Source organism: Lineus longissimus, chromosome 13 (assembly GCF_910592395.1).
Source record: "Lineus longissimus chromosome 13, tnLinLong1.2, whole genome shotgun sequence".
Taxonomy (NCBI): Eukaryota; Metazoa; Nemertea; class Pilidiophora; order Heteronemertea; family Lineidae; genus Lineus; species Lineus longissimus.
The window spans coordinates 3,976,974-4,219,521 of record NC_088320.1 but is presented as its reverse complement, the minus strand read 5'-3'; the positions used below and the strand labels follow the sequence as shown (position 1 = coordinate 4,219,521).

Sequence of the window (242,548 nt, the reverse complement as noted above, 5' to 3'; positions counted from 1 at the left end):
GCCTGCGTCCTGAGCTTATGAAATGTTCGCTCGAGCTTCAAGCACCTTTACTTGGGCATCATAATGATGCTTAGTTGATAGTCACATGGACAGCCTGATCTGCAATGATGGTGGGGCGATGTAATTGCCAGAGAAGATGCTTCTCTCGGAGGGGACACTTCGTCCGGCTTATGGCAATATCCGACAATCGAAGCGTAAGCAATTAGCAAACTCATGGACCGATACCAACCATTTTTTTATCATAAACCCGGCGGCGATTTCCGAGTCCGTAGACGTCATCACCAATATCCGTCAATCGGAAGGATCGTGTCACAGTGCTGCATTTGTTTCCCCGTCAAATGGATTGACAATTTGCATTACGCTAACTGTCCACCTGCATATCAGCTATCCTTAGTTTGAATAGCTTCAGGCAACGGAAGGATAAGCCAATATGGTGCATGGGTCTTTGTTGTACGAAGCCATTAAGCCTGCTTCAATTATTTCTATCATCTTATTGCACGGTGGTGGTTCTCACTGGCAAAGTCCAAGGCCAGTATTAGCAGAGGAACATACTACCACGCCCATGACAGCTACGCCCAGTACATCTGCTCCATTACCTTGCCCAGCTTTCGGCAACGGAGGACCAAGTAAACGCCTCGATATGGTAACGACCTGGTCATCCTTAGATATATCTTCATCTGGGACTACTTTTCAATGTACAAGTCCATTCCGTAAACATGACTTGACGACGCACTTTTGAAGTTTTACTGCAACGTCATAATGATCGAGTTCGCTGCCATCTTGGAAAATTAAGGCAATCGAGGGTCTCGCGATCATAACATTGCCACAGAGCACTACAAGCTATTGATAATTCCTTAATTAGCGCAGACAATCTAATTAAACATGCGATAAAAAAGTTATCTATTGCCACTACTGCCCAGATCATGACGGGAATTATTCTGCCTCGGACAATAGGTTCATTTTTTTGCTCAGCCAAAACCTCTCATGACGCCATGCGATTAGTGGACCTGTCTGATTAAACCTCTAGGATATTTGAATATGAAACAAGGGAAATTGCCTTGAAAGTAACCTCGGCAGGTGCATAATCCAGATTGGCATTGATCTCAGTGCCGTGATGAGAGACATCAAACTCTGACTGGCACTTTTTTATCGCTACGGCTAAAACAAAGGGTCCTTCGTGGAACTGACAAGTGATAATCGCGGTTACTTAAGGCATCATGATATCGCAAATTTGAGCAGAAAATGTCATCATTGTCGAGGGATGTTTTCGAATCTACCGGTCTCGCCATCCAGTTTTTTTACCGGGGTTTGGGGCGGAGGTGGTTTGGGGGCTTGGCGTTGGGCAAAGCCATACGATACTTCAACAACATAATTGTAAAACAACACACGTAAACGACCAAAACCGATAATTAACAGAATCTTTATAAAACATAAGATCGGAGAGGAAATACACAATGGTTAACTCGCAGTGAATGCACAAGCACTGCTGCATTAACGAAGCAAAGTTTGTTTTTTTAGGTCCGGGGATATCGTGTAAAACCTCAAAAAGCGTTTTTATTTCCGGTCGATCCGGTCTAAAACACGCCCGCAGCCCCGATCGAATTTGATTTGGGACCCTTTCCTCTCGAGATGATCCAAACTATCGACCGCTAATCACCACAACCCAACAATTGGCGAATGTGTTACATTGATCACCTTTCGCTTGTATGCAATCAGGGCCGAATAAACCAATTAGATGGCTCGTCTCAGCAACAATGAAAGTTATTTATCCCTATTAGCAGTATTCATGCTCGTGGACCCGCAAATCTAGCTAGGTGTACATTTCAGGAGTGTACCCTTAAGCAATCCGAGGAAACTCTCTCAATATACTGGCTCATGACCAATCCCAAGATTGTGTCATATAATTGAGTTCCGAAAAAAAACGATCTTGCCTGAGCCCGAATACCGATCTGGCCTTAGCCGGGATTGTATCTCGTACTATATTGTGTGAGCAAGATGATGATTGGTCATAATCATAATATCAATCGCGCGCAGTTAGACCGAAAAGTGCCTTGGGCAGACATCTGTTCTTTGGCCACGTCATGACACCTCTCAAGGTTCAGAATTTGGAGTCCAGTTCATCATGAGTTGTTAGAATTTTAGTGTGTGTCATTTGGGGTGAATGTGCATCAATGCACTGGTGATTATGATATCGTCACACTGAAATGCACCGCGAGTCGTAGCACCTCTCAAAGTTGTGGAGTGTTCGGACATAACCGACATGGAAAAGCCATCACCTTGCTGATAGAAGTACTCCAGTATTATGTTCATTAGTCACCAGGATGTGGGAAACTAAGGCAGCTCGAACAAAATGTTCAGCCTGATAGGGTCTCATAGCCGCATCGTTAGCAATAGGAAAGTGTCAAGTATGAGAATTCAAGCATTTGAACATGAAATGAAAGTGTCATGCATTAACTTAAACATCCTTACTTGACAATAATATACATCATTTTACAGTGCTTGAAGTCCACAATTAAGTACAAACAATAATGTATACATTATAACATGTTAGCATTTAATTATTCAGTTCAATTATTTTATTAATTTAATTATTCATGTCACAGACAACCCAAGGGTATTGTTTTTGTCAGTTATAAAAGGATAAGCTAACTTCTACATGTAGTAACAAGTGAAATATACATACATGAGATATCCCTGTTCATTGCAGATGGTCCTGAAAAAGAGAAGGAAAATGAGTTATAGAACAATATATAAAGAAGTGTAAAGTGTGATGTAACATGTTAAATTCCCATGTTATGCTTGTATTTTGGCGACGAGCAGATCAACCAATATGGAAATTAACACATTCTGACTAACATGAAATTGATAAGAAATTAGAATGATATCATAGGAATCTAAAGGTTCAATAATTTGGATAACAAGAATAGATACATATACTTCGTATTTACCATGCTCTAACAAATGCATGTGTACAACTAAACCTGCATCTCGATAAACCATACACATTCATCCAAGATCTTGCATTGCAACTTCAGCTTATTCAATTATCATTGGCACTCATTGTCCGTCAACAAAATCAAAACACGATCTCAGCACAAGTTTTGCGTGACTTTCTTTTATTCTATTCAACAACGGAACTCTGGTTAATAGAAAAGTGAGTCAGAACACAATTATTCTTTGCTGGTATTTTCAATCATGTTTTCTTGTTAGGCCAAGCGGATAACCTTTTTGTTTATGTCATTTGCAATAGCAATGTGATAACAACCCTGAACGTCCAGTCACACACAGTACGAGAGTCGGTTCTATAGTAAGTCAGTGAGAGGTATTGCCATGAAATGTCCATTCAGTGAACATTTCAGAAAACCTTCCGAGGCCTGTCACGCCAAATTGACTGATATCATTTATTCATCATTTTCTTTGGAGCCAATGAAACAGGGCTCTGAGAACCTATTAGAGATTGTCGAGGGAATATACAGGTACTTATATTGTAAAGTAAGCTAAGGCATCGTTCTCACAAACGTTTCATCACTGGACAATCATTGAACAATTTAGTTGGTACCCAGGTCGAAAATCCTGGTAGGATTCCTATAAAATTCTTCGTTAAGATCTACATTCGTTCACTCAAGATTCTTGTAAGATTCTTGTAAGATTCTTAAGATCTTGACTAAGAATGTTACAAGCATCCCGGTACGAATGTACATCCACATGTGTACAAACTGTATAAGATTATCCTCTTAGAGTGTTATAGAGATTTTCGACCAGGGACGAGTTCTCATGGAAGCAAAAAGTGATTTTACACTGTAAACAATATTTGACGCTTTGCTGAAGGGTTTCACTGAAGTAATGATGCTCATGGAATATTTTTTTCCCGGGCGAGGACAATAACGTAAACTTGATCTTCTTGCCTAATATGCTGATGACACAAATTGAATTACCCTTGCTTAGCACATGCTTCTCCGAGGAAACATCGAGCATAGCGGATATAGAGTCATGCTGAATTGAATTACCGGTGACAATGATTCTTCTCGTAACAATGGGCAGCTGAATGCGTTGATAAGTGCATTAATGCTGCAAATTACAAGTGTGTCGTGAGTTTTTAGAAACCAAAAATTTCATTTCATGTAATGTGTCGACTAGTGATTTCACTTTGTATGAAAGATAAATATTAAATGCCGGAATTGGGTCATGGTGTCATTTTCATCGTTAATCCGAAAAGATAAAAAAACCTAATTCGATCAATTCCGATTATTAGAAATACTCTTTACGCGTTGGCTTCAGCACCAGACGATTTTAACTGCCAAAATGGAGCTTAATTAATAAAGACAGCTTCTTGACAGACGGCTTTCACATAATCAAGCTTGACGCGTTTACAATACTGACGGACAATGCTAGCATCTTTCTTTCGATTTTCTGTCAAATTCATGAAGGAATATTTCAAAAAATAACCTTGGGGCACCCATTTTAAGTCTGCATGGTAAGTCTAGTAGGTAGGCTAAAGATAATGATATCTAAAAAAATGTCTTCAAGAAGTGCATGGTTGGCAATACCTGGTTGTCCATGTATCTACAGATTTCCCCCATTTTATTGTTATATGATAGTTTCATTTTCAATCCTTCATGCTGACTTCCCATGATACAAACACAGTGATTATCCAATGATTATTCATATCCACCAAAGCCAAATCGTCGCAGCTATCGAGGTCAGAAATAATTTCAGAATTGAATTAGTGTAGAGTCATCTTCATGTCACAGAGGTATAACAGCTGCAAATTTAATTACATTACTTTAAATGAAATCGACATTAGCCACAACCAAATTGATGCTTTGTGCAAAGAGAGGCAGAGATTAGCACCTGCACCCGAGGAACTGACGATGCAGTCATTGGCACAATGAGCTATGTTTCATGTTGAGGGAATTAGACGAACTTGAAGTTACCATGCATTTGTACATTTGAATTAAGTTTAAATTGCATAACTTTTTCCGATATCTTTAAGGTCGACCTTCTATTCTGATTTTGAAATATTCATCATTTGCTACTGATGATTAAAAACAAGTTTTATACATCTCTGATTTTTTGTGCGATATAGCCGACTGGATGGATATACCTAAATATCATATTTCATGTAAGTTTATATTTTGAAAATTAAACAGAATGTGGTCTGCAGTATGAAAGACTGATATGCCTTTCACTCTGCTCTGCCATATTCAGCCTGTCTCATAAACTCTATCTGACATTATCAATACATGCCATACAATCAACTTCTGCCTATGATCCCTATTGTATATGATTCCAGATTGTTTAACCTCACAATAAAACCAATGGAATCCTTAGTTAATTAATTTCAAAGTCAGTATTGCGCTGCAGTCGCTTCATTGTTGTGCTGAATTGAATGGAGTGATATTTAGAATTAAAGTGGCTTGGTATGGCAAAGGTAAGTGACTAGAACGTGCCTCATGCCTGGTAAGGAAGGGGGACATATTCATTCGATTATTGCTTATACGTTTGATTTGATAACAAATATATCTATCAACATCATTTTGAAATAAAAAATACAGCTCAACCGAAATCTCTGATAGTCAGAATGTTCATAATTTTTTGATATTTTACAAGATGGAGGTACTTATGGTGTCGAAAAGTAATGTGCAGGTTTGATGTCCTATTGGAAACAAAAAAATATTCAAAAAGGATATCTTGACCCTGGGTGTCACCCCCCCCCCCCCCCCCCCCCCACCCCACCCCCCAAACAAAAACAAACAAACTATACTGACCAGAAGAAACCCAATGGATCAATCATGCAGAGGATGTTTAATCTGCGTATAAAGTCCCATCTGAGATTGAGCCTAAATCCACATCGCCTCACCGAGGCTAATGAGATTGTCCTTGTAAATCCCAATCACCTTCAAAGCGTCCAAAGCAATATGCACTGGCACCCAATGAGAAAATACTGATGGTCACTGAATGAACCCTCAGCACTCATTACGATTTAAACTCGATTAGTATTCCTTCCATCAGAATGGAGGGGTGGGTATCCTTGACCCTACAATCTAATTCCCATCAATCGAAGATCGATACTGCACATATGATGGACTAGGGGTGAACTCTGATGCGATGGTGTCGAGAAGAAGTAAATAGCACATCATGACTTTTAATAATAATTTGGTCGAAAATAATTTTGAGATCATATTAGTTCGAATGATTATATTGCATTGTATTAATGAATAATGATCAGCAGGAGTAAGGAGTCTGAATATTAAAACTTGTAACTTAAAGTAGTTCAGCTGATTGAAATTTAAAGTTGTTTAGCTAGCCGATTCGATTAAAATCAAAGTCTTCTCTGGCCACCCATATTTCGTAACCGTGATCATATGCACCAATTGTCTACCACCCCTCCCCAACGCGCCTCGAACGCTTCGTGATTGATATAATATATCAATATGTTCATATCCGACAGGAACAATCCAAATCTGTTCTAAAATAAAGACAATCAACCCCAACCTTCAGGTATCTTCTCATGTTTCAGAACCAATAAGACCACATCAATAATATCATGAAACGCCAATACAATTTAATTAAAGAAAACAAATGTGTTTTTAGTTCAAGGCTATGGCAACACTGTCATTCCGTATTTACCCTTCCGTCACCTTGAAGGAACTCGAGCAAAAAGATAGCCATGTTTGTGATTGGCTGTGCTGTTAGAGATGACGTGAGGTGGTTAGTCTTATTAGATGATGGTAAAGTAAGGTGGGCTGCATTCGCAAATGGGTGGGGTCGACAGTTTTTTAACACTACTGGACAAAGATCCTCTACGACACGTTTGCGACTTTAGTTGCCCTGGTGGGGTCAGAATGATGATTGGTTTGGAGATATTGGCAAATTTATCTTGCTTTCTTAAGTAACTTTCGAGTTAATAGTGGTAGAGATTGTCATGGACGGGATTGAACCAAAAAGGTAGAACCGAGCCAGCATTGCCAAAAAGGCTATACACATGTGCAGTGTTTCCAGCAAATGGGAAATACTTTCAACATCTTGATCAAAGTAGGTCGAATGGCTTCGAAAAACATCCAGTCATTATACATATACATGTGCATTCGAATTGCAAGTATCATTCATGTACGACTTGATTACCTGACTAGCCTGCCAATGCGGAGACCAGGTATCAATCTACTGAGACCGAGTACCAATCCCTTTAGACCAGTTTCAAGGCTAAATCCAATAGTGGACCTGCCAATGACTAATTACTTTTATTGGTAATGATCAGGGAAGTACACTCACTGCAACCGTGGCCAAATTACTATTTAATGGAAGTTGAGTTCAGCTATTCACGTTTGAAGTTTGCCAGACTCAGTTTCAAAGGATAAGAATGAAAAGAATATCAACATCAAAGACTCGGCAACTTTTGTTTGCAAATGAAAAATCGCAGGATAGGGACAATAGGTTGCTTTTTTAGCTCGGATCTTTTATTTTAAGTATGAATGAAGGTGAATGTGTCTTGCAAGAAGATTTTTTAAATTCGCTTGGAGGATCTGACTGGAGTTGAATTAGGGTTCTTTCAGATATGATAAAGATACGGAAGACATGGGTAGTCTTGGAGGAGAGACTTTCACTGACATTTCATGCTACTGCGTGGTGCATTTAAAACTGCTATATCATAGTCAATGGGTGGGAATGGAATAAGGTCATCTCGAGCTTCATGCTTTGCTTTGCATTTTCAGCAGGGAAGCAGTGGATCCGGGCAGTACCTTGACCCTCTCCCCTCCAGATCTCGAGCAATTCCCTCTAGCTTTATGACAAGAAAGGTTGGTACAAATACGGATGCTTGTGGATTGGTTCCCTTTATGTCTAGCAGGTCAAGAGAAATTATTTTGACATTGCTATCAATCATATTAATAGTGTGGACAGTAATTCTTTCTACCCATTGCTTGTCTGGCTTGTTTTCACTTCTAAGGTGTCGTTTGTGCAGACGCTCACCAACTGAACAAGAGCTGGTCACGGGACGACACCCACACCCCAATCATAACTGTTGATATTAGGGGCACAAACTAATCAGACGATCGTAATCAGATACCTGGTTGCCTTTTCATGCTATTTTCTGCTCTTCTTTCGAAACAATGTGGTATGGTCTTTTAATTACGCTTCTGAACATTCAGCAGATGAGCTCGCCTCCAGTCGAAGGTTAAGATAAAGTCTTAGTGTTAAGGCTTATCGCCATGCTTTGTTACAGTTCGTACATTTGTTGGCCCATGGTCTATGGCCAGTAGATAAGGCATGCACACAGATTTGATCATATGGCCACCAAAAAAGCACAATGCTCCAATCAGAATCAGATAAAAGTGTTGCGTGTTCATTTGCAACTTGAGAAGAATCACAACTTGGCCAATGAAGCAACCGTTGCGAGCATCATATAATGCTGGGCAGAACATTGATAGCGAAACGCGACCAATCTTGAAAACGTCCTGCCTTTTCAAAACACACTGCTGAATGGAGGAGACCCCAATCTTATCTGAGAGGCTGGACAATAACAACACTGGACCATTGCACGGTGTCCATAATCCGGCGAAGCTAAAAATAATTCCATTCAACCACGAATGGGGACACCGATAGTTAAAGCACTTTCGCAGCGATGTTTGCAAAAATGGTGGGCTTTTCGGATCTTAGCATAACTTTAATGACTTTGTCGTTTGGAGCATAAATATTGAATGTGGAGGTTTGAGAATTCTTTCCACACGTTTGAGCGCGGCGTCTGGGCAGAAAAGCCTTTTGTGTGGCATTTTACATCAAAGGGTGTAGATTTCTATCGCCTCCGTGGTTTAGTTTGGATAACTTTAGAGATGTTTAGAGGACAGCGACGATTTTGTAGACGAGTGCATCCGAATGGGTCCGAGTCAACTTGTCCCTTCGGCCCCAATGCGTCGTCTTTGTTAGTCGTTGGAAAAGGCGACATGGCTCCGAGCGATCGGGGCCCTTATCTCTCTAAGGTTAATATCTTGTCGAAACATTTTAATAGATTTCGGTCGGTGATCTCCACCAGGTTTATTCGTAGTGTCAGCAGTGTGTGACCGGTCATACACTGCTGGTAGTGTGAGAGGACCCGAAAACCCGAATGTGATAAGTTCTCTGGATTCATTTCCTGATACCTAATAATGAGATGATAATTTTGGATCTGGCCTATCGTTTCTAACCAGAGAGCGGTCAAGCACCGTCTTCAAAACAAAATCTCAACGGTCTTGTAGCACTATACTGTTGTGTATGGCATGTCGGGACGCCCAGATAACAGATATAACAGAGAGCACTGCGAGTAGCTTATGTCTTGCCATGACTGACCTCGTGACAGAAATTGTTGTCAGAGGTTTATCAGTTATGCTACTTCAGATGTTATCTGGATTCGTGTAAATTCTAAGCAAATATTTGAAACTTGTCCATAACCGTCTGCTCAATGATACCGAATGTTATTCTTGCGAACTGTATAATATCAGGTAAATATTTCGAGATTGTTCGGAGATGTAACCGTTCTTTTGATGTATGGAACGCAAAAAGGAACACAGACTAGTTACTGTAGTAGCACTACACTTTCAGCTAAGTGAGAACGCAAAATAATGAATTGAACATAAACAAAACAACTTAATTTAAACATGCACAGGATGGATACCAGTGCACACATGTTTTGGTATGGTAAGAGTAGAGAGATCACTCTGTCTCTGTCTGCGTCTCATGTGGTTTGATAATTAATGATAAAAGCTATGTTTGTATCAAGTTTGAATCGAAATGATATACAGTACGTTCATCAGACAAAAAAATTAAAAACTGCAAAATATATGTCTCAGCAGATATAGGACATAAAACTATTCTAAATTTCTAATTAAGATTTTAATCAACAACGACAAGGTTCATTAACGCCACCAAACAAAAACACCCATCGTTTCTCACCCGCGCATTATGCGAACTTCAAAATTAAAATTAATTGGTGAATAATTTAAATAAACTGCATACACCAGGGGAATTACGTCTCAAAGACCAAAGGTGGATTCAACTTGGATTGAAACTCTGAAACGACCTCAAAGCGTACACAGTAATTTCCAATATCACTCCTCCATCTGTCAAAGGAGTGAAAGATTCCTTCGAAACTCGCACGGTGGCGATAGCAGTGTTCTCGCAAATGAATCAGAAGAAAAGAAGAACATCGGTTTTGTTTTATTTTGGAGAAAAAACATATCCATGAGATATGAATGCATACGTTTCAAAACGCGTATACCACTTCTTTTTCAGGGTTCAATCATGTTGCCAAAAATACTTTGAATATCAATGTAGCCGACTTCAAAGATAATTTTCTTGACTGATCCTGCTTCTTTCTCGTGGCATAAAGAATTATAAACACCCTGCTCGACCAGTGTATGGTAAAGGGCCGGGTAAATTGGGCTGCATCGCCTGGAGAAATAGGGTCACCTTTGGTTCACCCATCACACATGAACTTCTAGTTTGAAAAGAAAAGTAGGACTGTGTTTCACAGGCACAGAGTTCAATGGGACTGACATATAGTGCAATGATGCTGCAGTTTGAAAGTGCCGGACTTAATCTTTTAAAATATCATGACATTCAGGCCTAACGTGATAGACTGTTAGTTACTTTCAAACGTTCAAATTATCTGAGTTAGAAACTAGAACATTCATCTCTAAAGGGGGCTGCATCAAGTTTTTAAAAGTTTATCAAGTTTGCCACATCAAGTAGGGTAATGCACTGTTAGTTCTAAGACACCCCATTTGTTTCCCGTTTTGAAATTAAGAAAAATCTTTTTGAAAAACTTTCAGAAATTGGAAGTGTTAAAAAGGTTAGGATATCCAAGGAGGTGCTCTTCAACGGTATAGTCTACCAGTTTAATAGATGTGTGTCAAAGGTAATTTCCCTCGATGCAACAAAATTACCTAAACGTCACCTTTTCGAACACGGATTGACGCGGACAGGTGAAGGTGTGTATAATATCTTATAACAGTAAATAAAGTATGGAGTTGCGCATATCTTTGTAAAGTACAAAAAAGTTGTTCTGCCGAATCTTTGACAATAGGTTACCCTCCTTACAAACTTCTGTAAAACTTCTGTAATGTTATTCTCGAACATAGAATCAAGAATTTTTTTTCATAATGTTGTTATTTATTAGTTGGTCAATAGTATTAAGCAGTAGGTTATGTATTCTCTGACTCGCAACTTGTCGACCCTAGGACGTAAATTATATCATTGGTCAAATTTGGCTGATTCGACCCAACTTCGTGGATGACAGTGACAAACTGTTTTTTTCTGAAGAGTTTACGGCCATTAAACAAGAATATCGAATTCAATTACAATAAAAAATATTTACACCTGTCAGGCAATATTCATGTCAATCCATACACCATCGCGTGGCTACCTAAGAAAGAAATAATTTATTGCTGCACTTGAAGATAGATGTTCCGAAATAAATCAAAGTAAAGACCAAAACACGTGCTTTTTCTGACGACTCGTGCAAGGCAAAAACTGTAATGTAGCTGGGTGTTGTGTACCGGACATAGATGGGTTTTTTTCTCTCTCAGAATCTGCTTCTGAAAAAGAACCCCATCAAATTAGGTCCAACATGTTTATCAGTAAACGAATGTTGTGAAACGATGTTTGGTTGCAAAGCCTCGCCACCTCCAAAACATTTTTGTAGCTTTAGGGCCTGAGCAATCTAATGCAGTTTATCTTCAAGTTGTTGTTGTTGTTGTCATTGTTTTTTTACAGATAAATTTTTTTCCAGTGACATCAAAAAATAAGTTTCTGGATTGGTATGCACATGTCGTTGATGCACACTGGAGCACCGGTACCACGAATTCCGCTTGGCAAAACACAGCACAGAGATTTACCCACACCACTCAAATATTCCAAGGGATTTCGAAGCATAATGAAACTTGACAATTTCGTAAATATTTTATTCTTAGTTTCGCTGCGGATACGCTATGCTGCTTGTAGTAATCTTTTCCTTCGAGGCACAAATGTTCAGGATGATTTGATGTGTGTAAGGAGCTCTACTGCTATTGTAGGTGGCTGAGGAAAGCCATGAAAAATGAAATAATTTTTGAGGGGCTTGTACTGGGCTGGCAAGAATGCATAATATCCGAAAACTTTTAAAAAGGTTGGGAGAACTATTCTAAATTGGGAATTTGATGAGAATCATAAAAGGCAAAGTTATGATTCGATGAAAAAACTCAGATTTGTTCATGGAAGGGCTACGTTACGATGTGATATGAAGCTTGTGTGAAATAAAAATGTCACTCTATTTCACACAAAGTTCATTACAAAGATTTACCAAGAAAGTCAGTGGTTTCTGTAATAGAATCCACGCACGCCTCAACAGAAATGGCGGCCGAAAACACACAGCTCGCGCGACCGGGCTTTCGCACAAGACCAATTTAAAGTTTCAAATACCGGACGTGCCGAATTGAAAATTAGTTTGAAAGTTATCTGAAGGGCTTGCATGAAGTTTGATTTAATATTCTCAACATCTGTGGGGTTTTCATTAACTCCATAGCATCAGTTTTTGATCGGTCGTGCCATGAACATGATGAATGAAAGACGAAAAATGAAAAGCGAACACGTTTGAAAAGATAACGCCGTGAACAAAGTGAGCCGAAACAACGAAAAACATGGCATCAACTGTGTAGGATGGCAAAAAACCAAACAGGTCACGGAGAATGAAATGAAATTTAGATGAAAAGTAAATGCGATTATATTTACCTATTTTTGTTTGATTTCCTCGCTTTACTTGCATCCATTTATACGTGGCTATAGGCGGACTTGGCGTTTGTTGCGGAGGCTGCCGTTGTGATATGTGACTTTCCAGTTCTTGCGGCGGACCCGTTTGAGAAATATTTTGGCTAGTTCTGGGAATGTAATTGGTGATATCACTAGTTGGGGAGCCGTTGTCCAAGTTATTATAGCCGTAACCACCACACTGGCTGTGACTTGAAACTTCCCCATTTTGTAAATTTCCCTGTCCGTTAAAATATGACATAGAATAATTTTGTGAGTCCGCATGGCTCGGTTGTACTTGCTGTAAACTGACATAATCGTCGTGTAAGTCTGGTATCATGGTTTGACTATATGAAGAAATGTGATGATTTTGACTTGGGTCAACTGGCGAAAGTCTATGTAAAGTCTGTCCCGGGACATCGTGTATTGTAGGTCCATTTTGCGTATTATGTACATGGTTTCCTGTGTATCCGATCTGTCCTGTGTCCATCAAACCATTGTTTACGTTTTGATACCCGTATCCGTTCCCGCAGACAACCTGATCGTGTTGGTAATTTGTGGAATAGGTCCGAGTGTCCAGATTACACAAGGTGTAGTCGCCTGTAGAATTCATAATGTACCTAGTTTTACAGCCTCTATCTGTCAAAGCTGAACCACAAATTAGCTGTCGATAGCAGAGATAAATCTGAAATAAATGAACCTAAATTACACGTCGCAGTTGACAGGATTATGAGCCTTAAATTGATCACGTGGTTACAACAGCCAATGAGGGCGCCGGAATATTTCTTCTAAATGTTCATTGTGTTTTGATCGATGGGCCGTCTGATTCCCGTGAAACTTATTTTTCGGCACCAGGGCTCACTTTTCACCCATAATTCGGCTAAGACCAGTCTGGTTTCAAATTTTTCGCCAAACTCTGCGAAATCTGCGAAATTCTCGGTCAAATAGTTTTCGAAATTGAAACCGAGGATATATAATGTTGCCATGGCAACCGTTTGACGTTCATTATTGGACAAAATGGAGGGACCAGGCGACGGATTCGGTGAGTCTCAACTTTCATTTATCCGCTTTCATCCACCCGCAGAAAAGCCGTTTTGGGTTGCGCCCAGGTCCGGCAAGATTCAAAGCTTTCAAAGAAAATGCAAAATGCCTTTCCTACCTTTATTTTCACCAGCAATAGTTGGTCTGATATTCACCTGTTACGTCAGTAATGTCTGCATTATATCATCCATACTTTTCAACCAACACTTCCAGTCCCTTTTTGAACAATCGAACCCAAAACACCCGTCAGGGATGTCCTCCTAGTGATAGAAAAAATGGTGCCTCTTCTTGCTTCAAACTCCCACCCTTTGTAAACAGGAAACCGAAGTTACGATCTCAAAGATCTAGACGAACTTACGTCACACCGGCTAGACGATCGGTTCCCAAGGAAAGATAAGCTGATATGCTGAATTGCCCTTACATAATGCAATTTAGACTACCTGGCTCGGTCCTTCGTCTGGCGACAACAGCTTTCCGATGAAAGATATTTCCTGGAGATTGCGATAAAATCGACCGTGCACAAACCGCTTTCAGTACAAGTGAATGAAAGTATGCGAACACAGACGAGTTGCAGTCCTGTTGCGCGTACAATTCCAGCAATGAAATAGTCAAGCATTTGGTATTCTTGGACAATACTGTCGCCAGTTGTTCTAGCTCATTTGTTTTTCATTACTCTGGCATCAGGTAACTGCGTCCTGTTGTGAACGCCTGTTCTCGCACAGCCTCTGTTTACAGATCCGTGTCAGGACAAAATAGAAAACATGCGTTGTGTGCGCTGATACCGTTGAGGTTGGGCCGCGGCGTCCGACAGGCGTGAGATTCAAATGGCGTAGAATCCCGGCGGCCTTTTGCTTCGAAATGATATAATATCAAAATCACGCTATCATAATCGTGTTAAGGCATCCAAAAGGCAAGCCTAAAGTGATGCAGGGACTAGGAATGTCGCTTTACCCGACTCGCCCCGGCCCAAGCCGATGGCGTTGAGAAATTCAAAATGGCGGCGATGTAACCAATTGTTATCGAAAATTGAATTAAACAGTATTGAGTGTTGTGTTTGTGATCGCCGCATGTAGGGACGACCTACACAGTGTCAGCAAAAATAACTATTTTCTATCCTGGGGCAGAATGTGCCTATCCACCTATTCTAACGAAATTTTGTTTGTCTGGCAAAATACGGGCATGTCACTATGAATTAGCGCGATGGTTCAGTGGGCATAATTGTTGCCGCCGCTTCGTTGCTCATCTTTTTGTCGCATCTTTTTTGTTGCTTTTTTATATCTTTGTGGTTCTGTATTTCTTGCCATTTGTTGGTATGGTCTTCTTTTTGAAAATACTGACAGGTTAATTCATTCAGGCACAGCTACTGACAGCATAAGCTTGCAAGACTTTTGTCAGAACTGGGAGTTTTGTTCATAGTGAACATGTACGGTATCTGGTAAACACGATTGGGCCTGACCGAACGGAGCAATTCATAGGCAAAATGTCCACTAAGCAATCAGAGGTCGTCATTCGAATGATATTGTATTGGCCCATAATAGTGACACTCTTCATCTCTCCCATTTTTTCAAATCAGAAATTTGTAGGTAAGAACTGTATGAATTTCATGCGAAATTATTTTACATAAAGGCCATTGGCTCTGTCTACGTTACACATGGCACAGCAAGTTAATCCAAAAGGTTCGTATTTTCATCTTACTCGCTGCCCTTCGTTTGAAATTGGGCAATGTATACCCAGGATCAGAAGATTTAGGAGGCCCTACTAGTATACATCGCGAACTTAAAGATACAAGCATTCGGGATTTTATCAAAGGGAAACGTAATGTCTCATTATGAGTTTCACATCAAAAGATGGTACAATAACTTAGCATACAAAAACGGTGCGAATCGCGTTCCAGACATGAACAAAAGTTTTCCGAAGAACAAAAGCTAATCACAAAGAATCATCACCTGATAAAAAAGCCCATCCCATTGGGAGATGCGTGCTAGATTGCCCCCGGTTCGCTGCTTATTATTAGCACTGCAATGCAGATGCCGGAGGAAAGGTTCATTGGCCTTCTCATAAAATTGACAAATATATATGTTTTATGAAGTAAAGAAAAAAGTAAGACATCTCTCCATCTGAACGAAAACATCATTGTCTGGTGATTAGTTAAGTCTATTGTAGCCTATATCTTATCGCCGAGACGAACTGGTAATCAATAATAATCACACTTTCTTTCAGAGGGATCCATGTCAAACTGAAAACACTGTGGATCTTGTACATGTAAATACAAGTTGGATACATTATCATTGATAGAAGATTTTTCCTTCGCAAATCCATGATGCATAGATGTAGGCCTAGCGTGCCTGAAATGTTCTAAAAGTTAAGCAAATGCCCTAATAATGCGATCTCCAAATATCGAGTTGGCATGCACCGGGAGTGAGTTGGCAAGATTGACGAATATGGGAACAGAATGGGTCTCAAGAATAGGCTTTCGTCCTGAAATAATCAATGCTTGCGACGGGTAAAGTCTCTTCCCTCGCCAATCTGACAGGTTGGACTGGCGCGGAACTTTGATCACCTGCAAGAACCAGGTACGTGCAAACAGACAACATGAAGCTCTTCAGAAGCCGACTTTGATGTACGTTGCATAGTTCACATACCTGTCTGCAATATTATAATTTTGAAATGCAGCACAAGGTAAATATTTAGTTTTCCCTTTGAGCAAACTTGAAAGGAATTATGATAATGCAAATCTAATAATAATTTTGGCAGATGAACTGTCTGCTGTGGAAAAATATCGGAAAAATATCTGTCGGATATGAAGCAAGCTAAGAACATGATTTCGCGGCCATCTTGGATTTTTCAGTCCAATGGAAGATACAGATTTCCTTCGGCGTATTCCGAGAAAAAACACACTTAGTGGCCGTCTTGAAAAAATGTTTTGATTGTCGAAGTTGACAACAAACCCGCCTTTGAAACCTCGACCGGATTCTAAACTAAACCCACCAGAAGACCATTACGCGCCCATGAACAACAACAACCACCTGTAACGGGAATGGGAATTCCCAGAGAACTTTGATTTATAGGCACCTATAAAATAAACAATTAGCAAAGTGTCGACCTCCTAACCTAAAGACACCTTTACACGCTTACACGACCCATATCAGTCATCTTAGTTATTTATGTCTTTTCGGGAGTAGCAATACATAACGGTGCATTATGTGGTCATTTAGAGACAGCAATAACTGTTACACGGTTATTACCACAAAGTGGTCTGCCTACAATGCTTTATAGGCTCGTAATGCGCCAATGTTGGCAACAGCCCTCGTAATCGCTGCCTGAATGTTCATGAATTACTGTGTCTACTTTATCGACAAATTGATTTCGTCGCTTTATTGGCATCATGTGGATCCCACTTACATTATCTAACAAGTGTTTTAAGCTGTAAGTATGCAAGTTGCAACCAGTCTCGCGAACTCTCGCAAAATTTAATTTCTGGTGTTTTGTTCGCCCTCACCCGGGCCTCTTCGACTCTGCATGTTATTTTGAATAATGATATTCTTTTAACCAGGAATTCCAACTGATTTGGGACTGTTAATTTGCATTTTCGTCTGACCAGTCACAATATTTCGTTGACGATTTCTTTCAACCATCCGACATCACCGGATCGGGGTCCACTAAGCTGATAAATTCAGGACAGGGTCCGCAGTTCCGTTGAAACTTTGACATCAAAAGAAACCTCAACCACTTTCTCATCAAAATTTCAAAACATCCCATCATATCAACTCTTGATTTCGCCGCCATTCGTTGACGCATCCCATTCATAAAGTAAAAAAACTAGGCCACGCCGCGGCTTACATAAAGCTGGCTTTAGCCGCCTGTCAAAAGGAGGAGAATGCAGCCGCCGCCTTAAAGACATGGATCGGTCACTGGTGACATCTTAACACTTTAAATACATTAAATCGACCCAGGTTCTCAACAGATTTTCTAAACGTCTCAAAGTGGCGCGAAGGTTGTAATTATCCTAACGCACAAAGGTATTCGAAACGTTTATTCACAGTAGGGCAAACCTTGGTATTGTTAAACTAAAACGGGACGTTTCGAACTAACAATCTCTCAAAGCTGCTTGATTTGACAACCTGAATGATATTTGAATGGTATTTGAATGATATTCAGCCGTGGTCAGCTTGCAAGGGCGGTGTGACTCTATCAGAGATGGATGGGGGTCCTAAACTGTGCTCAGTTTGCCTTTTGGATTAGACTACGAAGGACCAAAGTTGGCTGGTAGGTGTAATATCAAGGTAATATTATCAATTGATATTTCTTTGCTTTCGGCTCGTTTTCGAAGCCCTCTGTTCGTTTTCGCTTTAAAAAAATCTACTTTGCCGACGGAGGCAATTACAACAATCTGAAATATACACTGTATGTAAGTCATAATACTTGGGCCAACATTGGCAAATCAGCAAGGGTGACTTAAACTTTACTCCTGTTTAGCTGTTATAAAGGTGTTAAGATGTTTTCATTGACAACTTGCGAAGTGATCATTGAATCTAGATGGAGAACATTGCTGCTACATTAAACTAATTAACTATATTAAACACAATTAACTATGATTCAGGGTTAAACAAGAATCATACCAAACGATTATTTCTCAAGATGGCCTTTCTTCTACAACAGTTTCCTAACTAACTAACTAACTAACTAACTAACTAACTAACTAACTGACATAATCATAATCTTTCCAACATGAAAATGCTTGACTGACATCACTTATTTCAAAACAGTCTATATCAAGTCAATAAATCGATAAACAATATCCGAAGCTGTTTTATATCATGATACCGACCATTCTTTTTTTTACACAACCACATTAGTGCGGCGCTGTTGAAGAATTCGTTAATTTTGCCCGGGACTGGGGTAATATGGCGGCCATCTTGGAATCTTCCCCCACTAATGCCCCTTGTCACGTTCAGTTTGATTGGAGTTACTCCGAGGCGACGGGACAATTCCCCAATCTAGATCTACATAAGCAAACCATGGATACTATCAATGATTGCGATTGATAGGAAGAAGCCCCTTTGTGTCTGGTCAAAGTACAGGCCAGATGGGGTCTTTTTCTTGCTTCTCATTTGTGATCGCACCATACCCAGCAAAGCCTGTAACCTTACAAATAAATTCAACGAGTCATTCTTAAACTATTTCAATATCGGTCAGGCATGGCTGTACTGAAGCAGAATTTAGACCGGACGAGGTTGGCCTAATTAAAAACAAAAAGAAGCGGCAGGCCTACTAGCTTCTATACTTAATCGTGGATATTGCCTTTCCATACATAATAATTATAGCATTGCTAAATAGACTGATAGCCTTCGAATATTCTTGAGTCTGACCAGCATCTAGCGTGGAGTGTTTCTTCTCCAGACATGGCCAAAGTCGATGAATTGATTTTCGTCTTAATGTAAGTCAATGAGATACCTCTCTGTCGGTCTGGCGATATCATCGCAGAAGATGGAGATAGGACCCGAGATAGGAATGGACAGGCCTTGTTGAAACGAATGGGGACTACATAGAAAGAAAACAGCAAGAAATTGTATATGCCTTTTGAAACTCAAATAGGAATGTGAAGAGCGTCGGTCAAGAAGAAAAAGAGAATGTGTCCAGCGAAACCAAATATTTTAGGCAAATTCCCTTCTTTCACATCTTTAAAAAACGTGTTGAAAAGAGTAATGATTAACCTTCGTAAAAATCAAAGGAGAATATTATGCAATGTAAAACTAAGAATTTCCCATCCCTGCCTAGGACTGATTCTATTGGTTAATTGATGCCATGATAGCCGGCCAGATCCTTGCGCCGTGACGGAATGGTGTCCACAATTAATTGGACCAATCACACGCATTTTGCAGATGGCTAGGGGAGTTATTCATCAATGTCTCTCAAAATAATTACATAATCAGCCGAACAACCTGTCCGTCTCAGAGGTCAAGTGAATTCTGATGATTGTCTTGGGCTGAGTGGTCAGTACGTATTTCACTTTCGTTAAGGAGTCTCAGTCATTCGGTCATAGTATTTTATAACTTGAATTGGTTTTATCTCGATCGCATCGTTGACCTCAAAGAAACTTTCCAAAATCCGTCATGTGCATTGCGCCATGGGTCGGGATTGCTGCACCATCAAATCAAAGTTACGAGTAGTTTTGAGATGACATTTTGTGCTGAAGAACTGGTCCATATCATAGGTTCAGGTTGTTCGAAGGCAGTTGAACTGTTCTGATGAGAAAAAATCGTATTGGTCACTTGCACCAATTTGCTTGATGATGCCCAGGGGAAAAGGCCGAGCTAACATTCGAAGGTACTCGATCTAACAAAAATTCGCCCACCGCCTTTGTTTTTGTCTGCGAATGAAATGGATGACAAATGAAACTTAGTTCATTAGTTGCGATTTCATGTGCAAGTGTAATTTACCACGATGTTGACCCACAAGGGAAATTACATCCTTTTCGTCTGATTAGCATAAGGTTGAAAGCAATCGTATTTGCTGATAAATTTCCTATTCTTTCTGCCACCAGAGCTGTAATGAGGGAAACCCTATTTTCCTACCTCTAACAGGCAACTAGAGTTGACATAGAAGCCTACTACGTCACCCTCAACATTATATATTTAACAGTTCCAGTTCGCTTTATAATCGAATATCGTAAAGTTTGTGATTAAGGGCCCGGAACTTGATATTTACTTCAGTGTACATCATATACTCCATCAACTCCATCGACAGCCTCAAGAGCGGACTGATGTGGTGCATATCCATGTATAAGTACACATTCAGTCCAACTGCATAACACAATACAAGAACTAAAACATCCATGGTGTAAATATCAAATCTGTTGAATGAGTTAAAGTATCACTTCTTTGATGAATGCTTTCAAGTTCCGACACAGTCATTTTTTGTTGTTGTAGCGGTAGCGATTGTTATACATGCCATACACTGACCTACTTTCCGTGTAACTGAAACGCACAAAGATGTTTTCAATTTTGGCCGGAATGTTTTTTGGCGAATCATTGGAAAACCTCAGGACAAAAAAGTATATTATGTATTGATCAAACGCAGGGTGGGGAAGGGGGGGGGGGTTGGGCCTATCAACTCCTTGCTGAGAACAAGCCAAGCTGCTGATACGCAGACGTACATTACATGTAGTTGAATCGTTGCATGTTGTAGATTGCAATCCCATGTCGAAGAAGATTGTTTTGAATCATCGATTTTTGGTTTACAACCACGCTTGATATTCCGGATGCAATTTTGCATAATTGCAGTGAAACCCCGGGAATACCACAGAACCGCTAGATTTTAGTTTTAAAAATGTCATTCTTTGCGCAACGTGATGTAAATTCAAATGAAACTGTAATTAATGTCACCAGCTATAAATTGTGCAGGGGCTGACATGTTTCAAGAGTCGTGAAAATAGCTTGGATCCTAATTTGGGTAAAAGGTCCAAGCTTCACCTCTATACTCTAAAAGTGCAACTATGTGCGGATGTCCGGCGTGGATCCACGAATCTTACATTTACCCTGTTCGACCGATAGATATCAGGATGACATGCTCTTTTTATCACTCTGTCGTGTGAGGCAACAGAGGGTGGCCATGAGGTTGTAAGGGTTATGAAGGCAGACTGAGATGGCCGTCCATCAGCCAGCCTAAACATCAAGCTTGCCTGAAAAAACCTCTGCAACCAACACAATTGAACGAATTCAGTCCGCGGCTCGACCATAGAGCCTTAGAGATAACATTTAACATCAGTCCGAGATCAGATAAGGCGGAATTCACGTCATGCTCGCCCTTCATCTGAGGATCTACAAAACACCATCCTTGAAAGAAACAGGCGAGTTCATTCAGCGCAAGTTGCGTCACTTCTAGGGAACCTGGCGACGCATCGTGCATTTTAATGGCAATGCTTTTGTGCCAGTGCTTTAGAGTTTTCTGAAGAGTCGTAAATCTGACACTGCACGAGAAAAACTACCTCCCATGTGGGGAGGTCTTCTTCTCCAGACACCGCCGTAAGAAAATTGAATTTCTTCGTATCATTGCCGATAACTACTAGCTCAGTGCCTGGTTTAATGGAGTTTTTTTTCTCGGTCACACGGTTTCTTAACAGTTCTGAGACTGAAAGAGGATGACACCTTGTGTCGAACACATAATGACGATTTAACCCTTTGTGACATCGAACTATCACTTCAGCATCATATTTTAACTAGAAAAGGGGTTACTTGCAGCGGTTCTAATTGCAAACAGCACAGACTGAAGCAGTGACTTGTGTATTTTGGTTCAATTACGAAAATAATGCCAATGCATCTCGTCGCCGATAGGCTCATTTTGCGGGGTAAGATTAGATTACTTATAATTACTAACAGGGTGGATAATCCTGACACTGATTAGTTATATTTGTAATTCAGTCTTATTCCATCCAAGATTAAGAGGTGCATCCACCCCCTCTGAGGACCCTATGATGGCTTCCTTAGGCCGTGCAATCCCTTCTTATTTGGTCAAGGACCAAGGGACTCATGAAGTAATGAAGGGCAGACTACGGTCAAAGTAGCCCGTAATTTCGCAAGGGAATTGCCGAGATGGCTTAAGTGACGCCGTGTCCAGTCACGAATGCTGGACAGTCATCTTTCATAAGATTGGAGACTCCGCCTGGGAGTATATTCTTTCGTCAAGGGCCAAAGAAGATTGGGCAAAGATTCATATGGACGTTTGCGGAATTTAAATGGCGTATGGGTTCTTGTGAATTCGAACAGTTCGCCGTGAGATATGGCTACAGAGCCAGGGATCGTCCAGCTATGTGGGTTATGTTATCAGAACTAGGAAGGAGAGAACCTAGACCCGAAAAGGGGAAATGACCATCAACCTGCTCGAGCTCTTGGTTGGTTTTTTCTTCCAAGTCTGGATGGTTCTCCCACTAAGTTTGCTTTAAGTTTTCGGTGACCTGATGTTTTACTCTCTTCGGCTTAGATTCACGAAAGAATTAGGCTCGAGACTATCTTCGCATCGGGTTAAAAGCTTTTGGCAACCAAAATGTTCTTCTCATCGTTTTCGTTCATTTCGGGCTTAGAGACTGGTTGTGATTTTGGGCAACACAACATCAATTTAGTACACGTTACCACTCGACTTGGAATCTTCTCTATGGTAAAAATCTTGCCAGCTCCCCTTCTATGCGTGTCCCTTTGTTCTTTGCTTCTCTTCCGCATTAGTTATCCTGATGATTTACGACTTGCAGTAATATTGTATAAAGGGAAATCTATATATGGTGGGCACATTTGTCATCGGTGACATTTCGCCGGGGATGCATGCTAGCTGAATACACTGTGCGCTGTTTCAAATTATTGGATGTGGGGCAGGATGGAAATCCGCCATGGGTTGTTACGATTTCTTGGGATACGAGAGGAACTGTCGAAATCTTCCAGTAAACCGGCGGTGATGGATGTATTGAAAGCGAAGAAGGCGCCTTTTTTATAATTTAAGACCTAAATGGCATTGAGGTCGTCGTGAATTACATATTGGGGTACTTGTAGTCGAGAGAACGTTGCTCTTGATGGTACCTGTCATTAGGCCTTACTTGCCGTGACAAACATGAGAAGTTTCTTGTGATCGAATGATGCTGTAAACATAATTAGTTGTGACCTACATAACGCAGTACCTGTCAACGTAATAGATAGCATCATGACGTGATGGCGAGGAGAGTCTCAACCGGTAGCCTATGAATTTTTTTCTGGCCGTCATCTTCCGAAATTGCTGGTCATGTTGAGAGGCCTCTATCCCAAATATGTGGAATCCCTCTTCGTATTGTCAGAGTCCCAATGTAATACTGAAGAAACTACACATCGAAATATGAACTTTACACAAATATTCTACACTAACCGCACAGCTTTTTCGTTTCTTTTCCCTTTTTACAACAAGTCCAGATGATTCTATGTTAGCCACTCTATATGCTAGCCCGAGGCCACAAAATTAATTAGAACCCTCGGACACTAAATTAATGTGCAGAAGTTAAACTAATTTGCATACAATGTATTGGTTTCCATCCTTTCATTATTGGTCAAGTGTTGGCGGTTAATGGCTCATTTGCATAAGTAATTTGATTGGTTAGTTATGCTGTTGCTGACCTCGGCAGAGGGATGTCGACAGCACCCTGGAGGATGTCGGATTATAGAAAATAATGCCATTCTTTTTTTGTTAATATCTTTCTTTCACCATTTTGGTTATTTTCTAAGCCATTTTAGGGTGGGGGTACTCCGGTACTTGGGGTGTATACATGTATGTCATGTAAGCATGCGCATCGAATGCACTGTAATACACTACAAAATGAAAATGCGTAATGCTTCAGCCCCGAGTCGATGTGATATTTCGTTGACAGCACAACTGAGTCTATTGACCCAATCGCATGCACAATGCATGCGGAATGTCACAAACTCTTTGATGTGTTTTTTAACCAATCCAATACAATCAGGCGGCCACAATTAAACCCGATCAGAGATGAATCATCGTCACTCATCGGATCTGTGCATGCAATCGGCCCGAGTGGGCCCGAACGTGGATTATCCAGTCATGACGTCACGGTGGTCGGGAATGATCGGAAACCTGCAAAAGCCTCGCCGATGCAAACGGATCTAATCAAATTACCTTCTTGTTGTCGTCAGTTGCATCAACCTTTATGTAGGTATTGAAATCCGTTACTAAAGCCAAACCATCAAACACAGGCCTACCGATGACGTCATTGGCTTTCATTGCAATTGTCGGCTAACTTCGGGACATCGGAATAATCAGGCTCGTCATAATATTGTTAGCATTAGGATATTTACGTTGATTCCTTGACGACGCGTCGCATTTCTTCACATGAAGACGTGATACACAAACACAGGACTACGCAGTATTGCTGCTCGTACTACAAACACGACCTCGTCTTCAACAACAAGCGAGCAATATGGTTTAATTGAACACAGCATCGGACACAATCCCAGGAGAAATCACCAATAAGATCATATGCATCACCAATACCAACTAGGATAAAGTATTCGCTTAAGGCTCTTTTTGGCAGCATCTGGCAAAGTAACTAATTTTAGATATACTTCGGATTTTAAGTTTCTGATTAAGATATAATATTTCATTCAACCACTAAAATTTCTGTGTACTAGAATTATCGAAAATATGAGCGCCATTTCCTCGTAAAATAGACTAAGGAGAAAATGATATGAGAAAGCAAAACACAAAACGAATGCGCAGCAGGTGACTGACATAAAGCTATTGATACCTCCTCTAAACATCCGAAAAGCACCAGGTATCACACCTCACAATGACTCTGTCACCTTTCTCAGTATCTGAGCTGCCTGGGGCCTTATTCTTCGCAAGACTTCCAGGTAAATTAACGGAGTAATATTCGCACATCTGCGCATGCGCGTTAGCACTGCAGTAAGACAAAAGATCCGGTCGATATTCTGAGCGTCGTTATCCTGATTTGTGCATTTTAATTTCAATGCATTTTGATGCAGTGTGTATTGTTTGTTCTTAATCTTAGTTGCTATATTCAGGGAATTCAGGCGCCAGTAAAATCCAAGGGGATGCGACACGTTTAGAGTCGGGTATTTTATTAACGAAATCTATCAACTTACAAAACGACAGCTGCTTGGTTCGCAAATATTTGATTCATAAAATCTGTCCATTAAATTGTTTTTCTTTGTTTTGTACTTTCAGTGGCCTTGGTAGATGTTACCAGATGCAGGCGCAGACTTTCCGGAACCAGCGCGGAAGGATGGAGCTTGAGGAAAACAAGGTTATATTCAAACGAAGTTTCGATTTTTATGTAACCGATTGTGTTATTTAAAAAAAATAAATTAACGCTATGATAGATCGTGGTCAATCAGAGCTTATTTGGATCAGAACGCTTGTCAGATTGTGGTTCACTACAACAACACAAATTCTGTGTCGACTCAACAACTATCTAGCCTCTACCATTCTTGAACCATATTTTGTATTTCTTGCCACTTGCCAATTTTGCGATCAAAAGCAGGCGACAAACTGACATGACAGAGACTAAAACACCGAATCGGCGTCCTAGAACTTAACACTTAATTCAGATACAATTTCTCATACTCAGACAACAAATAGTTTATAAAAGACAAGTAACATAATGGGCCTATGTACGAAATTCGCCATTTAGGCTGTTTTACCAATGCCATACCTTGGAAGCACTGAATACTGAAGAGGAGATGTATTGCAACGCAACTACAAAGTACACCGCTGTCAATACAAGTTTGGTTAAAGTTAGCGTAGAGATACCAGAGCAAGTGTTGCATATTTGAAACATTACGAGGTAAAAGGTTCCGAGCTGAGAAGCAGATGTTGTGAGCGAAACAGCCGAGACGGCAACGGCTTCTCGTTTCAGAACTTGCAACTGTATCTTTCTGAAGGTATGTTCATTTCAGCATAAGCATACCTCGTCAGTTGTATATTTTTCGGGTAAGGTGTACAACATACAGGAGTTACTTTGAGATGAAATCGTGTCTAATTGAAAGCAAGGTTGTGTTTGTGCAATTTCTAACTTCTGAGCAACCGCTACTACAAGAAAGAGAACGAAAAATATGGAATAGAAATCAAATCTTCTTGCTTTGCTTTGCTTGGATTCCGAACAAGCATTAAGTTACAAGCTGTTTCGAAAGGAAGTGACACTCCCATGTATCGGCACCCCTAAAACACACTAGACCCACATAACACGGATAATATTCTGTTAATTATTTGTAAAGTTATCGATACAAACTAATACACAAGTCATATATGGTCAAGTACATGACTGTGCGACAACTTTGATAGTAGGGAAAGGGGAATAGGCGGGCATGTGCACTTGTTGCTTCGTTGCTTCTAAGTCAGATTATTTTTCTCACGAAACTCAGCGAAACCCATCACAGCTTCCAGAATATTGGTGTAGGAAAATTGCACCGAGACAGTCTGAGAAATAACGCAACTAGAGTCCGTACACCGCAGTCGAGACGAAAACAGAGCGGCTCACCAAAGACATGCATCAAAGGACGCCTAGAAACGGACCGATGCTCCAAAACCGCCCCAGTGTCACGTACCCCATCGCTTATGCAAATTTATTTCAACTTTCTGAAACGCCCATTTGTTTCCCCATTTATCATGGAGGACAACTCGCTGACTTCTCGGCTCCTTTGAAAGAATGTTTCCAATAGAGCAACAAGGAGAACGATGAGAGCCAAGGCACGACCAAGCCGGCCATTGTGTTCACGTCAAAGCAGAATCTCTTCTGATGTGCCTTTTCTTTGCCGAGAAAAGTACGACTCAGATGAAGTTGAGCAGTTGCAAACTTTCTTTTATAAACGTCATCTTTTCTTTTTTCCCAGTCTGGCAATCGACGGACACGATCTTACCTTCGTCAATGTATCTCTTGCTGATATAGTTCGTGGTGTTGTCGTAGCATTAATTGTACACTAAAACATCATTTCAGGTTTGAATGGTGTTTAATTTTCATGGATTGTGTGGCTTTATCATTTTCCCAGCAGAGTACAAAACTGTGAAACGAAATACTGCGCCCCTAAGATATTTGGCGGAACCTTGTGTATCAGAGCAGCCTCATCCGCCTGCTACAACTTCTTTCATGAAAGATCCGTTTCGTTATGTTTCGTTTCTCGTTTTACAAACGCCCAGTAGAGATCCTTTTTCAGTTGGACCATGCTCTCCAAGTCTATCCTTGTATTTATCTAAAGGGGATAGATGACACTGGATAACGTCAGCGAAAGCATCCCTAATACAATCATAATTTGAAGATCTTGATCCGTAGCCAGGAAGGTAATCTTACGGACACCACATTTGCATGGCCGAGATGCTAAGGAGGTTGCCCCGACGATGTAGCATGGATACGACGGTCAAAATCGTTCACGTTTGGACAAATTCGACTTAATTTGTTTTTACTCAAACCTGAAAAGATGTTATTAGTTCTGCAGATATCTTCATCACCACTGGTCATTTCTTCTGCTTCGCTCCTCAAATCATTTTTCTCTAATACTGTCTGAGATAACGACCTTTCTTAAGATCGGTCACTAGCTCAGCGGCCTTGACAAAACGCAAGGACGGGTCAGTATGCTTCATATACATGTCATAAAAACGGTAAAATCAAACTGAAAGGTTCCTTCATTCATCAAGTACATGGCACACACTGATGTAGCAGCCCTGTCACTCAACCCTTCGCCAATTCCCTTCACTCGTTCCGGGCATTCGTTCAGCTCCGTCAAACCCTGCACATTGCCCAAACCACCAGGGACCCACGCCTTTGTGAATATAGGGAACTCATTATGTACAGAATCTACGCCATATCTTGAAAAGGGTCTCACTCATTGGCACTATCTCGCTTTCGAATCTGAATGGTGACGCATGCATAATGATATGGCCGTGGGGTCACGAAGTCAGTTGAAATCCATTTCATGCATGTACAGTCAAGACATTTCGCTCTTATGTAGCGGCACCCTTTGTTTCTACGTCTCAGCCTTGAGTGTAAATTGCAGTGGATGAATAGAGTTGTAAGAATTTAATGAATTCGTTAATTAAACTATTGGTGTTAACGTATTGATATTCACGTTTTCTGTGTAGTTAAATCGGCCAAATATTCATTCCTTGTTTGCAGTTGACACTTAAACTGAAATGGTATCTTACAATAAATATGATGTTGAAAATTTGATTAAAAAGTTGTAATAGAAACATTTGATGTACATGATATTGCATTGGAAGTCTACTTATTCCGAATGGAAGATGGAAGATATATATCTTCGAGCTTTCGTTGCACAGACGAGAGTTGGTAGACCTACTGAGTGTATATGGTTTGATGCTTTTCAAATGAGTAAGCTGGCATTTGGGTTAGAACTACCTGCATATCAATGTTGTTCTGTGTTTGCGACTTTGACGTTAATACCTGCCCTTTTTGCCCTCCTCCAACTACTTTCCTGACGAAGATTCAGAATTATAAAACCCGTTTGGGTCCGCGATTGACACGGATTCGAATTCAATTCGATACATGACCGAACCAAAATCGAAAAGATTAAAACATACTTATACATCTTTAAACGTGATGGGTTTCATTTCCAAAGATTCAAAGGAAATATGTATATTGATGAGTGACCTTGGTCATGACATTGAGGAATCTAAGTGGTTTGAGATCAGACAGTTAATCGCCCAGAGCAAGACTATTATTCAAAAAGGTTATTCGGGGTTGAAAAGCATTTTTCAGACCAAGGACGTTTAAAATCAATAGATGCTTTTGGCTACAATGACTTATGTTCGAACTTTCGTTCAAAACACACAATTTACACATGTGTTTTCGAATCTGTCGAGACCCTTCGTCAGTTGGGCACATTTTCAACTCAAAAAATATTGTAAAGGAAAGTTAGCCCTGTTCATCGCAATACCAAACACAGATGAACGTTGATGAACGAAAAGTGTGTGAGACGAAATACCAGAACTTATCACACATTGTGCCCTGCCATGCATGTGTGATAGGTTACATGGAAGTCCGGGATAACGAAATCTACAACAAAATCGAAATGTTGCCGGTGATTACACGAGACACGAAACAGCAGAGCTCGCGCCAAGAGAAGTGACATTTTCTGCTTTCGTCAATGTCATGTCTTCTCTAACCAAGACTTCAATCACTGCAAATTACTTCAGGTTTAGGAGCCAGGAGCATTAGGACATTTTTCGCGCGGAATCACACCGTCATTCAGCTGTCGTCGGCGGAGCTTCTAGCGCATCGGTTCAAATTAAGTATCATGCCCACAGTTCAGGTCTAAGATCAGAACTCATCCTCTCATTGCCTGATCCATTAAAATTTGAAATCCCAGTAGAACCGCCATGTCTTGCTTATTGATGCTTCAAATCAAATGTTAATGTGGTATAATACGAGGTGCTCTGGTCGCGTCTTGAGGTGACAGAGACGATTTAAGTAAGATGTGAATTTTAATGGCCAGATTCTTACGGTTACCCGCCCCAGCTTACAGTATTCGTCGACAAGAAATTGGAATGTGACATTGGAACTAGGCAAAATAATTATCCCACCTGGAGACTTTTGAATAAGCATCTCGTAGCTCTGTTTTTAACAAGAGGCTAGAGATATTCACATTGTGGCCAGAATGTCAAAATGCAGTTAAGATGCCAGCAGACACCAGAGACACTCAACATACAGGAGAGCCTTTTTATTGAAGACATTCGATTGACTGATACCTGTTCTTGGTTGGTGTCCTGATTTCAGAGCTCAAATTGATGGAATTTCCCAAATCGGACTGTCGTTTGGTCTCCTTAGTGTAGAGTTGTCCCCCTAGTAGAGAAGTCCGCAAGAGGAAGCTCCCTTCGATGCTCCAATAGGAAGGACAAAGTCACAACCAGGAGGCCGGGATAGAATTCTTTTCAGGATTTGGAGACAGTAACTTGGAGACAACACTGATCATGAGCGACATAAGAAGAACACGTTGAAGAACATATAAGTTGACATGAGTATTTATTTTACATCTTCTGTATCGTTATTTGCAAGGAATGCTGCTAGAGATCAGTCACGTAGAACCACGATTGAACTACACTTTTGTGAATCATCTGATGTTTTTGGTGCACTTGCTTCTGTCGTACTCTAGTTTAACAGTAAGACTGTCCATTACATGAAATGGAGTATACGTTGTACATGCCCAGGGGAGAATGTAGCCTAAGCCAAGTACATGGCCCCAGCGGATATTTGGTACTTCAAATTACCCCACAGTGGAGTTGTGAAAACATTAATTACCATATAACCGCTGGAGCAAAGTGCATGTATGCAGCCTGCCATTGCGGTGACCAAAGCAGGTGGTATATGATACGTCATGTAAAGCTCTAAATTCTCTAGAACAAATGTGTACACGAAATTGTGATCATTCATACAGTTTCTCCATTGTACATTGTACGTATGCACAGTGACGTCGCTAACTATCAACAATGGTAGTATGTACAATCAACATGCTTACAAGAAAGTGTGTACAAATTGACTGTTACTGGATCCGCTCACGAAATACATAAAATCATCCTGCCCTGATGTCTTTCTAAACTTGGACATGTGTACATGATGCCATTTTAGCGTCTTTCGCAAACGGATTAAGTAAGTGATCTTCACGTACAAAATTAGACATGTATATTATTGCACCTATTATGCATTGTATAAAATCACTCGTTCTTTATGAAAAAACAAACGATTACCGGTATTCTAAATGAAGCAATCTATATCTCCGACACTCCAGATATGTTACGAAACGACGAACGTTAAATAATCGCGTCGTAATTTGTTTGCACCAAGTCGCTATTCAGTTTGAATCGTAACCATCACGTAACTTTGGACTTGGAACTAAACCTATGTATCATTGTGCCACCATTTGAACTACCGCTATAAAACATCGCCAAGTGTAATATGGTAATATTTTAGCAGAGAGCTCTAGATTTCGTTTCATAACAGTAGCGCAAGTTAGCTGAAATCAATATGCTACTAGGCAGCGAACGCTCCTAAACCAGATCTAGACCTCCCTGTTGTTTATTTTGTCAACTCCCTACCCCGATATCGATTATTGCCTTGATTAAAAGATATTTCTTCTGATCTGGGATTAACGTGCTTTACAATGTTGCCTCCTTAAAGGACATCTCACTCAGTTATATACTGTGAACAGATCTATATTATATTATTATGACATGCATATATGCCATATATCTCTCATTTTACCCTGCGAACCAGTTATCACTTATAATGTTAAATATAATGTATTGCAAGACCAAAAGCAGCACACTTGTGAACAGACCAACCCCACGATCATGTCAAATAATATCAAGAAGAAAAAAACAATTCAGGCTTGAAAAGGTTTTTGAAATAGTTTTAAAACTGTGAATCCGTCGATCACTCTGTTTAGTAATTTCGTTTGCACACTCGTACAGTTTTACATGTCAGTGCTTCATCTGTCGCATTCAACCATTTCAGCCCCCCATTAGTTCTAAGTAACGTGAGTCTGTCACATTATAACAGTCAAGACCTGCTTTTGGTATCATCACGTTTGAGCATAAAAACTCTGCTGATTGTACCCGTTATAACTATTGAACTGATTGGAGAACTCTTGATTCATTTCATAATTGAAATTATAATAACCGTCCTGATTGGTTGGTTGATTATTTACATCTGCCCCCTGGTGGCAAAGTTGATCGTAATGACCTTGACCCTGACGATTGCTGTTAGCAGCCGGCATGCGCGTGAGTTCAATGAAATCATTTCTGGAAGTTGAGAAACTGTCAAATTGGTTATTGAAGGGTCGACTGTCATCGCAACATTCTTGTTGTTTTTGTGGAAAGTTTGCTGTGTAACCAGTTATACTATGACCCTGCTGTGACTGCCTCACATACTCGTTGTGTGTCAAATTCTCTGCCGGCTGCATGGCATTCGGTTGACCTGACTGTGGTTCCATTGCCTGGTAGTTTTGTCTGTAATATTGAGAGTTATGGTAGTTCCTGTATAAAGCAGTGGTCCCAGCAAACCCGTTGTACTCTGACGGGGACCCGTTTTGCCGTTGGAAACTTTGATTCTGATGGTTGAACGTATTCGGTGAGGTCTGACATGGGCTACCTCCTTGAAAGTTAGTGCTTTGATGTGGATAGTACTGATCATAGGAGAAACTTGTCTGAGTAGAGATTCCATTTTGCCGCGGAATGTTCGAAAAACTTGATGAGACCTTTTCATTTGTGAGATTCTGATTGTTCATACCCTGTGTTTGCATTGTGGCGTGATTCAGGACCTCTTCGGGATTCCGGGGATAAGAGCCAACAGAGTTAGGACTACAGTCTTGGCCGGGGGTGAACGCCGCCAACGGACTTGCCATAACGGCATTCCCGCCGTACGTATGTGGACTAGAAGCTTGATGTGTGGAACTTTGAGTCTGATTTACAGTATCTGGGGTGAATCGCGAAACTAGTGGATTCAGCTCAAGACAAACATCTGTTTTCGCATCTGGATTTGGAGATAACGCTGATTTGACATCCATTGATAACGCCATTTTAAGTTTAACTTTACCGTTGGAATGATCTGATTCGCCAATACAGGGTTGAGCATACCCCGATCGCTCCTCGTTATCGCTTGAGTATTTGCCATACATGTTTTGAGTATCGTGCTCTTTATTTAGTTTAGTGTAACCTGTCTGAGATGTTTCTGCTTCGAGATCTTTGCCTACTCCGGGTAGTGCTTCCTGTGGCGTGTTTGCCCTGTCGCCCGGATCCGCTGTGCTGTCGATTCGTGACTCGGGCCCAGTCACGTCCCTGACGTCTGTCTCCGGGCCGCAGAGGCTGCCATCACTGGGTGACATTGACTTAATACTGCTGGGGTTCGAGGAGCTGTCCAAAGTACTATCAACAGGATTACTCGTGGAGGAGACAGAATTTTCATTCATGCCATCACCCTTTCCCGTCTGGCGTTTGAACTTCATCCGTCGATTCTGGAACCAAACTTTCACCTGCCTTTCCGTGAGGTCTAGCGAAGCTGCGATCTCGATCCGCCTGGGTCGACAGAGGTATTTGTTGAAATGGAACTCTTTCTCGAGTTCCAGGAGTTGTGAGTTCGTGTACGCTGTGCGCAGGCGGCGTGGGTTGTTTCCGACAGAAGTTGGCGTCGTCGGCGTCGACGTCCCCTCTGAAAAGAGAAGAAAGTTGAAGCCTGTCAATTTTTAGTTAACTAATTAATAGTTGGGGAAATCTCTAGAAAGACTGAAGATAAATTACTGAAATCAATAAGATATATGCATGTACATTTATTAAGTTTATTGTCAAACCGCTGTGGACTTGTCCGTGGAAATGTATGGTAGAGATTGAAAATCCTAGAACGTTAAAGTTCAGTGTCGCATTCATAAGTCAGTGCATGATCATTGTGTTTGTAGCCTTTATTTATACCGTTATGCAACCGAATGAACCACTTATCAGGCTCGCATACCCAAAAAACACGAAATGTACTGCTAACCAATGACTATTTTCCTTTAAAAAAACACAACACATTTGACAGCGACTACAACTCAAATTTAAATTGACGCACGCGTGACTTGGCGTGAGCGAAATGAGTTTTAAATTTCAAACACGGAGATTTCCAATTTCGAAATAGTTACTAATACGATTTGATTGTCAGATATTGCAATATCTGTGGATAGGCGGTAATGAAAGGATGTGGTGAGGTCATAGTGACATCTACCAATAATAACGATGATTGACACTAGCATGTTCAAGGATGGTGGTCTGACTGAGAGAAAGATGATGAGAAGAACATGAAACAGATTTACAAGGGAATCGTATATAAATTACAGAAGGAGAAGGAAGTTGAGATGCATGGCCTATTCAAATCGGGCGCCATCTTGGACTTGGATTTCAACAGAGTGTTGCAGGGCCTTCAAAAGGCATATTGCATTCGGGCACCCATTGTGATGAAGGCTAGAAATTGCTGAAAATAATGTCAGACATCGAAGCCGTAAACTAGCAAAAGTGAAAGAACAAAATACAACAATACCATGCGATTGAACAATCTGCGTGTGTCGATGCATTCGTAATTTCCCCACGGAATGTCAAAGGCATCATGAAAAGGATCTTAATCAGGGTATCTGCCCAATGAAGAAAAAAATGATAAAAGTGTCACTGACTAAAACATTAGTGGAACATGTCCATTTTCTCCCAGGACCTGTTCGGGCAGATGACCTCACGATAATCTAATTAGTAGTCATTGGGAGGGTTTAGTGGACTCTCAATCTCTATTCTGATAGTGTAAAGCAGAGTTGCATAATTCATTACGTGAAGAGGAGGTTTGTTAAAAAGTGCACGGCGGTAATCAGATGTTGATGATTCGCCTCTGATCCTTGAGTTCTATATCATATGGTAAATATATTTAGGCTTAGCCAGTACCCCAAAAAGGAGTTGTTGTAGGGTGCGCTAAACAATCCTATATTTATTTCAAACTGGTCAGAATTCCTAATGGTTCATGAGATTCTCATAAGATTTAGTCAATATCTCATTTTTCTGTTTCGTTCACATACGATACCTTGAATCAAATAACTGAAGAATCAAAGAAGAAAAAATCAAAACCGGAATCATAATGGATATAACACGGCCTTTTTTGCGAGAGCACACGCCACTGGTGCCTTGGAACTCTCAGTTGCATGATTGGCAGACTCGAACAGGAGAAGGCCTCGGTAGGCAAACAGCTCTCCTCAACGGACCTCTCGCGTGTGACGGCAATATAGCCGCACGTCACCAGAAGCCAAGACATCAAAAAGAACCGAAAAAAATATCATCAACGTGCCACATTTGGAAATATGGGTTGAGAGAGTTGCTATCTGATAAAATAACACTGATTTCCCTGAAGGCAAATGGTGCTGATGATCATATAGCCCAGTGAAGCCCCACTGGACGGGGTATTTTTCTATCCCACACTGCCTTTTTCTCCTTTGTAGACCGTGGTGGTCGCCGATAGGGCTTTTCGTGATTAAAATTATGTATTAGCCAAACCCTGGGGAAATATTGGTACATGTGGTTAAGCCGAAACACCAAATTTCTTCCGAGAGTAAGCCAACGCGTTGATTAGAGGCAGAAATTTATCAAAGTTAAAGCTGATTTGTTTGACAGTGACAATACCAATTTTCTTTTTTGTATAAATGGAGGTTGTCTTGTGGTATGTTGATGTGCTTCTTAAATTCTCTCGATCAGAATCCTTCAAATGATAAGATGTAAGCCCAGGAAAGGCATCGAAGCAATAACGGCCATTGTGGCTGAGGAAAGCAATGTTTCGTACAGCGCGCGATTTGTTAAATTGGCATCACGTGACAGCCTGGTCTTAGTAAATTGATAGGTTGATCATACAATTATTGATCTCCCGCAAATATCCAATTGATTTCCACCAGACATGATATTCTAATTCACCATTATTTTGCCATTGCTCAGGACAGCGTTTATTGCCCGAGATTCAAATCTAAATACATAAGATTTGGTTACACCGAAACCGTTTCAGGCAGGACACCGAGGATGGATGTTTGCCTCTAAGCCGGCCAAATCCATAACATTTGAATTCAATTTCAATCCAATTTTGGTAATCTGGATTCTGGTATCTGGTAAGTAGCAAGCTATCTTTCGGCTATAATGGCGAATTCGAGCACTGTCTTGACAGTGATTCATACATTTAAGGTGACCAAGAGCAGGACGGGTATAGTCAGGCAAACCCAAGATATTGAGGCTCTCTATTCGGAACAGAATTTGACGTCCACATTGGTTTGGCCAACAAAGCAAACGAGATAATTCCTACCGATTTTAAGATAAACGAAGATATCCAAGCAAAGAGCAGCCACGCCCAAATTACCTACAAACAACCTCACATATGGCCTGGTTGTACAAATCAAGTCCATCAGTCACTAACAATGGCGTTAACATCAACTTGGCGTTAAGTCTAATGGGATTTAGTTAAGGTTAACTTACTTTGACTTACCGTGCTTTTGACTGGTTATTGTCGGTTCTTTAGACAATGGGTGATATGAATAAAGAGTAGTAAATGCTTTTATCTAAAACTCCATGTACATTTACACTTGGCCTTTCTGTACAAAATTGAAGTAAAAGCATTTACTAGCCTTTATTCATATCACCCAACTAGATCATCATTGTAAAAACTTGACAGTATTGCTTTTGATCTCGAATGTCAAGCCAAAGGTTAAAGCCAATAAAAAGTCAAAGCACGTCATCCAATAATTCTTCAAAATCATCCATATTTTGGAATTTTCTTTCAAAGTTACACTGTAAATCTTAACTCGTAAATCTTAACTACCATTCTGTCATATCCATTCTATGATTTACATCTCTCTCAAAGAAACATTAAAACGTGTATTTCACCTCATTATGACACGTTAATTATCCGTTACCATAGAAACGAAATCAAAATAGTCATACCTTCTGTTATGAGCGGAACAGAAGGCGGAATACCTGACGATATTGAGAGAAAATTACATGTGGTTACTTCTAGCTGCGGATAACAACCTCCGACCCAAGAAAACTGGGCCTCAGGAAGCCATCAGATTGAACCTCCAAGGGACCAATCCATAATTCTTGAATCAGTAGTCATTATTTGAGTTCAGAGGCGTAGAACGCTAAGCTACATATTAGAGAACGCTCGCTGTCAATCAGAGGACAATGGTTCTGACGTAAACTGCCCTTAATTGCCGCAAATAAATACAGATCAGAATTTCATATGCATTATTGAATATCATTGGTGGAGAATCGGTCCTTGGACGATAGGGATTAGACAACTCTATCAAAAGGATCAACAGAACTGCATGGAAGCTACGTTGGGTACCAGTACCTCCTTCCATTGAGCGATCGGTTGGTAGATGGTCAAGATTGGAGGGTGCGGCAAAGATATAAAATTTCGTTATAGGGACACGTGAAGTGTCTAACTCGATTTTAACATACACGTCACGCTCGTGCGAGACTCGTTCCACCTCGTTGCCAATGGTGCGTGATTGCCTCTAGGGAAGTAAACCCATGATACGTACGCAGATATACGTTATCTTCCAGACTGAACACGCAAACTAAGCTACTAAACCGGTAACAGTAACCCATTTTGCACTACAAAATGCAACTGGTTCAGATCAACTCAATTTAACTCAAATTAGTTGACATATATCAGTGATCATTTGAAAATCATTAAGGATGTAAGGCAATGGAAGAGGAAATCGACTCCACGTTCTTCTATTGCCCCTACTTTCGGCGCAGCAAAGTATCAGCTACTTATGGCTTGATGTCTGACAAAAAATTATTCTTAGACAGTCTTTGTCAATTTCTTTCCGAATTGCGGCGTCAGTCGTATCAGCACTGTGTTTTTCCCAACAAAGAATGCGGTAATCCACATGTAAATTAATCCCTTAAATTGGCATCTCAGTCCTCGTTATCTACCCGTCAACTCAAAAATCAAAGGAATAAAAAACTGACTTTGACACGAAATCGAATTTAACAAAGGTCCGTTGCAAAATGGTTTCTGTTTTAAAGATTACATCTGTTTTAGGAAGCGCTGGTCGGCATGTGACGGAAACTTGTGACAGGGTAGGTCTACAGTGCCGGATCATATCACGAGTATTTTGTGGTTGTCCGCTCAACCACCGAATGCTCCTTTGAAGTGAACCGCAGTGAGATCGAAGTTGACAACATTTCGAAGTCTTTATCAGAGTAGGTCAATCTTCTTTTAAGTGCTGGCGGTATTTCACTATCGAATATTCTTTCTTAAGCGGATTAGAAGATTTTATCGCTGTCGTGATTGTAAAAAAGGGCATGCTTTCTGTGCCAAGAAGGCGGATATCAAGGATATCTTTCGGGAGCCAATTCAAGCATCGGGCCATAGTTTGTTGCATACCAGTCAAATGCCAATCATGTCTTTTATAATGAGGTGTATTATTGCCTATCTTCAAGTTCAATCACCGTTTTCGATGAGCTGGTAAAACAATTCAAACGACTTTAAAGTTCTGATGGTTTTTTGCGGAAGAAACATCACACATTTCATGAGCCAATGATTAGATGCTCTGGTATCGGGTTGATGCCACTTCACATGACCGTATACAGCATTTTATGAAGAAAACAAGATTTCTCAAAAAGCCCATTAAAGATTTCTCAAGAGAATCAATCCGCTTCGTTCAATGACGACGAACTTTGAGACTGTGGGGTCACTGATACTTTTACACCGTATTCCATTGGAGTTCGTAGTACAACGAGTGAAAGGTGTGTATACTGCACCGTTCTTGAGAAAAGCTGCAGCATAATGTTTTGCTTTGCTTCAAACTTGTCATCTCCATCTCCTCATCAAAGCTACCGATTATGAACAGTTTCCAGCTAGCACTCCTGTACCTGTGTTTGCCTGTATTTGTGTATGTTTCTCTCTTGCATTGTGCAGTCAAACGCCTAAGACCGACAGGGAAAGTCAAATCACGGGCCCAGACCAAAAGCCTTCTGGCCCGGTCCACGCGGCGCCAGCGGTATCAATGACTCCAAATGAATTATACATTTATGAATAACATTTGATGCCATTCACAACGTGCGACGTTAGCAAGTTTTCAATAGAAGTTGTCTGGTGTTTGATATGGTACGCTTTATACACATGTGAATGGGCGGCTACGAATAATGAATGTTGTGACAGGTATGGAGAACACAAAGAGCTAGCCGCCGATACCCGGAGGTAGTTTCTGATGTTAGAGCACGACTATTTACACCGATTTTAGCCTCGTGTTTTTTACGAATCTCATTATTTCTGTTTCTTGGTGATATGCCCGAAGGACAGAAAAAGGTGCTAGAATGCGAGGGCGGAATTGAAATGGGTTTGACACATTTTTTAATAACATGATTTCACCCGTTGTTACATTTCTCTGTAACGTATCATCGTCATTTCAGTGTTTTCAACGAAATAAAAGGCCAAGTTAGCTGCAGTGACATTATAAGTACAAGTTATTACCAATCATACGTGTGACAACTAACAGGATGTTGGTGTATACATCGACAGAGACAATCAGCTTCAAAACGACGCCATTTTATTTTCAGTAAAGGTGTTTATTGTCGCTTGTAGCAAGTTTCAAATGGTGACACCAGACGTAAAGTAAGAGCTCAGTAATCGGCAAGCCTTGGGCTGTCTTCGCAGGGAGGGATTTCGTTACCAGATGTCACGGAGAAACCTACTTTTTCTAAGGTTTTTTTTCTCAACACTTCTTATTTTTGAAGTATTGAAAATAAAGCTAAGGAGTGGCTACATGTTTTACCACTGGCGCTATTCATACTTGTACTAGTATATGTTCGAAACGGGTATTCATACTCCTGTGTCACTTTAAAACGAGGAACAAAAAAAACCAGAAAGAAACAGAAACAGGGTACGGATGACGTTGATATATTTGCAACCCACCATGGTTGATGAACCGACGGAATATGGCAAACACATGGAGTGTACATTATGTACATCAATATATGGTAGAAAACGAAAACGTTATGTTATTTCTCTTTCTACCAACCGTAAGAGATAATGATCAAAAGGTATGCCACCATACTTAATGGTCATGTTACTTACACATATAGGGATGCTACTGAAGCCGGTCGACTTGACGCACAAGTGGCCAAATCATGTCATTCACCGGGGCGGAAACAAGATGACCGCTCTCTTCGTGATTATCGGTGAAATCTAATGAAGTGTTTGTCCAGTGGATCTGATCTGATGCCGGGACAAGTATGTGATGGGGTCCGACCTAGGAGGTCATTCAGATGGGTATATCATACTCTGTTCACGAAACATCGATTTGGCTAGTAATTGATTCGATGTTCTCCCAATTTGTCGAACCAAAAACCATGTTAAAAAAGGGTATTCGATTGCTAGTAATCAAAATATTGACTTGGCAACACGACAATATAAGCAAATGCCACAGTACAAATGGGTTAAGGCTGGGGCAAAAATATTATTTCGAAACGTAAACATTATGGTACCGTTATGGCGAGCAATATGTCACAGGACACTTCGATTTCGTCAACTTGGCATCCCGAATGGCATAACCTTTAGCAAATTTAGTGTTTCGTTAGAGAAGATATTTCGCAGTACACACTATAATGAATTCGTAGATCACTCATCGGAAAATAGAAAGGCAGTAGATAGGCTGATGATGAAGGCGGATAAAGTCATGCCTGCCAGCACCAGGGGGATAAGATAACATAAACAGTTTCAAACGTCACCTTACCAGGCATTTTCCTACTCTGTTGTCCCATGATCACTCAACCGAGTACGGCTTTATCGTGGCGCGTGATTCACTCAAGGACGACAGCGGCTTAAGGATTAGAGTGCATGTCAACCTAAGTATATAATGTATTTCAGAACCCTCAATGCACTGTTGCCAAGTGGGATTTGACCAATTTGAGTTGAGAGACCAGCGATTTGATTTCACTCTGTCTTACCGGGAATTCCTGTGCATCTATGCGTACGTATCGCCCATATAATACACAAGGTTCTGGATGTTGTTTACTGGAATCCACTTGGTCTTAAAACACGCGAGTCAGCATAATCAGCAATGATGATATCGCCACTTCTTTGAATAATTTGCATATGCAAATTCAAGTTATCTTCTGAGTAATTTTGTAATGGAAGAACCCTCGCGAGATTAAGGGTTTGAGGTTTTAAATCACTTTGTCAGGGTGGGAATGCACAATACATGTAAGTATTTGAAGCTAATCCGAGATAATTTGAGTGCTTCATGTGAAAAGCTAGTCTTTGTCGAGAAAAAATACCAAGAGTACTTTGTAACCCAAGGACTGACGAAAGATTGCTACCAACGAAAGGAATTCAAGAACTCAAAATTTATGTTGGAACGACACGTATGTATAGCACTACATCCGTGATAGAGTTTCAGTAGGAAACATAGTTGATGTAAACATTAACGAATGAGATTCCTCAAAACCAGCAATAACACCTTGACGACAACAAAATGATTGACAGCTTATTAATATAACCAATGGTCGCAATGTGCTGGAAAAGACGTTATATCCCATGGTACATCTGCAATCTACAGTCGATCACGTGACACGTTACGTCAGACTTACGGCATGCCTTTGATATTGCCGCAGTCACGTCCAAAGGAATCTTTCACGCTTTGCTCATGCTGGGAAGAGTGCTGGTGTGTATGATCGATTCCTGGGGAGAGGTTCGAGGTGCAATGACATTTACACTTCCTTCGCCATGACAACTTTGAGAAAAAAAACACGATTCAATTTATTTTGGTCGATTTTGTATTGACGTTTCCGTGATTAAACTGTGTCGTGCAGTGAAACAGATTCATGTCGCGCATTTTATTAAATGAAAATATTAACCGTTTTCCCAGACTTTTTGTTTCTGGCAATGTTGCCTTTACTTTAGCCGCAGGAACGTCAATCATCGAAATGTCAATCATTCCAACTCATTTCACGTGACCATCAATTAGATCATCTGAGGTTATAATTAGCTTACGTCATGATTAAAACCGAGAGGGAGGAGACGCAAGGAACTGAACCATGACCGCTGAAGACTGGCTAAGGATTCTAATCAAATTTGCAAGGGATAATTATTTCTTAGATTCATTTCTTTGGGTCTAATCAGATTAAGAAAGAGGCATTATTCTGAAAGATGAACATGATCAATCTCGATTTGCATAATTTTAATTTTCATCTATTCAGTGCCATATGGGTACCTTTCTAAAACTCAAAACCACGCTGCTGCCTAAGTTTGACGTAGTGGTTCAAATTCTGAGAGAGAAACCTGATGCTCACCATCTCTTCAGTACTTAGATATAACTTGTATCTTCTTAGTTCTTGGTAACATTCTTTATTCTAAAAACTCAACTATGAATCTAGTAATGAATGCATATGTAGTCAAGTCCAGTACATATGAAAATCGAGCATTGATTGCGAATCACGGGATTAAACGAAAATACGGAGATATAATAGGCCATACGGGCTAAATGTTATGCTCATACGGACGTTTCACTCGCAAGTCAGCTGCAGGCGCATGCCACTTACGCGTGCATGCAACTTTATTTCCTCACTTATCACTCTGATGACACAGCTGCATATTAATATGATTAATTGCCAGGTAAGTGGACAATGTCACAACATTAAACCTCTTAGTGAGTGCATATAGACACGGTGTAACAAAACGAGAAAAAAAGGCAGACGCTGATAGAACTGAGCACAGAAATGATGCACTGGATTCTTCTTCTGACGGTAACTCCACGTAAACAAGCGAGCGTACAAGCGAGTTCATCACAATTGTTGTGATTATTTCCGAGTAATAATCCCGGCCTCGTCTATGATGGTAAACAAAGAAATATCACAAACTTGCGACACGAAAAGCCACCGAAGAACAGGCAATGGCCTTGTCAAGATGGTCATCACGGAATTCCATTGATTCGACAATATATACCATAAGACCAGTCATTCATTGTAAACCATCAGACGGAGTCTGGAAAAGCTAGCTTTTTATCGCATCCTTCCCTGGCGGTACACGGCGAACATGATAACCCGTTTTTTCTTTCATTTTTTAATGAAATGCGCCCCTGTAATATTGTAATCTGGCGCAAATCGTATTGGTTCTTCTGATCAAACGCACTGTATCCTATCTGGTCGCGTCAGCTATGCTCAGCACTAATATCAACGACGTAACATGACAGTGAGACGTACGTCAAACGTATGAGAAAAGTTATATGAAAACATCAAAGGATGATGACAGGGAGGCAGTCACTTGGGTGCCGGGGGAGATGAAGTCAATGGAAGGGTGATGGGTGATCCAATATGTTGCTCTTAGCTGTAAGCATCGAAAATACCCAAAACCCAGGTCAGAAATCCCGGTAGGATTGTTGAAAGATTTCTTAGTATCTTATTCAGTTATGATGTACATATACAATCTTCACATGATTCTTTTAAGATTCTTAAACTAAGGATTTTACAAGATGCATTGTATATACATAATGCAGCACATCTATAGGAAACTAAGAACACGATTTAATGATCTTATCGGGAAATTCGACCTGGGATGGACATTTACTTCTGATAGCGACTGTAGCTGTTTTTCTTGAAACTCGGCAAGATCTAAAGAAACTGAATTGACTGGATGGTTTCTCTCGCAGGTAAATATTTAACACGTGGTGACCTCTGTCAGCGATTAGAAGAACCAGTCATTTGAAGGAGGTCCCTCTACTGCACCAAAGGAATTTCTCAGTCATGTGTTGAGCAAGAAGCTAACTACCACAGGCTCTTGTGATGTCTTCTCGTGCAATTAATTCCTGTTTCTTAGACAGGTGATTTTCACTTCATATCTCAATAACGCAGAAGTCACGTTATCAAGCTGTCTTTACCAATTGCTGGAGAATCGTGCTGACCCTCAAACGGAGGTCACATAATGCAGTGGGTCTCTTCGGCACTGCTGGCTCCGCCTGGTGGTTTTCTTGTTAAACACCCATTAGCCCCCAAGGGAGCAATCTAATGTCACATAAACATGTCAAAGGGCAGGGGCGTGGCAGTGCTGGAATAACACCGCGTGTCCCAGAAAAAATGTCTCGGCGGGGACGTATATGATTGCGCTTTTTGTGTTGTTTGCTTATTTCAAAACAACATGTGAGTCTGTGACTTCATTACAGATGTAACGCTTTTGCTCGGTCCCTATTCAGCGTTTCCGTTGAGAGACCAAGCCTTTCCAATACGGGGAACAAAGAAAAACGCAGCCGATGCCGTTTCACTTCCCGAACCATGAGAAAATCAACCAGAAACGGCCTGAAACACTCGAAAAAGTTACACCGACACCCAACACAGACCAGCGACTGTTGCATCTCGTTTCCGCACTACATGTATATGCTGTATATAACACGATAGAAAATAACATGATAAATATGTCAGATCAGATCAGTTTTTTCCTCATCTCCTCTTTCTCGGCTGTCAGATTGGAAGGTCAGACAATATCATGAGCAGCACGCCAGGATTGACGAATCTGACAGAGGATCAATGACCATCACATCGCTATAGATAAAGATTTATATTTTAGAGACATACATGCGTTTCAGGAATCGGAGTGATGATTTATATACTTGTGATATGTTAAATGATTTAAGCATATTATGGTATTCACTCACAGGATTGAAATATATTCAAATGGGGTTGGGTGGGTGGTGTGATGTAGTATTCAGAGAAAGATCTTCACGTCATCACTTGATATAATGTAACCAAACACCACCTGCATAGCTAACGGTTTTTCAGCATAATCAAAGGGTGCCGCAGCATTCTATTTTTTAACTGTCAGCTTGCCCATGTATTATTAACGGCTAGACGGTGAGATTGATATGCAGCGTGGTTCACAGTTACGTTTCGGGCTGTCTGGAGAGTTTAATGACTCCACTACCTCAAATTATACACAGACAATCGATTAATCACACTAGAGGCAACAGAGGATTAATTTTTCGTTTCTCAGCACCCGGAAGGATTGTTCAGGTAAAACATGGTATCTTACAATGAAGCAAGCAAGTCAATACATGTACAAAGCCATAGAGTTATATCATGATAGCGGAGGTAAGATGATTCGTGGTGGTACTATATTACAGATACATATATTTTGGAAACTAACGGATAATCCTCCTCCCCCGCAGCACCCCTTCCTTACACCCTTATTATTCAAGGAGGCTGCTTCCAACAATCAAACAAATTGTTTGTGTACCGGTAGAAAATATCAGCACCTAAGACAATACTTGCGTAAGTTTTTCGCAACAGGCCTGGGCGATCAAGAAGCAAAACTGAACGTGTGTCTATGACACAGTCGGCTCCTTTGAAGTCGATAATTGTAACCAGGTAATGCTGTTTACACTTAATAGATAGGTCATTGTGTGAGCACATGAAAAGATTGATGTCCTTAGCTATCTTAATGATCATTAGTGTCGAGGAGATAATTTGTTTCAAAAACCTGAGCAAACTGTGTAGGCCTTTAGTACAGTTTTGATAACCATTCGAGAAGGAGGTACAATAAAAATATTTCTCACTTTTGGATTACTTACAATATATTGCTTTTTGTTTGTTTTTTCGATTTTGGATATTGCTTCTTACACTGATTGATGAGGGAGTAAGAAGTGTCATCTCGTGACTCTGCCAGCTCTTGGAAACCCGATGAATCCAACGACGAAGGTAGGCAGTGCCCCAATCATCTGTCGTTATTGCTTCCATGAACAGATCTATAATCTATGCCCGAAATATTGTTGCATTGGTGGTTTTAATGTACAGAGGATTTGAAGTTATCCAAGGTTCGAAAAAGTCTAATTGTAGTTGCCATCGTTACACCTTTAATGCTCCATAGGAGCTCACTCTTTTAAGATGGCGTTAGTCACTAGCAGTTAGAAGGTACAACTCTGGTCAACAGTACTTCGACAGATAATTTGTATGAAGTAGAAAAGTGTCGACGAAGATAATTGGAAAACGGGATTAGTTCGAATGAAATTAGCAGTTAATTTCCTCGACGAGGTGTTGATGCAATTATATGAGAGAAAAGAGATGTCGTAATTTTTTCGACTTTTTCGCAGAAGCTGAAAAGTCATTCGCGATATCGAAGAGGCTTGCAAGTATCTTATGGTAAGTTACAGATTGGTCCGGCTTTTTAGCTGTCAAGTAGGCCTACCCACAATACTACAACTCTGGTCAAGATACATCAGTGTCCATGTAAATGGAATGTGACAAGAATTTAAGCTCAGGTGTGTAGGTCTGCCCTTTGATGCTGTTATCTGAGCAAAATAGTTTGTGAATAAAATACGTGTGTACATACATGTATCGCCAAATGAACATCTTTCGGTAGGCCTAGCTTACTTTAATTCCTGATTCAACCCTAAAAGGGTTAGTGTCTTACAAATGCAAAAATGCGTCAGAAATCACTTGTAGAACGAGGACCGACCTGAAGAAATTGCCGCCGCCAATGTTGTGATTCAGCAGAGTGGACAAGATTAAAGCGATACATCCCTTCAATGGTTGAGTCACTGAGGCTGTCTGAAGTCGTGTCGATGCCACGTAATAGGAGTTTAAAGCAGTCTTGGCAGGTTGTGACGGACAGACAATGGTACTGCACCCCTGGGGATATGAGTTGTAGTGACCGTCATGATAAAGACAAGATAATGCCGTATTTTTTGCATTAATGCAATTATTGTTGTTCCTGGCTGTCGTTGGCCGGTTTATTCTCTGACCCATGAGGGACATACCATGTATTTCGTTCTTTCCTTCAATTCGATGAGGTCAGTTCACCGTAGGCATCGTGTAGACCGAGAACGTTCTGTAATCTGACTTGACCTAAATCTAAATCATCTTTTTTGATCTTTTCCCTTTGCAGTCCAAAGAAGGGATGCGAATTGTGGCGACATCTCTCATCTGTATCTCTCATCTGTAGGCGCCATCACGGAAGGTGCGGAAAGCCTGTGGCCAATTGGGCTGCTGTTACCGCTACAGTCAACAGAAACCAAGGTATGGCAGCCACATTTAGTTCAGACCCTAACGAAGAATCTTACAAGAATGTTGCAGAGATACATGCTCATGTTTACGAGGGATCATGAACTTCCTCCCATAGAGTGTTGAAGGAACCATGTAAACCGAGGGCACATGATTCAGTTCCATTTCTTACCTAAAGGTTTGACCCTTACGAAGACAAAGTAAGAGAACCGGGGTGTCATAAGTCCAGCGCCTATTTCATTACTGAGACACTCAGGAATCGGCTTTCTTTAGTAGCACGAGAAACGCTCGTTCAAAATCCGTCCACGATAGAATACATTTGCATACTTCGTTCTTCGTCGTTCGTATGGCTCTTCGAGAGCAGACGTGCGCTACAGGGGCAGACTGACATTCCTTTCTTTACCGAGATACTGTCCCCTCCGTCACCCTTCATCCTGCTATCAGTCTCATCAGCAGCCATCACCCCGTCATCAGCCATCGTCAAAGTCCCGTTGGGCTTAACTGCTATTACGAGTCCAATCATCACTGAGGGCTACCAAATTTAGCCACATTAAACTCTAAAACCCTTAATTTCATGTAAATTAGACCTATCGCTTTCAGGGCAGGGGTTTACCATTGTCAGGACTGTCTTTGTCATAATAGGCTGAACGAAGCAAAGGGGCTGGCGCTCTTAAGTGCATCTGAGTTCGGGATTATAGGGTAAGGGTACTGTTACCATAATCATGGTCCTCTTGGTGTCAGCTTGTTTCTGAAAAGAAACACCCTACTTCCTGGCTGAGTTGGCAGCCACAGTGGTTTCTGTATTCGTTATATGATGAAGTGAACTTTAGTTGACGATTTAGAACGTTTCTTAGTTTTCCTTCATAATGAATCAAGCCTACGAATCAGGTATTTTGTTTCTTGTTGCTAGTTAACATTGTACATTTTATAAATGGACCAAGAGCCTCAGTATAGGAGGCCAGTGACATGAAGCTATTGAAATGATCAGAAAATAAGCCTGCAATATCCAGAATGTCAGGTAGCCTGTCGCCCAAAATAAGTTGCTGCAAGCATAAGTCATATCTTTGACATCATATAACATTCTGAATACTTATAAACTTCAAAGGGATTGCCGCCGTCCACATCTTGATATCTTCAAAGACATCACGCTCCAGTGTATGATTATCATATGATTATATGCATGAACCTTCACCACCTTCAGGTCAAATGCTTTGTATAACAGGATCAATGCCAGACAATAATGTTCTATCATATTTTTGTCAATGAAATGAAGCCGTCATACATACACACCACATGGAGCGTCAACAGTGTTGACACCGCTGTTGTAGTGGTTTAAATCGTATGCATGAGTAGGGTATGCATTCTGCGTACATGTACGTCTTTCTGCTGTCACGTCAAAGAAACCGGGCTGCAACAAGCGCTGTGTGATTGGAACGTTCTCCTGACGTTCTCAATTCCAAAAGAATCAATTAAACCATAAATCAACAGCTTTTTTATACCCTTTTCCCGCATCTTATCTAGAAAAACGAGCTGAAATCCTCCATGGAAAAAAACCTCTTGATAAATTCGAAATTTTCAGGTCTTTTTGATGAATGAAGCCAGTCGGAGCTTCTAAGGACGACATTGAGTTTAACAGATTTATGATTGCACTCGTGCACCAGTTTATGGCCTTCACGTGAGAAGATTGGACTTGCCTGAACACCTTGATGTCATTTGCATAGACTACTTTAATATTGTCATTTCATGCTTCAGCTGTTGGTACATGCGACGATATTGTGATATATCACCATGTTCATAACAAGTATGTACGAATGTATTACATTGCAGCTCTGCACACATTGGTTGATTGCCCACGCAGCTATTTATGTTACATATACATCGTCTAGTGGGTTGATATTCCATCAGTTTGTTGTCTAAGCCAGAAGAATCATTTTCAATGCAAGCTAGGCAGAATAGAACTAAATACACATCCATCAGAGTCTTGGTTTTTCGATCAAAAACATAAAACATAGTGAATCATCGTCGTGGTAACCACGATCCATTATCGGACTGCTCAGTGCTTGTTTTTTAGGTACATAGCTCGTGACCATATCCTGGTTGCATCTTCAGAAATTAATGGCAACGTTTCTTTGAGCAACAGCGTGTAACCCACAGTCATTGACAAGTCATTTTGCAATCTTGACCGTCTCTTGATACATATCAATATCAGCAAGAAAGATTATTCTTTATGTATTCTTGATATCAGGAAATTCAATCATGCACATGTTGGTGGCTTGCGTGTACTGGACATAAGAAAACTCATAATGTCACTAAGTAGATCTGCCTTCGTTGACGACCAGTTGTGACATTGATTTCTTTTTATTGATTAATGTCCGAGGTCATATGGAGTGATTAGACTCAGAATGATATTATGGACTGGTCGCCGTGACGAGTTGATGGACAGGGGATGTAGGTTTTGTATGATTTTACATGCATAATGTACAGTAACGTATTGCATCGAAGGTTGAATGTTGTCTTTTGCCGATGCCAGTACTGTGCACATACTTAAACTGAAAGAAACAGGCTAGTCCGACTTGCAGGAACGTTGGAACTGAGAAGAAAGTATTGCTCATTTAATATGCTGCTGAAAATGGAACAAGCCAGGAAAAAGGACGAGAAAGGGATGTTTACAAGATGTTCACAGGGTAAGCCGGAATGATGAGATATGATGATGGACATAGATTCCAAAAACACGACAATAATTGTACCGCGTACCCAAGATATGTATACCTCAAGTAGATATGCCACATTGTCATACTTTCAGCAATACATCGATGTGAAAATATGACCTGTAATATAATATTTCCCACAACAATTTCAGATGTTACTTTTCTAGAAAATGCTGCAATAATTTACTAGACAGTAGCCAATGTCCTGATTTCTGAGATTTGATAGTTCATCACGTTAATATTTGCGACGCCTGTCCAGACGCATGTTGAAATATGATGAGACTGTGTCTGTTGTTTCGTCTTATTCTTAAAAAGCTTCATATTTCGGTTACAGTCACGTGCTTCAATATTCATCAACTCACACTGGAGACGAGCAACAATGTGCTCAATATTTTCGGTGACACCTTGTTTGAAATTCCTCATCAGACCCAACAATGTAAAAACAGTGATGCTGAAAATGCATTCAACTTGAACAGTGGCTGGTGTTTCCGGGAGAGGCAGCGGTGAGGACCCAGCTGGTAACTCTGACCAATACAGGACTGCAACTCCAGACTTAACCGTAGTCATAGAATTACCTTTATACCTGAATCAATGTCTGCCCTTGTTTGATACCATATATATTGCAACCTTGCCAAAAAGTAAATACGCCCTCGCCGGGGAAACGACAGGACTGTAGACGAAATATATAGGCTAATGCCCCGCCAATCTCCCTCCAAGCAATTCGAAAAATGGCTCCTCTTGATCTTTGACAGTTTTCCTTCAAGATTAAGTAGATAGGTGAAAAATGTGTTTCCTCAGATAAACTTTCTATCTTTGATACACGTCTTCGGGAAGCGTGCCACTTCAGAGATACGCCAACTAAGATATGTTACGGCGAGATTTCAGCGTAATTTATAGCCCATTCTGATTGAATAATTTACTCTTGATACTCAAGGTGAATGGAATTCTTAATTGAAGTCCAGAATCTCAATGGCTGGCGTCTTTAGCTGTGTGGGCATGAAAAATATATACTTTTTATAGAAATGTAATAAGTTATAAGAACCTCCATACTCTCACAAAAGAAGGTATGATAAGGTTAAGGAAAAAAAAAACATGTACTAGTACCTCCAGGTCTGACGTAACAGAAATGTCAAACAAAAATAGAAGAAAATAGGTCAGTTACATAATGGGAATAGCCAAATACCTTCATGAGTGTTGCAGGCCTTTCTCAAATCATAGGAGAAGTATACATCAAAGAAGGGGGAGTAATTCCAGATTGTTGGAAACACATGTCCTGCATTAAGATTATTTGACGAGTGGCAATAATCATCAGTTACTATGGTAACAAAATACGTGATAAGTTGGCCTGCAGCGCAACTGGACGTACAACTCTTCGTCAAAAAAAGAACCCAAAATAAAGGGAGCATTCGCAGAAAATGACGAGGTCATGGTGAGATGGTGCAGAGCACTGACCTAATTAAGATGTGACACGAAAATATGGCTCGCAGAAAAAACGTGGAACGGTTGTCATGACATATGTATGTATTAATAATCCAAAATAGATAAAGGGGTCGGGTATATGAACTAAGTCAAGCGGTGTGAGATTTGCAACAATGACATGACCCATTTAAGACGACCAGATTACACTATAATTAATCTTAGACGTCGAGAAGATTGAAATATAGAGCCAGCCGCAGAGAGAAGCTGACAAATATGGAAACTGAGGTACTTTGTCATCTGCCGGCTCCCTTAGATCTAGGTGACCCTCGGTTACATCAAAGAGGCAATCATTCATTGTCAAATGGAATAAAACAAACACTTAAACCCGGGCACTTGGAGGGTAACCCAGTCCAGATGAGCATCGCGCATACATTTTGAATTGACCAGCGTGCGAATGTGAACATTCGAACTGATGATAAATAGCCCAAGATGAGATAAGTTTTATAATTAATGACTTACGTTCGTATGCGCCATTTGTTATGCTCCCAGGTTTTCGTGCTTGCTTCTTTTCCCGCATCCAAGGGTACTCCGGTATTCGGGTCGACTCCTGTGGCAGCTGCTCGGGACAGTACGGGGCTACCCCAGTCTCTGTGATTGATTGCCCCGGCAGAAACTCCGCCATACTCGGCCTAGAGTTGATGAAACCGCTCTCCCGACTCCCGTCCATAATTCCCCGTAAAACAACACGAATTGTGGAATCTCTGAAAAGGTTTGGCGTTTTTACTACATTTTCTGCACACTACGCTAGCACACTCATTTCCATTATAACCCGGCTCGGTTAAGAAATTGATAAACCAAATTCAACCATTGCAACTGGTCACATGACGCGGCGGCGACCAATCACGGTGAGTGATATTTGTTGTTTGACAGCTCGTGTCAGCCGTGCCATTCAAGTAACGTCTGTTTAGCATAGCTGCCCCAAGTTGTGAAATAAAAGTTATAAGATCAGAAAAAGTATAAAGTTTAATAAAATTCTCCAAGTTCTCTGCTGTATCTATTGTTGTGATGAGAGTTCTACCTTAATAACCCAACCTGTCAAGTTTGACCCCATTAGTACCGCGGTAAGCAATTAGGGCGCCATAATTTCGTTATTTTTCATTCCTTGTCAACTTGAGCCTAATGACAACTCGCAAATCATACTCCTTCAAAACCTTGACTGCAACAATAAAAAATAGTCATTAGTATTAAGCTGTTGTATCTCACCGGCCGGTTGTTGAATTTATAACCAGTCCGAGTCAGGTATTGCCAAAGGAAAGAGGTATCAACTTGTGCTCTCAAAAGTTGAAATGTTGATATCTATGGATTACATTAATTAGGCATGCAGTCGCGTGCGTATACACAGCACAACGTAACGGACACTTCGACGTAACATTCAAATTCTGGCAAAGATTTGGCAAAATTTCTCAGGTATGTTGTCACCAATTTTTAACTTATTTAGACGAATTTCATTCACGCGGCACATGAAAGCGTAATTGTCTCCAATTTCCTTTTTACGATAGCAAACCAACGAAAATAACTCAATTGTCCATTGCGAAAATTTTCCGTCTTTTGGAGACGCGATTCAACACAGACAATGCGTCTCGATGTACGCCGCAAAGTTGATTTTGTTTTCACAATCATGGAATTAAATCGTGTATAACGGGTTGGATCCTTACAAAACGGTTTCATTTAATTAAATTAAAGAGCGCATTCTACTGGGGCTCTCGATTGACAGTATTACGCATTATGAAATATGTTAATTTTCTGTCGGGTGAATCATCCCGTCGGGGTTCACTTTGATGACATTGATAGACTCTGTCTGAAGATTTCTCTGTTTTTTCTGGTAATTTTCAAGCCGCGATTATCAAAGAGCCAGGTTTTAAAATGAACAGTGCATGTGAAAGAAATCCGAATTTGATCGCAATTCTGCATAAATATTTTCAACATTATGACTGGGAAGTCTTGAATATTATAAGAGCCATCAAAAGTGTCAAACGCAGCTCCCAGGGGAGATTCGCAGCAAAACTAAAATCGAATTTACGGGGTATTAGAATTGAGCGTCCGACTGCGACGTTGGGGGAAAGTAAACCTCCGCGCCTGTAATTTATTTGCCATTGAGAAACGAAATAAAAGCCGTTTGCATTTTAGCCTTTACCATTGGGAATTACCGTCTTACTCATTGTCATGACATCCGATTGATATTATGCTGAATTGAAATTTCGCCATCGGACACCTGGTGCCCATATCAGTGGCGATTTTATAACATAAAGAAATGAAATCATTTTCAGGAAAATTGCAATTATTTCGTTTCTGGCTTCCGTTTGTCTGTTGATTTTAGACTTAGAACTTTCCAGTTAATTGGACGCACGAACAGATTGGAAAGTGGACATTTGCACCTCGATCGAAACAACAATTAATTTTGTCTGGACTATTTGTTACAAACGTGATTTTTAAAAATGTTTATCTGGAAATTGTCAATTTTCTTCAATTTATCTAGAATATTGTATGGATTTAGATAATCCTTACATTGTAGATCGATTCATAAAACATGAAACCAAATTGGGTGTTTTGCAGAGTGTCTACTTTCATTAAGGTAATTGCATTTGCTACAAATGTCACTGTAATATCATCAGTATGAGAAGCTTATCATTTTACTATTACCAGCCAGATTGCGATAATGCTACACATAGCAGTCTCCTCTGTCCCTATCTGTTGTACATTTCTTATTTTTTGTACGGATTTCTGTCTATGATAATCTCTTTGCAAATTGTAAATAAATATCTGTATTAGCAGGGACCGAATTATCAAATACTCCTAATGAGTACTGTTGATCTGTGTGACGCAACCGTTAGTATCTTCAATCCACATCCAGTCCTTTTTGCTGTATTTTCACAATTACGAGCATCATCAACGATACATTAAAGATTCGAATACATCCCTGCGTACATGTATATGTATGCAACATCCAGTCTCCGCCTGACCTTTTAATCACCATTGCCTAGCAATTCCATTTAAAGGCAGACAGTCGGACTAGACAGGGTCATAAATTACTGGATAAAAAGGATCCAAAGGATATTTGTCCCATTTATCGCTGGTATCGCAGTACGGAGATTATTCTCCCTACAGAAACAAGATGGCTAAAAGAGTCTGGGACCTATTGCCGAGGCATTGATCGTATCAACTGAGAAACCGATCTGACTCAATTACAATTCCTCATGACAAATGAGGGCCATGGTCTGATGTAACTTGCGTGAGACGTTATATGTACGTATGTCACATAATATAAACTAAAAGCTTGATGAGGCGTTTGATTGTAAAGAAAATGTCAACCTGATTTTTCGCCATTTCGTCAAGTTTGAATTTCTGTTTGTTATAATGATGTTTTTGATCCATGGGCAAAACGTTCGAAAATGCATGTCTTTTCTTCCATCAGTCATCTATTATACTTCACGTACATGTACGATATTGCTTCATAAACCACTTCGTGATAGAACATATATTGTCTACTGACACTGAGGTCCTCTTTTAATCCCAGCTTAATATTCTAAAAGATCCATATACGTTCCCCAATGACTCAGAGGTGCATCAGTGGGAAAAGACCTATTGACATCTCTTGACTGAATATTGATGTTTATGCTCCATGGAGCTCGGGGGAGAGGGTATAAATCGTGGCTTCATGGTGCATGTATGACCTATGTCTTTCCAATTTGAAACGATTTATATGGAAGGATCCATTTTGGGTTAAAGAGTAACAATTTCGAGTTATGTGTGCTGAAAAATGAGCGAGCGAGTACCAACAGATAATCCTGCAAACATGGCTCTAAGATTTTGGTTTACTCTCAGTTTTCTGCAGAGGTTTAATACGATTTTTGTGAGCTTGAATACGATTTTAAACTAAAATCTTAAAATCATCTCATCAGAAAGTCAATAAGATCATGTACAAGGATCTTGTACACCGGCATTTTTAGTAACAACGCTTGAATGGGTGATTGGTTAGATATCTGTTAAATAATTGTTGCCAATGTGAGTTCAAATATAATATAGAAAAAAACTTACAGAAGAATGAAAACTCCTTGTGAATATGACAACCAGAAACAGTTTGTATCTGGCAGAGTAGTTGGCTATTCATGACTGTAATAGTCACGAACGGTCATGATAATGATGTTAAATATATTTCACACAGGCAGTTGGGACTCACATATGTCGTACTGTCAGGAAAAGTCAATAACTCAATGACTGCACATATGTGGATGTACGATCAGACAGTTGTTTGAATATGATCTGAATATCATTGAATACTATGTAAATGCATTTGTTATTGCAATGGAATCACCTTACATTTTGTATACCAAACCTTACATACCAAAGTGCATCTCTGTTCTCATGATGCATTGGCATAGCCACTTTATTCTAGCCTATCATGTGATGCATCCGATCACCAGGGACTTTCCGATCTGCCGGCACTCAAACAAAACGAAAAATCCATTCTGGGAATTCTCTGATGAATATGGCAATACCTATGCCAAAACCACTATACTCTCAGTGTAAAATACACACTTCTGTGTAAAGGGAGGTATTAAACGGCGTAGGAAAAACAAAATCCGTTTCGAAAGCCAATTCGCCTTATCCCTGCATCTATCGTTGATTTAGCATCCGCTGTCGCGTGTCCTATGTTGCCGCCAATAAACCTCAGCATGTTCCTTGGCCAGTTTAGATCAACGTTACGTAACCAGACCGTCCATGTTGGCATTGTTCAGGGGCAGGTGGCCCGTCGCGTCCGTTTTGGGGAGAAGTCAAGTGGTTTTTTGATGTCTCTTCCGTCGCCGCCATTTTGATCTGGCCGCGATTTAGTCCGTGTCTGCGTCCTCTCCAAATGCTACTATCTGTGATTTTGAGTTTCTAAAGGTAACGAAATATTAAAACCTCATAAATTCTTCGTACGATTTCCATGACAAAAGTCTACAGTATTTGGGTTAGTTTACCCTGTGAAGGACACACATTCAAAACCTGGAAAATTCGAGCCATAGGAGGCATGATATCAGAATTAGGCTGAGTATAAGAGCGAGGGAGATTTATCACATTTTAATTGTTAGACAATCGAGCTTGGGTCATATATCATCAGAGTCTCAGTCGGGCCCGTTCGGCCCCTTGCTATTAGCGACTATCTATTCATTCGACAAAAAGGGAGACCTCAGCGGGCCTTCTTTGATGTGTGAAGGGAGGTTTCGGGCAGTGTTCCGCGGACAATACAGATTGGGCCTCGGGCCAGAGCTGGGGCTTCGCTGAGGTGTTCAGTCTCTTCCACAATTCTTCTGCGATTCATCCTCAAGTATAGGGGTCAAAAAGCCACAAATGATGGCGAAAAAGTCAGATTTTTGCCTCCAGGGGTGAAAACACGAAATCTAAATATTTTAAGGTAACGATGGCTCAAAGGCACCGCTTGCTTCCTTTGTAAAGGATTGGTTGCTTTATTATGTGGTTCGCGATCACCTGTGACAATCGCTGTCAGCTTATCACTCTTCTTCCTTTCTTGCTCATTTTTCCTTGAGCAAAACGATTGTAAATGGCAAGTAAACGCCCTGATTAGATGCAAAGGACACCGTGTTAGATGCAAACCGCCGCCTCGCTACACTGAGGATGAAACGCATATCTAGTGTATGATTATCCTGCTCGGTTACCCTGTCACAATACCTGTCACTGTATCATTTGTATCATTTTATTGATGCCTTTTTTTCTCGAATTTGTAAACACCAGGTTGACGATCTGAATGCCAGCACGATTCAAAGGGTTCGATGCACAGCAGGGCATGCAGCCACGCATATGGAATGTAGCAATTCTCACACACATCATTTGACCTACTTAAGCGAAACTATTGATCATCTGTAAATGGTCACTGTGAAATATATTTTGGTAGCTTGTGTTTAAAGGATTTCCTTTTTGTAGAATCGATGAAGATATTCGAGGACGTCCAGACGTGGTGCTTGTGTAAGTCGTGGTGAATGTACGTGTATTGGATATACAAGTATACATGTACATGTATAAACCTGCAGCCAATGTACTCGGGGTCCATACGTAAGGCGGCTCTTTTCGAAAGAAATATCAATACAGGAATTTACTGCGCAGTGCACAGGCCCCACTATATTTACGGCCATCTTCGTCAACACCCACCATCTTCGTCAACACCCACGCTCGAAGAAAGAGTGATTTCTTTTGATATTTTTGTACACCAAATGTACACCGCATATTTGCAGCAGCAGACAGCCTTCATGACCTCGATCACAACAAAAATGCAAATTACGTACTAATCTAATGCAAATGATGATGGCTTCATGTCTCGTGCGAGAGTTGGCACAACGAACGACAGCATGACCGTACAACGACCACATCATAACGTCATTAGAAAATGCACAGCACATATACATGTACATGGGTATGCAATTCCCATCATTTGATTTCGGCAATTATATACCAAAGACATTCAAATATCATATTCACATTTGGACAGCCAACTCGGCCTCCTAAATCGCAACCATATGCGTCGTTTCATTCATGGCGCCATGTGCGGAGATACCCGTACTCATTACGCTATCGAAAACCCTGCTTTAGCCAAACAATGTGGTCCAAGAGAATTATTCTAAGCTTTATCAATATACGATGTGGAGCTAGCTTTCTGCAAGCTTACGGACAGCTCAATACAGAAGCCAAATATCAGAGCATCTTCATATTTGAATCCCTTGCCCTCCTAAATTGAAATCGTATGGTGTTTCGTTCCTCATCTTTTCCTTCGTGACACAGTGTACAGATTTACTCCTATTCATTTCTCTATCGAGCATCATTTCCGATCCCAGCATCGTGGATCCTAGGGAATCCTTCCCGAGCGGTTCCATATGCATGGAATAGAATAAAGGATAGCGATGCTCATCAGAAGTTAAATCACTGATCGTTGTCAATATTGGCAAGATTTCCTAGCTTATTCTGGACATCTCTAAAGCATTATGAGAGCCTTCCATGAATCATAAACAGATAGGACCATGCGTGGAATGATGATGATAGCGGGGGTGAGATCTCGCTTGTGATGCTTTGGAATTGAGAATCGAAAGCAAGGTCAAATATCTCTATCAGATTCCTTTTTAGGATCGTATTCAGATTCCTAGACGAGATCTTACAAGAATCTTGTCACGAACGTACATATACACTACGAAGCTGAATAAACTCTTCACCAAGAACTTAATAACAATCTATTTGGATGTTCGACTTTGGTATAAAGCCGGAATTATACAACAACAAAATTCCCTTGCCAATTTGCTCAGCAAATGTTTCGACATTGCTGCGTTATCTTCAGAAGAAGAACTGATTGCGTGTGCCATCTCATTAGACACCGCATAGTGTTTATCTATCAAAAATTAAACTTTATTCTATGATGAATCGTTTCGAGAATTCAGAATGATCAACAACTTCAACTAAATTTGCGAAAACTAGAAGTTGACTGCGCTAAAAGGGGGGAAGTTCAAGGTATAAAAAGAAACAACATGATTATATGACTCACTTGGGAATGTTATTGAGGTGTTATGAAAAATTCTGCAAAAGGTTGTCATGATTACAAATAAAGTTAGATCTTCCGGGATTCGAACTACTGTCTGAGTAATGCACAAACGTAAAGGTGATAGTTCAACATGTGCTCTAGGCTGTATGTGAAAAAAAATCTTCCTCGCCGGCACCCCTACCCAGCAGTGTGAAAAAATTACCATGTTAGCCGCAGCACTTGCTGATTTCATTTCCGTAATCTACATTTTCAGGAGGGACTGCTCCAAAACTTCTTTAAGTCGCCACTTGCACAAATTTACAGCTACGGTACCACCCTGCTAGTAATCAGTTCGAAACTGACTGCAACAGAAACAATCATGAGTAAAAACTTTTTTTGCATCAAAAGCCTCATTTATTTCTCTTGCCCCATTGTGCTTCAAGAGTAATTACTTTCCCCCTAGATGTGCCAAGATTCCGTTTACCACTCTTGTCAGCTGCCACTCCAATTTAGCATTTTTTAAGCAAATTTAAACCTCTCTTTGATATTAAAACTGCCGCTCATCTTCCATTTTATTCCGAACACGAAAGCTGCGATAATTCATCACCCAGAAATTATCGATCTCGTCAAAGTAATTTCAGAGAGGAAGCCTTCTGTGCAATCTAGATGACATCCTCAGCTGAATATCAAGATAGTAAGAAGGACAAAACAAGGAAATCACTCCTAAAAAGCTTTCTCTGGCCTTGTAATCCCGGACTTCCTTATTTAGGAAACATCGGAGTCGATAATCTAATTAGTTGTATGCATCAATCATATCAGTCTTGATTGACAGACATGGCATATATTAAGATGATCAATAGATGATAGAACGCGGCATGAATATGAAACCGACGTGATGTCCAAATGCATCAGTTAGTTGTGACAACCTTATTTTTTAAGAGGGGGGGGGGGCAGCCATTTCCTTTTCCATTTTGTTGAAAGAATAGTGGCATTCTTCAGCGTTCTTATTTACCTATTTTCAACTCATATAAATTCATCGCCATCCCGTTCTAATATGAGTCTACCATCTGATACAATTGCCAATCGGCAACGGACCCCTTTCTTCGGACAATTACCACGCGATCGACGCAGTAGGAATATATCAGAAGGAAATTACACCAAAATATCATCAGTCCCTTATTTCCTTTTGGTAACAAGACCAAAGAGGCATCTCCTGACAGTAGAGCTGATCACGAATGAAACTTATATCGGAGATACAGTGTGTGTCAAGAAAATCCGAGTGAAATGCAATTAATTGCCAATGGTCTGCTTGATATATCTCGATTGCTGATCATCAGTTGTTGGATAATAGGCCTATATAACGACAGGGGGCGAATCAATAAAACGTTATTCATAACAGAAAACGCTGGTTTAATCAACTGAGTATACTAGTGATGCCTGAAGGTACTTGTTGTCATTCATCACTCAGATGCAGTACCACTTTAGTCCTCTATACCTGATTTCAAGTAGTATTCATTTCACCTGCAAGATATGGCTTCGAGATATATCGTCACGAACATCCGGAGGTGCATGATAGTAACTACAATCTATTGCTAGCAGCTATTCTGTTTCCGCTCCCGATGCAATACCTTTGATTGCATCGTGTGACTAACCAAAGCATCCATATTTGGCAATAACATGACGTCACCAGTAGCAATCGCATTGAATCCTGCGAGAGCCATTCTGGTGGATGGTAAAAAAATATCACACCGTCTGGGAGTCTCTAAAGTAGGGGAAAATAAATGAGTTTTCGTTGGAACGAAACCACGAGAGAACTGATTGCTCCACGGCAACGAATGATGAAATTCAATCAAAAATAGTTACAAAAAACCACGCGATTCCTTGAGTGCTTTCGTTGCCAATCTTGGAAAGAACAATTGCTTTGTTTTCATTTGCATTTCAGATGCATTTCGATTTCATCTGGGAAATTGGAACACAGAAATGACGCTTCGCATCCTATCGCATTTTTCAAGTTTAGATTTAGGGGAGCAATAACTCTGGTTGATTACTGCGTTGACAGTTGATGCATCTCCTTCTAAATTGTTCTTCTTGTCGATGTACCGGTATTACTTCTACTGATCCTACGGATTTCGGAGTTTTAGAATAATTGGCCCAGGCCGGAGGGTGCTGCAACTGAAACGATGTAGTTAAATGGGGGTATAGAAGCGGGGGTAAACAAGCCACAGACCACCTTATCATTTGCTGCTCATCACAATGAGAGGTTCTTACACTACATAACATCTTATGATAGCTGGATGAGTCGAGCGGTGGGGGAGGTTAACAGACATACTTATGTCATGGCTCGAAGTACCAAGTAGACTTACCTCATTTATTAATTATTTTTCTTGACATTCTGATCTACACGATGAGTAAGGGTAGTTGACCTATAGTTGGGGTCTAATTAAAACAGTTTTTAATGCTTGATCATAGGCCCCATTTGATGAGCCTTGAACCTCTGCAAGTATGTCATTCCAGGTCGCCAACGGACTGAGAATAGTTCATTACACTGTCTTTCACCGGCATTAGACTGTGATACCCCATGGCCCAAGTAAATACCTGACTTTTGATCTTGATCATCTAACAGAACGAACAGAAGCCAAAAACAAATACATGTATACTGAAACTCATTTGGTCCAATGCACCAATTAAGGCGGGATTTCCAATGGTAATGCCTCTTTTCACTCCGAATCGTGATTTGATGGGTTTCGCAGTCTCCACCTCGCGTTTGAATTAGAGTGATCACAAGCGCCTTGTGTTAGAATTATAGCGATCACCAACTCAATAGAATACACCCTAAAACGTGTTTATCAGAAAACGTGGGCTGAGCTGGCGTTGATTCCCTCGAAATGGAAAGAGAGGACCGTAATCTGCAAAACTAAACGATTCTTTAAGAAAATCCCTCAAAGATTTACTTCGCCTTTTCCAATTGAGAGAACTGGACAGAGTTCCCCGCACGTTTCCTTTGAATCTATTTTCACAATAGGAGGGTATGCCATCAGTCAGTCCCGCCCGCTGCGGCCTTCTTTGACCATTCGAAGGCTGATGACCAGCGCTGCTGATGATGCAAAACAAGACACATATGTCTTTAACTCTTTGCTGTTGTATTCCTTGTGTCCTTTGATCAGTTTGCTTATCCGAGTTGGCCATGGTATCCTATGTTTGAATCTTGGTATCATGTTGACCACTGGAAAAGTCTCCTTCGGTCTGGTCCCCGGCTCTCCCACCCCAGACCGAAAATCTCGATATGAAAAGGGCATTAGAAGAGGCCAAGGTCGAAATCCAAGATTTTATTCTCAGTTAAGATCTTATTCAGTTTCGTATGCATGAGGATGTACGAGATTCTTAGATTCTTGGCTAAGATCTTAAATAAGAATCTTACAAGAATCTTGTCAAGCATGTATATACGTGTATTGATGTACATGAAACCTTATAAAATCGTATCTACAAACCTTTTCAGAATACAAATCTTAAGAATCTTCTCTGGATTGTCGACCTTGGGGTATGTATTTCGGTTCCTCCACGTGACTATCATGCTTAGTGGGAATCGTAACTGGAGCTCCACAATGGTCAAAATCAGCAATTCGGAAATTGTCCAGTGCCTCTGGGTTAAGTAAGAAGATGTATATCTCACTAGTATTTCTCGGCGGAATACGTTGGAGACGGTGCGACGCCAGGCTTCAAATCATAGACAGAGCATCATGATTTTCGACCAGTGTATCAATACAAATTACTGGAAGGCGTCTGGGCACGCATCCAGGTGCAGTATTCATGAAACTGTTTGGGATACCTGTCATCATTTACCACTTAGTCGGAAATTGGTTGAACTATTTTGATGAATCTCGTTGATTCAATATCACGTTTATTCAACTATAAAAGGGTTAATACGAACTCCTATCTATAGCAAGGCGATAACGCTCGCCATGGAATTGACACGCCCTTGAAAGGCGGCTCAGATAAGTCACTTGGAGACACTGTTTCCGTTCTGGCAATGGAGAGAAATTGCATTGAGTCATGATTAAGTGAAATGGCTTCGACTTCTTCAGAAAAATAACTTCCGAAAAGGGTGGGATTTTTCATACACCATACGTTCTTCTCAGTGGAAAGGAATAGTAATCATTCAAATCGAGCAATGACATAGATGAAGGTTTAATCAGGTCTGAGAAAGATTATGGTGAGGGAGCTGCTTCATTCAATGTCATTTCTCCTACCGGTAATGATTTACGCTATGACGATGGTTGCAACTCGGTCTAAGTCTAAACTCCTACCTAACTCTGTTCAAGCCAAGATACCGAACAATTTTGAGTTGACTTTAACAAATCCAATTCTGATATGTTTCGATCAAATTTCAGTAGACTATGAATATGATATTAAATTAGTAATGCATCACTACATGCACCCCAGCGCAACAAACTTTCTTTCGAAGAATCATACAAATTACGGTTAAACCCTTCAACCATAAAATTCAACTTTACAATCTCAGAATGAGATATATATCTGATGTGACATAACGACATACCAGAAACGAACATAGTATTCATCTTGTACGTTTACGTCAAAAACGACATCCGTTTCGATGCCCAGTGAACAGGGTTGAGAAGGACAACTCAATCAAACATGGCGAGGGACACGACCCGGGTGTTTCTCCCTGACAACTAACGTGGTTATGACATCGAATATTCTTGCTTGACAGATCAGTGCTTTGATATGTAGTATATATTTACGCAGTGATGGCGTCTAGTCAGTGAGGAAAGGCGTCTGCTTGGCTAGCTGGATAGTGACGGCTTTCGAAGATTTAGTAAGTGATGGAAGGAACCGAGAAAGATTATTGCTCATTACAGAACAAGTGTGTACATTTTGTTGCGCCTCAAGGTACAGTCAAGGTACTAAGACACTTGCATGGCAAACTACAACAACAAGAAGTAAATGTTGCAAACTGTCGTCTTTCGCGTATCTTTCGGCTCATACTCCCAATGGTAGCAAATGAGACGTTTTATGAAGAAAACAAACACAACAGGCCGTACCTACCAGCATCATCTATCATCGTACTCTTTGATGTTCATAAATCTTCGGAAGTTGTTCACAAACTTTCCCGATATGTTAAACAAAATCAAATATCTTTTTTATTATTCAAGTATTCTCCAACATCAAATTTCACATTTCTCTAATCAGTCCGATTCCACTGACCGTGGCAAAATCGAGAGAAATTCAACCAGCATCATCAACCAGTAATCAGCGGCAAGCCTTTGAGGTTCCGTCGTGTGTTACTAACAGCGTGGCGCGCGGTCACCGACGTAAGAAACAGTGATTAATGAGTCCCTAATATAACTTATAGAAGTATTTTTACTGATCATTTGTCATCGGGCATTTAACCCCTGCCAGAGGTCCCCTGGTATCAAACAGTGAGGCCTCAATTAGGCCAGATGCTGGGCTTGGAAGGGTGTGGGCAATGGGAAGGTGCTTTTAGAAAACGGTTTCAGCCCTTCCGAAACAGCAAAAAGTGATAAATCATTTTCTGTAGGAACGAGATGCCACAGATGCCTCTGTTCCTTATATTACAGAATTAGATCTTGAACACCATCAAGGATTTTTAGCCAAAAACGTATGCACCCCAAGGTATTGTTTTTTTCAGCGAGAGGTCTTTCAGAATCTTAAAAACCTATTTGGGTAACAAGTCAAACCAACACCTTCAATTTCGAACTCTGCAATGCCTTGTTATCTTCCTCAGCACGGTTCCAATATTTCTGGGTCTTTCACATTATTTGCGTTTCATCTCATTCTTCCTAAAGTTTTATTGCCTTAGCCATAACACTTGAAACGAGTACCAGATACATTGCCAGATTCCCTTCTGAACAAATCAGGACGAAAACACAATTTAATCAAAATATCTGATTGAAACTATTTAAACCGAACTACTATTATTATGATGGAATTCTGTTACTTGTCATGGCTGTTTACCTCTTTGTCAATGCCCCGTTCGTGTATATTCATGACTTAATCGAAATCCTTGTCAATTCCATGGAAATGCAAATCAATTGAAAACATTTGCAGAATTCAAATGAGCTAGGGAAATTGGCTTGTCCATCCTCTGTACTTTCATGTACATCCTTGTGAGAATTTCACGTACAGTGACAGGATGTTCTGTGCTTGTGTACACAGTCTGTACGAGGGACTTTTTCAGGTTGATCTGGCTGCAAGTCGGCTCATGTCATCAATATATTAACCCGAGTATTGATTCAATTTACTGCCAGGGACTAATCAGGTCCACGCTTGTCACATGTCCGATCTGACCCAACCTTTTCTTCTTGCAAACATGGATATCCCACCTCTCCTGCAACATAATCAGCATGGAGCCATCACTGAACTTATGCAACGATTTTGTTCAAGTTAGACTGGGCCGTACCAACTACATCTCAGCCCTAACAAACATATTGAATAAGTTAGACTGACAAGCTAAATGAACAAAAGGAAATGATGTAGAGTTGGTGCATGGAGTTGATGATTTGTCCAATCAACGTTTCTCTTTTTTATATCGTTTCAGGATGTTGATGATTTGGTTGATTGGTTCTTTGTGCTGGAGACAGGAACCAGGCTGAAGGCGGAGACCACGGCCCTAATGGAAGCAAACAAGTCGGCCTGACGTCCGGAATCTCGCTGAGGTATGGATTAGCAAGCCGGGAACAACACGTCTTGCGACAAAACGATGCCATCGACGAACGGGCTCTTCATGACTAGTGACCCTTCGAGGTTGGGCCTGTCCACAACGGTAACAACACCAGTTGTTGATGATGGGGATGCCATCGAAAGAAGGCTGAGAACAAAAATGCTTTATGTGGTCCCTTCTCGAACATCCCTTCTCGGAGGTAGATGTGGATCAAAGTCATATCGTTCAACGAATCTGAATGACGTGAAGTCTAATTAGAAAAGCAAGATGGACACGGGTAGAGCATGCAGATAATTCATGGAGTGGCCTGACTGTGGACATTTCTTCTATGTATTTGTTTATCTGCTTCGATTTTATGATATTTACTTGGAAAATCGTCCACAGACATGGCTGGATTCGTCTGCCGTTCATCATGAGCATCGTAGCAAAACGCAGACCACGTCCGGGAATGATAAGATCGAGATGAACATTCAAATACACAATCTGGTGATTTTGTCAGGAAATATGCGCAGTAGCAGTTACACGATGACTTCTGTGGCCGTTACTGTTACCGAATCGAAAGGATTTATGATGTATGTTGACATATTTTAGTTGATGAGTTGATTTGTAACGTTGACGGGCTTTGTTTTCGAAGAAAATGACATGATTTTTTGTCCAGCCTTGAACAAAGTGAATGATTTATAAACACGGTCCTTGACTCGCTGTCCGTGAAAAAGCAATGATTGGAAATCGGAAGAACTGATTTTAGTTTGACAGTGCCACGGAAATGCTGATCACACGCACGTCCGTCACAAAGTGATTGGAAATGAAAAAAAGTCAAGCTGGAACTAGATATGACTTTGTCAGTCATCATTTCAGCATGAACTTGTCGATGATCGGGGGGTTGCTTGACAGGAAGCTATGTTCATACTATTGGAATATCGACTATTTTGACAAATATGTTCACTTCACTGTACCCTAACTGTTTTAAAAAACTGTCGTGCTGCATCAAAGAACGTGAAATAAATCATCTGGACAGGTCAAGTTAATTTTATTTTTATACAAAGACTGCGGCAAAAATATATTTTGATGCTGTGGTCTTCTAGCTAAGGGATTTATCTTCCCTGCAGTATACATGCACATGTAGTTTCAGAAAAACACCATCAATCTTTAGAATTATTTCACATCCCTGCGCACAAAGAATTTCCTCGTGCCCTTCATAAATCTTATTTGGCTGTTTTTTGCGTAATCCTTGAAATCACTCTGTACTTGGACTTTTATCATTTCAATCTAAATTACAAATTAAAGAAGGCAATTTGTCTCAACATTGTAAGCTGTTGTTGATGGAATTAGCTTCTTCCCTCTCAAGAAAATAAATAATGGCCTTCAGCAGCAAAGGCTCAGGTTAATTTCAGCGTACGACAAAAATAAAGTGTTTGCCCATGACAGGTTTCCCGTAAGATTTGTGTAATCAAGTTTTAAATTAAACGGTAACATCGGGTTTGAAACAGATGGGAATCAAAATAATGGGGAGGAAAAACTAGAGTACAGTAATTTTCAAAGATGTAAAATAGCCTTAAAGTCTTAAATCATGTGTCTGTGCGAAGTCTCCCTTTTCTTTAACAACGAACTACGTTGATTTACTTTTCGTTAGAGAACTTCACTGTCATATCAATGAGAGATATGTATTCACCAGGCATGTACAGAAAAGTAGAACATCGCAAGATTTTAAGAAGCTACCCTGCCGATCCATTCCTCCAAAACAGTCTGACAAAGAGACACCAAGATTAAGCTATCCCCTGGTCACCTGGGAGTCACCTGGGGCCGGGATTGATAAGAGGTTAGAGTAGATTTGTCCCCACGTGACAGAAGGGACGTCAGGTCTTTTGAAAATTTGATAAATTAAAGACCCCATTAATCACTTGGGGTGGGACGGCTGTTCAGGAACTTGTCCGTATCTTGGCTGATGGCAATGGGCGGCCGAATCGAGTTCGTTTCATGTTTCCGTGGCCGTTCCTATCATTTCCCTTTTCGGCAACGTTTGATGCTTTGCCGGAACATACCGGTCACGCAAGCGTCCCCGTGATGATGAAGCAAAAGATATCCAACGAACGTTTCCAGTGGATGACTGAGTCGTCCGACGAATACCAGTTTCTTTAACAAATATACATACACAACTTGTTAGCCCGTTTTCCCCCCCTCCCCACTCGCTACGGTCACACGAAGCTTCGCCGTGTTGACGGAATAATTATCCAAGCAGCAAAAGCTTATAGACGATTGTTATACTGTCAAGAGACACAAGGTTTAGTTGAAAATTATGTAAAACAATAGGGCCAAATGAGGTGATGCATATCACCAGATATTGGTTAGTTTGGCCCCCTGCACTTGTTAAAAATTCTGGCTCAACTACTATCCTGCGTGGACTTCGAAAGATCTCTACTCGGCAGGTTGTTTCGATTCCTTAGCTACAGGACGGGTGATGCCTATGCTGAACGACCAACATCAGAGATACCCAAGCTAGGGGACGGGCAATTGATAAAGTCTGCAGAAATTTCGATCCCAATGAGAACCGATTCATATATACAGTGCAACAGGAGACCAGTCCATGACATCATCAACGTATCGAAACACTGACTGACGTCTTGTAAAAACGCTGCAGCAACAACCATTTCTCAAAGCCATGAAAAACAATTAGGTTTTTAAAATCTTAGAATCCTGGAACCTAGTTACCTTGGAAGGAAATTTATATTATAATTACGGGTTAAACCAAATCATGAAAGATATCCTGGCAGATATTGTATGTAATGTAACTCACTGAAATGTCTACAAATGCTCCCAGTGGTGTGCGTGCAATTCAAGCAAAACTTGACTGGCGCATCAATGGGGTTGTCATGAAAATCATGACTATGATATATCTCCCACTATTCTATTTTTTGAAAGACTTGGATCAGTTTAATGTATTCCCTTATGATTAATTACCTGACTCTACTAACAGGTAAGATTTCACTCCAACTTGCAACAATTTCACATCCATGGCTGTAGATCATTACACGCTTTTTATGGTATAGACATACGACGATCAATGTTTTTTTTCGGGAAAAAGTCAGCTAGTACGCCAAATGTTTAACTAAGAATCCATTTGGTTTCGGACTGGTAGGAGTATATGATGAAGTCAAAACAAAGCACTCTTTCAAACCACAGACTGTGGTTTTTAATATGTTGCAGAGGCAGCAGCTTGAGCGTTGTCACTAATGTAATGTAATGTGTTTGGAAAGTAAGAACCGGCTACATTCATTGATTCGTCGTCTTTGGACCCGGAATACTACCCAAGTATAAAGGTAGGCCCTGATTTTCATTGTTCCTGCGGGTGTTCCAGCGGGATGACAAACATTTCGCCAGGACTGACTGTGAGATTGAGATAATATTGAAGGGAATTGTTCGGGTATGTTGGTCGCCTTTTTTCGATTTTAGGTTAAAAACAGCAAAATCCCTTTTTCAATGTTAAAGAGCGAGTCAATATGCTGTAGTGTTCTTTTACGTGTATTTAGAACAATCTCTCCTGGCGCCGTTCCTCGCACTTTAATGGCTTATTTCGCCCCTCACTCGCTCCCTCAAAATCACGAACCGCATTTTTGAACATCATAATTCATATCGATAAGTTGAGTTACAACTGAAGCATAATGCATCCCATCATATAGTTATACCTCTTCCGATTCTGACACTGATTTCGGTCGGTTGAAGGCGGGAGAACCCACACGAATCGACCCCTGGCCATGAATTGAATCTGACCCAGAGGGAAATCAGAATAACCGTGCGTGCGGAATACATCTTCGCCAAATGATTTCAGGGCCAATCAATCATACAGACATAGATATAATTGCATGTGATAAAGTTATGTATCATGGGGAGAGTGGGGTCTCAATCAACATGGACAGAAGGCTTCCGGTAGTTGGACTAGACGGAGTGGTCGCACCGAGCCGTTTCTCGAAAGGGAGGCGGGGGGGGGGTGGTAAGATGAAGAATGTTCCCCCACCATCCATCACTAAAGACAGTGCAGATCTTTGCCGGCCCCAAGGGCACTCTTATCAAAAAGGCTTATGAACTTTATAGGACAACGTCAAACTGTACACGTATTGGATAAGTAGATGAACAATCCTTTAATGATTAAGAGTCTTCGGGAAATTTTGACGCGCGGAAAGTAATCAAAGGCGAAATATTCACAGCTTTTCCGATGAATTTCCGATTAGTCTATCTACAAATTATAACTTCATGCAGACTACATCTTCTAATTCACGATGACTATAAAATGTTGATATGCCTACTTTGCCACGCAAAGCAAAATTTGAGGTCTTCCATAGGAACCATGTTAATTAGCGTACGTCGTCATGACTGACTATCAAAGTAGCTGAATCCTTTAATCCTTAACTTTGACTTAACTCGTAAACTCTCCTTAGTCTGCCTGGTGATTCAGAGGGTCTATGACAGTCATCCGGACATCTCATGTGGCAGTTCATCATATTTTTCTCACTCTTAAAACATTAGTCACAGCGCTTTTCCATTTGGCGTATGGCCTTAAATTTTCGATTGGACATAAATAACCAGAACCTACCCCATAAAGTCTCGTTTTCTTAAGTTCGGTGTATTCAAGTGAGAATTGCATGCGGTCTGTTAATGGTCGATCGAACCGAACAAGCGTTCTGCTATAATTGATATTGATGCCTAATTAATTAGATTCGTTCTGAGTGCATTTAACCGAATCTAAATATTATCATGATATGCTAATGAGCTGTTCGAGGGCGATTTATTGACTAATTAGAAGACATTAACTTGAGCGTGACTGGTGGCAGGTTGCATTTTTGATGATGCAGCGGATTAGAGAGCATGTCATTTTTTCCTGCAGATGTTCGAGGTCCGAATACGGACAGAGCATGTTTTTGATATTTCTATATGTGAACTCCAAAACCTCAAAAACCTGGCTGTATGTACAAAGCAAAGCAGCAACATCAGATCACTGTTTTGCCAGGTAAAAATAATTCCTAATAATTCTTCGTCCTGAGATCGAAGCTGAATGTTGATTTTTAAGATGTCAAATATAGCCTAGGTCTATAGCTGATGTTATCAGCCGCGAAAAAGAAGTTCGTTCAAATTGTAATAAACCTTGGTTGAAGCCAAAATTTAGTATTACTTACTCCTGATGAAATAAAAATTATACAGGCTCCAGCGGGATTTGAACCCACGATCTTCGGTTTACGAGACCGACGCCTTACCACTTGGCCATAGAGCCTTCGATGATCTTAACGCCTTGGCTATTGGTAGGCCTGTTGAGGTTTATTGTTCCCAATCAAAGCATTGAGCTTTCGCATCATTAACAAATTCAGATGCTAAAAAACGAGGAAATGACATGATTTTACAGGTGGTTCACAGCCCAGACTGCCTGGTCAGGTAAACCTACATGTACCAGCGAGGATACACCGGGGGTACGTCGTTAGCAACTTTGGGGACCCGGATATTCCCCTACCATGTCTCGCCAAATATCAGTTTCACAGTTTTCACAGTTTCACATTTTTCAACTTGGATACACCAGAAACAGTGCGAGAATATACAATGGGTGGCAGAGGTGAAGTGCAAGGAGTTGAAGAGTAATGCCATTAGCACCTGCATTCCGCGCACTTCCTTGGTCGACAGTTTTCTCGCAATTAATTAACAGGTGATTAAGAAGAGAAAATGCCGGTGTTATGACACGCTGTCCTAATTTCTACCTTATCTTCGCTCCTCTTTAGCGGGTTACGTTTTTTAGGGCATGTGACAAAAAACTGTCGGTGACACTAATGGTGGCAAGATCTCTGGTGCTAATGACGCACCTTTGCGATAGCACAGGAGGGGATGTGTGGTCAAATATCTTAGTCAATTATTCCATCATTATTTCACTCAGTTTGATCACTTCAGCAACTGGGTCTCTTATCAACTTGGGTCAGCATTGTCCAAGACCAAAAAGAAGCAGAAAATGCATCAAAAATGGGATAGAAAATGTGAAAATAATTCTTCTTATCGGTTGATTTTTGTTAAGTGGTCAACGCGTTTTGGATGAGGTTTTTGATATTCTGCGTGCAGCACGATAGCCCTCGTTTTCTGTATGATATTGTTATATCAATAACCAAAATTATGAAGGTATGGTCGTAAGATATGCACATCCATGGCTGGGATTGTGCGATAAGTCAAAAAATGATAGGGGTGCGTCCTTATCTCGATATTTTTGTCATCGGAAATTCTGAGGTGTTCCTAGTCTTTTAATGCGACTCGTGTCCTGCGCAAGCTTCGGTGAAAGAAGAATTGGATCGGCCGTCCCCCTTGCCCGAAGACCCAACGCTAGAGGCGACAGGTGCCTAGCCGCGCTAATATCGTGAGGAAGAATAAATAAGGCCCGTAGCAGCGCCGAAACAGATTACAAGTTGTTGAAAAAATGGAATAAAATAGTGCCATTTTAGATAGAGCATCGGTGTATCAAAAGGTGGGCAGATTTCTTTCCATTTTAAGTTTTTTTATTCTTCTCACGATTTTGGTACTTTTTGACAATTTACAATTTGAAACGCAGCGAGTTATTCAAAGTCCTGCCCACTTTGTGGACGCAAGGGGCTTTATCATTCTTTCCTAATGATAGGTTACCAATGACGGGAGGGGTAATTTCGTTGGCGTGTTTTAAAGGCAAGATGAATGGGCTCTTCGTAAAAATGTAGAATGTCGAATAGGTCAAAAATCGACAAAAACACTTGCAATGAGTGGAAATGCAACATTCTGTGGCGTTTTCATGATGTTGTTTTTTTGTTTAAAGGCATTTTTTGGTCTAAAATTGTATCATCACTCCTTTTTAGACAGTTGATTAAAGAAACTAACCAGCGGCGGGGCCAGCTCGAAATCAGTTCTGGTGGCAAAGCATGGCAAAGCCAAGATTACTATTTCTCGGTCTTGGGTGCTTTCTTTATATCATCTAAATATGTGAGACAAGTCTGGAGGAGGTGATTCAAACAAATCCATATATATTCCACCCCTGACATGGAGACGGCATGATTTAAATTGCGAATTAATGCTGGCGCTTGTGACCTTGAAGAGAAATCCGGTTTAATCCCTGATTTATCACCGTGATTGATACGCCCAAGATAACGCTCACGTTCGGAGGAGATGCACCCACCATCCCAATCTTGGTTGCTCAGCTCTCGCTTGTTTTGAATTCAAAATCGAATTTGACCATAGAGTTGATATCTCACTGACAAGTGAAATTAATACATCCTTATAAATTCATAATTGGGATGTCGTCATCTGATTTGACAAGGTCGCGAGGCTGTCAAGGCTAGGGTGGCAATTATATAGATAACAATCCGAGGAGGTATTGGGGTTGGAGTTCAATCCTGATATACATGAAGAATTCAAACTACCTAGTACGGATAGTACGATGTAGTTGTACCAGAATAGTGTTCCTCTCAATGCTATCTTTTTCAAAAGATAGACATATTACTGTTTAAGGTTCGAATAACATCAAAACAGGACACTCTAAACACACAAAAAAAGAAATTTCTTTAAAAAAAGTGTATCTTGGTCATTTGAGTGCAAATTGATTGGCTACTTGTATTTTGTGCAAAAAGGCTCCAGCGGGAGTTGAACCCGCGATCTTCGGTTTACGAGACCGACGCCTTACCACTTGGCCATAGAGCCTTGCTGTCTTCCTCGCGCCAGATTGGCCTTCTTCAGCTAACAATCATTTTCTTTCCGCTTTACCATTTTGGGTGACAACTTGATAATGCGTAAAATACCATATTAGTCAAAGTACACTTCTGTCAAGTGACTGATGCCAGGACGCCTCACTGTTTCATCTTTGCAGTACATAGTATGCCTAAATTTGAGCAGTCTGTTCCAAAGTTATGTTTGCTTGTCCAATAGTTGTACGCCTGAAGATGTATGACTTACGTTCCAAGAGCCCTCACTCTCAGCCAATATCCCTGCCTGCATGGCCCTTGTCTGTTTTACCCTCCTGGCCTCGCCCTCCACCCCTTCATTTATCATTCACGCGTGAATCATATCTGATCGGGTTTACAAGTATTCGCCTAATCAGATCAACTCAGCCTCGCATCAGAACTGTCTTGATACCATCACACCATCAAGAATTATCATTCGGGCATCTTAAATTTCATCAGACACGAATTGTCTTCTAATTCTATTTTCTCGCAAGTTCGAAAGTTCATCTCAATTTCTTTATTACATATTTAAGTGGATTACAATCATACTGACGTATGTGTAGATTGCCTCTGACAATTTATGTAAATATTACTTGCTGCTGTTTCAAGAAAACAAATTTGATACGAGTTGGGTATTACGCTGTTCCAGGGTCTTTCTCCGACCTGATTATACTAGGATAACTCAATAGTGGGTCAACGTACTGAGCAAGTAGAAGCAACAAGCACATGATTACTCAAATCAGTCAAAACGGATCCTTATTCTTCAGCAATCACTTTTTGACACGGTTAAAAAAACCGTTACAGATCGCCGGCCTGTCAGAGCTAGTCAACAGATCAAAGGAACCGCTCATGCAGATCAAGTGACAGCAAAGCTAGAGGATTCGCTCCTGACAAGATACGTGTAGGATTTAAGAACTGGAATGCTGGCTCAGCTCAATCGCTGAATGTCAATTTCAATTGAGAGCTCGGGCATTGTGGGTTCCAGAGATGGTTTTTACTCGTAATTTTGGCACCTGTTTTAACTAAACCCCAGGCCCTGTTGTAAGAATGTTAGCATGTTGTTCATGTACATTGACTGATCATCAAGCATCGTCAAGAGTGCGAGCCAATCGCCCCAGCCAATCAAATGGCTCAATCATTCTCTTTCGAATGAAGAGGTCCGATAATGCATGAATCTGATTAGCTTCAGCCCGGTCTGCGCTTCCAGCTGATTGGATGCCCATACAAGACGGCCCTTTCCACACCAATGAACAAGAGAACCCTTGCATAAATATCAATCACCATACCGCGACGTACACAATTAGTGAACACCTCATTTAATCCAGGGATATATCGTAGTTTATTAGTTCCGAACGGTGATACATTTACGTAATGCAATTGAGGGACTGGAGCGCCTTGACATTTTGCGGTCCGTGATACCAATGTGAGTTGCGACGGTTGCCGTTAGAGGGCTGACATGAGTAGCAGAGGCTGGTATGCGCATGTATAACTGGATACAAAATCTGGATATCTTGTTCCAACATCTGACGATCTTAGAGCTGATTTAAAGTCAAATGAGTATTGCGCAGAATGCTAGACGAATGGTAGGGCGGGGTGGGCTGGGGTCTGAACGGGTCTCTTGGACATCTTCTAAACCTAGTTGTTCCCAACGTCCTCCGAATATACCTTGTTTAGAACTTCAAACGTCCTTGAGCTTTGCATGACGACGTCATTCGCGGGAACAAATAAAGCGTGTTGAGCCGCTTCTATCGATTTTCTTTTTCAAAAGAACAGGCAATCACTGATTTGACTCTATTCCCTCGGTCCTCCCGAGGATTGGGCGGAAACCAGCGGGAAATAATATCTCTTCTCAACCAAGGCGTCATTATGTACATCGCACATTGGCGGCAACATCAAAGGCTGTCTTGGCAATCATCTGAGAGCCTGAGAATTTCATTCATTCACAGCGGTCTTGATTAATTTAATTTCGCATAATCGCAACTGCTAGTTGTATTCAGTTTGCGTCAGGATTCCGTCACATTTGGCGACGTGGCTGGAGAGGAGATTCGCCCCTCGAAGGTCACGCGAAGGGAAGACGCACTCATCGGCTTGAGAAACTTCACAGGGTTTAGAGCCTTTCATTCCGATCACAACTGACATTAATCAAGAGATATCTACGTTGAATGGAGCCACCACGCTGCCTAGAGAATATCTCGCCCGCCTCACCCCCCAAACTCAATTTCTCCAGTCAATCATCCTGGTTTCAATTGAACCCCTGATTAGTTCGATTTACCCATGATTGTGTTTACGCGTCGTGTCCTTGACCTTGGGAATCGAACCAATGTGAGGTCGCGGTTATTAACCGGCAGATCGAGTACAGAATCTAATGTACCGTTTTATCAGATCATATCGAGCTCGTACCTGAAAGGAATTGCTGTGAATTTCATCATACAGGTTTGGGGAACATACCATGTACCACACCTACAGAAGTCTTCTGGTTGACGATAACCCTGAAACAAATATGAAGAAATGTGTCGCAAAATGACGCGAAGAAACGAAGAATGTGACAACCGGCCTTGTCTTCATCATGATTGTGACAATAGACGTACATCTTACCCCTCATCCTAATATGTATTGCGATTGACACAAATTATCTTGATGAGCGTCAATAGGGAGAAAATGTTGTTTTCACTGAATTACTCTCACCGAGCATCATTCCTCGTCATTGCTCCCTCAATTCCGTGATAATCCTCGGAAACGACAGGCACGACACCTGGGATGAAATCTCGAAATCATTCTGTCATTTTTTGGGATCAATGATACAGGATATGGCGAAATTACAGAATACACCATACAGTTTGCACCATACTGGGTACTGCATTAATATTATCAATAACATAATGAATTGTACATGACGGGATCAGACATGTCAGAAGCATGTATTAAGCTTACAACTTGGCGAAGATAAATGCGTCGATTCCAATGATTACGTTTCAGTATAGAAGCATCTTGTGACAGAGGTACCGTACCTTTGAAGTGCGCCTCAATGCTTTCATGGTTCTTATAGACCCATTGAGTCCTGTGGTCTTTACCGAAAGAAATCTGAATTAGACGTTTCGCTGCTTGCCACCGTAGTCGGCTGACGCGACGGTTTAAACAACACAATTTATTAAAAAATATTTGTTTTACCGATGCCACTTTCGGAAAGTTACAACCGGAAATTTCCTATTAGCGAAATCTCGTAATGATTAATGACAAATCATATTCCACATATGTTGTACTGTTACATGTTTTAACGGATTATCTCAAATCCACAGGTAAATATTTCTAGGAAGTTCAAACTAATTGATCAAACTTCCCTAATTGTTTCAAATGGCGGTATCTAAGTCCTGATAACGGCAAATAAATTTACTTGGCCGATTGATGAGGTAGCGATAATCCTAAAACAATATTGACCTGTTAATCGATTCAAAATGTTTGGATTTGAATTGGAATATTGTAAATTAACTTTCTTTCGTGATTGATCACTAATCAGTTGGTTCAGAAAATGCTTGTGGGCACACTACCTACAACTGTCGTTCACTGAATGAATGGGAACTACCTGCAGTGGCTGCTAGACCGTTTTATAAATGCTATCTTTTTTACGTCTTCTTGATGATTTCTTTCAAGGGAACATGCATTTTGTGTTGCAGTACACGTATTGCCCCCTGGTTTATTTCTAAAGAAACACAATAAAAGGGCACACTACGAAAGGGATGGGTTGCTTCATCTGATCCCTTCTGGGTAGATATCTGTGGTAGGCTGATGGTTTGCAGAATGAGCGGTTTTCCCACAGACATACGGACATACTGCTCTTCAAAAAAAGCCGGAAAAACCCTTTAGAAATCTGTTATCGCGATGGCAAGAACCAGATATTACGTTTGCCGAGCGAATGTTCCTAGAAAAGGACAAATGCGACACAATTAATCATCAAGACAGATTAATCAACCCTGAGGAAGAGAATCACTCTTGTAGGCACCAGGTGAACGGAGATTTTTTTATCGCCAGATATTTTCCCGGGGAAGAAAGGGAAGAGGCTCTATTAGCACGGGCCATCAGCCCGATCACACTTGTCCTAATGACTTCCTCGCTTCTTCCGTAGGTCATTAGCAAATCACTTTTTCCTATGGGGAGTTTTTACTCGCAGCATAGATAGGAAGCTATACAATTTGTGTAGTTACAGAGGAAGTTAATACAATTCATGTAGTATCGGACCCCCTATGAAGGAACCAGAAGATGCGATTGAACTCGCTTCCGCCTTTTGAATACTGATGACTGATGTCGTATTTCCTGAGTTGTTTTTCATTGCTTTGCACTTAGTTTATGGTTTATTCAAGAACATTTTGTAGCATTCAGATTTGTACCATCCAGACAGGTTTCATCAGGCAAGTGGCAGTCCACCAAAACAAAGAACTAGCCAATAAGGTAAACGAATGATTGCCATATTTTTCTACACTGAGATGATCGAGTTCGGTTCTCATGATACTTTGCAAAGTAATCCTACAACCAACAGATTGAACGAGTTATTTCAACCTCATGGGGCAACTTGTGCCCAACGAAATGCTTCTTGTTGTGCATGGTCCAATTCCGGTCCGTATGCGAAATTGGGGTTTATGGTCGTTTTGCCAGTAGGACCAGTACTGCCACCTAGTCATCCGCAAAGAAACCCCTACTTCAAAGGAAGCCGAGGAATTCCCGTGACATGGCCTCCCTGTTCAATATGATAAATGAGTACATCTCTCAGATGGAGTTTTTCTTCGGACATTGACATGTAACGGAAAAAGTAGCCAATATCATCGCTCTGTCAGTTTGCTTGTTGGTGAGTTAATTTCATCTCGTAGCTACGCGATGTTCCCGTGAAATGATTTCTTCTTCTGGACAAAGCGATCACGTTATTGACCGGGATATTGTCCAGGTTCATGCTCGGAATCAAAATGAGCATGGTGTCCATATTGACCGATGAGGCGACTGGTAGACCAACTCTGCTCTAGTTTCACCTATCTAAGACTGACTGATTGATTCGTAGTAGGAAATCGAAATAACGAACCCAGCCGGAACCCGATGTCACGACCATCAGACAATTTGTTGCCGGCAACCTATCGTTTATCCATTGAACGTGCTGAATGGCACCAAAACGCCCATATTCAAAATGATTTAGCCTAAATCAAATACTCAGAACCGATCTTAGGTCGGTGGAAGTAGAGTATATGAGCGATATCCCCAGCTATCAGCTACATTTACTTGAAACGAGCTGGGATTGATCACCTATTCCCCTTTTCTGGTTGTGACTTTGTCTTTATAAAAACCATTTGAAAAACCGAATGAGATTTTAGACAACTAATGCATTTCAACCTCTCAGGCGACCAGTTTCCTTCTGCCATGTTAAACAAGAAATATTGCCATGCACATATTTCATATTTTCACATTAAGTGCTTACAAGACCGCTGCCATTCTCTGATTAGAATTCCTTGAAACGTATATGATTTTCAATCATTCCTGCTATGCTCTGGTTACAGGACAGTTTCGTAAACGGTCTGCATAATGATGCAAATACGACAACACAATCGGCGAGAAGCAGTGGCAAAGGAACTGCAAAGATGTTCAGTTTCAACAATTAGACGTGTCTTTATGACTCATCTTCTAATAAATTGCCAAATTAATCAAACCCCTTAATCAAGTCTTTTCCAAGGACAAACTGGTTTGCTTGTATTAAAAGAGTTCATCATTGGTGTTGTCGATCTCTCGTGACAAATTGACCATTTAATTCTAGTTTGTTTTCGCTGCGGTGCGGTAAATGGTTTAACCCTTTACTAGTTTAGTTATATCTATCAGGAGACTGGCTTCATCACATTAAAGCTGGCGTACACAGTGTGTCGCAAGAATAGTGCAGCAGTCTTTCGGTCTTTGGATACATCAGTCCTCTGCCGGTGAGACAGGAATCTAAGACCCAGTTTATGACGTCCGATCTAACAACATATTCTATTGTGCAATCATATATAGCTGCTTAACTCTCTGGATAATTGGGTTAAGTTTTGAAAACGTGAGTGTGTGAGGGGCGAGAGGGGACTTTCATAGCCACTGTCTTCCTCAAAGTAAAACATGCACATGCACTCCGGTACATCAGGTGTCTGCCATGTCAACTCAACAAATCTTTGAATGGAGCCCTTCTCCCTTGACCATGCTGATACATGTTTGCCAGTCATACAACGGGCGCAAAGTCAATGAAATATATGACTCAATTCGGTACTGGGCCAGCCTATGATGTACACCGTCACCGATCAGAGGGCGCCATCGCCTGGACCCCTATTATGTAATTCATGCGATATGCAGCCCATTGTCCACGGGGTATGAATATGAATGAAAATCTCGTGGCCTGCTGAATTTTAATTAAGTGATTATTAATGGGTTCATGGGTAATTTGCCAACCATGGAGAGGTCCTTCAGTATTATTCATAAGATAGTGTAGTGCTGTGACGATAGCTTACTCATGAGTTTATCAGTTCACCATCTTTTATGGATGAAGCTAGCGTACATGATATTTGGAAGACCGTTTAACTCGTTTAATACTGGCGAATCATGTAATCTCATTATTTGTAGAAACGGGTGAATTGCTGCTCTGGGTTTTCTGAGCTAGTGAAGGTTTGCTTGTTCCTACGGATGGAATTATTATAGTGATACTAGTATTCCTCGCCTTGCTGCATTGTAAACATAAATAAACTCAGACACAGTATCATTTTGAGAAGCTATCGACAACATTTATTTCCAATGAATTAAACTTCACTTCTCTCAAACAATATTATAGAAAAAAACAACGAAAGTCAATCGCCATGATGAGTTTCACTTTTCACAGAGAACACGACAGTCGGTTTCAGAAATAAATGTCCACACCGTTGCCGCCGATTTAATTTTTATCCAAGACCACAGGCTCTCAGATTCTTAAAAAATACCCCACAACATGAACACCAAACGAAATAATTTAACACGTTTACCGTTATTACTAAAATATATTTTGAGAAAATGTATTGCTGTTTTGCAATGTTAGAGCTTTTACCCTGGTAGTTCATAGTACCATCCTAAGGAATATCCTTGATTCACCATATTACCATGATTACTAAAGTAGGTTATGAAAGTACATTGTCGGAACCCTTTTTCTTCCGAGTGTAAATAAAACGACTGCTCACAACTTATCACTTGCTATCGTGTACCAAAAGAGAAGCCTTAGGATGACAATTCTCAAATTCTATCACTCTCTATTGATATTGCTACAGGAATCTAGTTTTAACATTGTGAAAAAACAATGTTACGAAGTGTGAGAAACACACGTCCTTCTGCAATACACGTTGATGAATTAATTCTCATGCATTGACGCTCAATTTTACAAAACGCAATGTGCAAAGTATCAGAGGGCCTAAAATGAAAGGAGCTCGACCCCCCTCGTTAAAGGTATATATAATCAAACATCATTGACTGTGTCAGTTACATCTTACAATCATGTTACGGATCAAACGCAAACAAAAAAATACATATTCAAAATTACCCTACAAATCCGGATTCTCTTACGCAAGATACTTAATAGATAAGTATACGCAAATGTAGAAAACAAATACCAAAAACGTGCACAAGTCGTCACAGCAGCCTTTGATATAGTGTTTAATCAATAGTGACGATCATTTCGCAAAGCTTACACAATGCATTGATAGATATAAAACCTATTCTGAGTTATCACACCGCCAAAATCAGGCTTTTCCCTTCATCACTGTCGATTCCAAGGTATTTTTAATGACTTGCACACGTCTTAGGTAAAACGTTTTTTCGTTGTTTCTCCACTGGCACCGAGAGTCAATCGAGGAGGAAAAGGAGAAATAATTTAGTACCAGCTTTTTAGTTTATTGCACGATATTATTTACCTTGATATACCTTTACCCTGTTCCAAACGTTACGCAGTGGTCAATGTTAGCCCTGTACGCACTGGAGAATGTGACGTGTGTCGATTCTTGGTCTCAAAAAAAGACGTGTGAAGTGGCCAGCGGCTACAGAGCTTACATTGGCCAATGCATTACCTCATTATACCGTAATTATAAGCTCACAAGAAAAGTATGAATACCGCATCCATCGCCAGGTTGCTGAGCTGGGTCATGTTGCTCGATTAGCGTAAGAGACGAACGCCAGCGTAGCTCAACTAGCGTATATCTTCTACAGTGAGCATTTACGATGGCAGCGTCAGGACCAAACGTCAATTTTACTGCTAACGCTGACTGAGCAACCGCTCCGCCTAACGAATTGATGATGTCGAAACATGTTGTTTACAATCTTATTCCTTTCCTCTCTACTACTCTCTCGAATGCCAATGAACCATCTGTAATTTCGGAACCCTGTTTTAATCAATCAATTAAACGAATTTTTGTATATACATTTCGAGATACAAATACAGTTAAGTAATGTACATTGACGTTTTACACGTGAAAGAAACCAATAACATCGACCCTGTTCATTTATCAAATATATACTCTGCCTAAATACGATAGGAAAAATAAAAACACGTTCACATAAAGTTGCATTAAGCCATGAAGGGGTTGTAATATCATATTGGTTCCCAATCGTCGCCCAAAGGGGGCTTATAAAACTCCATCTAGCGGGGAATCAAGAACCAATATATTGTACTAAGCCATAGAGTTAAACAGGGTTTAAGTTGAAAGGAAATTGAAAATGTTATTTCATTTTTCATGAAAATTCGTTATATTATGCCACGATCACTTTTTTGCCTTGCATCATGGCCATCAGTATAACAACAATGCTTAGGTAAGTCAACTTAATTCTTTGCTAAACAAAAAAACCTTTGGTCACGCGTCCGTGAGGGGATATGGACTATCGACCATCCTCAAGGATCAGCGCCTAGCTAAGCATCCCCTGGGTAGTAGGCTGTGCTGTGCTTTGTACCTCACTTCATGAGTTAAATATAAGAAGAGCAAGATTGACCAAACGGCATGTCAGGAAAAGCCGAGAAATCATCCCTCTTTTGTCATATCCTTTATCCCACCCATTCGTCAACGAAGACATCAACCACGGTCTAGACATCCTGACTTTTTTGTAACAGTATTGCTTGATCCTAGAAGTGCATAAGTTTATTTACAAGAGGATTTACCTTGCTCCCGAAGTCAGTAGATCAAGACCAAGTGACGTGAAAGTGATACAAATTTGAGACGCTTTGTTTCAAACACCCTGACCGCAGTGGGTTTAAAGCGAACCAATGCATCATAAATAATAATGCAGAAATGTACAATAATTGAAATAATACGCTTCGGTTATGACATAATTCGACAGTTGTATCATTTTGACAAAGATGAGCATTAGACAAATGTCGTTGTGATGTGAACGAAAATGATTATGCAATCTACCCCCCCCCCCCCCCTCCCACACCCCAAACCTAAAATATACTAGACATCTATGAAGATGAGACATGATCAACTTCCACTGAGAAGAAATAAAAAAGTCCCTTCACAGAAACCCGACTTCGTTCTTTTCCCATCACAGATACCAATCCCCCGTCGTCCACACGCCCCATAAGACACAAAATGAATGTCACCACTCTTACTGCAGCAGTAGAAGGTATCAAGGTCTTGCGAGCGTTGTTATTGAACCCTCAAGAGCTCCGTTTATTCCTGCATCCTAAGATGAAAAGCCCTCTACGATTCTTATAGAACTCTGTTTCAAGATCTTATACATTCTCTAATACAGTTATTGCGAGGCCATTATATGATTTTGGTTAAAGTTCTATCTGAAGATATCAACCAGAATCGTACCAGAATCTTGTTTAAATAGTACAGAAATCTGTCAAGAATCTTTTAAGAAACCCCGTGGGATTGTCGGCAGGGTCCAACATGACATCAGTTTACGGACTTCAAAGATCTTGCCGTCTTTTCTACCGCTACGCTAAAAGTGAGGTCAAAATTATTACATACATGTGTAGTAGAAAAACCGCCATGATTCCACAAGTGACTATGTACACCATCGAAAACTGAGACCGCGTTGTTTGCCCTTGAAGTACTGGTCAGAAGGGACTGATTTCAGTGAATTTCCATTTAACCCAAGTCAAGTCAGGTCCAACCCCAAACCAGAAACATTTCAAGGGCCAAGTACATGTATCTGATTACTCCAATAAATAATGATCATGAGATAAATGCCGGTAGGTGTAGTCATCAGATGTGGGTCAATTTAGGAGGCGACACACCGTAACTTCCCTGAGAATACGAGACGGAGTTGTTCATGTAATAGTTATTTTCCTGTGGATGCTGAAGAGGTATATGCATACTCTGCTGCATGTAGCCATGTACATTCTGCATGCTCATGCCATTGCTAGAACACGGTACGTGACTTAGGTCGCTAGGAGGCGCTGCTGACTGCATTGGAGGCGTGAAAGGCGAGAGACCGTAACCTGACGTCACGCCATGATGGCTGCCGTCCATTGGAGAAATATTGTGCCGTTCATCGTTTAACATTTGTTGGAATTGCCCTGGAGGGGGCGTGAGTGGTTGAGAGTGGCAGTTTATGGGTGACTTATTGAGACTCTTGTCCCCAGGATCCTGAGAACCTGGTGTATGTGATGAGTCAGTTTCAGACTCGTTTCCCGAAGTCGGAGACAACAAACTACAATCATCCGGGTCGAGTTTCCCTCCTTTTGATTCAAGGTGTATTTTTTCCATCAAGTTCTTCTGTTTTTGGTCCTTTTTGTATTTCATCCGACGATTTTGAAACCAGATTTTTATCTGTCGTTCCGAGAGATTAAGTAAGGCGGCCATCTCTATTCTCCTTGGTCGACACAAGTAGCGATTGAAATGGAATTCTTTCTCGAGTTCGACCAGTTGAGCGCTGGTGTAGGCTGTCCGTGAACGTTTCGGAGGGCCGGTGAGTTCTGAAACAATATTAGATGTTAAAAGAATACTGACACGACAATATCGAAATTGATGGAGGGGCAAAAGTTTTTGAAACACGAAATTGCTGGCTTGGCTTCCAATCAGTCTCGTCCTTCATGGCCGGCTGCAAGCAAAGAAGATTATTGTAATGATAACTTAGTCCGTGATACATGAATACCCGGACTTGATAGGTCAAGTGCGAGCATGATTTCCATCTACTGTCTGTGCTCACTTCGTGTTCATTGTATTATTGGTTGATTATTTGTTCTTCAAAACTGAAGCTTTACCCAACAGTTTGCAACCCATTCAATTCTTCCGTTGAAATGGTGACGCTGTCCAGTTTCTCGACAGGTGAACGCTATAAAGGACATAGCGGACAATGGTTTTACATTGTATGCTCTCGTGGAACATAACATAATTTCATTTGGTCTAAAATATATGACCAAAATTGGCAATGTTTCGAGTACAGCACAGTGGACCCGTCAATCTTTCTATGAGTGAATCCCTGGATATTTCAAAGTTCGATCCGTGATGAGATAGCGAATCCAGGGTAGCAGCCTTTGGGACAGAAGTGGGCACCAAGCCATAAGGCCAACCCTAGTTCAAAATAGATGATGTTCATTTGCTGATATTCCTTTATGAAATCATGGTTTTCCTTGCACGATTAATCAGTGTCGAATGCCTCACTATTTAAGGCATTTAAGGTAGTTTAAATGATACTGACGGTGACTTTGATGCAGAACATCCACACCTTAGTTTACCTAGAACCCCAGTGTGCATTTGTGCGACATTACAGTGCAATGTATGTGCAATTGGAGTCAATTCAGGGTGGTGTCCACCTCAATGACTCGGCTCGGCCAGCACACTTCTGCTGCATCTGGCCCCCGTCTTCCAAAATGGCCACGACAGTAGCGGTCTCCTTTGTTGTCCATTACTTTGACAGTTACAGATTTCTTGGTCTTTCTTGACCGATGTAGTGGGCATTGGCCACAACTGACCATTGTGGTCAAACACAATGGTTTAAATGGTGTATTTGGACAGGGAAGAGTAAGTTTCTTGTAATGACCACGGGTAACAATCAGGTTAAACCAAACTAGCCATTCTAATGGAAATCAGCCTTTTCCTGGACCTGTGATCTTTGCCCTTTGATCTCCCCTAATAGTTTAACCCATTGGGTAAGAATGTGGCTTTATCACGGCGAAAACGTGAGCTACAGGCGGCTTTCCTGTTCCTCAGAGTGACCATTCCGTTAGATATGCAAACGAATCAACTTCGTCTGATAAATCGAACAAACTACACCATAGGCTTTTCGACCCCTCATTACTCCTTCATCTCGATATAAAAGAATATTATATATTCGACAGCTACCCATCCGATAATAGTCTTATAAAGATATTTTAACAACTTTTCAGTTTTTTTATACATGTCCATGAGTGTACATATAGATCATTGTAAGATTATACAGTCATGAATAATCTAATAAAGTTTGTACAGTCATCTACATGTATACAAATCTGAATAAGATCTTAACTGAGGAACTTATAAGCATATTATTGCGATATCCACCTGGGAAGCGAATGAAGGATGGCATCTGGTCCACCTATATTTGCTTTCGTACAGGTTTGTTCAGCAGAAATGATATAAATCGAGCTCTTTTGAAAGTCTCATGAAAGTAGCAAAGTGGCTTCGAAACGCTCCGCACATCCGCTCCAAATCACCAAAAAAAAGAATACTGGCGTCAAAATTGACACACGAAATCTCTTGAGACTGACGTAACGGCCAGTAACTCTGTCGGCAGATACATGATGACCAAGCCAACACTGGCACGATATGGAAAGCTGATAAACCAGTGATTTTTATGTCATCAACTTCATTATTTGTGTTGACGTCACTGCAGCTGAGCGATCAAAGGAAAAGACAGAAGCCGCCATGTTAATGTGATAAGGCGGGTCACTTGGAGGTTATTTGGCGGAATGGATATATTTTTCGTGAAGTTGTGTTTGATAAAATGATGGACTGAAACTTGAGAGGATAGCCAATATTGGTGAAACCACTTTAGATTAGAAAATATCAAATCGTCTTCAAAGTCATTTTCTTTAATTCGACATATCAATGAATTCATATAATTGGATGCCTAACTTTAATACAAGCCTAGCGTCTTAAAGCACTGTGGGTTTAATGGCGCAAAGCGATAAACAGTTAACGTATAAGGGCCCAGACATTTCAAAGATATGCTGAGTTTGGATTTGCAGGCCTACCTTTTCCATTGTAGTTGGGATCATCAGAATCAGCTCCTTCAAAGAAAAAAAATGGGGGAAATATGAACATTCAGGTTTTCATTAGTGAAGCCATTACAACCGTTAATAAATATAATAATCTCTAATCTTAATTGCTTAGTAATCATTTGACATATCGCGACGAAGTTGTAAACTGTTGAATTGCATCACACCTCGGGCATTAAGTGTACAGTCAGTGTATACGCGTATATACAGTGCCCGCTCAGTTAAGCGGTCTTTTTAGTCGATATGAGTTCAAGGTTGGCCGTACGTTCTGCAAAAGTGAAAGAACTTGGCATTTCCATAATATTATAAACTAGAACCTTCACAAAATGTACCATGATGAGGATGTTTTAGTATCAACCCATGTCAAGCTGCACAATTTTGTCTACTGACAGTGAACTTTGGAAAGGTATAGCTGGGCCGAGATTCCGGTCGAATTATCAAATTTTATCTCTTAACGACACAATCACACGCCTATTTCGAATCCCACTTGGCAGTGTTGACTATATTGAGTTTAAAAACTCAACTGAGCGGGCAGTATATACTAGTATACTAACTTTTGCTTTTCCATCCCATCCTCCAATGCATTGTCACGTCTGAAACACAATTTTGGAAAACTTACAGATTTGAGTAGCGATTGCGTACTGTGTACACCGTTACGTGTATCCTAGCCCCTGTATATGACTTCACCCATTTGTTGCCATACTTTATTTAGCTTCAGTACATGTAAGTTCCATATTAACTATTCATTCCCAATTTCAGCAGCAAGTAGACTAGCTTTCTACCGTGAAATTCATAAGGTTTATGGCAACATCACACCAATAATCACATCTCCTGATTTAGGATTTGGTATTTCGGTTGGTTTAATAGCGGCTGAACATTTTGTGTCTGCCAATAGTCCATGACTTTGACCAGGCCCCGATGCTATTATAAAAGTGTAGATCATATATCTTCCGCATGACAACGACTTGGGGCACCGAATTGATGACCATACCTTTGAATTGTTTCACGAACCAGACCCTTGTTACAGACAAAGTCATACCCTTCCCACAGTTGGCTAATGACAAGGACTAATTACCCAAGGCTGTGACAGTAGCCAAGGTCAGAATACGACCGCAGCTTGTTTTGTCTTGCCCGACTGCTCCACCCTAATTAATTTACCAAGGACTAAGAGAGTTATTTACTGATGACAGTCCAGGGACGAAGTGGCTTTAGATTCAGTATCACCATCTGGTCTTGGCCACAGAGACGGTCAAGTCAATGTTTAATCTGCATGTTTTGTTTCTATTGAGTATCAAGGGATGAGTTACACCTGTTGTTTTTACATTGACACTGAAGTATGTACTCAATGGGGACTATTTTCATAACAGGGGATGCGTCGCTTTTGTTTGGTATGTTCTTTTTATTTGCCAAGCAACTTTGGCAGGAAAAATAACTAAAGCTACGTATGTTTCTCTTTTAGGAATGTTATATGCGAGTGTGGTTGATAATGAAAAAAATGTGAGTTCGTGGAAGCTTTTTTATTTCTCTCTCCTAGACATACTCATTTTAGATTTACTAAAGGGAAAACATCACGTTCTATAACACCTTCTCTAAGTTATCAAAACATATCCCGAACTTCGAATTCATTACTCCACAAAACAACGTGGTTCTCTTTACCATTGGTGCGCCTGATACGAATTCTCGTCACGTTGTTCGGAACACAGCCCGTGCGCTGTTCAGGTAAGTGAAATGTTGATTGAGATTTTCGCTGAAGAAAAGGACCGCTCGTGTTTGCACGAGTAGCATGACGACTTGACTTTTTACGACAGCAACCTGCCTAGCGTTTCTTTGTTAACATCATTTCCCATTCGGACAGTTACACGACATAATGGACAGTCGTGCATGGTTTATTGATACGGGAACATTATCAAAAGTGTCTCTCGAAAAAAAAGGAACTCGTCTAGTTTTTTCTTGCGATGATGGAAATAATCTTGGAATTGTTAGAGTGTATCATTTCGTAAACGTAGCGTTAAATGACAGACTCACTTAGCGCAATGAGGCTTTTCAATCATTCTCTCGCTGAAAAAGGCATGTCATTTCAAATCTAAAGATCAGAAATGCCATCAACGAATGCATGAACGGATGCAAAAACGCTAGATGAAAGCTATGACGAGAAACTGAGTTTTTCGTCTTGTTTTTTTAGTAAAAGTTGTCCAAGAAAGGCAAGCTGTGTTGGATTGATTGAACAACGACAGCGATTGTCATGAGGTTAAGAAGTTTTAGTGAAACAGAAGGGAGCTTGCAACTAGATAGATACAACAAAGAAGCAGAAATCCCTAATGAGGATTTGTCTTCTCGTTGTATTTTGGGGGCTCCACCCAGCAACAAAATGCATCCAAGTAACCCCGCATTGCTCTACCCCGTGTGGCATGGTGCACATGTAAAAGAAAGGTGTTTGAAGATTATCAAAACGACGGTCATTTATCACGAAAGATAACGCATGAGAGGGATGATCCATCAGGCGCGTACCTGGCACGTTGTGGAAGATTTCTCAATTATATAATTCGGGTAACTAATGACCCTGCATCCCTGGGAAGTATGTAGGGAAGCAGGTTTGGGTGGGGGTCCAGGGTTTGTCGGATGATTGAGGACCCCGTATGGATGATGACACTAGCATCTGTCACTGGGTAAAGCGAGGGTCTGAGATCAGGGCCTCGTTACAAAATGAGATAAGGCCTTATTGAATAGAGAATTGACTGCAATACGTCAATTTCACTTCTTTCAGTCAGTCCCAGGGGCGAGGATTTTATTGAGCTAAAATGTGTTTGACTTGAACTTTCGATGCACTTCGATATGAGATTAGGAGATCAAGACCCCATGAAAACTCCCTTGTCAGAGTATGGTGTCAGTTATTCCGTTAGGTCTATTCACATTAAGTGCAGGCTGCTTGAAGAGTATAATGATGTGTTCAATAAATTCTTCTGAGTTATAAAATTTTACGTTTAACTATTATTTATGACAACATATAACATCATAAAAATTATGAAAATGAGAAAAAAATTATATCATAGATCTGGCACACTTAAATGATCCAGTGAACGTCAGCCATGATGCATATCATGATCATTTCAAAGCAGAAAGATCAAAGAGTACAAAACACTCGGAAATACAGAAAAAGAAAAGAAAAATGTGCACCGCGATGACATTTTATGAATAATGCACGTTGGACAATGTCGGCAGAAACGTTTTGCTTTGACTTTCGATTCCGAAAAAGAAAACGCATGGTCGGCTGCGATCAGCTGCTGTTGCTGCCATTACCCACGATATCAATCATGTATGACCTGGATCTGTTACATACAAAACACAATACAAAGAGTACGCTACCCTAGCCCGACATAGGACATTGAAAAACAAACTTTTGTATTATCAAATATGATTAATTTGGTGTACGCCTTCTTAGAACAGGCAATGGAAGCCGACCTCAAGACGTCATCGTATAATTTATGAAATAATGAATATTTCGGGGGAATTCCAGTATCGAAGAATGATTAAGTGGACCTCTGGATTGCCAAAAGCGTACGGCGGTCTTTCTCCAAAGCTTTGAACACAATGCGAAATTTGCAGGTAAATATCTTAAGAATGGCGACAAACATCGAATGATATACGAGTATTTATCAGTTAGTTATCATCCTGCTGTCATCTTGGGTGTTTAGAGGTTAATAGGCCGTCGGAATTGGCCTATCGTATGCAGGCACAATAAACATTTAATAAATGAGTATGGGGTAAGAGAACTCCATATTCCCGGAAACCTTGTAGCGAAAGGGGTGTATACTGCAAAATGGCTACAAGTGCACTGCTCTCCACTGGAATACATGCATAAGGACAGGGAACCTCATTAGCGCACACTAATGGGACTAAGAGAAAGATTTACGAGCACCACAACTCATTTATCATGCGATCTTACCTCCAATTTCCGCGAGTTGTTTGGCTTTTGAATTTTGGCGGGACTCCCTCATCCAAGGGTAGATCTCCTGTTTCGGTGGGCCGTGGTTCGGTGTCACTTGACCAGGGTGTATCGAACCGTTTGTATCCGAATCCTGCATGCACTGGTTGGAATAATTCTGCAGGTACGTCCCGTTTTCCGCACAAGGGGCCACCGGACTAATCGGAGTCTGCATGTAGCACTGGCCGCGGCCCGCGCGCTCCCTATAATAACCACCATCACTCACTTGGTCAAAGTTGCTGTCATAGCTATACCCGTTAGTGTTCTGATAATAGCCCGGGTAGCCAGCGTGATTAGTTTCGAAGTATGTTTTCTGCATGTTTCGATTTATAAAATTTATTTCACTCTGGCACTGTCCTGACATAGTTATCGCATGCTAGCGCCTCTGGGACCACGTGGTATGAAAACAGCCAATCACAGCTGTCGCCTGCTGCCACTGTTTACCATTTACTGCAAATAGAAAAATAGCAGGTATGAACAAATGTTGCCGCATCAAAATGTCATCAATTACTTAACACCGGTATAAATCATTTAAATTGCACCGATGATATGGTGCAGGCGATAAAATACAACCACAAAATGTACTCTGGTCATTGTGGAAGAGGCAATGGATTGTACTGTAAGCTAGAGCGGGATGTGTAACGGGACGAACTATTCGCGGGACAAAATCTTGTTCTAAATGCTCTGCTTTCGAGTGGCGCACCAGTTTTCACAATAGGTTTCCGGCTATAAAAAAGCGAGGCATTCATGCAGGATCTGGAACGAAAAGAGAGTTACGAACTCTGAGGTAAGGCATGTTTTGGTCTGTGAAGTTTTGAGGCACGCAGACTGTCACTCTTAGGACATCACTATAAAGGCGCTTCTCTTTGATTATCATATATATGCCTTTCGAAAATGATTTAATCCTTCAAATGCACTTCTGGTATCTCATTTATTACAATACCCCTTGGAAATAAATGGACGGGACAACGCGAATTCGATTAAGAAGGGTAGGATGATATTTCATATACTTCAAAAACTCCAGGGAACCAATTTCTGCGGACACTTCGCACGCGATTTCATGAAAGGCAAACTTCTTTCACAGTCCCGTCATATGTTGAAATCTCCTGGTCACCAATGAAACAAACTTTCCTGGTGTCTCTCTGACGGACGGAGCAGAACTTGGCTTTCGCCGGATAGCGAAACAGTCACAACTGCGACAAGAGAATCGATTTCTGTAGTTAATGATAAACCTAATAAGGCATCCCAGAGGCGCCCGAAGCATCTGCTTCGTTTTCCGCCTTTGCCTCGGAAGAATGACATTAAGTTTATGCAGTAGACTCGAGTGACTTCGGATACACCCTTCGAGCATTGGGATCATTGCTTCATCGGACCCGATTTCCATTATGTTGATGCTGCTGACTAAGCTGCTTTGTTTAAGTCATCGAACTCGTCTGTGATTTCTTGCTTAACAAAAGATAGGAATTTTGGGGTCCCTGGGTATTTTGAAAACGTCACAACAAAGGTTATGGTTAGGGCCCCTGTGGTAAACATAGTGCTAAAAAAGTCGTTACCCGAATAATCGAAATTACAAGATTACAAGAATAACGGACTGGCAAATCGGAAATATTCATTTGCAACTGTTTCTCCGATCCAATGGGTTTCTCGAATAAATCGGGCCGAAATCTGGGTCTTTTAGCTTCTGATTCCTTGAAAAATGGGGTCGAAAAGAGAACTCTTGACGTATAATTGTTCCGAAAGCTTTCAACTACTCAAAGTAAATTAGCGTTTTGTCTTCGATTACGAGCCTGAAATGATTTCAAATTTTTCAAGTTTTGACTGTGAAACCGGAATCGTGATCATGATGCAGCATGTACAAGACTGTGTGTTCGAATTCCAGACACTGGTCAGTTCTCCAGGGGTCAATGCAACTAACCCTATTAGTGATTACTTATATGAGTGACCGGTCTGGCCGAAGAGGAGCTAATCCGACTGATGGACGTACATTGTGACCACTTTCCTTATTAAACGCCGCAGAGTTGCGGCAAATCAGGCGATAGTGTCCAATCATGTAAAATGGGATGTTCGATTTTAAAGTGTGACTCATGTGTGGTCACTGATTCATTTGCTGTGGTCAACCTAAATTTGATAAGACGCTGATTTATTCATGAGTTACTGGACAGGAGGCGTTACTCTGATAAGAGGAGTCTTCGGGGAATTGTAGAAATGTCTTGGAAGGAGAGTAAACCGAAAAAAAGCCCCAGAAACAACAAATATTTTCTACCAACATGAGCAATATCTTTCTTGTCATCCAGTCGTCCAACCAGATAGGCAATGCTTAATCAATTCAGATGCTATGGTCAGTCGAATACTGCAACCGCAAAGTTTTCGCCGTATGATTTATTTTTGCGGTTTTTGCTTGGACGTCTTTCTGGAAACAAGGAGTTCAAAAGTTATGAATAACCCCGCAAATATTTTTATAAGATTCTTAACAACATCATTTTAAGTTTCCTATCAATCTTTTTCAGAAGATTCTTTGTTAGATAGTAATTTAGAATCATAAACCAGAATCTATTCAACAATAATCGTGTAAATGTTGTTTGGGAATCTGAATCTCTAAATTGCATAAAAAGCTGAATATTTTTCAGAGATTTTCGCCTTGGTGAACCCTCATTACAACACCAGTTTCGAACTGGCATGCCTTGGCCAAAATATACTAACTGACCAACAGATCAAAGGCACCGCTGTGCATGATAGTCAAAGCATCACACTTCTTGATTTCTGACAAAATCAAACTCATTGATTTTACAGCCAATGACTTGACTGGCATTCCACCCAGAAATTCTGTCAGAATGGCATTTACTAATATTGTGGTTATTCCGCCCCGTCAGTTCAGTCGACAGCAGACGACTAAATGTCACGAAGAACTGCCAAATAGTTTTGAAGCGTATATTTATGTATGTGAACTTGATTCCACCAAATAAATATCCTGTGCTGGGTGTAGATTTGTGTAATATTGTCCACCAATGGACTAGCGGTTCAAGTAAAGTTGGATTGAAGCGAATTCTGAAGGATGAGCACTCCTGTCACAGAACCATAACATTCATGCGCCGTGAAGCGAGAAGATAAAAAAATCCACTCGTCAAAACTGGAATGCGTTGCCATGGAAACGTATGATCTCTGACTCATGATATATTGGTTCCAATCGATGATGTTAGATGATTCCTTTGATTTAACAATCAGGAGAGTCCTCTACCGGTTGCACTGGTTAAGAGAATCACTAACATGTGTTGAAATATTATAAAAGCGAGTTGAGTCCTGACGGTATTAGGGAGTTTCAGCATAACCTGTGCGTGGTAGTACCACTTGAATGTTGTAGACCGATTACTGAACCTTCCTTCCCTTCCTCATGACACCCGACCAACGAAAGCACATGGTCCTAACCCCGTGAGACTTGTTTACCACCCGTCAAGCTTCTCCACTCAATCACTTAATGGCCGCTTGTGATATCATTACACCCCGTTGATAGAACTACCACCAATTACATGTATTTTGATATACGTCCTTGCCAGGACATGGTGTTGTTATTAATGATGGGCCCTGAATTAGGTACAACTATATTAATCATCATATGCCAATTTGACGCAACGGTCGATTTGTTGTGATGAGGTTTGTTGACTGTACTACAATGTGTCAAATGACTACTTGTTATGGTATATCTATATATAAGTCCGGATAACGAGTGTGTAATAACGTGTAATAGCTGAAAGGTGTTCATTCATTATCCCAAGTAGCCCGGCATGCCTTATCTTATATACGAGTATTCACCACGGCGCTGATAAGACTATCTTACTTTTCGTGGAAGTATAGTCTTGACAGAAAGGAACTGTACTGCCAAAAAAATCGCACCTATTCAAAATAAGAGCCAATTCTTAAAATGTTGAAACATCACGGCTATAAAAGCTTTATGTAAAATGAACAAAGTTTGGTTCCATCGCTTATCCCTTAAGAGTAACAACGTATCCTTGTTCTACCAACTTGCCAGGTCTTACGAAACAAAACGGAGGGGATTTCACAAAATGATACAAATAGGAATTCAGGGGACCACATAATCAAGAAAACCACGACGCCACTCATTGGAAAAGCCCAGAACCTTCGCTGTTTTTGTTATAGCTGCCCTTACTCATGCCATGTCTGCTGCGGCGCATAGCAGCGTCAAAGTTGTCTAACATATGGTTTGTCATGTCCCGACTCAATTCAGAGTCACAAAACAAAGAATGCCGAACACACCATTGCCACACAATATCATTTCGAAAACCCAAAGATGCATTAACATAATGACAATGAATGACAGGACAAAATAACCCAGACTGTCGTTTCTTTAGCAAAAAAATATCTGAAAAGATATGTCTCGTCTTGACTAAGAAGACATATCCTCTGAGCTCTAAACAAGATAGTGATTTGGTCTAGCCTAATGGTAGAGGGTTCGCATGTTTTGCCGGCGCATTTTGTCCGGGGGCCCGCCGGCGCACTAAAAAGCATGGTCCGTCCCATTCGCTCGCAGGCGATCAGAACAAACTTGAGCAGACGATTTGAATTTGGTCAATGGATCCAACGATATTCAGATGTTCCTTGCAAGAATCAAAGGAGCCCGCCAGTCATTAGTGAGCTGGGACGCTCCCTAATGTAATTATATCGAAAATTAGTGAGCGAAGGGCGGCAGCTTTTCACGTAGTTGATTCAATGGCTGTTGTTCAGAGGCACCGAGTTCAAAAATATCGGCCGCCATTACAGCACGGCGATTGGTGCGCCAATGCGACAGTCAGAAGAACTACGTTGTAACAAACGATAGTTCCGGGATGGGAGCACATAAGTTCATAATCGAAACGAAACAACCATGGTCAGAACGATCAAACGTACAATGTACAATTATAAACGGAAGACAGTGTTCGAGCAACCAATGTGTTTTAGAATTGTTGGCCCTGTCAGCGATGTACATTTCTAGGATAATGTGCAACCAAGTCCGCCGGGCACACCCATGAGGATGTGTCACTGTAGCTTTCCGTTATTGAAATTAGAGCTGGCGATTATGTAATGCGTATTCAATTTGATACAATCGCTCTGTTCTTTTAAATAATAGCATCTCATGGCATTTCACAGCGCAATTGCTTTGTCGTTGCAGGAGACTCCACCTCTGATAACATCTTTCAACGTAACAAAAGTGTCCAGAACCTTTAATCTCAAAAAAGGAGACGTTGCTCTGGGATTAAGGACATCTTGGCTTATTGAGATTATAAGGATAAATCAATGCCATGGGATTAGAAAGGCTCAGATAAGCGGAAACTATTCATTGGTCATTAGAATGACTGTCAAAGTGATTTGAATGACACAGAATTTACAAAGGGATGACGAAGAAGGAATCATCGATATTAGAGGAAATGATCACGAAAACCTGTGATGATTATTAATGAGATCTGTTATTTGATAGCAAAGAGGATCAAATTTTCTAGAAAAAAATCATAATTTTAGTGTAAAAGTTCAGTTTATAAAAAAACCTGAATGTATGTTATACAAATTTTCAATGGCCTCTTCTTTCTTCTCTTGATATGATAAACACATTGGAACGAGTACCCTATATCTGTTTATAGAAGACTATACTAGTATGCACCTGCCATTTCATGTACTAACGAAGCAAAGTTTTCTCAAAACAATCAAATTATTTTGAAATTGAAATTGGCATAATGAGTCGGCCAGTAATGATATCATTCATATGCATGAATTGTGATCTGCAGTGGCGGGCATTGTACAAGACCAGGCATCAAGCATGGTCTTATAGATCCACAACCGTATATCTGTGAATAGACCCACTACTATCATATTAAACTGCACGCAAGTCGCCTAAAAGCATTACATTATGATGCAAATTTGCTGTCATATCAAATAAATGACCATCGATTGGTAATCTATCGAATGCACTGGCCAAGGTTGTGTCATATCACCATTACATGTACACGCTGCCTCCTATATACAGTACGTGATAAATGTATCATGCATGTGGTGACGTTCAAGGTTTTGTCCTCATTGTAGCTGATAATCAGAAACAGCTTGAATTCATCTCATGCATCTAGCACGATTTGACTTTCAAAAGCCCCTTGCACATTTATTTTTCAAACAGGTTATAATGTGTGCTTATATAGTACATAGGAGTTCAAAGATGTGTATGTAAATGAAATACAAAATGTGATCTGGTAGGAGACTGAACGTGTGAGGGCAAATTTATGGGGGCTTAATACTTCGCTTCCAGTCATTGACTCTTGGCTAATACGTCATTTCAAAACATACCTTTTAATGAAAAAAAGACACTCGGACAATGTTTTGTTCACGACGAAGTGGAAAGGAAACTTCTACTTCGTTTGAAACGTTCATCAACTCGAAAGGCGAGAAGGAAAAGTAACAGATTCTCTTTGTTCTGTAGCAGTATTGACGGTAATTTGCTAAAGTTCCCGAAAATGGCAGAAATGTGTGAACACTTGGGACTTCTGGTAGCATCCCTACCGGACTACGTGTCGCAATTAGACGCCATAAAGTGTGCGAAGACATTAAGCTTCACAGGTCCCATTGGAAGGCACAAATGTGTTTGACATTTCAGTAGTCTCCTGGACCAACCATCTCGACTTGGAGAGTTTCTTCAAGTGTCCCTACCTTTCAAGTAAATGCCCTCAGGGGGAAGCTTCACGTGAGAATAGAAAGAGGAAAGTAAAACGACGTACCGGTATCACTGTAGACTTCTTCACGTTTTGATGAGCTTTTTCTTTTGAACGAGTGACGAAAAAGTATTTTCTGCGCGAAGAGGATGGCGGTGTTTTTTTACATAAACCTCATGTTATCAGAAAAACATTCTATAAAGCCAACATCTTAGTTAAAAAAAATCATAACGAAGGTGACAGAAGTTGTAAATTTGTCGTGTTTGTCCTTCAGATATTTAGTAGAGAGACAGTTTTAAATCTCCTGCTGGCATCTTTTCTTCTTTTATAGTCGTGTGAAAATCTCGATGTGTGGCTTTGTTCTCCAAACTGTATCATAAAAACAGTAGAATATACAGCAAACTTTAAAAAAGCTTCCGACTTACAACTTTTCATCAGTGTTTCGAGAAAGAAAATCGTGTATCAATTATACAAACCTCCATCCCACCACATTCATGATAATGGCAAATAACACCTCATTGTTTGAGATAAACCGCAGCCCAGAAGGCGCATTGGGGTCAATCCTGTTCAAGGTCATACACTAATTGCTTTTGTAATGTTTTCTATTGATATTATAATAGAATATGGCAGACCAAGGACCCACCCTTTTCCCTCCGGTTACCCAGCGCTAAATATTTGCATGATGTTGAACATTCTGGTTTAGCATTCAAAGGTCTAAGGCATTTTCGTTACGTCTTTTGGTGAGAGTTGCCATTCCCATATGCCAAATGTGCCATACGTGACTTTGCCTTCAAGGAAAGTAGCCATTTGGTCACCACAAAAGTGAATAATTCTCACCGTACCTGGTTCTGTGTCTGATTTCTCGTTTCGTTTTGTTTCGTTTCAAACCTTTACCTTTTGTTTAACATTTATCTTCAACCGAGCAAGCCTGCACAACTGCAACATTGCAACCAGGTCACATTAGCAGCAACTGTTTCCACTTTACATTCCATGATGTCTGAATTAAAAGATCAAAGGAACTGGAGCCATAAGAAGACAGATCATACCAAGTGTTTGTGTGTGTTCTGCATCTGTAGTCTACTATGGCGGAACAGAGCAAAAGCAACTTCAAAGAACCGACTGAAACCCCATCTGTTTAAACTAGTTCATTTCATGTTCTTCAATCGGCACTGGTTCTGGTTAATGTTGAAATGAACTTGCGGCTTGAAACGAAACAGCAGCCTTTCGAGAAACTCGCATGTTCCCACCTTTAGTAACTGATCGGGAGGGTAGCCCTATTACTTCGTTTTTATCCTTCCCCTGTCGAATTTCCGATTTACGATTCCGAATTACGATTTTAGCTGAGATTTAGGGGTCTAAAAACATGAACAAACCTCCCAAGAAATTAACAAAAATCATAACTGTTCACCAGAATAATGAGAAATTATGCAATTTTCATCACATGTTTCCCAAATGACTAAAATTTGCTGAACCATGTTGAAATTTCAATTATTGCAAAAGTGTCACCGAAGCATGAAGAGTTCATCTGAGATTTCAAAAGCAACTAATGTGACAAAAGTTGAAATCAGAGGCCGTTAATCATTCTTCTTTTGGCTGTAATTAAACCGTAATGTTGCTGTCATAAGGAAAGAAATTTTTACAGTCATTTAAGTTCAAAAACTTTCAAATTCAAGGTTGAAAACAGAGAAATGATTAATTACACGCGTATCGAGTTGAAAATCATGATTAAAAGTTTTATGATGTATTCGCTTTGGGCCGATGCACAGGATCGACGATTGAAAAAGTGCATTTTATGATTATGGATCTTCACGAAGTATCTGTGGACCATTTTGATCATGTTACAGTAACCCTCTAATGATGCTGACGATGTATTTTCTCGATTGTGTTTATTGATGAAGGCCTATCAAACGTATAGTAGTTTGGTTATGTAAGTTTTAACGCGATCACGTTACTTTCAGTAGTTTGGCCAAACAAAATCGGCCCAATAATCCCTTTATCCGAAGAAGCACAAGGATAGCATACGTTTCATACAACGCCTCTTTGATATTGTTCACGAATGGAAACAAAGCACCAGCACATGGGAATTTCGTGCAAGAATATCGGTCACATGTTTCTAGAAAAGTTTCTAAAAAAGTGACCAGCGGGAATTACAAATAAAATATTCATGCGAAGGAGGAAAAAATAAGACAACACGAGCTGCAAGTTTAATGCAGGTGCGACGCACATGTGCAGATATTTCGTTAGCAAGCGAATCTGTGTCATCAATCATAATAGAAAAAATGTTTTGTCGCTAATACAATTACGAGTTTGATAATGGCATGATACAGGTTCTAAATTGGCAGTACCAGTGAAACAACAAATTGGCCATAAGCACTAAAAGACCTAATCAATGCATATGTACAAAGCAAGAAAGCACCAGGCTTGCTGCACTGTTAAGCTGGAACGGACGAAATACTTGCCATCCTATTTCAATGATGTCATGTGCCATACAATAGACAAGATAGTCAAACAATAGCCAATAGATACACGAACAATGGCCAAAGATGCTTGGCGTTCTTTCTACCAGTATCACCAGTCACGATGGAATAACATTTGATTAACGACTTGGCTTAATTGCTTTCTGAATTCCTCGTACTCTTCGGGCTGCAAGACATGACAAGTCATTGTTCTCAAAGTGATTACTATAAGTCAAAACCATGCTCAGGTCAAAGGTTTTGACGAAACTTGTACAGCACATAAATATCAATATCACGTTCTTTTTTTCGAACTCTCGTTTTTGCATTGGTTCCAGCATCCTACTTTGCTGGTGATTAGAATCTTGCATTTCGTTTGTTATAGTATCATGCTGCAATTCATTGATTGTTGGTTGTGGATTTTTTTTCTACATGTGATGCAAATCATACTTGAAGAACCTTACCAGATAAATATTTATTTCGTTCGAAGACTCCAACAGAACATTTTTCTTTCCGAAGACAGGCCAACTCGGCCGTTGGAAAGCCTGTCGGCTTCTCGTTAAGTCGGGAAATCGCTTCTCGAAGGTGAGTGCTTCTTTTCTTTCTTCAAAGTTGCTGTACACCACTAGCGACGCCTGGTTTTACAAGCAGGATCTAAATTCATCATCTTAAGCTGTCTATTATTTTGGTGATGAATGAAGAAGCGTTTGTCGGATTGAGGAGTGAGGAGATTAGCTCTAAGATTTCTGACATCTGACGGAATATTGTGATAGAAAGAGGAGTTGCTCTGAGGATAAACATGGCGTCCTTATCTTGTTATTGAATTGACCTTGAAATTGACAAATCAGACTAGGGAACGTTATTGAGGCCATGTCAGCCTACTCTGAGATGAAAAATTAACCAGAAGCACTGTTCTGCATGGCATGCCTGGGGAAGAAGGGTGTTTGAAGAGAAAGTGTATTTTCGAGTGCCTCTCGTTGTCTTCAGTGTAGGTGTGATAGTGATAATGTCACTGTGAATGCATGATTACTACCCAAGGCTGTTGTTTTAGCCTGGCCAAAAAAATCCAACGTGGAGAGCTCTTCCTACTACATGTATTTCAATATAGAGACGACAGAAAAAACGAACGATGTATTTTATATTACGCAAGTGGCCGCGCACAGCATCATCAAAACAGACAGGTGAAAACGGCTGTTCGTTCAACATCACTTCCTGAGTGGCAATTGTTCAATACGCCAATTTAATATAATGTACAATCACACATACATCAGACACTACTGAGTAGCCCATGTTGTGGTGAAACATACCTTTTGCACCATTTATCGGGAACTTTGATCTGCATGAAAAACATTCGCTGAAACTTGTAGACATTTTGACATTTTCTTGAAAGAAACAGGTGAAACATCTTGTAGCATTGGAGCCAAGCAAACAGATAAAAGGCAAAATGAAAGTGCCGCTCCTTTGATGTTATCAATGAAACTGAACGGAAAGTAAACTATAGTGTTACTTGGTTTATTTCTCACATTTCCGGATGCGTGTCGGTATTCGGTATACATTTCTTTATTACGAGTTGTACAAACACTGATACTTTTGACTGCAGTTTTCATTTTCTGCACGCTGAAGGAAATATTGATACACAATGAGGTGTAATCTCTGTTCAAGTAAACAACGAGATACTTCCTTCTGGAAAACGGTGAACGTCTCGACCATACTCTAAAACTGTGACTCCCGACAGGAGCCACTGTCACAGAATAAGACACCATGCAGTAATTGATAAAATCACAGCTAAACAACTCTTTATAATAGGAAAATACTCCATCAAATGTAGAAGTGATCCGTCGTTTCTATGACGACTAGGTTGAACCCAGCTTGATTGGCTGATCTTTGATCTCCTGCCACATGACTGTCATTATGATGAAGGGGATGTGGGGAAATCGAGAATTGAATTCTAATGACATTCGCGAAATTTGAAAATGCATTTTCGACATGCGAAGCATTACAATGATGTAAGAAAGGCCACCATCAAAAATATTATCTTTCACACATTGCAACTTAATGCTTATTCAAATGATTTTACCCCATTGAATGTAAGGGCGGGGCAATCAAGGGCTATTCATAACCCAAGGGTCGACAACGTAGCTCGATGATTTGACAATAGAGGGAACCATCCCTCAGGGTCCTCACTCCGACGCAAGACGGGTTACCGAAATGCCTCCACAGAGTTTCAAAACACAGAGCACTGCTTGCTTAACTCGCAAAAGCAGGGTATTTTTGCTAACCATGCCCCACGTTGCAAGGGAATTATTAGTCAGCAATGACGTTACCGACCATTACGCTCAACTTCTCCAAAAAATAAGACGACAATGCCTGATTTTAGAAACTGGCGATGATAAGAGCCATGTGATTCCCAAGAGAGGTGGTTGGTCATTTGTCATCCACTTTTTAACAGTAAACTGCCTTGGAGATGTGGTGCTTTCTTTTTCGTCTTATACAACAATGAGTGTGATGTCTTAACTGGACTTCAAAAGAAGTGCCATTGCGGCGTATAGGAATGAGAAAGTGTTGTGTAACATCAGCGGCGAAAATTATGGTGGAGGCCATCTTCTGATCACCAGGATTGTTTCTATCAATGTGTTCCTGCTGGTTTTCAAAACGGCCATCAATCAATAGGTGTAAGTGTCAATCACACATAATAGTTACTACTATATCTATTATAAAATGTATCAAGGAAAACATATTAATCTATGATTCATCATTTGCAGCCAACACGTCGTCTCCAAGGACCTTAATTACCATAATGACGGCATCACTTCCAACAAAAATGATTCCCCAGACAAGTAAAACTTTGAATCAAACTCTTTTCAATCAAACCTGGTCCACTTCACTCATTTCTTTAAAATCATGGATCATAATTCATAACCATTATTCTACTCAATCCGATTTAGAATCGAGTGATTTCTTGTAAAAACAAGAAGTAATCAGGATAATTCATTGATCGTCAGCCGCCGCCATTAGTATTCAAATCTCGCGTGGATCACACGTGACCTGTTTGTCCGGTATGCATCCGGGACTATAGACGGTACATTTCTGATTTAAACGCGGACGTGGTTAGAATATGCCCTTCGTTTACTTATTCATAAGAACGATAATGCGACCAGACCACTTCGGGAAAACATGCAATCCGTGAATTAGAAAAAAAGTTCTATTCGAGTTTCTATCAAATAAGTGCAGGGATGGTCCCTATTGTAAGCGGCACATTTGGGAATCAACAAATCTAGTATTCTACGGACACCACTAAACGGCGGCGAATATGATAGAGTTTCGTGTCATGGTATCCTCCTGCAAAATTTACCAGGGAAAAGCCACTCTTTAGAGGAATTATACTTGGAGAGACACATTTCCAAGTCAAGCCAGCAAGGGTGTGGATTTCATTTAAGAATCAATGTTACATGTTGCTTAAGAAGCTCCTTCCCGAATGCTTAACATTCGACCAAGGCTTGCAGGAGGTAACTGCCAGGGTGCCCCCTTCCAACGTTTGCGCGAACTAAGTCGTGGGGTGTGTCCCAAGCGCCCGAAGGATTTGAAAGCGAATATGATTTAACGATTCATTTCCTTTGTAACTTGTGGAATATTTACATAACCTTTTGATTGATGGCTTCTGGTAAGATGTCGCCAAATAACAGCACTGCCCATTAGACTTCTCAGGAAAATGTCAGTGACACGTAGCCGGCAAAATTACAATACAGGCATTAGATAAAGTATCATAAACGCACGTGTCATAAGATGTTTTTCCCAAAATATCACGGTGCACATGGAGAATCTGAATTATGTAGTACATGTATATATCCTATACAATGTGTCATACAGGTGGCCGTTATAAAATAGTCACCGACACGAATATGCGAATTGCCACCAAGTATCCCAGACACATTTGGAATACAGGTAGCTGACACTAATTAGAAGTTATAAAATATGATCATCATTACAAAACAAGATCAATGACTACGCAAACCTGTGATTGAAAGTCGACGAATTTCTCACCAGGCTCCTCATTTCAAAACACGTACAGCCTCAAACTTTATGGATGACAGTTCATTGAATCTACGTGAACCCTTGTCAATTCTTCTCGACAAGTCGATGGAGCATACGTTTCAATCGGTCCAAGGGAAATACGAGAAATGTTGATATCTATTATTCATAAGTCTGTAATTGAAAAGTGTGATATGTACTCATAACAGCGCATTCGTCTATCGCCGGTTCGGGAAAATTAATGGCCTTTCAATAGCATTACACCTGCCATGGCCTTGGCGAGAACACTGAAGAGAAAGGTTTATTGCATTGGTCAGGCACACGCACAAACCTATTCAATCTTCTGGACAACCTAGTTTTTTCTCTCTTCATGAGATACCCTCATAGCTTACATATGTATGAACTCGGAGAACTTTACAAATACTTTCTGTGACATTGAAATTTGATATAAAGAATTCCTTTTTTCTTTTCCATTACCGGGACAATGGGTGATATGAATAAAGACTAGCAAATGCTTTTATCTAAAACTCCATGTACATTTACACCAGACCTTTCTGTACAAAATTGAAGTAAAAGCATTTGCTAGACTTTATTCATATCAGCCAATGGCTCAAAGGCCGAAAACGATTTGATCATTTGGAACCATCATGCTGCATATACCATCTTATTAGGACCTTGTTAAGATTTTCGACTGGCGGAGTACAATTACTAATCCGCTACGACTTTCACCAGTGAGACACCTCATCGTCGTCGTCGACGAGACGGGTCGTCATTCAACCACAACCGCGGATTGAGACACTACAGGTCGATGCTGACATTGAAATTACGAACCCAAAGACCATAACTAACATTTCATTTTGATTCTTCCGCCTCGAATTCATTTTCCACCTGAATTACAACCCTCAGCTGAGGCGTTCATCATGTTGACATGGCAAAGGACTTCAAAAAATTAGCACTGAAAACTAAACGGTGCGGCCATCGACGCATTTCCAGTCTGGAAATTCTCTGACGGATCTCGGTTCAAATGACATGTCTGCTTGCTGTCAATGGGGGCGACAGGGCAACAAATCTGAGAGGCCAATAAGACAACATATTTTATCCCTTGAACAAGCTTGCACCATGAGGGAAATCTAAGATGTAATTGTGTTTCCCTGATGGATACAGACCGAAACTCAATCGATCTAGGCTAAAGTCAGATGTTAATTCAAATAAACCCGTCTGAATTCGTTCGATTTGAAGTGATAACTGATATGTGTGTCTGGCGAGTCCCTCTGTGATCGTCACTCCTCAACTGGGACGTCCTTCGCTGTCATTCGAGGCGACAGTCTGGAGGAATGTAGGAATCAACCGACATATCCGCGTTTAGCAAAAAGCCCAATCATTTGTAGTATATCAGTTCAGAATATTGATTATCTACATGTTCTAACATGGTAATTTCCTCTGGGCTGTGATATCGCTCTATGTATTAAGAGGGGTATTGGCTGACCAGGGTAGCAAATAATTTGATTCTCTGTATTTATCGATGAATGGTACTAGACATGTACGACACTAGCGTATTAGAGCCATCGTATATAACTGGGCTTGACCCTGGTATTTGAGAAATGAGAGGAGGCTCCAAACCCAAAGATCCAAGTTCTTCATTTGAGAACTTGATTATAGAATCAGAAATCAAAGGCAGCACTTGTGATATTAGTTAAACACTCGTAGAAGTAGTACCAACAAAACGACTCTATGCGAAGAGTTTGATCGTAAAATGAGATATAGCAGTCATCAGCTGATCTTCTTTCGAATAAAGTCGTGTTGTACTTGGTAAATGCATTGCGCAAACATTATCCATGGACTTGTAAACAATTAGGTATTTGTTGCCTATCAGAGAAAACAACAGTCACTAATTGTGTCATTGCAGCAATGGTCAGCAAATATCTAAACGACATTTGCTCGGAAAAGAGGAAAACATGACCAGCAAAACAACACAGCATTTTCCTGATTGTTTTACGCCAAATGGCCGCCACTAATCGAATAATGCACGACTGGAAGGACCCATCTCATCTCCCCTAACTGCTATGTGTACACCGCAGTTGAGGACCATGTATTTTGCAATTAGGTCTGTTCCACGATCCGCAACTGATGACCAAACTGCATGGTGGAGCTTTTCTGTCAAGCTCTTCTACCCAGTGGGATGTCAACATATCCAGGCATGCCCGTTTACTTTTTTCGGGGGATAGCTCGTAAATGCTGAGTATATCGGTTTACTGTAGGAGATTACCACGGGACAGTGGGTTCAACATAGACATGGTAGCGGCAATGCCTACATGAAAAATCGAAGGGTAGATAGCTGCCTTATTTTGCTAAACATATGTAGCCGATGTAAGAACTTCAAGCGCGATGACACTCATTGTCGAATGAGGACAAACGGCATACGCGTACCGCATACCTCCAATCGACGTGTGTTTTTTACTGTTTGAGACATAATGGCGATCGAGAGTAGCGAAACCAATTAGCTTTGTCGGTTCATTATTCAACTTTACTTCATAGGAAAAGGGAATCTGAGACTGAGACTTGCTTATGTAGGCACTTTCAGACGCCTGTGCTTGATCCAGTGATGCCAGCATTATGGCAATGGTCTTCACATGTTGAATGAAGATAACGTGACTGTTCCATTTTTTTCAATCACAATGTAGATCAACACTAGTGAATATCATGTCTGCCCAGGGATAGGTGAAAGTTCACCTTTAAAAAGTCTACCAAACTCCTACGCCATGATATAAAATTCCACTGTTCACTGAAGATAACGTCAAATACTTCAAAGAGTGGCGAAAAAAATCGTGTCCCTGAATTACATTCAATTCTCAAGCCATGTTTGAGGTTGGTTTCTCATCGCTGTTCGAGAAGATTGACTTCATCCTGATCTGATTTTTATGGGATTTGCACCGCAGTGTGATAATCTCCTTGTCCGTTCCCTGTCCGGAGTGTTGCCTAGGTTTAAAGACACATTAGGTCATTAATCAAATTCCTTAATAAAAAGTGTCCAACGTCAACCAAAAGGCTATCTGTCTTTTCACGAGACAATTCAATGGCCGGGTGGGGACACAAAGCTCTTGATGAAAGGTCTGGCACAGGAGGATAGCAGGTTATAAGCTAGTAATTACGCAAGGAAAAAAAGTCCCAACGATGTAAAGAGATAAGTTTGACCAGCAGTTCAATTCTTTTACCAAATTGGATCTGCTCACATATACTAACATCGAGTTCAGAGAATGAAATATTCGTATCAATGCGTTCACCTGTTTCTGTAACCTGATCGATTGTATAAGCAAAAAATGTTTGCATGCACTGGCCTATGGGCAGCGAGCATCATTAATCACTGAAAAGTGCCCAACGTCACCTTAAGAACTATCCGTCTTTGTACGAGGACAATTCAATGATTGTCCTGCGATGAACACAAGTTATACGCCAGTTGATTACAGGTAAAAAGATATAACGGATGACGTGATGCCGTGAAACAGATCATCATCGCCGCTGGGGAGATTCCGCACCAAGCGAGAGAAGGGGTACAAATAAGGGCGACACCTGGTGTAAAAACTCAAAACTATTGAACCCCTTTTAAGGTCATTTCCATTGTATTCCAAACTACATCATCGTTTCATTTTGTGTTGTTGACAATCTGAGAAAGTATGAAATTAATGGGTTGGCCATTCAGAATTCGATCTTAAAAACAGACGCACCAGTCTGTGTTAAGACAAAGAGTTATCTGTTGCATGGAGCAACTGAAAACAATTAATATGCACATCCTTGATCAATATGATAATGTCAAAAAAGTAAAAATCAATTTGACCGTGCCAAAGAAAGAGGAAGCGTATGAATAGACATAAGGAGAAAAAAAAGGTACCGGAATGAAGAACAAATCAGAAACATGTCGTACAATGATTAAGTATTTCTCTCATGGCATCTATCATCCGGGAATTAAATGATAGATGGTCTCCTGCGGCATGGAGGAAGAAAACATCGCAATCTTCATTTCCTGGCGGAAGAAAGTGCAAGTGCTTATAAAGTATTGAAGGCGATTTCATATTACTTGCCTGGTAATCCGCCATGTGAAACTGTGCATATGTTCTCTGAGTTTTTTAGGCACACTCAATGTGGTCTTCATGTAATAATGTTCAATATCTTTTCGATTGATTGCAGGATATTTCTATGCATGTTTCAGATCCTATTTCCTTTCATTTCCTATGAGATAAGGATAGGTCTCTCCACCCCAATCGATCATCATCATTGGGCTCGCTACAATATGCCATACAGAAAAATGACAATAACAGGCTTGAAACATCTTAACAAAAAGCACGAGTTTATCAATAAAAGCTTATCGCAAGGATTCTGCCAGGCCATTTAAAGCCTGTTCCCAATGTGCGGTTCCGTTCAAAATCATCTGAATTAACGAAACTATGCCATCTTCAGATCACTCATATATTCTGAAGGATTCTTTATTATTCAGTCTTACTTAAGGCCACCATTTTTTTTTTCAGCTCTATTTGTCAATCAAGTAATTACAAAATTTAATCGAATAATTCAAAAACTGAGACAACAAAAGTTCGGTTCCTGTTTTGGAACAATCACGGACAGTGTTGCACGAAATATTGCAGTAAATCATTAAAAAAAGAAACACAGATGGAAGTATTCAAACAATAAATTGCAATTACATCTGGAGTATAAAGCAGCTAATCCGGTGAGTGCCATAAATAAAACAAATAAACAAAGATTCATAAAAGTTATCTCACAAAACCTGAGATATCACGCAATTACATCTGTGGTTAAGTGCACAATTTGTCATACCTCATTAATAATATTTAACTATGTCGAGTTTCATTTTGATTAATTGCAATTTTCGAGCATTATGATATTACAAATCCCACTTTCCAGATGGTACCGAAATGTATTTCGCCGCCGTAAATATACTTTGGATTATTAGTAAGACGATTATTGAGTCTGCTAATCCATTGCTAACTGCAAGAGTTCACAAGACTGGGGTCCATCACAACTAGATCACAAATACAAGACAATGTTACCGTTATTTTGTAGTACATGTTAACTACACACTTCACGTTGACATTTCGAGGAACTGGTTAAAGAGTATCCCCCCCGCCCAATTCTAACGAAAGAATTTTATGTCTTATAAGAAATGGACTAAGGTGTATTTTTCTGCTAAGGTATGTTTGGAAAGTAAAATAAAGAAAAAAGAACAGCACGTGACCGATGTCGTGTGCTCGAAAAATGATGAATATGCTCGGGTTGTGATATTTTTTTCTCACACACTTTTCTCCTCATTTTATGTCCTCATAGGAAGACACTCACATCCAGCACACCTGGTCACAAAGAAGTTGCTATGGCAACCAAGAAAATAAGATAACATCACACCTCACTTTTGCGTCGAACTGTCACAAAAGTCGTGAAAAGACAAAGTGACGATATGAGTGTCATGGGAATATTTTTTTATTGGGAGGTACTTGCTAATTACCTTGGAGAACATGAAGTGACATTCATTTCCTTGCAAAAAGATGATGATGTTTTTTATGAAAGTTTTCAAAGAGCAACCCTGAACTATTCCCAGTATAACTTTCTTGAATGTGAAATAGATATGCCGCAGTGAATCCGGGGAGAACACATTTAGTATCGAGTACTGAGTGATCGAAAAGACTGGGTTGTCTATCCTTATGGTTATTTAGGCCTACATCCCAAGCATCCCAAGGTATTTCGGACCAATTAGGTGCGGTAATGTTAACAATACTAATGTATCTGAATAGGCCACCTTTTATATCTTGGTTGACTCTTCTTGAATAGTAAATGTTTGACAGTCAGACCAAATTTACAACATCTCCTTTTGTCTATGCAATTTATTTAATGTTAAAAAGAATGACTAACGAGAAATAAATGGCATAACGCCATGCAACAAAATGCCCCCTCATCTTTAGTCATCCATCAACAATCTTGAGCCATCCAATCAGTTCAACAAATTGTCGCTTGGCGTCAGCACCTACTGTGGCTACATTTAGCTTCCTGGCGTGCTTTTTGTAAGAATTGACAATGATGTTTATTAATTGTTCCTTCATCCTTGATAAGGTCCTCAATCTGAGCAGCCTTGTGCATTTCTTATCAACGTTAACACCTTGGAGTGATATAGTGAAGAGGAAATGGAGAAAAACCTGCGATACAATCTGAAGTTTGAGTGCGCTTTGGAAGCTCCAGGCTTTAGATAAAGACATCAAATAGAAAACTACCAGAAGCCTTGAGCTGACAGACGTGGTTTCTTGTCGCGTGGTGAAGCACAGTAAATTATTCAGCGGCCAGTTTGATTTATTGCCCCGGTCCAAAACTGAGTGGCTTTGTTGCAAGACGTGGATTAGAAGACTGGACTAGTTGGCTTAGGTACTCATCTTGAGTGGTCAAAATAATGCACAGCTGCCACTCTTTTTAACGTAACTTTGCTTCCTGGGTGTTCTGCAGCTCATGATGTCATCCACAGGCCGAGGCAAATGATGTTTTAAGTTGTGGTTTCGTTGCTTGAGCAAGGTTACTGCGTATCAATACAGAAATATATCGCGATCAAGTTTCAATAGTCAAAGAGTTATCTCAGGTCGACATTCCAAAGCAGGGAGCCAAATCCCGCCACCTCTAGGGACGAGGGGAAGAACCAACTCGTCACGTTATCCCTGTGGGCTGGAGTGTTCCAAGGCGAGTGGTCCAAAGGAAGCCACGTCACATATAAGTCGTAATCAATCCCATCGCTGGGAAATATTTTCTCCCAAACCTTGACATTTGCATGATCCACTCACAATTTACAATAGTGTATCTAATACAAGGACATACCAAACCCTGTCCGGAACCTCCTTATCGAATTATTCAAACTCAATCAAAGATGGAAGGACAGATGACGGTTGAAGATTATATGTAATGATAGCCATGTGAACAAATCCAATCCCAGAGCCACGAAATTACATGTCACTTGATGTAATGACGCCATATTTTAGGAGCGACATTGACACTGGGTACGTCACATAATGAGGAATAAACGGAAGACCCAAGGTCGATTTTCCCGCTAGTAACTAAAGAATCGTATTGGGATTTTCGACCCAGTTGTAGAATGATACAGCAGGTCAAGGTGGATGATGGCTTTGAGGCGCAAACCGTCGGCCGTTGTCAAGTCTTTTTTCTCCTTCTTTCACCTTTAATGATTTACAGACTGCTCAGGTTACGAAGGCTTGCATGTTAGGAAAGAGGCTCCCCTTGTACAGATCACCAACGTAGTCAATGGGCTACTGTCTTTGATCGACCCATCGATCTTAGGCTCACGTAAGGGATTATCAAGCCAAACTTAAGATTGTACTGTCTAGAACTTCAAAACGGAGATCAGCAATTAATCGATTATGGCTGATGACGACGAATTCAACAATAACATGAGTCAGAAATCAAACGGAAAAAGGAAAGAAAATGCATATTCTGATTCATGCATTCCATAAAGATGGGCATCTGAAATGACGTCAGAGTTTTCGTCCACAGTCTTTTCGTTCCAAAAAAACCTACAAAAGAAGCGAAATGATCCGAGGAAATGTTTCATGGGTCACTCCGGTGGCATAGTAACTAAGTCCTGATAAGGCACAACCCCTTGCGTTAGGATTTCTGATACAAATATGCAGACCTCCTCGCCTTGCCTTTCGTATGTTGAATTCTCTTGGCATTTTCAAGATCATTCAATGGAACAAGTTACTGGTCTCACATGTATTCATGTATATTCTGATTTCCCAATGGCCTCAAGTAGGAGAAGATAAATGGTTACTAGATATGCTGACAATTCAACGGCCAAATTAAGTTTTAGCTTGCTTAATTTGTTTTAATGATTTGATTTTGTCTTCTTCACACGATGCATAGGCGGTTTTAGAACAATGCAATATTGTGAAATTGAGGTATTCCAGTGAATTAAGCTGATGACTTACGAGATATGAACGGCCAAAGCTGTTCGAGTAGGCCTAAATAGACTTCCCAGAACACGCAGAACTGTCCTAGCTAAAGCAAGATGGTCACTTTCGAGCAGGTGTAGGGGATGTTCCGCTCTCTAGGATTGTCAGCAGGCACGATCTGCCATCTCAATCCCCGCACGGCGGCCATAATCAAACACAAAGGTGACAATCCTGGACACTATGACCTCTTTTTGCTTGTGACAGTTTAGAGGCGGAAAATAAATGGGTGTTTTGGCTTGAAGTGATATATGGTCACACGAGGTGTCACGGTGGAGGATTTCTGACGCGGCCGGAGTAACTCCGCGATTGCGACTTATCATTCACTGTCACATAGTTGATTCCAAGGCAAGATGATTTCTACATGTCGTGAACATGCAGGTCATCCACTGGTGTACGCTGTTGATTAACCGTAAACGTGAACTGACACAGATGATGAAGCGGTGAGATCAAAGGGAATACAGCATGTGCAAGTGGAGCACGTTTCATGTTAAGGAAGTCAGAATCACATGTGGCTTCTACTCAAGCTTTATGCATCCATATGTAACAAGCTATCGCCTATGAAGATTTGAGTAGGATTTCAACTCTAATACGTTCATCATTAGTGCAAATTTTACATGCACAACTCACATCAAATGCATAAACAAAATCTACTAAAGTTACGATGGAACTGCGTATGCTTATTCGTTGAAAAACCGTACATGAGGATTCAACCAATTCATACGTGTACCTAGTTAGTGTGGAATGCACTTCAAATAGAAAACTTCTGTCTTGCTGGAAAGTTAATGGGTGACATATTTGATTCAAAAAGTAATTTAGGTGATTTATATGTCTGTGGACTCTAACATTTCTTTAGCTACTTAAATATGCTAATGCTTGGCAGATAACTACCGTACTAATGGCACAGTTTATCTTGTGTACAAGCTGGCAATAAACTGCATCCCTAAACACGTGTTAACGGCTAAATAGCCCATTTGTGAATTACCCACGAAATAAACTGGACATTTATGGTAGTTGGTTTTATTTGATGTTGCGGTGTTAGAAGAGTATGATGCAGATCAGTCGATGATCCAGTAGGGAAAGAAGAGAGACTGTCAGTCTCACAAGAGAGAAAATGGATTACCTTTTTGTGTCCGCAGCGGCACTGAATCATCCGGTAACTTGATAATACATGCCGGATCTTTGAGTTTTTCCTTAGTTTGAAGGTAAAGTTTGTCGGCTATCCTTTGAGTGCAGAGAACGTTCTAGTCACTAGCGCAGGATTCTGGCCTACGTTTGGAAGTTCAACACGTTTTGGCAAGGATACGAAATCCCGGATTCAGTGTGTACAGTCCATTAGGTATTCGTATAAGGCCTACTTGGATTTGTTTTGTGCCTCATGTTTTGTCCGTAGAGGTCGTCTCTAAAATACACTTTGCAACGAGAGCTATTCTTCAGGAGTTACCAGTGAGACAGCTCAGCAACACCATCGACAAATTCTCACGTGAGTAATTCCTCGCTCAGTCTTTCTCTCCTATATCCTCCCCAGCTTATCAACACACGGAACAACCTTGACCGTGTCAATCTCTCTTGACATTTTTCTCACGGATGTAGTACTTTCTACAGTTTAGGAGAAAAAGTGTAAGAAAGTTGTCCTCGTGTTCCTCGTCGAGAGTGGAGACACCTTTATGTCAGGAATGTCGATTTTACAAAAATTATGCTGATGATGCTGGAGCGCGTTCTCTCTGATGTGTGATATGCAAATTTTGATTTCTCTAGGGATAGTTGAGCGGGGCCGTCTTAGTGATGTTGCCGTGTATTAAAATCAATGGATGCCATCGTATGTATCAGTAGCTGAAGCTATCTCTGGCAATGTTTTTGGTATATTTCCTGACAATTTGGATGCAGTCAAAAACCATCAAAGCATGCTGGGTCATCATGGCCATCATGGTCACCGAGCTACCTGTTCAATTTTTAATTTTCAATGTTCAGCTTGTTTAAATAAAGACTTGTGCCACGACTGGATCTCTTTAGCGCTTGATGCTCTATCATATTGAAAGTAATATGGAAGCAATTTGTTCTGATTTTGGTTGTCTTTTGTAAATAAACGCAGGGGAGTGAAGAGGGCGCGTGGTCGGTCCATTCTCAGGATTTCGACAGAAAAGGCATTTAGTTTAGCTAACATGGCAAATGGAAACATCAGTGCACAGCACATGTAGGGCCATAACTAAGACCATGATCTACACTGCCGTATGTTCGATGGTGTTGAAGGTTGCGGCTTAAGGTTGCCACTGATAGACAGACATAAAATAATTGATTGAGTGCATAGTCTAAACCAGCTAAAATCGTGCAAAGAATGTTGCATACGAACACTTGAAAGTACGTGGTGCACTGACCCAAATGCGCAGAATTCAGCACACCATGCACATGGTCCTGTTTTTTACTTCACCCGGCCATTGACTTAAAATAACATTAGTTTCAATAATCTTGATAAAACATCAAAAAAGAATTGAAATCATACCTGCAGGAAATTAAGGCAATTGAAACCGAGAACGCAGCAATACCTATCCATCTTATTTTTTTGAATAAAAGTTGGTAATTCCAAACACTGCAGGTGTCCAAAACTGGCGCCTTTGCAAATAATTAAACAATGCTCTTTGACTGTTTCAGGCACATTGTGGCTTTATTAAATCATGCTGGTGAATTTAAATGTTTTGTTTCAATCGGATGCCGTGATGTTTGATTCGAGCGCGTTCATCACTTAGTAAGTTTGTCGCCAACGAAAGTGATGGATTGGGCTTATCCATTGGAGGGTAAACCGTTAACAGGACACGGCTAAAAGCAATACCTAAAATTTCCAATCGAATTAACTCAAATCTGACGTGCGGAGTGCTCGCTTTCCTCAAAACTGCCAACTCGGGTTAAACTCAATTAAAATGTGCAGATAAATTATGTCAAAAAAGCACGAAAAGTATTGTCCGCGTGCAATCGAAATTTGCGCGATTTAGCAATTCTTTCGATTGAATTCTCTAAATTTATGAAATACAATGCAGAGCGCATGGCCCCATTTTGAAAACTTTGAATTTTCGCCCGAATCTGTTTATTGAATCGGAAACAAACTTGAAATGGTGTTTTCTGTCGCCTGCCCCGTTGTGTCCATCTCTTTTCAAGCGTGTTACCCTCGGTTCTCGCACTCGGGCCGCGACTAACATCGGACCATATTTTATTTTTAGGTTGATTACGTGTTGTGTAAGTCGAGGGTCCTGGGCAGAACGCCCCGTTAGGTTACTCTCAGAGCTGTAAAAGCTGCGTTGAAGGTCAAATGTCAAACCACTTGGCGGGAGATCGAGTGAGAATTCACGAGAATTGAATGAAACTGCATTTTACCTGGACTGAAAACAGAACTAACAGAAGTATGAATATATCAATCAAAATCTTTGGAAAAACACAAGTATTTTTTTAAATGAGTGAATGAATGGTTCTTGAAATAAGTGGATGGTTCTTGTTGAAAAGTTGGGATAGTTCATAATGTCCTTGCTTGCATTCGTCTTTTTGGACAGGTAGGGAAGATGCCTCATTCAGAGGGTGGTAAAAGCCAGTATACAAAAAGTCTCATCCGACTTTTAGGGATAATTTTGTAAACTTTGAACAGGTTTGATGTTTTAAACTATATTTGAGCGTTTCTTCACCGTTTTGGAGAGCTGAAAGACAGCTTAACACGTTTCCAAGTCATGTTGTCAGCTCTAAAGTCTCTCTGAATCATGGGAAACAACCAAACGTTTTTCACTGATACTCCATTTTATAGGCTACCTATTAATTACAACGTACACCCCAATGCAAATGCTTCCTCGTGCTGTGCACCTTGTAAAAAAACCGACCACATACCAGGATGTGCACATCAAAACCGATCTGCCTTTCACTTCGATTTCTTTCTATTAATAGATCACCATGATCAAAGGGATGCGCCGACCTGAGTAAAATGTCACTGAAAGGCGTGTGCTTCATTTAAATAAACTTAATAAAGTGATATCAATCACTGGGATGTCTTTTGGTTGATTTGGGCCACTGGAGTGGAAGATCACAAGTCGTGGTAAGGCGCTGTCTCGAGATGTTAAGGATGAGAAACACATTAGACAGTTACCTAACATGGCGACCACGAGGAAGGAGGCAGAAATTGAGATGTCCAATCTTTCATGTCCTTGCTGGCTGTCTCCATCTTGGGATCCCATCGGCAGAGGCTATTACAGCACCTGCCTGCTTGCAAGTCAAAAAAGAGGCCACAATCTATATCCAAGGCATCCTGATTGTTATACCCAATAACCTAATTTAGAGCCTTTAGTCACAATCTGTCCTGGCCATCCCGTCCCGTGCCCATGACGAGGACCTCGAACCATAATCTGGTGATGACCATCAACTAGCAGCTTAGAAAGCTCGGCCCTGCGCCATGTTCACTCATATAACGGAAGCTAGAAATATCCGGTCCCTAATGAGGAGCTCGTCATTGCATGCAGAGGCAACGAACATGTCTTCACTTTTTCTAGCCTGTTCTTTACGGAGTGGTCGTAATGCACGAACACCGTATGAAACCTGATTGCAAAAATTAGCGAAACTTGTCTGAGAAGGCAGGTGGAGGGGTAGTCGCAATGATCCAAAGAGCCACGGACAATAGTTGGGCAATCTACTATTATCAGTGACTGACTGAATACGTGGACATATTCTATTTGTCAGCAGTATTGCAGCAGGCTTCACTCAATTCGCCTCATGACGAGCAGACCTCGGCAGCCCAACTTGAAAATTGGACTCTCTCGGGTGTGTAACGAATGCAATCAACTCGGAACCTCTTGTCACATGATTTCATTCTCGGAAGAATCGATGTTCTGTCCTGTGCCAATTTGTGTAAGAACCATGATTGGATGAGATAAAGACCCAATGAATCACCCCTCTAATCTTTTGTTTCCTAAACTAACCAAGCCTCATAGATTTTCCATGGAGATAAACAGATCAGGGAGCTTGGCCTGGTGATAAAATCATCAATGATAATTTGGAGGCATGTTGGGACAGTGACTTCAGCAACAACGTTATTGGACATTACATTTCGTTCGATTTCAGGACGGCATTGTCGTGATAACGTACGTTTTTCTCGAAAAGGACCTATCAAAAAAGATTTGAGCTTTTGGTTGTTACCCATACTTCAGTGTTTCCATGCAACAAACAGCTAGCAGGTCAGGTGCCCGACACGCCACCGCCTGAATGCAAAAAAGGAACGAACAGCTGTTGTCGAGATCTGACATACATGTCATACAGCTGTACCAATGTTCATGTAGGCATTTTGACCATGTCAATCAAGAGGTGTACAGTCTTGTGCCAACCCTTCAACTTCACACTGACACCTTGTCACAACCCGAACTCGCTACCGATATATTCTTGTCTTTCAATGTTGACACTATCAAAAATCTCAAGTGTGTTGAGCATTTAATTGACATATCGCCGTAACAATTTGTCAACTACATTGATTACATGGTTGATTGGCTGTCATTGAAAACTGATATTTGCTTCTGATTGTCTTAAGTGACACGTGCCGAGTGATTGGCCAGGAAGTCATCAACCCGTCGAACAAGATGTCAGGCATGCGGTTGTTTTTTGTGTGTGTTTCAGAAGTCGTCAATAAGCCCTAAGTCTCCATATTTGCAACTCTGATATTGTGAAAGCTAAAACACTGGCACCAAAGTATATCAAAAACAGTTATGGAGGCTCAAATTTCAAGTTCTGGTATATGCTACAATAGAAGGATGGGTGTTGAAGGTTCTCATGCCTGTTAGTTTCTACTAATAGTATTCAGGCAAAAACGTAGCATCTTCATACGTGACGAGGCGTCACCTCAACTTTGCTTTTAGTTATTCTTCTTTGACATTGGCTAAAATTTGGTTAAATCAAGATGCTGACGTTATAAATAAGGATTGATAACGGTCCATTAGGCAACGCTAGCAACCAGCATCAAAGGTGCCGCTCTCCTGTCTTGGGAGACGAAAAGTGTCATTCGTAGATTTGGCGCGAAACTAAGGAAGAAATGGTGTAAATGGATTCTGTAACTGGGGATTTTGCAAAAAATTCCACGCGAAATCAACGCCAACTGGGAATGAAAAAGTTTGATTTTTGACAGTTATAAATTGTACATTAGCATCGTCTTGGGATTGCCCCTTGTCATGTGAGGCAGAAGGCGTTTACGATAGAGTGGATTCCGCTACTTTATAGCCAATGGGAACACATGGTATTTGTGTTGCATTCATATTAGCTTTCATCAGACGCAATCCCGCAATTCATTGCAACTTAAGACAACTATACGCATGCAAACGTCAAGTTCGACTGAAGAAATGAACGAAATGTCAAATCTTGCATATCAGTCTATTTGAGTCAGAACTGATCCGTATGATGTCAGTAACAGCTCTAGCTCAGGCTCAGTTGGGTTCTTTGGAAGAATTCAGAGAGTGATGACGTGACTCCGATTATTAGTATTATGGGGATTCAGGATTGAGTCGTCGAACATGCGGTTTGGCACCTGTATCAATCACTAAAAAAGACATCAATGTCCCTGGAAGCTTGTCTGATAGAATATGCTAATACTCATGAAACCATGGACTGAATTGTAGCATTGCGTCATCGGGGACTTAAAATGTAACTGCATGCAAAATTCATAAGACTAGGTAAAAAGTGTCTACGACAGACGCATTAATTCTAATTCACTTTCATTCTCTTTGGGAATTGTTACAGCTCTTAAACTGTCAAAATGAACATAGAGCCCATAAATCTCCGCTTACTTTTTTACAGATAATTTCGTTTGATAATTACTGAATCTGCGAAAATTCCGATCCCCATGGAGCTTTGCAATTGACAAGTGTTTCAGTTGACTTTCACCAGCTGTGGGCTCGAAGTTAGGAGAATTGAAATTGATTATCAAACAATATACAAACCGACTGGGGACTCCCCCTAGAAATTTTGTAACGAACCAGCCATGTTCTTTTTTATGCGGGACGTACACTGATGACATTTGTAAGTGAATGCAACTAGTCACCACAGCTCACCGAGCTGAGAAGAAGACAGTTCTGATTCATCATCAATAAGAACATACTGTTCAGTGGACAACTGCCATGACTGTCTGCGTTCCGAGTACAGAGCCTCGTGAAGAAATTGCCCTTTGTCTCCTGACCATAATCCTGGACATGCATAAGCGATCCATTTACCTTTTTGAGGGGAACCTGGATCTTGCGGGCATTTAAGGCCAATGATTCGATATTGTTCATGTTGTTACATGTAACCCAATTTGAAATGTTTTGTACAATGTACAATCTTTACAAGGTTCTTTTAAGATTCTGGTAAAGACTTTTAACAGAATTTTACAAGAATTTTGAATGATTCAACATGGGCATGAGACGAAACCACGCAAGCTCTCGACCTAGATCCTAAGATCCTTCAAAGATTCTTGCCTGTATTTCCACCTGGGATTCAAACTAGATTAATGTAACGCCTTTTGGAAACTAGCCATACATCAGTTTTGATGTTGAGTTAATTTCAAAATTCGATTTGGAACTTTGGAAAAAAGGGAGTGGGTGTCAGGTCACTTTTTAGTCAAACATTTTAGCATATACTCGTCATCGTTTGGTCATTTGTAATGAGAGAAGATGTCTTCGTTGATAACTTGAACACCAAAACGAAATATAATGAATAGGAAAGATCAGAATCAGAATCATAATCTAAGCTGCATTTATGATGACCGTTAATTGGAGTCTAAACCGTCATATTCATAGAAAAAAAGGAACAATTGACACAGTTTATCCTAGCCGGAATATTATAAGCTGGTTATCCATTGATTATCAGCAGTTTAGACTCGGTATTCATGAGGATTAATAGATTAATTGGGAAAAAAATGAAGCACATCTGCTATCAAATGGCGCCAAGGTTGATAATGATAAAAATTGTTTCGAATCATTTTTTTCTACTTTTGAAATGCACACATCATTGCACTGCTTAGCACATGCCTTATATTGTGCTACACACATTCATATATCTTATGTGTGCCGAGAGTCAAATCCGCAGATATGTTTGATAAAAATCAGCATTGTATCTTACTGGCGCCCACTTCCTGTCGGAAAATACATGCCATGTGTTATAATAATGCATACGGTCGCTTTAACAGACGTCAGACGACCCCGTTACTATGGCAGCGACGGGAGAAGGTCATAGAAATTATAATGATATGCTAATTGGTGTCATAAATTTGCGGCTATGGAATGGGGACTTTGAGCTGTTTTTGACAAGTATACCTATTATATGGACCATGTTTTGTTACCTCATTTATATCAGTTATGAAAAAAGAAACAGTAACTGGTATTATGTTTAACAAGAAATATAGATATGATGCAAATAATCAAAAGATATTTTACTGTCGAATCATTTGCATGATAATTTTTCCTACTACAGTCTTTGATGTTTGGCGGCGTGAGCACAGCGAAGATGGTCGCGTCAGGGTTTCATGACTTTGGTATCAAAATGTTTCAGGTGAAATACGAGAAACTGCAATGATACTGAACCGTTAAAGACTGAACATTTATAAAAACACAAGGGAAAGCAATGGCCTGCTGAAATTGCATGGTCTTAAGAATTTGAAAATGTCTTGAACAGGCCAGGTGAAACTTGAAGCCCGTTGGGTTATTACTTAATGTGTATTGCATTCGAAGTTTTTCACGGAAATTGTGAAGTAGATTTGAAAGAGTTGTTGTTCGTTGAAAAGGTATAGAAATACCGAGGTTTTTTTTGTAAAAGGCCAGGAAAATGATATCGAAAGAAAGTAGGCCTATTCGATCATGCAAGGGTTCACAGTGGGTTCAGTTTAAAGGTTTACATATTCAACACTGATGGCAAGGGGATGATGCTACTCGTGCTTTATGATTGTAAACATGAAGCAGTCTCCTCCCAGTCAATGAGACAATACGTTAAAATAATGTAACCAATTTGCTATGGCAATGTACAGCCCAATGTGTAGAGCAAATCTACTACATCACCCCTTAACTGACTATAAAGATGGAATACTACTACTAAAACTGTCAGCAAGATAAAATATGTGCCTAGCCAAATTAATGTGGTCTCCGTTATAAATAATTGACATAATAACCTCACATGTCTGCGGTCATTTTTCGCTGACTTGCTATGCAAGGCTACACAACACAACATAGACATGCAAAAACATTACCCAAACAAACGATAAACCTTGAATCGGTTATAAATTGGTACTAAGATACTCGTTTTTCTCTCATTATCCTTTAAATGATGGTATAATGACCGTAGAGCAATTAGTGTAAAATATGAGCCATCTACTCGAATAAAGTACCCAGACTACACGCTAGTCAATGGGCTTACTATTAGCGGTGAGAAATGACCCTAAAACTATCAAATCCTACATTCTTTAAAATATTGGTCTATCAGGACTGGCGGTGATATAAATGATCATTACTTTTGTTTATGGCAGGCCCATAAAAGCACTGATGACCCTCATACATTAGTCATGCTACGCCATGTGCTACTGGGCTGGGTACATGCGCCAACCTCCAAAAGTCAAAACGAAAAATCGCCAAAACAAATCTTAATGATCTGTTACTGAAAGGTTAAAAGTTAAAAAATGACCATTAATAGACAAAGGTTGTAAAATAACTCTTTACCTTCAGCGCCAAGACAAACGACCCTCCTGCATCGATACTCTCCATAAATTCACATTCAAAGCATTTACTGCCCAAAGTAATGGCGCTGGGAAAACGTGGTCACGTGATGTGTCTTAGACGGCCGAACGCGGGCATCCAGCTGGCCACAATGCACAGCACAAAATAAATGACTTTTATTAAATGATTTATCATTAGCCTAAATTCATGTTCTTATAGTGCAACTTGTAGGCAGGCAGCATTTGTAACGAAATCTTCAAAACAGTTGCAAGGATTTCAGACTGGGTTTGCTCACAACAGTAGTAAAGATAAAAGCATTCACCTACCTTTGCCGAGCTTTTTCTTTGATCTTTACCGACGCCTGCAAGAAGAGAACACGGAGTGAAAGATTCACGAAGCCAGCATTCAAGTATTAAGTAAGTGTTCTTTCTGTAGTTTGTTCGCATTTCTTCCAATTAACTCCGCGCTTTTTCATTTGCCACTTGGTGAAAAATCCCCGAGTCACCGAATGATGGATCACCAATGACGTAATGGAAAGGGTTTCCCCTGCGACAGTGAGTTTCCTTCCTGACTCTGTTCTGATTAGAATATGCGGTGGTAGCTTGAGTAGTCTCACTTTCTGTTGAGAATACATCAGCATATTTAAACAAAGTATAACCTTGGCCGTCCTTTGCTCTGCTTTCAAAGTAGCTTGCCTTCGTTGCCGCGGCATTGCGTCTGCTACTATTGCACTATTTTGAACTTCGAGCAGGAGTGTTGCAGTTGGGTTTGTGAAGGAATTGGTCAAACTTGACGTATTGGTTATGAACATTTGTGCGAAACCTTATCATTTCTTCTCAGACTGGAAATTAGACCCAGAATTTGACCCCTTATTTCTTACCCATCACTTAATGAAACGAAATCGAGATCGTGTATTGGTGTCAGACAACCACGATGTCTGACACAAGGGATCACCTTTGAAATGATATTTTTCAACAAATTTCACCGAAACTAACGAAACTGACCTGCGTTTTACCTCTCGAGTCTTTCAGAAATCTTGTTCCTTCTCTCCCGCCTGAGCCTCAAATAAAACTACCCTGGCACGTTCTCTCCAATCTCAAAACCCCTGCCAACTCTTCAAGGGTCGCCGTCACAGTGAGTGAATGGCCCCATCTCGAGTTAGCGGGGCACTTTCGCCCTTTCACCAAGAGAAGAATACATTATTGTGTTGCGTCTGTCGATGTCAGAGTTTGTTTACTCAGCATCACCGTTGCATCAAATTTGTGTCGAACTGGTAATTTTATCTGATAACTCTTTGTTAAATTGATAAACTTGTTCAAGTTATTACTATTATTTTCCTAAAGACTGTTAATTGAATTATAATTTCACATAGAAAATACACAAAACCCCTTTCGCAAATACCCCATATGCTGTTGGGGTCGTCGATTGGGGAACGGGACCTGTGACGTATGACATTCGATAGCTTATCATGTATAGTAGTGTACGAAGTTCTAACTGTTCTGGTCATAAATTGTTATCATAAACTCTTTTCGGCTCAGCTTTCCACAACGCATCCATTCTGTGTCACTAAATCGGCAACCCATCGGGACTTTTGGCATCAGAACCTTCAGCAGTTTCCACGGTGTCATTTGCGAATAATTCATTTTCTCAGTGTTGAATCATCTGATCGTTCCTTTCATATTTTGTCTGGCTTTACCGCTTGGCAGGGATCCGATCTGTACGCAATTTCAGTTTTAAGATGAAAATGCATCTCTGTTCTATATGTATTTCACATGTTTTGATTTTTTTACCACAACCATAAACAGATTCTTCCCACACCAACACATACAAAAAGTTACCACAAGGACGTTATTTTCGCTTCCCACGAAATACCCGGGAAGTAACGACCACAATCTTTCATCCAAGGTGTCGCGTCCAAATGTAACTTTTACGACCCCTAATTGCATGCCTCCTTAATGACTTGGTCCGGTAAACTTATGTCATTTCTGACCGTAGTTAGGGGGCCTGAAAATGAAATGGCACGGTTACGAAGTCGTAACAACTTATTTATTTTGGGGTGCGCTGCAAAACTATAAAGAAGCACCTAACATACATCGATGTCTATACTGTCTTAGTTTTCAATCATACCATCCAACGATGAAAATCATGATACACTCCGTGTAAGATTCTTTGTCAAGATTACAAGAATATTGTAAAGATTGTACAAAATAAGATCTGAGTTAAAAATCTTACATTAGAATCTTATCGGAAATTTTAATATGGGATGTATTTTTATGAATATGAACATTCGAGTGCATTTGGCAAGATATCATAATATTATGTCTTTTAAAAAAATACCAGTTATGTGGGAAGTTATCGAACGTTTGAATATAAAATATGAAGATATGCAGAGATCGTATCCCGTTACCCGTTGTATATGAATGTATACTCTTTTCGTTTCTCTCGATTTTGTTTATGTGCGAATAGCTGTTTATCATATTTTTATAAGCCCTTCCTGACAACTATTGCACACGTGATAGGCCATCTTCGACGTCAATTTGACATTATCACTCGTACTTTCTGTCATTTATTACAATGAAGAAATTAAGTATCGCTGTCCTTTCGGAAAAACGCATAAATACGAGCAAATACGATTCGAAACGGGATTCGTTTTGTGCATCGTACTGCAGTCATAATTTTTCTAGAAACCTGCGGTTACAAAATCCAATTACTATATTGCACTCCGGTATTTTTCCGAATAGTAATTTCATTTGGAAAAAAGACAACTTGACATGACTCTCTTCACAATTAATAACGGACGGGGTATGGGTAGTTTCCTTTATTACACGTTATTATTTTTCAATTGCAAGTTGTAATGACAGTTTCCCAACACGCGCTATTCGCGTAATTAAGGAGCAGTTATTTGCTTGAAACGTACCGTTTCTGTACAATTAAACACGGTTGCTTTCTGGTTTATTTTCAGTATCACAATCTTCCATTAGGGAGAAAACAGCAGCCGCAAATTTATGAACTGACTGTGACGGATGGGTTTTCGTTCTCCCTTTTTCACTTTTGAAGAAAAATATCGAAATGTTTGATCGCGTCCGCGTCGAATCAAGTCAAATAAAAACTATAACGTGTCGTTTATTGACTTTCGAACTGGATAGGTAATTTTCGACCACTTATAGCCAGAAAAAATAAATAATACTTTCCATCATATTCCGTTCTAGTCCGTTTTTTCCGACACGACAACTCGATGTGTCCTAAACTTTTTGTAGCCGATTAGATCCACGATTGCGGATCCTGGCGAATCTCCATTAATGTCCAACACTCACATCATTAGTAGTGCAGAACTTCCTCTGTCGAAGCCGGCCTTTTTGGTGAATTACACTAATTTCCCTTTCCCTTCAGCGGAATGAAAAACCCATATAACGATTTTTGAAATTCTGCAAAAGCGTTTTTTATTTCGCTGAACTCCCTCAACGGGATGCATGTTTTGTTGGCCGCCGCATTAAATGATTTTTCAAAAGCTCAGGAACGTTGAACCTGTCCCAAGAGTGTAGCCGCTAAACTTACTCAATCTCTTGAAAGAATTGTCCAGAATGTGTTCTTTTTAAATTTTCCCCATATGTCCTGTTTGGATCATGCAATTTCCGTGTTTCGGTCCGTGTTCTTTCTAGGTTACAACGTCAACGAGCAAGAAACTGCTATAATTTAATTCGACTAACCGTGATGGATAGAATTTCATTAAGTCGTGTAGCAGATATTTCCGATCTCTCTTTAAAAAAATAAAAAAGGAAGCAGAATGCGACATTCAATTATAGCATTTCAGAAGAAAAAAAGGATGGTAGGTTTCTTCTTCGCAAAAAGTAATTTGATGAAGCCAGCGTGGTGTAAGGAAGAAATTTACTTTAAACCTTGATGCTGCAATCGAATTACAATGATACACATTGTTATGCCATATTTTGCGCGTCAGTATGACGTTAAAAACACTTGACAAAATCTGGCAATTTTTGCAAATCTCAATCAAATTAACGAACAAGATCTATGACAAAAGAAATATTACCTAAAAGTTATAGTGTCTTGAGAAGACTCCTCTTCAACTCTTTTTTAAAAAAATATGTGCATATATATCTGATAAAACGGAACATGCTGTAGGGCACCAGGGTGGGCTTTTTACAAGTTCTAAACTAACTGAATTTTTGGCAGCATCCTGACAAACTTCTATCTTATTCTCTTGGGTTAAGATGTGATACGGATGTTTGCACATCATGCACTAAATCACGTGGTAATGATTAGAATAATCAGTGCCTTTATTAGCGATTTATCAAAGCGAGGACAAAGGGATCCAGGGGTGACCTTTGTGTCGGCGTAAGGGCCGCAAAATAAATTTCCAAATTCTGAACATTTTCATCGGAGCATGAGGCAATCCGATATAGGAAATTGATCATATGTTCAATCATCGCGAGAAATGTTAACAATTCCTGGATATTTCTACCATATTTCTTGAAGAAGATCGAAAGGTCACGAACTCCGAGACTAAGATAACGGAAAATAGGTAGAGGGAACGCAGGGACGCGGCGTCTGTGATGTCGGTTATATCAAAGGGAATTTGTTCACCGCTCCATGCCTCGCCTGCTTTGAAGCTTTCAGTGAAGCAGCGCGAAGATGTAGTACCCATTCGCGTAGTATTGAAACTGACAGATCGGCACAGAATGTTACAAATAGGTTACTTTATTCAGCCTCCCTGATAATTATTTTCTATTTTGATGGCAGGGTATGTGTAGCTTGTTATTGGTTAAGAAGCAAAATTAAGATAAGTGCATAAATCACATTTTCTTCTGAATAAATCAAATTTTATAAAATTTCTTTTCCCATTTTTCAAACGATGGCATATTTTAGTTAATCATACTGAAATCGAGCAGTGTTTCATGGAAAGTTCATGCTGGTCTTTTATAATCTCAAAATGCGGGGAAATGCGATTTTTATAACTATCCCACTGGGCTTCAAACGAATGAAATATAAAACCTTCACCATGCCTACTCATACTATGTTTTACAGACTTAAACAAGTCTAGCATCAGTTGACGGCCCTGTTTTACATATTTTATTCGAGTCTTCGGATATTTTGTTTGACTTTGTTGCCAGGTTGTTCTGACGAATAACATGTAATGAACTCGGTCAAAATCGACCATGGGAGAACGTTTTCAACAAATCCTCAGTAGAAAACCATGCATTATCATCTCTTGTGTAAGTATTTTAGGCCCTAATAAAATGCTTCTCTCACGTTTTGAAATAGGCATTAATAATAATTTATGGGACTCACAATTCTGTTCATCGAATAGCTACTGCCCCAACCCGATGATTCGTCAGTGTTTTATCCCCTTCTGCCTCCATGATTCAGACAGTACTCGCCTCCCTAGGTCCCTAGACCCCAACACGAGCACAAATCCATTTCCTAATAACATCTCGCGCCGTCTATTCCCTAGTTACTGGTGGCTGGTGATCCCGCAGTCAGCTATCTCCGGCGGTGCCTTTGATGAACAGATACGGCAATTTTCCAGGGGATCCAGTGGTATCATCCTAGCAATTAAGCGCTGTCAATGTTTCTAGCTTATAATCCAGGCTCATTGTGAAGCTCGGGAGGCTCCTGTGTTGGCTTCATGACAAGACAGATGAGGGACGGGTCGCCAAGGACATTGGGTACATACGGCGGAGTAACTCAAAACAAGTGACTTATATGATATGGCGCCACGTATCATGAGACAAAAATATACATGTATGAAACAAATTCCAACTTGCAGGGCTGGCCTGCGTCAGGGATGATCAGATATGCATCAAATCCCTAGTATGGGCAATATGGACGGCTCAGTACTCTTGATTTGATGTAATTGTTGCTTCGGATGCTTCTGCATTGAGTATGTTCCAAGTGAGCATTGCAACAGTATATACAATGTTCAACGGCTTGTTCAGTCTGGCCTGTCCTATTATTAGAAGCCTATTGATTTTCTATTATTTGCTAGACATAATCGAGAATCACATGCAATAGATGATGGTAGAGTATATATATGCTGTGTACATATCGTTGTGTGGCAAACCTTGGGTTAAACAAGTTCAAACCCATTGTCATGCTAAAACGAATCATTTTAGAAGGGTTCCAACGTTGGAGTACAGAAGGTGCAAGCTCAGCAGGTACACCTATCGAAGGTGACAAGATATGGTGAGAACACCAGTGCCGCGAACGTGTTGAGACTATTGAACTTGAGAACATGGGCAATTTCTTCGAGAAATCTGTTTTGATGAAGGACTTTTGAAGTTACACCTCAGCTGGGTTATTGTTGGTACCATGATGAGAGTTTTTACAACTTTGTAACATTGGAAATCTCTGATCTACTTATGTCATTGGCTGATATTTATAAAAGACTAGTAAACGCTTTTACTTTAAACTTCATGTACATTTACACTTGCCATCTCTGTAGAAAAGTGTAGTAAAAGCATTTACTAGTCTTTATAAATATTAGCCGTTGTGTGTAGGACATACCATTATATATACCCGTAAAGTGAGTTTATTTGATAGAGGTTCTCAGTTTTATTCTTCGAGGATGTTTCCTTGTTCGCGTTATTTGGTGCAAAAGTTGATATCAAATAGTAATTCTGTCAACATAATCGTAATGTTGTTCGAGAAGAAGCTGAGCAAAATATGATGGCTGGACTAGTTTCGAACTCTTGCGCCCCTACTTTTAATAACAATTGGCAGCCATGCTGGATGTGGCCTCCATTTGTTATAATAGACGCACAAAAGAAAACAACGTATATTACCATAATCATCGAAGTTCCTGAAGGAATGGAATTAGTGCATTACCGGTCAGTGATTATGCCAGCGTCCTTGGCAAAAATGAGAAGAATGTAATTTCAACAGACATTGATAATCTTTTTGAAATGGACAATCGTGTTGAATTGCTAACGATGATTTGGGTAATGACCCTTGACTTGATCGCAAGCTAGCTCAATACACCTCATGTCCATGTCAGGATCATTAGTCCTGCCCTATAATCTTACTCAATACCTTCTCACGAAATATCTTTCCTGAAAAGGACTTGTCCCTTTCTTGTCGATAAAAAATGACTCTGACATTATGGTAATGTTCCCTGACAAATCAGTATGCAGTTCTTGGCTTCATTGTACTTGCAATGACGGAGTACGTATTATTGCAGTACCCCATATTTCTTTTTTCTTTTGCTAAACATGGGGGATAGGTCGATTCTTACCCTTTTATCTGGACAAGACATGAGTCTGGTCAGTAAGGATGACATCCGCAGATAGTGCATCTGTATTAATCAGGGACACCGATAAGATACTGCTTTGATTTTCTGATCACATCTATTGGTGAAGAACACGACATGAAGTGACAAGTTATTCAAGTCATTCTACTTTAAGCAAAGCAAGAAGATAAACATTATGTACGTCATCCATCACATCTTTAAAAAGGTCATATCCATAGCCGTTTCCTCCTTCGCAAATAGATTGTTTCCTTATTGGTCAACATTATCTCCTCCCGAAAAAAGAGAGTCCGACAAACAGGACTGTTTCCTGCCAACCCAGTAATTATTTTTGTCGCAAAGGGGTTTTCGCCTCAAAGGAAAACGGCCACCCTATTAAAGAAACGAAAAATGTTCCTTACACGAAAAGTTAATTTGTTTTGATCGATTTCTTGCTGAAGTGTTCCTTTGGATGTTCTTCTTGGTTATCAGCGGCGAAACAGCGCCGCAGTGTCGGCTGAAACTTCCTCTGGTTGGATTAGCCAGCCATTGACACCAACTTGGTGATACTCCGCCGGATGAGGCCAAGCAAAACTAACTGCTATCAACAAACGTGATACTTTTGTGTTGCTTCAAAAGTGCTTCTACACACGTTCTTCGCTTTTCTAGAAATATATAACAAATCGTAGCTTTACGTCTAATTATCCATATCCGATCATGAGAATGCTGTATGCACATAACATGGGCCCCTTTGATAACTTGGACAGTCTTATCATGATGGTGATTTATGTCATCCCTGACTATAGGTTAGAACGCCCCTAGGTTAATCAGTACAAAAACCAAGACTCGCTGACTGACCACACCCAATAATTGACTTGCGTAGCAATCAATCAGCCCGCACCTCCGTTTCTTTCTTTCGATCGGAAACAGATAATTCGTTGTACTGGCTCTTGGCATGACAATGTACAAGCCAAGACGATGTCCCTCTGGTTGATGAGTCCTCCATCTTGTAACAAGCTATTAACTTTCTACAAGTCATGTATATGGAGAGCGTCATTGGGAACAACATGCTATAATGCAAAGTTGCTTTTTTCTTGTACAAAGCCTCGTTGTGACCTTGCCCCTGAAGTAGTATTGACTTTGATTCAATAATGTAAACGAGTAAAGCCATAGCAATTTCTAGAAGCCATGCAAGTTTAGGAAGCCATAATAAAATGTTTATCTTTGAAGCTGAATTGGGTCACTGTATGTGTGCGTTAGAAACGCATGTTTAACTTTTGTCATACGTGCGGTTTTCCTCTTTTCATGCATGTGGCTTTCCATACAGCCAATCACACCGAAGTAGCTAGGGTATTACGTGAATGTTAAGAAAACATGCATTATGCACTTTCATTAACTGACTGATCACACTTTCTTGGTAAGCATGGCATTCGTTTTGATACCAAGGAATATAAGAATGAAGTGAATACAACACTCTTGTTTTCTAATTCTTATGAGAAAACAGAACAATGAAAGTCAAGCTACTTTTTTAAGGTGAAGATTTTAGTGTGACAATGGCTCGATCCTTAGCTCGTTTGCCCGGTCAAAAAATAGTTAGATAGAGGCCATACAATGCCATAAGCCTGTAGATTAGCAGAGAACCACGTTATCGGAACCGCATCGATCATATATCCTTCCCATCACATTCTGACCTTCGCATATGGGATTTACATTTAATTCAAAAGACATTTATCTATATAGTTTGTATTCGGGGCAGACATGCGTTGATTGGTTGCCATGGTTAGCTACTCGAGTCGGGGAGGATTTTAATTAACGGGACACTGTGCACTCTCTCACGAGTGGTCGGTGATCCCTTATTACTATTTTGAAGGTCGTATGGAAGTCATGTTTGTTAACATTTGAGAGAAATTGGAAGGTGCCAATTTGTTTGTAATCTTATTTCAAGATTCGTGGTCGTCTTTGATACGTGTGCTATCAATGCTGTCAATATCATGTATCGAGAGAGAGAGAGAGAGAGAAGAAGACCTTGATATTTGTTATGATGAATCAAATTACAACTGCCGATATAACCGCATCGAACTATGAATCTACAAAATGAGTAGGGGTTGGGACAAATAACATATCAAAAATAAGTTCGTTAGGCATCGAAAATGTCAATACACTCTCGAAATATTGATTAGTAACGTCCTTGTTTCAGGCAACTTATGCCAGATGCCACTAGTGGTCCTCTTACACATTGGGTGATATGAATAAAGAGTAGTAAATGCTTTTATCTGTAACTCCATGTACATTTACACTAGGCCTTTCTGTACAAAATTGAAGTAAAAGCATTTGCTAGTCTTTATTCATATCACCCATTGTCAAGCCCATCACGGGCATGTCCGCCACATGGGTACCAATAAATTTGGGAGAAGATTGGGAATTGGCATATCGGATCAATTTAGAGTTTGGTACGCGGGGTTGGAGTTTCTGATCACGTACTCTCTCGGGAACGCGAGGCTAAACGAGATCTTATCAAAATGGGCGAAGAAACCTTATGCCACGAAGAACAATTCGTTGTAGCATGATCAACCGATATTTATAAATCTATCTTCTGCCATTTCAAGTAATGCTTGCCGATAAATTTATGCAAACTTTGTAGAAACCATGTGTTTGATTATTGCCTAATGTTGTTGGAATGAACCACCCCGAAGAAAATTTCACAAAAGCTGTTATAAACCAGTGTTAAATGCAACGTAAAGATAAACATGTCGAAAATTGATATTCTTAACTGGAAAATCGACAAGGGCAAAGAATCACTGAGCACAATATTCAAATTCATGTAACCAGCAACATGACTATCCATGTGATCTTTGATGAATTGATGCACATCTTTCCATGTGAGGTAGCTGTCATCTTAATTTGACACGGATTCTGATTTGGCCAAGACAGTGAAAGCATTCATCTTTCCAAACGATGGCTTGTCGAATATTTGTAATCTTTGATTTTTCAGACGTCAGGGGGCTCTAGGTGGAGTAAATAAATCACATGGGATACAGGGTGTCCCATATATATATATGAAGTAAGAAGCACAGGAATTTTTACATAAATTGTGCTCGTGACACATGATTATTAACAACAATATAGAGTACAATGTCGTTTTCAAAGAAAGCGTTTTTGTTCATGCAAGTTACAGGCCCATCATCAATGGAATTCGAAACAGTACGAGGTCTTTAAATGTGGCCATGTTTTAGTTAACACCAGCAGTGTATGACATATATACACGGCTAATAAGACCATACATAAAACCGAAGACATAACTATGATAATATCTCCTTGAAGAGAATATCATGTTGATAACTTCCTTTCTGACAGGTCCCAGTGAACTACGACGATCATAGTTTCACCATCTTTCTTGGCACCTGGTCCCAACGACTATTATAATACAAAGTTAATATGCTAGGGGTAATAAGGCATGGTGTGCTTACCACCTGTCCTTTGCACGCGGCCCCTTTTATCAAGGTATTAATTATGCAAAGCTAATTGAGTCACCTGCAGTCGCACTGGATAGCATTTCCGAGATGAATACGAAAAGAATCCTAAAAATTCTAATACATCGCGATAAAACGTTTCTTAAAAAATGATCATCTCTGATGACGAATAAATCCTGCGTGGATTTAAAAAAAATATGGAAAAAATATTAAGCTGATTTTGATCGGCCTGATCTGTGTTAATTTCTGAACTCCCTTGCCATGTCCGGGTATGAGTCAGGCGTGGTTAATTAATACCCAGTATTAGTCAAAATTAGATTCATGCGAAATGTAGTAAATTTTGACAGGACTGAGCAGTGCTGTCCTCTTTTGGTGATGCATTTAAATTGTCAAGCTTCTTCTCATGTTGGTGTTGCCAAGATAGTACCTACAATAACGCATGTACACACATGTATAATTGAACTTTTACACTACATGTTTTTATCATACGTGTTTTAGAGAAAATAGTACCACCAATAAACACAAAATAGTAGTTGTTTGATTAGGAAATGTAGGACATTCCACCATTTACATTGAGAAATAAAAATGCCATCCATCATATTTTTATGTTTTCTTTCGAACAGAATTACGTGGCCATTGTGAAAATATGGGACATTATTTTTAGTTTACCCTGCATTGTTGCATGCACTGCTTATGTATGTTGTCTGGCTGTAGAACGCAACGACACTTCATTGTTATCGATTGACGTTTACATTTTATACAAGCTGTCATCATGTTGGCGATTAATGTTCAAATGGAAATTATTGTCGTCGTGGTTTTTATTATTTATCACTTCTGAAATAGACATAACGTATGATGATTAGTATGACACATATACATGCTCATAACTGGGCATGAACACTGTGTGGCTTGGCACTACATACGCCTGTACAATATCATAAATGTCTATATCTCCGTCATGAATACTATATATCATAATGCATTGTACATGTTACAATGCATTGCATTTCTGCCATATTGCGAAAATAGTTTACTTTTTACATTCATTCCTTCATGGAAAAGTAAAGAATCTCTCTCGAGAAAAAAAACCCGTCTTTTTTGCTTGGACGTGTTGGCAAAACCCATTACAAAAAAGCTAAATGTAATTTAAAACAAAGTGCAATAAGAGGAAACCATTTGTCATGATATCGTATTAAGTGTTTTCTCGTCTGAGATTCGATGACTTTCGGATCATTCATGGTTTCGATATAAATGACTAATGTTAATGTGACTCAAAAAGATTATTTCCAAATGTCTGCCTTTTGCAGAAAGCAGAAATACAACGTCAGGAGAACGTGACTATGAGATTGACTTTATAGAAGTGAAAATAGAGTATGGACAATGACCCCAATCGTTAACTGTACATTTCATATCTATCATGTGCCGCTATACATAGAACAAGACAAAGTCACATAAAGCACATCAAGGGTGACTGGCATTCAACAAAGATACCGTTGTCCCGTATTGATAAACTATCCGCCAAATTATATTGCCCACTTCATTCGAGTGGCGTCCAGATAAACTCTACCTTTGTAGAAAAGTACATCTGGCTCAATAGACGCCAAGTCATAAAACTTGCAATCTGACCCTGTCATCGTGCTGTCCTGATTATCTTTTACCTTTATTGTATTCAGACGCCGACACCATTAGTTATGATACCACGGTAGCGCATTGGAGTAAGTCCCACCATACTTCACACGGACCTGTCCGGTGCCGCAGCTCAATGGATCAGAGGGGCCGCAGTCTCCGTGCAAGAGCATTAACAGATTTCTTCAAATGGCTCTTTGAAAGGCTTGATCAAATTACGTAAGTCGTTTGCTTTTATTCGGCAATTTCTGATCGCACTCAAGAATCAGTGTCGTGCGGTTGCAACGACCAGTCAACGAGACAGCCTCGGTTCCGACGCACTGCGGAGTCTCCATTACACAAGGGAGCAGGTTCACGGATCGTGGCAGACAACAGGAAAAATCACCGATTTCTGCAAGGATTTTGTGCAAATTCGACACATTCTAAATATACCCTGTAGATCCGGGTTTGTGTGTTCTTTTGAAAACAGAAGCTCGTTTCTACAGGTATATCGAGAACGTCCCTACACCATAAAATGACGCAGACGATAGCCGATTTTTGATCAAGACACCAAGATGGCCGCCATATTGGAGCACGTGCATACATTGTGGAGATTTGGACGACTTTAGGAACAGAGAACACAGGCCTACTTTCTCAATCTAGGGCAATTTTGTAAGTTAAATTAGGTAATGTTCATCACTGTAATTTACAAGTCTTAGTTTCGAAGCTACCTTAGTATACTATGAAGATATTCGCATTTTATCATGTCTGTTTAGCGATAATGTATGTTGATTCTTGGATATTTTAGCGTTCTATTGTCCTTGACTAACATGTCATTGGCTGCGGTTACAAATATATGCAAGCTGTGTTTAGGCTAGATCATAGCATTATCATTTTGAATCCAAAGTCAAATGTCATATCTACCTTCGTGCAATGATTATTTCGATTCAAGTTTGAAATAATGAGTTCCTCATCCAGCGATTTAGGCGGAGTCAGCATAAATTATTCTTTCTTTTGCTCGATCTTGGTATGTGGAGCAAATTTTATTGATCTGCCCTGTGTTATAGAAATCTCTCGTATCGTAGGCTACTTTGTATTCTTGACATTTATAGAAATATATATGTTAACATTTGCCCATTGATGTCACATATATGTGGTCTAAAATAGCAAGTGGGGTATGCCTAGGCCTATAATACATTTTACATGATGCATCATATTTAGCTATTGATATTAGTATATCGATAGAGGTCCCTTTAATAGGGGTAGTAGGTCAGCGTCTTTTTTTACTAGAAGTAAAGTAGCCTAAATGTTTTGGTTATAAACTTGATATTCGAGTAGATGTGCATAGAGTATATTTTTTAAGTACTAGTTCACATCAGATATGTCGAATGTAGGCCATAGAATATCAATGTAAAGCGAACTTATCTCTACTATCAAGTATAGATCCTTGTTACTATGCATTAGTTATGATAAATATGACTTTGTCATCAAAATACCAATTTGGGACAAAAGGAAGTACATACATGTATGTATGATAAAACAATGAAATATGTTCTTGAACAACACAGCTATTGTTATGTCTTTCCATTACAACAAAGATATTTGTACAACAATGGAGATTATGCTCAGCTAGGCCTATTGTTGTTGCTGGGAAAGCTTAAGTTGTTGGAGCAGGACTTTTTGAAAAAATGAAATACAATGGAAAGCATGATTGTTATCGGCTTAATACATGCATTAGGCCCAAGCAGAGCCATCCTCTATTGTACTATGTTAGTCATACTTTATGACCCGTCACGATTGATGGCTTCACTTTGAATAGAGTAAATAGGAAGGTAACACCTGCCTATAGTTAATTACGAAATAGGGCGAGGTAAGCTGAATAGACCTATTATTATTTCTCTTGACAAATTGCGCCAATCGAAACGAAGTAAAAACGCAATGGTTATTGGATGCGAGACTGAAAGAATGTAGGCTGTTAATCGTCAAGAAACACCCGGCAATTCCGACTAGTTTAAAAAAAAAACGTTCCTGGAATTTTTTTTTAGTGTCATGTTACTCTTGAAAAATACTAGCGGGTACATCCTCTGAATTAAGAGACGATATATGTGATGCTGCGATAGGTTTGGGTATGCCTAACGCAATTGGCTAGATAGAAACGATCCAAATGCCTGCTGTAGGAGGATGCTACGTCTCAATGTTAACCTTTGGGCACATTCACCTCTTTATGAACTATATTTTACCAAAAAAATGATTATCTTGAAAATAGTTGAAATCATATGCCCCTGGATGAGAGATTTGTTGAGAGACAGCTGGTGCCATGATAAGAGGTCAATGCTCCAATAGAACGCCATATTATGCACATTCTCTCCTAAAGTGTCTTTGTCCCCGGGCGTGTGCCAGATAAGAGGAGGTTGAACCCTTTGTAATAACGAGTGGAGGGGTCGTGGCTATCTGAAACCAGGAGGAGTTTCACATGCTCAATACAGGCTATTCTCAACTTTTACTACCGGTTGTCATCAAGTGTAACAACCAGGAAGTCCGAGATCGAAAATCCCGATACGATCTAAAATATGTTCATTTAATGTTCACATTTTTTATACAATTCTTAGATTCTTAAATAGATTTCATAAAATTGGAGTTTGAAACCTAGATAGCGCATGCGCAGCGAAAGCGAATAGACGGCCCCACTTGGCCGAAATGCCGGGCATACCGGGAAGACATTCTGGCCTGGTAAAACTGATGCATTCGAAATGAAATATCACAAAAAACGTTAACAGATTTGAAAATTGCCTGGAAAGAGGTGCATGTTGTCCCTGAATAGACAAATATCCGGGGGGGGGGAGGGTGCAACGATGGAGACAAATAATGGTCGTTACGGATAGGACTTAGATGAAAATTTCTGAGATGCGGAATCCAACCGACTAATAAATTTTCTCAAAATACGAACGTCAAAATATGTATAAATCAGAGTGAAATACATGAACGACGTAGGCCTACCTGAACAGTGACTCCAAAATCGGTGCGCTGTCAACAGCAGCAAAATTCCACTGCTTTGAGCTGGACGATTCTACCAGAACGATCGTAGAATATACACACATATATGCAGTACATTTATACACGTTCAAGGATTCCAAACGGAATTCCATTACAACTGGGATGAGGTGCGAGAGGGGAACTTGTGAGTCTGCGATTCCCAAGGGAGATTTTCTGTCAGTCGAGCTGCCTTGTTTTTTTCTGTCACCGCTCTTAGCTGATCAGATGGTGAGCTGAGATGAAAAAAGTGATCGGAGGCGACTTAGGAAATGGCGGTGTCCACTGCATATAACGTTGTGCCAATTTGTCAACGGCAAGTGTGAGTAAAAAAAGTATGGGAGTCAATGGAGAAATCGGCGGGAAGTGACCAGTATAAAAAAGTCAGTTTTCTATTTCTCGAAGTGTAATAGCGTCGCCATCCGATCAGTCGCACAAATTTGCTGCGTTGGAAGAGACGTGACAGTCCAGAAAGAAAACTGCGGGACGTGTCAAGTCTCCCCAGAAAAACTGCGGGACTCTTTTCTACATCTTCTAGTATTAAACACAAAGTTTCACCTCCAACTGAAAAAAAGTTTTTATCTAAGCTTTTGTTTGCATGTCAGAAACGTTGGTGATAATTTCCGAAAACACAAATTCCTTCCGAGTGGTTTACATAGGTGTAAACTATGGAGCCAAAGATACTGTTTTCTTTAGCAAGTTGAACATGTCGTAATTTTCATTTCCTGATTCTGATGGGAGGGTTGCGTGATGGAAGGCTGGTAAGCGAAGCAAAAACATAAGCAAAGTCCCCAAGGATTCGTCTTGATTAACCCAGTCTTCATCAGGCTCTAAATAATCCCTTGAAGGGACTCTTGTAGTCTCAGATGTTTCAACAACCGTATCGCTAGGGGACGCTAGCATCAGGGTTGTCAGTATTTCTAGAATACAAGGTATCAAATCTGTGTCATATTCACAATGCAATCTGATATGGTGAGGATGAAGTGCTTCTCACCAAAACAACCCAACAGCAGAGGGTTACTTCCTTAGTAAAGATTCTTATCGGGATTTTCAACATGGAAAATGATCAGAGCATATATCTGCTCCAAATCGCTAAAGTTTTAGTCCTATCGGCAGCATTGGTCGACTTTCATATTCTTCTTAATCACATTACATTGTTAGTCCTCATTGTTCCTTGAACGACACCTTGCTGACTATCCCAATTGATTAGCTGAAAAAGAGCCGCCACCTTTTTTCGCCAATTTCAAACAGTGAAACAGTCCAAACAAGGGGATTTTTAATCAGTGGTGCGTAGGTGTCTTTGACATAATGGTCAAGAGCTTAACTGGAGTGCTAAGCAGCTAAGCTTCTCATCTCCTGACAGGAGCACATTAAATGGAATCAAAAGAATATCATCACATTCGTCATTTCCAAGTTCCCTCTCGGGATCCAAATGGTATTACGACACCTTCATCACATCAAAAGAAGTCTTTCCTTTTTCGGATTTTTTCCTCCTAATAATTTGCTGTATCCAAATAGTGCCAAGTGGTATTAGCTCTTAATGATATCGAGACAAAACGAATAAAGTTCTACGTTTTTTATCGTTGTCTTTTTTCTGCTAATTACAACAAAACGACAATGCAGGAGATGTAATCAGGATTACTAACTTCTGGCCAGTCCAAGTGATAAATGGAGGGACACTCAGTGTTGATCTAAGCAGGAACAGACCAACTGCAGTAGAAGGGCGTGTGTCTATATAACACTGCTTGCTGGATACGGAAGGAATGATGACAGGTCGACCTGAACTTGACCGTATAGGCTGTTGTGAAATCGGTCCGACTACTGCAGTTGAAGACTGGTGTAAATGACATGGTGACGCTTGCCGTTGCCCGCCTCCCATTGCGCAACGATTGACCAGGGAAATGCCATTTTATTAAAAAAGTTGCGGTCTTATGAATGTCCAACAACTACCCAGTCTCACCACCATCATGGCGGTTCAGTAATTGCGCTACTCTCTATCTTAAAAAAACCAACAGCGTGTACTAGTAACAATTGATAAGTGCATTGCCAAGACCAGTACTTACACAGCTGCACTTGACCATCGCTATATCCTTTTCTGATATTGAATCTGTCTGGTAGATGAATAAATCATTGGCAAGGCCGATGAAATAAAGGATGAAGATGTAGTCTTGACGACCCGAACATGTTATGAATCTTTGACGAAGGTGGTTATTTGATGGCCATTTCGACATCATTAAAACTGCCTCAATGTAGAAAGATGCAAGAGGGATTTTCTGTTCGGATGTTGTAGAAGTTGAGACCGGAACCATATAAAGGATTCTAGGATTTGGTGACAGGATCCTATTTTCTTTTTTTTCGCTCGAGATTACAAAGGCGTAAGATAACAGAAGCCAATTGTTTAATCGATTTCTTGCCTTTTATTCGTTAATGAGGATAACATCACAAGAGATGTGTAACTAATTCATACCATTTTGGAGGTAAGACTTGCCAATGCCGGAATGGAATGTAAACTGCCATCATTATCACAAATGTATAAATTCCCTGTTCGTTCAAACATGCATTGTTGACTGCAGGTATGGCATTTCACTGCTTTACAGTTATGCTGCCATGGCACCCGATCCATGATAGAATTGGCCTTCTGCACCTCTGTTCTTGATCAACCTGCAGTACAATCCTGACTTATCAGACAATTTCATTCGACATGTTCGACGTATACTTACTCTCCTGTCATGCCTGTGAGCGACTGGATGACCTAAAGTGGCTATTCCACCTTCAAATTCCACCAAGGAACAACCCCGCCAGAAGGTGGAGTTGAATTTGTTCGAATGAATTGCTTTGTATTGACTTTCAATGTGCTTCAGTTTGATTGTTTCTACAACTGGATGTGTGAATATGATGGCGAATTGGTTGAAGTGAAACATCACCCATGTTCAAAATGTACCAAGTTTGAGCAAGGTTCTTTGTAAAACTGCTTTGTTTGGCCTACACCTGGAATCTCCTGGCCCACGCAGAAGAAAAAAAGCAACAATCAACATGATTTGTCTAAATCGTTAACTTTCATTTGTAGCATGGCGAGAAATTGGTCATCATCATTAGCATGTATTTGCTGGTGTCTTTTTGACCAATTTCTTTACCATTTCGGAGAGAGTGATAAATCTTAATATCAGACACGGAAAACAACGCAGAGAGCAGCTGACCCAGTGGACTACGGATCAACGTATATTTACTCCGACAGATTAAATAAAACAGCTCTAGCCTGGCTGTGAGTAAATTAGGGGTTATCTTGGGTGCGTCATTAATTTATATTGCTACTTAGCCTGGGTTTCTTGGGTCCCGTGTGGGGCTAGCATTTGTTAAATTCACATGGTGACTCAGAAGAGGAACAAGAAAATACAATTGCCGAACTAATTTAGGTGGCATAATAAAGTAAGGAAATTTACAATGAACGGATAATTTATTTAAATATCAATTGTATTCGTATATACAATCATACGAAACTGATAAAGGTATAAAAGAATCTTATCGAGACTATCGACATTGGAATTGCGAAATTTGGACCATTAAGGTAGTGTCTTCTTGGTTGTAAGAATAGTTCCCCTTAGAGGTTGAGATCAGGGACTTATCACATATTCTTATACGTATACGGATGGAAATGTACGCAAAATCCGTCATCTTTCTACAGAGTTTTATCCGTGTATGTATAAGGTAAGAATAGTTCCCCCTAAAGGTTGAGATCAGGGACTTATCACATATTGTTATACGTATACGGATGGAAATGTACGCAAAATCCGTCATCTTTCTACAGAGTTTTATCCGTGTACGTATAAGGTAAGAATAGTTCCCCCTAAAGGTTGAGATCAGGGACTTATCACATATTGTTATACGTATACGGATGGAAATGTACGCAAAATCCGTCATCTTTCTACAGAGTTTTATCCGTGTACGTATAAGGATCATTGATACGTCGCTGTTGTAGTTCTTCTGAGTAGTCGCTGCATTGTAGAATAATTGGGTGCAGAAGGTGGCAAAGGTTGTGCAGAGCATGTTATCATATTTATATGTTTATTAAAATATCTCAAAATCAAGGCAAAGAGGCAGTTAGATCGAATCTTTCTTTGTTTAACACTTCATTTGACTACTCCTTGGAGACGACTGACCTTGAAATCCTTTGCATGATAACGTATTGAGTCAGTAAACACATTCCAAGATGGCGGACTACTACAGAAGGGCATGGCTCATAATAAGGAAATAAGAAAATATCAATAGAACGAAATATCCAAGCACATACAAATGAAATAAACAGAATAGTGATGTTTTTGTACAGAGCGCAGTGCACAACTCGTGTAGAGACAATGGTGGATGAAGTATTGGTCATTCGTGTCTACACGCTCAATTTGAAGAAAGGACTATGTAATGTATAAAACGATGTTAGCAGAAATTGATGGAAGAAAAGGAAGATATCATATCTATAGGCCGTCTCGATACCACAGTGCCTTCTAGAGAAACTGTATCACAGTGATGACCAACTTCAAATATATATACGTTGAAGTAGCACATCGGATTGGAAGAAATTCAAACTAGATTCTTGTTAATTTGGTGTTATCTCGTTCTAGAACAAGCTTGATGTAGATATTTCAAATGAACTCCCATCACCGAACCAGGTTACTATTGCGTACAGGGTATTGTAGAATCTTTGCGGTACTTCTCACTATACATGGCATCACGCAGTGCATTCATACAGGCAAAGCCATAAAACATTGTAAAACACATTAGCGCTCTGAATGGGGTAATTTATGGGTCTGTCGTAAAGCACCAACATGCCAGGTACGCAATGCAAAGGATCTAAAATGGGAAGGCCAAAGCAGTTGATCCGGGGAAGCAAACCATTTATCTTTTAAACGGCCGATAAATCTCAGCGAGTGAATGAATGCATAAACAATGCAACTGTATGCGTGAAAATCCATGAAAGCATTACATTTCAATTTATGTTTACTTGTTTGTCTATTGAAAGCACTACATCAATGTACCGTGGTCAATGGAAGCAAGGATTGAAACGACATTTGCAAACGATATGAATTTGAGCTCGTGGGTGTGTATTTTTGAAGGGGGTTCTTTCTGTCATTCTGCATGTACTGCATCCTTTCTTTCTCTTCAATGTCGGGAGAAAAAAGGTTGCCCCTGTGCTGGTACCTTAAAATACATTGAGTTATTGTGGGTTCTGGTATCATGAAATTCTGGCCGATCCCAATTGAAACAACATAAGCAAAGATACAGAGCTCTCTTCGAAGACGCGTTGTCATATTGTGAATTCAGCGCATTATGTCAGATGCGCGCTCTATCTCTTACTTCTAAAAAACTCGAACCTAGGGAAAATGTCTCTGCTTGATATCGCCTCTTTGTGTAAATTAGTTAAAAACAACAAAAAAGGTGTAGATGCACGACTTAACACATCTGTGCTTACGAACTGTGGCAGTAAAGATGTCGGCTACTGGCAATGACTGCTTCGTCGCAGCCCGCAAACTTATTACGCCAAGTTAATGCAGAAAGCAACTGAAAAGTAAAGGTCTACTGCAAAGAACAACCAAGCAGCGGTGCTACTAGTTCGTGAGGTTATCTGCATTCGAAGTGTAATATAATGCCACTTACCTTATGAGTCTCACAACAAACACACGATACCTCGTTAGCCGGTAACCAAAGTAACACTAAGAATTGAGAAAATACCACTTTAGAATGCTGCTTTATATTGCCGTCAAGTACGCGCTCCAATGGTCGATATGACTTTGTTTCAAGATGGGGATTTATTTCAATGAGGGCCAAACGTGAGGTAGAAATTGCCCGAGGTCTTTATCTTGAGCTATAGAACATGCGCATGCAAATTTTTGAGATCACCGTATGGCGGTCTACATGTCTTGGGGGAAAACGACAAGGTCGTGTTGTCCTTGTTATTCGATTTAATTGAATAAAAACAACATCTATCTGGTCAGGTTTTGCATGGACGAAGAAAAATAAAAATAGATAGTGTGACAGGTCGATAGAATTGTCAATATTTTGTGTTTCAATTAATCACTTAATTAATAAAAACAGTAGAATGCTGACATTGTTATGCAAGATCGCTTGACACGAAAATGGATGGCAGTGGACTCACAAGCCGTCGCTGCAGCAGCATGCACGCTTGTTTCATGTCATAAATCATTTAAAAGGACGATACTGGAGATTTTTAAAACGGCTTCATTATAATTGCAAAAGCAAGGATTCTTCAGTTCTGGATGCATGTCCGACTGAAGAGATGTTCATGGTCCTTATATACATTTCCCTCGACCTATGTACAGTGTATCAAGTGAGATCGACGAAAGTCTTAGGTAATTTACCTTACCCCGTGTAGTCAGTGGAGGAATTGGCGATACGATTTTCGCCTTTCCCAACGTCTCGTCATCAGTTTTAATATTTTTCTTCTGAGCCGGCTGGCGGACCGATATTCCCCATGTCGATGTGACCTGAATCGCTGCCCCCATGAATTGATTGCCTTGCCTAAAGATTCAGGGGCAGTGGCTGGAGAAACAGACTACCGTCAATTAGACTTGTACTAGAGCATATGATGTCGCCAGGACAACTTAGATATAATTTTCCATACTGGTATCACGAGGAGGCATAATGATTACCCTTAATTAACCAACTTGACATATTTTAATGTATAATAACCGTTGCATTATTACGGACTGAGCTGTTCTCGGTTTCAAAAACTGCCATTTATTGAAAGAAAAAACAACAAAAGCCACTGGGACCCTTTTTGGGATACAATTATTCAGCTAAACGTAGCCTGAACGGGCTTCAATCACCAATCAGCCGCATAAAAAAATGCCCCGACCGCGCTGGGACACTTTGTCGATACGATAATGATATTGGATGAAATTCCCCCAGACTTATCAGATGAGCTGGTGTTCCATGGACAAAGATCAAAGAGCCGCCGCAGTGATGAAGTACTCTCCGAAGACGAGGACAGTCTCCGCCAGCAGCGTTTTATCGATTTGACGGCACACTGAACCGTGTATTAGTAGTTTATTCCTGGTATTGAGCTGGCGTATCGCTTCGATTGGGATGCAGTCTGTACTGATTTGTTAGTCAAAATAAAAGAGATTATACATGTACAATATTCTACGGCCAGCAGCACGGATTCGAGAGACACCCCAGTCCTCCAGAAATGGTGGTTCTGTCATGTTTCTATGTTCCTTTAAGCCAACACCACGGGATAAGCCTTGGTATTAACGGGGACACACCATGAGGCGAGTCAACTATTGCATTCCTGTGAAGCAATTCTGAAATGGACTCGCTATTCTACAAAAATATATGTCATTTCTTATGCAATTTGCACATACATGTACTTGTCTAATAAATCATATTTTACTACAAAAAGACAGAGTTTACAATCAATATATGGAAACAAGTTTCGAACTAGAAGGGTATCTTACCTCAATATTTAACACTCCTGGGGATAAAGCTGTGAATTTGTGAATTTGCATCAATCAGTCAATGGAATAGTAAATCGGAGAGAGGTTTATGAGGGCAACAGCTTGGTAAAGCTGCCCCACGCCCGCATTTTAAAAAATACCTTTCCTTGTTAATGATATTGATACCACTTTAAACTAACAAATGCGGGCAGACTCAAGCAGCTACACAAAAGGGCTTAAGCCTCGCGAATTTATGGAATATCTGGTTATGTCATTTAGCAAGTTTCGCGTTTCGTGCCTGACTTATCCACTCACCATATGATTCGAATGAAATTCCTGGAAAGGCATTCGTTTGGGTCTCGTCAAATTGACGGAACGGAGCGGAATGAATGGAAAATGATAGAACATGAAAGATAGAGCCTGGAGAGTTGGCACAAAGTGTGGGGTATACAATTCTTTTTCGAATGATGATTGCCCTCTAAACAGCAACTCTAACAATATTAGTGGCGTCCGGCATTATATCCCGCTTCAAATTGGAAAAATTTGGTGACGATTAAGTTTCTATCATATTTCGGTCATTCCGGTCATTCCGCCATTTCTGTGCAGCCACTTGTCCGAACTATACCCGCCCAAAGGTCACGAGCATGATGCATGTTGGAGGCATTCGTCGGCACCTATGTATTGAGTTTTAGTGCAAGCTGGATGGAGAAGCTGCCGGCTTTCAAAGACTCGAGACTGAAGCCCGAGGAAAAAAATAAATTAGCTGTGAAGAAAATCACCACCAGGTAGAGGAAGTCATTTCGTTTTACTCTTTGAATATTTGGATAGATGCTGACATCAAGTGCTTTGAAAAACTTTGGGGTAAATAATGTTGCTTCATATTTTTCGAAAGTTCTGCAAATATCGACAGAATTCGTAATCTAGACTGATGATCTACAGAAAGTCATCAATGTCCCCCCCCCCCCCCCCGGCATCCTATTTGATCCCCAGGTCTAATGTTCCCAGATTCCTATGATGCCCGGGGTCTATGTTCCCCGGAACTTTTAGTTCCCCTACATAATAGAGGCCCTCATTCCAGGCGGAGGAAGCCACTGCTGGCCACAACTAAGCAGCACTGCATGGTAACACACCACATGTTCTTTTATTCGTTTTGCCTATATTTGGGTATTTGTTTGGACCAGCAGTGGCTTCCTCCGCCTGGTGTAAAAGGGTAGAAGATACCTGCTAGAGATAGTGAGAGGAATGATATTGCCTATCCTTACAGATAGAGGCTAATCTATATGAAGTCTGAGTTAGGGTAAGGGTCAGCAGTGTCAGGGCAGAAAGCAGCCTCAGCAGGATATGTCTTAATTTGCACCAAATCATAGTGAAACACCTTGCCAAAAGGTTAGTGATTTTTGGCCAGTAACCATCTGCAGTTGCTGCATTTAGTACAGTTGTATGTCAGCTGTGTGTGCTTGCACTGTGAGGATTAGCACTTGAATCACAGGCATTGGCTTATTATAAACCGCAACATGCTTATGATGCTTTTCATCTGATTTCTGTAGATTTTTTCAATCATGGCCATGCTAAAAGATGATATCATTTGTGAATTTAACCCCTTTGGGTCCAGATTTAAAAAAATAATCATCCTCGAGGCGTTCACGAGTCCTCGATTGAGAATACAGATTGTGGGTCCAGAAAAGCTAAAAAAAGGCGGTTTTCCTGAGAATGCCTATTTTTTCCATTTCTTGATATTTCAGTTAATATATGTTCAAAATAAGATTGAATCACATCCCGCTGCTTGAAATTAAAATTTTTTTCTTAAAAAAAACATTCATTCGTTGTAACCACAACCAAAACTGCCTTCAACTAGGTCACGCACCTGTATTAAACCAATCAGCATGCGGTTGAACACAAAAATAGTTCAGTTTGAGATCATTGTGTGGTCTCACCATACCAATTGAATGGTATTTTCCATTTAAGATATAATTTTTCTAAAATTGAGAATAAGGTGTGTTTAAAATGAAGAAAATTATGAAGTTTCAGTCCAATAGGCTTACTTATGTGGTTTTGAGGCCCCATTTAACCCATCGTGGTGAAAAAGCTGACTCGCGGGTTAAAAGCCGTAAAAAATCCCCCCCCAAAGAGTAGACCCCCAGACCCTGAAATTATCATGCATAACGTACAACGAAAATTTCATGGTTTGACAGGCTAGGATGGGTCTATTTGGCTTTGAAAGCGTTCCTCCCAGATTACGTCGTCTCGGAAAAAGTTAAAGTTGCCCAGACTCATTTTTCTTTTTTCGCGATATGACCTACTTTCTGGCCTCCAGGCGGCCATCTTGGAAATTGATTTTTTACCTTTTTTTAGCTAATGGTTGTACATAGAGTGACGACATTTTTATGGTATGTGTATCTAATAAGGTTAAATGACATGTCACCCAAGTTTTTGATTTGACCTACTTTTCAAGGTCACAGAGGTCAAAGTACACTAAATCACCGATAGGTGGGACGTTTCATTTCTATTTGAGCTAGAAGGTTCTTAACTTGTGAGGACATAAATCTAGGGACCCTCTATTCTACCCAAAATCTTGTCCCGCTCAGACTTCAAATATGGCCGCCAGGCGGCCATCTTGAAAATTAAACAAAGTCGGATTGCAACCAAATCTCATGTGATTATATATCTATGTACTCTCTACAATATCCTTGATTTTCAGTCAAATCCATCAACCAATATGGCCGCCAGGTGGCCATCTTGAAAATTAAACAAAGTGCTATTACTCCGAAACTAATGATCGGATTGCAACCAAACTCACTCTTATCAATATCCATAATTTTCAGTCCCATGACAAATATGGCCGGCAGGCCGCCATCTTGGAAATCCAACGAAGTCCTATTACTCCTGAACTGTTGAACAGATATCTAGACATTTCAGAACCATTAAAACACTACCAATGCAGTTGTTGATGTCGTACAGATGCAGCATGCAAACAACAGCTTATAATTCCAACCGCGTCATGGTTTTTCAAACATTTGGCAAATTTTTGCAAAATTCAGGCATCAAACTCCAAAGGGGCCTTCGATCCAGGGCCCATATGACCATCCATGAGCATGAATGTATAGGACTTAAAAGACTGTAAGACCTGGGTACAAGGTATTTTTAAAGTGGTATAAAGCTGAAAATGCGGGATATTGATGATAGATACATCATCTGATAGATGTTAAAGCGAAATTTTTATATCAATGCTGGTTTGGCAGTAATTCTTCAAAATATGGCGAAAACGATTTTCCCTCTCAATCAACTAGACTTTGATGTTTTCATCAAGAAAATTTTTAAAAAAATGTTGATATTTGGAGAACATGTCCAAGTTGTCATTTCGTGATATTTCGTGATATTATACGATACCGTGGCGTCCGTCATCGTCTGTAATCTGTCGACCGTCGTCCATTGTCCGTCGTCCGTCGTCGTCAGTCGTCGGTATCCCGTTTTCAAAACAGTGGCACGTTTCTCAACTGCAAGGGCTATGAACTTAAAACTTTGTACACAGCCCCGCCCCCCCTCCCCTAGGTCAGGTGACCTCCGACATTGAATTACAGTCCAGTCTAATTCTAGTCTTGGCCACCATTGGCCAGAGGTGAAAACCTAAAAAGTGTGATATCTCGCTTACGAGTGACTCGTTTTCGCTAAACAAATGTCGGTAGGTACTGCTTGCGGCCTACTTTTCAAGGCCACAGAGGTCAAATGGCGTGAATTTGCAGTTTTTGAGTGTGACAATGACACGTTTCTAAAACCCTAAGGCTATGGAACTTGACACACATGACCCCCTACGCCAGATCACCTCTGACGCCGAATTTCTTTCCGATATGAATCTCGACTTGACCACCAGGGGGCCAAAACTGAAAAAGTAAAAGGTGCAACACTCGCTTATAAGTGACTTGTTTTCAATAATATTTGTATGGTAGGTACTCCAAGCAAGGATACATTACATGTCGTACGGGTTTTTGATTTGACCGACTTTTCCAGGTCAACGAGGTCAAATGGCATAAATTGTCTGTTAGAGTGTAACTATGGCTTGTTTTTTAACCACCAAAGCCATGAACTTGAAACTTGGTACACATGATTAAAGAAATGTGCATTATACTTATAGTGGGTTGAAGTTTCCGAGGAAGGAGCAATATCTAGAATAACATTTACTAAACGCATAGGAAATCGTAATACTTCGAATTCTCTGTGACACGAGATTGTGCAGATTGTGTAGTTTCTTTTTAGCTCACCTCTTAGCGGAGCACGTTTCTCCTTCACCGCTAGGGCTAGATGGTTAAAACTTGGTGTGATGGTAGCTTTGGGCAATATGCCCAGATGCATTTTTCTTTTTCGCGATATGACCTACTTTCTTGCCTCCAGGCGGCCATCTTGGAAATTGTTTTTTTGCCTTTCTGAAGCTAATGTTTGTACGTAGAGTGATGAAATTTTTTATGGTGGGTGCACTGACCAGGTCAAAGCACATATTATCCGGGTTTTTGAATTGACCTACTTTTCAAGGTCGCAGAGGTCAAAGTTGACTAAATCAGTGATAGGTGGGACGTTTCATTTCTATTTGAGCTAGAAGGTTGTAAAGTTGTGAGGACATATTCTAAGGACCCTTTATTCTACCCAAAAATGTGTCCCGCTCAGACTTCAAATATGGCCGCCAGGCGGCCATCTTGAAAATAAAACAAAGTCAGATTGCAATCAAATTTCGTGCGATTATATATCTATGTACTCTCTACAACATCCTTGATTTTCAGTCAAATTCATTTACAAATATGGCCGCCAGGCGACCATCTTGAAAATTAAACGAAGTCCTATGTCTCCAAAATTGATGATCGGATTGCAACCAAACTTCATGTGATTATGTATCTATGTACTCTTATCAATACATAGATATGGCCGCCAGGCCGCCAGGCCGCCATCTTGAAAATCCAACGAAGTCCTATTATACCCATACTGTTGAACAGATGTCAACCAATTTCCATGTGACATGTACACTCTTCAATAGCCCTGAAATTCGGTAATTTTCTTTTGTGCCATTGAGCCGAGAAGAATAGTATTATTCAATGGAATGAAATCTGGTGAAACTGGCCAGGAACTGCTCTCCCCATATCCAAGTGCAAGTGCCATGCATTACATTACTCGAGGTAAGCACATGGTCCCTGGAATTTGGGGAGCTTAGACAATTCCGTGGCGTCCGTCGTCCACCGTCGCCGTCGTCTGTGTTTCAAGGTCACACGGGTCAAAATCTGATGTGTCCATGTGACCTACTTTTCAGGTAGCTTAAATAAATAGCACAATGGCTCCTGACTTTTCATTCTACTTTGTCATGTTTGTGAATAGCACAATGGCTCCTGACCTTTTTTCCTTCTACTTTGTCATGTATGTGAATAGCACAATGGCTCCTGACCGTTTTGGCTCATCCTAAGGGGAGTCTATACGATAGCTCTGTGTCCGTCGTCGTCGTCGTCGTCGTCGTCGTCCGTCGTATCCTGTGGCACGTTTCTTAACCACTTGTGCTACGAACCTGAACCTTCTTACACATCATGGCCAAGGTCATATGTACCCTGACACTGAATTTCGGTCCGGTCTGATTCTCGACTTGGCCACCAGGGGGCTAAAACCAAAAACTTAAAAAGTGTGATATCTCGCTTATTACTGATTTGTTTTTAATAAAACTTTTATAGTGGTTACCCAGAGCAAGGATACATCACATCTCATACGGGTTTTTGATTTGACGAACTCGTCAAGGTCGCAGAGGTCAAACTCTAAAATTTCACTGATAGTGGCTCGTTTCTTAACCGCTTGTGCTATGAACCTGAAACTTTGATAACATCATGCCCAAGGTCATATGTACCCTGACACTGAATTTCGCTCGGGTCTGATTCTTGACTTGGCCACCAGGGGGCTAATACACAAAACATAAAAAGTGTGATATCTCGCTTATTACTGATTTGTTTTTGATAAAACACATATGGTGGTTACCCCTAGCTATCATATGGGTTTTTGATTTGACCTACTTGTCAAGGTCGCAGAGGTCAAACTCTAAAATTTCTACAATAGTGGCTCGTTTCTTAACCGCTTGTGCTATGAACCTGAAACTTTGATAACATCATGCCCAAGGTCATATGTACCCTGACACTGAATTTCGCTCGGGTCTGATTCTTGACTTGGCCACCAGGGGGCTAAAACACAAAACTTAAAAAGTGTGATATCTCGCTTATTACTGATTTGTTTTTGATAAAACTTTTATGGTGGTTACCCCTAGCAAGGATACATCACATTTCGTACGGGTTTTTGATTTGACCTACTGTTCAAGGTCACAGGGGTCAAACCCTAAATTTTCACCGATCGTGGCATGTTTTGTCTTTAAATTTAGTTTGTAGACCCCGATAAGGCAGCATTACATGTTGACAGAAAATGAGGTCAATGTCGCACGGGTTTTTGATTTGACCTACTGTTCAATGTCACAGAGGTCAAACCCTAAAATTTCACCAATCGTGGCACGTTTTGATGAAACAGAAACGCAAACTCTCCTTGTGTTACACGCCTGTCTATCAGAGAAAACAACTTGCTATTGTCTTCAATGATGCTGCATCAGTGTATGATCATTTTGATGACATCAAACAAAATCAAACCATCACAACAGCATCTGTCATTGCACTGGCAAATTCTGGCTTGAAACAATCAGATTACTCTGAAACATATGCTTTGCCAAATTTCAAACTTGTGCGTAATGATTACCCACCAATAGACAATATCATGAGACCAATGCATAGACTGATGATATACATCAAGAATGATGTCACTGTCTTAGACACAACAACCCATCGAACAGACACTTTCGAAACAATCCTTCTGCACTTACAGCCTCCACACTCCAATTCTTGTGAACAATGCCATGTCCTTTTCATAAATGTGTATCCAAATTCCACTTGGCCAACACTAATGAACAATTTCCGTACCTGCTTTTTGCCGTACCAACAATTACAGAAATTCTTTATCATTGGAAATTTCATTAATATTGACAAACCGGTACTGGCAAATGATCCAGATTCAACGAAAGTCAAAAAAATAGTGCTCAACATGTACCAAAATGACTTGCAAACCATCATGATGCAGAAATATCAACTCGAACAATATATTGGAGGGCAAACCACAAACGATCTGCCAAAACAATCCAAAAGGGATCAACATCTATTTACACAATCAGATAATGGTATGTTGACCACCTATCAATTGAATGAAGAAACGAGCACAAAAAAAACCAAGAACAAAGTATACCAGTGCCCACATGCAGAATTAGATTTGATGTTCACCAATCAATTGAATTCCCAATACATACACTCAGTGCAAGTAGTTACCCAGACTTGGTCAAATCATCGAATAATACGAACTGCCCTGTCATATCAACCGTCAAATCTACTCAAATTTGTCTACCACATTGCTAGATCTGTTCACGGACACTTTCATGATTTGAAACTGGATCCAAACATGACAGCTGCATCAATTGTTGCATTAGCAGAAACACGTTTACACCGATCTGATACCAACGACCACTATACAATGACCAATTTCCAACTTGTCCGCAATAACCAAAACACTAGCAATCCCATGCAAAGACCACCACATGGACTCGTGGTTTATGTGAAAAATGACATAAGGATCATGGAGAAGCAATATTTATTTCCAGCAATGACTTTGAATCAATCTCTATTTGCATCAATCCAAAAGACTCCCATACAGTGATCCATGTCATTGCAATCTACACAGCACCAACTTGCACATTTCAAAACCTGGTCTACAGACTACAGGAATGTCTTTCAACATATGCACCAACTGAACGATACCTCATCATGGGTGATTTCAACATGAAGTCAATAGCCAGTACCGAAAACTATAATTCAAGGTTAGAAACCTACATGCTGCCAGGATTTGATTTCACCCAGCACATGACTAAAAACACCACAGATTATGACTCAAAGTTAGACCTCGTCTTCACCAACGCTACCCTATCACACAATATTGATCTTGTAGATGTCATAGACAATTATTGGTCAGATCATAAACTTATATATACTGCCCTGTCTTATTACTAGGCATCAATACACATCTAAAAAAATTCTTGGTGCCTGATTGTGTTCGCCATATTCACCTGTAAACTAAGCATGATCCTTCCTACTAAAAGATGTATACGGTGAGCACAATGGCCCCTGGCCGTTTCATTCATTCTACTTTGTCATGTATGTGAATAGCACAATGGCTCCTGACCTTTTTCATTATACTTTGTCATGTTTGTGAATAGCACAATGGCTCCTGACTTTTTCATTCTACTTTGTCATGCATGTGAATAGCACAATGGCTCCTGACTTTTTCCTTCTACTTTGTCATGTATGTGAATAGCACAATGGCTCCTGACTTTTTCATTCTACTTTGTCATGTATGTGAATAGCACAATGGCTCCTGACTTTTTCATTCTACTTTGTCATGTATGTGAATAAATAAAGTATAGATAACGTCGGTTCTTTGTTTTTTCTTTCCGATGCTGTTCTTTTCTTGCAGATGACATGTTTGAATGTCTACTACAAAAACATGTTTTTATTCGACTGGCGAAGAATCGAATGAAGATGGCTTGTCGTTTCTAGGTCTTGCAGTGAATCTCTACCATGCCCACAGCAGTTCTTCTTCAACTTGGTGTCTGGGGGACAGAATTTTTGTCTTAAATCCCGGTGCAGGGGACACTTTTGTACGTAGGATGAGCACAGCTGACTGGTGTCTGTACTGCTGTCTGGTATTTTCATTTTACTCTGCTCCATCTCTTACTGCCATTCGTTTAAGGTGCCTACTTAGGCCACAGTCGTGACTGTCTGTGGCCTGTTCGCTGACGATGGATGGTTGTGGCGTCTTTTCTGCCAAGTAGCCATAGCGGTTCTTTCTTGGATTGGTGCTTTCCAGTCGTTTCTGCGTAACTGCTTCAAGAGTGTTATTGCCTCTCGACATGGCTGCTTGATGTGGGGATGGATCTGCAGTGGAACCGGCGGTGAACATCAGTCCTAAGGTCCCCTCATATGCACAATGACGATGGATCGACATTGCTTTTTGGTATACAACACCGCAGTGTCCGTCGTCCGTCGTCGGTCGTCCGTCGTCGTCGTCGTCGTCTCCTATTTCTAAAACAGTGGCACGTTTCTTAACCGCGAGGGCTATGGACTCAAAACTTGACGATGGATGGTTGTGGCGTCTTTTCTGCCAAGTAGCCATAGCGGTTCTTTCTTGGATTGGTGCTTTCCAGTCGTTTCTACATAACTGCTTCAAGAGTGTTATTGCCTCTCGACATGGCTGCTTGATGTCGGGCTGGATCTGCAGTGGAACCGTCGGTGAACATCAGTCCTAAGGTCCCCTCATATGCACAATGACGATGGATCGGCATTGCTTTTTGGCTCACCGTAGGGGAGTCTATACAACACCGCAGTGTCCGTCGTCCGTCGTCGGTCGTCCGTCGTCGTCGTCGTCGTATCCTATTTCTTAAACAGTGGCACGTTTCTTAACCGCGAGGGGTATGGACTCAAAACTTTGTATGCATGACCCCCTAGGTCAGATGACCTTTGACACTGAATTTCGGTCTGGTCTGATTCTTGACTTGGCCACTAGGGGGCCAAAACTGAAAACATAAATTGTGTGATATCTCACTTATTAGTGATTTCTTTTGATGACATTTTTATGGTAGGTTCTCCTAGCAAGGATATATCACATATCATACGTGTTTTTGATTTGACCTGATTTTCAAGGTCACAGAGGTCAAATGGCTTACATTGGTCCCTTGAGTGTAACTATGGCACGTTTCTTAACCACTAAAGCTATGAACTTGAAATTTGGTACACATTACTCCCTACGTCATGTAACCTCGGACACCGAATTTCGATCTGATCTGGTACTCAGCTTGGCCACCAGGAGGCCAAAACTAAAATAGGTAAAAAGTGCAATATCTCGTTTATTAGTGACTTGTTTTTGATGATATTCTTATGATACTTACTCCAAGCAACGATACATCACATGTCATACCGACTTTGGTTTGACCTATATACTATACATGTACAATGTTTCTTAACCTGGTTGAATTCCAAAGCACCAAATATCTATACGGTGAGCACAATGGCCCCTGGCCGTTTCATTTATTTTCAGGTATCAGCCTTTACATTTTCAGGTATCAGCCTTTTCATTTTCAGGTATTCTGTAGTGGGCGGGTATTCACTGCAGGACCACCTTGTGGTTACATGTGAGACATTGGAGGTCTTCTCTCAGATCCGTGATGTCCGACTCGATGATGTCTTTTGTTTAAGCTTGCATTGTGGACAGTAGGGGAAGACCGTTAGAATGGCCATCAGTGATGATGTCTTTGGGCCTGTTCGAAATGTTTCACGGCTTCTGGTCAGCACCTCTACTTTGAAATTGCTGCAGCATTCACGGTCCTCTTTTGATGAAGGGGGTATATATTGCTTTTAACACACGGGTATCTTTCGTAGATCCCACTCCACTGCGCGTACAGCTGATCTATCAATGAAGGCGCATGTCCATCTGTCTGGTATGTACTGCCGGTCAGTATGTGCCATAGTGTTTTAGATCTCCGGTAGTTTGGCCCTCTTGCTACTCAAGTCTGGTACTGGAGGCTGATTGTCCACTTCAAATCTCTTGCTTGGACCACGCTTTTTGCTGCCGGTTTTCAACTGGATTTCCTGGCTGAAGCAGTTCAGTAGCTGATTGTTGTAGACTCATACTCAGATGGTCTTCCCCTTGCGTTTCAGAGAGATTGAGTTACAGATAAATACCATGATTTATCTGGAATCAAGTCAACAAACAGCAATATTGTGAATCCAACGTATGGTTGGTGGCAATTTGCTGTATTCAGACACTATGAACCCCGGCTGTCGGGGAATGCCGATCTCACGAACTTTCTCGATGTCGGGACTAAATGAAATGATAAATCAGCTGACCTCTCCAAATAGCACTATCTGGAATAGAACGTAAAACGAGAGGACATTTCGGGTGGTGAACTGTTTTATGACGAGAGCATTTTTCACTGTTGACAGATCAGCAGATGACCAATGACACATTCGAAATGACCATTTCAGACACGCTATTTTCGATAAATAGGGGTCGCCTTAGTACAGGGGTACATCGCAGGTACCCGTTGGCTAGCCTATTGTCTATATGACAATAGCAAATAGACAGGCTATATTGATATAGATCAGATAGTGATGGATATGATATCTATTGTAAAATGCTATGAAAATCTGAAAGCTATTGTTGCAATGTTAGTCATGTAAAGTTCGTGGTTATGGTAAACATGAAGAAGCATTCATGTGACCCTTTGAATTTGAAAGGAAATCTTATAAAGGGAGGAGTTGTGGCTTTAAAACCACTCCTTAAAATCTAAATTAATGTCTTATGGGAAAAGAAGATTGAGAAGTCCAATACATCTGAGAACGAAAATTATGGGTAACGTGGGAGGAAGCTGAGCAGATGAACGCCCCGTGGTCTATGAAATAAAGTGGTTGTTTCTTTCCAACCTCGGCATCTAGCTAATAGTATTCTTTTTTTTCTGATTCAAAAGATTTTTTGTTTTTTTCTTCAATTACGATTTGTAGGCCTGCATTTCTCAATGGCTGCGACACGTGCCTCTTTTGAAGCATAGGCTTAGAGATCGAGACTGACGAAGAACAAAAAAGTGATTTTCCCCCTTACCCATACTCTCCCCACGACCACAAGTTAGCCAGCTAGCTACGGGCCTGGGGAAAACAACCTTCGGCCCTACCCAAGAATGTACAATGCACAGTGACAGTGGCCTGTGCTCGATTATTCAGATCAAGTGACGATTGCATGACCGTGTCCCATTTGTTTTATCATCACACCCACACATGATACATTCTGCTTCAAGATGATGCAGATTTCTTTGCTTTCAATCACGTATTCAGTTGGCGCGTCGATGTCACTGGGGTATTACTGGCCGATGAAAGTAAGGATACTATGAGGGTCTGATAGATCGAAATTCCTCCACTTTCACTGTTCCAACAAAATATTATACTATTACCAATAGCCCCCACGTGGTGTCGTATTTGGCACACGGTGGACTTATTCATAACCACTTTGTTTTCGCCACGTTCTTCATGGGTCGTAAGTGTACATAAAAGTATTAAAATGCTTTTACTAACGAATCTGAAGTACTTTTGCACCAGAAGGAATTTCCTAGTTTTAACTACGCGTTTATCACCAAATTGGCTTTGTAAACCAAACATGCACATGTGATATAAAAAATAAGCGTAAGTGTTATTATTCATGTACGAAATAGAAATATAGGCATTTTTGACAAATATACGTGTTAGGCCGACATAACGTTTTCAGTCCCATTCTTTGGTTATGCTTTCATTGAAAAATAAACACATGGCGCTGCTTTCTGTCCTAAGTGGCCGCAACTGTTCTATGGACCGTCAAGTGTTTGACAAGTCTGACACATATCCAAGATGGCCGACACATTTGGCAACAACCATCCTTCACTCACAGAAAGATGAAAGAGCGCCGACTTGAGATGAAAGAAACCGCTATCTTGAGTTGAGAGTGTTTGGCTGCGCTTGGCTTCAACCTTCTGGAGAGCTCTTTATTGTGTGTTGTGAGATCGGTACACAATTTTGACAACTTCTGATAGCTTTATTGAGAATGTTTACAAATATCTTACATTACGAATTGGCTAGTAGATAGTGTCTGGTGATTTTTCAACTTCACGTTGACCTTTGAAATAACACTCAAATCTATTTGCATGAAATATATCAAATTATAATAATAATTCACACAGTCAAGGTGACCTTCCTAAATGTATCAAGATTGTAGCACTAGACTAATATCGAGTCCGTTTCGGTATCTCGAACCTACACTTTAAAAACTGTCAGGCATCCATGCCTCTGTAAAGAGTGATAAGTCGTTCTTGGAGGAAACTCTGGGTCCTGAGTTACTCTTTAAATATCGCAAATTATACTTTAAGATACGGCATCGAAAGGGTCTGCTGTCTTAACTTAAGCAAGTGCGAATTAAACTAATGTGAATCTTGCATGAATCTTCATGTATCAGACTTGGACATCAGCAATAAAAATACGCATACAATTCCATTGAGTACTATGAGGTTTGAAACATGCATGCCATCCTGCTATAGCAATGTACACTCTGTGGAAAAGCACAACTGGGCAATAACACTCTGTTATCCCTAACTAATGAATGAAGACATGGTCATATATCTCGGCAAGTAGGTTAATGTCTGTATTTTACGGTGCAATAATATCAATCACTTCTATACTACGCGATAATGAGTGACCCGAGCCAGGGTTCATGGTATAGTGCCCCTAAACGCCTTGTAGGAGGGAAACCCATCTACAGAAGGTGCCACACTCATGGCCAGTTTTATTTCGATCAAGGAATTATGAAATGTTTTCATTCGATCATTTGTACAACTCGAAGGAGTACTAATATTACACCGAGAGACACACATGTAAACACATTGGAATACATGTGTGATATTTATTCATAACCATACACTACTGTCAATATCACTTACTTGCAATGTAATGACACGTTGTTTATAACAAACATGTGTGATATATACCAGTAGATAGGTTATTGATATAGATAGGTTAATGTATTTATTTGGGGATGGTTTGGTTTTGCAGTATAAGTCGTATCCATCTATGTGTTTGTGGCTCACAACGTTTTGAATAAGTTTCTGATAAATTTTTGCTGATGTACCATTTTAGACCCGGAATAAAGAAATTGATTCGAAACGTATCATTCGAAACATAAATCCAAATGATACAAAACTGTGCGTGTCATGAAATGGTAGTTGTTTACAAAATAATTTTATCGCAGTTATGTAGATATTCTATCAATATTTGTCAGCATTAAGGAAAATGTTGTGATTGCTGCTGAACAATTTTTTAGTAACACAACCAAAATAGTACTCAAGTCGCCCCAATTGGTAAAATCTGATTTTTCTTAGCAATGACGCATAAACTGATGACTTGATATGATGACTTACTCTCTATCATTATAGATTGAGAAGTTACGTCCAAGATGGGTGGTTTAAAAACATATTATCGGATGTTTATTTTGAGCATTTTCATTCGCATAAATATCAACATTGAATGTCCGTAAGTCGTGTATCATTTTGGCAAAAATGGCGTTGTTGAAAATTCCATTAGGGGAATCAAAATACGTGTATCAATAATGCGGTTCAGTGGTGAGATTTATTTCTCTTCTTCTTGTGAAATACCATGAGTGTCCGACGATGAGGCTATTTTCAGGAAAAGTATGAAAATGTCGTGTTGTGTCACTGCACAACAGACATGAATTTATCAAAATGGCCGCCGGCAGTTTGGATGTTTTCTAACACCTCGTCGTTTGTCACTCATCTAAACTGAGTGAAAGTTGAAAAGTGACAGGTTAGAATTATACAGATTGATATAATGACGTAGGATTTTGATAATTTATAGGAATCTTTCAAATCTTTGACAAGATTTGATAGGAAATTGATGGGTGTTCACTGCAGCAATGCGGGTGCGCGTTGGTGCGAAATTTGGCTGTAACGGCTAGCTTGTTGGGTCGGAAATTGTGATATGCATACACAAAAGCATTGCTACATAACTATGCAGACGAATTCGCGAAATTCTAACTTCTAAAATGGTCAGAAAAGAGAAGAACAGGAAGAAGTTTGTAGCGCGGAAACGGAGCCTCAAATGGTCTACGCTGATACAGTTTGAATTTTTACATGCCTGACTTTTCGAAGAAATCTTCTTGCCTTTACAGCTCTGCTGAAATCCGGGATGGTGAACATCAGTCATTAAATGCAAAATCATCCTTTGATGGCGATCATCAGAAAATCTGAGAAAGATTTGAGGTGCGATTAACTGAGCTTCATTCTTGGGCTTTCTGGTAATAGTTGGGGCCACATCCTCAATACATCGTGCTGTCACGTTGGTGGGACTCGTAGTAAAGGATCATATGGTTAACAACGTGTTTCATGCTTCGCCCTCCGACACTAATAGATACTTAAGTCTATTCCTGCACAGCAATATTTTCAAAAAGGCAACCCCGCGAGGTCTCCCAAATTCTGTTTCAAGCCTGATTGATATATGTAACACGTCGAAAATCCAAACCGAAAAGACTCTAAGATCTCGAATCATAAACTGATGCCTGAAATAGAGCAAAGTAGCTTGTTTTTGGTACCCCTGCCCGCAAATCGGCGGTCGTAGACAAAGCTGATAGTCGGCCTTATGGTTAGTTTGAGGATTAAGCACCAATAAATTCAAGTAAATAAATTAGTGCTCAACTCGATACCTATTTTAGGACGAGAACGGTGAACAATTCATAAAATCTCTTAAATGTTCTTCATCCAGACTCCGAATGGAGTCAGGTCGGTGCCTTTGATCTGAGTAACGGTTTCCTCTAAGAGTCAGCGCAAGCTCGCCGTTTGCCCCAAACCATACATCATCAGACATATGCCAGAGCAAGCTACAACTATTTTAGAAATCTTACTTGTGCTCCCACCTTCCTAACGCACTTCGTCCATCGCGAAACCAAATCGAAATTTTGTCATCCAGAAATTTGTTGTTGTTTCGATAACGTTCGATAATGTAAAGTTTCAGAATTTTTTTTTACTTGACGATGGTTTATTTATTTACTCATAGATGTCGCCTCTTGTAAATTCGCGGTTTTGCTCGTTTTATGACAATTCCCGCTTCACCTCAATTTGGGACCGATTATTATCCCCTCAATAATTCACTATCAATGAAAAGAGGTGGTCGTGATGTGTTTATGGGAGTGGGTTGGGTGGCCAAGCAATGCTGTCGTTTTTTTAAATATGTTTTGTATGCAAATGCTAATTAACATATATATACAAAAATATAGATAAGATTCTCATCAGAAAGATTCTTAGCTAAGATTGTATTCAGTTTTGTGTACTTGTCGTATATTTGTTTTAATATTCTTGACTTTTAGTTAGTGTAAGATCTTAACTAATAATTTTACCAGAATTATGTACTGATTGTACATGACGTGCATTCATCCAAACTAAATAAGATCTTGCCAAAAATCTTACAAGGATTTTCGAGCTAGATGTCGCCTGCTCTTGAATAATCTGTCCATCTACTTGACAAGATGGATAATCAATCCCATTTCATGTCCCCAACGTTTTTCTATTAATCAAAAAGAAAGGAAATTGATAAGAAGCATGACTGTGATGCAAGTTGAATTTGCATCGATGATCAAATACACACATCCCATTTATCTGATTCTCAAGTTCGATTCCAATATTTCTTACCACAAATAATCATGTTGTTGAAAAATTTATTCAAAGAATGATTTTTCATTGCTTGAAAAAGACGAGTCGATAGGAAGAAGATGGTTCAGGTTTGGTGTTATTTGATGAATGTTTAAAAAATGCATCAGTAATGAAGAGGTTAGTGGAATTCAAAACATGCGGTTATTCTTTTTCTGCATCAGGAAATCATCAAGATCAATTCGCATTTTACGGTCAGGGAAGATAACTTCTTCTTATTGAAGATTCCAATTATACAGATTGTATAGAAGAAGTATTGTATATTTCTGTTGATGGCGTTTTGACAAATAAAATACACATTTATGGCACAGGATGAAGTGTTTTTCGAATCAGATATCACAGTTGCATTCATGGGATCGGAAGGACGTGGAATTTCCTATCTCAAATTCACTAGTTGATACAAAGTAAAAATTGGTCTACTTTTTTATAAAAAGAATAACTTGGTGTAAAGATGATACAGCAATAACAGATAAAATGAATCCTGTTAACTCTGGCCGGTGCCCAGGACAAAAATCATGTTATGATTCAGACATAGCAAGATTCTTATCGTAATTTAAAGTCGTATTCGTTTCGTATTACAACTTTACCGATTCTCGTACGACTCCGGCTTTGGCTAAGATTTTAAACCAGAATCTTGTAAGAAACCTGTGAAATTATTATCGGAAACTAACGATAATTCTTAACAAGAAACTTAACAATCTCAGGAAATTTATCACCAAGGGTGTAGAAATATCCGACATGTTCGAGAGTTCCACGGAGGGATATACATCCACTTTACCAATACCACCAAATAGATATAATACATATCCCTCGCCACATTCGGTGTGGAATAAGTGCACAGTCAATGGGTTAAGCCATCGAAAAAGTCCTATCTTACACTAAAGTAGACCAACTACTACACGTTGTTGCAGCACAGCAATGATAGATATCCGGACTCATGATGGAACTTTATGACCCAAATGCCGGTGAACATAAAGGCACCGACAGTTTTATTGCGGCAATTAGCCCAGACTCGGTGAAATATCTGCTACTATCCCATTCAAGCCGGCAAACATCAAAGAGAATGCTGGATACATTACGGCCAGTATACTGCAGTCGAAGCCAGACCAACTGTCCCATTATATGCAGATAAATAAATTGTTTCTGTATGCATGGCAGCTGTGCATGAAGTTTATATCGCACGTACACGCCATGTACAGTTATAAATGCAATGTCTTGTAAGAGTTAGATATCATTGAGATACTAATTTTAGAGTGAGCATGACTTAGATTCGGGCGATATAAACTGGACATTTTTACACTCTGCTTGATTCTGATAGGAATATTAAATACAAAAAATAACTCGCTAAGGATAAACTTTATTTATTAACCCGGCCAATAATGAGCCAAGTAATGCAGTATTTGGCAGGCTTAGGTAAGTAAATGTAGCTTCAACTGTTAAGTGGTCTCGGTAGGCCTTGCCATTGAATTGGCCTTTTCACGGATTACGAAGTATTGGAACCATGATTATTGCGTCTAGAAGCGAATGGGTTAATATGAATTTAACTTACACAATATAACTGTACCACCAACAATGTTATCGAATATCACAATCCCTATTTATTTTAAGAAAGCAGGAATTACAATGTACATGTATATGAAGTTAGTCACAATGATACCGACAACGATACCTTTCAGCAAATCGCATACCACGTGACTGTAGCTACCAATGGCGGCCAATACATTATGAATGAAAGCTCTTTTGTCTATATAGCATTCTCGATACATGTTTTTAACATTTTGAAAACAAATACTGATACTTCGATCAATTTCCTACGAAACTTTTACTTTTTTTGTATTTCTAAACAAGGAAACGGATATTTTCGTTGAATTTAATCCAGCATTTATGCTAATATATGCGGCCCTGAAGAGACGCATTGAAATTCTATCGGTGAATTGTGAGCAAGTTATGTCTAGTTTTGTCGACAAATTCGTCCAGTTGACACCATGTTTCTGCAAAATAACAATCTTAACATCCTATTTTAACGAAATTAATTATTACCTGAACGAAAACTTGGTGAGTTTTTCTCAAAGCCGACTGGGAATGACTGCAGATTGTAACAGTTTAAAAATCTCTGTGACCTAGATTTTCGCCATTGGCTAAACATTTTCCGTTTTTTTCTAGTTCATTATATGTGCATTCGGTGTATATTTGCATTGACAGTTTCTTCTCTTTGCATAATACTAGAATGTCTACATACACTCGTATCAAAAAGCAATGTTAACCCATTCCAAGCCATGTATGGCAAAGTACGAATCAACAGAAAAAAAGTTGGAATCATAGGATATTGCAAATAAGAACCCATCTGGTATTCCTTTTAAAAAGCACTTTTTGGAAGGGGGGGGGGGGGGGAATATTCATTTTCTCGTGAGGTAAGTCAAACGAGCTATCAGAGTTGTCTTATTTTGGGTATTTTGATATAAGTGTTTGCAACGATGCTATGTTGTAGAACGATTGGAATAAGCAATGCAACTCAATGTTACATTCCATTTTAACATAGAGAGAAGAATGGTCACCACAACGCATTTTGGCCACTTGGTTCCATTTTCAACTGATATTTTTGGAAGAGATGGTATTATAACAGTATTGGTATATGAATCGGATATTTTTTGGAGTGTTGTGTGGCAAATATTGTTTACAAATTTCCATATTGAGTGGTGTTCTCATTTTCATTAGGCTACCTGTTATTTTGTGGACGAGTACGCAGGTCTGTAAAATGCATTGTATGGCTAGAAATTGATAAATGAGTCTCAAAGCTTTGGTTTAGAACAAGTAATCGAAAAACATGGATCACATGCCAACCCTGCCAAGAATCCGGATATTCATAAATTGCCTCTGTCCAGTATTAAACGTAATGGAACAAAGAGACATGACTGAAAACCTTTCTGGTGCTCTGACTGTGAGTAATAGGTCCGCAGAATTTCACATGCCCTTTTTCATTTGTTGATTAGTTTCAATGAATCTATCCAGCTCCAATTGATTCGGATTTTGACTAATCTGTGCCCGACTTCCAAAAGCTAATTCTACGTGCACACAGCAACCGGTCGTGCCAACGATAAAAATCATGTAATTAATTACATGATTTTTAGGAAGGAACAAAACTATTTTGCCATTAACGACCAGAAGCGGAAATTGGTCACGCAACTCTGCCACTGACAAAAGATCCTTCCTGTAAAATTACTAGAGTAACCGTCATAACTCAAGATTATTCATCACAAGAGCGTGAAATGGACAATTTTCCTCTGTGTTCCTGTCCACGAGTTTCCATCCTGCAATTTGTAAAAAAAATGAAATATTGCCAGTGTCGATTTTGAAATGTTGTTGTGATAAATTGCTCGGTCCAGGTTGTTTGATATGAAATTTGCAATATGTTCTCTGGTGGATGATCTATAGCTTGGTCGTAAATGAAATAGTTCCTTATTGCTTATCGTACCGGATTGATCAAAACTCTCCCTGCAAAGGTATTGTGTATTGTAAAGTGACTTTACCCTCGCCATGCAAACCATCAACAATTTCTCTTGCTGATTTATATGCAATTAACCTCAACTTGGAAAGTCGAAATCTTCCAGTCTATACTAAGTGATCGTGCTCTTTTACATGTTGGTACTTTTGGGAGAGAAACGGGCCTAGGCAGTAACGCAGGCAAGCATTGTTTTGAAGACTATTGACAGTTGCTCTCATATTCAGGCCTACATGATACAACGGACTATTGCCCCGTTTTCCAACGGTCTAGCTTTTTCCAGGGACTCCAGTGGCATGATGTCAAGTAAAAGGAATGGTCCCGTCCTAAGTCAGCCCAGTAGTGCTATTTATTCAGACATCTCGCCTGAACAAGTTCAAATTGACCACTTGATAGAAAAGGGAGACAGCAAAATGAAAAGTGACCAATTACCCCCTGAGTGGTCCCTCAGTCCGGTACACGCGCAATGACCGGTAACAATGATGTCACCTGTCTCCTTTGAACGTATCATCTTTTGAAGTTTCAGTTGCATGAAGTCTGAGACACGACGACAAACCTCACATTTGAAGATAATGTTTGCATCGACTGAGTTTTAAAAACGGAGTGGACCCTGATACTTTTCTCACTCTAGATAAGGAGGATTTTATCTGTGCTCTACCAGAATATATGCCCGAGTACATCTGTGATAGATTGGGAAAGGCAGGATATGCTAAGATTCTTATTCTGGTCCCAGACTTGTCAAGCTCATAGTTTTCATATTCTGAAATGTAATTTCTTAAACAAGATTCTTGTCATACTGTTGTTAACTTTATCATTATGTGTCAAGCCACAGGTATGAATTGTATAGGCTGGGTAACCCCTACATATAAGGGGCCAGCATACAAAACGGATGAGGTGATTTTGCACGGCGGTAAGAGTTTTCGTTAGTAAAAGAGTAACGAAAATCTCCTTCGTCACAAATTTTGTAGAACCGTTGCTACGGCAAAACTTTAGGAAATTGCCCTGACAAAGAACAATTAAGTCATAGTTTCAGGCAAAAATCACTTATTCCTCAGCCTGGATAAGCGTAGGCGTTTATCGTTCATCTTAATGAGGGTACTATCAGACAAATTGGCCCCAAGTGTGTGAGAGCATTAAACAAATGAGAGAAACCTATCAGCATGATGAGATAAATGTCTTATTTTTGTGCTGGTCACTGAGACTCCTTCTGCCAACCCCCTTGTTGGTCCCTGGGGTGAGGAATGGCGGGCGAAACATGTCTAAGACAGGGGCAGCTGCAAACCTGTAGTAAATTGAGCATCGCTTTTTTATTGCTGGTTCTTGAGATGGTCACTGTGTCCTTTGTCACTGCTTTATCCCTTTGGGATTCTGAAAGCCTTACAACAAGGCCAGCTGCAGTAAGAAAACCATTTATTTTCCAACATCTTTAGCCATCTGCACTCAACCGCTTTTAGTTTTGGTCCCCTTTGATAAGTTTTACTGTGACACGATTGTGACCTGAACTAAATCTACATAGGAAAAACATTATCTTGATTTATCGTTCGCTGCGCTGAGGCCCTGGTTCTCCCAGCGCTAGGGTACTAACCACCCTTGGGAACCAGCGCAAATTTGCTGAGAATAACGTGTTTATGTGTGAAACTGCCTTCTGCCGACATGGAAAGGATCCATAATGAACCAGTGCAGACCTGTTATGCCCAGTCCTGGGAAATATCAGCGGTAATAAAGGTCGTATCAGAAAGACGATCAGGCCCACTTGGAAAAGTAAGTGGTATGCTTACTGCCCTGGTTGAATCTTAAAAATCTAAAATCTCGGGTTGTTCTGAGTTGAATTTTTTGTTAGCAGGAATGATGTCAATGTAAATGTATGTCAAGTCGAAGTATGTTAGCTAAAGCATTTCAGAATCCATCGACAAGAATAAATCAGTGTATTTTATATCTTAAGTACGCTTTACACGCGTGTGGGGATAAAGTGTCGCACATTAATTGGCAATAAACACGACCATAAAGACCCAATAATAAAATATGGAGTAGTTGATTTACGACTAACACCTCAGTATAGCCGCATGTACATGGCTTATGTGTGCATATATCATGCATGGAGTCGTATACAATTGTTGTAGTGTTTGTCAATTCAATCACAAACAATGATAGTCCTAATATATACTATATATTTTGAACGTTGTGAAAAATCTTCACGTGGACAATGTGAGCTGTTTCATGGAACATAGCTGTAGACTACGACGCATCTTAACTGCCTACGTTTTTAAGCTAACTAACCAAAACAATTGGTATGCCAATGGAAAATTTAATAATTAGGGAAAGCTGTCTCGCAATCTGTCAATGTAACGCAATTGGGCCAACCTTAGTCGATTTTTGGTCAGTATGTTGACTAAGAGTCTTACAGAAATATTGCAAAGATTGTGCGTACACCTTGCCAGAAACTAAACATTAGGATCTTACCAAAAATCTTCAATGAAGAATCTAATCTGTCTTTTCCACTGGGAAATCCCATCTAGAGTGAAAACAGTCATCTGCCTTACACAGACATTGCAGGAGTGGATTTCAGAAGCATTAGCCACAAACAATATAAATCAACAGTCGGACATTGAAGTTTTAAGCGCAATTTTCCATCTTTCATTAAACATCTTTTTTACCATCAGATCAGTCACTTGCTTACTACTGCACACCCTACCAGTAGCGATCCTCCTTTCCTTACACTGGACAACTTACATGATAGCAACCAAAGCAAAGGTAACCGCTCAATCTGGTAAAGAAACATTCATACCTGCCCGCCAGCACAAAAAGATGGAACGTCTTGTTCATTTTCATTTTTAGAGAGGCTGGCGGTCATAAAAAAACCTGTTGCATGTTTTACTAACACAAGATGGCAGCACTTTGCCAATCGAGGCTGCTTTTTCCGTCATGTCAGTCTCTCCATTTTCTAAAAGCTCGTGGACAAAAATCAATTAATCACGATATCGATTAGCTGTTGTTTACAATTGGGTTGCATTTCGAAATCAGAACCCCAAGAATAAAAAAGAATAAAAAAAAACAACTTTACAACTGAACAACTTTCCCGCCCTTTTCAACACCACTTACGTTCAAAAGTGGTTTGCTTCTCTGTTTTCTGACATGTCTGCAGGGCTGGCATCAACGTGTTTTTGCAATTTGGTGCGAAAATATCAAAATCTCATACCAATACCACTTGCGGACAAATGTGCGATAAGGAATCGTACCACGATTCTGGTGGTCTCATTGTCTTAAGACTTGGCAGAAAGTTCAAGATATTACATAGTTATGAAATACGCCTATAATCAAAACCCACTATTGGGAAAGCCATGACAGTAAACCCAATGACAAATTACAAATTACAAATTTCCAGATAGAGCTATACTGTTTTTCAATACCTTTGATTGTTTCATTTAATTATGACATGGAATGTTTCATCCAGATGATTAGAATCATAACTCCTGATGAGTCTGGACCGAAATTGATAATTTATGGGGCATGCATCTGACTGATTATCGGTTGAACCGTATCTGTGGATCTCATATAATCCAATTGCTAGTTATCATATCTAATGCTTATCTAAAGTTCTATTCGCGGACTTTCTTGTGGATGAGAAGACAAGAGAAGTTCACCGTAAACGTCAGTAACATTGATAAGTTTCCAATAAACTTTTTATCGGGATTTTTTATCTGTGCCAGAAATCAGCTTGTTTGGTGTTCAGCTAAAGACTTTTAAGCTCACTCCAATGAGAAATAGTTATACATGTACATACCTTCCCGTTTACCCTGCTCATATAATGTGTGATATTCCTAGCCATGTTGAAAAACATCTGAAGAAAAAAAATTGATGATTATTTTGACCAGAAAGATATTTAACTTCACACTTGCAGGCTTGAATAGCAACGCACGTATTGTTAGCAAATCGATTTAGATGGAGGCTCTAGGATGTAGGCCTGCGAATCTGGCCCAGATCTGGCGCTAATTTTATAAACGGTATGTTATAAAAACGTGATTAATGTAAAATGTTGAAACAAGATTAATAGTAATAGTTTCTTAGACCATTAGGCCATTTGTTGCTGGGCCCATAAACCATAAAACTCCTGCTATCTAGAGTAGTTTTCATTCTATCACCACATCGCCATTTTACATTAAACCTCTTCCTTGATCTTCTTCATATCGGACTTTGACCATATGGCACTATATTGCATATTTTTGGATTACGGTATATGTATATTCATAGTTGTGGACGGACAGTAGACACTATAGCCTCGTCGATCCAATGGATCATCTCATTATATGTATATTCATATTGATAATCGTGACAGGTGAGTTGGATTTCAAATTCGGACTTGTGGCAGTGCCTTATTCCATTTCGTTCATTTACATCGACCATTTTAGAGGACACGTTCGCGTTTACCTTCTCCCAACTTCCTCAGCAAATAGAACAGGCTTACTCCTAATGGGTTTATGAATCACGTCAAGGTGTTCATTAGGTCTAAAATAATAATAAGCTGGCTTCCTTTGAAACATATATCTGGCATGGGGTACGCTTTGACCATGTTCTTCATCCTTAAGTGTACGAACTTATTCGCTTTCGGTAGAACGTGAAATGTAGGTTTCCGCCAATAGTTTTTAAAGTATTCTTACAAACAGTCGAAGGTTGTGTTGATTGATGATCGAGCTCGAGAAACAATTTGCTCACATGCGGTTATTTCAAATGCTCGTCTTTTTCTGTGCCGCAACATCGTTCGTTTTTCATAATTTCACAACCTTCTCATATCACGGAGAAACCAAATCAGTGGGCCCTGACTATTACGATGTCAATATTGTTCTGTTCATTTCTTTATCAAAGCCCTTCTATATCATTTCCAAATCTGGCACTCTGAATAAACCACTCTCAGAATAATAACCAAAGTGGCTGAGATTTAGGAATACCAATATCTCCCAATATTTAACATGACCGGTCACAACGTTTAAGAAACAGTCTTGCCACTTTAGGAGTTAACGATGGCTTCAGTTTTGTTTCTCTGACGGAATCATTAATTCAGGGCTATTCTCATTGACGAAGAATTTGAATAAAATCATTAGAAACAGAAATAGAAACGTATAAATCCTGAAATCGATTTAAAATCTTGGCATTTCTCTCATTTTGATCTCGGAAGGTTCTGTAGTTTCTGGCTCCCAACCAATCTTCGGCCTGCCCATCAACATCAAAGGGGTTTTCCTCCCCTCATCCCTTTGGCGGTGCTTTTCATGTCACCGCAACAACCATCCCTCTTGGTGTAGATGACAGATAAATAAAATGTGCCGAATAACGGAAGTGACAGCGAATGACAAATCTCTCTGAAGGGTTCGTCTGGAGATTGAAAACGTGGTCGGGATGCTGAGGCGTGCCTTATCGAAAACGGAGTCTGTCTTTGAAAAACTAAGATAAAAAATAGATGACCATAACATTTGTAATTCTCTGACTTCAAGAGTTTTATTTTTTTATCGAAATTACAAGGCGCTCTGTTCAAATACTTTTGAGTTATCTCCTTTGCTGTAGGCCCTAGTTCATGCATGAGCCAGCCAGCCACATTTGAAGTTTATTTCGCCCCGTAATTTTTGCGCTTGCAGTATTGATTTCATCGGCCAAAAGGTGAAATGTCTCATTGAATTCAATATAATTTCAAAGTCTTAATTACGGTTTGTCTCCTCTAATGAAAAAAAATATGAACAGTGTATCTATCATTTTGGAAGCAAACTCGTCTCTACTTTCTACTTTTAAAGTGAATCTTAAGACTATTTGGACCCTGGGACAGGACAGTCTGGACCCTGGTCATCTAAATATAACCGGTCCAGACCCATGTCTCCTGTCACAATAAGGGGCAACATCATGTTTAGGGAGGTGGGAGGACATCACTCTCTGACCATTGTGCATTAATCTTCAGGGCTGTAAAACGATTAGGCCATACAAAGGTTTGGATGGTCCTTTTCAGGAGTCTGTTCCTTGATGTTGGCTGGGTGACCGCTAAAGACGAGAAATTGCTATGAGTTCCTCTTGTGAAAATATCGTTTGCTCTCTGTAAACATTTAAGCCAGGGCGACCTGGAAAATTTCCGCCAGGGGTTCGCTGTTGAAAGACAGCAAGATAGTTGTTGAAGTGGGGAATGGTAACCAGCTTTCCTCCAGCTCGGTCAGTTTAGAAAACTCTTCACTTTTGCAAGGGTATCGCCAAGCCTGCTTTTAAACTTTTGATCAGCGACGGCAAATATTACCAATGGTTGTAGACAGTATCTTTTTGCATAAGTAGCTATCGAAACGATATTGCCATATTAGAGAATTAATGATTCTGATGAGATGTTTTGAACTCCCGGATAAAAGTTAAAGAAAGTGTTCTCCTTGAAGTGTCTCAAAAAGGGCATGAGCGCACATTGTCACTACATACATGACGTATACTGACAGTGCAATCAGACATGTCGGGTTCTTGTTGATTTTACTGATAATAAGCTGATGAATGACTTTTACATAATAGAGACGAACTCAGAATCAGTTCATACAAGCTTTCATCAATGTGCCTGCTTTGTGAATAATACGAGAATAGATTAATCAAACTTTCATCAAAATCTGTTGCCGCAAATATCTATCGATTACTCGCGAATTATGAGTTAAGTGTCAAAGAATGATTTATACAAAATTACAAGTTATGTTACCTACACACCGATGCTGATATAATTCGAATATGTCTGTACAATTTACGTTATTTAAAAGATGGCTTACAACCTATGCCAGCAAAGTATTTGTTCAAAGGTTGTAAATTAAAGGGATATTTAAATCGAACGTTTTGATCTCGAAGAACTTTTATTTTTCATATCGTATATCGTATACATGTGTCGGTATACTCCTTAAGAAATTGCCTAACTCGATTTCTGGAGAAAGTTAGATATCTGCCTATCTCAACTCTCAACCACGTGATACACCTTCTGTAAGAATGCCTAGCTCATTGGCAATATAACTAGGCGTTACTGGTCACTGGTAATTTGAAGGTATCATTAAAAGCGCGGCAAAATCTTAACCGAAATCGGAAAAATTAATGTCTTTCCATTACTATTACCATGGAGATGCCATTAGTTCTCTAAATTGGCAATTTTATTGCCCCCTGCGAAAGGAAGGGCCATATATTCCAGGGGGTCGGGTAAACCACATTGGTTGATATGAAACTGGTCCGGCCTATGTTGCATAACTGAAAAATAAATCTTTACTAATGGTTATGGTGCTTTATGATGGTTGGATTTCATCATGGCACTTCATTAGGAGACTGAGCTCTGAAGTTATAACTTGCAAAATTTCTGATCAGATTCATTTCAGCTTGTTTGTCGGAGTACCTGCTCTTTGCATGGCTTGGTTGTCGGGAAAATATCTGATTTTTGGTGTGGAAATTTGTATTTTTCTTCAATCTGCTTTTTGTTTGACTTCGTATCTGGCACCAATCAGAAGTGCAAGCTTTTTTTACTCATTGCAGTTTGGAATATCGGTACCTTCGATTTTGTGGATATGTTTTGATATCACTCATTACAGAGATTGGCTTCTGTTCTCTGTCTTGTTTGGCTGTAAGTATTTGACATTTTGTTCGTAAAAAATGGAAAGTATTTGGAAATTGGAAAATTGGGAATTAGAAATTGATATCAGTACTTTTCGTGGAAATTGAAAAGTATTTGGACAGTGAAAAATGTTTTCTTTTGTCCGTGACCAATAACGACCAAATGCCCGTTTAAAAAATCATGCCAAATTTATATTTATAAAATAAACCTAACGTATACTATTGTCAATACAAACTACCGCTGATAAAGGTCTGGCATTGGTCGTGTCAAATTAATCTATGATATCATCTAGACTGTCATAAATAAGTGGTTCAAAGGAAAAAAATCCCAATATGTTCTCGGGAACTTAGTTCCCAAAAGCAAGTATGTGCTAATGGTATTACGGCAAATACCAAATAGGCAATTTATGACCGCTTCGGTGTCTTGGGGAGTGGGTTGTAGGCGGATTTAGTTAGATCTTACATTGACGAATCACCTTGAGAGACAGTCAAGAAGTGATAAGCTGCAAAGATTGATGACAACAAGCACAGCTCTTCTCAACACATGATCGGCGGCCACTGATGGCTATAGTTGCTTGTCTGTGACACAAGTGGTGTGTAATCCAGAACTACTTTGGGAGGATGCGGCCTTGTTTTTATCATCAGTCAGCATTATCGTTTCTATGTAGCATGCATTTAACTGTCAGAGAGTCCTGCTGCTTTCTGGTTTTTCAGAGGGCTTAGCATTACACGGCTGACATTCGTCCGTTATAGACATAAAAACAATGCATACTCCAAAATGAGTTTCGAGCCTCTTCGGCCACAACGTTTTTACCCCTATAACAGTTAGGATACAGAGATGTAATTATGAAATAAACACATGCCCAGCATTGACCACATCATGACAATTCGCTGAGGTAGAATGATATCATCCTCCCGTCGCAAGCCTTTGGATACGAAGGTCTGCTGTTTGAGCATCATTATTCTTAGTCAGTTTCCAATACAAGCTTGAATCATGTAAGATTCTTATCGCGATTTTAGAACTTGGAGTGCGCGTATGCCCCTTGTTTTGCTCCCAGCCTCCAACTGCGGGGAATGATCCAATGACGTTTCTCATTGGTCCAACTGTCAGTGACAGATAACATACTATTGTTTATACGTAGTGTAGTTGATGATTGCCAATGCCAGTGTTCCACTAGGCAATTTCTTCATATCTTGCCACGCAGACCGAAGTTCATCCACACGGATATCGGAAAATGCAAAGTCTAATTAGCCAACTGGCATGACTTGGCTACATTTAGGGGGCAACCTAATGACATTCGCTCAAACTACCTACTTTCCTTATTTTAACAGATTATTTGCGAAGACGCCAACGTCCATCACAAGTTCATCATATCTTGTCATACAGACCCACAGTGAATCTCAATCATTTTGTAATATTGCAGACAAACCCAGGTCAATGCAATTAAGTTGGTGTCATCAAAGATATGCCCAATCTATCATTGTCCAGCTTATGAATTAGTTACGGACGTTCGGACATGTTCAACTAATATGTATGCTGATGCGTTAGAATGTTTTTCTTGCGTGTGCCAATGTAAGCGTAACATTTCTGGTTAACTTGGTACTAAAAGTTAGTTGAAGGGAGACAAAAACAGTGTTTCTTGAGGAGAGGAGAGAAGGGGTGGGGGGGGGGGGGTGATGGCTTAGTTTTCGAGAAGATCGAAAGCAAGGGACCACCTATGCATAATTGCATCATATTCTTAATGCAGGAGGTGCAGCTTCGTCTGATTCGCGAGAGGCCGAGCAGCAAGTTGGTGGATTTTACTTTGGAATTGGTACAAAATGCCATGCACATACATTGTGTTGTCGACCCCATTTGTGGCCTGTGATCCCACAAGTCATCGCACGGCGTTCGTCCATAAAACCGTGCAAAACGAACGATGAACTTAGAAAACGACAGCGGCAATGATCAGTTCGTTACAGCGAGTATGACGTGGACAATGCAGCCTTACCTCGTCCTTCAAGTAAAATCATGTTATACGCCATACAATATATGAGATCTTTGGCTGCGTCTCTCTCATTTCCTCGCATTATTGCGCTGATAGTACCTGAGGTTGTTAATTATCAGCTTGATTTGGGCAGATTGTTAGCAATCAGCCAACAGACGTTTGTCACCCCAAGTCAATAATGCCATCAATGCGGTTCTACTTAGCATGGCTGGTGGTAAATCTAAATATGAGCATGATAGAAACACCAAATCACTGATTCAAAGACATTTGTTTGAATCTTGCTTTCCGTATTAACTTCACAGTTTTAGTGTTTGGCGACTTATGCGTTGTCCTTTGCGTTGACTAAGTTCAAATGAATCTCTTGAATCTCTGTTCATAATTAATAAGTCAACCAAAATCTACTAATTTACTAATGCCTGGAATTACTCTAAGAGTCGTTTTCGATCTTGTTCACTTCCCTCTTAAAATTTTACAACTACTTTTTTTTCAAATCTCCTGTAAATTCCGGCTAAATCAAACGAAAATAGATCCGATCTTTAACTAGTATCTTAGCCATGATAGTGAGATTTTCTACCTGGATTATCACACGACCATGAACACCATCATGACACGAAGAAGCCTCAAAATAAATCTATACTAATACCAACCAAGCCGAATTCTCTGCACAATTCATCATATCCGTCATTTTCAAATTTCGACATGTCGCCAACCCCTTTCCTAAAATGACATTCTGACAGCTTTTCTAGCTTATTTAAGATTGAATATCTCATATTTTGGTCGCCTTTTATATTCACTCACGTCAAACTTGCCGTTCAACATCAAATACATGCTTGTCAGTTATTTTGATTTATAGTATAATCAAATAAAGAAGCATGATCCAGATTCAGCGTTTTCAACCCGTAATCCATATTCCTTGATTCGGGCCCATCTGGCTTGTTACAGACAATGGGTGACCTCGAAAACACCTCACCAACCGCACCAGAACACTCGAACGAACCTTTTCTGCTAATAAAACCCAAGAGGTAACTGAGCAAGTCATGAATGCTTAATCAGCGTCAGCAATTGTCTTGTTTCGACACCAAGTAGCACTAATACGCGAAATCAGTCACTTTGCCGGCGTAGTCGCCCAGATAAAGACTAACCGTGCATAATGGCTAGGGTAAATGCCCCCTTTCTTCAGACTCCAGTAGCAGTGATGAAGGGCTGAAGTACCTGATTAATTGTCCTTGATCCTGTTGTGTCTCTATCAGGGCAAAGACAAAACACTGTATCTCGGATGCGGCACTGACAGGCCAGTCCCATAATGAAACATTTTTTTCATTGACCACTCCTGACACTATCTGCACCAACATCTTTCCTTATTTGCCGCAATCATTGGAGGTCACAGGTTGCAGCGGGCAATTGATCACCCCGGCATAGAATCGGTCAGCAAAGACAAAGGAATTGCTGAGACAACATAGATGCTGAGGTGCGATGCGAGATTGGTGAAATTAACCCATTGGTGCCAAACTGAAACCGTAAGTGCAGCCCTTGTCCAGTGGTGTAATGTGAATGAGACAGGACGTGCAAGATTTCGAAAGACTTAATGGTTTAGGCTAACCGTCCGCTGTCTAGGTGGTTATTTCAGCCTGTTGTTAAAAGTGTTAACTTGACTTGAGAGTGCTTATTTCAGCAGATCGTATGGCAGAGGTAACGATTTATAACTTAAAGACAAACTTTGCTTCTGGTGTGACCTGTACCATCATATTTATCTTCATTGTGTAATTCTACAATAAGGAACGAAGAAACGCTGTAATATGTGACAGCATCGTCTTTTGTATTTCTAGGTTAAACAAGGTGTTCCAGTATGAGATGAGAATGGGGGCCCCTTTTACGATAGCCGTGGCTTGATAAGCTAACGCGTACACGATAGCGACAGTTTCTGTTATTAACAGGTTAGATGATTGCCCTATTATCTGTGACACAAAGATACAAAAAGTTTTGTGATAAACACATGAACCCCTGCTGGAACACCTTGCAATGCCTTGTACAGAATTGTTAATAAGGTTAGAAAGAAAACGGAACCCTACATACCTCAGCAACTTCAAAGGGCCATATCACGGGATGAAAATAGTGTCAATATCTCTGTCTCCAATCTCCGAGGACGTTTTCGCTTTTTCCATCGGAAGGCCAGCATCTGACTACATTAAATGGCTCTCGTTTGCCTATTGATGTAATAGCAGTTCTCAAAGATGAGAATAATTGAATCACCTGACCCAGATAATCTGTAGGAGGGAAATTCCATAATCACTTCTTTACTCCCTCGGGCTTCTTTCGAGTCTCCCAATACCCTTGTGAGATGGTTCTTCTCTCTGTCAATTCGAGTCTTGTGCTTTGGGTTCCCCTTTGGGTCCCTGCGCCCTCCCCCGATGACAGGTCAATCAGAGTAGCTTGTAAACCCAGTCACCCTTTTCATTCAGTAATCCCTTAATATTGCATTGGATTAACATTGATATTTGTTCACCCCAGGACTTGGGAATAGGGACGATAGTCTGTCCTGGTACTTGCAGGGATACCAATGAAATGTTTCTCCTAGCGAGTCATCGCTCCATATTGCACGCTTATAGACTGCGTGGATGGTGATTCTAGGTGTATTCACGTCCGAAGAATCATTCGAAGGACCGGCATTAAAGACCTTCCTATGCCCCAATCATGTCGTGATTGTCTTATTTATGAAACACGATACAAGTCCAGTATTCTGATTAGCCAATGCCAACGCCAAACTCAACATCCAGGATAAACCAATCGAGTCACTTCTTCTTCCTAATCTTGTTCCGCCAAGATTTTCCTGATTCCTTTTCTCTAATGTCCCAAAAATGAAAACTGACAAAATGATTATAATCAAAAACACGTTTATTTCTGTGTATCATCACCATTGTGTACCACGTTGAATTCTAGGCTAGAATCTGACTCGGAACCAATATCAGAGCATGCCAAATTTGTTCTGTCCATCATGTCCAATGCTCATTGTTCACCCACTCTGATACTGGACAAAGATACACACTTTACTCACAACGAGTTATTGCCAAACTACTCTTAGAAAAATAGCACCCAGTACAACAAAAACGTGTAGGGTCGAACCGCCCCAGGCTACGAAGTGTAATGGGGCACGTTACTTTCAATATTAAGTTTCGATATTGATATACATCAGTACATGCTTGATATCTAGATCGAGTAATCCGTACAATGTCAGTTAGCGGGTACGAACGACAGCAAGGTAAAACATCATATTATGCTTAGGTTGAAAAGGAAAAGTAAGGCAAATATACAAGAGATTCATTTCAAATTTACATTTTAAGTTTTATGAGTTATCGCGAATGGTTGATGACTGAGGAGGTGATAGCACATGTCAGCACCCAAGTTGGTGTTCATCTAAAAATATAAACACGCCCTGTAAACTGATGTCAGTAGCTTCTTAACTTTTCTATTATCTATAACGCTGCTGTTCACACTCTCAACCGTATGTGATCAAAATGTTAGATCAAAATTCGAAAGTAGTTTAACACCGAGGAATGTTCGTGGATATAGCCGTAATAACCAATGAACAAAACGCTACTTTTAACGACCCTTAAGTCAAAGAAAGAACACCTCTCACCTTCAAACTTTAGAGAGTGAGTCTGATTCTCTACAATTACCATCAGCTTTCACACGATTAGATAAACAGGTGTCCCAGCTTCAAAAGAAACCTAATGGGTTCATTTTCAGTTTGAGCCGAGTAATGGTGATACATTGAAAATAAATGAGGTCCAATTTGTAGAATGGTGCTCTCTAATCATGGCAATTTAAAGTGTTTTAAAAGCAAACGCGCTGGGTGATTGCACAGCCGAGTAACAAAACACGATTAAGTCATTTGAAATGATTTTCGACAAGATAACAGACGAGATGTAGTTGGTATTGACTTGCACTGGGCGTTGTTTCCTTTTTCTACAAATCTAATGTCTCGCATTTGTCCTTAAATTATTGCAAAATGCATGAAATAACCTCACTCAAGAAACAAAATGTTCCAAGAGACATTGATTATTTTTCTTGTCAATCATTCCCAAAGGCTTAACCTCCCCGAATTCTCTCAAAATGTGCAATGTCATCTTTAGTGTCAGATATCACATCGCATCTTGTTTTTAGACATGATCAGTTAACAGGAATATTTGAAGTCGTGATGTCACTTACTACCTGAGACGGATCTTGGAGAAGGATAATTAACTCATTTCACTGAGTAGGGACTAAGTCAAGGACAAAAGATGATACACCAATACTGAGTAAATCACCTGCTAATTTGGTTGCAACCCAAGTCAAAACAAGGCCCCTGTATGTATCGTGATATTTCTATGTTGTGTTGCCTAATTTGACCCTGCACCCTGCGTTCAATAGAGTATTAGGGGAGCCCACTCTTTCATTTGAAAAACGACTTCCATTTCATTCATAAGGATATAAAGGTTGGGTCCTGGAACCAGTACATTTAAGATAGTGGAAGGTTTTGAGGCAATGTGTCAGTCGCCTTCATTAAGGCTCTTCTTTGTAACTAGAGATGCACCAAGTATTCCTAAAGTATGTACACAGTGGTTTACACAGATTCAACACATAAAATCATACAAGAACATGTACGAAATAAGCCATTTCATGATACACATGTAAGAAAGATGAGGTATATCATAATAGTAGGGTTCATCTCACCATGAAGTAGCTTGAATTACACATATGTTAATGTACAGCAACCACTATTAAATGCACTAGGCATTCAAGCGTATCCATGGTGAAATGAACTCATTAATGAGATCACTGACCTCTTTTGAAACAAACATACAACAAAGATAAGAGATCATTAAAGTTTGACGAGGCTAAAAGCTAAAATCGTGGATCTACGTTTAAAGAGATTAGCCACTTGATTATAGTCCATTTTACCAAAGCTTGTTGAAGAACTAGGCATAATCGATGCTGATTCGCCGAATACATGTTTGATGAAACTACACTATGATTAAGTGACGAATCTCTCCAATGTAGAATCACGATAAAACTATCGGTTATTTCACGAAAAGTGTACTGCACTCACACGCACATGACTGTATACAATGTGCAAACGACCTCAGTATAATATTGGTGAAATTACCACTACAAAATGTACATCAATACGAAGTTGTAATGTTATCTTACAAGGCAAATTTTCCTTTCAGAGATGTGTCCGAAGTCTACACTCAGTCCAAGTGGTTCCTATTCCTTCCAAGCTCGCTCTGTCTACATCATACCAGTCTCAACATTTTAATACTTCTATCGGAAATGCTCAAATGTATTGATTTGCAACTTGAATCAGTAAACAGATGAGTTTCCCAATGTTAGATTATTTTTTTAAAATTTCGAAGTCATACATGTCATGTAGATGCAATACTAGCATGACATTGAAAATGCTTGTGCACATCACTGCCAATAAGACCAGAGTATTAACAAATATAACTACAGGTAGGCCTACAGCTGAAACCGCATCATTCTATTCAAACCCGAGATTCTACAGAACTTCCCAAACCCTGTAATGTCATCAGACCCTGTTAGTTGTATTTTACCCTTTAGGTCCAGGCTGGTGTCTATCGTAGCTTTAAGTCACTATGAAATTTCGGGATGTGCTAGTTTTTATGTAACATCCGCACACTTCCAGGTGATACATATACCCGATCGACAACAAGCAATTCCATTAGTAGTTTCCATTACGCAAGTTACCGTAACCAACAACTTTTACAAGTTCCCTGAAAAAACCTCGTTTGATTTCATTGTGACAAAAGCTTTGATAGAAAACCCTGTTCCACCAAATAAATGGCCATCCCCATCATCCACTAGCAGAGTTAGTTCTCCAAATGCCATTCACTTCTTTAAAAATTCCTGATGTTTAACTCGCGTTGTCTAAGCCATCAGTGATTCCAACACTTGCCACATAAACGATACATGATGTGAGATTATTACTAAAGAAAACAAAAACAGATCTTCGCCTCACATACTTTAAAGCGGCGGGTTGGAGTAAGAAGATATACCACTAGTTCTTCTTATTACGAAACAATACGTTTAGTCAGAGGGAAGTATTGAATATGTTGCCAAAATCAAGGTTCCAACTTTTTTAAACCACGAAACATATGTTATTTCTCACCATTGTTCAAAGATGCACTTCATAGTTTCCAACCTGATTCACAAGCTCATTTTCGTGGAAAATGGGTAAAATCAAATGCCAACTTAGTCTGAACTGCTTTAAAGGCACTTCAAACCTTAAGTGTTGGGTAAAGATAACTTGTTCAGCAATCGTGATAACAACTGTGGTCACCTTAGCCCGCTTTCACCCCAGTTTGCCCTGATCACCAAAACGTCGCACATTGAACTTTTTTCTGATGTATAGAATGTTTTGGCCAACGTATCTTGAAGCTGGCCGATAGATTGCCATCCCCCTCCTTCAATGCAACCACTCGTAGTTATTATTGGGAAAACTCAGTGACATATGCGATTCCTTTGATGTTTGCCGCCAGGTAAAGATCAAAGCAAGCCGTCATTAGGATGACGGATGATGGCTTGTGGAGTAACCGTGATAACGCACCACAATCTCACACTAGGAGTGGGTACAGGGGAGGGGGTTGAGATATCGAACGATTTCAGAATTACTTGGTTATAGAACATGGGACGAAATCACTGCTTTCATTATTAACGTGCCTATGTTATTCTTGCTATGCTGACTTGGCAGATAATTGTCACTACTTGTCAAATATTGAGATTTGCTATTCTCACATCCCAGTACTGAAGGCTGTCACACAAGTTATAAAGATTACAGGAGGACAATCATTACAAACGACAGCCACAAGCCACAACTAAAACAGTGTAATTGTGGAAAGATAATGACTGTATGTGTGCAAGCAGTGAGTTGAGATATATATCGTGGTCAATTCACGGTTGCTTGGAGAGGAGCTTTCAGGTTTGAATTACATTAACTGCAAACGCATTTTTGTTAGAACACTTTCCAATCATATTTCGTTGATAACCCTATAGCTTGGCCGAAATTCCCGAAGAGATTCTTATAAGATTATTGGTTAATATTTTATCAAGTTAAATTTCCTAAACATGCAGACGATTTTTTCCTGATTATTGTACGATTCGGTTAAATATCCTTAATTCTTATGTTACAAGAATCTTGTAAAAATTCCATGTATATGTATACAAAGTAAATAAGATATTAACTAAAAATCCTAGAAGAATGTGCTTGGGATTTTCGACGTACGATGCACAGGCATCCATCTATTCCTAGCCCTGTTGGTTATTGCATCGTTGTTTCAAGTACCAAAATGCGCTCTTGATTCTCTCATCAGGATCGCACCATCTATTCCCTACCACCCCCACTGTCCATTGACAAAGGAGCTGCATCTCACATCATGTTCCTCTTGACAGACACCAAGTACTCGTGCCGAAGTACCTTCCTCATGCCGATCCACAGACATGCTACGTTTACGAGTTCTCTAAACTACAACCAAGATGTTTAGGTCTCGTTGACTGTCACGCAGCACCACCGAACGTTGCACATAATGAAATGATCTGACCGGTGATGCAACGTGCATCCGTAATGTACGTGAGGAATACCATTGTCATATTTCGGGTCACCTATTGTCAACATACAACAACTGAGCTTATATCCTCCGAATGCTCGTTGTACAAACGCCGTCACTTGAATACGCTGAGCAATGATACAGCACAGGCACGAACAGTGCATCGAATGTACATGCACTCCCGTACATATCTTACGTTGCTATTCCCTCACGCATTAACGACTGATCATGAGGCATCGCCCCACTTAAATCCGTTATATGTGCTTCGTGAGTGTCAGGTAACCGTAATTTTGTATTTGGCAGTTTGTGTTCCTTCTTCCATTTCATTCTTCGATTCTGGAACCATATTTTGATTTGTCTTTCTGTTAGGCACAGCGCATGAGCGATTTCTATCCGCCGTCGTCGCGTGAGATATCTGTTAAAATGGAATTCTTTTTCGAGTTCGAGTATTTGATGTCTTGTGTAGGCTGTTCGTGTTCGTTTGCTTTCACTGCCATTAAAGTTGCCATTTGCTGCAAAAACAAAAGGTAGATAGGCTTTGAGTTGTATTACTACAAGAATGACTAAGAACTAATTTAACAGGAGGACTGTCGAGATGATACCGGCAAGGTGTAACTTGAATATAGGCACCATCTTGGGACAATTTTCAGATATCGTTTGGCGAATGACTAAACGGCCAAATGGCCCCTTTAATCCTAGAACATACGCTTTAGCATCCATATGTTTCAAATGAGGCTTGACAGCTGTCCTGATTGCATGTTCACTCGCAGCAGCTTGTTCTCCATTTTGTTGATTCAGCTTATATAAATCCAAATTATCATATTCAATATTGCAGGCCTATCTGGATGCAAATAAGAGAATTCACTTTTTGGCGACAATATACAATGTAGATGATCATATTGCCTGAACAATTTATCTTTTTAGAAAAATTTAGATGATGCCAGTCCATGGTTTCTCATCCTTGATGCCAACTGCAACAAATACTCCCTTACTACAATTTTGTGGTTGGTGTAATAAATCTGGACACGACCTGATGCATATGGCTAAACCCACTATGAACAGCATAAACGTCGGCACTATTCCTATCAAGACCATTAAATTATTCATTTCTAAGTGAACACTGGGGAAATATAAAATGTTCCTCGTATACATCGCATCAAAGCAGATGGGATGGAAATTTGAATACCGTGACATAAAAAATCCCGGCTGTGACACAACTGTCGTGCAATTTTTTTCTATTCCTGGGATTTATATGTTGAACTATGAAAGCTACATTATAGGTGCCATGTTCATGTACGATATGGAAAGTCTAAATTAGTTAATATCATTCCTTCATACGAATCAATAAACATGGACAGGATTTTATGAATTTGACCCTCCAAAATGCCCCCGTGCTCCATCAGAAGTTTAACTGACTATTGTTTGAAAAGCATTGTGGATATGAGAAGAGGTGTCTTCTACGATCATGACCATATATATTATTAATTGAGATCGAAATAATTCAACTTGTCACAAACACAAGTAAGCCGAACCCGGGTTGAAAATCCTGAAAGTATTATCATGAGATTCTTAATTGACTTACGACGGTCATCTTGTAGAGATTGCACATGTATATGTTAACGAAAGTGTACATGATCTGTAACAAGTGTCGTGGTGGTACTTCTTGGGATTTTTTACCTGGGAAATACTGTTCTGTCCGGAGCATGCATGCAATGGTTCTATTTTTTTCTTATTGTTATCTCATAATTCCTCATCAATGGATAGGTCACTGGCAATAGAATAATGATCACTCGGGAGACCAGTAGATAAGGTCCAGCTTCCTAATTGGAAGAATGAAAATCCAATCAATGAAGTTAATCAGCAGTCTTGCTAATTATCTTACACGATATCGTTATGAGTTTTTTTTACCAGGACCGATATAAGGTCTGTTCCAAGCTAACCTGGATGGATTTGACATGACGCAGCCACATTATCATTCTAACAAAAATACAAAATATCTGTTTCCATCAAACTGGCTTGCAATCTACCCCAACATACGGAAATTAACGGTCTGAGAAAAATGATTGGATAATGAAACGAATTGGAATGTGGGTACGTCTTGGAGTGTAATTATTTCTTGTAATTGACAGATTGTGTAGGCAATTAGTTTCTTTAAGATTCTTTCGTGTTGGTTTACTTGGAGATGTCATGGAAGGGAGTTATTGCAATTCGTTTTGGGAGGCCGGAAGGTAGTTTTAAAGTGGATCAGTTTTGAACGGTCTTGCGCATGCTGAGCAGTCTGCGACAGATCAGACATAACCATCCCAATTGTGTGCTAACTAGACAAGATTCCTGTAAGATGCTTAGTGAAGATCATTCCCCAAAATATTACAGCCATTTTGTAAGTGTTGAACTTACGTATATTAAAGTAAAGAATTTAGGAATATTATCGCGGATTTCATCCTTTGTCAACAGCTATAGTTAGAGTCATTCTTGAAAGGGAATCATCCAGGTCTTGGCCTTGATATTGCTGTACTCAGATGTGCTTTCAACTAAGCAGTTTGGTGCAGTGAAATATCTGACGAAGTCCTTGGCAATGCTGCACCCCCAACTCTCGATCCCTGGGTTCGAGTAATGACTCATCAAGTTAGCTCCTAGTGCTTAGTTCCCTAACGAACAGCATTATATCCTATGAGAACCTAGCAATGTGGTGCCCAATAGCAAATGATGAGACGACCTGTTTACCTCAACATTATACCCCTGGTGGGGGTGTATGCTTGCTGACCAACTGGGTTTAGGGTATGTGGGGGGTGAATAACCCGGCATCTCCCTTGGCATCGATACTGGTATGAAATTCGTTTGAAGGTTGCTGATAGTGTAATGAGTTTCGCTGCTTAATAGGAAAAGAGAAAAAAAACTCAGTCAGGCAGCTATAATCTCGTAATTGAACATTTGTCCCTTGATTATTTCCTGCCTGACCTCTGTCTTCAACTAAGTCGACAATACAGCCAAAAATCCCACCTAATCTAACCTCACTTCCAGCTTCATTTGACTTATGCCTATATGTGCCAATGCACATCACAAGAACTTATGGTATCGGGGTTGTAACAGGTTGATTAGCCACCCGTCAATACGGTCGGCTTCTGTACACCGCATCAATCATTGCTGACAAAGGTGTTTTTCAGCAGTTGATCATGGGCTTATGAAAGGGGACAATGCATCATTGTGCAATCTTGGGTTAGACACCTCGGACAGTGTCCGGATCTTGGATGATTAGAATGTCGCCATGTCACTTGACAGAAAAAAAGTGAAAGTGACAAATGTCCATGTTCTGGCTGAGATGCTGAATTAACTTGCCTTTGTTCAGCTAATTCACCAGTTGTGTGACACATTCCATATGTAACTCCTACCAAGTCGATAGATATAGAATGAAATAGATTCAAAATAAGATTATAAAGCATCGTCGGATGTGTCTAGTGGCGATTGTATTGCACCGTTGATACTGCTTCAAGAAGCAAACTGACATACCTGCAAGAAGTTTCCCTTGTTAACCATTCCGATATGATAGGATTCGTTGCTTAAATATCTAAGATCTGTTTTTAGTTCGATGTCTCTGTACAATTTTGACAGGATCCTTATACTCATAAATGATCTAAACTAAGAATCTTAGTCCTGTTGATTGTACATGTACATGTAAGATGAATACGAAGCTGAATAGGATCTGAACTAAGAATCCTATCGGAATTTTTCGACTTGTGATTATTTGCATAGTTTTTTATCTTTTAAAATTTTGTAATGCTTCGGGCCATTTTTTAAACCAATGCAAACATGACAGTTACGTTAATTGCTAAATGAAATAAATAAACCCCTGACTGTGACCAGTGGATGAATGCGTTGCAATACATGTCTGTGGTTAGATTGAACATTGAAATGATTGATAGTGAGATTGCGAGATAACAATGTCTAAATGCGGCCTGCCTCTTCATATATTCTTTCTCTTATTTGATCATAGTGCACATCAAATAGTGATGGTATTCCTGTCACTTACATAGATGATTTCGACGGGAAGGAAGCATCCCGGTCGAGGTCTTGACATCGCTACTGAAGAGAAAAACCTGGCCAAGTAGGCCTACATACTTGGCAATGCTTCGCGGTTGACAACGTTTTTATGTTACATTATGTTCCCATGTATACTCAGGCCAAAGAAGGCGTACCGCTAGGTCACCCTTACGGAGTCATTAGTGGCTGAGGACTTCCCCATCAGTGTCTGATAACGGACTAATGAAATTAGTCTGACCAGTAATGAGTTTATGCCTTGGCGATATATCACAGTGCGAGGATCAAGATGCTGTAGAGTTGCAGATAGACCAATATAGTCCTTACATAGTGATGTAAGATAATGTGGCATGTGTTAAGGAATATCGGTCCTCAAGGTGAAATGAGAAGTTATTCATAAGCAAGGCAATTCTAGCTAAAGCAACAGCGCACCTACTAGCTGCTGTAGCCAATGCACATTCCAAACTTTGTAAGGTGGATTTCAGTTAAGCCAACGAGGGCTTAGTATTGACGGGATCCTATGAGGTAGGATTTGTCAGGAGGTTTGATTGATTTTTTCGTGACCAAGATATCACGGAAATTGACGTAGGTTACGATTTGACAAGGAGGCAACGGTGATCCGTCACTGTGACCTTTCTCCTGTGATTATGATTGTCTCGTTTACGCACACAAGCCAGAGACCAAGGACGTCCCTGCGAACACAATATACATTGATCCACAAATGATGAAAGCACGGTATGCCAGAAAATGGGTGTCGTGAAGCTCTACCTTCGGGCTTTCGCCCCGATTCAACCGCTGAGCTCAAAATTCAACCACTGAGCTCATCGAGAATTACAGACGGTGCCCCTTCTCTTTTCGAGCATCGTTCCCATGGGACGTCACAGCGGTTCTCGGTTGCAATATGTAATTACACCGAGAAATCCTAGTCATCTATCCCCCAGTCATCGTCACCAAAGATGAATCACAACCACCAAGAAGACAACGTAGCTCAAGACTACATTGCATAACGTCAGGCGGCAACATCAAAGAGATTCTAAAAATAATTGACATTCAGGCTCATTAAGCATGGTTGTGTTGAACATCTCGCCTTAGCTGAGCAAGTGAAGCTTTAATGATCTGGAGATCGATGACATTGCGCTACGGAATGGTACCAAGTGATTGTTCCTGGGATGAGGGTATTTCACGTTTTTTTCCCTTTGGCTGAAGAACGGCATGAACGGGATGTGACAAAAAACATGGCCTTCCTCCAGAGAGATTGCAGTAACTTTGTGAGCTAAAATGGGGGGGGGGGGGGGTGTTGAAAAGTATACACGGCCGGTTTTGAAGGAGCTGTTCGTGAAGTGCCAAAACGTGCACTTTTTTATATCAAGTCCTGAGTATAATGCAATAAAAAGTGCATGATATATTCCGTGTGGACAAGGATTATTAGAACTGATACAATGCAATTGGGCCGATAATATTACATGTTTGTATCATTTATTTTCGATATATTTTATGTGAAATTCGCAGACACTAATTAATTACAGACGGTGTTGAAAATGAGAACAAATGGGTTTCGTATTAATTTTAGATGACGCCACGAGGGATTTAGTGATCCCTTGAACGTATACATGGTTTAATAGAGAAGGCCGTACGATACGTGCGACTTGTTTATTACCGCAACAATATACATGTACGTGTAATACTGACTGTGTGATGCAGAGACTTTGAACTTAAATTCATTTCTTGACATTATCTTCATGCTTGAAATGTAGGAGTGGATAAAGATACAATAGATGCTGGAAGTTGAACAAAACTCATGCAAGTACACAAGAGCCATGTCGAAAACCTCGATTTGTCAATCTTAATCAGTAAGTTCTAAAAATAACCTATATCGGTTAGCAGGACAACTGTAGAACTCTCACTTTTAAAAACATACGTTATGTCACATGAAAATAACATTATAGGATTTAACAGATGTTTGTCTCTTTGACGGCATTGCCCATGATCTCTTTATTCAGGTGGACTGTTTTGGTTCAACATGCCCAAGGTCCGTGATTGTTCACTGCATCAATACCGGGATGGGAGCCTACTCATTCATCAATTTATAGTGACTAATAGTTCAAAAATGATTTATTATTAATGGAGAACAATATCCAGATTATCCACTGCAGCATGTGTACAACTTTTTCATATTTTTCAATATCGCATGATGCATTGTTTTGCCAAAAGAGCAACTCAAATACCGGATGTTAATTAAGTGAAATCGATGCAGGAATTATAGAGTCACAGATCGCAGTGCACCAGTACGTTGTAACTATGATCCTTTTGCGTGCTGTCAACGGTCGAAAAGCCAGCTAGCGTTCTTGTTTGATAGACAAATTTTGCATGATTCTAATATTTTATATCAGACTTTCCTAAGAATCTTGTAAAACAAGATGTCGGAGTACTAAATTAGATATCATTGTGTGAGAGTTATAAAGCTTCTAGGATAACTGAGTAGGATATTAAACATAATTTGTTTACGAATCACGATTTTTGCCCTGGGCGCAGTTGTGTGATATTTTGTTGCAGATTGAGTAATCGCCTGAACAGTTAATCAAGAATATCAAAATATGAGGCCATCATTCATCACATCTCTACGGGAGTCGTCTCTGACATGTCGGTTCATCCATATTTCATAACAATAACAAGCAGTATACAAATGTACGTTCAAACAGCACAAGGGACATTAATGATTTATTACCTATTAATGTGATCACCTTCTGATGGTGCTTTCACCTCAACTTGATCTAACAGAACAATGATTTCAGCACACTTGGACATACTGTTTTTTTGCCTTGCCAATTAGTGACAAGTATCTTCACCATTTTGTGTCGTCTGTCATTGCTACTTGTTATAATAATCTGAATTGATAAGTACGAAGTCCCCATGACTTTTGTCAAGATAGTTTGGGATTGGGAACCAGCTGAGAAAATTATTTCGTGCAACCCGAAGGTCAAAATTCTTATTCAATTTTAAGGAAGATCATATTCGGTTTCGCATAGGCCTACATGCTCTACATGTACTACTTGGTTATTTGCATTATATTTCTAAAACGTTTCCTTAAGTTATGATCTTAAAACATAATTCTACAAGAATCATGTACACATTTAGAATAAAGATTCAACCGGAATTTGCGACCTTGGGTCACAGGAACAGCTTTTTCTGACTCTGATATCATTTCAGTTGGGCAATACTTTGGGACTAAAAACGAGGACATGCTTATCTTTATGCTACTTTATAAACTCGCTGAGTTGCTCACTCTCTCTCTCTCTCTCTTACTTGTGCCATTTGTTTTTGTGATGTCTTGCCATAATTTGATAAGCTGCAAACAGTTTGCTCGGATTTAGGTGGGGGAAAACTCGATAACACGAATGACCATGAAGTGTTTTGTGAAAAAGACTAGCCGATTTTCAGGAATTTCAGCACATTGTTACTTGTTTCGATTCGTCGACACGCAGTATTTGTTCTCAGTCAATACACACCCGCATCGTGTCAAGAATGTGACAATAATACGTGAAAAATGGCTGGATGAGTCGGGTGCAAATAGACTGCCGAGGCAATTTTCAAATGCACTGTTAATGAGGATGAACAAATTGACACATGTCCCATAGCAGATAAAGCACCGTCATTACACCAGGTAATAGTATCACAGGGGATCTGGATTAAAAACATTGGCCGAGATGATTAGAAAACACCTGCTTTGCCCGCTAGTGGCTCTTATGAACTGTTCAGGTACACGAATTTGAGAGGCTGCTGTTTTTCAGAATACTACATCAGGTGAGCTGACCTGACTTAATTTGATGATTTCTAACGATTGAAAAGACAATAGAAAATTGATTTCCCGTCGAGATGAAATAAGCTAAACTAATTCGAAATGTATACATTTGTAGATACCCGATTGGAATATATGTTCGACGAATGGAATGTGTTCAATTAATTCGACTTCTTTCGGATTTTTTTTTGCTGATAATCGTTCAGGAAACTCCACACACGCACGATTGAGAAGTCGTGGCATATGATGGCCGCAAATCACAAAGTAAATCTCTCTTTTTTCGTCACAGACGGCTTGTTTCAATCTGATAATCCTACCCATGCACGATGTCAATTCACGTTCTATTGAAACATTACCCATTGTGCGCCAAAACGATATTATCAGTTGTTACATGTGGCGGCTTCTACCGCATATTAGCAGAACTTAATATACATGCGGTAAGAAAAAAAGGTAAACATTGCGTAGAATCGGCCATGCTGGAAATGCATTCAGTTATTTTTTTATCACGAGTTGCAAAATATGGAATGCATTGTATTGCCAGATTTCCATGGTTTAACAGATAGAGAGATGAATGTTAGGAATATATCGAACCTTATATTTGGAAATCAAAGAGGCAACTGCGAGCGCACAACAGACATGACGAGAAACCCATTCGGACAGGTGACTGGGCAATAAACTGTCATTGGCCTAGCCCATCCGTGTTCAGTACTGTGTAATCCAAACAAAGCCAGCTTAGAATGTCTTGAGGAGGGCTCAGATAGATGTAAACGTTCCTCAGAATCAGAGAGATTTAAAGAAACTGCCCATGAGGAACTACGGAGTCTTTAAAAGATGATGCCGCTGAGAGTGAATTGAGCGAATAATGTTATCCCAGTCAACCATGATCTTAATTAATAGGCTGTGTCCAAGGCAGTGGAGTACTGTAGAGTAATAAAATGTAGGGTAATAAAATCCCAATACTAACACGCTTAGCAGTAGCACTGAGTAAAATAAACAATGGCGTTTATGGCCACATTATGACAAGGAGGCCATAAAACAAATTGCCACCCATTGATTCCGCCATCATTAATTCACACACCTGTTAGAGTTACTCATCTTTTAAACGACAACCCACCATCAAATTAAAATATGTGATTTTGGTGTGCCCTGCATTCTGGCTACCCCCTCGCTCGCATGCAGTTTTAATGCAATTGTAAAGCAGCTATAAAGATGTAGTTTATGTGATTTACAGTTATGGCGCTTGATGGTTTATGTTGTAGACTTCCCAAAACGGTGAAAAAGGATGTAAAAATTTGACTTGATGGCCATTCGTCATGGTTATCGGTATTTATCTTTGGGGCCACGCGCCTGGGTCATTATCCAAATACGATAATGGGTTATAGAGAACTCGAGGTGTGTTTTATTGCGATATTGATAAGACTGAACCTACCTGTGGTACTGTGGACTTTCTTCATCCAAGGATAAATAACTGGGGCTCCTGTCGATGGATTGTGGCCCTGATTTGTTGGATGAGAGTCCAGTGTCGTCGTGGGCAGTTGCATTGGTCCGCAGTTCAAAGGGAGGTCGTCCGGAGGAGCTCCTCGGTGATGAACAGGGGACACCCCGTTAAGATACCCGTAACTCTGACTTGTCGGAGAGTAATGTCCCTTCCCTTCCTCATAACTCACACTTTCCCCGTGCTGGTACCCGTAATTTTCGCCTTGAGGCCGATAATAGTCCGATTGCTGGGCTGGCATGTAACTTGTATGCGAGTATTCCTCATTCGGAGGGAACTTTGGTTCAACGTAAGCGCTAGAGTTCATCAAGAACGTACTCATGGTCATTAATTTTGCCTGAATTGAGTGGAAATAATTTTTCTCTCGCCGTGCCGTGGACCAGTTATCATAACCACGCCTACTTATGCAGATTGATCTACACATGTGACACTGCCGGCCAATTATATTCCCGCGTTATGACCTTGGTCCATCAATCATCCATTGACAATTACACTGTTTGAAAACACTGCTGAATTCCGGACAGCACTTGAGCTAAAACTTTGTGTATGGCAATTCACCACAAGTCCACTGCGTTTTTCCCCGGTGCTATCTCTTCCGAGTTTCAGCGCGATCTGGTGATTTAGTGATGTGGTTCCTGGTCTTCAATCAATAATATATGCAGCAGAGATCCACGAAGGGCAAACCAGGCACTCAGTTCCGCATCGGCGAGGTTAGGTTTCGTGGCCTGTCAGCGGTTGGCGGGAGACATCAAGCAGTCGGTTCTCATAAGATCGACTTTTGAGCATTGGTGTCTTCCTCACGTTTTACCAATCAAATGCCTCGCTAAATGCCATGCAGCAAGTTGGCACCCTTCACTGACTGGACGTATTTGCACAGTGAGTAGACGAGCCCTAAACTGATGACTCATTCGATATGTTTGAAGGCCAGTGAAATTGTCCCTTTTTGCATTTTGTACTCCTCTCCTTATGAGGGTCCAAATGTTTGTTAGAAAGTGTTCTTAGTTAGTCCAACACCTTTCCTTAGTTGGTCCCTTCTCGCTGAGGTCAGTTCTTACTCGTCGTAATCAGATAGGGGTACATGTACGTCCTTTGCTGTTCACACATGACTGCGCTTGTCCAGAACATGCTCCAATGCTAAGATGATCTAGTGCATCTCCAGGAAAGGCTGTCCCAACGCGTTCTGATTTTGAAAAGCATATTCTATCCCTGTATTAATTTCATCAGATGTAAGTTGTGTCAGAAAATGGCGAAGAGTAAAAGTTCCATTGGCTTACGGAGACATGCCTCGCATGCTAAGACCGAGTAATTTAGTAATTCCCTAACCCGGACTTTCACTTGCCAGCAATCCACGATCTAACTGTTTCATTACTGTATTGCCAGCAATTGCCAGTATTGTACACGATGTCTGGTGAACTACTGAAACTTATTATGTCCTGTCTGCACAATAATGACTCTGTCGGTGCCTTTGATGTTAAACTCTCACTTCCAATCTTGTGCTAATGGCATCACGTGACCCAGCATTTTTTTGCTACGGCAACACATCCAGCCTGTGTCTTTTTTCGAGAACATTCATTTCGCTGGTTGTGGAATCCCTGTGCTGGTTTGATAACAAAGCACTCTGGCCTTTATCATGGTTTGTTTCCTGGAAAGATGTAGGTCGATGTAGCCTCATTTTACCTTGGTGCAAAAGCATCGATCATTGTCTTGATCGCACTACTAATGAGGAATAAAACTACGGTAGTCTGAATTTGAGGAAGAACGAGTACTGACAGTTGGTCATGGCGGACAAAATGTTGATTCTCGAAATCTAGGAAATTCGCAAAGCCGCAAGGACAGGCTGACAGGCGATCGAATGACCCTGATATATTGCAGACACCAAAGTTGACCTGGATGTCGCTGTTGCCCCCTTTCCTCATTCGGGTTAAAAAGGCTCGAGAAGTGTTGGCACTACCTCTCCATCCTCGATGACACCGTAGACGGATTGTATCATCAATTACAAAAAGCTTTGCTGTTGGTAGCAAACCTTTGAAATGGTCATAACATTTAGTTGGCCATGTTGACTCCCATCCATTTGTCACCGAAGGTTGCCCCTGCTCTCACTGACTTGTCTTGTTTTTGCAACTTTACTAAATAGATGAGATCAATTTATCAGACGAGCGATTATTTGGCGGCAATTAATTTCGCCTTAATTGTTTGTGGTAACACTAAACATTAGAAATTCAAATAAGAAAGTGGTTGATATTACCCGGTCTCATTAATCTGTTGTAGCATGAGTTCATCTCAATCAATTTTCCCTGGAATTACATTCCCATCGTTTAACTTTTTTATTCCATTTTTATTTTTTTGTCTTTGTGTTTCTGAAAGGAAAGTAAATATTCTGTGTCAAACATGTCCAAATAGGAAGACACATAATTTAACGAGATCATGACTACGAGTTTTTTTTGTCATACTACATTGTACATTTATGTACAAGCATGGCTAATACCCACTAACACCTCCAAGTTTTTGAAAATACTGCAATTATCAACAGGATTGGGGGATAGCGTGAACGTGGCCCAGATCCTCACATGCACGGACATAATGATCTGAGAACTGATTTTCATGTGCGAGAGTTTGAAGTCTTGTTCAGTGATATGGATAAATGCAACAAACTCCATGATGATGAAATTCTTTACATGGGTGCTCATTGGAGAGTGTCCCGACGTACTGTGTGCAACCGAACTGGACAACTTCAATTTCAACTCAAGCTAACTAGAAGTCAGTCCCCCGTGCATCATGGCAAAGTTTTTTGTACGATATAACATGTGATGTGTGGTCCAACAGAATCTGTGAGACGGAACAGCCCCTTGAATCGACTGAGAAATGGTTGAATAGATTCAGAGGTCTGCTATCCTGATTTATGGTCCCATAAAGAAAATTAATGCCTATTAGGCGTCTGGTCACGTGGTGCTGACACCAAAGTTTAGTTTTGCAAATGATAATGGTGTCTATACCTGGTGTATCATAGGAAATGTGGTGTACAATCTAAATCGGTTAACCCTTTCTTCACTAAAACTTATTCTTCGTCGATATGTTCGAGGCCTACCGGTATTGTAACGTAAAGTAATGAACTTGTTCAGTTCTTGGAGGACACTCTGAAAGCAAAATTTCGTCTCTTTCCTCATCAGCTTGTGACGAAGCGTGTCGGTCATGACGTCGAATTCAACAGAGCCTGACCCCATAACTTGGAAATGACCAACTGCAAGTGCTACTTTTCAACTAAATAGATTGGTATGTGTCTTTGGTGACACTTTCATCATGACTTGTCATCTTTCATTCTTTGCGTTCTTCCGAGGTAGAAAACACTTCTTGCCACCACGATCCGATGATAAAGAGCCGGGGGCTGAGATCGACCAGATTGATTGTGTCCGGACAACATGCATACTAACAGCTTGCCTAATGACCAGCAACGCTAGTCATTTTACCCACGTCTTGGGCCTTGGGCAAAATAGGATACGATCACTGACAGGCAATCCGGATGGCTTTTTCAACCCATCGATATTGTGTTGGTCAGGACGGTCATAGAATATCAACACTCTAGCTTTTGTTGTTTATGAGCTCATTGGTTTAGATAAAGAAAAATATCAGAGTAATGACTTTTTTGCCTCGGGCTTTGGACCCCCAGAGCAGTGAGGAGACAGCAATTTGATCAAACGCTGATATGTAGAAAGTACCAGGAATCTCTGTTTTCTCCGGCCGTTTTTTGACACTGACATATATAATGTGTAAGGAAGTTTTCCCCAAAGCTCTGCATCCACTATTCTTAGAGTTGGACTGATATCAATTATAGTCTTAAGTAGCAAATACCAGACAGTACCTGACAGTTTTCGCTAATGATTTGTATTAAGAAATGGCCATCGTGCGTTTGCCGCTCATAGTGTCTGAGGATGCATAACGTCACACTCCTACGATAATTGCCTGACTCACTTTTTGGCCATTTTGAGTTTTTTTGCCCAAGTCGCCCCTCCAAAAGCAAGGCACTCCACAATAAAAATGCCTAAGTCATTGACCAATCAAAACCCTGTATCCAGCTCAATATGTACATGTGCCTATCTCAGTTATGTGAGTTAGGTAATTTAACACACAAAGTATAATTGCCTAACTCTGAAAATATTATGAGTAGGCATTTTTATACCAAAAAACCAAAATGGCGGACAGCATTTCAAAAAGGTTTCTAGACAGACAATGTAGAGCCTACCTATGGATCATATCGATGTTGAGAGATTGCAAACTTGGGGCAGTGGTTTGACAGATTCGATTGTTTATGACACCCAACGTATCACACTGTTCGCCTACGATTCTTGACTTGAGTGACGAGCCAATATTGACCAGCTAGCTATGGCTACTTGGATCTGATCAAATTACATCTTGCCAAGAGGGGTCTCGCAAGCAATAACACATGCTCCTGTAGAGATGTTGGCTTTGAAGTAAGCCGCCAATATTTCGCGGTATAAATTGGACTGTCGAATTGTAATATGGAACTTAAGTTTGAGATTTATCACTGAATTGATGAATCCACTGACCCATTGCACTAGCCGAATGGGGTAACGGTTAGATACATATATGTGATAAATTGGAATCTAGAACCTCTCTGTTGGCGATATATTTCTTAAGATATATTGAAAGAGAAACTAAAACCCCACTGCCGAATGAGATACATATCTGATCGATGGCAATATGCCTCTGATCATGCGGTTAAGTTACTGTGATATACATCATGGATGCCAGGGTTGTTCTCGATTACAGTCGAAGTGCTAAGCTATAACGACTTTGAATCGAATTGTAAAGTTTCCACTTGACTATAACTTGGGGGACAGATACATGTAGTTCCCTCTGATTGATTTCGTTCTGCGCTTCAGATGAAATAAATGATTAACTGTGTATACATATGCGCACAGTGGAATAGGTAATGTAGAAAACCACTCCCTCTGGACTTCTATATTGATTTGCACCCTTCTCAAGGAATGTTGTTATTCTCGCTCTTTACCACAAGTTACATCCATATAATGTCAAATTAGCGAAGTAAATCTCTTTGCTTTTGTAAAACATGCTATCTGATGAATTCAGATATCATCAAGTTACGGTCACCAAGAGAAATATTCAACTCTCGAACCACAGGAAAGCCTAACCACGCGTGATGATAAACCATTTGCTCTACGTGTGTTCTATGTGTCCATTGTCAGTGGGCAATGTTGGGTGACAGCGAACTGGTCACCTTGATATCTGTGACAGTTGCCCTCGGGGTCTTATTAAACAAGTCAGTTTGGAAAAACTGAATTCGCCGTTGTCCATTTTTAAATAGAGGCTTTTAAACCACACAGATGTAAGAAGATGAGCCATCGGGCAGAGGCAAGCGGTCTTCTTGGCGTTTTTAAGCAAGGGTCTGCTTGATGAGTTTGTTTCAGTTATTGACGGCTTTGGGTGCAAGAACCACACATTAAACAATGCTGTAGTATAGATATTCGTTTGTGGATAATCTCATAACTATGAACAACTGTTACGACCTTTAGACCTGTTTTGCACATGGTACGACCTAGCCTGATGACTGAGAAGTCCGACGAAGAAGACTCCGAGACAACCAAAATCTGGCTATTTAACCGAGAAGAAATGACAGAACTAGGACTGATAATAATGAAAGTTCAGACAGGACCTGCACAACGGAAACGAGCTATGAGAGACCACTGAGAGCATAAGACAAAACCTACGAGAAAAACCAGAAGTAAACAACTAATTCGGATGACATAACAAAGATTGTATCTTACTCTGCCATTTTGAAAAGTTGCGTCCATTTGATAATTTTGATTAAATCTCGTGAGTCAATCCCTTCCCCTGAGCCGCTGATTAATGCAAATTCCGGAGATTTACATACGATATGTAAATGAGTCAGAAGGGGGCTATTAAGGAACAAAATGAAATTGGATGGTGAGAGCGGAGCAATGTTTCGCCATGTCAGTCTTGGTTATAAAGTGGCGAAGCTTTGCGTGACAAGTTGGTATGACGTGTTTCAACCTGCAGGTCACTGGTCACATTTTTTTAGTTTTCCATTTGTTTCTTCTGGAACAGTACCAAGAGCCCGACGCCAGGATGTAACAACAAATGTCAGTGTCAGTATTTAAATCGACCTGATATCGTTGTGTTGAATGAATGCTGCTTCCAACCTCGATGCAAGGATAAGTTCCAGTGTAAGCAGAAGTTGTTATGCTGACAAAAATATCCTGGGTACGATGATGTCGCAAAAAAAGACAAGATGAAGAACCACCTGGGGTACAAAGCCACTGATTGGTTGAGAGAACGACATCCATACGTATCATGACAAGAAGACATTTTCTCTGACGATCTGACAAGAAATGCGCCAATTAACAGCTATAATGGAACACAAGAGGATAGATCCCATCCCATTTATTTACAAGCTGAATTATTCAATGTTTTTTTTGTCATGATTTTTTTCGCACTCTACTCATCCGTGACTAGTACAACAAGGAAAGCCATTAATAAACGAATTTTCACTCATTTCTTCTTGTGTTGGATTTATCCCACGCTGCTTCTCTGAAATAACGATGTATTGGTTCCTGAAACACATCTGAATACCAATAACGCCAGGCGACCTATAGAAACGTCATTATTCCTCAGACCTTTAACACATCAAAGCATGGAAAGTGACAACAACTTTTTTAAGACGATTGTATTGGAAAAAGTGTGATCTTTACAGATTTTGATACGAAATAGCCACTTAGCTTGAGAGATTTGGTGTCGCGAAAAAGAAAAGTAACACCCCTGAAGAAATCAACGGAAACGAGGTGTAAGACTACCATTACGTTAAGACCTGATTTGTTTTGCTTGAAAGGATGATGGATTTATAACAACTGTTTCTTTTTCTTTTTGAATTCAACTTTATTGCGCACGAATGTTTACTCAAGAATGAAAACGATTTTAAATTGTCACGATAATACTGGAAAAAGTTTCTTGATTTTCATATTCGGAAATCCGCCACAAGCCCATCATCCGGCACGCGTCCTTTCATCAAATGCGCGATCAGCAACTAGCAGTGCTTAGTGGCGACCACTGGTTGTTGAAAAGTGATTTAAAGATCACGTGTTCTCTGACATCAGACCAAAACATCACGTGACAATGGTGGCCATCTTTGAACCATTCATGAATGTGGGTCAGTCACTATCTGCAGAAGTAATTTGCCATAAATAAGCTGCGAAAAAGCCATAAATTTGGTGAAATTTTCAAGATCGCGCCTCCCTGTAGTGAATAATTATGCAAAGAGTTCGCACAAAGTGCCGCCCAGGGTCACAACCAACAAACAATGGAGAAATTTATTGGACAGGTATCAAGTAAATCATCCTTGCTATCATGAAGTTTTTACTATGTAGATCACGGTGTTTTCCAATGCGTAATTTTGTGTGACAAAGAATAGCACAGAGTGTAGGCCGAATGTGTTCTACCCAGCTGTTCTTCTTATACTGCATATACTCTGATGTTTAATAAAGTCACTATGCATGTATATGCCTGCAAGAGTTTTGAAGAAGAATAGATATTTCTGACTACAAAAAGGGAGGTGCCGTTTTCACTATGCACGCAGTGTGATTATTGGCCCCCCAAGACTTCTTATTCGGTGGTGTCATTTTCGTCATAATTTTGCAAAGATTGCACATGGATACATATATAATATGATAAATCGGGGAAACATCTTATCTGACGGGTAGTCCATCGTTGCGTTACAATCTACATCTCAATATATTTCTAATGCCAAAGTAAGTACATCGGCCCTGAAGATGCCATTTGGGCAAATAATACGTGCTACGTGATCAAAATAACTACTTAGAAAGTCACAAGTCATTAGCAAATCATGGATCAACGGCAGTGGGTTATTGCAGGTGCGAGTCTGCTTTCTTGCGCTTAATCATTCCTAAGAGGGCAACATTACCGGTGTACCATCTGTAGCAAGACTTAGCGCACCCCTCGGAAGCAATTTGCCGTTATTAGAGGTTCCGGAGTTGACTTGAGCCAGAAGCCGCGCTAAGGTGACGCAGGTCAGTGGATCAGCGAGGCTAAGCTGGGACCTTCCGGTGGCCGTAGCTTTCTCCACTGTCAAGTTCATCCCATGAAGACCAGAGATAGTGTATAATAGTAAGCATATTTCGACTTGTACAGCCGATTTTCAGTAATGTTAGGTCGGAATCAACCCGGAAAGTGTAATAAATGGTCGCGGCATGAACTTTTTACTGACGGCCAGCAACATCGTGGGGAAAACTTTAAAGATATTGAACTTAGTGCGATTTTCTGTCCAGGATCATGTCATAAATCTTTGCCTAGGGCACTTTTTTGGATATATGACTGGAAGCATTATAAAGTAGGATTTACAGATCCACTAATGTGCCCCATCCCGATCGCACCCCATAACCCCTCCCTCCCGGACATACATTTCATGTATCTCCCGACAAGATTAATATATTTTACCTTTCAACTAGGATTTGATCATGTTTTTGAATAGAATTTGAAGGAGCTTGATAAGTTACAATTTTTCTGCACGTTTGGAGATAATGCGCAAAATATACAAGGCCATTGAAGATGATAATTTTCAGCTGAGTTCTGCACTTTTCGCACAGACGGCGCTGCTGTCAAAAATTAAAGGGGCAAAATCTCATATGCCACCGACAAACTGACAGTCTAACCCGTCGTTATATTCAAATAAATCACCCAGCGTGCTGTATGCTGCAGGGACTGTAAGTTCTCGCAATGGAATAAATACCAAATAATGGAAGGATATCGTTTTGATATGTAATGTGCAACTGTCGACCGTTTAATATAACTACAAACGTCCCGCTTCCTCAGTTTAATTAGTTAATTGCACGAAATGACTCCTAACGAGTCCAAAACGGTCAGAAAGTTGTTTGGTATTATTCTAGGTCCTATTAGACTAGCTGAAAGAGCTGTTTGGATACAGACAATTAATGTATGATAGGGGCTATTAGGCCAGCGGCGTCTCTTTGATGTATGTTAGGGACCCGGTAATGAGTCGAGGTAAAGTGTGGATCGAAAGAAAATAACAGCTCTTTTTTGCGTTGACATAAAAAAACTAATTCCAAAAAAATATCTGGCATTGTCTTGGTGTGACGTTATCATTAGCCGAGGCCAGACAGTATACATTTACCAAGTCGGCCATGATTTGATGTCATAAACAGAAAAAAAACAGAAAAACAGAATATTTAGTTATAATCGTTTGGGCAAGACTGTAGGCGTGGGCCTGTTGTTGTTTTATTAAGAAAATTTATGTTAGTGATATGTGATCGGTGCTATTAGACTGGCGGTGACTTTTCCATTTTATGTTAAAATGTTGACCTAAAATTTCGAACTGATATAGCCTAGTTACAATAATGAAAGTTACGAATAAGATACAGATAAGATTTTTGAACACTTTATTCTCTACGATATGATGAAAAAATGACCACTGTAAACATTATCACTCACGATGCTCGCTTACCAGTGTAATCAATAATAACGACCCGAGTCAAGACCTCTTGTTTTGTTGAAAGATCTATACTCAATAGTTTCACCGTTTGTTACAAGACGGCGACACAGGTCCTAATCAGAAAAGCAGGAAAGTCCCAAGGGCCGCCTGATTCATTCTATTTGCCAGAATCATGCGTGTATCAATACAGAGGACCATATGTAAGTTCACTTTGTGATTATGGTAAAGCATGGATGAATGCGCAGTGTTAAAAATGATAGTTGGACGTTCATTTTTTGGAGGGGGGGCGGGCGGGGGACATTGTAAAAGTCCGTATATGATGTGAACACAGTAGATCGGTCTCCCGAGTACATTATCCGATTTCTTGACTTGTTTTAAAATGCCAACATGATCATTAACGACCTCTTCCATAATACCTTGGTGATGACAGTGGGCCACAAATAATTGACTTTCTATTTCATCTGCTCCCAAAACCCTTGGGAAATTTCCCTCATTTGTCACGGAAGCCACATGCGTGCATAATCTTCTTTTTCTCATTTTTCATTTTTTGAATCAAGGCCAGCGTGTGACTTCGGCGTACCTTGGGCACCACTCGGTTACATCCTAGAGTAGCCATGCGTATACCTGACACGGTTTTGGTTCTAATGTCTTTTTTTCTGATGAAATTGGTTACCATCTTTCAATTTATCGAGACTGTCTTCTTGATATTATTTGTGCAATGGAAGTCTATATACAGGAAGAGATATGTATGTGTGGAGAATGGCGCATTTCGGTTTTTCCCCTCATTCTTATTTTTAATGATTTGTTATGATTATTGTAAACTTTCAAAACTCACATCTGACACCCGTAGTCGTTTCCTCTTCTTCTAAACTAATTAATTCGATTAATGTTTAATAAAGAACAAACAACAGCTACGTGATCTGTGCTGATCTAAGTAGTTTGAAAATAAAACAACGTATTTTAGACGCGAATTTGGACCTGAATAAATTCCGATGCAGTCTGAAATTACATTAATGACTGCCTTTGCCATGATTGTGTGCATTTTGTAAATGTAGCTGCTTGGCTTTGGAGGTTAAAACCTATTCTACTCTCTCATAAACACGATTTTCAGTTTTTCAATTTCATGGAAACTCGAAAATAATTTATTTTGGCGAAAAATGGTTTGCTAGAAAATGCAATGTTATTTCAATTTAGTATATTAAACACCTGTTTAAAAACGATAATGTAGAAATCGGCCAAAAATCCATACACGTGTAAAAAAGACCCAGATAACCTTTATTTCTTAGAGTGCAGTATTGTTTTAAACAGCATGGAAGACATATAGAAAACCTTTATTTCCGAAAATAGTATTGTTCAAAACACCTTGAACATTTCGGCCTCCCTTTGCTGAAGATTCAGTAGTTCAAGTATCAAGAGTTACTCCAAAACAGGCAAATCGAACTTCACAAGAACCATGATATTTTAGTCTACTGAGTTGACCGATGCCCATATCCAATAATCAGCTATCATTATCATAAGAGGATGAAAAATTAACACATAAATCGGCACTTGTTTTATAAGAACGGCAAAATGTGCGGATGAAATTCATGTATGCACGTTTTAAAATCATTAGGGAGTAAGGCCAAGCATTGAAGTCGTGTTCGAACCAACAATTTGTTGGAAATATTTCGAAGAATTGCTAGAAAGGTAAGGCAAGTTTCGCGCAAACTATTTATTTTTACAAACAAACGCGATTGGTGATTAATGATTTCTATGCTTTTATACTGACATATATTTAGGTCGGGGACAGTATTCAACTTTAAAGAGGTCTTTAATTTTAAGAACCGTTTTTATCTTCTTAGATGTGTTGTGGTTTTCATTCGTCTGTCTTATATCTCTGGCTGACAGAATAATACTAATAGATAGAATTATAAACCCACTCGTCAACTAAAGGACTTCGTGATATCAGGAAGAGACAGTCAATTATCCTTAGATATGTAAGAGAAAATTGCAAACATAAACCTAAAGATCTGAAATCCGTCTTTCCATTCTCAGCCCAGGCAACTCTGTGGCCTCGTGTGGTTGCATGTCAGAGTTTTCATGTAGAATGATATAGACCAACATATGCAACAGCTCTCTTTCCACACATAAGTGTTTCTAAACACATTTCTTGACCTACATGTGCAGCAAGGGGCGGGGGGGGGGGGGGCTTAAAACGACACACAAGAGCAATTATTCTCCTTACTCGTTTCTCCATCTAATCCCAATATTGTTAGCTCCTTTAAGTATTTTCTTTCCTGGTCAGTGGTGTTAGAAACCCACGACTGGATCCACTGCAGAGTCGAATTTGTTGTTTTATTGAACACAAATTCGGATCTACAGGGTAACAGTTGATGGGTTATTCCTCGCTTCTGGTAGACCTTTCATTTTCTTCTTTTAAGTGCACTTTACATCATTTTCCTGTGAGCGTGTCCATGCTCGTGTATCCTTTAAAAAAGGTTGTTTAGCTTCTAGAAACTTCCAAGTTTTTCATTTCCCTAAAAGACCCATTACACTGGCAATATATCCGCCTGACAAAAAACTTTTAAAGCTTAAATACATTTTTAAGGGTAACACATGCTGTTCCTGCCATAATCGGCAACGAACAGTCGGATTGAAAGCATTTTTGTCGAAGATAGCTCAGATTTGAATAATCAGCATTTAATTATTAAGATCATGATGCACTCAACCACACCTTAAATTTTAAGTAAGTAATCTAAAACGGAGTTGAAGCATGTTCATCCCTAAAGGAAAGCTGTTCTTAAAGTGTAAATGTGATTACTTGTATAGTCTATTAATAATGAGGTTCTAATTGACCTATATATTACTATGCTCATTGTTTTCTTGAGACTTTAACGAAAAAAAACACAATTTCCATTCATGAGTATCATGAGCTGCAGCCAAAAACACAAAAGCAGTATACCCTATATTATACCAGGCCTAAATTCAGAAAGTTATATCTATACGGCTGGCGCATGTGCAGTGGTAACCCTATTAAGCTATTCAAGATGGTGGCACTCCCTCATTTCATTGGGTTGCTGAAACCTACTGATTTTCATGTTAACGCAAGGAAATAGCATTAACATTATTGACAAGTCATCTCAATGTGCCACCTCATCTACGTACCCAACTTCATGTACGTGATTAATATCAGGAAATGACATGAAATGTATGAACACGTAATTTTTGAAATTACCAAAAATGCCAGTTTCGCATTTTTACAATTTCTATGTATCAAATTACACCTTCGGGTAGACTGTGGATTGTTCAATACATTGCTGCCCGAGAAAGATTCTGAGAGCATCATGTACATAATACATGTGGCACATTAACATAACTAAAACCTGTCACAAAAGCACCTACAAGTTCACACACAAAAACAGAATGAAACTGAGATTACTAGACCTGAAAAGGAAACAAACATCGTCCCGTTTTGAACCGTTTATTTTCCACGTCCGCCATTTTCGTTTATACTTCGCAATGCATCTGTTAATGTATGCAGATAACACAGCCGTTATACATTACAAAGAAAGCGCTACAAAGAAGGTACCGCAGATTGAGACAACTAAGTCACTTACCGTCGTCTTAGTATCGAAAATTCACCAAAATGTGGGATATCCAAAACATACGTTTGGCTAGATCGCCAAAATGCTACTGTCTGCTCGGGCTGGAACATTGAGACCATACAATAAACTGCGGGTTATTTACTACACATAAAATGACACAAAGATAATTACGTTGATTTATAAGTTTGACGCAGCGCTCTATAGGTAGATAACATTGTAGTAGTGGATTTTGAAAAGTACACAAAGGATAACATGATATTACAGAGATGTTTGAATTCGAAAGATAAGATAGTTTAAAACTAATATTTGCACAGACAAAAATGCGGTTGGCGTCTGCTTCTGAAGTAGCGTGCTGCGCAATGTCAAAGGAAAGACAAGTTTCCCGCCTATGCCCATTGGCGGTTGTCGTAAAATGACGCTGTTATTTTTACAAAAATGTCAGGTTATCAAGAATCAAACCAATAAATTATACTATTGTGGTGACTTTTCATGCACGGCTGATCAGTTTGAAATCGCAGTTCGTGTGTTTGAGAAATACAAGAAGCTGCATGGTTTGACTAGTGCAGTGACAGTGTGGTCAAGGATGCCCCCCCCCCCCCCCCCCCAACAAGTCATTTTAATTCTTAACGATGAGAGCTTACAAAACCGACTCATTGCTGACTGTGATACAAATTCTTTTCATTTTAAATGTTTAATTGTCGAATAACAAACAAGTCTGAGAAACGTCTCGGCAATCCGGCTCATAAGACGAATTTGGGATGAATGAAAATTATAAAAATGATCAAATTTGATGGTCTCCCGATGCAGGTTATCACAATTACAGGAGTCATATCTGTCCTCGCCTACGACCATTACTGGAGAAGCATTAAGTCCGGGGGGTATCCCTTTTGAGGTGTTGGCCTATATCTAAGGCAATATAAAATTGCTTGGTCGAGAAATGGGGCTATTTCATTTTTATATCAATATGTCCTGTGTCCTTCAGTCATCAGAGGCAACCGTCATCTGCTGCACGTGCCCATTGCAAATGATTATTGAAATTCTATGGAGATTTAAATCTTGGTTTAGCGTCTTGTTCTTTCACTGTGATAATCATCGGGGAATGCTGGTCCATTGTCCCTGTTTTTGCCTTGGGTATTATCGTGACAATGAGTGTAGCACGGCCTGAATGCTAAAGACCTCTCTGAGATAATAAATGTCTTTTTCAAGGTCAACGAAGATTACTTCGAGAAGAGTTGATAATTTGAGCTCTTTTGTTTAGATATTGAAAGAATCATGATTTACACGAAGTCATTTTCTAATTTCATTGTGAAAACAAAAATTATATATGATATCTGATTTAGCTCTAGTTGTACATAACATGAATTTAAATAATAATTTAAATAATAATTCATCTTAAATTTGTTTGGTTTCTGTGCAGTTGCAAACAGTAGAGGCCATTTCAATGTGTAGAAAAAAAGAAATAATGTAGAAAGCAGTAAAAAGTACAAGGCAGCTGTAACACTGGCATATTGATGATAGGACCTGTTAAAATTGTCGCTTTGCTATAAATGAACCGCATAATGGAGGCAGATGTGCACAAGTACATTATGTTCATATGTGATAGCATTCCCAACAAAAACCTTTTGAGTCTTACATGTTGATGATAAATATAATGATATCCAAAGAAGAATGTAACATATTAGTTCTAACGTTTAACCTTTATCAATGTAATGGCCATTTTGCTGCACTCACGGCGAATAGGCTATGTTTTGCTATTTCTTTTTCAAATTTAATTAAGTTCTTATTTTTAAATGAATTTCCTGAGTATTACATTACACGATTAATGCACTACCAAAAAGTACAACTATATACAGTACTATGACAATTAATAGCCAAATTGTATTAATATCTTTACTTCAAGACCAACTCTATGCGACACAGAGCCGCCTATATTCGCACTTGTAAATCACGAGGTAAACACCATGGCGCATGTTGCAATTTTGTCAAGGCTGTGGATCGATTATCACGCTTGGCGATTAGTATTGAAAAGTTCCGAGACCGCATCACTTAATGGTGTATAGTACATGATTGATGATATTCTCTAATGATGTTAGGTATTTTCCCAGAACGTACTTAATATACTCGACCCAGGTCCGGCTGGCCGACAAAGGGAATCGAGATGATAGATGAGATAGAGTACGACTTAGGTGCATGTCATTTCAATTTTCTGCTATGTGTGTACATACATGTACTGCTACAAACACACAATTCATTGCAAGTCCATGGAATCAATTGGGTTAAAGACAATGGCACATAGTTCACCAGAAACCACCACTACATTTATATGCACTGTTCCACACTGTTTCATTTTTGACGAAGGCCAAGTTAGGGTGAATACGACATGGGGCCTTGGATATTTTTTTTAATTTCTGCGGAGAAGTGTACTTAGAGATCGTTTGATTACGTTTTATTGATGGCTTCTTCAGGATATTGGATCTGCACTTCAGTGAACCAAGCTTTGTCATGTTATCATTCGTCCATCTGCAGCAACTGTTAGTAAACAACTGTTTGATTGATTGGTGGGATATTGGGACCTCTTATCAATTCGGTAGCTTGCGATCCTTTGATGCGGTTGATGTCCTTTTCTGGAAGTAAACACGAAATGTACTTCGTTGAACCAGGCTATTTCATTTAACAGGTGGTCAATTTGCAGAATTGATTAATCATACCCACTAGGTGATTTAAAAAGTACATCCGTATTCGTTATCATCAGTTATATGAAACCTATTTTCAATTTCAACCAGTTTTATCAATATCAATATTTATCAATTCTGTCAAATAATGTTTTTCAATTTTCCATGGGCAGTTCTATTCAAAAGTTTTATTGAACGACTTTTGCTGATATTCTTAAGAGAAATTCTTGAGAGAAATTGTGAGGTTGAATAGGCCTACTAACTACTTTTGTCCAATAGTATAGATCTAGCCTCAGGAACGCCAAGCAATAATTGACTTCTTATAACTTCTAATGTTGCAAAGAGTGTTATAAATCAACTATTCTGCTTTTTCATCCCCATTTGTAACATGCATTCTACCAGGGACACCCTGTATTCCATAAAGAAACGATCGAATCAAATTCAGCAACAGCAACCTGCCGACGTTGTATCATAAACCATCAATCAGAGATCAAAGGTACCGCGCGTGTCCGATCTGCCTCTAACAGTTTAGAATACGACATGCGAAATTTCCTCCACCATTCTGATTGATGCCTACATTTCCAGTAGATTTTCTGCGTTTTGTAATGTCGATGCTCGTTACGTGATCTTCCTCTACTCCCTCTTCCTCTAGAATCAATTTTGAGTCGGTGAAAACAAGTATAGGGAAGACATTCATCTTGTTGGGGGATATTGGTGCACTTTGGACAGGATATTGTGCAGTTAGTCGCCTCCAGTTATTGCAAGATGATTCTTTTTTGTCTTAACAGATTTAAATAGTTTTATCTGAATTAAACTTTATCTAAATTACCTTTGCGACATTTTCGGCATCCGCAATTTAAAAAACTTGCCTTTAAATTTACCATGTCAGTTTCTCCTTTAGTTAAGCAAAATAAACTTAACGCTTAATGACTTGCTTTTGTAACACCTAGGCCCAGAAGGCCAAGCATTCGGCTATTTCAGAATGTAACCTAGGGGCCATATGGTACCAACATTGTACATGTACTTGTTGTGAGAATAATTTGAAATATCACTGAAAGACTAGTCTAGTCCCCATTTTGCATGTATCCTGACTCCCGACCTCAGTTCAGTTCATTTGTATCAGGTCAGGAACAGTAACCAGTATGCATTGGTACAACATTTCATGGGCCAAAAGCAATAAAACAATAAATCACCGGTGAAGTGTATAGAGTGAGTCGCTTTACCCAGATGACCCGATCCTGTCGAGCTAGACTGAATATTCATATCATCCGTCTCCATGGAAATGGTGGTAATATATAATTTTTATTACTGACAAGAACCGTTAATCACTGATGGCGGCTTCCTTTGATCTTTTGCCGTGGTACTCTAGCGCAAGAACCATTTAGCGCGCCAATTTCGAATTAGACGAAATGAAAAATGTATCTTTCGTTTCCCGCAGATGTTAGTTTTGAGTGAGCAGGCCAAGCTTTTACGAAAAGTTGATAAGATGAAGGCTTCTTGTTGGAATGAGCTGTGTTTGTGTTTTTTTTAACATGCTAGACTGGGGAGTAGTGGGTGACGCAACATGACACTGTAATCTTATGATTCATTTCATGATTCATTTCAGATTTTAAAAATGGGACAGTATCACAATTTTGAGTTTAACTGATCGCAATTTGTGCAAAAATAGCTAAGGGTTAATTTTGAATGGGAAATGCGATTTCATACGCCACCATAATATTTTCCTCCTCGAAGTTATCGATGAGTTAAAAAACTTTATCGCAATCTGTATGAAATTGTGTGTAGCACGATTAATCTTATCGGAGGAAGAGTTTTCTGATTTCGAGCTGCATTCCATACAAATCGCAATTCTGGCCGCAACATTCTGATGACGATATTTCGGCATCTTGGTTAAGACGTATCAATGAAGAATGTTCTTGATTGAACTTTTGAAAAATACATTAGCAAAGAAACAAAAATACTCTTAGCAAAGAGGAAGGAGAAGAACAAACTACAGAATATTTTCTTTTGTACATTCTTGCTGGTTAAAATACATTCCCTCAGAGTGCTCTTGTTTTTAGAAAGTTGCTTATTTTACCTACACATCTTATCGTTTTTGAAAGTACCTATCAAGCACTTAGTCTTGAAGATAACATATTCATCTTGAGCTTTAGACTGGGCTAAAACATGAGGTGTTAGAATCGCTTCTGAATCTGAACTTAGGGAACCTCATGGTAGATCAAACGTCCAAAAATCTCCGGTCTGACACTGCGCATGAAATATACGCCTGGAGAAAACATCCTTCCGTGCTCTATATCTTACTGAAGTGCTGGCCAAAAATCAATCAGTCAAACAAATTGAACAAGGTATTTACTGTGCATGGCTTTGTTTTTCATCGGCAGAAATCCTGCAACACTTGAAACATTTCGAGAAAAATATATTCTGTTTGGTTCTCGTTGTAGTAGCGAGAATCATGTGATCGTGTGCAGTGAAAATGGCCAAACATGTACGAAACAGTTCACCATCTCTTGGGCGAAATTTATTCTGATAAGCCTCTTTTTACACTTATTTCTACGTATCAAATTCAGGTTTGTTAAACGATAAATCGATTGGCAAATGGTAAATGGTGTTGTGATTTTGCGACTTACTTTTTTCCGTCCTCTAATCTGCATCCAAAACGTCGTCTATTTTCTAGTATCGGGAAGTACCGTATTTCGCAAAGAATTGCAAATGCGGAATTGTGCAGAATATTCTCGGTCAAAACCAGCTATCGCAAATAATATCTAGAATTTTGGTCTTGTCGAATGAATACACATGTATCTACGACTACAGAAACTGGTCCCGTTATTAAATTGTTCGGCGATTTATCATAATTACCATGGTCCAGGTTTTCTGCCTTACGAATTTCTTGTATGTGAAGTCCTTCTGATATTTTCATACTAGTCCGGCCGTTTGACAGCAAAATTCACTGTGCAACGCTTTGTACCATCTCGTTGAGAATGATGTACCCAGATGGTAAGACAACATTTTAAATTTTTTTGAACGTATGATTGCCTAAAGAGGAAACGGCCAAAATACCGATTTCCTTTTCTTTCTTTGAAGAAAGAGTTGTCTGAATGTCCCTCGAATATGTCAGTCAACAACGGAAGAAGTTGCGCCTTTTTGTGACATCTTGTTAGTCCCATACTATACATTTGAATTCCACAATATAGTCAAAAGAAGCAGCAAAGACTGGCCATTTTCTGCCATATTCTGGCCTCAGATTTTGCATTGCTTGCCATCCCCGTCACTAAATGTAACCCGTTATTTATTTGGCGTTTTGTCGCTTGAGTTGGAGTTTTCAATACTTTGGTATTCTTTATTTGATGATCTAATGCACCTGTATAAAATGCGATTTCTTTTAAGCAAAAAGCCTATAAGTTCGCCCCCAATAGCTGACTTGGATTTTTTTGATAGAAGGAATGTTGTTTCGCCAAGGTATTCATTTTTGCCATGGTAAAATAGACTGAAGTTTTGTTTTTGTTGTTATGTTGGTGAACATACCTATCCTGACTAGTTTGTCCAATCAATGTTTATTCTGAGTAAAATGGGTGCAGTGTTATGATCAATTCTTTTTATTTCTATGAAAACAACAATAGTCTCCAAATATGCATCCTTCTTTAAATGAGCACTTTATCAATTATAAACAGGCTACAGCATTGTCTGACATATGACCCTGATTAGTCTGTCCTACCCTAGGTTTTACCCGGTAATCTCTGCTAAGATTAAGGAAAAACACTCCTATCAATTCTTGGTAGAAAGTTTTTATTTGGCCAAGTAGAATTCCCTGTAACATTGACTGATAAGCTGAATTGATGAAGCTTGCGTAATGGTCGCCACTGCTAATGTCGTTTTTACTATCTTGCCTGGTCAACAGGAAAAGTGCTGGGTGACGGATGAAATGGTTGATGTGACATCTAAATTATCTATAGGACCTCGGAAAAGACTCAAGGTCGGTTCTTTTCTCGTGGTAAGGGTATAGGATTAAGGCAGAAAATGGCGTATAATTGATAATTTGATACCAAGCGGGTAACCTCTTCTGCCCCTTTCAGTGTAAAACACTTGAATAGTTTTGCCTAAATAATACAGTCACGTTGATTTAAAATGACTAAGCAGACATCGTCACTTGTGACACCCCCCTCATGGCTGTTTTATCGTCAATTTCATGTAAGAATTAAGAATATATTACTGCAACACAAAGCCAACCCACTTTTTGAAAATCTAATAATAGCGATCGTGCAAGTAACATTCTGAAGACTACAAACAAACAAGACTATTTTCAAACATGTGATAACATATTTGTCTGTATAGGTCACACTGTCAGTAAATAACCAGCTTCTTTCAATTCTTCAGTTGTTTGTGGCCGTTTATCAAGGTTTTGCAGCGAACTGAAAGAAATTATTCAAAAAGTTGAACGCTATATGCATATTTCAACATCATGCACATTATAATTTAAATTTTGTGATGACGCAAAACACACACACAAAAAAAGTTAGCAGAACTTCGACTTCCCATCTATAAAGTAGCATTTTCTCCTGGAAACACACCGGATGACCTGACATCTGATTTGCATGCGCAACATGACAAATGGCTAAAGAGTTACAAAACAGTTGCTGGAAATAAATGCATATTGATGTGAGACTACTACGAATTCGTGAAATAGCAACATTGACATTCGCTAATTGGTTTGCACCAGCCAAGAGTTGAAATACATAATCTCTGATGCTTCTTAGTTTATTTTGCAGTCATCAGATGGCGTGGGTGTCAAATAACGTCACACTCCGTCGCGACCTGTTGATTTTTGTTCCGTGAAAAGTTTCGAGTGTATCAACAGGATTTGCGTGAGGTGATATAATGAGGATTTTTTAAGAGCGTGTATTTGGGGGGGGGGGGGGTTACATAGGAGGAGTTGGGGGTAAAATAGTTTTAAAGGTGTTCAGAACTGAAAACTCACGTCGTGCATGATGATGTAGTCTATTTAAATAATAACATTTTACTCTCTGGTCTTTGGGGTTTCAGTTCTTTTCTAGAAAAGAAGCCCTTTTCTTTGTTTAATAGGAAAGTAATATTACAGTGGTATTTAAGGCCAATCGTGATGGATTTATACACCTACCTTACGACTTTGCGGCAACATCATCAACATTTTCGATTCTGATTTGAGAGTATCCAATAGGCGTCACGCCAATTTGTAATCCAGTTTCACTAGGAACAAGGGTCCACAGTGATTGGTGTATCCAAGATGAGTTTTATCCTGTGTGGCCATTTTATCCAATGGTATGAAATATGCCAAAATACCACATCAGGTTCAGGCACAATACTAAAATTTCCTGACACAGGCGTTGAAACTACAGCATAAGCCATATCGCAGGGTTTCATAAACCCAAACTTGGTTGCGAAATTTTGGGGACTTTGCAACACAACTTTCACTGTTGACTTCTCCCGGTTGTGTGAGCTTCTATACTAATAAAATTACCCTAACAGACAGGAAACATAAAACAAGGCATATTACTATTCCTTTTGGTATCTTTCCGACAATTACTCTATGATTTACACGGTCGTATTCGCAGATATGGGCCATTATTTTTAGGAATGGGCCATCACATGCGTGGTGTCCGCCAATCAAGGAGCGCCATTTCAACTCCATAAAACGCCATCATGTAAAATTATGGCCTTTGTTAGCAATTTTTAACAAAATTAACGAACATTTGGCCAACATGGCTACTAGTTACTGATTTTGAATCTCGAGTGTGGACTTATCAATGAATTCTTTGACAGTTATACTTTAATCTGTTGCGGTCCTGATAGCATTGAAAGCTGTGACACCATGGCCTCGTTATGGCCTCGGGCTGACCACAAAAACAGTGAGTACCCTAATTAATACACTGCATTGATTAGTTGAATCTCTATTGAAAGATATTTTGTCACTTTGGCTTCGATTTTGCGTGACATTTTGATAGTTAAAATTCAAAAGGTAGAGATGACGAGGATTAGCGTGTTTTAATTGTTTTAATTAGTGAATACAGAACCGTCTTAAAGCTGACCAAGCGATATTTTTATTTAATACAAATACGAAATGTTTGAACGCTGGCTACTTGACACGAGGCTTAACCAGGCAACAGCCGTCATAGAAAATCAAAAACACAATAGGATGTTTTTGAAGTGTCGTGAGTTTTTGTGCAACTTGATAGACCAACACTAAAATGCAGCACAATCCCTGACAGACTAAGTTAAACCCCTTTGACGTTTTCTGAGACCCTTGAGGAGCCAGGCTAATCATTTATTCATGGCAATGTCCGGGGATTTTCTTCAATCTGTTCTTGACAACTAAACACGGCCGCAATCATGGCCATTAAGGACCTAACAATTTAGACAATTTGGTCCCTTTGTTAACACCCTCATTTAGCAAACGACCAATTGGGGTATTGACATTAGGGCATAATGCACCTTAGATCACCTCAGATCTAGAGCATCTTGGACCCTCCTCAAATTTTCATTCTGCATTATTCGAACTAATTCATCCAATCACATTGTACTTAAATATGCTATTTTGCTACTTAGATGGTGGTGTACCTTTTGCTTTAATCAAAGATGTCTTCAACGGCGTTTTCTTCTCGTTATTGAACAAATTTCCAGAAGAAAAAAACGTGCTAAATCCGGTAAATTCTCAACTCAAGAAAAAAACACTAAACAATTAACAAATGAAACGTTTCCATACTACAATAAAAACTGCATTCTTGCCGCCTTTGACGAAAGCTAGATATCTAGGAACGAAAACAGCCACGATGCGATTTTTCTAATTCAATTAAATCAACTACTGGTAATTCATCTGCATAAAATACCAAACTACTGCCAATATGCTTTCCTCTTAATTGTTGAGACCTATCTTTATCTCAAGCCGGGTAAATTTAAATTTACGGGACTGCTCAAATCCAAGTAGTTTATTGATACTTTATATCATTCAACGAATTACTGTTAAAGGTGACTTTCTTTTAAAGGTCTTTCTTCGTCCGACCTGTTCTGTCTCCACTTTAGCAAACCTGTTTGGCTTTAGAGAAATTCGACTGCTCATCAAATCCCAGCAATAAGTTGTCTTTCAGTCAAGTCGGTTAACAAACTCCTCTGATGTAAGATCTAATAACAGGAAGTGACTTTCTCCTGAAGTTTTCTTCTTATGACCTGTTGTTCTCTTTGCATCTTATCTCTGGGATTTGAAGGAATTAGATATCTCAGAAGCTGGTTGGTTGATTTCACTTTGCTAAGAGAGTTCCTCGTCCATCACACTGACAAGGAATCGATAAAACCCTTGTTTGTCTCAATTGTTTGTCTTGAAGGCAGTGTAGGAGTTTGACTGATTAGGTACAAATCTCCCGGCAAATCACCGTCTATACAACTTGGGTGTGGCATGATTGGCCACCCATTAATGGATTTTTAGTTAAAGTGTACGGTACAGTATAGATGAAAATTCTTTATACAACAACAGACAATCAGTCTACTAACGAAGGCCTAAAAATAGGCGAAATATTTGATGACATTCTTGAATTCATACTCTGATTTTGATCTCTTGAAGATGATATAAACTCTCAGATGTAAAATGGCTGGAAGCAAGTTTGAGGCAGTACATATCTAGCAGTTGGATTTCAAATTTTTCAGTAGTAGAATATTCCTCTCCGGCTAAAGAATCCTCCAGGGTCTTTAACAACACGCATAAATGATGCGCTTCTGGTTCAGACAAGGTCGATGATATTAGCAAGCCGTGGTAATGGTAATGTTCACACCTTCACTGGTGTCGAACGCGTCTGATAATGAAGGACATCCCTAGGAAGGACCAGCTGGAATTGCATTTCTTCTTAATGATCTCACGCCACTGGGCTTACAAGTTATATACATAATAGAACCCATCTTTTGGCACGAAAATGCGCAGCAATATAGACATGGTAAAGCGTTGTGATTCAAGGGGATGTTCATTCGGTTCAAATTTGATTTGTATGTGTCTGATGGTCTGCAATGGTGCCCTAGGGCATGATTTAAAGTAACATTCCTTAATGAACATACTAGTATATCAATATTAAGGCTTTAGTCATCGACTTCATATGTCTGATTCCCCTCTAACTTGATTCGTGAATTGAACCTTAAAGTAAAAACATATTTCACGAACGGAATAATTTCGCTATAAAAGCGATTTAAACAAACTCGCTTATTTGCCATTTGTACAGGTCTCATAACACTACCCACACGTCGAATTAGACCTGGTGAATGGGCTACGGAAGACAACTGAATGAGCATGATTACGTTATAAAATACTTTAGACTGTTCTGAATTTCAAAATATGCATTTTTCATGGGGGTTTGATGTAGATTATGTGAGTCTTTGGAAATGGAGCAAAAAATAGATCAGTATTCACTCTGACACATAAGTACGTAACTTCAAGCTCAATATGTACGCTTGGCGAAGTTATAAAAAAGATGGTATTTAAAAATGTTTAACTATAAGAAATGAAATTTACATCATTGTTACTCCGAAATGGAAAAGAGCAGGCAAAATTGCCCAAAAATATATTTTAAAGTGCACTCAACGAATGAGCTTGCTTCTTAACTTTAGTCCCCTGTCTACATCTTGATAAATTCGATGGTTGTATGCTTTTCATCTCGGATAAATTAGCTTAGTGACTTTGGTCAACTTTTTTTCGCATGACCAAAAATCGAATAAAAGCAGTAATTGTAGATAAAACCGCTTACCTCTCTGCCCTCTGACTTCAAAATGGCGGACGAATAGTGGACTTATTCGCTCCCACACTATGGGTCCGTTGTCTACTAAAATAACGGCTTTTGGCCGCCTTTACTTTTTTTTCGCTGAAGGACTGCAGAAACGCACTTGAAGCTGATTTACATTTTTGGAATGTTTAAAAAAAGTTGCTTGCGACCAATGGCTACATTGGATAAACATATGGATTTATGTTATGCAAATGTAACTTCGATCCTGAAGATAACACCGGTGGTGGTGTGTGTCGTGTATGGGGGGGGGGGGGGGGGGGGGGTGCTACGATCCTGAAGAAGATTTGTCATTAATTCAGTATCACTACGGCAAAATGTATGTCAAAGATCATGGCGTTCGGATATGTTGGCGTAGATAAGTTATTGGCCTCAAAGGTTGCAATCTTCGGTGAAGCAAGTGGTTGCTATATCCCACTGAATGGCACTTTTGAAACATGAGCACCTGTCATCAATCTTGATAGGTCCTGGTATACTCTTTTAGTCGAGAGGACGACTCCATTCGATCCACTGTGCTGTTTTTCTCTCGGAACACCGGTTTTCTCCTACAGCCAATAATGAGATAAATCAGAGCTCACATGCTTCACGATAAATCAACTTGCAATTAGAGGGAAATACCCTGTCAGGTTACAGGAAAAGTCATTACAATCACAGTCTACCTCTACGTCCGTTTCCCCTGCGCCTCATCAATAGACCATTAGCAAAATGTCACGAAATGTCAGCATCGATTTCTGTATTTCCTCTCAGTGTAAAAAAGAACGAGACAAGACCAATGCTATGTTATATTATTCGTCTTACAAGGCATCAGATAGGATGCCTTATTTTCATATTGTCTTCTTGTCATCGAACTGTTATAGCATTAGCAGTTCGCATTGTGAATAATGATAGATATTGCAAGAAGTGTCACATCGCTTTCCATTCAGCAGCAAAAAAGGAAAAAAAGGGAGGAAGGCATTAAGCTGCGCCGTTGGTCATCTTACAAGGCATTTCATAAGCCACCGTTTGCTAGTATGTTGTCAAAGTTTCTTCGAACCGGTGTAGGATTAGCACCGAATTGTGAATGCTACAGGTGATAGGGGAAGTTCCAGGACGAATTTCTATTTCTAAGCAGATCAACTCAGAAAAAAAAGTAACATGACATGATGTGTTCTCCAATTCGTCTTACAAAACATCTTGTAAGGTATCATTACTTTTATCTTATCCCTGTGTCTTCGAACCGGTGCATCATTAGCATTTCACATTGTGAATGCTAAGTGATAGTGTAATGAAGTGTAAGAAAGAATTTCCATTCCTCAGCAGTAATAGGAAAAAAAGAAACATGACATGATGCCGTGTTCACCAATTCTTCTTACAAGGCATCTCGTAAGATACCATTATTTCTATCTTGTCCTCCTGTCTTCGAGTCGATGTAGCATTAGCATTTCGCATTGCGAATACTAATCAAAGCAATTTCCATTCCTCCCAAAGTAGGGGAAGAAAACCTGACATGTGGTTTTTCTATTCATCTTACATGACATCTCATAAGATACCATTATTTCTATCTTGTTCTCTTGTCTTCGATTCGTTGTAACATTAGCATCGCATTGCGAATACTGATAGATGTTGTAATTGATCACATTGCCAACTCCATTCATGGTTCTGATCGTAGGAAAGGGAATGGTCACACTCACTATCGCCAGGCGGCGATGGCAATACAATGCGCTTGGTCGCTGTCACGACGAAATAGAGACAGTTTTTGTCTCTCATGACTTAAATGGCTAAGAAGTCAGACGATTAAGGACAAATCACTGTATTTACCTATAAAGTGTCGGTTGATGGACAAAATAGAGAGAAATTATTATCAAACATCTAGTGCAGATAAGTTTGTATAGCGCAAGGAAACAAAAACAAATTCTAGCATGGATGTGACACTGGGTGGTTGTGACGAATTTCCTTTGTTGGATTCTTCAATCAGAACAGTTGACAGATTGGGACAGTTGCTGTTTTCATCTTATTAACTAAGGCAGTTGTTGTATTCGCGGTCACGACATTGTCGTGTGTGGATTTGGACAGTAGTTCTTTTGCTAACTCATTGGGACAGCAGTAGTCCGCGGTTAAGATCAATATTGACGTCGACGCTTCTGACCAGTGTTCTCAACACTTGGACAGTATGGTTGGTATTCAATGTACATACTAAGACAGATACAGGTCATCAACGCATCTGGGACTGTCATGACTGTTACCGTCAAGGCTTTGCGAGATTATCTGCACTACGCCACCTCTTTAGTTAAACCGTAATGTAAATTCTTCGGTAAGTGTCCACCTGCTTGGCTTGTCTGGAATCCGAGGTTCAAGTGTGCCGAGCACCAAGCCCATACTGTCCCGCGCTGACAAAATTATGGTTATAGTGTTACAAATGGGGCCATAAACCTCCTGACATTAGCTTGTACACATTGATATGCAAATGAGGCCGGCGGCATCCCTTTGATCTTTCACATGAAAGCTACTGAATACCTTTGTATGTCTGTAACACAGATGGACGGAAGAGGATAGTGGAGCTAGCCATGAAATATGGCCATCTCTGGTTTGCCAGCTCTGCAGTTAGTGAGTGCATCCTGTACAACTCATCGGCGTTTTCACAATAAATAATCTCGAATTGAGTAATAAACGTCAGTTTTATGCCCCAGTTTAAATCATGCTTATATATTTATTTGTAGCTGATTAGATTTGAAAAGAGAACAAAATTTCACTGCATGTTATTATTGCGTTAGGCTTTGGTGTTGTAACATTGTTGCTGTTTCTCTCTGCCTTGGATTAACTTATTTGTGATTCTACCACAAGGTAAGCAGAACTCCTCTCGAAGCCGTTATTTTCTACCATGGGCACGAGCCTTTACCTGCGAGACAATTGCAGAAACCGTGGACTAGTAAAGAACTAACTGTACTCGGCACAATATGCTCCTAGAATAGGTAACAACCTGAACTGTGATTACCCAGTAACCACTGCACTCACAGTAACCACGATAGGCGATGAGGTTGTTTCTGTGTCAGTAGGATTCAGACCAACTCTTCACTTAGGGGCGCCATCACCTTAACATATTTGTATTTTACGTGTCTGCAATTGTCTCATTTGAACCAAGATGAGCTTTTCGTTATTTTGGTCCGATTATGTTAACAAATTAATCTGTTATTGTCTTCTTGACACCTTTGCCGTTATCATATCAAAAATTCGTCCCCGTCAAACTACATGTATCATATGAGTCTGCAATCGCTTATGTTTGACCTTGCTCGCATATTACAGCTGTTATTTGCTGCTTTAATGATATCTTCAAAACAACCAAGTAAGCCTGTGACCAAATCTGTAAAAACCTAACGATTTTCTCTCTACGATGCTGGAATATTAGGCAATTCGTGAGGGTTTCCTTCTTGAATTTAAAACTCAACTGAACTGACGCGAAAAGATAAAACTTTTAATACATTTTTGATGATGGCGGATGTCTTTGATGGAGCGCGTTACCATCTTATCACAAAAGAAATCTTTTGAAATATGTTCAAGGCTAATCAGTGAGCAGCCTTAAGACTGAGATGAGACTGAATAAATAGAAAGTCGGTGTCTATCCCTTTCATTGTGTTGTGGTCCAAATGGCTTCTAGAACACAACAACTATTAAAAGTTGGTTCTCCCAATGTTAATCAGCTACATTCAGTTGTTTAGTTGACGTTCAGTATATCATGACTTCCTAAAGAGCTCATCCGCGGCAGATCCTAGACTCCCGTGATGTCCACGTTCCCGTCAGTGGAGAGGTTCTGTTGCAACGTTTCGATAGGGGAGCTTGAAGGGAACACGAAGTTCTACTTTCCGTCCCACTCCAACTACTTTGGCAATCCTCTCGAGCATATGGTGGCATAATAAGTGCTGGCAGGGCTCAGCCCTGGTAGAAATTACAAGATTCTCAAATGATTCCGTCTTAGTTAAGAGCTTATCCAGTTTCACGTACATGTTTGTACAATCTTAACAAGATTCTCAGTTGAGTTAAGAAATTAAGTTCCTTTGGTTCAGCTTCGGACGGTCTACATTGAGCATTGTCCATTGTCTAAATGATTCATTGTCCCAAGAACATATGACATTAGTGCTGTGTCACACAAAGTAGGGATTAGTAATTGACTCACACATAGCACTGATCAATGCCAATAGTTAATTACATGTTTATGATCGTTAGCTTTTTGTCTGAAAAGGCCATTGTCCACATTCAGGCTTGTGTCGTTTGATGTGTATAACCTCAGTTCGTGTTGATAGTAAACCCTTCTAAAAATGTCATTCAAGGATGGTTTAAATACTGACATACCTACATGCATGTGACACCACTGTCGTGTGCCAGTAACTGCCTACGCAGTCCCCATTATTATACAGCATTCCCGTAGTCGCTACCAGATGACGCTATCTACATGTACCAGCTAGACAGCGCAAATTCAAAATCCGTCTTCATTCCTTCATTCCTCCATTTTTTCATGAAACCATAGTAGATTTGCCCTCATTCAGCGTTCCTCAGATATCGCCATATTTTTGTTTACAATCTATACCCACCTGTTTCCAGAGTGATCAGTTAGGTAGCGTGTCAATTGTTCCAGTCCAATACCTACATTGTCTAAGCCATTAATATCTATCAATGTCACCTCACCATGGGGCATCAGCGACCGCAGATTAGCTTGTTGAATCCGCGACATAGCTTCAGAGGTGCTTGAAAACTGGATCATTTTCATTTTGAGGGTATGCGCGCGTACCGAAACAAAAGCTATTGGAGCAGAAGGAACATGTCCAAGCGTCATAGATTGGTTGGTATATCATGTCTGTTATCTGAAACATGTTTTAAAGCTACTGTTGGATTTTATTTTAGCAATAGGTTATGGGCGAACTCCCACTTATGTTCACTTGCTGAAACCCGCCACTACTCGTGCAATTAAACGGCTTGGCAAGATGCTATGAAAGCCAAAGACAACATTGGCGAAGTGTGGTATCGTCTTCAGTGACCACATTGTCGCGTGCTAATCAGATTTAGATCAGTCACTGTCATCGGGCGAACAACAGGGTGTAGTGTGAGGAATCCTCGCCATGGTTCCGTCACTACAATTTCATGACAGCCCAGCCCTATGTGCAAGTCCAAGTTGGAATGAAATGTTGAGTCTTAACACCAGGCAACTTCATGGACAACCTAATTATCAACGTCGCGTGGCCAAGAGCAAATCATGGGGTCATTCATAGTCATCACATCAACGAGTTGACAGACTCCTGACTCCTTGAAGTCTCTATCCATCCATTCAGTACTCAAAAGGACCAGTCATGTGACTCTGTAGCAACCCTACCTTCGGTCTGGCCCCCTTCAATCAACGACGCAGAGGTGCAAAGCATTCAGTGGCTCTTCCACAGTGAATGGTGAATACGGTCCGATCTTCCCAATAGCGGGGACTTAGAGTTCGGACAGGTATGAGTATATGCACTTTTCTTCAGATTTTGGAAATCATATTGTGTGATATCGGAATTTTCTACCTTTATCAAAAGAAATCAAGACAACGTCCTTTAACATTTACAAATATTTTATTTCCACCTATCAAAATGTGACATACACGACAATACGTAAGGAACAAACTATTAATCGCGATGTCAACCATCAGCGGAGTTTTTCTTGCAAAAATAAAAGTTCTACACAATTACAACATACAGTGTAACAAGACTTTACATTACCCCATTTGTCCTTTAACTTTCTCCCGAAATCTTGTGCTTCATGATAAGGGTCGCCAAACATGTCAAACGTTTGTCCACAAATAGAAATGATAAAATTTAAGAGTATTACATTTCTCTTGACCCCTCTGTCATCGTGAGGCATTGTACATGCATGTACATTTTGTATACCTAAATCCTAAACTAGCCCTTACCCAAAATGTTGAGTAAATCTATGTCTTTACAACGATTGAGATTCTGCAGTCAAGGCTCGAAATATACATCAATCGATAAGATTGCGATTACACTTAACCATTCAAACATAAAGTCTCAGGTCAAGTACTTTCAACAAGTGTTCCCTAGAAGGCTATTTCTAAGTCATGGCAGTGTTTAACATGAGTAACCACTGGTTTCCTTAAAGCAAGAGTTTAAGTTACAGAAAATAGTAAGCCATATTTACATCACGCACAAAATGGTCAAATAATCTAAGGTCGTCACTTTCTGAGATATCTTAACCAGTTATTGTCGCCCAAAAAGCGAGAAATCCAAATTTACACCAAATAAAGCATAACATCTACCCTAAGTACGAGACGTTACATCCAGTAACACAATTATTTATAAGCCACTTCTTTGGTCATTCAAACGGCGCTCTTCGCAAGACATCTTCAAGTGCTTCCCAGCCATGCCAGGGGACGAGATACAGTTTTAACTCTTAGAAATTCTGCGGAGAGCTCTGCCTGAGTTGTGTTTTACTATATCACGAACCATAATTTTACCCTATGACGAACCAACAACGGGCTGACCAGATATTAGGAACACAAGTACACTATGCATGATGTTTAACTAATTCTAAAACTATACATTGAATTAACGAACTTTATTAAGCCATGTTTCAAATATAAGCCAAAAAATAGACAACCGAAATTAATGTACAATCTGTCAAATATCGCCCTTAGAAGGAAAACAAACAAAAATATATCAAAAGTAGTCAGAAATGATTACTTATTTCACAAATTGTCACTGGAATTCAAATACAATACATTCTTGACAGTCATTACGTTTATCTGCCTTTGCCGGTTAAGCATATCGACACCCATGCAAGCTCTTTCTTGGTAGCAGGTGTTACCTTTGATAAGACAGTAGAACAATGGGGATTTAGGCCTTGGTGCGAGCGGTAGGTTGGGCATGGTCTGAATTCTTTTAAATGCGAGGTAAGGGCGAAATAACATAATGCACTCTCCTGATCACTCATGTCTACTAAAAGTATTTATTACCAGCGATGATATAATATAGAAGGTTCCGTGGTGCATGAGTATGTTATTCTCCACATTGGCAGTCACACGGAAGGAATTGAATTGGAACATAAAATACATAAAGCAACCCTAACCATGTCTCACAACGACGATGGCACACTATCTGGTAACAAACAGAAAGCTGACTTCGACTTGCAGTTAACTTTTTCTTTATCAGAACCAATTAGTTTGTTCTCAAGGCTCGATTGATTAAACTATCACATCGATCGCAGCTTGGTTCAAAACACGATGTCCAGTAAGATATCTATGCAGCAAGCCTATACAAATATTACTGAGCAAGACACCCCTTCGTATTATTCTATTGAATTACTCTTGTCGTATACGAGTTATTGATAGTACACGTATTAGTAAATTACCAAATATGTGCACGATTTGATAAAAATCAAATCAACGTTGGAAAATCGAAATCGGAATGTACTCCCTGAGAGATCTTCCAAACGTATGCAGCAATTTCCACCCTGCATTACCTTTCTACCAGAATTCATTCACAGTGTTCTCGCTAGGGTGGCAATAAGAAACCATCACCCTTTTTACGAGACAAATGAAACGATTTTATGAAAAACAGCTTTTTTACAACAACCCAGCAAGAAATCTAGAAATCAGATCGTGGTCCATGCCTCAAATGAGTTTTTTTACACTTGTCAGGATGTACTGTTCTTGTAAACGTTCAACAGGTTTTGTAACTGGCCCTCCCCTAGCCTGAATTAGTTTGGCTGCTTTTGAGAAAAGGTAAATAGCTATTTTCAGAGAGACTTCAAGGTTTGAGGTTAGCTTACTTGTAAATCAATATCACGATACCGACAGCGGTTAGGACCCCGATCTGATCAGGCCTAAACGACATCAGGTCATCTCTTAGGTACAAAAAAATCCCTATATTCATGATAGTGAGACCTTAGAGTCCTTAATGAGACATCATAACCCAATAACAGTGAGACCTCATAATGCCTGTTAAGTTTACCCTTTACGACCATAAAAACTACACTACAGATAAGCCACATTTTATAAATCTATCACTTTACAACCTAGCGAAAGGGGACAAAATATGACCCTTTTATAGTATCAGAGAACACTGGACTTTATATACAGTTTCACCCGTTTTACCTGAATGAATGAGGGACCGTCACAGACCTGATGTCATTACAAATATTCGTTTAGGTTATTTGTTCGCCTACTATGTTTCATTTAACTGATATATATCGACTTGATAATATGTATTGTCATGTTGAATACAGAGATCTAGAGAGAGCATAACGCCATTTCGTCGTGAGCAAATGTCAAACTAACATGAATACGTTCAGGTACATTGCAAACTTCTCTGAACAGTTTCTAAGAAACTGAACGCTTGGTCTTTACTGAGTCTTAGCATCAATTATTCAGAGAAGGCCCCTCGTCCTTCTTTTATCCATAGTTTGTTAGCCCATGGCCCTTGTCGAGTATTTTTCTTTTTCATATTACCCTTTTAAACCGAGCTTCAACCCTTTCATTCCGAACACTCCTTTGATTATGTCTGCACTCTGTATTCGGCATATACCCAAGTTAATCCACATCTAACCCTCGCAGGGAACATGCGTTCTCTTCGATCATAAAATGCAACTAGAAAACAATCATATTAGTTTACAAACAAACATTTCATCGTTCATTTCACTGATATGTCATATAACCTGTTCTGAGGTCAACATGAAGGCAACGATCATACTAATGTCCCCTTTGTTCATTACAATTTGCCTTATCCTTTTAGATTGCCGTGAAAGTTCCTTATCTGAAAGGTGGTACTTTGAAATTAACACATGCAGTCATTAAAGACGATGGATAAAACGCGATCATTCACGCCGTCTATTGGTCACTAGCTGATCGTTGTCGATAAAGTACAATAGGCAGGATTCGCAACCCTTACGATGAGCTATGACTGACGAAGTACGAAGTATGTCACATAGTACTTTATCAACGACTTTTTACGAAAATCGCGTAAACAATTCAGCCCGTCACACTGGACCTGATGACACGACAGACCTTCGTACTTCGTCGATCGTAGGGATTACAAAACTTGTACATGTATATTTACATACTTCGTACTTCGCCGGTAGTAGCTTTAAGTCTATTGTCACGAACGTAACTCGTCCCATACCTTACCCTATGTACTCTACCCTGTCTGTGAGCTTATGCGGCTGAGGGCCTGCCTTGAGCTGATAGTCACAATAACTGCCTACATCATAGGACTGACTCCCAGGGGTTTGACTGTCTCTTAACTTCAGGTATTGTCTGATTTTTGAGAGGGGCATTCCTTGGTGCGTCTTATTGTTCGAGTTCAGCTGGCCTGTGGGGGCGAAAAAGAAAAGACTGTGTCAAAATTTGAGAATGTTTAAGAATATGTTGGGTGCCCAATACGTTCACCCAATCACCAGAGATATATGCTATGCGGGCTTCTCGATGCTTTTCTGTCACGTTCCGGATACCATCCCGACAGAAAATAGGCGCCAGTGCACCAGCTATGTCTGAAGTTCCCGAGACGAGACGCTCACATGTTTTCCGACACGTTCCTGGAATGTTTTTTTCTTCCCGACAAGTTCCTGCACATTGCTGCAGTGCGTTTGCGCACGCTACACTCACTCTGACGGGAACGTATCACGAGCTGGTCCCACATGCAAGAGATAATGCCCAAGTTTTGGGTATTTGTCAATACTTGCTGGCCTCGTGCATATTTTCCCAGATCATTCATTGCTTTTTTGGACAGTGAAGTTGTCACTGCGATATCCAATATCTGTAAGTCTGTCGCCACGCGACAGCCGGGGTTTTGGCGCCATTGCAAACTGTTATATGTAGGCCAATACAATTTTTTTCGTGCTTTCAGTTTGTTCAACTTGGCGGCGCTCGTGCTCATTCACCAGGGGTTTGATACCTTGTTTATTTCAGGTCATTGTTATATTCAATATTCGGCATCAAGTACTAATATTCAGCTGGACAGTGACGACTGTCAGAAAGCCAGGAGTCATCCTTTAAAAAAACTGTATGAAAAACGAGGTACTTCAGGTTACCCGTAGATCATAGGCCTAATTTTAAATAGCGGAACTTGTTGCAGCATATTAAAGCAATATAAAGCATGTCACCTCATAACATCATGCTAACATGTTGTTACATGTGCATTGATGTACATGAAACAACATGTCAACATTATGTTATAAGCTAACATGCTTTCTAACAACCCAGTCCAATAGTTGAGAAACATACTATCTACGAAATACGTCACAAACGTTACACGTAGATATAATATACAAAGACAGATAACGTTAAGAACAATGCCGGGTAGGGATGCCGCATATAAGGTGATCAGATGACTCCCTATCGGACGAAATAGGATGACGGTTTGATGATAATGCCTTTAATGCCAGTGACGCAATAATGCAAGTAAATTCATCGATGCATCTTACCCATCGCTTCTGCTAACTGCATGCGTTGTGCTGCGTCAATCTTCATTGCCGTAGACTTCGTGATATGAGCCAACTTTTGTTCCTTTTTCCATTTCATCCTCCTATTTTGAAACCAAATTTTGATTTGTCGTTCTGTGAGGTTAAGTGCATGAGCGATCTCTATTCGACGTCGTCTCGTTAAGTATCTGTTAAAGTGGAACTCTTTTTCAAGTTCGAGTGTCTGGTAACGCGTGTATGATGTCCGTGTTCTTTTGTTTTCCATGCCGTTGACATTTTCTGTAAGATAAAAGAATACTGATTGAATAAATGGACTTTGCGCGTCCTAAGGTCACAGCTCGGATGATTTCGTTATTATTTTCGGTTGCTTATACCTGATACAAAGACACTGTTGGTTGAATAGAAACCTGAAACGTACAACGTTCATTTTAATAACCTTTATATACGCTGTCTTATCTTCCAGGTTAAAGATTCCAATGATATTCTAAATAGAAGATTCTCAGATGAGATTTTATATTAAAGATTGTACATGGCTACGAAAGAGAATACGATCTTAACTGAATCTTATATGTTCAGAATCCTATTGGGATATTCGACCTTGGATGTGTTTTCTTCCTACTTCCATTTTCGTTTCTCTATCTGCAGGTTCTGTAAAGAAAAATGTCGGCAAGGTACTCCCAACTGCTCTTCTTGAGATACAGCTAGCACAATCAAGACTTGCCAATAACCTGTCTTTGTTATCGTTTCTTGATACAATAGAAACACTGTGATAGGGAATCTCATCCCAGGTCGAAATGTCGATCGGAGAGGGCGTCCATATTAGGAGTCCTTCGAATAAAGTTTATACGAAGGTTTTTTATCAAACCAAAATATTGTCATCATATTCTTTGAACACGACTAAACACATAACTTACTGATTCAAATTTCAAACAACATTTTCATATGTGACCTCCAAACATCTGCGCATCAAACAAGTCGCCCCAATCAAAACATTGCTCTTATATGTCTCCAAACATCCGAATTGTACATGACTAATGTTGGAACTATCAACGTCTTCTGGCAACGATTTATGATATCTATTAGCAAAGGAACCTTGCTCTAATCCGGACTGATTAGATAGAGTAATCTTGCTTGGATATGAAATCCAATGTAAGTTTTACTCGAATGAAATATGGGAATTTGTGTAATCTTTGGGTGATCAATCCTGCAACATCAAGGTCAGACGGAGAACTGTGCAGTGGATACAATCAAGGTTCGTAGGGCAAGTTATGTTCAATATGGCTAAACGTTGCTTTCGTAGTAAAAAATACATCAGATTATTAAGTCTAATTTGCACGCTGACTAAATACGTTACATTGTAGGCCTATATGAACAGCATACTGACCGCACCCCATCAACTTATCAAGCACATTTTGCGTGCTCCAAAGTATGTCATCATAATTAAATTTTTGCGCACCCTTAAAGATTCATTTAGGATTCTTAGTTAAGATACTATTCCGTTTCGAGTACATGCGCATCTTCGATTTTACAACATCCTCACTTGGATAATGAATGCCACCTGCCTTTACATTGCCCTTGCTGGATTTATTTACAGAGCAGGACAGCATGTAAATTAGACAGCTCCGATTGGCCTTAGTTATGATGGTGCTGTAAGCTGGCATCGTTTATCGCAATTCAGATATTACCACCAACCTGTTGAATTGTTCAGTAATGGGCGTGAGTGAAATTCATGAACGACAATCGCCTTAAAGGGCGCAGAACATGTGCCCATTGGATGTAACAAAACACCATGCGCACATGTTTCAAGCTGTTAGCCGGCTATTATGTCAACATTCTAAGAGGAACTGGACGTAGAAGGAAATGCGATAATGTTTTTCAATCGTGTAATTTGTTATTGATTGTACTTTTATAAAATTTATAAAATTTATAAAAATGTTAAAATTTGTACTCTTGTCATTGGTTGTATAGGTTCTGAGTTTTCTCGACAGAATTGCAAGTTTATGGGTTTTCCTACATCGTTTAAGCTATATAGTGTCTTATCAGGTCGTCAGGACTCTGTTGTTGTGATAGTTCAGGTAACAAACATACCATTCTCTCCTAAGATCGTCATCGGAGTTATCGTAGAATTGTTGAATAATAGAGTAGGACTGTTCTCAATGGGGACTAAATTTACTTCACAACGTCATGAACAAAAGTGGTTGTTTTTGGAAACCGTTTCACCGTATTGTGCCTAACTGTCATATGTCATATGTCATATACGGTATCTCCTAAACTAATCTCTATTTTAAATCGAATCATTAATCTTTTTGTGTTTAAATCACAGCTCAGGTGTTTTCTACCTGTCCTTAAAAACACCTCATTCTTTAATCTGTAAGATATCAATCACAGTATTGCGTTTGTAGATTAATGGGCAACCATTAAAGCTACTTTTTTTATCCCACATGTTACAATGCACACCCAGTGTCGCCTTTTAAAACACCGCTAAACATCATTGGACTCCACGTCTAAAATAGCACAAGGCAGGTTGAAGCTCCATTACTAAAAGCAATTAGCAAGGCTCCTAATGAGCACGTTTCGTGTCGAGATGGAGTTTTAATTTCACATTTTGAGAAACCACCTGTCCCGTAGAAGAAGGCTGAAAATTATGAGCGAAATCTTTGTCTTATTAGATGTTGAAGAGAGAAGAGAGACACGGACATACTCTATCATCATCGATCACCAGTCCCCAAGCTAGCTGGCCAAAGAGAAAAAGGCTAACCAAAAAGACCGCATCAATTTTGCTAAGTCTTCGAAATTCGTGAACCGTGTGCCACCCGCTGTTCCGTAATGAGATACCATACAACCACAGTGTCAATTTGAGAGTTGGATGCGTCGCACTTTAGACAACTCTGCGGGATGAACAAAGCGAAGAGACAATCAATTAAATTATTTTGTACCAATTAGTGAAAATTAGGTCCGTTAGACAATTGAAGATGAGAGTGTCGATTAGCATAACTTGAAACATCATCAGTTTAGTGAGACAATGCGTTCGTACTTTTGTGGATTAACCCATCATGTCCATTAACTGATGTTAATCATATTTATAAACAAGTATTTGTAATTGTTACGATAGCTTCACTTTTATAAGACCACTTAATTATGGGGCATTACACCCCATGCACAGATGATCACATCCCTTATTGTTGCAATGGTTTCATTCGTGTTCATTGTTGAAGGTCAGGTTGACCTCTCACTAGTTCAATGGTTAATCGACTTGTTTCGTCTACATCATTACCATTTGTGGCAATAACGGACAGGAATCCTAAGAAAGACGAGTCCTCCCTGAATGATAACAGGTCTGTTAGCGTCTGTCCGAATTGTTCACCATCATCGCACAAGCATTCTTGCTACCGACAGTCAACTTTTAACTCCGTTTTGCTGTGCTTAGTTTTATCTCATTTGATTGATCTCAAGAACACTTCAAGAAGACGACCTACAAACCTGCATGTAGTCTTTGAAAATATAGGCCCTTGATTTAAGCCAGAAAGGGAATCTCCGTACGTTTGTGAAGTACAACTGGAGGATGTTGTGCAAGAAGTTTTTTTTCTGATGTACATGATTTTCTTAAGGAAATGTGCGTACATGCAGTGTGCAATTCCATGTGCACAGTATATTCCGCCACTTCAGCATACTACCCCGGACACTTGTCAGTGTTGGCCGTAAATCGCAACAGTAACGTGTACATCATTATACAGACAATGAAGCGAATCTTGAGATGAAGCGTAAAACTCTGTGATTGCTCTCAGTTAATGATCTTTTTACAGTTGTACTTTATTGGTCATTAGTTTAACAAATGACTGGACGTGACATCGCATGTTGGTTGTTCTATCACACTGATTGTGTCTTGTGTCTCTTGTCTCTTGTCTCTTGTCCAGTCGTGACATGGCTGAGTGTGGTCAGACAAAAGATTGTGATGAGCCAGAAATGACCATTTTGGCTGGTAGGCTTTATCGAACTTCACCGGCCGTATTCCACGTATGTAGATTTCATTCTCAAATGATACTGCTGCCTGATTTCCACTTTGAGACAAAGCCTACGTTGCTGCATAGTTTCCCTTTGAGATCATTAATCCTATGAGTTTCATAAGAGTGTCAACGATCAAGACTTCTCTACATACGGGGTCGAGGGATCGATATGTCATAAGGTGAAAAACACCGGTATGACGTTTTTGGGTGTTACCTAACCCTCGGTTGCACTAATATCAGATTGTGGTAACGCGGCGACACGACAGTGGGGACCACAGATTGCGAGAAACGAGCTTTCTGTTTTTGATGGTGTTCTCCATACAAACCCTCAGTCAAGAAAGGCTACAGAAGGTGATGACTCGTTTTGTTTTCAATGTATCTAATCCGGTTCATGTTTTCCCATGACTCAGTTCAATATTATATTGACCAGGGCGGACAGTGTTTGATCGTTGGGTAAAAACGTGAGTTTCAACGACAATTTGTTCAGTTACAATTACACCTGGCGCCAAAAAGCATGCTAACAGATTGTACATTCATGAGAAATTCAATTTAGCTTTGGAACCACTGAGAGCAGCTTGTAGTTTTAATCTCAATTCGATAATGATAACACACTGTTTAGTATCGTTTATTGTCTGTATAGAAAGCCGCAACAAATGTGATATGGCGTATAGTTGATCAGATGTTTCAATGAAATTACGATTCCGTTGTAAGCCTATTCCCAGTGCTGCTACCGATGACTCGCTGTGTGTCCTTTTTTCTACTGGTTGCATTTTTGTCATAGTATTCCAGGTATTTTGAAATTGCCAGTTTATCTTTATGATAAATGAAAAACGTTGATAGGATATTCAGGCTCAGTCAGCAATAATCTAACTCTGGTGGATGTTATATAGGTCTTCATGCATGCTAGAGTTTTGAGTTTCGTTTTCAGGATAGCTTTTGCAAAAGGCACTGCAAATTGTTTGGTAGCTCTGTCAGTCGGCAGGACAACCATAACTGTACATATTGAATCATCAAGGGTTAACATTCACAAATGGATCTGCCCATGATCACACTAGAATTGTGTGACTTCTAACCATTGGAGCTACACTGTACGTGTAACATCTTTTGGCAATCTTTCTAACTTCGAATTGTTGTGTTTTTTTACTCAAGAATCACTTGGAAGAAAGTTACGCTACATCTAAGGCCGTCTATTGACAAACATAACTAAATCCAAGGAGAAGTCAGCTGACCCTGCCTGCATTCGTGACATTAAGACATAAAAGAGAGCTCATTAGCCGAGGTTCAAAGCCATTAGACAAATTTATGGTCCTCACGCCTGTATCAGTTGGCTCCAGGCCATTGTTTGCTTGGAGAAAGAGAGTCGACTACCTGTACAATGGAAATGCAACTGAAGGGAAGGGTATACATGTTGGTCCGGGGTGAACCTTGAAAAATAAAAAGTGGAGAATGTTTGGCAGGTTACATTACATGTCTTTCATTTTGCTTCGAAACTGCTCAAGAGTTGTCTTCGGGGGGTACCTGTAATGGTAGAGGATTTTGGAATACTCTTTTGATAAATAAAGATCGACTAGGTGAATGGTTACACCATCATATCTGCGCCTCTACCATGCGGTTGTCATGATGGTCATTTGGTTATATTCCTTCTGTCTGGCCAAGCTTTGGTCGCTGCAATGTAACCGAAGAGCATTATGGGCTGCGGGTTTTCCTTAAAAACAGACATAGATATTAAGTTCCAACAAGAAAAAAACATCGTGCAATATAGGATTTTTAAAGCAACATATGTAAGCATGCAATAATGACGTTCCCAATGCAGCACATGTTCGAAATGTTGTCTCCTTCCCCACTAAGGTCACCTCACTTCTCCTCTGACTTGGTTCTGAAAAGAAAATCCTCACCAAAACAATCACAGTGAAGGGAACTAGCACACAGATGCTAGGAATAGACCCTTGAACATGTCGGCTATTTGACACTTGATAAGATAACGTGTGCACAGCAGTCAGCGGAGTTATTAGCAAGTCAATTTATTTCCAATTAATGTTCATAGTGTATGGTTATTGATCAGACTGTCGACATAAATTGTAAACATTGTCATATAATGTAACATTTCACAGCTTTATTGCTTGAAAATTGAAAAGTGAACATGCCAAACTGAAACTAAATTGTCTCGTTGTATGTTTTTATCAAATTTCAACCTTTAGAGTGTAGGTTATTGGGACATGGAATAATGTGTTTGTACAAAAGAACAAACCATACTTGTATGAATTGTAGTTGAAGACAAATAAATGTAAAAATTGTAATGTTAAGACACAGTTACTCTGATATTTGATATGAGTAGCAGGTTGTTTGAAATAAAACCACGAAGTCAAGTATATCACAAACGTACATGTACATGTATCACGGATAATATATGCATAACTGGCAGCTGGTTTGGATTTTTAAATCAAAAACGAATACATTCTAACACTTTTTTTATCGTGGTTGGGTTTGAAATGATATTGATATAGGTGATAAAAATATCAATGTGGTGAGGGGGTGTGTATTTATGGGTAAAGTATGCGCTTTCTGTCAGAGCTAACCGTCGTTGTCACCATTGTTAATCCAGATTCTTTACGACTTGGGTAACTAGGCTATCCGGCCGTTTAGTCTCTCTTATTACTGAATAATTAGATCAAGCTGGCCTGTTTTATGGCATGAGTTTTATGACCGCTCTCACGATTTACGAGCCGTCAGCATGTCGGGTTTACCCCGTAAAATGCTCTTCTGACCCCGTGCATTATTTTGTACCCGGACTGCCAGGGCCTAGTTTACGAGGGGAGCTTGAGCGTGCATTGAAGTATTAATGACAGAAGTGTGCAGATTGGTATCACTTAGAGATGAGACGCCATGAGCCCAACATCCGAGATCGGAACACAACATTGAGAGTATAGAAAATAAAGGACCTACCGTGTCCGCAGTGCACTCTCTTCATCCAGGGGTAGATATGTACTTGATCCTCCGTCGGGGACCCCTGGCCCTCAGTTTGGGTCTTCGGTCCCTCCGTCGGGCTGCCCTGAGCATGTGACTGCGCTTGCGGCCTTGGCTCCGGACTCCCATGCATGCTCCCACTCTGAGATCCCGGACTCCTAGGCGAACCCTGCACTGGTGAAAAACCATTACTTCCCGCATACCCTGGTTTTGAAATTGGAGGATTTGCATGTCCATTTTGTTGTTTCTGTAGGTGTGCCCCCGGAGGATTGCCATGTGGACTCCTAGCCTTTGCTACCGGCGGCTGGTGAGCCTGGCTTTGCTGATGATACCCAGATCGAGCGTAATACTCGCTGCTTGCGCTCCCGTTCGGTGAATACTGATAGCCTCCGTCATGTCCGTTGGCATGACTCGTTGAATAGCTGCCGTACGCCGTCGCTGTTGTGTGCGGAGGATAGATTTGTTGAGTTTCACTGTCTGCGCTTTGGCCATAGCAATTAAGACCCGTGTTCACAAAATACGAGCTCATCGCTAGCCTGTGTCGTGTCCTACATCAAACCACAGATGAATTATGCTGCCATTAATCGCGGGATACCTAATGAAAACAATATACCGTATAAGGAACGAGCTATAGATCACATGGCCGCTTCAGCCAATCACCTGGGGTTCTAGGGGTCAGAGGTTAAACGCATTCTCACAGCGCTAGCCGTCTCGTGTGGAGGCCTTTAAAATAAATGAATAAATAGCGTAAAATCTGTTTGAAGAGAAAGAAAAATAACACACGTGCACTTTGCAGTTGGCGCTTTTTATAATTAATAGATTTCATTGCAGCCTTATGGCATTTTGATGATTATGCTGTACAATTGCAGGAATGTTGTGGCCATGTAATGTTTTGCTAGGGTTGGATAGGTGTTAGAATTGATGACCGTTACTGCCATTACAGGTGTAAATATGCCACTAATCATCAATGTTCGGGGCAGTTATGTCCTAAATGTACATTAACTTATCTGGGTTACTGGCTATGAAAGCGAATGTGGATAAAATTTACTATGCGATTTGAATAATGTCGGCAATAACTATAAAATGCAGTGGGGCCATAAACATGTCTTTTGGTCTAGGATATGTCGCATCCTCCAAGTGAAAAGCACCCATTGCCCGCTATAATTGCTCAGTTTATGATGCTTTATAGCCATTGCCTCTGATATTTCATTCACAGTTTTACGGTAGTTGTACATTTTGTATCCCGGACTACCAGTCATCAGACCAACATGATATTGGGTGGGAGTCTAGCAAAATTCTACATGTCTAACTTTGGATTAACACATTGTTAGGTGAGTAGATAGTGGCCTGTAGAATAAGGATACCGATGTTATTCTTAACCAAACAGTTTATGCGTCCTCTATAGCCAAGGAGTAAAGTGTTCTGCCCAATTTATGGATTTTATTAAATGTCATGATGAGATTGTGTGGACTATGGAATTTGGATAAAAACTACACGGAGGTTTTTTTGGAAGTCGCTTAGGTCTGATACACCAAATACAAACATTTTATTATTCTCTACGACGTACGGACTTTGCCGGTTAATACCATTGTCGTCTTGTTGGACCGTCCAACTGCATTCATTAAATACCCGGACTCGTCCAATGTGATATACTGTTACCACCCGATATCCAGCCTTGATCACCACCTTCTCCCTGCCTCACTCTTATTATAGTGCTCTTCCCCAATCGAGTGACAGAGGCAAATACCAAGGCCTGCTATATTGATCCGTGCTATATTGCCAAGACAAATGTCTTCCCAAGCGAGCAATATATAATTACGGTATTTTACTAATCGATAGTGCGGCAAGGAGTTACATATGTCCGCGTGGTGTCTCCCCTATATACATCGTTGAAGTTGTCATTCTTTCTTTATCACTGAGAGGATAATTTGTTGAGATAATTAAATGAAACACCATATGCCCACTTTTTCGGATTGCCCTTTTTCACCAACGCCATTTTTACCTATGAAATAAATTCAAGTGCAGCTCTTCCGCTTTTGAGAAGCACCGCAAGTGGCCGCCGCACATGTCCTGGATGACGAGTTCGTTTTGGCGGGAATACTGCATGTACTGTTAGTTCTTCGTAAACAGTGAATATACAAAACCCAGGTGTAATAAATGTGGACTTATAAACTTTAGAAACTCGTACTGACGAGGCCATCTGAAACCTTTCCTATTTACCCATCTACCATTTCGTTGTTGAGTATGTGATACTAGCCTTAGCATGACATTCAGTGGCAAGTCTGTTGAACAACCCATTTGATTTCTAACTCACAATATCATACGAATGACAAACACACACAAAAAAAGATTATGTTCGTTAATCACTGACCACTGACCAGCTCTGACGCTGAGAGGAAAAAAACACTTGATTTTGTTCAACTACTCAGCTTATTCTTCCTGCTCGTTTTTTTTCTTTGTTTGGACACTTATTTCCTACTTTGCCGCACCAACATCTAAATCATTCCACAATTATAGTCCGATGGGCAGCGAGCAGAGATCTATAATGAATGAAAAGATATCCTCTCCATGTATCATGCTTGATTGGAAAATACAGACAATGGAAATAGATTGTCTTAGAACGACTCCCTGGTCTGTGCGAGATGTCTCCGGTCTGATCATGGTGGTGCTACCAGTATGTGAGAAGTAAAATGAAGCGTTTGACTGGTGTAATGTTCTGCCAATCCAAACTAAAATCTTAAACTAGAGGTCGTGTTAAAGAATGAAATACATTTCGCATTTCGTCTTTCGATAGGATACCATTCCTAAGTCCATGTGTGCTTCCTAATTTGGTGCCATTCTTGAACAGGTTTATTTCGGTTTTGGAGCGCGTTTTGATTACCCACCCCTCGTAGTATAAACACCGACTGGGCAGTACTGCACAAAGAAAGATTCCGACTTCCGATTCCTGCAGCTGTACCCCTAAGCATGACATTGGGCCTCTGTCATTTTCCTCTTGTTTATCGGTCGAATCCAGCCATAGATTTGTTAGAGGCCCAGGAAAGACTTACCATTAGCTTAACACCAATTTTAGAAAACAACAATTTTGTTCGAAGTTTTCAAATGAACCTCGACATGTTGGGCTCAAACAAACGTGTCAAAGGGTAACAGTTCATTTTTGAGTTTCTACTGCAGCCTTCATTGTTCCGATTGGATCCATTTTTTCTTTGGCTTTCCCCTTCACTACAGATCCAAGACAAAAATAATTCATCACCTCCAAATAAATCCAGGGTGCGGTTCATGCCCTTGGGGTCAGGGACGGGGAGATAGCCGTTAAAACTTTGCCCTGTCTCTCTCCCTTTGAGGTGCCGCCCTGTCCCTCAGAAATATAACGATTTATGGCCCATAAAGCCATTTCTTCGACAATGTGTTTCCCCATTTTAAACCCTGCGGTTTGCTTCTTGTTATTTCTACTGTTACAAAACCCATTTCATTTCATGCTCCAGCTTGACTCCAGAAGGTCGAACTAGATACGCCGAAATTGCTCTCAAATCGGGCGGGAAATTATGCTCAAACTGCCCAGACCAAATGCACGGCTCTCCCCCGAAAGACATAAATCGCCGACTTGGCGACTGAGGCGTATGACGAGGAATAGTGATAGGAAATCATCAGGCTTTTTCTCTGATTGGTTCTTTGAGATAAGTGTCCATATAAGATCGTTGGCAGATGTTGCATATTTACTAAGAACCTCTCTTTTAAGCTCTGATATCTGTTTTGCTATTCTATAGGCAGAACTGACAGTACCTATTTCAAAATGGTGGCTTTATAGGCAATTGACATTGATACTTGGTCACCTTGCTTGTTCCAGGTCGAAAATGACGATGAAATGTTTATGATATTTATAGCTGAGATCTTATTTGTTGTTTTTTCTTATGTTACATGTAGCCTACATATACAACCTTAATAAGATTCTGGTAAAATTCACGATTCCTACCCAAATCGCAAATCCCGATAGGATTCTCCTGAGATTCCTAGTTAAGGTCGTATTCAGTTTCGTATTCATGAAAAGTCATGTACAATCTTATTCTTCTTGAAGAATTATTGCCTAATCCCAAGGAATAGAACAGCATTAAGGTTTCAACAATCATATTGAACGACCAAGTTCGGGCCCTCCAGTCGAGCTCCGTAAATTTGATACAGGAATGGCCACGTAATGATTGGAAGCGTATGCTTTAACTTCTGAGCTCAATCTCATCCGAAACTTTGCGAATGGCAAGCTAATTCACCGAGTTGACCGCGATAACCTTTACTATCCAGCACATCATTGTCTATATTAATCCCATTAAAGCTAGGATGAAATCGACAGGACTCTATCAAGGGCTGATGATTTGTCTAAAGATGTGATCTATCTCAAGTCAATAACCATTACCAGCGAAGCCTAAACATCTTGATAATAAACATTAGTCTGGGACAATGTTACATGGAGATGCACTTTGTTGATTTCAATGATTGTCCCTGGCAGATGTCAGTTAACTGGCCCAAACTATGATTGGGAAATCGATGTTTTAAGGAAGATAAAGGAATTGTCTGAAGAAGGGCTGTTTCATTTCATTTTTGAGTTTTAACTGCCTTCTCCAAATCTCGTGTCAGGATCACGAACACCTTGAACTTATCAGTTTTGCATAGCAGTGGTTAAGTCAAGCTTGAAGCAGGTTTCCTGTCAAGCTATAGGCCCTGATTTAGACTGCTATTGACCGTATTAAGGTTAACAACATTGGTCTATTATTTAACAAATCTTTACTTCATGGTCTGTCTAGATCACTTTCTCACTAAATTCACTTGCAAATCATTCTCGCAAGGTTAAAAAAAATATATTGAAGCTAATTAGAGTTTACACCTTTTTACAAATATTTCGATTATGTCTTCTGATTTATTATCAGATCTATGACTGAACAAGAATGCAGCATTATCGTAGGTCATAATACAACTAAATTCATAACATCACTGTATTCTATTCCTCTGATTATTGTACAATATTTTATTAGCTTGATAAAAAAATGATAATGGGTGTATTAACGTTTTTTTGCATGCTTTGATACTGTTTGATTAAGCTGTTATTGGCACACTTGTATTTAATGGGAATTCTTCGAGATGAACAGGATGTCATTAATTTGGTAACACTCGCTGCAATCGATTTGGAATCTTTTACAAAAGATGCAACAGCGGTTTAGTTATTCATTCACTCTTACATTGTAGTTTTTGATGGGAATTGAAATTGAATTGAATTGTTTAGTATAAACTGTTGTTGAATTTCTGTGTGGTCCTGGGGATAATGTTCTTGATCGATATGGACTGTTGCATTGAGAAAGAAACAAATTTGTAATAGGTCAAGAGTAGGTTACAATCAGCAATTGTTTGCTACCAGAATGAACAAGCCGAAGATACTCAGGATCTATCCCGAGTATAAGCAGAGGTCAAGCGACATTAAATTGAAGAACATTTCAAAATACTTAAAATGACCACTACCTCACAAGGTCTTGTCAAACCCATGTCGGGGTAGGCTAGTTATAAAAAAAACCATGAGGCGGCAGTGTTTTCCTTCATGGCCAGGAGTACCCACACCAGGTGAAATGAAAAATACACCCACGCTATCATAGATTAGGAAATCGTTTACTCTCTGATTGCTTTCTGGATGTTTTTTCTGTTGTCCTATTCAAAAATTACGTTCTCAAGACAAAGGTAATTGCGTTACATCATGGATGTATCATTTCGGGTAACATCATTGAAGCATCGTTTGATACGCCCAATGTCACATGAAGCTGAGCGTTGGGCATTACGTACCAATCTCGAAATCGTTACAATATTATTGTACGATTCTTAGTTAGTTTTCACTGACTGACAAAGAATCTGAGAGCATCTTAACAAAACATGTACATGCATGTATACGAATCTGATATCCTTATTGGGATTTTTTGACCTGGGTATAGCATTATTAATCACAGACTGCACCAAGCCCGTCAATGTGCCGATATATTGAGAAATATTACGAATCAAGAGTGCCTAATGACTTCATACCTGCAGTTCAATCAAAGGGATAACGAAGTCCTTTGGCCTTCTGCGATTCTATAGAGAAACAAAAAAATGTCTAACTCGGATTTAAGTAAAGTTTAAAAGGTTTTCAAGCTTCTGAAAAGTCACGCCTAATGAAACGGAGCAATCATTAGCAAGACTGAATGAACCTAACACTAAAGTGATTGTAATAAATGGGATGCCTGTGCCTAACACTGGATGTTTCAATTAAAATCTATCAAAAGCCATACGAAATTGATAGGAAATTTATTCGCTTGAATTTTGAAAAGTCAATTTGGAGATCCGTTGTCACTTTCAGGTAGTGAAATGAATAGACCTGACGGTGCTCTGTTTCCTGTATTAGTTCGCTTAGAACTGACTTTAATTACCTTTAGTATGTAACAAAGTGAAATTTATTAATACTGCCACGTGTAGCAATTAGAGAAGTAGCAGAAATCTGCACTGCCAGTGGCTTCAGTGAAGAAAAAAACTATAAATTTAACGGTTCGTGTTTTAAATCTCGTGTTACTGTTTTATCTGAAGATTCCCGTGTCATTTTTAAATTATTTTCTGCACAGGATGACGTGATCAAAACCATTTGATAAGCTAAGTGGTTGTGATGTATATTTTTTAAGCACGACATCTTAGTCAGTAACTTTGACGAGTAAGGAATTGTATAATTTAAAAGTATCAAAACTGAAAGGCAGCTTGCTTCTATATCCCAAATCCAAATCACAGAGGACTTGTGTATATATTGCAGTAATAGCGGACTTTTTTTCTATATTACAAATCTTTTTTTATATGACAGAGCATGTATAGAATGCTTGTTTCTAGGTCTTGAACGTTACGACGTATGTCCAATATGTGCATCCCGTTCTCACTGAAACGATTGTCAAATTAGATCACCAAGCCTGTTATACTTTGGAACATTTGATCTGAAAAAAGCTTTACCAAAGCAAGATATTGTCCTTTTTGTGTCATTTGTAATTGTACATCTTATTATTTTTTAATACATTACCAAATTAGCTTAGTCTGATGTGCACTCCCATCGAAACCAAAGCTATCAGACCAAATTAGGTATAAGTCCCATTCTCTCAAAGTGTGATTTCTTTCCCATTACCTTTCCATTTCTTATTCATTTCTTTGCCATTTTCTTCCAATTTGAAACAAAGACTTTGTCAGTTGCAGAGTTTTCTACAAGGTATTACCCAACATTACTCCATGTGATTCCAATGCCATCAAAGGTATTAAGGTGACACCGATCTGTCATTTTTCACACCAAGGACCAGTCACATATTTTCATTAGTTCTGTCGTGCTAATACCAAAAGTCACCAGTCTTACTTCTACCAACGATTTTATAAAAGGCACTAAATGTCACTCGGAGAAGAGAGAAACATTGAGATTAATATGGGTTTCAATTCTTGGATTTTACGAATCCGATCAGAGGCGAATAAATTCTTATGAATGATCCTGGTCGTAAATTTTTTCAACACCGCAAAAAGTCGTGTTGACAATGGAAAGAACAGATTAAGCAATATGATGACAAGGATTGTTCTTTTAAAAATAATAGTCAAATCCCTACTCACAACGGCAAGTCTTTGTTCTTCAAGATCCAAACCGTATCCCTAATTCCAAATAATTATTTGCAGACTCCCAGTAATCGTATTTTGTGCTTTTTGGGGGATTTTCTGTCATTAACAAGTCGTCATAAGGCCATAACTGATGACCCTATGATTGCATTGAGGCGCTTATGATATAAGTTAAGAATTATTCCTCTATCAAATCCGATGATTGTATTACTGGCAAGGTGTCATAGGTTCTCAAAGGATGTCAGACGATGTCATAAGGCGGGGTATTTTTGCCCGGTTGTAATCCTAGTTCCACAGAAGGATAAGTCGGGATTTATTTCCAGTGATTGGAATAATATGATCGTAGGTTAAATATCGGTTTATTACATAAGCTGGTTATGTATCACCTCTGTGCTGCTCTCGGGAAGTAGGTGACATCAATTTGACAGTATTAATTAGTGTTTGGTGAATTATTGCGGCTCTCCATGTTTCTTAACAGGGTTCTTGCTTAAGATAATATTCATGTACGAATGGATTGAATACTTACTTAATTACTTGTTCAATTCAAACAAAATTATTGTGGGATTCTGTTAACGTATAGTTAGCTAAGCCTTTGGTAGACCCAAGTAACGACTTATCATGATAGCCTCACCTTAACAGACCTTTGAGGAATAATTGGCAATGAACTTTTAGTAGTACCTACATTATAGGTACTACACCTCGTGATCAGAAGACCAATGGAGAAAATTGCAATGTCAACTTTGTCTTTAGACTTTGAAACCTTAGGGAGAACTCCAGGTGATTGGAAGGCGCAAGAAACTGTGAGGATGGAATGAAAACTGTGAAATAAGTGTTACGAGTCTGACAGAACCCATCTGCGGTGTGTGAAATTGAGGTGAAACGTCTTGCGCACACAAAGTAAACAAAATTAAGCGTTTAAGAAAAGGGTTTTTTGGCCAACACAAGTGTGCACTCCTTGGATGTTTTCGGTAAAATTAAAAGCCGCTAATGTTTTTTTGAGACACCGAATAAAACCTCACTGCATTTCGCTGAAAAAACCTAAGTGGCGTACATGTATATTTGCGTTGACCGAATTAAAAGCTAAACGTTATATCTACGAATGCAGGGCTTCAAGAAATTGTATGTATCTATACAGTTGCAGGCCAATAACCAAAGAGACGTAGGAAAGATCTCAAGAAGTTATGTAGAATGTCGTATGTCTATACATGTTAATTTTGTGCCAAAATTGCTACAGGGTTTAACAAAATACTACAGTTATAGTTTCAAGAATTGCGTGTTTGGCGTATGCAACATGAAATATAAAATATTGCTTTGCGTATCAATCATTATGACACGTGTTTACATGCACCTGACTTGAAAATGTTTTACGTAAAGAGCAAAATGTAGAATTGTCAAAGACCAGACTGATAATAGGATGTATGAAGCCTACTGTTCTGGGTAAGATCATATGCAAACTCATCATAATATTTCAAAGTGGTAATTAGAGGGTCGTAATTTCTATCCAGAAATATCTCATTGACCCAGATGCATTACACGCAATGGGCCAGTCATGTATGAAGTTGGGAAGTTTATGACCGAAAATGTGTCAGATTGGCAATATGGCGGCCTCATAAACCATCTAATGCAAATAAAAATACCCGTAGTAGGGTATGGAGCGCTGGCTTTCTAATGGTTTGGTCGATTTCGATGGGTAGTAAAATAAAACGTGACATTTTAACGTAGGTAGATGATCTATGGTGAGGAAAAGGTAACTGAGACCGGGATTTATAGCACTACACTTACCGAGCCGCGAATCTATAGCTGTGTCCACTTGAAATCTTGTGGTCTCTGCTTCAAGCCTCCCTGATCTCTTTGATGATGATTTAATCGTCCTTTCGAGTAAATTCTTAATGAATTTCACCCAGATTCAGCCAGCACCACACAGTGACTTCTAGTCTTTAGTAAAAAAACACCAATGCGGTTGGTTTTATTCGACGTCTGGTTCAGCATAATTTATGTAAAATGGCCACTGTCTTGGATTCATTGCTTCTTGTGTCTAACTTTGATGCAACCTTCCCCGGTGTTTCTTCTTTTTTTCAAGAATCCGTTTCCTCAAGAACATCAGATTGAAAAGTAAATGACCAATATTAGCGCATGTGGTTGACAACTAACGAACATTTTATTGAGCAAATACTACACGATTTTAAAGCTATTTTATATCGATTTGTTCCCTGGTAGATTACCCGCCGTGGGTCGTGTAGCCTGGGTGTCAATCTTCTCCAACTGAATACCGGAGGCTGTTAGAATATCAATCTATCAGGTTTCCACGTTTCCCGAACGCGTTGGAATGCGTTTTGGGTGGCGTAGGGGGTGGGTCCAAACTTAGTATGAGTGACTAAATAGAACACCTACAAAAACTATGCATCGGGAGTGCTTTACCTTCTTTGATCAAAACATTTTTCTCCACCAATTTGACACCTTCATCATAACACGACAAAGGCGCCGATTAAACATCTATGACATGTATAAGAAGCTTTAATAAACGACTAGATTATGCTTGATAGATTGCGCTGGTTAATTTGCCCCGACATTACTGAAGATGTTATTATCTTAGTTGTTTTTCTAAACGCTTCGTTGAGCTAGTAATGGACCGTGTCCCCCGCAATGTCTGTCGTCTCTTGCTGGGTAGGCCCAAGGCTGAGCATAGTGAAGGTTCTCTCCCTAGCGGAAACTATCATACAGGCCTATCATCTCAGCTGCTGATCTGTTTGATAGTGACAGATGGTACCAATTTTTTTTTAATCGAGATACCGAGTTTGAGGAGATCTGAC

General features: G+C 39.9%; 5 protein-coding genes, 1 long non-coding RNA gene and 2 other non-coding genes across 19 annotated transcripts in view; 1 reads left to right on the top strand and 7 right to left on the bottom strand.

Annotated features, from left to right (window-relative positions):
• The window catches only part of LOC135498062 (homeobox protein Hox-A1-like), a 26,061-nt gene extending 12,598 nt beyond the window's left edge, over positions 1-13,463 (bottom strand). The window contains exons 1-2 of the mRNA XM_064788216.1: positions 12,739-13,463; positions 2,684-2,713 (exon numbers count right to left, since the gene is read on the bottom strand). Coding sequence (XP_064644286.1) covers positions 2,684-2,713; positions 12,739-13,366 — 658 coding nt within the window. The 5' untranslated portion in view covers positions 13,367-13,463. The remainder of the gene's footprint in view (positions 1-2,683; positions 2,714-12,738) is intronic.
• Positions 13,464-30,296: 16,833 nt separating this feature from the next.
• Positions 30,297-55,829, bottom strand: LOC135497814 (homeotic protein proboscipedia-like). 3 transcript variants are annotated; one of them, XM_064787747.1, is made up of 3 exons: positions 55,360-55,829; positions 51,477-51,718; positions 30,297-33,493 (listed from the first exon to the last, which is right to left on the bottom strand). In XM_064787747.1, the coding sequence occupies exons 2-3, from the start codon at positions 51,682-51,684 to the stop codon at positions 31,869-31,871; spliced, it is 1,833 nt and encodes a 610-aa protein (XP_064643817.1). In that variant the 5' UTR covers positions 51,685-51,718; positions 55,360-55,829; the 3' UTR covers positions 30,297-31,868. The 3 variants fall into 3 exon arrangements, with proteins under 3 accessions (XP_064643817.1, XP_064643816.1, XP_064643815.1); XM_064787746.1 differs by lacking the exon at positions 55,360-55,829 and adding an exon at positions 55,053-55,194; XM_064787745.1 differs by lacking the exon at positions 55,360-55,829 and having other exon boundaries at positions 51,477-51,859.
• Positions 55,830-70,409: 14,580 nt separating this feature from the next.
• Trnat-cgu (transfer RNA threonine (anticodon CGU)) lies at positions 70,410-70,481 on the bottom strand. Its single transcript has one exon. It is a non-coding gene; the product is annotated as a tRNA-Thr (tRNA).
• A 2,351-nt stretch (positions 70,482-72,832) lies between these two features.
• Positions 72,833-72,904, bottom strand: Trnat-cgu (transfer RNA threonine (anticodon CGU)). The gene has a single exon. It is a non-coding gene; the product is annotated as a tRNA-Thr (tRNA).
• A 9,472-nt stretch (positions 72,905-82,376) lies between these two features.
• LOC135498474 (homeobox protein Hox-B4a-like) lies at positions 82,377-211,387 on the bottom strand. Of its 10 annotated transcripts, none has more exons than XM_064788771.1 (7): positions 211,050-211,387; positions 167,425-167,481; positions 121,297-121,331; positions 90,078-90,566; positions 86,689-86,727; positions 86,111-86,146; positions 82,377-83,851 (listed from the first exon to the last, which is right to left on the bottom strand). In XM_064788771.1, the coding sequence occupies exons 4-7, from the start codon at positions 90,478-90,480 to the stop codon at positions 83,139-83,141; spliced, it is 1,191 nt and encodes a 396-aa protein (XP_064644841.1). In that variant the 5' UTR covers positions 90,481-90,566; positions 121,297-121,331; positions 167,425-167,481; positions 211,050-211,387; the 3' UTR covers positions 82,377-83,138. The 10 variants fall into 10 exon arrangements, with proteins under 10 accessions (XP_064644841.1, XP_064644840.1, XP_064644847.1 ...); XM_064788770.1 differs by lacking the exons at positions 167,425-167,481; positions 211,050-211,387 and adding exons at positions 141,959-142,014; positions 161,694-161,803; XM_064788777.1 differs by lacking the exon at positions 167,425-167,481.
• On the top strand, positions 90,580-95,497 carry LOC135498479 (uncharacterized). The gene is made up of 2 exons (XR_010449065.1): positions 90,580-90,903; positions 95,278-95,497. It is a non-coding gene; the product is annotated as an uncharacterized LOC135498479 (long non-coding RNA).
• Positions 176,099-203,366, bottom strand: LOC135498478 (homeobox protein Hox-B4-like). The gene is made up of 3 exons (XM_064788786.1): positions 203,259-203,366; positions 190,080-192,502; positions 176,099-181,331 (listed from the first exon to the last, which is right to left on the bottom strand). The coding sequence occupies exons 2-3, from the start codon at positions 190,567-190,569 to the stop codon at positions 181,012-181,014; spliced, it is 810 nt and encodes a 269-aa protein (XP_064644856.1). The 5' UTR covers positions 190,570-192,502; positions 203,259-203,366; the 3' UTR covers positions 176,099-181,011.
• Positions 211,388-220,286: 8,899 nt separating the features above from the next.
• LOC135498476 (homeobox protein Hox-A5-like) lies at positions 220,287-241,658 on the bottom strand. The gene is made up of 4 exons (XM_064788780.1): positions 241,521-241,658; positions 232,080-232,695; positions 225,136-225,411; positions 220,287-224,024 (listed from the first exon to the last, which is right to left on the bottom strand). The coding sequence occupies exons 2-4, from the start codon at positions 232,627-232,629 to the stop codon at positions 223,837-223,839; spliced, it is 1,014 nt and encodes a 337-aa protein (XP_064644850.1). The 5' UTR covers positions 232,630-232,695; positions 241,521-241,658; the 3' UTR covers positions 220,287-223,836.
• Positions 241,659-242,548: the final 890 nt, after the last annotated feature.

Excerpts from the sequence above, each read along its gene's own strand:
- LOC135498478 (XM_064788786.1), bottom strand. The coding sequence starts at position 190,569 with ATGTGTAGATCAATCTGCATAAGTAGGCGTGGTTATGATAACTGGTCC. Across the intron at positions 181,332-190,079 it reads GAAAGTCCACAGTACCACAG|CAAATGGCAACTTTAATGGC; the intron begins GTAGGTTCAGTC and ends TTGTTTTTGCAG.
- LOC135497814 (XM_064787747.1), bottom strand. The coding sequence starts at position 51,684 with ATGGACGGGAGTCGGGAGAGCGGTTTCATCAACTCTAGGCCGAGTATG. Across the intron at positions 33,494-51,476 it reads AACAAATGGCGCATACGAAC|AGGGGACGTCGACGCCGACG; the intron begins GTAAGTCATTAA and ends TTCTCTTTTCAG.
- LOC135498476 (XM_064788780.1), bottom strand. The coding sequence starts at position 232,629 with ATGAGCTCGTATTTTGTGAACACGGGTCTTAATTGCTATGGCCAAAGC. Across the intron at positions 225,412-232,079 it reads GAGAGTGCACTGCGGACACG|AAAATGTCAACGGCATGGAA; the intron begins GTAGGTCCTTTA and ends TTTATCTTACAG. Across the intron at positions 224,025-225,135 it reads GCAGTTAGCAGAAGCGATGG|GCCAGCTGAACTCGAACAAT; the intron begins GTAAGATGCATC and ends TCGCCCCCACAG.
- LOC135498474 (XM_064788771.1), bottom strand. The coding sequence starts at position 90,480 with ATGTCAGGACAGTGCCAGAGTGAAATAAATTTTATAAATCGAAACATG. Across the intron at positions 86,728-90,077 it reads ACAACTCGCGGAAATTGGAG|ACGTGACAATGCATTGGAGG; the intron begins GTAAGATCGCAT and ends ATTGTGTTTCAG. Across the intron at positions 83,852-86,110 it reads TCCCAACTACAATGGAAAAG|AACTCACCGGCCCTCCGAAA; the intron begins GTAGGCCTGCAA and ends ATATTGTTTCAG.